Here is a 288,358-nt window from a genome sequence, read left to right as displayed (position 1 = left end):
GGTTTTAGATATTAGGGTTATCCAAAAGCATTGAGGGTTATATTAATACAGTGAGATGAAAACGACATCCGTTCAACAACTGTTCCATGAGCATTTGGGGAGCTCTATAACAAGACCAAGAACTAGGTCTGAGGTCAGGAACCCTTTCCAGAAGTTAGAGCCCAGGTTGCCAAACACCATCTGAAAGGCAAACAAGTATAAATGAAGATTTGGGTTATTTATCCAGCTCAACTTTCTCCATGGGACACATTCAGCTGTAATACAGCAGCACCATTTTTCTGTTTCTAGTTCTACAGCAGTTCTTTGGGGTAGGTTCAGAGCTTCTTCATGAGACTGCATTTGAAGACAAAGTGCTGCTATGTACATAACAGTAACTAGCATTTCTTCCCCAAACAGCTTAGCACCCCAACACATGTCATTAAGGACACAAACCACAAGAACTGTTCTATTTCTTTTTTCCTAAAAATCATGCAGCAAAGCCAGGAAAAGAACCCAGTTCCATAGACTTTTGCTCTGGTGTCTTATCCAATGGATCAGCCTTTTCCAGATGCTTACAGCACTGGAAAAGTTAGTTAAAGAACAGGTAGAAAAGGGAGGTGAATTAAAACCAGTTCTGCTGAATAGTGTGTACTTTGGTGAGCATTCCCTCTGAATTTGATGGCGTATTTGCAGAGGAAGGGACTAAGGTAAGCAAGGATGTTTGTGTGTAAGCCATTCTGAGGCTTGATTCTAACCCAGTAATGAGCAAGAAGTAATTGTTACTCTGAGTCTGTTCCACTGGACAGCCAGAACTATTTCTGATCTTTGCAGTCAAATAACATAGAAGTTTTAGTTACTACGTGGTAAACTGAAGTAAAAGCAAGAAACCCAGAACTAATTTGTTACAGTTTAATGGTGTAATGCCCTTCCTGGCAGGATAGAAAATGATCATCTCCATTGCCTGGGGACATGGTATAATGGGAAAACCTTTTCCCTACTCTTTGTATATTGTCCATTGGACATTAATTTACTTAACGTTCTGTTTAAAAGAGAAGCTGTGTTAAATACCAATACACAAAGAGATCTGTGTGTGTTCAATATTTGGCTAATAGGTAGTGTGATCTGGTCCTTTCAAATTAAGGTCTTTCTTTATGTGATACCACACCGTGTGTTGCCAGCATGGCATTTGAGGGTAGTGAAGCACATAGGAAAGGTTTGCTCGGTGTCTCATGCTGACAGTCAATGCCAGAAGTGCTTTAGAAGTATACCATCTTTTAGAAGATGCCATCTTAGTTTGGCATTAACTTGAATAATCTGCTTCACTGCGTGCACTTGAAAGCATACCTGGTGCAGCTGGGTTTGTATATGATTGACACAAGTGGTCAAAGCTGGCCTGTGTCTCTGCAGGGTCCCTTCTTTGGCTGCCTAAATATGAGTATGGCCAGCTTTCTGTCAGCGCCTCACGCATGGCATCTTCTTTATTCCTTCCTTGTTCCTTTACTATTCTAATGTGGACATTAACATCGACATTATCATCTTGACCTCATGTTAGCAGCCAAGTTTAGAGGATCTTTACAGAAGATATGCTCATAATAGCTCATTTTTAGTAGCACTTTGCACTTGTAAAGTTCAAAGGGTTTAATAAATTAAAGGCAAGGTGCCTGTTGAAATTTCTTCAGTGGGGAAACTGAGGTAGACTTTTTCTGGACCGAATGTCAAGTGATGCACATGCTGTTGTAATTGGCTTGCTGCTGAGCTTGTCCGGTCTCTCGATCTGAGCCAATATGCATAAATCTCAAAGGGTGGGATTAGGAATAACAACTCCTACAGGCAGAGTTCCCTGTTCCCTCTCTTACTGTTCACTCTTGTGACCCTGTGACTTGAAAAGGGCTGCCAGCCATAAAAAGATCCTATTTTAGAGAATTAGTCAACATAGTCCCGTAGCTTGGCATTGCATAAATTACACTAAACACTTTCACCTCTGGGTAAACTGTAACAGGAGAGGAAGAGCCAGGAGGTAACTTGAATCATAACTGTTAATGACAAAAGGAAACTTTTAGCTGGCTTTCCAATATATGTTAATTTAGTACCATTTTAAACTTTTCACTTAGGAGTGTTCACCCCTTGACCACTGCTTGATCCGTGAAATTGCAAAGCAAACCCTTTGTTTGCCATTTGGTGTAAGAGCTTAATCTGTTTCCCCCTTCTCTCTCATCCCTCCCCCTTCTTCCCCAGTCTCTTTCAGACTTGTTAGAGGAACTCCCTATTTGATTCAGGTTCTTCTGCCACTGGATTTTTCAGTCAACAATAAAAACACGATTTAGCTTTAAAGCAAACAAGCAGCTAGCAGCAGAGTGGAACTCGAGTTCAAAGGTAATCCAAGAGGAAAGGTACTGAATTGTCCCTAGGAGGGGATTCTGGACCCTCACTGCTCTTAGTTTGACTTTTTTATTTTTTATTTTTTTTAATCCACTAGATGGCAACAGACAGCTACTTACAGAGCCCTCTGTCATCACAACTGGCAGGCTGCAGTTCAGGCTCCTTCCATTTAGCTTGGCTACTTTATTTAAAGGTATAGTATACAGTGACCTTTGCTGCCTTGAACTCTGTGGAGAAATGTCTGAGCCATGTCCAATGTACTTCCTTTGTTTAAATAGACACTGTCACGGCGGTGTGTGCTCTGTCATTCAAACCCCCCGGGGAAGCTCCCCAGTAGGACAAATTTTCTTATAGGTTTTTCAAGCCCTTTGCACATGTAGAATTGTTTGCAAAGGACTGTCATTGGGTGTTTTGAGAGAAAGGACGCCTTTCCAGCTCATCAGCAGTTTTAAGGTATGGCCTTGGGGGATGGATCTCTGTCCATCTGCCTCTCTGCCCAGCCTCAATTTCCCACCTGTAAACGGGGGTTGCTCATGAATCGTTTTCGTGACAACTCCGTAGAAGATCCAGAGCATAATGTTGCTGTATGAGTAATATTACTGAGCAGATGTTGTGGTTTTACTCTGTTAGCTTGTTTTTTTTAGAAGGTAATATGTGAAGGGAAAAATATGCGAAGGTAGGATGTGAAGGAAAGCACAGCTCACTGAGGGATGTTGTGGAGTGGCAAAATACTATAGCATATATTTAGGATTCAAAAGCCTGAACAATGTGAGAAATGCCTTTCCTGCAACTCCCCTGAAAGGCGTATCTCTACCAAGGCATGTTCATCTTCCAAACTGCTCTGTCGTGAGCACCAACAGGGTATTCCCATTTTGTTTTCAGGTGGACTTGACACTGTCCGCTAGAGAGCAAAAGCTGTCTGTGTGACACATCTTCTGTGTAGGCCTGAGACCATCATCTCTCATCCCCTGCTCTACACAAGTGCAGGCTAGAAATGGAAAATTCGGCCTCTTCCCTCAGTTGTTTCCAACGGAGATCATCTCACGATTTTTCTCTGTTTAGATTGAGCTGTATGCTATCGCTTTAAAAACAATAGACATTGGGGGGTGGGGGGGATGTATAGCCTTGAATAATTAGACTAGAAAGTGCCAAGGGACATGACAAATGAATCTTCACTGAAAGATTGGCTGAATATTTAAACTGAATGCACGCAGCTGGTGATCTTGTTCTTCACCATGAGGCCAAAACCTGCTCACCTCATTCAGCAAAGTCCTACTAGCTGGCAGGTGAGTGAGCTGAGGAGGGTTTGGCCCACACAGTGCTCCTAACCATCAATCTGCTTACATATGAATCATCTTGATACCAAAATGTCAGTTACTTGCTTAAATCTGCCCAGTCTGGGGGACTCTAGCGGTCAGGGAGTGCTATGAGGGACTCTGCAGCCTTTTAGCAGCAAGAGTTAGGTTTTGGCCAGGGACCACAGGCCAAGATTTTCAGCAGTGACTCTAGATTATAGATACTGAATCTGAGATCCTTAAAAAGGCTTCAAACAAGGATTGAAGGCAGCTCTGTTTGTGTCAGGCAACTGATGTATAAAGCACCGAGAATGTTAAGCTGTGTTTTAAAGCGCAGTCATAGCGTACAGAGGTTGCTGTAGGGCTCCTTCCAGACCTGTGTGAATAGCACGTCTTCAATCTTCATCTCTACAGAGCTCTTACTGGCAATCTGGGAATGAATGGATGTGGTTTTCTTGGCTTTTCTGCCTTGGATGTAATCCTTTCATAAAGAGTTGTTCACAGGCTAAGGCAGAGAAGCTACCTCCTCTACGCCTAAAGAAGAACACTGCGCCTTCAGGGCCCTTAACAGATGGGATCCCCCAGTACGTCCGCAGTGTCCTTGCAGTGATTGTACACGTGCTGAAATTAGTGGAGGTTCCCAGTAACTATACACTGAAGCTGTGTAGTCACACTGACATTATGAGGGAGCATGGTCTTAGCATAAAGATACCCGTTCTTTTGTTGGGTTCATGTATCGTGTATTCGGTAGGAAATCAAGGGTATAATAATATCTTGCTTTCTAAGAGTGTTAACTCTCTGGTTATAGGAAATAGGGATAATTGTTGAATAAGAAGAAGCAAAGCTGCTGTGTAATTGCACTATTCCTCATTGTGATGCTATTCACTGTTAACCACTATGCCCCAACATTTTCTGTGAAATCAATAAAATAAGATTTTATCTTGTTTGAAGCCAGTTAGATTTCTCTACTGTGTAAGCATTGACAGTGTGCTCCTAGGCAAATAGCAGAGCTAGGCAAATAATTTGCCAGGATGAATTATTTCACTCTGCTAGTCTCCAAATTCTGGAATGTGTTTACACGTCAGAGTTTGTGGGTTGCTTTTTGTTTGTTTGTTTGAAGAAGAAATTTTGGTTTTCAGGTTCTTTTTGCTGCATCCAGCGTGTCTGTTGTCTGCGCTCTCAAAGAGTAGGTATTATGCTCCAAGAGAGGAGCAACTCCTTCTTGGCTGATAAATACAGGGACAGTACCAGTGCAGTGTAGATGATGCAATATTGACTTCGTAATTGAAATGTTTGGTTTCACTACTATGATGAAGCTGCCCCCAATTCAAAGAACTGCCCTGAGAGTTATGCACTAATTAAATTCCATTTAAGCCTGTAGATGATATGATTAAGTTTATTTTTTTTCTGTAAAGCATATTTCATATTTGATCATCAGGCACAAGAATTGCTGCAAGAACAATGTGTCTATCATAAAAATACATTAAAAAATGTGTTAAACTCCAGGTGTTTTGGTTCTTTTACTCCAAATGCATATAATTAATAGGGAAAAAAATGGTATATTCTTCAGTAGGGCCTAACCTTTCCCATTCATGTGAGAATAAATTAATGGAGTCTTTGCAGTTTTTGTTTTTTGAGTCCAACATAACTTGACTTTACTTTTCTGTTGTGTTCTTATCTGTTGCCTTCTGCTGCAACTGCCAGCAGCCAACTCCAAGAGTAAGTACGTTCTGCTATAATAGAGTTCCAGGTGTTGTTGATATTTTAAATAATGGTTGGAGAGACCCCGAAACTGAAGACAGGACTTGGTGTAGGGGGAATCATGTTCAAATCACTTTAAAAAATAATTAAAAAGTACAAAGCAAATGAGCAAAGGTATCAGAAGCAAACCCCTTCAATGTGGTGAACTCTCTGTAGCACTTGGTGTGAACGTGAGAACCTTAACTTGGCCCCCTGCACTGCCACACATATGGTCTCACACATAATAATGTGACATGCTGCACACTGAGAAAATATTTTGTTGAAAATATGAGTAAAGCAGCATCTTTGCTTTTCCTGGATAATTAGCGGTGGAATATGCAGATGACTTGCTTTTCTTGGAGAGGTTTTGCATAAAAAATACCTTTGTGGTCAATATGGCAAATACAGATTTAATCTGGTCACTTGCTTAAAGCTTTCATTTGCTTTATCTTCTCCATCCAATTGCCACATTCTTTGGGATGTGGATTGTATTTTTTGTATTTAAACAGCTTGGCTATTTAACTAGTAGTTTAATGTTTATTTTCATTGCTAGGTTTTTGTATTACCAGTGGGCATCAGCAGGCTTCCCTAAGTGATAATGCCCATTTCTGGGAAAAGGAAAAGAGTGATCTTGTAAAACTGAGAAACATGCAGTTAGTTTCTATAGTCTTTTCTTTTGTTTGACATCATGCTTTTTTTCCTTTGTGCCTCAGATTCTCATCTCAAAAAACTAGGTTTATTTTAGATTTCTTCCCCTTTTAAAGTTCTCTGTGATTTGCAGGTGATTTGCAAGTGTCATATGATTATCTCCGATGATCTCAGATCTGAAAGGTTCTTGTGAAAAGGACGAAGAAATAGACATTGGCCTGGATAGCTCTTGCATGTGAAGACATTTGGACTCTGAATTAAAAAATGTCAGGTTCTCAGAAAGGTGCCTTAGTATCTGGATTTTGCAGCTGGAGTCTGAGGGGTACGTTGCACTTTTTTTTATCCTTTTTTTTTTTTTTTTTCCTGACAAATGGGAGGGATCACGATTGAATATTGGGTCTTGGTCTTTACCTGCTAGAGGTTATGGATGGAGTTCAAGGTTCAGTAGTTCAGGGAATGCTTTGGTTGCTCAGTAGTGTAGCAACACAGTGATCTGACAGCTTTTTCATTTGAATATCTTCTGATGCCAAGAATACAGCCATGACTTGAGGCCCAAAACACTGTGTTGGGGTAGGGAGCAGAAGAGAAACATGGAGGGGATAAGGTGCCTTCACCTTCACAGGGCACCTTCAGATATGGAAAGTAAACTCCGTCAATTGGGTCCAGATTTATCACCCACATGCTGTATTGTCTACATGCACAGAAGGGGATTTGTTAGCATTATCGTTTACCTAGGTAGCACTGAGAAGTGTGATATTGTGGAACATATGGGCTGCAATATCATGGCAGAGTAGCCTGTGTGAAGGATGCGGCAGCTCAGAAAATATTCTTGTTTTTGACAGTTTAAATACATGCTGTTTAAAACTGAACTGAAGCAAAACATTTGGATTGTTATGGCTGAAAGAAAATGCTTTATAGGGTCTTGAATAGATTGCTCCCTCCTTCCTAACTCTCACAACATTTCAGTGACTACAATTAAGAACAAACAAATGAAAAAAAAGACAAGACAAGGCAAATCCAGAAAAGTTTGTTACTAATCATTGTGCAAGGAAGGAACAATGATGATGAAGCTCACAGCAAAGTGAAGTTGAAGAGTCTTCCTTCCCTGACACGAGTGAAGAATGAACCAAGGGTCTGGTTCTGAAAGCTGAAGAGCCCTTTCTTTGTTGTCCATAACACTCAGGAGTGTGAGGTAAATGACCTGTGCATATAATCTAATATTCACCTAGAGGCTCAGATCCAAATCTTGTTGGTTTGGAGTATCTTCTCTTTATTTCAGGCGTAGATTGTTGCTTTCTGAGTAACTAGCAAGAAATTTTATGATTTTGAGATGTTGTCTTCTCTGGTGTTTAAGGGTCTTATCCCGTGTCACTGAAATCAGGGGGAAACATGTAGCTCCAGTCCTGTTCTGTCAGTTGTTCGCCACCCATCAGCAAAGCCACAACGCAGCTGAACCAAACTCTAGCTATTGTCACTTCTTTGGAGAATTTGTCTTCACATGCCTTTTGCATTATTGTAACCGACAAGTCTAAGACACTGTCTAATGTTAATTCTGCTCATTGCTGCCAATTATAATCAGAGCTAGTCAAAATAAACAAATTAAACAAATAAACATGTCAAAACATCTCAGTCGTAGAGAAAATAAGCCAAGTCTGAACTCTATCAGTGCTGCAGTGTAACTGATGTGCTGCATATTGTAAAATGTTCTATCACATTTTTCACCTTTTGTTGAGGAAAGGAAAGAAAAGGTGGGTCAGTTTAGAATTACAGTTTAGTTCTACCCTGCTAAGGGGTCTGCAACTGAAACCAAATGAAACCCAAATGTTCTTTTAGCTCCTTCACCCAACCTAATGATCGTTTGCTGTATGTTTTAAATATTTGTGTTTTGGGAAGGTTCTTCTCTCTTTTCTTTTCTTTTCTTTTCTTTTCTTTTCTTTTCTTTTCTTTTCTTTTCTTTTCTTTTCTTTTCTTTTCTTTTCTTTTCTTTTCTTTTCTTTTCTTTTCTTTTCTTTTCTTTTCTTTTCTTTTCTTTTCTTTTCTTTTCTTTTCTTTTCTTTTCTTTTCTTTTCTTTTCTTTTTCTTTTTCTTTTTCTTTTCTGTCAGATCGCCAAGATACTAAATCATTGTAGGATTTGGACAAGATGCAGGTGAAAATATACCAAATGTGAATATACACTTCAATATAAAACACACTGTTGCTGTGACATAACACAATCCAAAGTGGTAAAATACTATGCAATTTGAATTAGAAAATAGTCCAGGTTTAAAACCGAAATACATAAAACATGCTTTTGCTACATGGAGGGGACATCTTAGCCTGGATTTGTTAAGAATCAGTGGTAATGGGAGGAGGGGGCATTTTTTTTTAGTGGTATGTTAACCTTAAAAATATGTTCTGAGGTTAAAGGAAAAAGCTGTCGCTTTAGACAGGTGGTTCTTGTAAAGAGGTGATCTTTTAAAGTGCAGTCTTACAATGTCAAAAACAACGTCTCGGCAGAGATAAAGCTATAATGCAGGTGATTGCAGGGACTCTTCTGTTGTCTGTCATATAGCTTTAAAATCTGCTTCTAAACTTGCATTTGGAAGGGGACTTGGTTTTTTAATATAAGACACATGCAGCAAATATTTGTTTCAAATAGTTAGCAAGTTGGAAATGAATCCTCAAAATGCAGTGCCTAGAAACAATGGCCTTGCTTTTACAAATCTTAGAATAATCCTTATTATTGTGTGTGATCAGAAGACTAACTTCATGCTGGGAACTGTTGGTGGGACCATGCCTGGATTTTCTGGGACTACCCAACTGCAGGTAGGTGGGATCCTGCTGCGATCAGGTGTGCCAAGACCTCAGGGCACAGGAGGCATGAAACAGAGGCAGAGACATCCTTAATGCAACATTTAGAGGAATGCCTCAGCAACTGACCATCGAGATTGACGTGGCTGTTTAATAAACACTTGCTTGCTCATCCTCAAACAATGTTGGAAACCTGTAGCAACATTTTGCTCAGCCAGGCAGGAAAATCCAAGCAATTTCCTTGAGGTTTGGGGAATCTTGCGAGGCAGATTGAAGAGAGTGAGAATTCCCCACAAAAATATACAGGACTCTTAACTGCTGAGGTTCGTCCTCCTCTCCCCCCCTTCCCTTTCTTCCCCCCACAATGTTTTTAATGTACATTGGGTCTGGGGAGAAAAGGAACAGTGTGCCTTTGAAATGTTGTTTGCTGAAGACAGTATATAGAGTCTTGGTTATTAACAGCCTCTCACAAGACAGTTATTTTTGGAGTGGCCTCTGAGGAGGCAACCTCTTGGAATCGAACTCATTTATTCTGCGTTTCACTGTCCTGCCATTTCCTGCAGAGAGAGGGGAAAAGTGAAACCACATGTTTTGAGGAGCGAGCGTAGGAAACCCCACCGAAGACAAATGACTGCTCCTCTCCCCTGGCAATTAGTCAAAGCCGGGCTGCGTGCCAGCCCAGGTGTTCCCGACTGTGTATAAATTTGCCAAAGAACAATGAAAATAGCAGCTGATTGTGCTGACAGATTCTTCTGGTAATTTCCTGTTGTTTGGCATCTTCAGGTTACTTTCCCACAATTATGGATCCCGATGAAGTCTGGGGCCTTCAAATCCACTTTTTAACTGGAGACGAAGGGATTGTGTGTGTGTGCGCGCACACGCGGAGCCCTGCTCTCTCCAGCCCCTAGCCTTTTCCCCTAGTTACCAGATGTTTTAATTTAATTCGTTTTGCAAAATACATATTTTAATGAGTCTGAATTTAAAAAACTATTTGCACCTGCATCATATAGAATTTCTTGGCAGTCCCACCATGGCTTTTGCCAGGATTCATGCTTCTTCTATCGCTTAAACCTGCCACTTAGAAGGCTTTCCTCTTGTGCCTCCCATTATCTTCTAAATCAAGGCTGCTCAAGAAACACTCGCTAATGGAACTCAGAGCCTCGAGCTGGCCACGGGAGGGGGGGAGAGGGATCTGACAGCTCGAGACGCTGACAACAAGGTGGTGTGAAAAGTGCGGGGTGTCTTCAGATGCCAGCCATTGTTTTGGGATCTGGGGGAGAAACGGCTGTCCCTGAAGAGTTCCGAGTTTTATCATCTAGAAGGAGAGAGGGAGAGCCAGAAGGGAAGGCAGACTTTACAGGGATCTTAAAGCTTCATGCAATCCAGTCTGTCAGGAAGTTATAAATACTCATGTGGGTTTTTTAAGCAACTTGATTTTTTTTCTTTTTTTCTTTTTTTTTTTTTTTCAGTTGGAACGGAGCTGGATGGGCACCAAGGGACATTCGCCCTGGGTCCGTTGTCTCATTTCTTCTCCGCATGCATTCCAAAGCGAGGGAGAGCAGAGCGCATGGGTCTGTGTTGCTGCAGCATGTGTGAAGAGGAGAGGGAGAATTCTGTCCAGCCTTTCCTCGGTGCGTTTCCTGCTAGTTGAGCTATTCCTAGAATATCAATTCTAAGAGCAACACTGACTTTGGAGAGATTTTGCAAACCTTTGGTGATTTTTTTTTGTTTTGTTCTATAGTTTAAATGTACGTTCCATAGAGAAGTGATTTTTGTGATTTAAAATGAATGAATGTCCTTCCGTGTCTAGAGGATTTTCTACCTTTTTCTTGTCCTTAAAGAAGGGAAGATCTTAATTATTTGTGGAACACATGAAGTGGAACTAAGGCTGATGAAAACTACCCTGTTTTTTAACTCTCTTAAAAAAAAAAAAAAAAAATTACAATTTTCACTAAGTGAAAATTTCTGCCAAATATCTGCTTTCCCTGAAAAAAAAAAAAAAAAAAAGAAAAAAGAAAATCTCAGATTCTTTTTGGCTTGGACATATATTTCAGCAGATCAAGCACCTTTTCTTTTTGCTTCAGGTCAAGGCAACAGCAACTCCTGGCTGCTCTGCGTTGGGCTGTTCACAAACCCGAAGGGGTCAATTGAGGTGCTGAGGTCGTGTCCAGTATCCCAAAGGGTCCTCTTCTTTGAGGCCACCAGTTTGATCCACTCCTCGTGTGAACCACTTGCAAAGTGTGCTCTGTCTTGCTGTGCTGCCTGGCTCACTAGGTTTGAAACTATCTGGTACAGATCTATATTTGTTCCAGAAGGTCTCTGGTTCAAATTCTGCTGACAGCCTTTGCAGGGACCATCGCGGTTCCCTCAGTGATAATGGCTGTTACCAATGAGTGTCCCATGTGTATTTCACCGAGCAGGTTAGGAAAAGGAGGGAAATAATGTTGTGAAACTCCCCCCTCACCCTCTGGTTTTCATCAAAAAATTCTTTTCAGTGGAAATCTTCTCCCAGCTGGAGTGTCGCCTTCTGTTCAAATCCCTAAAATTAGACTGAGAGTCTTCTCTCACTTAAACAAATCCATGCTGTCTGCTTTACGGTAATTATCATTCTGTAGCAGTGGCAAAGGCATGCAGGTTTGCAGAATTCTTTGAAGATGAAAAGCTCTGCGCTCCTCGTCTTGGTCCTGGCGCACGTCGGTAAACAGGTAGAACACATGGGAAATGCGGCAGGGTTCGAAACGCTGCTCCCCGCAAGCGAAGCTGTAGCTGCAGAGACGTACTCACCAGGCTGTGAATCCACCTTGCAGGGACTATTTTGGGTTTCTGGCTCTGGGGAACTGCCAGCTCTCTACCTACCCACTCAGCCCTATTCCAAGCCTACTGAAAGCAATTAGAACTTTGTTGCTAATTGCTGAAGTGCCTGGTGTTGTCCAAGCCCCTCCATCTGTGGTCCCACCTTGGAGCACATCTCTTCCATGTGTCCCTGAACAGAGTCTTTCTCTTTTCTCTCTGCTCTTTCTCCTTTCTTTCTCTCTCCTCTTCTCCACTTCTTCCTTTTGGACTTGTAGTGGGTCAGGCAGACCTCAGGCTGGGTTGTTACCCTTCTGATGAAGCAGTGGATAGAGGAGGTTTGTTTCTGTTCTGTATCTCCTGTTGACCAATTATTTTTTTCCACCCATCATTTTTTTTCTGCCTTATTTTCCCCATTTCCCCTCTGTCTGTGTGGAGGCTTTTTTTCCAGGACAAGGACATTCTCTCCCTGTGCTTGTTTTGTTCCTGCAATGAGAGAAAGCACCATTTCATCTGAGACTTCTGTGCACTGTAGCATATTTCTGGTATTCCAAAGACTTTAAACATTTGGATGGAGAGAAATGGAATGTGGATCTGTCCGGATCTACCCCTGTTTCTTTTGCAGGCTTCCTACATGGCTTTAGATAAGTGATTGTACACCTTTCCACCACCATTTTCTGATCTGTGACATAGAGACAGGGGCTCTGTCCCACAAATAGCTTTAAAATCTACAGAAGATTTTTGCCAGAGCTGAACATTGTTTTATTAAAACTAATTGAAAACATACATGTTTAGGACCTGATCCTAGTCAGTCTCATTGGTTCAATTCCTTGGCTATTAGCTTTAACCTTAAAAAACGCAACTTGGTGAACAGTGGTGCATAATGGGTCATAAATTTGCCCCGAGATTAACAACCCGAACAGTCAGAGCTCTTGTGAAAAGAAACCACTATAGCAGGTGGTTGGCAGAAGTTGAACCCTGGACTTCGGCACCAACAGAGCCTTGTGTGAATCGTGCTGGAGGTGTCGTTTTGTTAACTGGCTGCGGAAGCAAGCTTTTAAAGACCATTCCAGCCAACCACAGCAGCTGAGGAGGTGACATGTTCTTTACAAGTATTTTACTTTCACCAACTGGGATTTTTATTCGTGTTATAATTCAGTGAAAATGTTGCTTTCAGAATGTCCCAAGCTGCCCAAGGAATTTGATCACCCAGTTCCTAATAAAATGAATGCAACTGGAAGCCTAAACCCTTGTGGATGCAGTAAAATTAGTATTGGTGTTTTGTTCTTTTTAGATAACAACCTTGCTTAACTGGGAAATGGGGCAGAAGGAGCTAAGTGGGGCCCTTTGTCCAAATAAATTTGGTGTTTTCTGAGAAGTTTTCTAGTTTTAAATTGTACTTGCCATGTAATTCTGAAAAGCACACATCACCTCTCCAACAAATAGCGGTCTGGGTAGTTAGATGCAGATGTATTTAGCAAAATATCTTGATAAAACCTTCCTTTAAAAAAAAATAAAATAAATAAACCTGGTATAAAATGCAGCATTCTGGCAGGCAGTTAACTTGTCTTTCTAGAAAGAAAAGTAGAAAGAAAAGGGGAAAAGGCATGCACTTCCCATTGTCTGAGTGGGACAGCACACCACATTATAAAACAAACTTCCTATACTCTTCAGTTTATGAGACAAGTATTTATGGCCATGAAGAAAAGAGTGGATGATCTCTCCTCATTCTTTTCCCAAGACTGTTATCTTTGGATCAAGCCAAGAATGCCGGAACACATGGGGAAGCATTGTCTTGGCAAAACCAGGGCTGTTCCAGGTAAGGGAAGGAAGATCAGGGAGGCGGTGTGCACTGCCAGGCATGAAGCGATACTCGGTAGGGTTATCAATTCATCTGGCTGTTCCAGATTGTGGAAATACTGCCCAGCTTTTTTTGTACGGGTACATCACGCTACCCCCAGCCTCTGGACTTGCTTCAGTGCCTGTCTTGCCTCGATTTACTGCCTTTGCTCTGAGATGCATTGATGGGACTTGATTTTTCGTTCTGTTGCTGGGGATTCTCCTCATTTTTAGATTTTGAAAGTGGGGAAAGCGGGGATGGAAGAAGTAACTGGAAGGTTACGTTCCTCTGTAGAAATGCTGACTGCAGTGAAATGTTAAATCTTAAGTGATGTCTGAATTCCACTTTTTTTTCTTTTATTTTTTTGTAGGCACTTCCAAATAAACTGTCAGGCTCCTTGCAGTCTAATTCATTTCTCCTGGCATTCCATGTTCATGTTACAAGCTCCTCTGAAAGAAGATGTGGTAAGATAATGTTGATGCACATTTCTCATACTTATCCACTTCACATAAGGGTGAATTTATAGAATTTGACTTAATTAAAATGGAGTCTTTTCTGTTAGATTCTGGGAGATTTTTTACCACTACGATTGGACAGGTATAACTTTGTACATACATGCATCCAAGGAAATCCGTAAAAGAGTCATAAGGGAAGAATAGGTTCCATGGGGGAATTTATATTAGTAGAATTATTCAAATTCATCCATTGGCTTATGCTAGTGTAGCTTTTCCATGTAAACAAGTGACTAAGGATTAGTCTCATAAAGTAGGTAGGAATGCTAATAAAGATATTTTAGTGTTGGTTTTGGTATCATTTTGGAAACTCCAGTCTAGTGAAAATGAAGAAGATTTAGGCCCCTAAGTGATCACAATTTTGAAGCCCAAATTTTTCAAAACAAGTGAGTTTTTTAAGAAAAAAAAAAAAAAAAAGAAACTTCTAAGGGAAATTGAATAAGGTATTATAAAGAATAAAATACAAGGTAATCTCACAGTAGAAGGACAGCGTCTGTCTCGTATGTGGAGGTGCCACATACTGCAGCTGCTGTAGCACTAAAGGCTCAGAGGCACAGACTGCTGCAAGCTGATGGTGGTTAGGTGACAGACAAGTTTTGATGTTATTATTTTCTGTTTAGAACTAACTTTGTCAAAATCTAAACTTCTGTTGCAAGCAGATCAGTTGCTAAAAACCTTTCTTAAAGGAAGACTTCAATGCAAAAATAATTGAAAAAATCCTTCTGGATTTGATGCTGGCTTTTTAATGTCTTTCAACCTTAAGAAGACTATTTTCTTCATGGCAAATGAAGCTTCCTTAAATAATGAAATGAATCCTTTTTCCCTCACAAACTGATAGCAATTTTCATTCCAGATCCACTGCTTTTAGCTGTAGAATTGGGTGTGTAATTGTCACTGGTGTCCTTTGGGGGGGGAAAATTAAAAAAGAAGTCCCAGTGTCTTGTAAGTGAGACGTATTCAAGGTGTGGTTGTCAGAGATCCTAGCCAAGGCCTGCAACTTCTGATTTTTCTTAAACAACTTTTAAAAGAGGCTCATGTAAAATATGCTACTAACAAGTAAACTTTCAGAGGACTCATTCTAGCTTTATATCACTCTAAAAAGGATCAGACCCTTTCCCTCTCCGTCTGTGTTAATGTTCTTCCCCTACCTTTCAACCTCAGGCTTATGACCTCTGAATACAAGCTCAAAACTTTTTTTTTTTTTTTTTTGTTTTTAGCCCGTGCCTGCATTTCTTCAAGTCAGTTATCATGTGTCGCCTGACAGATGAGCTCCTAGAGCACTGATAGTTCTAAGAATATTCTTTTTCATTTTTACTCTGTTCTGTCTGAAAAACAATTTCTGGTCTCAGTCTTGGACAGAAACCTTGTGTACAGACAACCTGGCTGTAAGCTCAGTGAATGTCTTTAATGGTGCAATCTTTTAGGTTTGCTACTTCTGATAAACATTTAGCTCCTGGTTAAAAGAGTGAATGTTCCTGTAAATCTGAATGGGAAAAGTGCTTGGGTTTGGTTTGATGTTCCATGTGCTTTGCACTGATCTCCTCAGGTACAATCATGGGCAGTCTTTCATTAGCTGGGTAGCTGATCCTCGTGCTATCCCATCTGCTGAAGAGCTCGTTTGGGGGCTAAAAGGTGGCACCCAAGCAGCAATCAGCTTGTGTTGGGTTAATTCAGTGCTAGCTCCACTGCCATGAATGCCAGATCCTCAGCAGGGTTATAACAGGTATCATGGCAATCCCTCTCCAGGCAGGGTTTCTGTGAAACTGATGCTTGCAGCTCAGGTGTGGCTATGGGTGGGGAGGCTCAGAGAGGTGAAACTTTAGGGGAGGAAAGCACGAACTTATGGTCAGGGAAGAATGTCTGAAAGCTTCCTATATGGCTGCTGGACTAGTCAGGCTGGTGAAACTTTATGCCAGTTAACGATGCTCTAACTTGTTTTTCCTCTCCACTTTTTTTAGGTGATGTGCTGTGATCTGCTGAACGGCCTGAGAGCATCGCGGCGTGGTGTCCAGCAGCTGCTGCTTGTCACCCACGTGGCAGCTGGACTTTGCTGGAGCACAGAGGTTCCCCTAAGCACTGGTTCTGAAGCACTTTGTGACGCCTTTAGGGATAAAAAAGATTGATGGTATTTTAATGGAAAATCTCAGAGCTGAGATTTTTTTTTTTCAAAGTGAAAAATTTCACTTTAGGTGAATCTGTTCCAGGCAGTCCAGTTTGACATATCTTAAAGGGAATCGGTTATCAGTAAGGCAGGTGTTCTTCAGTGTGTTTCGGCCTGGGTCCCTGACAATCATTACTCATGACTGGAAATCTTGTTCCTGTGCTTTAAATTTTCCTTTTTTTTTTTTTTCTTTTTTTTTTACCCTCTCAGTTTTTGAAGCTAAGCAGCCAAATGTTGGGAATTACTAGTCTCTTGGAGACTCGGAAGATTTTCAAATGGTTTTCATGTTTTTTGGAACAGCTTAAATTTGGCTGATCTCTTTTAGTAGGAATTCCAGGGTTTATTTTTTATTTTTTTTTCTTTTTACAGTTATGAAAAACAGGTTTGCTGCCTTGGGGGAAGGGAGCAGGATGAGGAAGGCAAGGCAGGGAAGAAAAGATGAATTTATTCTGACTTTATCTTTATTTCAGTCTCCCAAGTTAAATTCTACACTGTTTCACTGAGGCCAGCTGGTTTTAATCATTTCAAGAGAACACTATTTATTAAGTGTCTGTTTCAGGCAGTGTCAAATCCTTCAGCTCCTTCTCTATTCTCCATTGTAAGCAAGAACATCAGTAGCCCAGGTGGGCTTTGAATAGCTTCAGAAAGTAGGTAGGTGAGAATCTATTTATTACTTACTGTAGATCTCAGTAGACAGAGACTCCAATTAAGGCAGGAAACTGACATACTTAGCCAACTCTTTCCAAACATAGGATGCAAAATGAGTGAATAAAAATTAAATAAGGCGATCTAAACTTTTCTGCATTTCCTTATGCAGTCTGGAATCATAATTCCTTTGTGATTTTCTTTTCATTCACTTAAAAATGCAGAAAATGTTGAGGAAGCATATTATGTTAAGCTTCACCAAAGCACAGGTGATATATTAAATAGCGTAGAAGTCCATGATCCAGTAGATAACCTTCAAATTCATTTACTATGACTTGTCGCCTTCTTGTGCTACTGAAACTGCTACAGTCAACACCATTACGCTTTAAGATCAAAAGCAGATTTACAGCATCTCAATTTTAGAACCCTGAGTAGTATTTTGTATTCTAATTTGTCAATATCTGCATTCAAATCCATTTTGCTCTGTACACAGGAGAAGCCTAAGATGTTGAAAGATAGATCATTTATTGTAGTAACAAATGTGCAGATTGTGTATGTATTGAACAGCCCAAGGAAAGTTTAAAAAAGAAAAAAAAGTAAGTAAATTGCTGGTCAATTTTATACACCTCTCCTGACATCTAATCTACAATAGAATCTACTGTGCCTCTCATAACTCCTGCTTTCATTCTGAGGTAGTAGCTAGAATTATCAGCCCAAGGTAGTTACTGGAATCTCATTTAAAATAATTTGGTTGGTAGAAGTAAGTTTCTGTTGAAATATCTTATTGTTTATGTAACAGCAGATATAATTGGAATTTCAACAATTAGCATATCTTCTTTCATGCCAAGACTGGTTAAATACAGGAGAAAAATTATTTTTTTTTTGTACTTGTCTGTTGAAACTTAGATTTTTCTGTAACATTTCAACCCCTATTAAATTGCTTTGAAAACAACACCAAAAAAAGGGGGGAAAAAAGAGGAAAAAGACCCACCCATCATCAAAATTTTAAACTCTGGGTGCTTTCCAGTGAACTGTTCTTGAATGAAAACACTACTCTGTCTTCAGTTAAACATTGGCTCTAAAGTAGACAAATTAACACGTTCAGTTACACTGCAAAAATCTTTAACTGTAGGAGAGGGGAAAAAAAAAAAAACAACAAAGAAAAGAATGATCATAATCATTAGCATTTATATAGCAGCTCAGTAGGAATATGTGATTGTTAAAGCACAAAATGCAGCAGCTGGTACTTGAGGAGGAAGCAAAACTGTAAAGGTACTTCTTGATTATTATTTTTTTTCTGGAAAACTTGCAGAACTCTCAGTTACTTTCATGAAGCTCTGATTTTGGCCAGACTACGGTGCAATACAAGATGGTGTGTATTCCTTCCCCTTGCATCCCTTCAGTTCCTCCAAAAAGCTATTTCTTCAATTAAAAATAAATTTAAAGATATTGTATTAGAAGATTTCTTTAAGTGCTTTCCCAGACCTGTGTTTTGGTGGTTTCTTTCTGCATCTGTTACTCAAATATAAATTCTCTATTTTGAAGTTAAGTCCTTGACTCAGGATTTGAATGCTTTCCCAAGCTTCGAAATGCTTAAAATTCAGCTCCAAATTTTCTGCAATTAGCATTATGCTTCAATCTGTGAAATGCTTGCATAAAAATCAGCAAAGCTGTAGAAAGAGCAGCATAAAATCAAAGAAAAATTCAAGTATTGACAGAAAGACTCTTTCAAGGACTGAGGAAAACAAATGCTGATGGAGGCATTTAATTAATTAACTTTTAATACTTCAAGTTGGTGTTGGTAATATAGGTGATAATTAAATTTTAAGACAAATTTTGAATTGGTGTCGAGATTAACTGCATTGAAGTCATTTGAGCTACAGCCGCTGGGTTTATACTCCAGCCCCTTTGCTTTCAAGAATCAGGTGCAATCTGGTTTTCAGGAATTCACAGTACTCTTAACTCCCAGCAACTTCCGTATGAGTTGAAAATGAGCCCAGCAATTCTTAATGGAAAGTCTCCCTCTGACAGATCCCCAGCTGGTATCCGTTTGAGCATCACCTACAAGCTGAGAATTGGCTGAAGCCCATGTAAGAGGGTCAAACATTTTTATGCAACCTGGTTTTTAGGTTTGTTTATGGTTTTTTGTTTGTTTTGTTTTTGTTTTGTTTTATTTTGTTTGCTTGTTGTTTTTTGCCTGTTGTTGTTTTGTTCCTTTTTTTTTTTTTTCTTTTTTTTTTTTTTTTTTAAGGGATAACTGAAGTGATCCAGGACCACAACAACATATAAATTACTGGAACACATCAGCATGGTGAAAGGACTTCATTGTTCATACACATCTCCACTTGACATTTCTGCAACCTTGTGTCATTCTGTAGCATATCCTCTTCGTATTAATAGCAATTTATCATTAATCCATTTGAATAATACTTTTTTTTTCCAACGGAAAGAGACAGAAAACATCTGCATATTGAGTAATATTAGCTACAGTTTGTGTCTCAAGTGAGACTAACTGACAACCCTCATTTATTATGACTGTGTAGGCTTAATTGGGTTGACGTAGGATTTGGACTTTGTGAAAGGAGAAGCAGTTTGAAGATGTTTTATGAAAAAAAAAAAATAGAGAGGGGAAAGAGTAGGGAGAGGAGCGGGGGAGGAGGAAATAAAAGAATAAATATGGAAAATAATGATGCTGAGATGTTCTGTTAAGGCCCAAACATTCAGGAGGTGTTTTAATAATGGTGCTTAAATGAGAGATTAGTTATTAAGCCATATGGTTTGTATTACAGCTCTCATCTTTTGTTTCCTGCTTACGCTGTCAAGCATTAATGTGATTGTTTTGATTCTTAATGTCTTAATGCATCATTCCTCCCGATGCATTAGGCTAATAACTTTGGTCCTCTTAAGGGCAGTGTCGCCATTCATTACTCTTCCTGTTTTGGCTGACCGTAGAAGTTGAAATGAGGGACTTAAAAAATCTCTACATGTTCCAACATTTATGGAGCCAGCACATTGAGATCATTGAGAAAATCTGAAGTGTATTAAAGGCTGCTTACTTCCACTGTGCTGATGACATACATGCAATGCCTAAGCCTTCCCCCAAGGCAATTTACAAGTTTTTCTGCTATAAGTGAATGTGATTTGAGTTTGTTGTCTTAACTCTGGACGAGGCTTCAGGTAGTTCTTTGTAAAACTACAGCAGTGTGTTAAACTAACTGCAGTTTTTCTCTGTTCGGGCAAGCGACTGTGTGTGTATGCAGTACATGGTTTTATATTAAAACATGTCTGTTACACATCAGTTCAGGTCACCTTTTGGGTAAAACATAGCAGTAACAACTCAACAGTCCAAGACTCTGCTGGTCTGCTTTTCCAGTGCTGCTTCTGTTGAGAAGCTCTCAAGTCAATGTGCTCCGTTAAGATTGATTTTAGAGAACATTTACAAAGCTTTGCTTTCAAGCATTTTCCCCAGATGAGAGTTGGCATTTCCAGTAGAATGGTCATCTCTGAGGCTGCTAATAACCCATATTGGTCACCCTTCATAGCGTATCAGTGTATCCATGCAGAGTAAATTGGGGGCTTTGGTGGAGCTGATTTTATGAGGAAAAGTGTATTTTTCGACTATTCAAATAAATTAGAACAGTAGAGAAACAGGTGGCTTCATTTTGCAGGATCTACTGCAAAGGCTTGAGCTTCAAGTGATGTTTTGATAGATGCTAAAAGTTTTGTTGAAATGATAAAGTTTGATAAATTTGAAGCATGGTTTTACATAAAACATTTAATATTTTGTGTTGTACTTTACCAGGCTAATGTAGCTCATCAAGTGGCACTTTCTGTTGTTGCATCCAGGGGTGTCCTGTTGGTCTAGGGATGCCAGGTAAGGAATTGCATGTCACACAAACATTTCTGTGGATACACTCCTACCTTCTGTCAGACTTTGTAAAATTTTAAAATAATGCTAATTCCTTGCAATTCTTAAACTGGGAGAATTTTGTCTTGTTTTGCTGAGTAAAACTGAAGAGGTATAGTGTAAGATAGAGGGTTTTTTTCATTGTCAGTGAGAAGTATGGATCTTCCTGAACTGATTAGCTTCTTGTTTTGTGTGGATTTCTAGTGACTATTTCCCTTAATATATTCAGAGTTTACTGTGATTTTTTTAGTGTTCTGTTCATTCTCTTTGCATGTTCAGAATATGAACTACAACACTTTACTGCAATTATCAACGAGAGAATTCTGTTCATGTCCCGTTGCCTATACAGATGTACGTACGGTTGGTTTTTAGAAAATAAATACGTTCATGCAAAAAGCTTGAAAACAAATGTGGAACAAACCCATCCTAAGGCAAACATGTAAGTGTATGAATGAATATTCATAGATGTGGATATATATCTCCACTTGAATGCCTGTGTGTATTTGTATATAAACAGAACATATAGATGAAACACACAGACACTAAATATTTTGTCTGTTCCTATGTACATTTCATTATCTGCCTTTCCCTCTTGACAGCTCAAATGCTTTGTCCTCTTTGTACAATGCCAAGAGCATTATTTGCTTGAGCATGAATCATAAACTGTCTTAAACAGTTGGGATTCTTAAAAATCCAGTGCATTTTTTCAGGGGTGTTTTGACTGGTATGTTTTTCTAATGGGGTTATTCAAATTCTTTCTGTCTAAAACCTAACCTGCAATTTCAAATGGTGATAGCTTCACCTAATATGAGCACTGGTTCAGCCTATGTTCTGTCACAGAAATGATGCAGTGAATCATATGTGAAATCTGTAAATCACTTAGGAATCCAGTGGGATGAAAAGTGGTGCATCAATGTGAGATTATTGTCATTCCATGGTCACCCCAATTTATACAGTAGAAATAGCAAATGCAGCAAGGTGGAAGGAGGATGAAAGGTGTGACGAGCTGTTCACAACATTAAAATGACCAGTGTCCGCTAGGGAGTCTGTTATATATTCAACATGTCACTGAAGCACTTGTGTGATGGGATTGCATTTGAGAAAGTGTCAATATGAAAGACAAGTAAATGATTTAAGTACAGGATATACCCAGTAGTATTGTCACACAGACTGAAATTTAAATACACAGCAGATCACACGATGGGAAGAGCCAGGATGGAAGCTTTAGGGAGACATAACGAGTATGTGGGGGAAATGTTTTCGGAAGAAAATTATCCAGATGGTTGGCTGTTGGTTTGTGTTTTTTTGTTGTTGTTTGTTTTTTCTCACCACAGAAAGTTCCTAGTGTATCCACAAACAAGTTGGGTGTGTTAGATGCAGGAATGCAACAGACTTTCAAAGATTTTAAGGGTCTGAAGCTGAAGCGTTCAACCTGTTGAGCAGGAGATGAACCTCAGACAGGTAATACAACATGCTGTTGGGCCCAACACTTGTGTATTCTCAATTCAAAGGAAAGCGGAGTCTAGTACTTTAAATTTGTTGTATCAGTGTTGATATTTTCTGTTGCTTGGCAGAATGCTGTTTTTTATACAGGGGCAGTGGGGATGAAAATGCTTGTAAGACGGAGAAAGATAGAAGAACTCAGTGAGTATAGACCTCAGCACTGCCTCTCTCTCCTTGAGCCTGATTAAAACCCAGCATTCCTTCCCCAGTGAATGACGTTTCTGTGGGTAAGGACCTAGGTGTAGTTACTCAAAATATGTGAAGTATGAGGGCAAAAAACATTAATTGTTGCCATAAGTGGAAAAGTATCTCCTTTTCATTTTGTCCTCTAATGTAAATAATCCTGCAAATAATAATGCAATACAAACATTGGCCCCCTGTTATCACCAACACAGAGAGAAGAAAGTAAGTATCAGGCAGCATTCAGATCTGTTTGGACTGCTCAGTACTGCAGGAGGGGAAGGGGAAAATCAGATTTGAGGGAGGAGAGGGTTAAGACAGCCCCAGAAGCACAAACTGAAGTGGTAGGTTTCCAGTTGGGGATAAGGGCTTGATCTTCTCACCAGCCATCTTCACACAGTTCATAAGTTGTGAAGAGTGTGTCATTTCCCTAAAGCTCTGCACTCCCTTTCACCCACAAAATTGAATCTTGCACAGGTGTGGGCAGCATGTATAGGATTAAAGGCTTGTTTCCCCCAAAATCTAGACTTGTCTGTTTAAATGAGTGCCTTCATCCTGTGAGTCCTTGCTGTGTGTGAGAGTTTGAGAGAGTTTGCTCAAGACAATAGCATTAAGTCATCTCCCACACTGACTCTACGTGGCTGAGGCCCTGGAGAGAAATGCTTCAGACTCTAGTGGCTGACGAATTAAACAATGAGGAATATATGCCAGCTCTTTCCATTTGCTTATTAATAGGTTCTGTGTCTCACGCTCCAAGGGGATTGTCCTTTCTTTTGAATTGCTAGCGGGGAAGCATTCAAGCATTCACTCAATGTAAATGGAGAAAAATGGAGAAGGAAAGAGTTTCAGGAAAGACTGGAGCATGTCTTCAAAATGTAAGATAAGGGATCTGACTTTGCAGAAATGCTGATATTCTTGTTTCAAGCAACCTGGCTCACATACCTTTGGATATCAAGCAGTGATCATCTGTAAATTCTAATTTTAAATATCCTGATATTATAGCAACTGCTTGAGCTAGAAGACAATTTCAAATTGTGCATTCATGGGACACCACAGTTTGTGAAATCGCTGCAATCTAATAATGCTTGATTAGATGAACAAGTTCAATGGGACATCTTGTATAATGACAGGGCTATGGAGCTCCTAAATATTTAAATATCTTCTTGGATATTCAGCAATTTCTGAGGATGGTTAATATTCTCTGTCACTGATACTTCTGATTATGTCCATGAGTTTTGAGCTCTTTATTTAATTTAAATCCATGGTTTTCAGTAAATCCTTTAGGTGGTTGTGAAAATCTGGGCGTTGGGGTGGTTGTTTCCCCAGAAATTGCTAGTGGATTAGCAAACAAATACATGTTCATGTTTAGATCCCTCCAATCTCAGTGTTTAAAAGGTTTATTTCTGTCTATCTAAAACCTTTTCTAATGCAGCTGTAGGATAATTTAAGTTGTCAAGCATGTCTGAACATCATCTGCTCCAATTCCCCTCTCAAAGCAGGGCCACTGAAGTTAGATCTGGTTGTTCAGAGCCTATGAACAGATTTATACCAATTGAAAATAAAGCAGGCATAATCCTAAATAAAGGACAAGATAAAAAATCTGTAAGTGCTTACACATTCCTTTTTCATTAGAGACTTCAGTTCTTATATTCCACTGGCTCCCAATGACTTTTTAACCTGGTTTTTAAAGGTGTCTATGCACCTATACACCTAAATAATATTGTTAACTTGATTGTTCTGGAATCCAAAAATTCATTTACCTTTGGAAATGGCACACATTCTCTCAGTCTATGTGCAGACTTCAGCTCTGTGTCAATAAGGTCACTTCCTTAACTTAAATTGTTGAAATTCTTCACGTGAGCATGGCCACGGGTCTCCGGGTGATCGCACTGACTTATTAGATAAATAGATAAACTTTTGGGTGATGTTGGTTATAGCTGAACAAAAAAAAAGGTGAAATCTTAAAAGGAAATTGCTAAGAGGTGATGTTGATTCATTGTTTCCCAACGTGTTCTTGTGCGATATTCTCTTGACATAATGTTTGTAAGAAACCCTATGCAGATATAGCAGTAATTTCATTTCCTCTGCTTCTATTTGAATGACAGCAGGGGCATGCACAGAAATGAGCTGAGAATATTTGAAGGGAAGTTTTTATGAAAGGGTGGCGTGGTTTGCTCCGGGTTTTCCAACAGTTACATAACCCTGTTATGCTCTCCCGTGTCATTGTAGGACTTGGTACCAGGCAGTTGTTCACATCTACTTTTGCTTGCTGCATCGGGTGTCCATGGGCTACATGAGCACAAACTGGACAAACCATCCACAGCATTCTTCATATTGCATTGGTAAAACTGTGACATCTAACAAAGCAGGAAATCCAATGAGTTAATTAAGGAAGAATTGTCTATGATTTCCTCTTACCTTTTATTTCCACCCCCACCCCGTGAAAGTCTATGCAGTGGAGCTGCCTCTTGCCCCTTGTGCCAGAATGATTAATGGGGGGACCACAATGAGGTCAATTAGCTGGGGTCGGCTTGAAGCTGAAAGGTGGAGTGTGTTTCTTTATTGAACGCTGCATTCACACTCCAAACCGTGACCTGGACTACAGTGATTTATTACAGGGGCAGTGTTTTGATCACTTACCTTCAGTACCTTACCTTGGCTTGAGAAATCAGGTTTTCACTGTCAATTAAAATCCAGGAAAAGGGATTCATTCAAAAATCTGAAAGGTGCACCCCAAGTAAAGGATGGGGAGCCTGAGGAAGATTCTCAAAACTGTCTCGGTAAGCCTGGCAGCAACAAAGAAATTAAATCATGTTCTGTGTCTAACAGGAAAAAAAATCATCCATGGCTGAACTTCTACAGCCTTTTTCCTAACTGAGTTGAAACAGAGGAGCCAAATCTGTCCTAACGAATTTTGTAGAGGTAATAGGGAAAAACCTCTGCACTTAATACCTATGTGAATGTGTGGCAGAAAGGGCAGGAAAACAACCTGTTGTTTTTGGAGAGAGAAAAAAATTCTCATGTGCATATATAAGGTATTTATTAATGAATAATGTTTAGCAGTTATGGGGCATCTTTCAACAGAGGATCTTGAACTATGTTACATACGCTAATGAAGCCTCTTGATGATGAAGTGGTGAAACAAATAACTGCTTGTGCTTGTTTTAATGGTCAAACTAAGACGTAGAAAGACTACATTATTTTGGTATTTTTTTTGATCCTGAAAGCTGCTGAGTCCCCAGATTAACTTAAACAGAGGCTGTTTGTGATTTAACCCAAAGACTTGCCAGATTAGTCCAAAAATATGTTTTGTTTGAAATTCATTCACTGTAATAATGAATCATAACTTCTACCTGGTACTTTTAATTCTGTTGGCTGCAAAGCACTTCACAAACGAGGTCAGGAATATTGCTTATTTTGAGAAAGGGGGAATTGAGGCACCAGGGAAAGTGATTTTTTGTTGTTGTAGCCTCTGTTCCCACTTCTTACCATTTGCTTATGATTCTCCAACATTTGTTTTATTAAGGCTCAAATATATTATCTTACAAAATATCATTAATGCTAATGCTGCAGCATTCATGAACTAGCAAATTGTCAGAAAGGACTGGCAAAAAAAAAAAACATAGATGGCTGTATCTGACAGAGGGGGGAGAGGGCATCTCGGCTGCCCCAAAATGCTGCCTTTTTCACTTGTTCTCTCCTTCCTTTCCCTTCAGTTTGAAGAACACTGCACTCACATCAATCTCATCCCATCTTGTAAAGATAATGGTGAACTAAAGTCTACCAAAAGATCTTTTGAATGAGCTTATTTGACTTCGTGACTATTGCTTAAATCATTTCTGAATTCCAGATTCTGGTGCATGAGCCTCTATATGCAGAAGTAGAAGAGAGTCCCAAACCCAAATGCCTTTCAGCCAGAGGCTGGAAATTTCTAGTTGTGCAGAAAGGAAACCTGCAGTTATTTTTGTCTCTGGAAGCCCAAGGTTATATCGACAGAGGCTGTGAGAGGTAAAACCACCCAGTGAGGGAAATGCAGTGAGCCCCAGATTTCCAGGTGACTGGTGGTAGGTTTGGGTATTCAGTCAGAGTCCCTTGTACACGGGCATGCTGAAAGCACAGAATTTAACAACCTGCTTTGTAAAGAGCCTGAAATTCTAGTGTAACTATGTAGAAAAACGCTTTGATAATATTTTCTAAGCTGTTTTCAGTTTGTTGCTGTGTTCCCTCCTATCTCTTGCCCAAGCCTAATAATTAGACACAGAGAACACCTATTAGATAATCAGGTCCATCCCTCCCCCTGTACTCCCAGCAGATTATTTTTCCAGTGCATCATCCAGAGAGGTTTTAAATGACTCTTGCGACAGACAACAAGCTCTCATGGGGAGGGTATTCCTTCTAACAGTGCTTTCCATTTGCATGGCGTGTAGCTTGCTCACAGTACAACGTAGGTTTTTAAACTCCTGGAAGAAAAGGATGTGGGCATCTATTGCAATGCATTAGTTTTATTTCCCTGTCAATATCTGTGTTACTCTAATGGGAACAGAACGCCTTCAGTGAAAACAAAGCAGCACTTATCGATAGGCAGTGTATTCTGGTACCTGGACACAAATTTGACCTACATCTGTTCCAACAGTCACTGTCCTTTCAGGCAGTTGTCACGCCTTGCCAGCCTTACGTTATGAGCAGGGTTCACGCGAGACAAGCAGCACAGCTTTGCAGTGCGCTTGTGTTTTGTCTAGGGTGATGGGGTGGGGATGGTTGCTTACCTAAAGCATTTGAAAAATTGTGGCAAGCATTTGATTTGCCATAGCGGGCAGACTGTTGGTCCAGGAGGTCCATTGCCTCTGGCAATGTTCAATACCAAATGTTCCAGGGGAAGATGAAATAGCCACAGAGCACCTGGAGAGCTGCATAATGCCGTGTGTTGTTACATGAGGCTGGAGTTGGCATTTGGAGCTTTTAATGTAAGAAAACAAGCAGCATAAATGCACATAGTGCTGTACGGGATGTAAAAGGCAGCAGAGTTTCTGTCTTCAGATAGCTTGGGCCTTGTTTCAGTGGGTCTGCAGATAGATGCAATGCTGTCTTTCAGATCAAGATCTAAATATTAACTCCCCGGTGATAATTAACTTACACCCTGAAGTTTAAGGTTTAATTTAGCTTGAAGAGTTGTTTAGTATTGTTTGTTGATGAATCAGTTTAACTTATGCTGTTGATTCTGTTTTCCTACAGAATTTAAACCCCGTCTGGTCATCTGTAAACGAAACAGCTCGTGGTCCTTGCTGTATTTATCTTCTCAACACCTCTGTAATACAGAAGGCATCATCCCCATTTGGAGTAAGTGATGTGAGCCGTGGCAGGGCGTGCCCTTGAACTAAGGGTCCCTATTGTCTCGGTAAGCATTTTAGCCATTTGCCTTGCAGTCTCATTCCCTAATTTGTGGAGCATTAGCTCTTTCTTGGGTGTGAGGTACCTATTGTTAAATGTGTGCAGAACTTCTGAATCACAGAACAGAATAAATAAGATAATGCTAATAATTTAAAGATGCCATTTAAATGAATTTCCTCTAGGATTTATCAATAACTGTAAAATACCAGGCAGGTTTAAGTGAGATCTAACTCAAGAGTAAAATTCTACTATCTATGGGCAAGTCCTTTTCTTCAAGACAAGTACAACAGCATTTTTCATTACATTTACTTGTAAATTATTTCCTCTTCTAGACTTTTTTTAGGCCTTTATTGTAATTGCAGAAGTTAAAATATGAGCCTTTAAGAAAATAAAACTTCTCTGAAACTTCACCTTTCCATGTAGATTTTAGAGTAATTTATATGGCATCCTATTTTATTCCTGTAGACTGCTGTTGACTCAGTGTCTATTAATTTTTATAAGATTTTCTCCATGAGGCTTTGTAAGGGAGAGACATATATTTAGTCCCTGGACTGGTAAATTTTAATGACAATTTTGCATGCTTGACTTAATTCCTATTTTTCATGTCCCAATCGTGCATATCCCTCACCTTGTTCTTTTAGGGCTTGACTCTTGTCTTTTGAGTCTGATCCAATAACACACATAAGTATATAACTAGTCCCACAGATGTTAACATAGGGTATTTTTGCAAGGCATGTTAGTCCCCAAATCCAACTGACTTTCAATGGGACTTGATTCCAATCTGCCCCCTTTGCCTTCCATGTCAAAGTGTTCTGATACAAAGACTAAAAGAGCTATAAAACCAAGGAGGAGAAAGAGATCTCCTAGTGCTAGTTGAAGCCTTCTGGAATCCTGTATTAAGTCCTACAGAACGCACAAGAAATAGTACAAAAGGAAATAGTTTTCCACTACTGTCAATACAGACGAAAACAAAATGAAACAATAAGAATTTTTGCACCTGCTCTCTAGAAAGTCCCACCTCCTCGTGGTTGCTTGCACTTAAATGCAAGTTGCAGTTTGGAACAGGGCCAGGATGCTCAGTATCTTGCAAGATCTCACTGTTGGTGACAGTCTGCTTGCCAAAGGGCTTTTGTATTGGTGGTGTGATGGTCTGCTTAATTTAGGACTCAGAGACAGAAGGAACTAGTCACAGAGTGATCCAAATGCCAATGAATGGGGTGCTTCTGTTAAACTTAGTCTTTCACCCTCAGAGGTGCTGTGGAACAGCTTTAAAGGCTCCCTATATGTTCTAACAACGCAAAACATTGGGTTGTACCAGTTTTGAGGCAGGATTGTCCTACCACTGGGAGCTGGAGAAGCTGAGATAGCCTGGTTAATCAAGTCAGTAGGATTACTATTTTACTCACTTGGCAGAGAAGCACGAATCTTGAATTCCAGGTCTGGAATTTTCTCGTGACCATAGGACTTATTTTTCTTTCAGAAATTCTTCTTGCAATTTATTTCATGTGGCCTGACATAATGCTACCTAACCAGAGCCTCTGAATACTACTGCAGTGGAAGAATTAATTCCTAGTAGGACGTTAAGGATGGAGGTGAGGGAAAGCCCAAGTTGTTTTCATCACTCTAGTGTTACTTAGTGCTTGAGTAGTAAAACACAGACTTGGGGGCCCAGATAGGCTTCTATAATTGTTCTGCAAAAACAACTATGAGTTTCCATTTCTAAGGACTGTTCAGTGGTCTGCAAGCCAGAATTTTCAAATTAACCCACTCTTTTCCATTACAGCAAAGACTATCCTGATAGACTGCTGCTGAAATACCTGTATGCTCTTAGGACCTGACCCTGCGTGTTTTCCTCGTGTGAACACTATTTAATTGGAAATGGTACTGTAAATAGCAACAGTTCATGTGATTACATGAGATTACATCTTGTGATATTGGGAGGGAAAACAGCATCCTGCTGGTGGAAACAAACAAAAAGAAGCCTGAATAGTAAATAACATCATAACGAATTTTCTGTTTTGTGACATTCTAGACAATTTCACTGAGGATTGTATTTAACAATTAAATTCTACAGAATTGCCTTCAAGCCTCATACCTGAAATAATCCATGGAAAAGATCTAATTCAAATCCTGTAGGTTTTAGAGGGGTATTTGTATACATCCCTTTTGCGTTTTTCCCTAGTAACCTGTATAAGCCTTATCCCAAAGGGAATGTGGATATATGTAAACCTTCATAGCAGCAGAAAAATAAAAATAAAGTTGTGTGCCAAATTTTCAGCAAATATAAACTGGTTTAATGCTGTTGAAGCCAAATAAACCAGTTGAATATCTGCTTCTCAGTTCACAAAGGAAAGGTTCTCCCCATTGCACAGAAAAATGTTGCTTTTGCATTGCTGCAAATGGATTTTGTCACTTTTTGTTTTCGCTCAGTGTACCCCTGAATGTGTCTTGTGTCTTTGTCTGTGTGGGCAAAGAAGCATACTTATAGCTTCTAGCGATCTCTGCACATATACAGTGGTCTTGTTTTAATATTTAATCGCTAATTGGTGTGATGATCAAGGGACAGACGAGGGAGCACTCTGACATCTGATCTCTTGAACTGATTACACGCACTTTGCACTACATGTTGTTTATCATGGTCAGGCTAATTTCCTTCACTGAGTGCTGATTTCTTTCTTGCGAAGAAATCTCAATTTGGGGCTTGTAAAGAGATTCTTTCCATTTCTGGAAAAGGATTCCAGTGTGCATTGGGCTCCTGTTATTGACCAGAATTTCCAATAAAAGCAGGGCAAATTCTGTTGGATGAATAGAATCGAATATTCTTCTTTGCCTGTGCTCACTCTCTCTGTTAAGGTTTGTTCTGTATTCACTGTCTCTGTGCGTTTATTCATTCCCTCTCTCCCTCTGTTAGCTTTCTCCCATTTTTCAGTAGAAATTTTAGATTTCAAAGCTCCTTTCAGACTTAAAGAAAAATAAATAAATCCACAACCAAATGCAAACTGCTAATCCTAACAGGAGGAGAAGGTTTTCTTTCTTTCATTATGATGTTGATGATGATGATTATTATTATTTGGAAGAAGGTGGTGAAAAAGAGAGAATTTGTCATTACTGTATAATTTAAAATTGCACAGCCTACAGCCCACAAAACAGAGCATGTAATTACACACTTACTAGAGGTAACAGCAGTGCTGATAATTATTCTTTACACAGGAGAATCTCGCTGATATCCCAGAGTCGGAAAGTGGGAACTACAATATCTTTAATACCATCCTTAGAGACCCTCATAAGCAGAGGAGAAGTATGAGGAGGCACACAGGGTCCAGAGCAATATCTTCATCGCGCCAGAATGTCAGGGGCTTTAGTACAGCAGAAATCAATAGATTCAAGTACATTTTTTTTTAAGGTACAATATTTTTTTTATGACCCTACCTAGAGAAAGTACAGCAAAGCCAGAGGAACGGCAATGGTATGAAACAAACATTTTGAATGGAAGCCATGTCGGTTTAGAAGAATAGTAAGCTAAGATTTATTCATTTATTTATTTATTTTTAAGGCATGTTCTGCTGCAAGGATGTGTTAACTCTTTCTGGGCTGCAACCCTAAAATTTCTTTGGTATTGAATACCCAGATTATTTCTCTAACCCCATTTTTTTCTTAAATATTGTTCTCTGTAGCTGTTCTCTGTCTGCCTCACTTAGCATTTTGGCCTTCTTGATTTAAATAGTAATAGCAATTCAAAGTTGATCTTACATTTGGCATTTAATTTGATGATTTTTAGTGTGAGCTAGAAACCAATCTAATGGATAATTTTCTACATCCCTATTTTCTAAGCTCATTTAAATCAGTGTGATTTATTGGCCAAATATCCCTCCCTTTATTTACGGCGAGGGGTGTTTTATTTTGCAAGTAATTCATTTTACTTCTAAGGAATAAAATGCTATTTGCTATGAAAGCAACCAGCAAAACTTGCTCGTGTTTTGCCATTTTACTTTGCCCAGGTGATGCAAAGTGATGCGAATTTAACTGTCAATGGCAATTATTCATGTAGGGAAATTCTAAGGTAGTGTATTCCTATACAGACGTACATTATAAGACACACAGACAATCTGTTGGCACCTAATTTTCCTGTGCAGTTGAGTCTCAATCAGACTGATTGCCTTAATGGAGTTGGAGTAACCGCTGGGCTGCTCTAACTTAAGCCATCAAGTTAGGTCTGGAGTGGCTGCCCGGTGTGATTCAGGGAGGCTTTTCGTGCTTCTTGATGGTCTCAGTTCTGCCTGAGCAGATCTCTGTGTTGGTGAGAATCTGGGTCATGGTCACAGGGAGTCAACGTGAGTAATAAAGTACATGAAGCAGTTGGGGAGGAGTCAGGGGACATAAAGTTAATTAAAAAAAAATCTGTTCCTAATATCCCTAATAACAAACTTAAAATGGCATAAAGATCTCAGAAGTTGGTTTAAAAGGGAAGTCAAACTCTTCACTCTCCATCTTTGGCATAAACTGCTAGCTATTACCACTTGCATGTGTGATTATTTTGTAAGGAACTTTCTGTTATTCTTTATATTTCTCTTATTGTGCCTCTGTATAGGGAGAAGTAGAATTCAAGTGAAAAAAAACATTCATATACCCCTTGTACAGTGATAGTTGTGATAGTTGAAGCTCAGCCTTGAGGCATTCAAGACACAAATGACACTAATATTTTATTTGTTCCAAATTGTTGACATGAATAAAAAATTAAAGCAGTTGAAGACCTTGACTCTTTGTGCCTAACAAAGTAGGATAAATGGTCCTCTGGTAACTGTAAAAGAGCAAATAATGTCTTGCAAGTTTTTAGGGCTCTTCTTGAGGTTTGTTAATAGTGATAGATCTGAAATGAATCAGAGCGTAGGAAGATGTAGCGATAAATGTATATTCTATATACATTTAAGATCCACAGAAATCACTCAGAAATCTTTTGTTTTCTTCGTAGTTGCTTAGGGTCCTTTGTGTCATAATTTCTAGGATGTGGCATAGATGAAGAGGTGTTGAATATGAGAGGCCTGGATTCAACTTCTGGCTTTGCTATGGATTGCAGGGATGACCTTGAGTAAATTCTTAATTTTGAGAACTTAGAAATTAAACTTACTCTGTTGTGTTTGTTGTTGTTTTTAATCTGTTACTTAAAATATTCTCTGGGCTGTGTACATCCTTAATTTAACCTATGCCAGTACAGTGCCCAGCACAACAGGAGAACAAGTAGTAGCAGTTCACAGGTGATGAATAATAATGGGTTGTTTCTCTCTCATCCTTCTCTAGTCTTCAAAAAACATCAGCTAAATCTTCATACTTCTACTTGTTAGTCAGAGGCCAAATAATTATAATTAGTAGGGAGATAAAGAATCAAGAAATGACATGGGCTTCAGTTACCCAGTGTGTAGGTCAGTGCAAGCACCTTCTCTTCCATTTGTCTCAAATAGAAATGCACTTTTAGTAATTTTTGTTCTTAGTTGGCAAAATATTTACATGCCTTTCCAGAAAGAGGTATGCATGGGAAAGGGTAGCAACTAATTTTCTTTAAAACTTTCCTCAGAAGTCATCTTGGGAGTTTTGAAAAAAAATTCCAGGGGCACATGGATCCAGTTTCTGTCATTATGTTTAGAGCCACAGTCTCAACTTGCTGCTCCCCTGATGATAAAATGTCTGCTGGCATGTGAGAAGGTGGGTGGATGTCCATTTTTTTGATGGGTATGCTCAGCTCATGTGACAGGATCATGCCTGTGACTAGGGTTACGTGAAAGGTACGTTCAGCTACATGATGGGAAGCATCATTCCCATTACGACAGTGTGGAACCGCTGCCTTGCTCTTATTTTGCATCTCCTGGTGCTGCAGCAAGAGATGAAGGCCAAAAGAGTAAGCATCATGCTGAGGGCAGGAGCTGTGACAGGTCTTTTGTCTTCGCTGACTTCTTTGCATTTCAGAGTCAGATAAGCAGTTCCACTTTTGGTCTGTCCCTTGATATTTCTATCCTCGTCGTCTTGGACTATCTGAGCCCCCCCTGCAGTTCCATGGCTAAAGCTGATCCTTTTTTCTTAGACTTTCATTGAAGTCTGTTGCCAAAAGTAAGGTGGTATTAACATATTCATGCATGCGTCTATTGTGATAGTTGATCTGATATCTCTCTTTGCTTTTTCAGCTGGCTTGTGTCTTCATGTTTTGCGATTCCCATGTTATATTCCTAATTATTATTATTTCACACTTCATAACATTTTGGTAACTAAAATGCTCTAGGGTTCAAAACTTGTCTATTACATTTTAGCCCAGAGGAAACTTTGCATCCAGTTCCAACTTCCATCCCCAAATATGAATTTATATTGGAAATTCTGATGGATCCTGCCTGGGATTGGTGCAGCTCTGATAGAATATTGTAAAACACTGACTTTGTTACACATTGAGATGGGATATTTTCTCCCCCCTTCCTTTCTTTTGTGTAAATCTGTTTTCACCACAGGAGCACATGCTGTCTCTTCTGGCTACAACACTACTTACTAATTCATCGATTCATCTTTAATGAGGCCCCCTGCCAATGTTTAAATAGCATTCGGAACAAAGAAAAAGGCAACATTTCCAAAACAGCTGCTTCTCTCCGATCTTGACATATCAGCCCTTCAGAATTTCAAGTAAAATTTTCCCCCCTAAAGTTGGTAATTTATAATTTAGGTGTAGCTTTATAATTAATTGTTTGCAGGATGGAGGAAAAAAATAGGAAGAGAGAGGAATGAAATAAAAAAAGAGTAAAGTTTCCCTCAGGCTGTTATGATACATGAAACCAACATGGTTTCTGTGGATTGCACTAGCATTGCAGATATAACAGTGGGAGAATTCTCCTTTGCAGCCAAAATCATTTGTTGTACATTGCAAGTTGGTACAAGGACATGACAGAGCAAAGTTTTTCTGCCCGTTACATACAGCTTTACTATGTCGAATAGCTCAACCCTTGTCGTGTTTGAGTTGGCTTCATAAAGAGCTCTTAACAGGAAGGTGCATTGCCTTGGTCACTACTGTTGGTTCCCAGTTTTCTGAGGACTCCCTGAAAGCACTGCTTAATTGTGTGGGATCAGGAGTCAAGACTACGAGTACTTGGTGTCACACCAAATTTTGACATGAGGTTAAAATCATGTGTTTTGGAATGAATTTGGGCTTCCTGGTGGTGGCCATAACAGGAGCACTTCTTAAGTCCAAGTGCCTCATGTTCCTGGAAAATGGTATTCGGACCTGTGACCTGGAGGTTATGGACGCCTTGTCCCCCTTTAACACTTTGGCCCCTTCAAACCAGTTCGTTTTCCTGCCCTTTAGGACTAAACAAAAAGGTTTTGTTCTTGTCTCCTCACTCTTGTTGAATAGCAAAGGAAAAATTATCCAAAGTGCTTGAATTATATTTGTTTGTTGTGCCTTGGTCACATCTCAGAGTTTTTGAATAAATGATCTTTTAGGGAGAAAACAAAAGGTGAGAGCGGGCTAGCTACAATTCAGAACTCAAGAAAAAAGTCTTCTTGACTTTGAGTGGAGGATTCATTTCCTGAAAAAAATAAAATAAAAATGTTGTCAAATTTTCTTTTAAGCTATTTGGTTAAAACAAAATAGTTTTCTTTTTGAATTTTTCATACTTTAAAAGTGAAACTGAAGCAAATGTAGTAACCAAGTATAATTTCAGTATGAAAATTCAAAGTATGTTCACTTCTAGGAAATTTTTTTTAATACTTTGAAACTAAATTTTCGGAAATTTATTATATTTTAGTTGAATATACATTTTTCAGATACAAAAGAAGTGTTATAGTAGTATTTGGATACACAACAAAACATGCATCTATTTTTCCCTTGTACAGAGTATACCACGAGAGAACAAGCAGAAAATAAATGAGGCAGAATTTAAGACCATATGCAAGAAATAGTGCCCCGTGGTGTCCGGCTTGTTCTGCAATGAACTTCTGAGGAGCAGAGCTCAAGATTTCCGTAGCCCTGTACTCTGTACAGAGTGCCAGGCTGCAAACACTGCTGGTAAATCCTGGCTTAGAGCTGGCAGCTTTGCATAGTGAAAGCGATGGAGAAAAACCTGTACGGGATGGTAAGGCTGGTTGTTGTCTCTGCAGCGCCGTGACTTGATATGCTCTGCAGTCTTTTCTAGGGACTTCTTTCCTCTTAAATTTCTCCTCAGGTGTAAGAGGACCTGCCTGGCTGTAAATCACTGTCAGTGCGCATTGCATTGCCTCTTCTGGGCTTGACTCCGTACGTGCTGCTGAGCTTTCCCAACTTCAAGCAGTGGGAGCTGCTGTGGCAGCCCAGGCTGTAGACTGTCAAGTTTTCTGTTCCAGTCCAATCCCCAGCACTGACCAAGGTGGTGGAAAGCACATGTTAATGTGAGAGTTTAGAGCGAACTGCATAGTTTTACCTGGACTTGCTGTGGCAGACATTCCCCTTCTTTCCAGAACTGTCTTTCCTCGACCATGAGAGATGCAGATAAATCGCTGAGTATTTTAATACTCTCCTGCCATCCAAATTGCAAGACCAGTGTTGGCAAAGAAGTCCCAGTCAGAAGAGGGGAAACTCTTTGAAAAGGGAGAGAACATTTTACACTTGGATTAATGTCACACCTAATTCAGTTTCCTAACTGTTGTTTCTCTATTAAATAGCAGCAAAAGTCCTACAGCCTCGGCATGCATATGTGCACATGCACACACAGACTTGCCTAGAAACAACAACAAAACAAAATGAAGGCAGTTTGGAGGCATTTCCTGGGAAAAAGATTCATGATTCTGTTTCCATGGAAGCGACAGCACATCCCAAGTGGCAGTGAGAGCTGACAGAGCGCAGCTAGGAGAGTTAAAGTGCCATCTTCTTCCTAGCAGAGTAGGGGGGGCAGAAGTAGGGGGAATTGCTTTTAAAAAGAATACAGAAAAATTTAAAAGGACAGATGGACATATGGTTAAAATGAAAGTCTGGAGATCGGGGCTGGTTCTCCGCTCTGCCATGAACTTCCCGCGTCCCTTTGGGCAGCTCACATAAGGCATCTTCCAGCGCCTGCTCCAATCAATAATTGATTTTGGTGGGCACTAAATCAGAGCCGTAAGCATTCTGGACAGTGTTCAGCCTGTCGTCTTTGGCATCCAAGTTGTCTATGACATTTCAAGTTCAAGTCCAGCTTAGTTTGCCTGTTGATCTTCTACTCTGCTTAGCAGTAAAACACTCTTCATTTTGCACGGTTTCTGAGCTAGGGCTTTTAATACATTCCTGTTCAGATCTTTATACAAAAAAAAATAATTAGTTAAATCCAGTACCAGTGACTTCACAGAACTAAAGATCCAGCACCTAGGCAGATGTCTATCACTGTCTTCAGATACTTATATTTGTCTCTGTGTTTGTTTTAATTTTAGATATGGCATGATGAGAAGTGTTAAAGAAGTTAAAGAATGAGAAGAGAGTGGGAAGGGGTAAGGATTTGGGGAAGAAAATCACTCTAAAGTGTGCACAAATAGTGGTGATGGCACTGAAAATTCTTTCTCAGTACACCCTACAGCCATGTTCTCATGTGATGGGATCCAAGGTGAACTGGTTTTAGAAATGAAACAGTGCAAAAGGACAGGAGAATATCAAACTGCAGCTCATTACAAATATCGTGCATGCTTTTGTTGTGATCTCCTATATTTTACTCTGTAATTCTTCACTTCCTTCAAACTGAAAAAAATTAAGTTGGCTCAGAAAAGCTTTGTGATGATTTAGGGCTGGAGAGTGCAGATTGCAGCCAAATTCTGTTCCTTTCCAAGTTGGTTTGTCTGCTGCTTAGCCTTAGCCCTTCTCTGAGAAAGGCTTTTGGAATCCCCATCTTTTGTCTTCTCCATGGCTTGACTATATTTCTTCCTGGAAGATGTGTTTTAGTGAAGCAAAAGTTGGAGAGCTTGGTGCAGGGGTGGTTGATGAAATCCTCTAACCTGTGCTGTTCTGGAGATTGGGCCAAATGATCCAATGGGACTGACTGGCCTCAAAACCCACGCAATAACTCTACGGGCTCCTGGGCCCATGCAAGGACTTTTGCAGATCCCCATTAATTGCAGCGGGTTTGCACGAGGTCTGGTCACAAGGACTTCTCTGCATAAAACGAATCAACCCCAGCCTGTCGGCAGCGGACATGCTCACTATTCAATGCATTAATTAATATGGCTGTTGAGTTTCAATCCTCTTTCAAAGCGCTTTAACTACTGCTACGTGGATCTAACTAGAAGGCAGGGCCATATGCAGCAGGCATGGCAAATAGTTATAGTGCTCTGCTTTTTTCTTTTTTTTTTTTAATGGTTTCTGGCAATGCATCGCACTGAGGTAAGTGCTTTGTTTCTCCCTCAAGTGGCACTCATCTCCCTAGGGTTTCTGTATGAATGCTTGAGAAGAACGTCCACTTGGGTTTATTTCTGTTCTGTATGTACTATGCAAGCTTTTGGCTGTCTTTGCCAAAGGAAAAGGCAGGTTACTGCTACTTAAAAGAAATATTTTTAATTGCATAGTATTGATTTTCTTTTTTCTTGCTGGAGCGCGTGTTCTCTTGTTGATGGATGCCATAGAATATGGGGCTGGATTATGTGGATAGATTAGCACTGAGATAACAATACAAATGAATTAAAACCCATTCAGTTATTTTGGTGAAAGTATGTTTGTCTGCCACCTAGAATTTGGCTTTTCTTTTTATTCACTTAATGAAACGCACGTGCCAGCACTTCCCTCTTTCTCTGTCACACTTTCTGCACTGCTGCAGCACCCCAGCAATACAGTGCAGCCAGCAGCACCTAGGCACTGAGACGAAGACTGGAGTTGTTCCTACCCTAGCTTATGTGTCAGGTTCTTCCTCCTGTTGCACTCTGTGACTTTGGAGGATGCAAGGCTAGGGGAGATAATCATAGATCTTTAATTGCAACCCCTCGCAAAATAAAACAAGCTGCAGAGCCTTCAGCATCCGCTTGTATACCTCAAGGGGAAAAGAGGAATTTTGAAAATGCTTGGACATAAACAGGTTAACACAGAGCCATGGAGTACAACCCTTTCCTTTATCATGACGTGTTATGATAATGTGCAGTTGAGAGCTGGTAAAAGACAAATGCATGCATGTTGATACAGGACCAGGGAGTTCTAAAATTGTTTTCACATTTATATGTAAAGCAATTACCGATTTTTTTTTTCTCTGCCTCATAACCTGAGAAGTGGTGCAGACATACAGGAAGTCTTACTTTTTATTTCACTCTAGTAGACTTGTAAAGCATGCAGCTCTGGTGTACAGTGCAACAAGAGTCAAATGAAACTTGAATTTTTTTTTTATTGCATTACTCGTAGCCCCATAATGCAGGCAGATACCTTTAGAGGAGGGAAGGGGGTAAGTGAAAGACCAGCGTGTTCTGACAGCTGACTGTATAATCATTTCAAATCGATCTGTATTCATGATGATCAGCGTATCAGTCCTAACACATGTATGCTTCTCTCTACCCTGGTTGTTCTGATCTGTCATATTTAGGGCACTGGGGAATGTGATTTAATTTTTTTCACCACTTGTTACTTTGGAAACTGCTCAGTAAAACACCCCTCCAAGCCTGCATATTCTTTCATGGTGTCTAATTAATTCATTTGCAGAGTGTGTGTTTCTCTCAGTGCTCATTCTGCAGAGGTGCTAAGTCTTGTAATAAGAGGGAGAGAACCTGAACAGATTTGTTTTCACATTCTCTGTTTCAAAGCTGATTGAATCAGACCCAGCAGCTCTGTGTTGGAAAAAGAGGTGTTCTTGTAGACTAACAACAGTGCTTAGGTCAGGACTATGCAGAGCCAAGCTCTCCTTGTGCCTCACTTTGCTCCTCAACCCCTGCAACATATGCTCGATGCTGTCAGCAAAGGTAGGCACTGCTTGACAAGCAAAATCAGGACCTATTTGTGCTCAGGTTTGTCAGTAGAAAAAGGCAGGTCGTGCCACAGCCACTTTGTTTGCTCAAGGAAAGTGTGCAGATTTTTACCCAGAAGTGGAAAGTAAGGGAAAGCCACTGGCTACATCTATCAGCAGCAATTAATAATCCATTACCTGCTGCCAGTCTCTGCCTCGTGGTTATGCATAGGCATTTGGCAAATGAATGTGAAACTTTACAGCCTCCATAAAGGGAGGGGACAGAGGTGAAGGTGAGTAGTGATGTCTGGTTGCATCTCCCATCCATCTTGGGATATCATACTTGGGGTTTGTCTCTGTTCTCTGAGCCTCTGTAAGCTCTATGTTACCCTAAATAAGTGTATCTACATGTGCTGAAAGGCACCTAATCAAACGAATTAGATGGCTAAATACCTCAGAATATTCCTTCAACTTCTAGACACTTTCTGACAGATGTACTTGACTGGTTCAAGCTGGACTGTAGGTACTTATTTTACTCTGAACATATAAAGTCGTTGTTACAAACGTACATGATCTAGGGTGCTTTTCTGGGGGAGGAGGAGGCAGGAGAGGGATGGTTGGCATTGGGAGAGTTCCCACTGTCAGGGGTATTGGTTTTAGAGATCCTCCTGACCTGGCAATTTAAAATTTCTAAAGCTCAAGGCTTTAAAAAATGAGGGGGAAAGGCTGTTATTGACAATAACTTATTGTGGAAAAATATTTGCATAGATAAAACATTTCACTCAGCACGTTAGGACTAAGAATAAACCCCATCTCTTATCTGATCTTATTCATGATTGCTCTTTGGCTCTTCTCATGCAGAGATCTCAAAGCATTTTGCAAATGAAGATGTAAGTTGTCACCCTTATTTTATACAGGAATGGCTGAGAGAGAGAAACGACTGCACCGCAGGACCACCGGAGACCTGGACGTTCAGCTTGGGTCTCTGCAGTCCCAGTCTAGTGCCTCATCCACTGGATTCTGTAGGTACCATTCTTTTAAGGTTGAAAAACTCATTAGAACATATTAGGTAAGAGGAAAAGCAAGGTGGAGAGGTTATTAGCAGAGAAAGAAAAAAGAAAGACAATACCAAACTGTGAGGGGATTTAGAACAGAGAAAGCAGATCTTGGGTAAGGAGTAAGTGGGGAGATTTTTCTCCATAGCTGAAGTGGACTAAAGCCACAGAATCTGACAGTAACAGAAATGTAAGATGTACATGCTCTGATTTTCAACACTCTCGGGTAGTGTCAGGGAGTTGGAAAGAACTTCCAGAAGCAGCTGTGTCCATAGCTTTTTCAAAAGCATTGTAGGCATTTAACCTGCAGCCCTTTACTGTACAAGGGAAATTTGCACCTTACTTATTTGTGTGCTTCTGTGATTATCAACAGGTACTTAACCAACTTTGCAAACAGGAGAATCCACACTTAGTGGCTTAGGAGTCTGCTGTTAAAACATGACTCCTCATCCTTGTGCCCATCTGCGAATCACCTGACACACACTCCATGTACAAATGATGCTAATGGTTCTGATTCTATGTATTCATAGAGTACCCGTCCAGGTGACAACATATCTTAAGTTTCTGAGACTAAAAACGTCACTCTGGGCCTGGCAGAGTGTTTGATTTCGTTCCAAGCATAAAGTAACAAATTGCCTTTAATGGCAGCATCACCAGAAGTAGGCTTCCATCGCTTTTTCATGTCACTTTCAAGTGCGTCGTTGATGTTTTTATGGAATTTTATTATACAGCTTGTTATGCAGCAGGAACAGCCATGCCAGGTTCTTGGGGATCAGCAGGCAGGGGGGGTTAAGCTATAATAAGAACTCGTACACTCGTGGTTTTAATATCTTTTACTTCAAAGCAAGGAGTTGATGTGATCTTTCATCATCTCAGCTGTTGTTTACCAGCTTCCTACAGATGCTGTTTGAACTAACAAACCCCACATTTCCTGGTTGGAGGGAGGAATTCCCTCGGTAGTTGCAATCCGTTCACTTGGAGGCTTAGTACTCCTGATTGAATGATGCCACTAACAAGAAGGGGATAAACCATTTAAACGTTCAGTATCACCTTTCAGTCAAATAATAACTGGCCAAATTAGTTTGGCTTAGCTTCTCAGCCCTGCTCCTTATTTACAGCTCCGAGGGAAAACGACCACCGAGTCCAGGGCTGTAGTTGGGGTCAATTTGCTCCATGTATCAGAAACAGACAGACGTGTTCCTGATACAGGGGCTTCTCTTTGGCACTGATCTATGAACACTATTTTGTTTCCTAGCAGTCTTTTAAATCAGCTGAAATCTAGAAATTACAGATGAGGAAAGAGCTGCGAGGTCATCTGTTCTGAGAAGATCAGAGCAGGTTCTTTAGTGCCCGTGATTACAGTGGGTGAGTGTCTGTAATGGAGAAACTAGCAGCAGTCCCAGGCAGGTTCCATTTTTTCTTCCTCTACCACCTCCTTTTTTTTTTTTTTTTCTTTTTTTCCTTTTTCCCCAGCCCATCAGCAGAGCACTCCTGCTACAGAAGTCAATGAAATTTTCAACCACACTGAAATAAGTATATTGTAATAAAAATGGGATGAGGCACGTGTGTGCCAGGTTGGCTTTCCAAACAGACACTGCTTTCCCTTTCAGTGGGCAGCATGGTAGCCATCCACGACTTCTTTCCCTGTTAGTTATGTCTGAAAACCCATTCCAATCTCTTTGTGTGCTTGTATGCTAGTTTATGCTGACAGCATATTATTTACCTCCAGGGACATCAGAGCCTTAAGCTTGACCCTGTCCCGAATAGCTGGTAGTCTGAGCAAGGAAGCATTGGGAAGAAAATGTTTTGGGCAGTGACTTGCTCAAGGCTATGCAGCAAGTCAGTGGCCACAGTGGGAAACAGAACATGATTCTTTACTCTCTTCTATGGGACAGTTTTTGTTCTTTTCTTGTAAGTGTTGCTGAAGGGCCCTAACCCCCTTGGTTGCACCAAGCACACTTCTGGAGCCTCTGCAGGGTCCCCTCCTCCCTTTCTGAGTATTTATGTGGAAAATTATAAGCTCGGAAACCACTTTTGCATAGCCAGCTGAAAATGCCCCTTTTGGGGTGCTAGCAGGTTACAATCAATACCTCATGTTCTTAGACTCTTGTCTCCGTGCAATTTTGCTGAACAAAAGTTTAATTGACCTGAAAAAGAAACTTCACTGATTTTCAAAGCCATCAGCCACCTAGTAAAATAAACATTCTGCAGGGCAACTTCCATGTTATTTCTATGTTGAATTTCTGTTTTGTTTCCCCTGCCCAACAGCCACCTCTTAGAGCAAAAGGCAAAACCACCGTGTTGGATTCTACCCTCCTCTTAACGTTTCCTCATAAAACAGCATTCAAAAAAGAAACAGAATTTTGCTAAGAAGCAAGTTTGTGGGAAATGATGGAGAGGGCTACTTCATACAGATCCAAGAATAATTTTTCCACTGTTCAGGATGCTTGGCTATTTAGTCTGTGTCAGAGGCATGGGACCTTTATCAATCAAAGACTGACTTTGTCATTAAATGGAATCTGTGAGTCGCACTGCGATTAAATTCCTTGTAGGATCCGTGAAATAAGGGTCTGATTCTCAGCTACACTGAGGCTCCTTTGTGCACCTACAGTGGCAGAAAGCCCCCAAGACTTTATTTTGTATCAGATCTTTCATAAAATCTATTCACCCAAAGCGCTTTAGGGTTAAAATTAATTCAGTTAATGAGTTAAATAACTGCCAAGGGAGAGAGAAATTAAGAGTCATGGGCAAGGGGGAAAAGAGATGCTTCCAGCTGAGTTCAGAAGAGAGTGTGAATGAGTTGAAGGGGAAAAGAGATGCAAAGAAGATGCACTGATGGGCAGGAGCTGCAGAGGAGAAAGCTCTTATGCCCTGGGGGTCAAATTATATGAAGGAAGGAGGAAGAGCCCTCTTTCTGCAGGAGGCATGCTACCAATGGAAGTTGATTTAATGCATGTTACAGAAGTAGCAGTATCAGTTAGGATTTTCCCTTATTGTAGCCAGTTGCTAGAAGTCTGCATGGGTTGTGCGAACATTCACCTTTTGTTTGTTTAAATGCAGTAGAATTTACAAAGATCTGGCACTTTAGGAACAAAGTGATGGTCCCTGAGTGCATCTTCTGACACCCAGGATCGTTCAGGTCGCAGAGAACTGTGGCTGTTCCAGCTACGGTAGAGAGAGGCTCAGAGCATTAAACTTCTCTGATCTCAGCAAAGCAAAAGCTGTTGTAGGGCTGTGTGGATAACCTGCATCTAACACACCCCTACAAACAGCCAAGGAGTGTCTCTTCCTCAGCCCCTTTGTTGGGCACAGAAACAAGTGGACAGTCACCTAGAAGAAGCTACAAAATACTTTAATCACGGTGACCACCACATCTTGAAACTCTACTGGAGACAGCGGAGCTTATTTTTGTCTTCCAGGTTATTGTTCCACTGAAATCTTGGAAGTAACAGCTGAGTGGTGTGGCACTGGAAGCACTGTCCCTGTGGCAGCCCAGGTCTGGGAATGAGCTTATCTAGCTTTTATCAGGAAGGTGGGTAAATCTCTATGTTCCTCCTGTGTTCCTCTCTGTATTTAGCAAATATGCTTTTATGTCACTTAGATGCCTCTGAAAAATGCCCTCTTCCTTTTCCCCCAGTCTTTCTTTAATTTCTCCTCCCCTGAGAAGTCTTTCCAAGCCTTTAAGCACATTTGTTGGACTCCTCTGGATCTGAATCTATCATTGGTCTAGACGACAAAGAATATTTGAACAGATGTGTTTTAAGTGAGCTGATCTTTCCCAATTTTAATAAAACTTCTAACTTCATGCGAGGCACAACTTCATCTGAAGTGGCTCTGCACCTCCAAGAAACTGTACTAAAGCAGGCTTTAAACAACTCGCAGTTCCTAGCATGGTTAGACTGATGACGTCCCTTACACTTTAAGAAACCTCTGAGGCTCACAAACAGAAGTTTTACGTTTAATAGTTTGGATACTAACAGCCTTGATTCATTTCCCTCTGTTTTATATCATTGCTCTATCATGGCGCGATTACAGTGCAAGGAGGTGCCTTGGAAGCTTGGAGAATAGTAAATGCAGACCTGGCTTCACTCAGCAGAACCTTCTCAGGGCTTTACAAGCAATTTTCAGATGAACTCATCTGACAAAGGTTGGTTAAGAAAAAAAAAAAGACACATAAAAACAAAGGAAAACAAACAAAACAAAAGCCCAGGTGCCTTATTGGAGAAAAGTAAATAAAACACATCCTGCATATTCTGTGAAGTGGTATGTAGTCAGCCTTTGGATGATATAAGAGGGAATTTATCCTCGCTTAATGTTCACTCTGTGTGAAGTTGGATGTTATGTCCCGAGTTATTGGGAGCTCTTTAAATGAAATTGGTGAGAATGGATAGTGAGGGAGAGAACTGTGAGCTTTATTGATGTATCTGCACAGCATGGGGCTGAAACATGTTCCCTTTACACAGGGGTGGGGTCTGGTGTAAAACCCAAGAAGGATTCTCCTGAGACACATTTCCTCCATTTAGAAGTCGCGTTTAGAAAGCAGGGGGAAGGATTCCCAGGACATCGTGTGTTGCAAGTTTGGCTTGAGAAGGTCCTATAAAAGAGCTCTGGGTAAGACAGACATCCACAGGGGGCTTCCTGCAGGCCCTAGCAGAGCCTGAAATGGCTCGTATTTCCATAAATCCCTTTGTGAACACAGAGGCAAGATTTGGGTTTTACACGTTGAGTCTGTGACACTTCGCTAGGTCTAAAACTAGAACTGGGTGCCCGTTTTGAAGGAAGAGAACAATTAGGATAATTTTCCAAGACTACGTGTATCCAGAGCTGATGGCTTTATCTTTCTCATATGCTTTTGTTTCTTCTCATGCCTGCAAGTCTGGTTTCTGTGGCACAGGGATGAAAATATAAAACTCTTGAAATCAGGGCCTGCCTCTGGCCTGTGGGTTTGGGTTTCTCATGCATCCCTCAGTTTGAGCTGGGCCTATCTGGAATCACAGTGTACAAGTCAAAGTGAGTTTCTCTGCAAGCCTCATTTTCCTCTCATCTGTGAAACAGGGTAGATAATTTCTGCCTTAAAGGCATGTAAATTTTAATAGTTTAGTCCCCAGTTCAGCAAAGCACTTGAGCACATTCCACTGGAGTCAATGGGGTTTTAATTCTGTGATTACATTGGTTGGTGAACTAGGGCCACAAAAATGGTTTAGGATCATTGAAACAGAGGTGTTACAGGACTGTAAGGTGTCATTATCAGTGTTTTGCAGTAAAATAAACCATGGTAACATTAGAAGCATTTCAAAAACTAACCCCTGATATATTTTGGCAATCAAAATCATTTAAAAATAAAATTTGCCTTAAAATCTGAATACAACATGACTGTGTGGCATCAGAAGGCCAGGCACAAATTTTTACAGCATGGGACCATGGATAAACTATCCATTCACCTTTCTTTATTTCTGTTTTAAAGATGCTTTCAGAGACTTATTTATCTTTTGCACAAATTTTTGGCCAGAAATGGGCACTATTCTCATTACCTCCAACAAGTCATACATGGAGTTTCGGTCACCTTAAACATATTTGACCAACAATTTTTCTGGAGATGTTAGAGGACAATGGCTTGGCTGTACGTTTTTGTTTGGTTTGTTATTTTTTAAAATGTAATAACTCAGTGCTCTAATGTACTTTTCTGAACTGCAGGAATGCAGTTTCAATTCCTTTCTCTTAAGTGGCTGAATCCGCAGTTCTTAGACATGTGTCTGCCCAAGAGTGGCTTTAGTTTAGGGTAAGGAATTCTTAATTTATCCTGTTACTGATTATTTTGAATAAATAATGTTATGGTATACATAATATCTATAAAATCACCAAACAGTAAGCTTAGAGAATTACAGTAGCAAGCTCTTTGTCTCAGTGGCTGAAGTGTTTTCTCTGTTCTGCAACTGTAATATCCTCAGCTGGCTTGTTTCTACCACCAGAGCCTCCAGATGCAGAGGAGAGCTGCAGAGACCGGCACATGCAGAGGAAGAATACAAGAGATCCCCAGAAAAGGAAGGAGGAGGCTGAGAAGGAAAATGCAGCGCCGAGGCAGCTTGTTTATATCACCTCAGAGAGTTGATTGCATGCTTATCACACACAGCACAAAGCTCAGTTGTCTAGACAATCGTCTAATTGTCTTTACTCAGTAAGTAGCAGCCCTGGTGACATTCCAGACCTTGACCTCTGCCCTGTCCAGCGCCAAAAAAGTGCCGTTAGGAATCATGTAACACTGGGTATTAAAGATTGTTGGAAAAGGCCATGGGGTCAACCTACTGTGGAGTTTTAGCAACAATGCTGAATATAGCCGACTCTCTCGCTCCTTCCTCCCTTCCTCTTGAGATTTGGGCTTATTGTACAAGAGTGTTGGTATGATTCCTGTGCTTAAACTAAGAGATGAGGCTGCGCTAGCACCACTTGGGGGCTATGCTAGGAAGGAGGAATGTAAGTCTAGGATTGCTTATGCCTGCCATCCTTTTTTTAAAAGAGCTTGGGCAATCCTTGGTCAAGAAATGTGCTTCTAAATATTGTAGTCGGACAGTGTGGCTTGGGGTGTCAGAGGGTAAGTCTACAAAGAGACTGCTGGCTAGAGCAACAGGGTTATATGTGTTATAGCCCTATAAACAACGTTGTGCTTCAAGGATTTAGAGATGGGAAGCAGAGAGCCAGACACTGCTGAATATCGGTACAGACCTGTACAGATTCCTCAGCTGCTGCTGGTGAAAAGCTTACTTGTGCACACCCTGCTCCCCTGGAGCTGCTGGTGGAAATGGGTTTGCTTGGCCCGTTAGAAGATGAGACCCTGAGCGTATGAAGTGAGGGCCCAGTTCAGGGAGATAATTAGCTGTAATGGTCGTTACAGCTAGAACTCAACTCAGAGATGTCCTGAAAGGCGTTCTTGAGTTAGAGTGGAAATCTGTTGTTTGGTAATAACTATTTGTACTGTATGATCTGTCTTCTATGAAGTATTCAAGTTAATTGCATCAGTCATTGCATTTAAATAATGAGAAATTTGTTTGGGCTTTTAAATGGTGTAAATATATAGAAATTGTTACCAAACTCCTCAACTGGTGTAAACTGAGGTAACTGTTTAAATCAGTGGAGTGATGCCAGTTTACATCAGTTAAAGACCTGACTTTCTATTCCCAGGCACATTAAAGGTGTTAGTGTGCAAATGACTGCAAAAATTATTGCTGAAAGGTTTTACGCTCAAAGGCAGATCAGGTATCTGGTCCAGGGAGGGTACATCCATGGCTGTTAAAGGAAATAAAGGAGAGAAAATTGTGAAGTGTTAACTGATATTTTTAGAAGCTTTATAATGACAGGTCACATTCCCGAGGACTATAAAGTGGCAAATCTAACACCCATTATTCAAGAGGGGCAAAAAGATACAGCAAGCAATTACGGTTTAACACCAGTTGTGGGAAAAATATTAGAAACCATTTCAGGAGGTTTTGTAAGTGAACAGCTTGGAAAGTGTAATTTGATTAGAGATGGCCAACATGGGCTTTTGAGGTAGGCTTTAACTAACTTGGAATTCTTCAAAGGTATTGCTGCCATGGGAGGCAGAGGGTCTGGATTGGGCGGCACGTGTCTGCGTTATGTATCTGAAGTGGCAAGCTGGGATGCTGCTGCAGAGCTCCTCTTACCTGCACTGAGCTGGGCTGCTGAATCCATTTGAAATGTGCTTAAATGGAGGGAATAATGAATCCTTTTAGCCAGGAAAAGACAGGTTTTGCTTGAAGAAGTGAAATGAAGTGGGTTTCTTTTTGCCTCCTACTGCCTGAAAGTCCTGAAGACCATCACAGCAGGCAGAGAAATGTAGCTTGGAAGAGCTGGACTTGCATGCCAAGCTCTCTGTGACCGCAGGGAAGGGTCTTCCAGATGAGCTTTCCTAGGTGCACTGCTATATCTAAATGAAATTCAGATCATTCCTGGAGGCAATACATAGACCAGGGGAGTATAGCTATCAGCAGGTCTTTGCGTATGTACACAGATCCTATTTACGTGAATCACTTTGAAAGTAAAATGCTGCTGTTCCTTGTGTTGCCTTTTTTAATTGCAGGGTACAGCTCTGAGAATGGCTCTTGTGGCTTCCACCTGGCCTTGGCCACTGAGCCTGTGAATCTGGCCAGGTCTTTCCTTTGCACTCTTGTTCCCCCTCAAACCTTCTCTGTCACAAACAGGTGGCTGGGACAGACTCCTGCCACATGGTGGATGGTGGCTAGCACAGTATGTCCCTTGTCTCAAAGTCCTCAAGGCTTCTTGATGCTACCAATTAAAAAAATAATAATAAAACTTGTTTTAAACAAAGAAGTAGAGATATTATTATACTCCTGAACTACCAAAGAGCAACTTAGTATCTCGAACAAGATTAATTAATTTACTTATTTTATATTTCAGAAAAGATTTACTGATAATTTCAGGGATGAGGCCAGGAGTTAAGTTACTAAACCGTGTCTTAGGATAAATAATTATCTCAATTTTTTATTTTTTTCCCCTTAAGTGTGATGTACCACAATAACTATTTTCTCAGTACTTTTGAATTAAGGCTTAACAGGCATGATATTTCAAAGGTAATTACATGCTTTAAGATTTGAAGTTATGTAGGTGTTCTTGAGATTTGAAGTTACGTAGGTGTTCTTGAGAATTTCTCTTCCCAGTATTATCTTGTGTATGTATGAGAACTGTATACATTTCAGCTTATTTTTTCCAAAAGCAGAGGATGTACTGAGCAAGGAGTACTGCTACCCCCATTAGAAGGGCTTGACTCTGAGGCCGGTAAATGGAGAATGCAGTTTTAATGCAGAAAAATATAAAATGCTAAGTCTTGGGGGCAATGCACCAAAAGTGAGAATACATATTAAATGGAGGAGCCATGCAGCATACTGATCAGGGAGGGGATTTAGGGGCTGTGGTAGAAAAGTCCTTCAAGCCATCATGCCATCATATTGCTGCAGCTGGAAAAAAAAAAAAAAAAAAAAAGAAAAAGAAAAAGAAAAAAGCAGCAGAGCGTAAAACAACAATAGGAAGGATTTTTTAAAAATAAATAAATGGCTGATCATTGCATTGTTTTATTTGTTCAGTGAGGCTTTGAAGATATGTTTGTGTCCTCGCAGGGAGCAGTGTATTTGCTCTAGGGGAGAGGTCAGACACATGTCAGAGAGCTGCTGCCTTGGCTTCTCCTGGTACTCGTGGCAGAAGACAATCGTGTGCAGCTGAAATTGTTTCACCCAAGGAAACAGAGACCAGAGGCCTTCTGTGGTTGATGGAAATATTCAGGATTCCTGAGGGTCCTGAAGCAGGGTAAGTAGTAAGAAAGGTGGAACCGAGCCTTGAGGGTTGGGTCTCAACGGGCGTGCTGCTGCTGCTGGAGGGCCAGGACCAGCATCTGGTCCTTTGCTCTCAGCCCCACATCACAGCAACATCCTGGTCCACAAAGATTTTCAACTGCTGCAAAATGGGTCATGGACAAAGTAATATGGCTTCTGTGTCTACTAGCCAGTAATTACCATCCTGCTAATATCTCTTAACATGCAACTCTGCGATTTCAGATTGCCCATTTGAAGGTAATGAGAGCATTTCGTGCAACGCCCTGCCTATTGTACGCGGTAAACACTGATATGTGTCCTCCAAAGGAGATGGCACTGGTGTGTAATGAGAGTCTGTAGGACTTGTCCTGCTTAATGAGGTTGTTCCAAGAGAAAGGTCTTTAAATTTCAAGTGATGACAGATGAATCCTAATTCCTGCAAACAAAGGCGCTAATGCAAAATGGAGGGAAAGCTGGAGAAGGCAATGGGGAATCAATAGAGCTGCTATGGACTGGATCACTTACGTGGGTCAAGTCAGTTAACCTCGTTCTTATTCCTTCTGCTGCTATCAGTTCACAAGGAATGATAAGTACTCATCTTTTTACAAAAATGCCTTGTGATGCTTCAGTGATAGGTGTCATGATAGGTGTAGAACTATTAACAAGGATCAGAACAAAGGGGGGAAGTGAATTAAGCCTTGGCTCTCATCTCTGCATGTGTGCATGCAAACTGATTTTTACGTCCACCGCTAATCAGCCTGTCCTCAGACCCCTCCAGCAATAGGTGGTGCTTTTGATATCAGCAGCAGAGTTCTAATACTTGAAATGTGTTTATTATCTTTTAACTAGGTTAATGTTGCCTGGGTAGACTCTAATGTAAGATTTATGGCTTGTGTATATTCCTCTCTCCTTGAGATCAGCCCTTTGCCTGGAGCTGGTATAGCCAAGCCCTACACCAAGGAATCTGCACTGTAAGCAGAAGGGACAGCTGTAAGAGGAGAAAGGGAAACTGAGGTACGTGAGCAGGGAGCATTATCAGCCTGTTGTATGCAACAGCTCTCTTGGCAGGGGTCAGCACAGAGCCTTGGTCCTCAAACTGCCTGTGTGTTAGCCCATATGCTATCTACCAGGTCCAACCTGTAATTCTTTATTGTGTAAAGGTACCCACTTTGTAAGGGAATAACTGGAATATTGGAACTGGAATCCACAGATTGCACCTTTTAACTGAAGATGCTTTTCAGTTTGATTGTAAACTCTTTGGGGCCAGCGATCGCCTTCTGTTTTTCATGCTTATAAACACCTCAGCACAATGGAGTCATGGTCCAGGACTGGCTTCCCTAGGTGCTGCTTCAGTACAAATAATAATAACTACACTGAATTGCCTTGTTCTGTGAGGAAGTGGTTGGGAAACGCTGCGAAACCATTTGCTTATGTTATTGTAAAAACAGAAATGTTTACTCATTATATTTAAATAGGTTTGGATCATTGTGGATGAAAGTGAAACAAGATATAAGCCTGCAATGACATGCATAAATACATAATTAAGTATATTTCCTTTCCATATGGAGACGATTAGCTTCCTTGCCTCAGCAGGGAGTTGCTTTATTTGGTGTCTGCTTTAGTGTCCCTTTCTTTTTGACAGCTTACAGAGGTGCACTGAAAGGGAATTTCACTGCCTAATGAATGTTGGAATAAGGACTTTGAGGGCATGTGGAAAAGAAGAAGTGATTACCTCAGAAAACAGAAGTTTAGGGACCTTAAGGGCTGTCCTATTATCCTGACTTCTCTTTTTGACCTTAAGTGGGCCCTATGGGATGATATTGCCCGCCTTGCCAAGACTTATTGCTTAGTCATAAATCGAGATGGAGGGAGAGAGATGTGTCTAGTAAATGCTGAAGTGTCAGCAAAAGCTCCTTAACTCAGGTTTCATAACTTGAGAAATATTTTATCACCCTTGTGAGCCAAACCTCTGAAAAATCAATAGAACTTGAGAGTTGCCTGTATTGATCTGAAAGGCCGAGCTGTATTGAAATATTCATGGCCGTGTGTGCGTGTTTGTGTCTGTGTGGTTGGGGCCTCAATGTAGGTATCTTTCAGGGGGTGAAACGCTCTTTTTTTTCATTTAAACCAGATTAAGATTATTAGGAGACTTGCAGAGCATGTATTTAAAAGGGAATGAATTTGTTTGTCTTACAACAGGGCTTCGGACAGATAAAGAGAAATGCATTCTCGTTATTATTATTTTTCTTAAATGACAAACTGTTGGGAGGAAGAAGTCAAGGAGATCTGATAAAATTAGCACCACGTTCTCTTGGGGATCTCTGGGCTTGCTTTGTTTGCAAAGCCAATTTGGACACTGCGTCTTTGATCTTCACTTTCAGTATTTGAGCAGGCATGTTTAGTATCACTCATTTCACAGGAGATTTGGGATTCAAGTTTCTTCAACAATCTAAAAAGCAGTACATTAGAAGGGGAATTGTCTGCCAGTCGTCTTAGAATCTCAATACCCTTGATACTAATTTGATGTGATGCATTTCACCAGATGTGTCTACCTGAACGATGTTTTATGCCCAAGAGGTTTGTGCTACTGTAGAGTATTAAACCTGGCTCTCTTTTTTTCCCCCATTCCTCCCCCCACACACACCTTTTTCTTCTAAGAACGATTGAATGAAAAGCATCCATAATTTTAATCTAATTTAATCTGTGACGGGTTACAAATATTTGGGAGGAAGGGGGTGTGTCAGGCAGGATTCGTAAACAGCACCAGGAAGAAAATCACTGCCAGTAATGCTTCAAAAATATTTAAAGAGAGTGATGCTTGTGTGTGTGCGTAATGGATTCAGACATTCAGATCAAACCTGGAGACCTGCCTTTTTAATTTTATTTCTTTCCTTAAGTACCTTTGTCACTTCTAAAGCATAGGTTTATGTCTCTGCTTGTCCCCCAGAACTCCTAATGGGCCTTGGGCAAATCGCTCAGGGGCAAGATCCTCAAAGGCATTCAGGTGTTGGCATGTCAGCGATCTCTGGTCAGGTACGTTCATCAGACAGAGCCATAGTTATGGATGTAAAGGGAAAAGCTAAGTGAAGAAAGGGAGAAAAGAAAAGGTAACAATTACTCTTTAAGAAAAAATATTGTCCATATAGGCTGCCAGTGGGCTGCAAATACTGTTACAGGAGTGGGCACCTCCAGAATCTTTTGGACAAAAGGTGTGCAATACAGGCTACCAGGGATTGTGCTGTGTGGTTATGGAGCCCAGATCTTAAATGAAAGGGCAAATACGGGACATGAGAACTGATTTCTTCCTCAGGTCTGTCATGTGTAAATTCAGACACGGTTAAAAACAACCACCCTAGAGGGGCATTGCTTAATCAGTGGCTCAAACTAAGCAGCAAACTAAGCTTCATGCATCTGAGATGTGCTGGTGTTGTTACAGAGAAAGGGAGCAAGCAGCTCCGTCCCTCAGTGATGTCCGTGGAAGTTGCATATCCCCAGGGAACCGTGCAAAGCCACCTGGTGTTGGCTCAGGATCTGCACCCTCTGCTTTTGCTTCCTTCGCCTCCTTTGAAAACTAAAATTAAGAGAAAATTAGAAATGCTGCTGCTGGATTGGAGCTTTCTAGGTAAAGTAACCTTAAAACTGTATGGTCAGATGGCACGGAGGCAGCCACTGCAAAGCTTGGCAGAGGGCTACAATTTAGTTGTTCAGTGCCTTGTACACCAGCTGGGTGTGAGTATCAGCTGCGGTTTGAGCCATGTGCAGCTCTGCTCTCGTGCAGGTCAACATGTTGGAGTTTTTGAGGTGCTGGGGAGCTGGCACATGTGAGATGAGCCTATGGCCCTTTGCCTCCACTCCTGGTTGTGTTGCATCCCTCGGTCTCAGTGCGTACTGCCCCTTTCTGTCCTCTAGCCCAGGTCTGCCCTGAGCCCAGTGAATGTTGGCTTGTTGAAGCCGTGCTGTGTTTTCAGGTTAATCTCAGCCTCGTGGCCGAGCCACTGGGATGAAAGGGAATAGCATATCTCTGAAAAGGTGGCTCCTCCTAATTGCAGCCTTTTTTCTGAAGACCCTGTGCCCTCCTGTCCAGCAGCATGTACGAGCAGATGCCTGCATCTCCCACTGAACAGGGCAAGACAAGTCTACAAGGCAAAGTTCTTGGGTTTGGCAATGTACAGAGGCTAACCTCTTGGTGGTCTGCATTGACCTACAGACAAGACCCCTCAAGAATGAAATTCTTCTTCTCTTTTGATTCAGGGGATCTTGGCAAGCCTGCAGATAAAGGATGATGTGGGTAGGGCAGGAATTGTGTACTGATGCTGCTGACTTCCCACTCTGTGATTCAAACCACAGACTGCAGCAGACAGAGAATAGAGGCAGATGAAACCAACCCAGCCACCAAATCATCCCCCACTTGTGTACAGATCCCAGATGGGTTCATTGGAGGAAGGAGGGAAGGAAGGAAAGAAGGAGAGAAGGAAAGAAGGAAGAAAGGAAGGAAAACTTTCTAATAGTAAGTAAAATGAAAAGAAGAAAAAAAAAACACGTTCTCTTGCCATTCCTTATTTATTTGCATTCCTCAATGGCAAAGTAAACTGAATGTTTAAGCAACTGACATCAAAGATTTGATTTCTCTGAAGCTGAAAAGCCTATTAATCACAATTTTAAAGCGTTCTTTAATTACCCTGTAATAAAATGACACGCGCAGAGCGGGAGGAAAAACTGTGTACTTTTAGAGTTCCTCATGCTTGTTTGTGTTTCAAATCTCACCGGAAATCCTCACTGATCCCTCTTGCTTCTGCTGCTTAATTCCATTCTACCACCACAGCTATTGTGTACCACTTAGCTTGTTAACCATACGCTGTGCAATTCTGCAGCAGGGAGAAAGCATTCAGGGAGAGCAGGCCTGGTTTAGAAGCTGGCTCCTGGATACAGTAATGATGGAAACTTCATCATCTGGTGAATTAGGAGGCTGTGAAGTGCAGAACTCATCTGAGGGTTGAAGGCAGTGCTGGTGTTAAAGCCCATTGCTCAGTGAGTGGTGTATGTAAGCTGCAGGGGCCATGCCCATATTTTAAGCTTGAAGCGCACCTTGGTGCATGAGGATGTTGAGTCCGTGTTGTGTTCTGGGAGAAGAGGACCTTTAATTCCTCTCTAAGCAATAAACTGGGAGATAAAGGACCAGTAGATGGTGCTCAAGATTGCACTGCACAGGCCTGAGTCATGGACCAGTACAGTTCCTGCTAGTCTTTAAATGTTTGGGTTTCACCAGTGAAAATGAGCATTGAAATCGGCAGGTGAGAGACACAAAAGTGCTTTGGTTAACACTTGAGGGGATGGGACGTGTCAAAAGGAAAGTAGCTGTAAGGAAAGACAAGGCACATCTTTGTTTCCTCTCTGCAGAGCACACCAACTGTGTAAAGGAAGGAGAATGACACATCAAGTCAAGGTGACACCCAGCTCCTACCTTTACTTCAGGAGATAAGTGTTCGTGGTGGTAGAGAAACATTTGGAAATGTGAAGCAAATTCAAAGCACTGCAAAATTGGAAGCATTACCAAAAATAAAATAAAATAAATCCCACAATGTTTAATAAAATTTTACAGGTCCTTGAAACCCTTTTCAAGTTTTTAATCCTTGAGAGAGCATTCATAAAACTGGAAACATCAATTGGCAGCATGGAAGCTGACTACAAAGACTGCCTATCTCTGTGGGCGGTGTGAAGGACTCTTATTGGGAGGAGAAATGAGTGGCAGTGCTAGGGGGAGGATGCCACAATCCCAGCTGATCCTGGCTGGTTTTGGGCTTGAATTCGCTGCTATTGCAAAACTCAGCCAAGTGGGTAACGTTCTGAGTTGATCTGTTTTCAAATCCAGACAGTTGTTAATGAAACAGTTGCAGTTTTGTTGACAGAACATTAATTACTTGATCTTAGGACTTGGTAATTGCACAGGCCCCCTCTGTATACATCACTAATTACATTAGCAATTATATGGCATTTTAAAGACAAAGAAATGACTACAGCAATTGCAGTGTCATAGGGACCCTGCTGGTAAATTTCAATCAAGTTCCTACGATCTCAGTGAAGTGTTGAGATAACTCCTTCTACATCCAAGTCCTGCAGCACCGGCAGTCTGTTGCGGTGCATTGCTGCAGCCACTTAAACCAAACATTCCTGAGAAAAGTAGGGGTGCTTGAATTTCTCACCAAGATTAGTGGCGTTCTCAGAATGGATTTGAAGCATTCTCAAAAGCCTACTTGCTACTGGAAATAATTCTTTGTACTGTAGGCTCTCTTAGTCCTAGAAATTAGGAGTGATCTCCTAGAAAATCATGACTTTACAATTGTGGTTATTTTTATTTTTGCTCGTGGGTGCCTTTCTGAAAAGCTGAATTGTGTTTTTCAGGATGTTCCCCTGTAAATTAACAGGCCAAAATGTTACTTAAGGAGCTCGAGTTCCTCTGCCTCTGGAAGTTAGACGTTTCAAAAACAACTTCAAAATTGGAAAAAACTATAAGCATGAGAACTGGCAACACAGCTGATATTTAAAGTCACCGGTATTTTGGAATGTGACAATAAGTGTAGAGGCTCCTTTACTCTGACAAGGAGCTGTAAAGAACCTTAATGCAAATAGGAAGCATCCTTACATGGGGTATATAACATATGGAAGGAGATGTTTCAGTTACTGCTGCCATTCCTTTCTCTTGTCCCACCTCCTGTGCTTTCCAACTTCTAATCCAAGCAGAATGTGTTAACCTGAAAATCGATGGTAACTTCTTTGTGTCAGGAAGCGTTTTCATTACTTGTTTATACATCGCCCTCCATGGTGGGGATGGATTTTGAACCCTCGCACACCACTGTAGTGTAAGTAATGAAAGTGATGTGTGCACTTTTGGGTGCTGTGCTAGGATGAACAGGAACATAAAAGAAATCCAATGCTTGTATTTTTTTTCATTTATTTTGTTGCTGTGCTTCTGCTTTGCAGGCCAGAGGGGAAAGTAATTATATGGCCAGCTCTATAGATGGCATAAATTGGTACACCTCCACTCACTCAGCTTTATGATAGCTGAGGATCTGGCCCATGTCTTGTCAAGTTTTCTGCTTGTAAACAGGGAGAGATGCTATTATTACCGATAGACAATCTCTCTGGCTTGTGCTAGCTATTTATTCGCCCGCTCCACTCTCCCCTCCCTTTTCACTATTCCTCAAGTACTAAGGAAGGTTGGCAATTAGAAAATAACAAAGTTACGCAGTGAACTGCATATATACAACAGCAAACACTGGGTGTAGAAACCCCTTTATAATCTGGTATTTGGTATGAAGCCCAGGAGCTAAATGGGGGATCGGTACTGAGGCTAAGACCACCTCTTTCCTGATGGTTGGAAAGTAATTAGTTACTTTCCCTGGTCCGTTTTGGGGTTGACATGTTGTAGCTGAAGTCTTCCGGGTAGTTTTTTCTCACCTTAAAGCTGCCTTTTCTTCGGTATTTATTTATTTAGTTATTTCAGTGAGGAGGCAAGCTCATGGCATCAGCTGGCATGCCTTTGGCTGAGTCAGTTTTTCTATTAAAAAGAACAGCTCTATTGAAAATAAATGGATAGGAGGATAAAGGAAATCTAATCATGCATATTTTGATTTGTTTCAGCTCAGTAAGAGGAAAGTGTTCTGCTGTGACATCGTTTGAACTTAAACTACAACAGAAGATGTGATCTCATTGAAACAAAATATGTGTTTTTCCAGGGAAGAGAACTCCCCATTTCTGAGCAGAATCGCACTAATTAGAGCCTTGATCCAGGATTAAATATGGTAGGTTTGAACCCACTGATTTTTATGGTGTCAGGACTACACCTCATTACAGAGATGGACTTTATAACTTCTATTCAAACTTGAATAGTGTCAGCTACATGGGATTGAATTTGAAACCATGGACAAAAATGAGTTGGGATGTGTCCCCAAGAAGGCGTGCCATAAAGCTCACAGACTAATAAGCAAATAGCAAGCTCCGTCCACCTGCCACCACAGGAAGAGGCACTGGCAATGGAAATGCTTGTGTTTTGCCATTCCCGTGCCTTTTTCTGTTAGTGTTGTAAACAGGAGATTCCTTCACACAACCACAGCGGAAGCAGGCCAGCAGATACGGTTTCCCTGCCCCAACCTCCTTATGTTGCCTCCACAGGAGAGCATTTTGGTGCCTTCCACTTCAGGAGGGGGAAGTGTTGGGTTTCTTGCATCCCCTTATTTACACTGATGTTTGCTCAATGTTGCCTCTGTCATGGCTGCTCTGTCTGCACCCTCTCCTCTGGCCACCAGCTGTCTGTTTAATCCAGTTCTGCAAGCAGAGTTAATGAGACATTCCTACTTAAATAACCCGGTGCGATTAAAGCTTCAGATCTTTGCACCTCAACAGCTGTGTGTTGTCACTGAGATAAATATTTTAACTGGTCTGGCAATTCCCTAGCTGCCCTGCGTAAGTGGTTGAGAGAGTGGCTATTGTTTCACCATTTATTAAAGTGAAATTCAAGTTCTGACAAAACAGCCATCTAGAAGAGACCTGTAAAGGAGAGTGGGAGCCAATCTGGCTTTCCAGAGGGCTTTTGAGCAACATGGGCATGCCTGGCTGTAGTTGTCTGCTCCTAGGTGAAGTCTGGCTGTACTTTCAGTGGCAGCATAGGTTAGTTTTGGTTCATCACTGCTGCCAAGAGTATGTGGTCCTTCAGGATGCTGGACAAGCAAAAGGCTATCCAAATAACTTGTCTTTGGAAAACAGGGCAAATGTCATTAAATTCTTCCTGCTTGCATGGCAGCAATCTTACAAAGGAAAGCTGAACAATTTGATCTCGTATTCAACTTAGTGAATTAAGTGAGTTAAGAAGGTGGTAGATTTCTAGCCTGTATTTGTCCTAATGGAGACCAAGAAAAATTGTTTCACATGTTTTGAAGAACTGGGTGAGATATTGATATTAAAATAGCTTTAGCATGACAATGTAACTGATCCACAATGGTTTTGTTGTTTCTTTTGCTGTTGTGGTGATGGTGGTTTATTTTTTCTAGTTTGTGGGTGTCAGCAGCACAGCATCATGGCTCAGAGGTGTGCGTGAAGACCTGGCTAAGGCAGGCCCAAAACACAAATTTAGTTCCCCAGGCAGGCCCAGAAAGGACCTACTCTGTCACTCCAGGCTTTGGCTTTTGATTCACGCTTTGACTAACTGTAAGTACTAGCAGAAAGGGAAGGTTTCTGAAAAAGAAATTAGAGCTACTCTACATTTTGGTTCCTTCCCACCCCAAAATGGACAAAATTCTCACAAAGGTGCTGCCTGCTTTGTAAATTAGCTGTAATAAGGAAGAGGTCAGAGGAGACCATTACTGTCTTGGTGTGCCTGGTATAACCCAGCTTTCACTCTCCCAAATGCTGGGGGGGAGATCTTATAGACAGGCATGAAGGCTTGATGTGGAGCCTGTCACCCAGCGTATAAGTCACATTTTCTTAAGGAGTCGTTGCTGTAACAGTGCCCTGAGTGACTCATGGGGATGAGAAAAGATAAAGAAAAAAGCACGTTGAGTACTCTGAAATTAAGATAATTCCCCCCCTTGTTTACAGTACAAAAATTTTATTTTTTTGTTAGGATAATTTAAAGTTTAAAACTGAAGTAGACATATTCATTTTACAAACAAGATATTCTTCCATAAGTAGGACCATTAAAAACAGTAAACAAAAAAGCTATCTTTACAAAAGCTCTGTGCATAGCAACTTCATACCGTATATAACTGACAAAGCAAAAAAAAACAAAACAAAACAAAACAAAACAAACAAAAATAATAAAAATAACAAACCAAACAAACCAAACAAAAACGACCAGCCAACCCCAAACAAACCCAAAAACTATACAGTGGGGAGAAATGAGGCCTTAATTTACAGAAGGGAGGAAACGGTCTTTAAAAACCATGCATATTGGAAGTGTGCAAAGAAATAGGGAGAGTAAGATGCTATACCAAGATAAATAATGAAATAAAATGTACTCTTTCCAAGTTATGATAAAATCTGTAATTACCTATTGCAACACTTTCATCTTCCTAGTGACAAAAAGGAAAGCTGTTGGGCAATAGTAAACAGCAATAACTAAAAGAGGACAGGTTTGCTTATTACATTGAAAAAATCCTTACACAGAAATTTTTTACATTACTTTTCCTTTTTGTTGGGTGTTTTGCCACTGCCAAAGTCCTCCTTTCACGTTCAAGGATTTTTGATTGCATTTATTTACACACCGTTTTCCTTTGTAAAGCTACCAGTAACTTCTACACTTATCTGCAGTATGAGGATTTGCATGCATGAGCAAAATTCATGTTCTACATCATTCCTATGTTTCCTTTTTTCCCATTTGTTTGGCTCAAATCAAACCTGAACGAGTCATTTTCCCTTGTCTACACCCACTTAGGCAGCTACGTTTGTTTCTCTTCCTGTAAGTACCTGAAGTAACTTTCTAGGGAGGTTTTCTTTTTTCTTTTTTTTTTTTTTCTTTTTTTATTTTTCATTTGGGCTCACAGCTCTCCCACACGTGCAACTGGATAGAGCCAATAAAATAATAACTGAAATGTGAAAGGAATGTTGAGAATTTCAGAACGTTTTATTTTTTTAGCAAACCATTTATTGTTGTTTTTTGTTTTTTTCCCCAAATCTTCCTGAGTTTTCAGTGATCTCTTTTTAGGTCCCTACACTGACTAAGCAATAATAAAAAAAGAAGGGTGGGGAATTATCAGAATAGCTCACTTTCCTTGAAATGTCTCAGTTTTTCATTGGGAATCTTTCTGACTGAAATTCTGTAGCGAAAAACTTACTTGTTAAAAATGTGAGGAGTCATAGCGAGCTGCTGCTCTTCTGCCTGTGGTCTGGAAATTCCTACCTGGGATATTTGCTGGGCTTGGAGTTGTGAGTATAAACTGATGATAAAATTAGAACACACCCTGTACAGAGAGGGGCAGGGGAAAAAAATCCAACACCTTTATGCTTTGGAGCTTTTTGAGTTGCTTTAGTACATGAACATGCTGGGAGGGAGATTATATATTAGAAACTAATCTGATCAAGACACTTTTGGAAATCTAGGACTCAATAGAATATTCACTGACATTTCTGGAAGTCTTAACCCCATCTCTTAATAATCCTCAAACTCTCGTATTTTTTTTTTTTCCTGTATGGTTGCAGAAATCCAACCATGAATTTTGACCTCCCATGCTTAACTGTGCTGGGATATTGGTACCTCTGGATGTCTGCAATTCATTTTTCTTGTTCTCAGTAGCAGTTATCAGGTTAGCTAGTATACCCTACTGTGCTATCAAAAGTGAATGTAGGGCAGTACTCTGGTACAACTCCGGACATCTTAACACGTGATTCTTTCATATTCCAGGGAGCACTTGGCTTTAATGCTGCTTGCTTTGCTGATGATTGCCAGTGACTGCTGCTTCCCTGATGGCACGAAGGGCATGCAGAGAGCCTGCAGTGTCAAGGAACGTCCATAACAGTGGTGAGTTATTTTATTTTGTCCTTCTGAAATGAGACACTTTTACTAACCTGACTGCAAGACTCTGACTAACTATATTCATGCTTCTTAAAAACACATTGTTCTCACCTAATCTCTTTTGAAAGTGGCTTTTAATTGCCACTTTTGTAGATAAACTGAGCCTTGAGTTTTAGAAGGCAGTAGCAGTAACCCCCCTACCTCCCCCCTTCACATTTAAAAAAGGAATTCAATAGCATTAAAAAAGCACCTAAGGAATCCCCTACTGGAGCATCACGGCACAGCCAGGAGTTCAGAGCTGCTTCCAACAAGCGCATCATCTCTAGGAATGGCAGGAGTAGGCCAGTGTCATTGCCTTTGCAATCCACTGGCTTCTTTCCTGCGCTGGATTCTGGTTAAGAAGCAGCCTGTCAATATTCGTGTATACCGAATACATTTCTCATTATCTGAACTCTGTGCTACAGCATGGAAGTCGAGCTCCAAGGAGGACCTATTCTCACACAGTTTGACTCAGAAGTGTGGTCGCAGGGAGTCAGCTTTCCTGCAGTGGGTTATTCACAGGAATGATTTTTACACATTTGCAGAACACAGTCCTATGCCAGAAGCCTGTCCATGCAGTGAGGGTCTGTAATAAAGTCATACCACACACAACACCAAGCCCTAGTCACTAATTGTTGCAGCTGGATTTGAACCCTGGCTCTAGATACAGACTTCCTAGTCTGTTACTAATCCAAATGAGCTCCAAATGGGCTCCAGATTACCTCAGCCATGGAGGTTGTCACAGTTCTCCATCCCGAGTCCAGTACTGAATTGAACATCACCTACGATATATTCTTGGATCACCAAGAATCCCATTTTACTTACACATCAGTAAAAGTACCAGGCAAATGGACAAGGGTGGTTTCAGGGGCCATACACTAAGGGTTTATCTATCAAAAGAAAGATGTCATCATAGGAACAACTACTTGTGCAGATAGTAATGTTATGTATTTTAGTGGGGAGTAGCATAGCTGACTTTTTTTTTTTTTCCCTCAAAAAATGGCTTTCCAACAAAATTGAGTTCTTTGATCAGTACCAAGTTCTCTTGTTTGGTCAGATAACAAGTGATTAGTTTTGTTCCCCTCTCACCAATTTCAGGAGAGGAGAAGCAAAGGAGAACTCATTTTTTCTTACACTACAATGCAGAAAAATTCAAAACAATTACTTCTATAAACTTTAGTATATAAATGGAAAATACTTACCATTTTTATTGACTCAGGATAAAAGTGCATAAATTCGTCAAATACATATTTACCCTTTATAAATGCACCCTTAATATGAAGTATAACTGAACGTAAGGTGTTCTAACTACATGGAAAAACAATGTCAGAGAGCCCTTTCCCTCCCAATTCATACACTGAATGTATAAAATAAACTCACTACCGCATGAAAAATCTGATTTGTCCAAATCCCCAAGTGCCACTCATTTGCCAGTAGGGTCTTTGAAACTCACCAGATAATCCTAGTACCTGAATATCTTAATTGAAAGAGAAAAATGGAAGAGGGGAAAGATGAGGAGGATGAAAATTTATACATGAATTAGTGTCCTGTATACCACAATGCGTATAAAAGTTTCTGATGAGTTTGTTAATCAGAAAGAATTCTACAAATCCTTGCACATGAATTCACTAAGAGGGAAGAAGTGAGGAGCAACTGCAGCAGTAATAATATATATTGAACTCATCACTACATTTTTGCATCATTTTTCTTCATTGTACAACTGGAGGAAAAAATCCAAAAAAGGTTTAATTTCTACCTCTACATACAATAAGTTACAAGTTTATTTATTTAAATAATTGTAAAACATCTTACATTTTTAAAGAGGTTAAACTATAAGCAAATACACACATACACCAAAGTTCCATCATTCGTGTCAGTTTGTCCTAGAAATTCTTTCATGCTGGTACCCTGTTTTGTTGAATTTTTTTCTGCATAAACTAAATCGATATCTGAAAGGCTCCATAGAAAATAGAAACTTCAACTTTTTACCCCTACAAAGTAAAACAAATTGTATCCAAAATATCGAGCTTGAATCATTTTGCCAATTTCTTTTTCCTTTTAATATTTTACAAATCTTAGGAAGGTTTCGTGTCTTTCAAGAAAGACTTTGCATTTCTGATTCCGTTCTGCCAACTGTTGTTCGTCCTGGCTCTTGGCTGATTCTTCGTTCACAATGTTTTAGGAGTTGATGTGGTTGTGTCAGAAATATGAAACAGGTAAAAGATGCAGCCTTCTATCTTGTCCAATCCATAAAAAATGTTCCTTTATTTTTCATGGGCCTGGCTTTCCCCCAAAAAAGAGCTTGTAGTGCTATGTTTTTTCTTTTTAGTGGTCCATCACAATAAGTAGTTTTGTGCTGTAAAAGAAAAATGAAAAAAAAGAGGAAAAAAGGGAAGAGGGAGAGGAGCAAAGCTGCCTCTTCCTTACATCGGGGGAACGACAAGACCAGTCATGGCTGAAAAAGAAAATTGACAAATATGAAATGCTGGCATATTTTTATGGAACAAACTCTATTTGAGCCCTTCACCCTTCTGTGTGCAGTCATGCATTGCAGCAGGTTAACCTACTACATTAAAAGACCTTCAGCTTCTTCTAATGTTTTTATGCTCAGTGAGAAGAACTAACGCTGCCAGATTGACAGTGATCCAAGAAAATGGCCAATGTGCTATTTCTTCATCAATTCACCTAAAGGACAGGGCCAGTCTGTTTTTTTTTAAGTGGATGAAGGAGATAGGCAGTGGATTAATTCAAGTCTTAGCACATGAATTTTCAGAAACGCCTAATGATTTTGGGGTGGTTGTGTCCTGAGACTTCTCAGAGCTGGCCACTGCTTAGAACTGTCCCCAAACTTTCAGCCTTCTGATGCTTTCTTAAGTTGAATAGTCAAAATCACTTTTGAAAAATCAGGATCTCAAGGAGGCTCCTCTGTTCCCCGCTCAACCTGCAAGGTTATGTGAAGAAGGACGATGGAAAGCAAATGCAAACTGGCCCCTGAGCTGCTTCTGGGAACCAGCCCCAGAACTCCACGTGCCAATTCCTTGGAGAAGGACCAGAGCTGGGGTTTGCTCATTTACTTCCAGTGGAAGCAGTGGCCCAGCCTCTCTTTCTCGCTCGGTTTACCCCATATGTCTGAATGACTGTAGCCTTACCTGGCACAGTCCCAGAACACCGGGCTTATGTAAATTATTTATTAGTCACTCCCGGTGCCTTTAATTGCAGCTATATTCTTCATAACTGACAACAGCAACATTTGAAGCTGCCTGGAACTGGTGCTGCTCCCAGAGGTTTTGAGGGGTAAGTTAAGTTTATACGTATTTATATAACAAATGAGTGAGTCATATTTTCAAAGGGGCCTCAGTGTAGTGCAAAGTCCTAATCCTGCAAAGATTTACGTTCACTGAAATTTGTGGGATTATTCATGTGTTTAAAGCCCTGTCCTCTGAGAATTAATTTCACCCTTATGTTCATAGTGTTTAAAAAAAAAAATGCTCAGGGCAAGATCCTCAGCTAACATGACTCTTTTATTGGAGCTCTGTTGATTTTAAACAACTGTGGATATGGTCTATGAGTTAACACAATAGGAAAATAAATATTTTCATATTTTGTAAGTGACTAGGGCTAAAATTTCCTGCCAATTTTGGCAAATAGTTGAAAAAGAAAGTGAAACTAAATAGTCAAGTCAAATTTCTACTGTTTTAATTGCCTGGGAATTTGCTAGTATTTTTCAAACAGAGATTTGTCAAGGAGACAATTACGTCACCCTAAATAAGGGAAGTAAATCTTTGCATGCCTGTTTGGGGGGAGGAGAGGGCAGAGACGAGAGGTGACAGTGTGCACATTTGAGGAAGAGAGGTTTTCTGTAGCACTGCAGGGGCTGATCCTTTCCTCTTCCTCACTCCAAAAATTGAAGACCAAACTTCACTTCCTCGAGGGTAGGTGGGGTCCCAGCCTGACTCTGCAGAACCCTCTCCTTGTGCATTAACCACATGCCTGCCTTTCAGCCCTCCAGAACAGAAAGTTTGATTTCAGTCCTGGATTGATGCCCTCGTCCAGACTCTGCTGGGCTGCAGAAGAGGTAAGTGCCCTCAGCTGCTCCCGGCCATCCCGCAGGTTTCCCAGTGGAGCAGTCTGAGCGAGCACTTCCTAATCTGCTCCAGGCAAAATCATCCGAGTTAGCTCAAAGAATTTAAATTGTTTGTCTGAGGTATCCTGGCTGGGTCTTTTGCCTGAAGCAAATGAAGGAGCACTCACACAGCCTGTGCCTGGTCGGTCCATACGGGGGTAATCTGTTCTCCTGGCACAGCCAGAGACAGCCCCTGTCCGTGGCTTTTAGGCTGTCTGGGCAGAGAGGCAGCAGACCCTGGTAGAGCTGACATGGTTTCATGTGAGACACACAGGGTCTGCTGTCAGTGTAGTTTAAACTCTATTCCCAAGGGGCATTGGTTGTACTGGCATAAAAGCTTTTTCAGATACTGCTCTTATCAATATTATTTTCATTCCCTTAATCAAGGAGAACTTTGCAGCAGATCAAAGACCAAATCAAAGACCTGAGTTTCTTCCATTTCTCTTAAAAATATTTTAAGACTACTTGTAGACACAGCATTATGAGAAGTTCCTTACATTGAGGGACAACTACATTTTTGCTGTGTAATTAAAGAGATGATGCTTAAAAGGCAAAAAAAGGCAAAAAGCCTCATAACTTCCCTGGTCTTTCACCCCAACGTTGCAGCTTCACCCCTTTCTACAACAAAGAACAAGTTGAGGAATTCTCACCTTTTTTTTTCTACAGCTCATGTAAACAGCCTCACTCTGTGCTTCTCTTTTTGCGTACCTTATCTGTCCATTTCCACCCCACCTCCACTCCCCTTTGGGGCTGCACTGTCAAAAGCCTATTCCCAGCCTGTATCGCTTTTTATTGAATGTTTGTGAGGTTTGGATTAAGGTCTTACACTGCTAGCAAAGCTGTAATTATTTTTGCCTGTATTACTATATATTGAATCGATGTAACTTTTCAATAAAGGTGGTTCAATGCAGGACACTCCCTGATGAGTTGGGAATATAGAAACCACAGTCATTATCCCAGAGGGTTGTTTTTTTTTTTCTTGGAGGGAAATGGAAAAAGAATTAGAGATGAGCCTTATTGTATTAACCTTGACAGCTTGCAATTATCAACTGAAACACTTGATTAAAATTGTCACAAGGTTGGAGAATTTTTTTATAAATAAATAATCAAACATGGATAGTACCCAGATGCTATGGTGATAGGCACCTTTAATGGGTGTAATTAATAATGATCATAAGCCTAGTGTATATGAGTGGCTCCTGAAAACGCTGTCTTGCTTTGTCGTGGAAAGAAGTCGGCATGCAATTCACACAGGCACTTGGGAAGAACTGGAAAGGGGCTGGGTGCTGTGATAATGTACACACCTATACGTGTGCACACCCTGATCGAGCTCTTTGGATGTCTCAGCTGCTTTCATGGGGTCTACATTATGCCCTGTTTTACAGGCTATGCTTTTTAGATGGGTGTTGAGCATTTTCGGTCATTGTTTGTTGCCCTCTCATTTGGTTTGACTCAGGTTTCCTCTCTTGCCACTAAGCTCCCAGCAAGCCCAAATCTTGTGGTTCTGCAGCTCACTGACGAGGTGAACGAAGAGCTGCAGTGGTGCTGCCCTGAGCATCTTAAACGGCTATTCCTGTCCTGCAATGCCAGAAATACATCTGTGTATGAGCTGTCCTGTACATAAAGGTAAGTTTGTACATGGCAAGCCACCGAGCTGCTGGAACCAGAGCTAGCGGCCGTGTCATTCAGTTTAAACTCATAGAATTTACAGCTGGTGGGTGCAGGCTTCACCTTACTGATATCTTTGACTCCCACCATGGCTACAACCAGAAAAAACGTGTCGTTTCACTACTAATATTAAAGCCAGGGAGAAGTTTGTAAAACAGTGCACCTTTTTATGAGGGAGTAATCAGCTGAAAAGGCAAGAAAAAAGAAGATTTCCAGAGAAAAAGAGCTGACTCACTTAAGCAGAAAACATCAGTGGCTTGGATGACGGACACCACCAGCCTCTATAGCAGACTGTAAGTGAAATAAATTGTAGCTTCTGTGAAGGACTTGGGAGGATAGTTCTAGCTAAGATACTAAAAAGTAATAACAAAGTACTTGTTATTCTTGAAGAATTTATTTTATATTTTCCCCCACAAGAAATTAATTTTTATTTTTTTTTAAGCAAAAATCTGTCTGTCTGGAAGATTTGCATTCAGCCACATGCAAGCAGATGATTGCACATGTAAGTAAAATATTTTTAAATAAGTAGTGTTTTTTTCTGCTTTAGAAGATAAGCAGGTTAAACCATATTTTATGTTTTTTTTTAAATGTTTTTTTAAAATATAAACAAAGCTTTTGCCAGCTAGAGATGGAGAAGTTAACTCAGCCTCAGCTATTGAGTTACACTGCTGTAGCTACAGATCTCTGCACTGTGCTAAGTTGTACATGTGCAAAAGGCCGCCTGAACACTTATTTTAATTTAGTTCCATTTAATTAGCAACAGCCTTAAAAATCAAAATACGTGTTTGCAAAGTGATATGCATTAGCTTAATTATTAAAGAGCACAGGAATGTGTAGCCCCTCTGCAGTTACGTATGTTTCCAGATGGACTACAAAGTGGCGAAGTTTTAGCCTGTGAAGGAGAAATCAGAGTTAAATCTTACCCACAGTCTTTTCTTCTTTTTTTTTTGTGACATAAAATAGGCCTGAATATGTCTTTCCATAAATAAAATAGGTGCAGATTTTTATGTTCTCCCATGAAAAATGGAGCTCTTGTCTCACTTGAGTAAGTTTGTGACATACGATGAGATACCAAAATTAACATCCCATCAAATGAAAGATAAGTAAATAATAGGCACAGGAGGGATTTTTTAGCTAAGTGTTAACAAGAAATGTAAATATCTCTTAAGGTTTTCTTTGTTTAGAGGCAGTGTGTGCCCCATACATCTCTGCCAATAAACTGGGGAGAAAAATGTACTTGATCCTTCCTATATATCAAATTTAATCACATGACAGATAGATATTTTCCGTATATATTGACATCATGGGTATATCATTTACAGGCTTTGGCATACTTAGAGCACTGGCTCGGCTCTGGAATCATCCTGGTTCAGACAGAGGCATATTGCTGCACATTCCTAGCTAGGAAACACCCAGTTATTTTTACCTGGTCAGAACAGCTAAGAGTTATTTTAAAATGCAGCATTGTGTTGACTGAAGCTAGGCTTCAAGCTGGCACAGCAGGTCAGGCACTGGGAGCAATCAACAACCATTGCTCTGTTCAGAAGCCCACCCTTTACAAACTTTTCAGAGCAGGTATTCCCTACCTGTTTCTGCAGCCTTTTAATGCAAGCAGACCAGGCTTCCCTGTGCTGTTGACACCCCGAACTTTGTCAAGACAAGATATGAGCAATTAGGGTCTTTAACTCAAAAACCTGTATTTCCTTAGGGAATGGTGCAGATGTCCCCGCTGCTAAATTGAGGCTGTTCCTAAGCATATCAGACTTCAGTACCTTTTGGATTGGCCAGGATCCTGGTGGTTAATGGAACATCTGACCTTCTGGGGCTTGCCTGCTATTCCTTGTAACTGAGCTTGCATTTTTATGTTGAGATGTGCTGAGCTGGCCAAGGGTAATCTGGGCAGTCAGCGGTCCATGCTGTTCCAGCAGTTTCCAATTTGCTTACTTTTCCCCATCAGCTGCCTTCCATCTGAGATGAGTTGATTAGGCATTTGTGTACTTATCATGCCGCGTTGCGTCACGTCACATTATATCTTCCCAGTGCCTTTTTTAAACTCCCTTGACATATGACGTGAATGGAGCAAACAATTGTTCTGATCAAGATCACCTGCTCTCAATTTGGAGAGCATATAGAACTGAGTGGTGTCCAGTATGGATTGCTGCTTGTTCTCCACCTATCATGTCCTGTTACACTGTCAGAATGTATAGCAGATGGCAGGTGAAAGAGGTAAGCGAGAACACATGGCACAGGATGGGGTTATCTGAGGGTAGGCCCACATGTCTTGGCTGTGTTGTGCAGCCCAAAGCTGAACAGCAATAGATATGCATGTTCCATGCTTAGCTAATACTTTTGATTTACAATATATTTTTTACAAGCTGGCCTATTGTCTCCAGAAGCTTTAAGTATGACTGTTTTGTTTTGGTTTGTTTTTCAAAAAGATTTTTGTAAAATAAATACCATGAGCACTGTAAACTCTATAAACAGCTAGGAATAATAATAATCCAAGGATGAAGCTTGTAGAGCTCCTCCTGTTTAGACTAGGTTTGATCCAAGCCTAAACACGGTTGTGGTTAACATACACAGAAGCTATATTCAAGATTTTTGTTGCTCCTTGTAAGTAGAGTGGCATGCCCTGTGGTGCTGGTAATATTTCTGATAATATCACAGCAGCAGGATGCAATAAGTAGGATGGAGACTGTATTACTAGGAAACTCTTGCCCTTGAACAATAGATGTAGCCAAAGTACAACATTGCACACACTACATTAAAGTTCAAAAAAATCCCTGCTGGGGAGATGTTTTCCCTGAATTATGGATAAGGAAATTGAGAGGCAATACCAAACCCCTTGTATGATGTGCTTTGGGATGGAGCCTGCTTATATACTTATATACTTGAGCTGTGCTTTTGCTGATGCCTACGTTAAAAATAAAATAATAATAAAAATTACATTACCAGCACACCTATTCTTAGCTTATGTAACATAGGGTGATGGCATAGCAATGGAGATTAACAGTCTCCCATCGCTGCAGCACAGTAAGTCCATTCAAGAGGCCTCTTTGGGACCCTCCTGTTGACTTTCTGGCCACATCTGTCTGTCAACACTGTGGGAACGTTAATTTGGATATCAGGCTGCGTGGATCTGGATCCTTTCCAAAGCATGTGCTCCCCAGCTTGCATCAATTTAAATATTTCAGTTGGAAAAAATTTACATCTATGGCTGAAATAGTTAAATAGTGATGAAGATCTGGCATAATGAACCTTGGGCAGACGTGTTCGACTACTGTCTGTGCGGTGAGTCACAGCTGCTGTTTGTTGTTGCTGCCTGACTGACAAGTCTCATTGTACTAGGTGTGGTGGCTGCTGAAAGCTTATTTAAATTACAGTTGTAGCTGTATTACTGTATTTATTTATCACAGTGTTGGTGTACAAGGAGCTTTCCTGCAAAGAAGGGGATAGAGTGGACTTTTGGTAGTAAAAGAAATGCATACATGAGAGTCCTGGGTTTTTACCTTTGAGATTTTATGTTATACTTGATATTAAATTTCCATTCCTAGAATTTATTACCAATTTATAGATTGGATAAAATATTTGGTAAATGCTAACTAGCAAGAACAGCACCAAAGGACTCTGGTACTTCACCTGTTTATAAGAGGGTTAAGGAAGAATAACAAACTCTTGCTAAGCACAGGCTTAGGCAGATGGAACAGACATGGTAAGTTAAGGAAAAGTATTAGCTACATAAAAAGTCAATGTTTTTCTTATCCTGTCCTTTTTCTGTCTCCCAGAAACAGTTTTCCCAAAGTGATTTTTTCACCAAGCTGATCTGCAGTTAGCACCAGCTTGGGTAATTTCTTAAAAATTTGCCCTCCTCAGCATGGCAGTTACACAAGTTTAAATTTAAATCAGATTGAAATCTACTCTGAATGCACAGCGACTCGAGTGATTTGTCTTTGGATTATAGAGCACTGTCCAACCGGCTTAAGCTAAGTGAGCAAACTACTCTTAAGTTGATGAGCCTTCCTAGTTAAATGTTTAACTAAATCTGTTTAAAATCACATAACCTTGGACATGTTCCCTAAAACACCTAAAGCCTCACCATGTGCACTTATTTATTTATTTGTTTTTAATAAAAGCACGGTGAAATCAATACATTCCTGCTTTAGCTGATATGAAGAACTCAAGGAATTAAAGTTAACTGCAGACCAGGTAGTGATGATTACACTTTAGAGACCATGATCATACATCATTAACAAAGATAAACCCATCTCTAAACGGTGTAGCTAAATAGCCACAGCTGTTGGGCCAAAGCTTTCTATTTGTATAGATGAAAAAAATTGCTTCAAACCCTTCTACTCTTCTCCTTTGAGTTAGAGAGAAATTGAATTCCCTATTAATATGATGCTTGTGCATTTACATGGATATATTAATATGTTTCATTACTGGGGAAAGGAGATGATCTTAGGCACAAAATTGGGGCAGGGGAATAAGCTGTTTCACATATATAGCAGAATTCTGTAAGTTAGCTTTTAAAAATATAATTATTTTTGTTCAACACACCTAAAATTTCCTTATTATATAAAATAATCACAGTTTATGTTAGTCCCTGTGGCCTAGCTAAGGATTTATAATGCACCCAGATCAACAGGTGTGGTTTGTAGGACTCATTTTAGAATTACCACTGGCTCTTGGCATGGCTGAATTCCCAGAGTTGTTTTCTCTATGGTATCTCTAGTGAAGTCTGAAGGAGCCAGATGACTTCTCAGGCCCTATAAAGGTTTTTTTTTATGGAGACTTGGAGTGTATTTATGTACCGCATGCCCCCCCACAGCCTGTTAAAAGAAAGAATTTAGTACAGGTTTCCATTCTTATCTTAATACTCACATTTGTTTTGCAGATCACCTTTAAAAAGGCTGTAAATGTACTATAGGGCTTAATTCCCTGTATGAGCCTAAACCTTGCAGCAGGTTTCAAGACGTTGGCCGTTGTGTACAGAGCTGTCTATTAACTCTGCAGGGCAGACGCTGGTTTTATAAGTCCCTGAAGCCTAAGGAGAAGCTGTTCCTCACAAAAGAGCTGGTATTTAAATGCAGTGTGGGTCAAATCTTTCTTGGTTTAAACGAGTGTCTGTCCCCCATTGTTTTACCTCAGAATAGACAAACCTTGGAGCAATGCTTTAATCCCATTGAATTGGGTCAAATTTTCACTAGTGAGTGCTGTAATGGTGAAATGGTCTTCAGATGATTACTGTATTTATGAGGCTAACACAGCATGCTTCGTGTGTGCCAGCTGAATATTAATTGTACATTTCTTACCTCTAAACCCATTTCCATTGCCACTAGAGCAGGCAGGAGAAGGAGACCCTTGGGGTCTGATGACGGGAGCAAAGGCACTCTTCTGTTTGACAGCAGGAAAGACGGAAGAGGAGAATGGAAGGATGGAAGAAGTGCTGGAGGAGCCAACTGTTGGACTTGAAGACATTACTGCAAAAAGAAAAAAGTGAATTCTCATCAGAAATGCAATTTTAGTTGGTAAAACTGCTTAAAATGTCTGTCCTGTTGACTTGGCTGTTTAAGGTAAACCTAGAGGTAAAGATGTAGTTACCTTGAATACTTTAGCTCAGAAAAAAATACATTTAATTATTTTAAAATGAGGGATGAGTGCATCAGGAAATGGTAAGTCAGCAAGGGAGAGAGAGAGTTAATGTGAACAAACAGTAGAGAGTAATGGCACGTGCACTTACAGTTTGTGCATTGAAATTGGGAAAATAAATAACTCCTGTCCATTCCCTGGCTTTTTTTAAATGAAGATTTCATTGGTTGGAGCTTGCTGGGGGGATGTTTTAAGCTTTTAATGAGATTTGAATCTGAACTGTCTTATTTTTAAAAGAGGTGTCTTTGAAGAAAAAGTCCCATTGCACAGCACCTGTAAGCTTACCTTCTAGAAAAATATCAACTAATTCTCTGGAAAGAAGGAACAACTAACCATATTCCTTGTGGTTTCAAGTAAATCCCCAAGTCTCATGTAAGTAGTGGTTTGAAATAAGAACACCAATATGCTGCAAACCTGGTCCTTTCCTTACTGAAATCAATGGCAAAGCTCCAGAACAGGGGAAGAATCCAAAGTACCTGAACATTCTTTGGGCTTCACCTTAAATTACAACTCAAAGCATGAGGATATTGCTTAGCAAGTTTCAGACCGGCAAGAAACCCTCATCATCACTGCAAAGTGGGTATAATATAATTCATAGAGAATGTGAATATAATATAAAATAGTAAATAAATTAAAACTGTTTCGCTGTTTTCATGTTTTCATACATACAGAGATAAAAATACAAAAATGTGTGTACATATATGTGTAGATAGATGTACATACACACACATCGACATGCTCCTACAGAGGGAAATCAAGGCGTGGAAAGAAGAGTGACTAGCTTGTGGTACCACTGGTAACTGGAAATGCAGTTAACGCTTTTGTTGTTATATTTCTGCTTACCATCAAGGTAAAAATAATTTCACAGGAAATTAATCCAAAATTCAGCTCTGTTATTGCTAATGCAGTTCATGCACTTCTCCATGGACATAAAAAACACAGACTGCCTTTGAGAAAGGATCAGAGTAGCCTCTTTCCTTTAAGTGGATCTAAAGTAACATCTAAACATTTTTTTGCATCTAAAGTAACAAATTGTGCCTCCGTTCTCTCTGTGGCCTTTGCCACTTGCTTAGGAATCTGCATAAGGAAAAAAAATTGAAGTAAGCACAGGTAGGATTCAATATTTCTCTTATTCTTGAAAGACGGGAACATTTGCTAGTTCATACTAGAACATACCGGAACACAAATCAGAACCTTTTACAAAAATTTAGAATCATAGCATTTCACTAAATCTTGAGAACTTCTGAAAGACAGCACTTGCTGCATTTTTTGATGTGGTAAATTAAGCTATGCAGGACAAGGCACCAATTACAAAAGAACCAAAGCACATACTTCCGTAAGGGGATCCTGTTGGAGAGCCGTTAATGAACCCAGGTGAGCCTGGAACGCCCAGGTTGGACATGGGGACGTTGCTGTAGCCGTTCATACTATTGCTGGAAGTGCTGTAGTTGGACTGCTGAGGCGTGGAACTGGATGAGTAACCACGGGGTGAGATGCTGCTTGTATTGCGAATGTAACCTAAAAATAAAACATTTCACAGCATGTCAGTGAATTTAAATTTAAACTTTTTCCTGTATAAATATGAAAAAATCTTTTCTCCTGGTTAAATAAATGATTTATTTAAATCCAGATGAATTTAAACAGTCAAGCACGTACCATTAAATTCTGTGTTTTGTATGCACATGCTTTCAAGTTAAGCAATACTGAGTTTTAAAGCAAGGTAGGGAACTAAACTTTTTTAGGTGAACTGATGTATATTTGTCTAATTAGATTTGGCTTTTTTTGAAGTTGAAATCTGTTCCAAGACCTGGAAAAAATGTGTGCTCATTTTTCTGATGTACAATTTGTGTGATTTTCTGTAATTTTAGGTGGAAGTTATACTTTTCAAATTATTGATGAATTACAGATAAATCATGTACATTTTTAAGGGGAAGTTATAACCAATATGTAGTTTTCAGTTAACAGAAAGAATAAACTGTGTAAATAAAATCTTGGCTTTTTTTCTCCAAAAAGAGAATACCTTAATTATCAGCATTATAAGGCTATTAGTACACATTATTATTATTATCACAAGGCTATTAGTACAGCAGAAAATGTTTTTTATCCACTGAAGAGCTTTCATTAGAAAGATATGATCCAATAAATACAAAAGTGGTTACCATTTAACTAAATTAGGTTATATCTGCCCATTAATACTATGAAGCTCTAATTCAGGGTTGGTAAGACCTTATTAAAAAACTAACAAAATTATCTACATTATTACTTTTGGCATGGCACATTTAATACTAACTTCATATGACATGGCTTTAACACTTTAGAGCGTTTTAATCACAGCTATTCATGCAGTCAGACACCACAGATTCGTGTGTTACTGGAACACATTGTTAACCTGAGAAATTAAATAGTCAAGAGTCAGAAAATGCCCAAAGTTTATATTACTCCTGTGATGTTAATATGACATTTTATGGCTTTTTCTTCCCTAAAAAAATCAATAATATATCATGTTTGATAAATAAAACATATGCAAATTGGTAAAATAAACGTTGAGGAAGAAACCTTTTTAAAAAAAAAAAAAAAAGAAGGAAAATTCCCCACCTCTTTAAGTGAGAGTTTGTTCAGTTGTTGTCCTTGTCTTTTACGAAAACAGAGATCTAACAAAAGATATTGAGTGGAGCAGGGAGAGAATTGAGGGTTAGGCTGATGTCAAATCCACCCAAGAATGGCTTCAGCCATAGCTAATTGGATGACTGGAACCTGGTGTACAGAAATAGTGTCCAAAACGGCACCGCGCATCCATTCCTAGTGCTGACAGCTTAAAGCCATCTTTGTGTTCAGAAGCTGAGTAGGTAGAAAAGTTTAAAAACTAGGATGGAAATGACTACGATTCAGCTTTTCATTCTTTAAACTAACACGGTGCTGCTTGCAGTGCTTACCTTGGTTGTTCCCCTGTGCTGACTCTGAAATGCTGACGCCTAACTGGCTGCCATAGGAGTTAATTCCCATCATACTGCTGTGAGCCGGGGAGCTGGACAGTGCGGGGATCTGTGCGGGATTCCTCGGTACACTATAGAGAGCTTCTGCAATGTCTGCAGCTCGTTTCAGAATGATGTCCTGCACAGTGAAGGGCACAACTTCAGGAATGTGCTTGGAGAAAATGTTTAGAGTTTATTACAAAAATCTCACCATATCCCACTACCCTGCTGAGAGGGGTTCCACTGACCTGGTTGTTATGTGGCGTGCCATACAGTGCTTCAACTAGGTCAGCAGCTCGTTTCAATAGCATTTCCTAAAGGATGAGCAGATAGTAAAATTGACATTTTAAAAGAAAAGGATTTCAGTACAAATAAAACCACGGGCTAGTGTTTTCTGAGGTCATGAGTGATTATGTGGGGTCATTCTCAAAAGTGAGTCCCTTAAAGAGGCATTATTTGGCATTTAAATGAAAAATCAACCCCCTTGAAGTATCTCAGACTAGACATCCAAAATCATCGGTCACTCTGGAAAGCGTTGCATGCGTGCTACAAATTGGCTGCCGCTGGCTGTGCGGCACAGCCTGACTTCGGCAGGGCCTTGGAGCTCTCCATAGTCCTGAAGCTGCTTTAAGCACCCTCGCTTGAGAAATGGAGACAATTTTCAGACAGAACCCAATTTCAAATAGGAGCTCATTTTGCTACGGCATTTCAATATATTCTTTGGCACAGATGTAAAAAAAGATAATAATAATAATTAAAATATCTGTTTCATCAATATGTCCATTTATTTTTTCCTCAGTAATGGTAATCAATCAAATAACACACTTTAGCCAGTAGCTATCTTCTGTCACCTCTGACTGTAAGAAAAAAACAACCACCACAGTATAATATCTGAATACAATAGCCTGTCCCCATGTAAAGATAATAATAGTTACTTTCAGTGCACTAAAAGCAAGGAATAGAGTCTTTAATGCCAACTGCATCAGGCTAGGTACTAAATCAACACGGTGCGTAAGATTACAGCTACATTTGTTTCAACACATACATGCTGCAGTTGTGGCTACAGAAAAAGCTGGGCTTTGAGTGATTTTTTTTACTAAAAAAAAAAAAAATTAAAACTCATTTAAAACTCTTGAAAATATTTTACCTTAGCTAGTCTTTCAGGGTCACCTGGATGTCTTGGGATCACTTTCTGCAGTCTTTGGAAACCATAATCTATGGTAGGTTCATTTAAAGCTGAAAAGAAAACAGAAAACAATGCATTATATGATTATGTTTTCTAAAAAGGCGAGTTTCACAGCTGCTGCACTGAAACCCCTCCTTGTCCGGGTTTTGCCTAGTACTCAGGTGAACCCTGATCACTGCGTGAGACAAGTTTAACAGTAAGTGAAACTCTGTAAGAACCTCTGCATGAACATCCCAGTTTCTTTTTGAAGATATTACTTTTGTACCACTAAAAAAGCTGCAGTACAGAAGCTATCAATGTTGAACCATATTATACGGACCAGGTGTCCTGACTCCTGGTGCCCCAACTCCACCCATTTAATTGTACAGATGTTTCTGCCTTATCTGTACAACAAACTGCACGGTCCTGGAGAATCCCTCAGTGTGTCTGTAACTTGTTAAATAAAGAATTAGAGATGTAACCAACTCTTGAAAGAATTCTGTGCGTTCATGCATATACACACACACACATCCCCTCTGCCTGCTCCTTCTGGTGGGCACAGCTGAACTGAATGCACATGCTCATTTTCTGCCAGTATTCCAGAAAATGTGCTCAGAGGCAGATACATTGACACAAATGACAAAATTTATGTGAACGCTACAGGCTGTTTGCACGACTTCTAACTGAAAGCACCACAAGGGGCAACACTAGTGAGTTTGGCTTTGTCAATAAGGTCCAAATGTGCAACTTGTACACTTAAAATGGATTCAATTGTCAGTGCAGACTTACCATGTATTAAAGGCTGAGTGAATAATCTGAAAGATACTGCAGGCAACCAGGGTGCAGCCCATCATCAGGCACATAAAATTCTTAAATTGTGTGTGGCTCTTCTGCATACACAGCCACTTCACTGTAATGGTGTTAATTGCTAGTGGCTAAAACACAATATTTTAACCCAGATCCTCGGTACAAGCTGGTAGAGCCCTTACGGCAACGTTGGTTAAGTTCAGAAAACTTCAGGCACACTGATACTCTCTGCATTGCATCTGACAGTAATAATCTAGTTTCTGATTACTCAGAATTAAAGTCTGATTCCAACTGATACAGAAACCAAAGTCAGCTTTTTAAAGTTCAGCACGCTTATAGGATTTGCCTCTAATACATTAGGAGTACTAGTGCTAGCTAATACAAGTACAGGTATTTTTAAAGAAATTCCTTATACTTCAGGATGTGCCTTGTAGTATAAATGATATGTTCATGCAATCACATGCTAAGAATCCTGATGAGAATTCCACAAAGCATTTAATAAGTAACATATGTAGCTCCTTGAGCAATATCCTCGTTCAGTACTGACTTCTTCCATCCTCTGGTACTGTTTTTCCTTCTTAAAAAAAAAATTTTTTTGAACGAACCAGTGACATCAACACAGCTGAAAATACCTGATTCCAAGAGATGCTGATGGCACTTATTTAATCTTCCCAAATGTACTCAGCACCTTCCATGATAACCATTTCCGATACGGGGAGAATGAAACTATCAAGTGAGACAGACTGTTACACCGCTCCAAATTCTCTGTTTATCTGTGTCTGTCTTTGGTATAACAACAAGAAGGTAAAAGGTCATATTCCCCACTGAGATACATTTTATATTTACTTTTTATTAAATAATTATGGCATGGCATGAAGTTTAAATATTACAGGAGATAATCAAGTGGGAATTGAGAAGAGAAAACCCAGACCTGAGAATTTAGTCTTGGCTATACTTAGAATGTCTTTGCTCTCCACTGGGAGCCATTCTGGTTTGCTTAAGGAGTTTAATAATACACATTTCAACTGCCACAGAATCTACATCCCATTTGGGAAGAGGGTTTTTTTTGGGGGGTGTTTTTTTTTTTTTTGCCAATAATCCTGAGAATTATAGGCCAATTCTCTCAAGAGCCTATACATCATTACGTGCCATTTCTCTTCTTGATTACAAGTCTAATCAGTTAAGTTTTATGTCTTAAGCTAGGCAAAAACAATGTAAAATATACAGGAATTTATACATATATGTATATATAGTTGACTAAAAATAGCTAATGGGAATATACAGAATTCTAATTCAGGAAAAAGAAATTGGCTATTATCCATCAAACATTTTTCCAAAGTATTGACACAGACATTTTCATTCTGTTCTGATAGATAAATAGCAGCAAATCATTTCTCAACAATGTTGAACTGTTCCGAGAAGAAATCAACCATTTTGAGTCAATGCATATAATATGCCTCTCATCACAAAATGTTTTCTGTACAGCTTGCAACAAAATTGCCCACTGCTAGTTTTACTCGTTAATGAAACAAAAATCTCTCTGTCATGAAGTCGTGGTAAGAAACAACCTCCAGCGTTTGTGGGAGCAAATGGCACCATTTCAGCTGAAGCTGCAACAGGAGAGGTAAGGCTGGTGTAGGCTCCACCAGCAAGTTTTAACAGCTCCACCACGATACCACTTCCAGTGAGAAAAGAGCTATTGGATCAGCAGTAGTTTATCTGCATGGTATGGAGACATGTGAAAATGATAACCAAATGCTTTTGGCTTCATGGATTCAGAGACCATAAAGGAGTCTGACACAGAAGCAGGCTGCTCATTATTTCGTACAAATCAGATAGGTATCTGAAATGAAACTCCCAAGAAAAAACAAGATTCAGGTACAGCAAAATCCCTTTGGGCACTCTCAAATCCAGTGTTTCAGGCACAAGGGGTCTCTTGAATTTCCCAGAACATAATTTAAAAAATTGTTCATGACGTGAGATAATGTATGCAAAAAAGAGCAACCATCTAGCGAGTAAACTAAACTGTCGGTTAGTTTATAAACCACACTCCAGCATAATTGTTTTAACAACAGAATTGTTACAGTCAGCAGCAGGGAGAGGTCTGAATGCTCCACAGCCTGCCTGACTTAATTTATGATGAGACTCAAATAGAGTATGGCACACTGCTGCCTCTCTTATATTGTTCCTTAGCCTCCAAAACCTGTGCTTCCATTTCAAACACAAGTCTCCAGTTGGCACAACTCACTGGAAATAAAAACCTCTTGCACTTGAGCAACTGATGCCATGACATCTGTCCTATTTGCAAAACCCGAACCAACAGCTCGGTCCCATTCATCTCAATGAGGACTAACTCCGATGCCCAACAAGAACAGTGCTGACATTTAAAGTATTAATTATTTCACCACACATCAAAGCACAGGAGACTGGGGAAGGAGGAGGCTTTTATGGAGATCTGCACAATTCCCCATGAGTGACAGCTTGTTCTGATAGTGCCAGTCTATGCCCTGGGAGCTGCACACGCTCCCTTTCCACCAGCCAAAGAAGGGCCTCATTCAAAGACCTTAGCAAAGTTGTGCATCTTTGCTTTACAAAGTAGAATAAAGGCCAACAAGGCCACTGTTTGCAAAGTATGAATGAGAGAAACGCCAAATGCGTACCTCTAGGTATAGCTGGAACCCAGAGCGCACATGCAATATTTGAGAATGGTGCCTAACCTTAGAGCTGTTAGCACACAGAAAACAAGGCACCCCTGGACTGAACCGCCTGAATTTCAGCTGTGCACTGGGGACTATCCTCACTCAAACCACCAGTGAAGAGATGCTTGGTGTTCACCCTACACAATAAAACATTGCCACCTTGCTGGCTACAGAAGCTCTCCTGCTAATCCTGGGTGCCTGGAAGTACACACATTCTGGTCAGCCTGCTCGAAGGTGTACTCTATGACCTGGAGATGTAGAGTTGGAGGGATGCTACCAGGCAGTGACTTGTGTTAAATCTGCTGTTTCAGTAACAGCTGTTCCAAATACCCCGGTCCCTACGCAGTGTCATCTCCTATCGTGTGCGTCTTTAACAGGCTAAAGCGGTGTAGGAGCTGTTCTCTGCAAGGGCTTTCAGCTCACATCAGTTGTGTTCTGGCCAAGTGAGCTCACCTGCAATTTCCAGAGCTCACTGTATCCTTGTAAGCACCATTTCCCACAAGCAGATAACAAGACCTTCTCAAATCTACTTACAAGCTTAAGCAAAACAGTACCTCCTATCCTTGGTGCCTGGCATAGAGAGTGATACACCACAACCTGGGAGTCCAACAGATCCTGCAGATTACTTTATATTGCATTGCTCTGACAAGTTAACCCCTGGAGGATTTTTGCTCAGCAAGGAAAATTATGTTCAAAATCTCCCTGATATACACATTTCCAGGTTAGCATCTCTATGACAAACCAAATGCAGAGCTGTGATCAAACTTAAGATATGAAAGCCTATGAGACGTAGCTTCGGCTGGCGTAAACTGAGGTAAGCGTTATTAAAGTCAATGGAACTATAATGGAACTGCTTACAGCAGCAGAGACTTTGAATTTGTATGGTATTAAAAGCAGAATATGAGGCTACTGCGAGATTAGCACAGAGAACAAATGCCTTATTACTCTATGAACAGCTGATGATAGAAAAGTAACTCCGAACAGGGAGGCGTAGGCGTTACCTGTTTAAGGCTCACCAGGAGATGATGCTTAGCTGTGGTGATGTAAAATCAGACTTGTTATCTCCCTCATTTTAAGTACACACTTACTACTGATGTAAGTTGGTTCAGCAGTTGCTGTTAGCTTGTAGCAAGCCGTTTCACCAGGTTTTTGCTGCACTGTTACAAGCCCACAGCATCCTGTTGGTTTCACTCGTAGAAGAGTTTCCCATCTGGGAACCGTATGGAAAAGTCCACGCATCACATTTGGGTGATGAGAGGAATTTGATGGCTGAGTTGCAGCACCCTGAATGATAGCACTTAAGAGTGGAAATGCTGACAGAACCATAACTGCAGCACTGCCAGCACAGCACACTGTGCTAGGAGCCCATTATAAATGCACATTACAGGACGCATATGAGCTCCTGTAACTGCTCCGCTGTGGCGTTTAGATTTACCCTTGAAATTTATATCTAATTTTTGTACTCATCTTTCTAACAGTTTATCACTTTCTTCTTCAAACAACCTGTCTTTTTGTTACTCCTTAAAAAAAAAAAAAAAAAAAAAGCTCAAGTATAATCAGGTCAAACATTAATATTTGATTGTATATTAAATATCGAGGGCAGAGGCAGATATGCGCTGCACAATACTAAAATGATTGCTTTTGTTTCCATCTTTTCAAAAAGTTTTGGTGGTCTGGTGATTACAGGATACGACTTGGACCTGGGACTTCTGTTGCCCTGGCTCTCTTCAGCTTTCCTGCACAACCACAGGCAAGTGGTCAGCCCTTCTTCAGTTTCCTGTGACAGTGCCTCACATAAAATGGAAGCACGTGGCCTTCTGTAACTGCCCATGGCTGATGCAGTCAGACCCTGGTGAACCTTCTGAGGTCTGGTTTTATATGAATAATTATTATGGTTATACCTGCGACGTGCCTATAGCCAGCTGTTCAGTGCTTTCCATGTGACTTGACCCTTCGTGCTTTTCATCTGAGGTTATCTCAGCACTTAATAATTATTAAGGACTTAATACAACATGACCCTGATAGTGCCGGGGCTGCTAGTTGTTGCTGCTGTTATTAATTCTGACAGAACTACGTCTGCCCAGGCTTTCACTTTGCAGGATTTCACACTCCTCAGTCTCCTGGGCTTGATGTTAATGTGTCTGCATTTTATTTTTTTTTGTCAAGTGTAGGCTGAACGTAAAGGGGATGTACTGAGGGGAGAAATTCCTGGTTTTAGAGACAAGGACAAGTTCAAGACAGAAGTGGTCTTATTTGTCTCTCCAAGCTGCCCCATTCTCTGATATTTTGTCAGATATAGACTTTGGGACAGCTAGGAGGAATATATTGCAATATAAAGTGCTATCAAGAGAATAATAAGCTTCAATTATCACAAAAAAGCTATTTTCGTTAAGATACACCGGACTACCTCACCAATGACTATAAAATCTATTGAACTCTCCTATTCAGTGTTTTACATATTTGCCTGCTACACTTTTTCCAACAAATACCTGCACTTCTGTGACGTGAGGCTATTTTCCAGAGCACTATGGATATTCGTGCGTTCGGTGGCATTTAAATAACCTGGCTTCCTGAGGCTGTTTTCTGGTAGCTTCACTCTTGACTAATAATGATGGAGCTCTGCAGCCTTTCCTTCCAAGAAGGATTAATTCAGATCTCTCTTACAATTTTTCCATTTTCAAAAAGTGTGCTTGGACTGCGCATCTGTGGTGCTTCTACCTTTCTGATAAAACCTGGCAGAAACTGCTGAAGAGGTTCAGAAGTTGTCAGGAAGGGTATGAAGAAGACTTACAAGCAGAAGGACCTTGACTGCATGAATATCTCTTGCCTAGGTTAAAAGTCAGTGTGTTTGCTCACAGCAGGATCACAGCAGTTTTCTGATAGCACAATCATGGAAAGAAAAAAAAAGCCACCATGTTATTTTCATAGCTTAGAAGTTGTTTTTACTGCTATTAGCAGCAACAACCTGGGGGAATTGATTACACAGGTGAGCCTCTACCTAATAGCTGTGTTTATCATTTTGCCTGCCATGGTGGGAGAGCTGCAGGTTCCTGAACAGACAGATTGAAACGTTGTCTCTTCTACCCTCGCCCAAACAGCTCGGCATCTTCTGTGAAATGCTGTTTTGTAACATATGGCAGTGAGCACCCACTCACTCCTCAGAGAATGCTAACAGATATCCCTATGCCAGTAACAGCAGTAAAACAGGGATAGTATATTTAACTTTCTTCCCTTCCGCCAGCTCCTACATACATCTTCATGTCCCTTTTTGTGGCAGCACGCTAATTAATATGTCAAAGAACTGCTACTGTCTGACTCCAGTCCCCCCTAGATGGTACAAGTAAGTCTTGTACTTAAAATGGCTTCACCATAACGAAAAGACTTTTTCCTTCATAGGCAGATGCACATTCCTATTTTACACATCTCTGCATCACTCCATTCCTAAAGCTCTTTCAGTTCTCGTACCAGCAGCTTTCAGACTGATGCTTGCAGTGAAGAACTGGAAGATCAAGGCCTCAGCAAGCAAAAAATGGCATAGGAGAACTTTCCAGTTTCAATGTGTAAGAATAACTCAAGAATTAAGTCTCTCTGTCCCTATGAAGGTAAAAGCATCACAACTAACACAACCCCTACAACCCTTCACTGCACACGAATCAATGACAGTGCTCCCTTGCTTAAGTACTGCTGGACTCCACCAAGCTGATCTGCTCCCTCTCTTTAGAGGAACAATTGTGTTTTCATGTAGATTTGGAATTTTAACCTCTTTTGTGGCTTTGGCCAGTTATTGCTCAGGGAAAGGCTTAACCTGCTCAGGCATCAGGTTCAGCTTTTCCCAGAGACAGATGAATGAATGCACTGACTTAGAAGAAAACGTCTTTCAAAAGCTTTTGGCCAGATCCTGAACTCACAGGTCCAGGCATAATTCCAGAACAAATTTTGGTGCAAGATCAGAACAAAGTCCTAATCTTCGTGAGGCTGATTCAGTTTCAGTCAATGGATATCATTTTAACGTCCTCAACTAACTGTGGATCACACCACTATCATAACAAACATAATCCTTTGTAGTTCAGCTTATATTTCTTTAGAGTACCTAGTATAATGGAAGACTTAATTCTTGCTGCAGGTTCCTAGGTATTATGACAATCATGAATCAATGCCTTCCCACATACATAGGTAAACAGTAATTTAGCATTTGTACTTTAAAAGTATATATAAAATGGCATATGGTGGTAAGAGATTCTTCAGAAATCACTGGTTCTTGCTAAAGCTTACTAAAATGTCAGATTTCCATTCAAATTTTTCTAGTTTTAGAAAAATTCTAACTAGTTCACTCAACGCATGGTTAAGCTTTTGCCTTATTTTTTTTTTAATAAAATGTTTCTTGGACCCTCGTTATTATTTTTAATTTAGGATTTACATTTTTTCAAATATAGTACACAATTACTTAATGAAGACTGTTGGCAATAAGAGGCTTTTAAAAAGAGAATCAATCCTTACATTTTGAGAAAGCTGAATATGATTTGGTGGGAGCAATCATTCAGTATAAATACAATTGACAACCCTGTGCACCATTATTCTCCGTCCATGCTTAATAGGCTACAGAAGTTCTGGTGTACGCATGGTATGCCATCGCTGATACTACTGGTACTGACAGTTCAGTGAGGGATGGTCATCTGGTCCCATCTGATTCTTCCTTTCAGATATATAGATTGCTCTCTCTATAATATTAGTATTCTCCTGTTACCAGAGGTGAATGTAGGGCACTAAACAAGTTTATAATCCATTTAAGAATTAAAAAAAAAAAATAAAAAAACAATTGTATTTATTTTCCACTCGGCTCATTGGCTTCTCTCAATACAAGACACTCTCCTCGTCCTCTGGGATTATCTCGAAAATGAAAGGTTACCCCCAGCGAGAGAGAAATGTAAAATAAATACTGTTATAAATAAAACATCTTTGGATATATAGAACAATGCTATCACGTTACTGTACATTCAATATATCTACGGACAGAGCCATATCATAACAGCATGAGCTCTAATCTGGAAAAAATATTAACATGTGTAGTAACAGTCCCTTAACACCTCTGCACAGCAATGAAGCTATCTCCTTATGTATCCAAATGCCACAACTAGCAGAGTGGCCTTCAAACAGGGAGAGGCAAAGCAAGCAAGCAAACAAAGCACGGAGTTGTCAATACTGTTTACCAACACAAAGAGGCTCAGAGCTCAAGCTCCTCCAGTGTAAATCACAGTCACCTACCTGTGTAAATAAACCTGCCTGGGGCGCCTTTGCAAAACTGTTTGGATTTGTATGATAATGTCACTTCAACCACTCCGGGAATGTGACGTGGAGGTGTCTGAACTCGGATGGCATGAGGTGTGATAAGCTGGGAAATAACAAAAGGAGAGATGCAATTATGGTATGTCTGTGTTACACCCCCCACTTGCATTTACACCCTCCAAACATACTTTATGAGTAAAAGCATTGCTTATTGCTGCGTAGGAGATGCTATAGATCTGGCAGGTGATACATTTGGTCTAGTTTCTTGCCTCCAGGAAAGGAAAACACTTTTTTAGGATAAATTGTCATCAAGGAAAATTGTATTACTTATTGCTTAATTGCTGGCTTCTTGATGGACATAGATGGAATTCTTTTTCCTTCCCAAACTCTTTCTGTGTTCACGCTCTCTTGCTTTATTTCTATACCTTCACCTGCCTCCAGACCCCTGGGTCAATCACATCGTGGATCTTACTGGGCAGTTGGCCTCAGTAACGTCACCTAGCAAGGAGTTCCACAGAGCAACTGTGTCCCATGAATCCCCTTCACAGAGGTTTATACGACCCATCTTACATGCCACCATTTCGGTAGCATTGTTAAAATGGGAAATAACACCACTCCCCTCCACCTTCCAAATAACAGCAGAGTGTTGAGTGTGTGAGCTTCACAGCAGGGAGGTGCCTCTACCTACCTCACTCCAGACGAGCATGGTTCCAAATACTACTTGCAGCCCATCAAAGAAGTTGTCTCCAATGATGATCACCATTGCTCCTCCTGTTGTCCAGCCTTCACTCGGGCTGATTGCTTTGATGCACGGTGTGGCTAAACAAAAGCAAAGGCCAACAGGGCATCCGATTAGGGTTGGGGGTTTGTATTTGTGCACAACTGTGAGATTGTTCACAAAACTGTTTGTAAACCCCTGCAGCTGATGTGTGCACCCAACTTCTGAGTGCATTAAGCAGTCCTAAATCGTACTGAGACAAAACTTCACCTGTCCACTCCTGGGAGTTTCTGCACCACTGCAGTGTCACGGTTGGCAGGAATTCCCCAGCGCTGCCAAAGGCCTGGGACAAGTCCCCTCCAGCCATTCACCCATGAAGGCTGCTTTACTGTTCCAGGAAGCCCAACAAATATATAAATAAATAAATAAATAAAAGTGTTTTCTGCCTTGCTAGTGTTAATTACTTGCCTATTCATTACTGGCACTTAACATTGTGTCATTAAAGCCTAATAGGCCAACTGTAGTGGGTGTAAAAATGAAACGCTTAAATGGTTGTGCAGAGGCTGTTTTAAAAAAACACTCATTAGCATACGATCACACAACAGCTAAAGCCTGTGCAAAGGGAGGTAGATTAAGATTTATGAAGTTTATCAATGGGTAAGAGAGATATGGAAATATCAAACGTTTCCTCCAATTCGTGTCAGAATACGATTTCTAATAATTTTCTTGATTTTATAGAGCGGATTTTTTTTTCTTCTCTCTTCCATATGTTCAAGGCCTCTGGACTATACATCCCATCAGGAACCCAATATGGTTTCCAGGCCATAACCAAAGTCAATCCATCACTCCATTCCCAATGTTGACAGGGTCAGAGGTGGAGGGGAACTTTGGCAGGGCTCCAAAAACATGAGACTCCTTTGAACAGCCAGTCAATCACATCCAATCAGTCAAGGAAAAACTGGATGGCTTCCTAGGCTAGGAATCCTGGGATTTTCCTTCTACCATTTCACTGCCCGCTGGGGGAGAATTAACACCACTCTGAATTCTTTACTGATTCAATCATTTTCTTCCAGTTCATTAATTCTTCTTATAGGTTGATATAGGGCACATTTAAGAAGTGGGACAGCAAAACATTATAATGAAATAATATCCTCGCTTGTCTTTTCTACTAACATCACCAGCTCTTCTCACTTTCACTAGCTGCAGGGGAGGGAGAAGTAGACACAGATAGCATTTTCTGGTAATTTTGAGTACTGCCTGCACAAGAGAGGTGGAATGCATTGGTAATGAATGCATGAGAAGAGGGAGAGGAGGGGCCAACCATTTTGAAACTTAACAGATACAAGTAGTCGTAATTACTTTAATATAGTCCAAAAACCATCCTGCAGACGGCCATGAGTCTTGCTTAGCCAAACAAACTAAAATCAATTAGTGTCAATTTCCTTCTGTGCATTGTTATGCTTTGCACATAGTTTGTTTAAGGGAACTAGTGACACTTTTTCATACACATCTTGTGCTGTAACAGTTCTGTTTAACTAAGATGTCATGTTGCCTAATTTGCCTGAAATCAAATCTATCCCAGCTGAAAAAGAAGTCTGAATTTTAGATAATACTTTGTCTTTCTATGTTTTTCATCTCTGCTGGACAAACTAATTAATGAATTGGGAGGAGGGGGAGGGAAGCCAGTCTCTTAGATGTGAAGAGGATCATATTTTGCATGCTGTAGACACTGTTTTCCTGCCTTTTCCTTCCCTAAACCCCCTGAGGTTCTGTAGTTCCCCCTTAGCTCCCCTTCCCTCCTGAAAACAAACAGAAACCAAAGAATGGGTAATATGCTTTTGCACTCATTTGCGTGCTGTTCTTCCTACAATACCCTACCTTCGGAGGGGTCAAGTCTCCTCGCTCTCCGTCCGTGCTTGGAGTTGTTGTGAACGAACATGTTGTCAGACACCGCCAGTACGTGCCCGTCTACGTTCACTGTTGTTGATAGCACAACCTAGACATTTGCAAAAGGAGAAAAGGGAGGCAGGTAAACAACTTACTTGGATATTCAGCTTGTAAAGTATTAATTATTCAGTTTACTTAAAATCCTGTTCTGTTTGTAAAATGTAATCATGTCCTACAGGGTTTACTCCCTAGCAAGGATGGGAGAAAATATTTTCAGCCTCCACTCTGTGCATTAATTCCATTTAACATAGCATCCTAAGGGCCATATAAAGTCCTTAATGTATAATGAACCAGCTCCTGCAGATGGCCCGAAATTGTGTTCCCTATGATGCGCTGTAGTATAGCTGATGGCAAAGAGGTCTGCACATACCAACCAGGAGGGCAGGCTGCAGAGCACCACAGCAATTTGCCCTCTGATACAGCCATGCAGATTCTGAGCCATCTGCCGTACTGCGCACACATGCAAATGCACCCGCAGCTGCTCCGAAAACACAGGTCTCCACTGACCGAGCAAAATAGCAATTCCCACGACGTGAAAAAGGTACCTAATATCATGTCTGTTTTTTTACGTATGCAAGCTCAGTGCCTCTCAATGAACACCTGAGCCTGAGCAGCCAGAACCAAGTACCAGTTTTGAAAACCTCAGCCTCCCTGAATTCTGCTGCTGGGCTCCAATGGCACCTGAATTCATAGAGGATGTAACCACAGATGTTAATGAAGGCCATTTAGCTCTCCCTTTAAAACACAATACCCAAAGCTCTGTTTCCTATAAATCCAGAAATATAATTACCTTCAAACCACAAACTTTATGGAAAAAAAAAAAAACACATCAGCTGCAGAATTTACCTACTGCAAGAAGATGCATCTTCTGGAAACTTTCAGGTTGGGGCCATCAGCTGGGGTAAATCAGCTTAAAGCCCTTCAGCTGCCCCACAGCCACGGCCCTTCACAGCTACTGAGAACCTGCCCCCGGTTGTATTCATGAATTTTCACAGATACAGCTGTCATGGTCTGGGTAGGAGGATGGCAAGCTCTAATTGTTGGTAAAACTTGTCATAAAGCAGGAGAAACCTGGCCTTCCTACAGGACTGTGCTGGTTTAAAGAATCCTTTCTTTCTTGAGACAAGTTTAATTCATTCCAAAAGGCTCTTGTCATACCGTACTCTTATATTTCTCAAGCATTCTTGTCACAAAATGTGTTGCTTTTGTGTGCCAACTGATTTCATCATTGCACATTTGGGTGGAGTGAGACTCCTATCCAAAGTGAACATTTCCCGCATGACATAGCTGAACCCACTCAGATGCACTTCATTATTTTCCGTTAAACAATGGAAATAAATTTTAATCTCTCACTGGCCAGCACAGAGCACACTATGGCAACAGGGGAATAGACCTGAATTATTCCAGTGTCTGAAATATTTACGACAAGTGTTTAAATTGTAACCAAATGTAAATCAAAAGTATATCATATATATACAGTTACATTATATAATATATACATATCTGACCTCACATACACAAGGTATGTATGTGATAAACACACACACATGCTCTCGGTATGAGATTTTTGTAATATATGCAGACTACAAGTATACACACATTCCCTGTTTGATAACCACTTGGGTGTAAAAGTTGGGCACAAAACAAGAGCCACACTTCAGTTGCAGAGGTTCCTGCAGCACGAGAAATTGTCCTCTGTGGAGGAGGAGGTAAGTGTGGAGCATCCTCTGTTCCCTGAGCCAGCAGGAGCAGAAGAAGCACGTTCAGACCTCTCTCCACGAGCAGCTCCAGTTGTATTCACCTCTTCCATTCATCACAGGAGGGTCAAAGCCACTTGGCATTTCGCAGGCCAGGACCCAGGGTAAATAAATACGGTGGTATCAGGAACGGGACAAAATGCAAGGTTCAGATCTGGTCCAGAGCTTTCTCAAATGTTGGACCTTATTTGCAGGCATCTCCAAGGTACCATGGAAATGCAGCACACACCTTTGTCATCCTTACTATGACACTGCAAGGCAACTCATTGCTGGAAGGTAAGAAGATGATGGACATAAAAGTGCTGGACTTCTCCAGTTTGGTCCAGTCTTTCCCTCTGCCCGATGGAGATGGCAATCCAATTGTTTTATACCGAAGATTAAAAGCCAATGTTTTATGGATAAAAGGAAGAGGAATGTGCATTCCACTATGGTCTCTAACTCCCAGGCCCTTCCCTTTCACAAGCCAACTGCTTTCCCCCAGTGAGTATTTCCTGGGTCACGACGGGTGACCCTTTCCATCTGGAATCAATCAGTCAACTCCTGACAACTTCCTGAAACACCTCACTCCATTTCCTGTTCTCTCCCCCTTCTCTCTTTCCCCCTGGTTTGCTTCACTCTTCAAAACTGCAGGCCACAGCAGCTTAATGTTAGAGGGTCAGACACAGTTAGACTCCAAAACACTACACAAGAACACCTTTGACCTTCAAAAATCTTTACATCTTAGCTAAACAAATCAAGGTCAACGTTTCTTACCATTACCTTGTTAACCATTTCTATGCATTTTCACCAATACCCTTCTGAACACGAACTTATCAATAACACTTGTTCTCCCAACATCATAAAACATCCCAGGTCTTTTTTTTTCTTAACCTGTATTCCTGTATGCAGTGCTGGTGAAAGGTGATGCGTACACTTCTCTGGGGGTTTAAGTTCTCAGATTTGTCTACAACACTGGTGAATTACTGGCAAATGTTTTTCTTTGTTGGTTTGGTTCCTGATCTGATGGCACTACTTCTACTGTATGGCAATTTGGCTTCTCTGCTTATTCAGTTTACGGTTTTTCAGCTAAAATCAGCAGTTACTGCAAAATGTACTACTAAGGGAATGATGAGAGCATCAAAATACATCAGGCGATGGATTCTGGTAGTCGTAGCTTTGAGTCAAATTTGCCGTAGACAGCACAAATGAGAAAGATTTTGTGCCCCAAGCAGCTGATCAACTTGTCACCCCGGTGGAGTTTCAGAGGACAACCAACCAAGAAGAACCAAGAAGACCAGATGTGGCCATGAGCTGTTCCTTCAGCCAGCCCAGTGGGGTGCCAACTATAGGAACAGCATGGGAGTGGCAAGCTTCTGAGCAGGGCTTTCAGCAGGATTCCCTGAATTTTCCTTACTTTAGGGGAAAAAAAAAATTAAATCATTATTGGCTATGAAGCCACAGACTTATTCCTTTACAAACCTGTAGCCAGGTACCTTAAAGATCACCTCTCTGACTCAGCAGTACTGCCAGCCCCATCAGTCCCAAGTGTTCACATTAGCAGCTTGAAGGCTGAAATCCTCAACTCCTCCAGCAGCCAGCCCATGTTAGAGAAGAGCGGGTAGTGGGGAAGGCAAGTGCTGTACCTACATGAGGTATTTCACTAAAAACTGTTAAAGTACCATGAAGTGCTTCAGAATGCTTGGATGGAGGCACTGCAATCTCTCCTCCCCTGTCTATATGTTATATTTGTAAGGCGTGTTCCACTTCAGATCCCATACATGCGAGTGAACACACATCCCCGTACACACAAAAGCTGCATCGCTCAGAGACACCTCTTCAGACATATGGCACAAACATTCCAGGCATACAGGCGTTTACTTACATGTAACATATCTCATCACTGTGTAAATGATCTCTCCCCAAAAATTCCTGTTGCCATTCCAAGTGTGGAAAAAATTCTTTATGACATTGTACATCTGGAAACAATATTACATTCCTGATGCACTTTCCCTTATAACTCTCTAGTCCCAGCGCCGTGTTATTTTAACTTTTCAAAAGAATAACTACTATGAGGATTTTAAAAATTATTATCATTATTATTATTTTCCAGCTGGGTGGAAGAAAAGATGTCAGGCCTCATCCTGCTGTCTGCACTTGGACGGGGCTCCCATTTATGTCAAGAGGCGTTTTGGTTGAGCGAGTAATACAGGAGTAGATGCTGCGATACTTGTTTGCTTCAGAGTTGGATTAGGAATAAGATAAACAATGTGAAAAATGCCAGCGGCTTCTCTCTGCTCAAACCTTCCACCAAATTCATTGGGAAATCCTCCCTGATACCCCGGCCTGTCGCAAACTCGGGGCTACCAGGGAAGCGATGCACGTGGCCTTCATTTCGGGCATGGGGGCACAGGGGTGGGAGATAACTCCTGGGTCACTGACATCCATCTTCTGCTATTACAGACAGCTAAACCGTGTGGCTGCTTTTCTTAAATTGTCTTAAACCAGCTCAAGCTTCTGCCTTTGGTATTCCTGTTTTGAAGCCTACGTGTCTTGATCATCAGGGACTTTATGGCTTACAGCCTAAATTTATTTGTAGTCGCTTTATACTTAACACTGTCTTCAAAATTATCATTAAATATTAAATATTTATTATTATTATTATTATTATTATCTACCTTCTGATATCTTTAGAGAGCAGTTATGTCCAGGCTCAGTGCACGGTGCTAAGGTGTGTGACCACCTTGCCCACTCCCCAGCTACCTTACCGATCCTTTTCTGCACCTGCTCCAATTTCAGTTTCATCCTGTTGAAGACGGGTAACCCAGTACCTCATATCCCAAACAAGCTCAGGGGGTACAGTGGTACAAATGCCTCCTTTCTACTGGCAGAGCTTACCTGAGACACGGCAGAATCTCATTTATGGTTTGTTTTACTGGACAATAAATGACTTTGGCAACTCACTGTCACAATGTCTATTTGGGCTTCAGATCTGAGCACATTAAGCTCATTGAGTGTTGTTTTTTTTTGTTGTTGTTGTTTCATTTTTGCAGTTTCAGTCAATCCCTCCCATGTACAGAGACTCTAAAATAACACCACCTTTTGTCACTTTCTGACTAAGAGATCTGTCACACAGCAATAGCTGGATACCAGTTGCTCTTCATTTTCAATCTGTAACTGGGGAATTAGTGAGTAATGACATTACTCCCTGCAGTATTCATCTCCCTAACAGCAGTTCAGAGGTCTCTGTCCACATCCAAATCTGACTGGGGGGTCTCTAACACATCCTTTTACTATCAGGCTGCGAGTGATTTGATTTTGACCAGTTCTCTTTTGCTGCTGCCCTCCCTTTTTGTTTCTTTACAGACCACGACATCCCTGAGTCACAGCCCACCATCCTTACCCGGTTTTCCCAAACAACACAGATCCTCCAGTGCTTCATGCCAGAGCCTCTCTGGGGGAGCTCCCCACCACAGCCAGCCTGGCTCACGCGCCTGCTGAAGAACTGATCCAACCACTCCGAGGTCAGGAAGGAAATCTCCCCAGGGACACACCTTGTTATTTTTCCTTTCTCTTTCTCCCTAGAGCACCTAGAGGGGGATACCTGCCAGGAAATATTCCGTGTCATGCTGTCTGCTGAAAACAGAGGACAATTGCCGACCTTTCTCTTCTCTGAAGAATCCCGCTGGTTCAAGGATGTATTGATGTTCTCGTGCCTGGTACCCTTCCCTCAAACATGGCACTGTAGGATCTGTTTAATCAGTGTGTTACCAGATGAAGCAGAATTCCCAATCAACAGGAGGCTAATGTGTTAGCACCAGGTCTCAGCTGAAGCATTTTTGCTGGAGTGCCTCATCTTAATTCCACAGAATTATTGTCCCCCATTACACACCGGTCATTACCATTAAGTATCATTGGGCTTCAATCAAGTTCTCTAGGAGAAGTCCTCATTAAGTGGAGGGCATCACGTTTTTTTTTATTCTGTTCCTGGGAGATCACTCAGTGCGCATACAGCAGTGACGGTAACGACAATACCTATGGAAACTCAGGTTTGCAGATGAGCTGAGCTCACATAGCACTGTGGTTTGCCTCCTAGGTGACTCAAACATGCTTTTTTTTTTTTTGTTTCATTTTTCCCCTAATAATTTTTCCTTTTTATTCAGGGATTTTTCAGCTGATAGCTGGTCGATATTGGCTCCAGTTAAATTCCCAAGGACATACTACTCGATCTGTATACGTACTTGGGCAGCCACAAGTAACCATGAAGATATCCACTAGTTCTAGACAGATTCCCTGCCCTTGCTCTAGCCACTGAGAGACACTGAAGTAGCCTGAGATTCACAATTAATTATGTTATTACTGGAGAAAAAAAAAAATAAAAAAATAAAATAATGATCACATATCCTTTACCTTCTGAGCTGTAACACTTCTCAACAGTAGAAAAACATCATAAGAAACATTTTAAAAATCTGTAAAAGTTAAGGGATTTTCTTTTTATCTCTGCAGCTCTACCTCCTATCAAAGCAAATTTCAAATAGTTAACGTGATCACAAAGCAGCTGGCGTTGCTCTCCAAACTAAAGAATTATTCTAAAAAAAACCCTCTTCTGGCATCTGGAGCTGTATTAAATTTACAATGCAGCGTTAATGTAACCTTTCCACCCCTTTTTCTCCCCCTTCATTTTTTTTTAAAATGGGTGTGATGTAAGTGAAATCTAACATTTAATTGAGTTTGTTGTACTGTAACTGTACTGTACGAGAGCTAAATCTTCGATCTCCAGGCACTGAGCGTGAGGCCAGCCTCGGAGGCTGGATCCCAGCTCCCCGGAGCGTTGGTTATCAGCCAAACCAAGCCCAAGCCGTACATTCACACCCATCTCTAATCAGAAGCATTAACTTGATGCTTTTCCAGACATGAGTAACCACTCTTCCACGCTTGAAGAGCTCACTCAGAGGCATTGTACGGCACAATTTCCATGCCTCTTATTTACATTTGTGTCTCAACAACCAAGCCTGAGTTTTGGGCTTTCGTTCAATTTCCATTAAAGAGCAAGAACATTTGGATGAGACCCTTTCAGCTCTAGATTTCAGTAGCAATTTCAGTGATGAGAACCCTGAGACAGGGTTTTGCTCTTCTGTTTTCTTTATAACCATAAAGAAGTATCTTAATGTCTTCTGGAGATCTGACAAGTTCTATCCCACTGAAAATGAAGAGATTTGATTCCCTAGAATAACACGGGTACAAATTAAAAGAAATTCAACTGAGCATCACTGCAGAAGTCTGGGTTAGGGAAGTTGAGTGTATGGAAATGTTGGGAAGAAGAGGGTCTTAATAACCTGTACAGCTGTACAAAAAATTTATCAGGAAAAACCAACAAATGTTTTAGATATGGCCAAAAAATAAAGCATAATGAATTCAATCACAAGTCAAGTAGCTTTTTGTGCTTTTTTACCCTGCTTTTACTCTTCTTAGGTGTTCTTGTACTGGTGAGATGAACAACTGTCCCTTCAAACCCAATAAGCAATCCTACACACTAATTGCCCTGCCTGATGTAACTCCTAACAACTTCAGTGAAAATGAAGACGTTCACAGCGTACAAGCACACTACTACTGGTTGGAGTGATGTCGCTTTTTTTCCGCTTACGACTTTAAGGGTAGCTGACAGATCACACTCAACAAGACGCAAACAAAAAAACATTCATTCAAATTTTAAAAAAATAAATAAAAAAGGAAAAAAAGGAGGATCCAGAAGACAGAGAGAGTGGAGCATCCAAGAATGCTCTTTCTTACATTGCGTTCAGGGAAGTCGTGCTTCTATCCTTAGAAACAACCAGGCAGACAGAAAACAACTTAATATCTTTGCTTATTGTCTTTACTGGTCATCCTGGCTGATTTCCACTGGAACACACGGCTGTTTTACTCCCAATGCATATGATTGCAGCAATTGAACACTTTTTTGTATCTTTTTTCATACGCTCTGACCTCTGTAGCCCACAACCAAGCTTGTCAACTGATGAGTCCAGTTCTGAACAAGCCTGAACAAAGACCCTGCTTTCACACACCACCTCAAGCATTTTACCATTTGTTTCAAATGTTCATTTTTGTAACTCTGTAACAAAGTCAACATTTTTGGTTTTGACAAAGAGTAAGGTAAACCTAGCCTTTGCCTAACCTTGATTCATTCTGAGGTTTCAACTTCAATCTCAAACTGAAGCCCCAAGGGTGTGCTAAGCTGCTGGTTTGGTTTATGAAGAGAAAAACCAAACCAACCCATCCTTGTGCACATTTTTGACAGATGATGTCTAATTGGTGTTTTTTTCTTTATGGAAATTGCCATGTGAAATAAAAACCAGGACAAATTCACTAACAATGGCCACCTCTTCTCTTCAGATGTCTTACCACCTCCAAAAAACAGAATGAAAAAGTAACTATGGTCTCTTTAAACCACTGGTGTAAAAATAAATAAATAAATAAATTGAAAAAATCTTTACTTTTTTTTTTTTTTTCCTAAACTTCTCTAAATTTTTTGGAGCTTTCAGAGATCAGAGTAGATTTTTGTTTTCATTATTCTGCATTTTCATTTTACTGGATTTCTCCTGCAAGATTTTTTTTTTTTCATAAAAAAGATTCTTGCGAATCTTTCATTTCTAGTAAGAGTATAGAACAAAATCAATTGTCTGTGGAAACCTGTTTTGTGGAAAGTTTTAAGCACTTCTGTAAACTCCTCTGGAGTTTTTGCTTCTTTGGTAAATGAGGAAACTGAGGCAAACACCCAGGTAATGAAACATGAATCGCCAAAGCTAAGGATGTCGGAATGTTGGGATGACCCCTGACAAGTCTTATGGGTCTACAGGAAAATCATACATCCCCCAGTAGGGTAAAATCCTCTTGGTAGCACGGTGCAACGAAGGTGCAATAATAATGGTAACAAGCAGGAACACCTTTTACCCATTTCATCAGCAGATTTCAAAGGCCCTGGCTGGCCAAGTGTGCGTGTGCTTTCCCAAAACCTTTCCTGAATCCACCCCCTGAAGTTTTGCAGAGGTGAGCAGCCCCATTTGGAGAGGTGGCTGTACAGGCTGAAAGCAAGGGAATGACAGCCTACCCGTGTGACTTGCAATCTCGTGCCCCTGCCTTGAGACCGTGCTGCCCACCTCTCAGCTGCTCGAGCTGGGTCAGTTCTGGCATCACTTCTCTACAGGATTCTCCCCTGTGACACTTTTCACACCACACAAAGACCTGGCCGTGCACCCAGGACTTAGAAGCCTCGAGCATCGCACTTCACTTCTTGTGAGGGCCAAGTTACAGGGAAAATACTTACTTATTAAACATAATTGCTTAAAGGATTAGGGTATGGAAGAAGAGAGACTGCGTCTGCCTCTCCTCCGCTGCTTCTAACCTGACACACTTCACCTCCTTCTGTGTTTTTATTAGCTGGTATTCACAATACATCAGCGACAGCTATGATGAAACCAGTGGCAGATTTTACTGCAAAGCAGCTGGGTCATTGTCCCGTGGGTCTTGTTGCTTTCCTGCGTGAGATCTTAAAGTGACCATCACTATTGTGGCTTTTTTTAAAAAAAGAGAAGCTGAAAGGGAGGGCGTGAAAGAGTTAAAAGGCAAAAGAGATGGAAAGAGATAGGGAGTGGAGGGAAATGAGGAGACTGCTTGTGTACCACGTACAGAGCTACTTTGAAAAATTCTGAGGCATCTAAGTATCACAAACATGATCCCTGCTGTGGGCAGCTGTATGTGCGAGTGCTTTGCCCGAGGGTGTCAAATCAAATATCCACTGCTGGTTGGTACAGTACATCACTTCCCCTTGGGGATTCAGAGTGGGAAAAGAGAGAGAAGAGGGAAAAAAGGTTTAAACACAACAAATGGAGAAAAACTTTAACAATATCTGATATGGCTTATCATATACTGTCATCATATTTATTATGAACAATGTAGGAGAGAGGAAAGGAGAAAAAGAGAAAAAAAGCAGACAGCTTAATGCTGAGCCTTACCTGGAACCGCCTCATATCTCTTGGGTTTCCTGCTGTTTTCAAACAATTCTGATTGCACTTGAGAAAAAATTTTAAGAAGAATCTGGAACGATAAAGAACCGTGTCACTGTTATTAAGCATAGTAAAACGTGTTGTATTCTGTCTTAAAGTACACATCGTGGTGATTTACATGTCGGTGTATCAGGAGACCAGGATTGTGAGAACTTACAAAAAAAAAATTGACAACAACAAAAAAACGACAAATTTATAAAAATCATGTAAATTATAGCTGACGTGCCTAATCCACACTGAGATGGGCAATTAGTTGATGTAAATCAACATATCTACTCGATTTATGCCAGTTCCTTCACTGCATGTTTGAACACACGATTTGAGTTTCTTTCTTTATCTCTTCCATGCATACCAGGTCTTTCTTTCGCTGTCTGAATGGATTTTCCATGGAACAATATAGACGGATAACATTATTGTAAAAAACACAAAAACCAACGGGGCAACTCCGAGGCAGATAAGCCTTGAAACTACTTAGAAGGTATTAAAAAACAGAGACAACCAGAGCTCCCAGAAGAAGCTGATGAGATTTCATCACGACGATGTTTTCAGCTATTAAGATTTCAGTAACTAAAGCAGAGAGGCAGAACTGCCAGGAGCCCAGATTATAATCTTACCTAGATTTTCAGAGAGGATAACAGAAACACAAATCGAAGTCAGCCGTGACAGCTCACGCTGGCCAAGCAGATAAACCCATTAACATTGCACAAAGTTCTCGTGCCGATTATTTTTGCCTTGTCACATGGATCTGTCTTTAGACGTTATTATTCTGGCAAGTTTAGCTTGTCATGTTCAGAAATTGAATCTTCAGGATGCTTGATGGGCTTACCCAGCACTACGCGTTACAGCATATGGATTTTACACTTTAGAAATATTAGGCAGGCAGTTTTCAATAAACTGTTCCACCAAATTTTTCATCCAGGGACGAGAGGATTCGTCCCTTTATTGCCTCATTCACCTGATTAAATTTGTGAATTGCAAAGGTAAAGGAGTCTGCCCTGCATGAAAAATCACAGTTGTTGGATTAGAAACAAAACCAGCGTGTCTTCTGAATTCAGACAGAGCAGGCAAGAAAATGTTTTGGCGTCCTTTATCCTACATGAGATTATTTTCTGTGATTCCTTTCTGCTAGTGCATTGCCATTTGGAGGACAAAATGGGTTTAGCTGCAACAATAAAAAAAAAAAAAAAAAAAAAAAAAAAAAAAAAAAAAAAAACAGATTTTTAAATAAGTTTGGAAGGAAAAAGACGCCGATATGAGAAAAAATTAATAGTTGAAGAATCGGTTTAGAATACAAAGAACACTTTATTTATTTATTTCTCTTGCTGAGTGCTTTCCTTAAAAAAAAATAAAAAAAAAAATCCGCTTTTGCAGTAAGTTAAAGTCCCAGGTGAGCCAGGCCTATTTCCCTTTCTGTTACTATGACAACGATTTTTTACCGCAGTCCCTAAGTCCCTTCAGAACTCACACATTCATGCCTTGAATTAGAACTTTAAAGGAGAAAGATGTATATTTCCCAGGCTTTGCCACCACCACCAACCCAACCAGCCCCAACGCGAGGCAATAAAGCAGAAATCCGCTTCTTGTTATCGCTACTTTCTTTGCATCGCTCACACTGTGCCATTTCTCTCCGCACAGCCTTACAAAGAGTAGCGAAGGATCTGATCCATTTATACCTTGCTTGAACAAACCAGAGCCCTCCAGAACCTCCCTACAGCTGACCCCGCAAAAACGAGCCCGGTAACGTCACATAAAATGCCTGCCACAACACGCATCCTTCTGTTGAGTTGAGCATTTCTTTCCTTAAATCCCACACCGACACTTTGAACACCTCCACACCACGTTTGCTGTGCGTGTGCATGCTGCAGGCTGGTATTTTTCTCTCCGTCGCTCCTCGTCCTTGGGGGCTCAGAGGGCTCCCCGCGTTTCAGGGTAACGCTCCTTGTTCTCCTGCCCTCTTCTTACACATATCAAAACATATTTGCAGATACGTTGACTGCTTCTGTTACCATGATCTAGCGAGGCAGGGAAAAGCCTACAAAGCGCACAACAGACCAAGGCAGGGAACTTGTACTTGGCAATCAGTGAGCCAGCAGAGAAGGGACTGGTTTGGAGAGCTGCAAACAACCCCAATAAACCCCCCAACATTCCTGGCTTGGTGTGACTTGCAAGGAAAAACAAAAGATGAAATGAACCAGGGAGGTGTTTGGGTTGTTTTTAATGTCTTTAATTGCTGTATAGCTATTCCTCCAGGTCAGGAAAAGGCTCGGCAGCAGCTGAAGAGCGGCGCAGCGCGGAGCACGGGAAGGTGTCGGGGAGCGAAGTCGCTGTGTCAGCTGGGGAGCCTCGGGACGAGCCGAGATCCCGCAGCAGCACCCTGCACAAAGCCCTGCAGGGCAGACACACACAGGTACAAATTCTAAATGTGCTTAAACTTATCTGTGAGCAGACTGTAACGCTGCATGGCAGGGAACACAATTCCTATTTTCTGTCAAACACCCCCAGAATATTTGGGTCTGGACCCCCAGCTAAAAGGAATCAGTGATATACGTGGAAATGAACTTGGGCTGTAATTAGAGCGGTGCTGATTCATCCCAATGGGTGTCTGCTAAAAGATATACAGAAAACAAAGCTCCTGCAAGAGGTGGCTGCCTCCGAAAGCATTCCCTGCCCTCACCGACCGTGAGCAGCGCGCTGAGCTTTGGAGGCTGCAGGCTGGGAGATTTGGGCAGGAGCAATTCGGAGAAACCCACCGGAGACAACCTAAAGGAGCCTGGCTTTCTGGGGTTGCTGAGCTCCTGAGCTGCTGGGAATTGTGTGCGGTGAAGATATCACGAACTGGGCATCAGTAATTCCTCCTCGCACTTTTGGCAGTGCTGGGCTCCCAGTGTGGGAGCATTGGGGCAGTGTCTGTGTACTGCCTGTGTTAGACGTGCAGCTTCTCTGGACCTCGCTGGGCATTCTGTGCTAAGACTCTTCCCTCCTGCCACCCCACATTTAGATTCAGTTTTATGTAAATACACACTCAGGAATTTCTCCTCCGGTTGATCCAGGTCTCTCTCTCTCCTTTCAGAGGTTTTCCCGTCAAATTTTAGTTGCAATTGGGCATTCCCAGCAAGTATTTGGTAGGTCGGTGTATATACATATATATTTTAAGTGGTTGCATCTGGGAAAGGCATTAATATTTATTGCAGCATTAGAATAAAAATTACTTGGGGGGAGCAAAGAGATGGGAAGGTTTAGCTCCAAATGAAGCTGATTTAGGGGGAACAGGAGAGTTGCAGAAGGCCTGTATTAATTTTTTTAAATGAGAAACTTTAGCCAGTTTTTGCCTTAACCTATACATACATCAAAAATAAAATTAAAATTAGCTTATTTTCATGGTTCTTAGCTGGCCTCTGTTCCTTCCCAAGGCCAGCACCAGCTCTGGGTTCAGCAGACAACTGCAGAAGGAGCTTGGCCCAGGCATCTCCTACATCAACACTGAAGGGCACTGGGGAAAAACTTAAATGCTTTTGAATAACCACCACTAAAAGTTCTGGCAGTGCTATAGAAGACCTGATTAACTTCATGTATAGATGTCAAATTAATTAAGACATACTGCAGACATTTCTTTTCTCCTATTGTCTCTCTCCTATGGTCGAGCCCTCTACCTACAGACTGATGCGCTCGCAGAGGTCTCCAAATCGCCACCTTAAATAAATTCCTTCTTCTAGGATTTCGAGGGAGCTATTTCAAAAGTTACTGCTCCTCCTACTGGGAGTTCCCACCATGCTGGGGAGATGGGCTGATGAATCATTTACGTGCCCCTCTCTCGCTGCAGTCCAGAGGCTGGTGGCGGTGTTATCCCTGCTGCCTTCCAGCAGAACTGCAGGCCAGCCTGGTGATGTCGTGGGAGCCTTAACAGGGCTCAGAGGCAGCAGCAGGAAAAATTCCCCTGGAAAGGTCTTGTGTCTGTCAAGCCTTTTCCAAAGGGGCTGCTGCTGCACCACGCTGTTGTGGCCAGATCCAAAAGGCTGCTCCACCTTGGAGAACATTCCTCCTCCATCTCGGTTGGTTGAGGAGAACCTGAATCAAATCCTGTTAGAGCCAGAAAAAATCTTTCTGTGACTTCAACAGGACTAGGCAGGCTCTAAAGAGCAGTCCCACATGCAACAGAAGGTATAGTTTAAAAAAAAAATATATAATCCATTAATGTTTTTTCAAAGCCCTGCCACAAAACCTGGGACTGCTCAGTCTCACCACGTGGAGCCCCAGAAATAGAAAATACACTTTGCGCTTTTATTGCACCATTCTGTGGGACTTAAACTTCAATTAATTCTGCCTCACAACCCCCTCTGCAGCAGGTGGTGTAACCACCAGTGTAAGGCAAGATACAGGGCCTGGAAACTGGGAGGGAATTGCTCCTACCACAGGCCTGCTGCAGAGCTGGGACTGGGACCTGGTGCTCCTGGCTCCTGGCTCTGTGTCTTAACCAACCTCCCAGCCACCTCGTGTGCTTCCCTAAAACATAGCTACAGGATCGAGAGAGGCAACTGTTTTGATCTTGTGAGCAGCCTTTGGAGAGACACTCTGAAAAATATCCCTTGTAAAGCAAGCAGTGAGACAGTCCCGGCTCATTTGGGTTGCTGCAGAGTTTGGGTTGCTGGCTGCAGCCGTGCTGTGGCCCAGGATGTGCCACTATCTGGTGTGATCGTGGTATCAGCAAGCCCTGGGATGCTGCAACCTAATGAGAACATAAAGTGCCACCCTATATGGTGGCATCGTGATTAAATAATTGAAGTGCTTCTAAGAGGTCACAAAGTCAACTAAAAAGAAATAAAAAGCTGGGAGTTGTTCCTGCGAATGTTTTTGCTCCGGCTGAACAATGCTAAGAGTGAGCCACAGAACTATCATGACAGGAGGGCCTGGCTCCAGCTGCATCAAAGCGAGGAAATTCTGAGGTCAGGGTCTCGCATCATCCCCCTGACTCCCCCATGTGTGTCTTGGCACTACAAGCTCTGAGATAAGTGTGACGAGCAACCTTACCCGCTGCCCCAACGCGGTGGAGCAGGCTCTGCTTGCAAATCTCTGCCTTGCAAAGGGACCAGATCAGATTTTGCACATACATTTGAAGGCTGGTGTTAAAATTCAATTAATTGCATTTATTTGATGGCATCATCTTGATTTTAATGAATATCGCAGCAGAAGACTTCTTTATAATCTGAATATTTATCTCTGGAGTAATTCCGCTCTATTATGTCAGCGTGTATTATTAGGGAGCTGATGAACAAATTTCCTACTTTTTGAGCAGTTATAGTCAACGTGGGATCAGGCATGGCACGAAGGCATTCTGAGCGAACACACACCATATACTGTGTGCGAAATGATTGAGGTTATTACAATAATCCAGAGTATTTATACGATACTCCACAAACAGCAGCTAATTAATCTTCGCAAAACTCCTGTGCATAAAGTGTGAACCCAGTCGAACAAATGTGAAAACCAACATATGTAGGTCAGAAGCCTTTGCTGAGATTCTCTGCGAGAGAAGGGAGCAGGAGTCGGATGGCAGTGGGGCCCCAGGCTGGGCCAGGAGAGATGGTGTTCGTTTTCCGCTTGTTTTTTAGGGGAAAGGCTCCAGTTGTACCACAACATGCACGTGGGCATCCTGCCTTCTGCTGCTGCCCCACCAGCGTCCTCGTTTCTTGATCTGAAAAGTGAGGAACGGTTCTCTGCCCTCATGCCTTGGTCCAACACCATTTCTTCAGCTCGGGGTGTTTGAGGATGAGTGATGGCACAACGGCGCTCCTTGGCCATGTGTGAGAGGTGAGCACTGAAACACCAAGGGAACCTTGCCTAGTAGGAACCAGTGACCCCACTTGCATCTAATGAACAGCACCTTCCCAAATCACTTGTTTTTTTCCTCAGACTAATGGCTCTATTGTAAGGCTCACAACTTTTCTAACCTCTCTTTGCCCTCTGCTTCCCGTTCGGTCTCCTGTCTAGTCTTGGTATCTTCACAGCTTGGCTATAAGATGGTAAAGAAGAGAGTAAAAAGCATAGGTCTATGCCAACCTAGGGGACATGACCTAAATGAGGCTTTGGAGTCCCCTCCTCAGAGATGTCCATGGGTCTTCTTATTTTCCTGTTCTGCTCCATGCAGCCCCATATGTTACCATCACATCTTTCTCCTCACCTCACCTCCCCAACCATCCTGCAGCTTCAAGGCACCGATCCCAACCCTCTGTACGGGAAGGTTTCCCTGTGCTCTGCAGTTCTTGTCCAGCTCGGAAATAGAAGCCTGCCAAGGTAGGGTCAGCTTCTGCGGGGGTTTAAGGAGCACGGATCAGGAGGAACCGCGCTGATGTTGGAAGCATTGTAATGGCCAAAGTGAAGCTGGCTTCAAGATGTGAGGCTTTGGGGTATTTGTATTTGTATTATTAAATCAAGGTGGTTTGGACCAAAATCTGTAGGAGTAAAAATCGTTTGCACTGCAAAAAGTCTAGATCAGAAGTTTTCAGTTTTGGCCCATCGTTATTATTAAATTAGTATTTAATCAATCAATAGCAGAATGCTCCTTCCAAGATGCTTGCAATGCAAAGCATATGAAGACATGCAGATCAGATAAGTGTAATAGAGAACAGGTGGAATTAGTGCTTTCATTTGAAAAAAAGAAGAAAAGCTCCAAAAGGATTTTAAAATGCCACAAGACTTTGTATCCCCCAAACAAATTGGAAACATCAGATGATTTTAGATACCCAAACAACTCTGTTTTCCAGCTCAAATGGTCCGATGTAATTCAGCAGCACCTACGGTGTGACATACCACGTTCTTTCACCCACAGTCAATGACTCCAATTTAGATTTTGGGCTTTAAGTTTTGATGTGGGACCTTTATTGTGTCAAATATTGAGACCTGAAGCTGACGCTGCCTGCTGTGTAGGTCTCCAGTCCCTTGCAACACCAAGCTCAGAGGAGCAGACACAGGAGATGGGTGCGAGAGCAGCATAGAAGGATCAGAGGTTCAGGTAAGGCAGGCCGACAGATCAGCCTGCCTTAAAAGTCTACCTTAAAATTATGGGATGGCAGCACCCATCTTAAAACTGCTTCTAATTACAATTTGCTTGTGGTGCCAAGAGGTCCCGATGACACTTGGGTGAGTAATGCTCTGTGTTAAGATACAGGATGGAAGTGCTGATATCCTATATTTCGGGTGGGTCAAGGATGAACACAGCCCCTTAGGTCCTCAGCAAAGGTTGGACTGGAATTCATGTCCCACTCCCAGTCCCATGCCTTAGCCCCAGATCTATTCCTCTTCAAATAAACCGTCTACCTGCAACCTAGGACATCCTACTGCTCCCTGCCCTATACCCAGTGGCTTTTTTTTCCAAGAGCTTTCTTTCCAAACTAATAGTGTCTGAATGCAAGCCTGCAATATGTCATCCAGACCCCAAACATGTCAGTAAAGTTGATATTTATATTCTGTACATTTTCCACCTTCTGCACAATTTTCATCTCTGTGGCAGCAGGCATACACCTCCATGACTGCAGTTCCTGCTCGTTTGGTAAATGCCTATTCTGTCTTGCAAAGTGATCCCATTTTCAAGAAACAAGGGTTGGAGGAGAGTTCACTGCTGGTTATATAGCCAGGCATTTCTCAGTGCTGAACGCAGTTATTTGGCACGGCCACACTCGCTAGGAAAAAAAAAATCTCCAAGGAAAACCTCCTTGTTTGTGCACTCTGATGAAAACCTGACACCATTAATGAAAATAATAATTGAACTCTATGGGTTCGAATTGAAAATGAAACACAACACTAACAGCGTGTTTGTAATTGCAATTGTTCTCCAGAAAGCCTTTGGAGGACTCTTTGCAATCCGAGCAGTTTCCCTTTCCCTTTGGGTTTTCCTTCTTCCTCTCACACCAAAACTTTCCAGTAACTTAGGAGACAATGGCGAGAAGCTTGTTTATGCTGTAGGATCCATATTATTCATGCCATTTGGCACACAACCAAATACCAGAGCGTAATCAAGAGTCAATAGGCAGGGAGGTAATAGAGGACGGGGCTGACGGGCTGTTGAAAGGGGCGCTCAGATACTATTCCCTGCTTTATTACAGGATCTGCGGGCTCCAACTGTGCTAAGCATCGCGCAGTCACATTGTGAAATTGTTATTGGAGATGAGATACACAAAGGACACGAGGAAAGAAAGGCTTCTAGCTCGTTTCACTGATAAGGAAGTCAAGGCACCTAAAAATCAAGCGATGTACCCCCAATCGCACATCGAGCTGCTCTTCCAGCCAAGAACCACGCACCATTCCTGCAAGCCCACGGCTACAACTCCACTGAGCCTTTTCCGTTGTGACAAAAATCTCATAAAGGCCCTTGCCTCAGAGTCTAACCCTCAGCAGGGTTTTGAAAGAAGGGCTGAGTTCTTCCTCATTACCCAGGCCAGTCTCAGCGGTACGCACGTGGCTCGGTGCTGGGCTCTCCGATGGACACTGCCCTGATGATGCTCACAGCACCGGCTGCATCCATCCAGCCGCTGGCAGCGCCTTGCCCTGATGCTCTCGCAGGTGCAAAGTTAACTCTGCTCTACTTTGCAGATATCATGGACCCCAGGAGAGACATGCTGAGGCATTACGCAAGCAAAGAGCCTGATCCCCACTCGTTTTTTCCATGCCCACACAACCCTATGGTGGCTTTATCTTTTGACTCTTGGATTCTCTCGTCCCATCCTCCCAAAGTGCCCGTGTCCTGAGCCATACTAGGTGCACAGCCAGCACCAGTGACACCAGTGGCTTTTTGCTGCTGCCTGGGCTGCTGCCTTTTACTCTTCCTGCTAGACAGCAGAGGCCAGCACATACACTGCCCACCCTGCGGTTGGTGTAGGACCTGATCACAGCTTTCCTGCAGCTCCCAGAGGCCAGGAGCTGCGGGGATGGGAGTGTCAGTGACAGCCCCAAGGTTAGGCACCTCTTTTCCACCTGCCACAGTGGGTAGCACTCAGCCGAGAGCTCTCCCTCGCTTACGAAGTCAGGAGCATTGCTTGTCCCTCAACTGGTTTTGTATGGAGAAAAAAAAAAAAAGAAAAAAAAAAAAAAAAAACACACAAAACACACATTCATTTGCTAAAGAGGCAAATTTACATCCAGGCAAGTTGCTTCCACGCTCATTTGTCTCCTCCCTTCTCTGAGGCTCGCACCCGTCGTACTTCTGGGTCTAGTCACAGCTGACCTTGAGTGGGAACACCGGTGTAACATTATATTCCTATGACAGATTTATAGATTGGCAGAGAGGGGTGCGTTCAGAGCATTCCTTCCCTAAGACAGGACAGCATCCAATGTTTGTTAGCATCATTAAACTAAAACTGACTTTTCACCTGCTCCCATACCATATGCAGCTGCAAATTTTTAAATTAAACTATGAAGCCATGCATAAATTTACATATATTACAGACTAGCCTCTCCATTTAACATGCAAATGTACTCCAATGTTTCAGAACACCTTCTGTCGCTAATTAATTTGCTGAATTATAATTAGACTAATCCTGCATAATTAATAAGCACAGATTTTTTTTTAATTTCTAAGCAGCTTGATGAGATCATTCACTTCCTTCTATAAACTGCTAAGTAACTGTTAAAAAAAATCTGGAAAGAACATATGTGAAAAGGTATGTTTGATGTCGCATACAAATTTAAACTAGCGGGCAAGCTTCAAGAAAGTCAGGATTAATATAGGTGTAGGGCTGAACCAAGAGACCGACGACGGCACATTATTTTCAGGGGCACGGACCGAGATTTTCCCTGCCTATTTTATTCCTTTTGCTTTTACCCATCGGACCTTCCAAGATCATAGCCCGAGACAGAGAAGGATTACAGAACCGTATGTAGTATTAGGAGATGTTACGATATTAACGCACCGTTGTATATCAAAACACTCCCTGTACATGCTGTGTGTGGATGAGCTCCTTTGATGGTATTTGGAATTGTTTTCATTTCAGCTGCCAAAACCAACGGAGATCATTCTAGTGAAACAATTAAGTGCTATTAGCACTGGACTCGTTCCGTAATGATTAAAATGAAGGGGCTTGCTTTAATGTTGAAGAGCTCGGATTCAGAGAAACGTGCACGCCAATATGTTTTTTACAATGTGCAGTGTTACAGCCCCTCATGCAGGGAGCCCGCTCCTGATGCACGAGGCAGCCCCTCCACCTGAAACATGTCCCGAGATCTCACCCAGCAATAACCAAGCAGAGTCAAAGAGCATCCCAAAATGTCATGGGGTATTTTGCAAAGCAGAATGCAAGCAGTCACACAAGTGTATTATATTTATACACTTAAATGCATTGTTTGTAACCTTGTGATAATCACTGTATTTATGTACATTATCCTGATATGTATTGCAGCCCTAACATCCCCGCTCAGTCTTCATTTAACCTTTCCTAAATGCAGCGCTCACCAGCTTCACTGGGTTTCTCCTCCCCTTGTGAGTAGGCAAAATCTAAAGCAAAATCTCATGATTTGACCCAAAGAAAGGTAGCAAGAAGAAAAAAAATAAAAAGAATTCCTATACTAAGAGATTCCTGAACCACTTAAAGCTTGCAAGTGTCTTGTCTACAGCAAATGATAAATATAAAATACTTGCCAGCCACTTCTGCCTGGAATCTCTTTTTTTTTTTTTTTTTTAATTTGGACAAGTGCCCTTGTTCATATAAATATATCTTTTAAATTGACTGGGGTTGTGCATGCCCATATATAAATAGCAAACTTACAAGGGACCCAGCTCACACAGGACAGGTTCTTGGCACTGTGTGCCAACAAAGCCGCTTTCTAGTATTTCCTACTGGGCAGTCAATGGGAAAACACTTTTTTTTTTTCTTTAACATTTTTTTTTTCCCAAGGAAGATAGCAAAGTACCCTGCTCTTCTTTAACTCACTGTAAATCTTATCAGAAAAGATAAGTGCTTGGCACAGGTATAACAAAGGTATTTAGGAGAAGAAACAACATCTAGAAATTAAAACTGTAGAAGCATTGCAGACCTGGAATCCCAGCTGCTCCAGAAGCATAGCGATGCCATGAGACATGCTCATTGTGGCAGATTACCCTGGAGTAAAGGACTCCAGACAGAGAAGAGCTTCCGTGCTTTCTGTGCTTTGTTCATTTAGGGCAGCCCCAGTACACTTTGTTTTCCTAATGGCCACTGAGCATATCGCCAAGTGACAAGGGAAGCTAAGGAAGAAAGAAATGAGAAATAGAAACAGAAAACATCTTTCTGTTGCATTCTTCTATTTCTTATCTTCCCATATCCCAGCTCAGCAGACATAGACAATGTAATGAATGAAACTAAAACATACAGGACTGGGTCTATATTTTTCCCTCCTCATTTCTGCCTGCCCCTCATTTTAGACCATGGATGAATTGGCCCAAAGATATATAGGTCACAGGGCTGCGGCAGAAATAGAAGCTGTGTCTCCAGAGCCACAGAGCAGGGTACATGAGCAAGTCACTGAAATTCTGTTTTCCTTTCAAGCTATTCTTGTTTTGTCAGAGTAAGAAATTTCTAAGACATTTTGCAGCCATAGTATAGTGCCAAACCCGTATGTCAGCATCCACATCTTTCAGAAGGTTTCTGATGACCAGGGCTTCCACCGTGTAGAGAAAATTTTGCTTTACAGAGAAAAATTCTGGACTCTGAAACCCACCTTTTTCTGCGTTTTAGCATGTCCTCAGAAACCAACTAGTTTGCCATGGGAAAATAGTGCACAGTCCTGTAGTGGCGTGGAATATAAAATTTCTAGTGTGCAGTAAATAAATTAATACATTTACAGTAATTCCACCTTTCACTGCAAACATTTCATTCATCTCTGCTAACTCACCTCCAAATTTAATTAACCTTTTCAGTACCCTTTGATGTAGCACATAGGTGCCAGAGGCCAAAAAAGCAGCAGCATTTTAGGGTAGGAACTCAGAGGAGAGTACTAGGGTAACTCTGTTAATTGGTGATGGCTGAGCCTCCAACGAGGCAGCAGTTTGATTTGAAGAATTACCCACAGTTTGTGGGCCTTTTCAAGGACCTTCACAGGAGGGTGCAGTGAAAAGAAAAAAAAAAATCTCTGGAATTGAATGGATCGAAACACCAGCACACAATTTTGGTGCCTGTACATCCATGCCTCCCCAGCAGCTCAAAGCACACGTTGCATGCTTGAGGAGCCACTTTATGCAACTGCTCGTAGCGTCCACAATGTCAGGATTCAGAAAAAAAAAAAAAAGAAAGAAAAAAAAAAGCTGGGTTTCCATGAAATGTGTCATGAAAGCCAGACTGCTTTAGATTGGGCACTCAGAAATAAAGATAAGGTAAAATTCAAACACTTGGGCAATCAGTTTGCTATAAACTCATGGCAGCAGCAAGTTATTTTGCCTCTGGCAAATACTTTATGCTACAGGAGAAATTGCTTCTCTCCACTCCATCCCTCTCCCTCTCCCACGCATACACACGAACCCCAAGTTGACTGTGCAGTGATGTTAACAGGAGAGGAAAATTGCTTCCTGACCTTTCCAGTGATCAATTTACACCCTGAAGCATGAGATTGGTTTCATTTTAGTGTGTATATGTAATACCTATTCCCACCTCGCTTTAGACAATGCAAGATGTGCCGCTCACTCGAATGGGTGCGCGTGTTCAGATGGTTTGGGCCGTGGCCTCCTTCGAGGCACCCCTCTGGTGACTGGGCGATTCCTCGAGCTCCGTGATGGTGCCCACAATTTGTGATGCAGGTCGTAGTGCTCATCTCCCTCGATCACTGCAGCAGATCTCTGTGTGTATCCACAAGGTTGTTACAGAGCTTCGCCATCAGCTATGCAGTCTTAGCCTCTGGCTGGAGCAAACACACTCCTGGAGCTGCTGGGAGAGGTCCTAATTACTGCTCAGTAATTTCAGCTCCTGACCTCCCACCCGTGGAAGCCAAACGAGGCCTGGGACTTGCACCAAATCCAAAAAAAAAAAAAAAAAAAGCTGCAGGAAGGTGCCAAATGTGGACAGGTTGGGACCAGCCTCAACTGGCCAAACTTTCTGTCCTGCCCCCAGCTGTGGGTCACACAACTCAAGCCCACGATTAACGCGTTATGAAGGGTAACCCCTAGCTTCCTGCGCCCTGCTGAAGTGGTCACTCATGCATCGAGTTGTTCGTGCTTGTTTTGAAGCTCATCAAGGGAAGCCTTCTGCAATGCCCTGCTTTCTGCCTGGGCTAATGAGCCTGTGCGAGGGCTCCAGATGTTTCCAGCTGTGGCAGCTGAGATCTGTCCTCCTCATTCACTTCCAATTCTGAGCTTCTCCCCTGAGCTGCAGAGATCACAGGGACAGACTCGACGCGATGTGTGAGTAGGTACTGCAGAAGCCAGGGATGGGGCTCTTGTAAGAGTCTGGCAGTGTTAAAGCTGGACACAAAACCATATTGCTGACTTTGAAAGGCTTCTCAGGGAGTGAATCCAAACCGTATTATCTCTTGGAGGCACACGACATATTTTTCTGCATATGTATTTCATGCCTTATATCCTCCCAACTGCAGGCATACTCACATACATGCAGAGCATAGATTGTAAGCCTACAGTTGGCTTCGTGCTTGGAAAATATTCCTGTTTTGAGCCTTTAAATAACAGGGTATCGTTCCACATGCATCATCACAATGTGCTCTCTACTGAAAAAAGTCTCTTGGCAGATCCCAACTTTCGGACTTCCTGCCCATGTCCCCGGTGTGCTAAGATGATGCATGCAGTGGATTCTGATTTTTTTCCTTCTCAGGTTCTACTGCAGTCATAATTCCTGGAGAAAAGTTTTAGAGTGCAACATTTGCTGAATGCTTTCTTCATTTATTTAATCCAGATGTTTGCATTTTAAATAATTGAAAAGCTGCTCTGGTAAATAGACATCAAGGGAGGCTAATGGGAGTAGCACTGTCATTAGAAAGAGCTTGTACGATGAGACATCAGACTGAGGAGTCGGTCCCTGCAATGTCAGGACAGGTTACAGGAAGGAAGGCATGCAGCTCGGTGGAAAGCATTACGTGTCGACGCAGGACTGCTGAGCAAGGCTGAGCACAAACTGCACAGAACTTGCAATGAAAAGAGTATTGTGAGCTTTTCCCTTCTCAGGGCTTAATTTCTTCACGTGGTTTGATTTAGATGCACAAGAAAAACAAAGCAAACAAACAAACAAACAAACAAAAAGAAAAGGAATTTCCATTCCCCCCCCCCCCCTTCTTTTTAAACTTGATCACTAAGCTCATTTAACAAGTGTGATTTCTGAAGCTCCCAAATGAAATACTGCAGTTGGTGCAGAAGTTTAACACAAATAGGATTTATTTACGTTATCTTATTTGATTTAAGGTTTTGAGACTGACAGTGCAATCTTCACTCTCAGGATACCTGGGCTCTACTAAAAGTGCTGTGAATTTGCAGCTTGACCCTTCAGCTGTCCTAATTTTTGTCTCCACTGTTAAACTCCTGCTCTGTTTTCACCCGAACCTCTGAAATAATCAGCATTAAGTTCTATGAAATCGAATCAGTTTAGATGGAAGTAGGATTATGTGCAGGTTTGCAGTAGTTTCCTTACATTGATTTTTTAAAATCTTTTCTTAAATGACACCGATGTGATCGTGGAGGGTGACCAGCCTTGCGATCACTGAACTCACCAGGATTTCTCATTTTCACTGAAATTGTTTAAATACTTGCAGCCATATCCCAGCTACGTAACCTGACACAGAAGTCGTTAGTTACAATAACTCGAACCAGGTAAAGACTTGTTCCCTGGAAGTCAGCTACTGTCCATTCCCTCCCCAAATCCACAGCAGAACTGTGTTTTCCCTCAATAGACAAAATTATCTTAATGGCCACAGATCATTTTGTGATCCCTTGCAACGGCTCCTTTGGAGCTGTTAAGGAATAGCTACCGAAATGTCTACAGAACAACTCTGTTACAGGAGGTATTGCCACTGGGCTCCAAATCCCTCCTTTACATGAAGCCAGCAGGAGAGAAGTGTTCCCTAAAGGACCAGATTTCCAAAGATGTTCCTGTCCACTCAGAAAATCAAGTCTGTAAAGTTTCTTCATGTGTAGATGTGCAATTACATCTCTGATGAATGCTGTGAGGTTGGGTAGCACTTGATAAACCATTCTGATTTGTTTTCCATTGCCTGCATATGCTTCATAAAAGGCCTGTATGTGTAACTTTACATCATTGGTTTAATAAAACAATTATGGCACCATTTGCTGTCTGAATTCCTACAGCCCCAGATTAAGTTTAATGCCAAAATTTAAGTGGCTTAGTTCACAGATATTAATTTTGAAAAAAAAAAAATGCATTTTCTTGAGGATCTAGTAGGAAAATGTTGCTGCATCTCTTCCTAGAAGATCAGCATGTACTGTAGAGACCGCCTAGAAGACTTGCACATCTTAATATACATGCTAAAAAGATGTGCCATAGCTTTGAAGCTCATGGGGTTTAAATCTACTAATCACACTCATAAAGAATCATCAAACCAAGGAATGTCAAGGCAGAAACTCTGATCTCTGCCAGGACACTCGGAGATCTTTATAAGATCCATCAGTTCCTCTAGTAACAGATCCTTCCCTTCTCTATTCCCCCTTTTCTTTCCTCCCTCCCTTCCAAAAATAGTTAAAAAATAGTTAAAAATAAAAATTAATTAAATAAATAAAGATTAAAACAGTTTCAAGTCTAAATTCTGTGTTCTTTTAGCAATAATAAAGTGAACATCAACAATATCTTTTGTTGCTTAATTAGACCACTTTAATTTACAGGATGGTTTAGGAAAACATTCACTCTAATTCTAGGAGTGAAGCATTAGAAACCATTTCATCTGTCCTATGTAATTACTTTTACTTATCTATTAGGAAGTAAAATACTAGGGTAAAAGTAAGTGTCTCTTACACAACACAGTTTCTTTCTAATAAAAAAAAAAAAAAAAAAAAAAAAAAAAAAACCTGCTCATTTTTTAACTTGATGAGTAAGCTCATATTCCTGAGCACCTGAGCAAGAATAATAGCACAGCTATTATTTTTGGCAATGTTTTTACTTCAGCTTAGAAAATGACAAAACTTTGAAAAAAGTGAAATTGTTTTTCTAAAAGGCTTTTCCTCTACCGTTCCCTGCCGTGCTTTGGCTCACCGTGACCTGAAAACCATTGTATCAGGCAAGCTGAGCTGACCAAGTTCGGGACTTTTTGCTCTGCATAACGTTATTCCCTATTAATCACAGGAAAACAAGAGATCCAGCCAATAAACAGTAGCACTTAGAAGAAAATAAGTTGGCATTTATGATTTGGAGGTTTTTCTTTGAGCACTTTGTTTGATCATGCTGGAGATCAAAGGATCTGTTAACCTCCTAAAAACCAAAGGGCAGTTCAGCAACTCCCCAGCCCGGTGTGGTCCAGCAGTCCTCTGAGCCAAGCCCCACCAGACATCTATGCCTTCCTGTGCGCTTTTGTGGCCATATAACTTCTGCCCACGGATTCACCTGGCCTTGCCACGATTCATCCAGCCAACCTTGACAGACAGCAGGCGACCTTACAACAGGGAGACCAAACTTGGGCAAAAGGCACTTGAAAAGGGACAAGTAACAACCATTTAGTTCACTGGAAGCCGAGCTGATGGCCTAAAGGGAAACACCAGCCAGGTTGGAGAACCCCCCTGGTTATATATCGCCGATAACACATGGGTTGTTATTTAGGGCACGCACCACAGGACTATACGCGCATGGGCCAGCAAGCAGAGATTGCTCACGCAGGCACCGAGCCACTTGTGGCTGCTCAGAGCTTCGTCGCCTCCAGCCCTGGGGACGTCAGGCTTCAGCAGAGCTCAGCACACTTGCGACCCCATAACTCAGATGCCAAAGGCTCCTTCCAAAACTACTGCCATCAGGGCACCTCAGGGACAAAGACAAACGAAGTTGCTGGATTTCCAGTGGTTCTTTTTGCATCCCAGCGCAGGCAGGGCTGCAGTGAGCCTGGTGGCTCTGCAGCCGGTGCCCAAGCTGAGACACCTTCACAACAGCCTAATTTTCTGCAGGTGCTGAGCACTGGCCTCTGCAGCGCCTTAAGTTTACAGTCCAGCATTCCAGATGCTTTCTGCCCGTATTTTTGTGGCTGGTACCAGAAAAGCTCATTTTATTACTCCAGACACTGGGTTTGTGCGTCTGCGTGCGTGTGTATGTATAGCGAGGGGCTTAGAGGGGTAAGGGGAATAAATCACTTCAAATTGCTACTGTAATAAATGTGGACAAAAGAATAAAATTTGTCACCAACCTAATATTACCATCAATGTTTTGTCTAGCTACATTCCTTCCAATTTAAAAACAGTTCAATACCCTTTTTACCTTCAAGTAGCAGCACTTAATAAACAGTGATGGATGCTTTTTATTCCCTTTCCCCCCTTCCTCCTATTCCAGGCTTTCCTATGTCTGTTACAAGGGGATTGTTTAGCTTGGGGGAAATGTAGATCCTCCATCTTTCTTGCATTGACATGCATCCCTCAAGGAATGACGACCATATTTAATTCATAACCCCCGTTGGCTACACAAACATACAACTTCCCATCAATTAGGCAACACAGAGATGCTGTTAAAAATCAATGAGCTTATTATTAAATATATTTTCTTTTCATGTAACAATAATAGTTATTGCTGCTCCATTGTTACGGCTGCAATATCAGCTGGCTAAGCAGCTCCCAAAAAGGGGCTGATTGCTTTTTGATCAGCCTGGGTAATAGCAGAGAGCAGCAGAACGATGTTGTCCTCGCTGTGCTGCTTGGCACGGGTACTGAAGGATAAAGGTGATAAAAAGTGGCCAAATGGATGCTTCTCGAATAAAATCATCGATATCAAGGAGAAGCCAGCAGGTCCTGAGTATTTCCCCGATTTCCAGAGCCATACACACAGCTTCAGAGAGGTACGAGGCGCTGAACATCCGTCACAGCAGCCCCATCAAAACGCAGAGAGGCTCCTATTTGTGTTCTCACTGTGGTGTGTTTATTAGAAATTATTGGGATATTTTGACACATGCCACTACTGAGGGAGCTCCCTGCCTACAAACAGAGACGTAAAGTCTGTGCCAGCTCATGCAAAGGTTAAAAAAAAAAATCCACACACACAAAAACCCACAGTGCACAGATTTTGGCAAGTACATCATATGCTGTCTGGCCACAGCTGATCTGAAGCGAGTCCCTTGTAATTATGGGAGAAGGTGGAACAGGTTTCCTGCTAATTGGAAAATTCTGCAAATGGCACCACTGAAGTAAATTGACAGTCGTTAGAATATTAGCAAAATGAGGGAACTGATTAGGAAAAAGCTCAGATGTGGACTTTTTTTTTTTCTCTCTTTTTTTTTAAACAGTGCTTGAATCTACAGACAAATTGATAATAAAAGCTGAACTTAGTAATAACAGCTGTTATTTGACCTGGATGCAAATATATTTGTGCACACACACGCAAATATACCATAAATATACATATATACACTATATATATACTATACCTATATAGTATACTATATATTATACTATATATACACTATATCTATACTATATCTATACTATATACACACTATATCTATACTATATATAGATATATATTCCCCCCACACACATATGTATGTATGAAGTGCATAACCACATCCACTTATATATTATTCCTGCCACTCTTCTCACATTACGACAAATACACAGAATGTTTGCTAACTTTTAAGAAAATAAATACCTCCTCCAAACAGATACACACAGTAGGGGAAGAAAAGCTGCACTTCGGAGCACCGTCACGAGGCGTGTTCTGATGCAACTGTGCTCACTTTGTGCTTCAAACAGATCTTGCAGGATATTTGTTTATGTCTTTAAATCTTTAAGTGATTTGCTCCTAGGGGAAGCTGGATTTCTATTGTAAATTTGCTCTTGATTGACTGCTGTTGAGAATTCTGGTAGCAACTTCTCTTTGTGTTTTAGTTTAAGCTGTACAGGAAGCAAAGTGGGATTTGGCCGCGACTTTGGCCATCCATCAACGCTTCGGTATTTGTAGTCGGTATTTTTCAGCTACCAGGGGCAAGGGAAAAGCAGACGTGAGGGGAAAAATAAGACATTCTAATTAGAGACACTCCTACCAACACCGGCAAATCCACCTCTCTGCAACTTCATTAGGAGTCTCTCATCTCTTTGCCTCCAATCCTCTGTTTAGTCTCAGAATAACCTCCGAGGGCCCTATCCTTCTGCTTTGACTGCCTGGGAGCTCTGCCTCCTGCAACGCTAACAGCTCGGTTCGACACAGGCTGCCGAGGCCTCTCATTCCTTGTCAGCTTCACTGGCAGAGAAGATGCTCTGTTGGCAGTTGGCTTTATAGGGGGGATGCTGCTTGTTTGTTTTTTGTTTTTGTTTTTGTTTTTTCTTTTAAACAGGCTTTGAAATTGATTCCCCTTCTCAAGAAGTCCAAAAGACATTAATGCAATTTAGCCAAAAAACCCTATGAGCCCAAAATCCTGTAAAACTTATTAAAAAAAAAAAAAAACAGATGCTATCCATAGTTTAGAAATATTAAAAAATAAAAAATAAAAAATCCAATTGAATTATAGAATAAAACCAGACCTAACTCCGAAATCCTACAGACTGTCCAATGAAACTTCAAATTATCATTTCAGTAAGACCTTCCCCTGTACCAGCTCCCACAGAAGTTTCATTACACCTAACCCAATGCCGACTACGAGTGTTCGCTGTGAATTTGCAATCACTTTATTCATCCTAGTGATGCAATAAACCTAATAAAACCTCTAGCCTGGGTCATTATATCACACTTAGAACCAAAATAACTATGTAGGATTCTCCCAGCCACAGTCTGACCCCGAACTGATTTTAAGCGTAACGTTTTCCAAATTGGGAGATTTCCCTGCAATGTCGCACTTGTTCCTCTTACACATTTATATCAGTTTATTTCCTTTATGTGATTTTTACGGTTGGCTCGGTGTCTCTTTTACTGTTCTTCTCTATTTTGGGGGATGTTCTTATTGCTTTATTTTATCCGCTAACACAACCATTTATACCTAACATAATTTTACATAGAATAAAGAACACAGAAGGAATTTTAACACAGAATGAGGGTTTATAGGCCAGAATAGCTAATTTATATAAGCATGTGCTTGTGCGCATGGGAGAACCTCAGCTGTACCTCCAGAACCAGACATGTTGGCTTTAGAGAGCAATTTCAACAAATAATATTAGGTTGTATCCTGCTAAAAGTCTGCAGGACTTTTGTAGTACATCGTTTTCTGTATATTTTTGGTTGATCTGGTTAGCAGACAGCCTACTGTTTGCATTTCAAGTATCCATGTTTATTTTCACATATTTATTTAAACAAATCAGGGAGTCAAAATAATGCCAGATCTAGTCTCTTCATAGCGGTCCCTAGATGGCAAGAACACACAGCAATTCCCAGTCCTCATGCTATTTTGGCCACTTCAGCATCTAATATCCTGCCCCAAAGCCAATTCAAATCAATGGACTGATTCTCATCAGCTGCTATGGATTTTGGATCAAGGCTTTTGGTGCCAAAACTCGGCTGAATATTTTCTACGGGAGCAGATCTGCGTTCTCACAGGGGTAGCTTGCAAGCCCTCATAAAGCAGCATGTGGGATGGGGACAGATTTATTTTTTTTTTTATAGAAATAGTAAGAGAAAAGGCATGTGAATAAGAAATTTTGGCTCAGTGGGTCATCTCTCTGCCTATTGCTGTAGATGTTGAACGCGCTGTCCCAATTTTCAGCCCCCCAGAAGGAATCCTGGCTCCAGGAGGTACAAAGACCTCCGAGATGCCTGCTGACAGCCCTTAGAGTGGGCTCCGACAGCTTTTACAGGAGTCACTACACTCCGCTGCATATAAACCTGGGTTTTCTTTCCTACCTTTCCCACTTTTTTTTATTCTCTCTCTAGTTTTTGCTTTGTTTTCCATTTTTGGTGTGCTCCATTTCCTAGTTTTCATTCTTCCTGACAATTCCGCTTCGTGAAAACAAAAGAAGGGAGGAGGGGGAGAAAGGAAAGGGAGGAGGAGAAATCCTACCAAAAAGAAAAAAAAAAAAAAAAAAAAAAGAGTCCAACCCAGACAGTTTGTGCCAAATACAGTTAAGGGTGGTTGGGGAGTGGGGGAGGGAAAAAAAAAATCAAGTCACTTTCAATCAAGTGTCACACCTTTAAATAGTGGTTAAATCTTTGCATTATGCAGCTCATCCCTTTTACAACATGGGGTTCCCGTAGAGAATTCCCTGTTTACACTGGGAATTCCTCCAGGAGAGCATCAATAAAGCTGAACAGATGTCAGGGTGGAATGCCAGCGGCAGTGGCTGTTGTCAGGGGTGGTGGGGAGAGAGTCAGGAAACAATAAGAGGCGGCATCTGCTGCACAAAGCCCTTGCGTGTGGGTCAGGTTTGCCAGTGTGTTGAGATTCCACCCTCTCCTTTGTCTGGGCACATTGCCTCTCTTGTTCCTGGATGACAGGGGTTGACACATGTCACCCAACCCTATCAGAAGGGCTATTTGTTTGGCTCTTGCATATGCACCAGTGTTTTTGACCTCCTCTGCTTGGAATACATTGAGCAACGCTGGAAGGGGGAGGCGGGGGAACCTGGAGGGAAAAAAAAAAGAAAAAAAAAAAGAAAAACCCCACCGTACTCACGGGGCGTCCCCGCTACGCAATTTCATTATGACCAAAGGAAGGATGGAGATGCCCTTCTTTTTAATTAAAAGCCTGATTGATGAAACTCAACAACCAGGAAAACCCAGGGTTTGAAGTGTTTCCTAAAGGGGGGTCCACCCAAATACTTGGATGAAATTTTCCTCTATAACAAATGCATGAAAATGAAAGTTATCAGGCTATAAAGGAAAAACCTCGAGCCAGGCTTCAGGAGTAAATGGCAACACTCGGCTGAAGGAGCCGAGCTCCAGTCCCACTGCAAATTTCGCCACCCAGGCTTGCAGTCGCGCCCTTGGACGGTCTTTGCCAAAGCTTACGTGGGATTCGAACCTCAGCGTGACTTCGCTCTTATTCAGATCACCCCATGGCTCATGATTAAAAAATTTAAAAAATATAGAGAATTAAGCAACAGGGTAAGAAGTAAGCCATATTAGGTAAATAAAGAGAACTCTTACTAATGTTATGAGGAAAATAGGAGGCTGTGGACGAGCAGATTGCAAAGTGGGGCCCCTTCCCCCAAAGCTGTTACATGTGGGTAGCTGGGGATCCCTAATGAAACTCTGATGTACTCCCTGTGTAGTCTTAAAAAATAATAACCAGAAAATAATAATTTAAGTTGTCTTTCCCTCTTTATGGGTAACTTCTTGTTTTATCATCAGCCCCCACTTATCTTAAAATCTCTGCTAAGCTTAAAATCTCTGCTAAGCTTAAAGCCTGCCCACAGCACTGTTTATTGGTTTGATTGGCTTAAAAGCCGCGGTTTCCATGATATTAATAAAATATCATTCCTAACGATTAAAGTCGGGCAGTCGGTCTTCGCAGAGAAGTGACCCCGAAGTAGCACTCCTTCGTTTTAACGTTCAATGATCGGGTTGGGAGCAGGAGACAAAGCCCGACGGCCAGACCCGAGCAGAGGGCAGCCCCCGGGGAGCTGCGCCCTGAGCTGTGCTGCCCCCGCGGAGTCACACAGCCCGGGTTATTGAGCTGAACCGAAACGGCTTGAGCCGAATTTTTCCTATCATCTTTTGTCTCCTCCTAACAGCCAAGCTGGGAAAGGGGCATTTTGGGGAAAGCACAATCTCGAGTTACAGGGAGGAAAGCCCGAGCTTTCAGCCGAAGGGATTGAGAGATACGTTACAGGCTGGCACGCCGCAACTGTGCGGGGGCAAACCTTTGAACTTTCTCCTCTCTGAATTTCTTCGTTACTCTCAGAAGTCCACAAAAGAACGGCACGCATGCAGAGATCTGAATTTCTCTCTGATTAAATGCTCGCCAAACAAACAAGAAATCCCCTCAATCTTCACATGCTTCAGAGGTTCAGTGTTTGGGGTTTTTTCCCCCTTCGTTGGACAATTAGAAATTATTTTTGGCTGCTATGTAGCTAGCAAAGGTTAATTGGTCTTGCTGCTGTAAAATAGTGAATTCTGATCACTTGATTAATGAGGTGTCAGAAGCCACAAGTAACCAACACTTTTTTGAAGGGAAAACACTGCAACAAAATGTACTTTTAGGGACTGAACGTTTCTCCCACTCCTCTTCCCACCATCCAGAGAGGCAGCTGCTTCAAATGCAGATTTAGTTTTCGGCATGGTCGAGAAGAGAGAAATCAAATCCCTACTTCAGATCAAGCACGCTTGGAGAGAGATCCCACAAAAGCACTTTGTGGGGTGTGTAATGTCTCCTCTCCGGGAACACAAACGGAGCAGGGCTTGGGGCAGGAGCCGGGCGATGCAGCCAGCAGCCTGCTGCCCGCGGTTGTGTCCCTGTCACCAGCAACAACCCAGGCTGCATGTGCTGGGGTGACTCCACATCTACCAATCCTTCTTGGGAGCATTTAAATAGCCCGCATGACATTTTAAGGACCACAAGTTTCATGTATTTTCGTCCGCGCTGAGGAGAGCCAGCGCTGGTAACAGCGCTCTGCTCCCATTTGACTCCACTCGAGAGCCAAGCGATCCTTCTCTGTTTGTGGCATAGATGCACTTTGTCACAATAAACCACTGTATATTATGTTTATATATGTCCTTCAGGCATGTCACAACAGTTTGGCGTTCGGAGCTGCTCTACCACTGTGTACATTAAATAGTCATGTAGTTACATTAAACAGTGGGGAGTTCACACTTCACAACCACTCAGTGTTTTAAAACAGATGTGGGCTGTCTGCTGTCAGGCTGTAATAGAAAGACTTAGGAGGATCTTGGTGGGAATTTAATCTCCGGATGATTGAGTGCTCCCCGTTCCCCTTCCACGGGCGATGCCCTGCTCCTGGAACCCCAAGTTTCGAGGAGGAGGACGCCGATAAATCGATAGCCGGGCCCTGCAGCGCCCGAATCACCGGGAGCCGGGGCGGGCAGGGAGGGGAGGCTCGGGCTTGGGAGCCCGCGGTGCCTCGGCATATTTGTGAGTGGGGTGGGCAAGGAGGAGTACCCAGGGATTTACTGACAGGAGAATTTCTGACAGTTGATGGACAGATGAATTCCGTCATGGAAGCGTTAGTCGAAAGCGGCAAGGCCAGATGGAAACTCACAGCTTGTCTTTAATATTAATTTTCTCTCCCCCCTCCTTTTTTTTCCTTCTTTTTTTTTTTTTTTTTCTTTTGCAGGAGATCAGAATTCCCTAATTCCCTAAAATGTTTCAATGCATCTTGAGGTATTATTTTTCCAGTGCCCTTACCCACCTACTCTTAATAAGAAGTGCTTCTTTGTGTTAATGTTATTTTTTTCTCTTTCCTCTCTGCTTATTCCCCTGCCTCCACAAGAGTCAAAAGAAATCAAGGAGAAAGAAAAAAAATAAATCAGTATAGCTCCGCAGCTGTTAGAAAGTCTGCCTGGGTTAAAAAACACATAGATGAGTAATATCTTAACCTTGTACAATATTTAAAATATGGAGACGAATCTGTTTGAGCCAGCGAGTTTTAGCTGCAAGGGGAGACCCAAACAAACACCTGAAAGCAAGGAGCGACCAGGACGGAGAGCTCACGGCATCGGCCAGCTTTCAGGAGAGAGGAGAAAGCCCCAGAAGCAGGAGTGCTGCTGCACATCGCCTTCTGGAGGAGATTTTTTTCAGAAAAGCAAAACCTGTTTTCATGAAAAGAGACCTATGACAGAGGAAGAAGCAGCCCAAAGTCACACGTTTCTAGATTTTTCTGCCATGTTTGTTCAGGAGCTTGACTGCCACAACGTCCCCACTTAAAAAGCACAGTTGACTCCCAAGATCCCACAGTGACCCTTTAAAAAAATAAAAGAACAGAAAACGAAAAAAGAATTTTTAATGGCTTCATTTCCCTAATACATACTTGCGAAGCTGATGTAAATAGACAATGATGGTTAGGCTGAAAAAAAATCTGCTACCATCCTCCTTTTCAAAAGTCCTATATTCAGTTGGGAATAAACCATATGGTTCTATCATAATTTAGCATGGAGGATCCTATGGATATTTATTCAGTAGAATTCCAAGAGGGAAGGAATAAATATTTTTTTCCAGCTCCTCTAGTGAATTCGACCACAAAATTAAAGAGACAAAATTAAAAATAGGCACACAGAAGACTGGAAAGCCTCGTAGAAAGGATTTCCTTCTCCAGCAACCCCTCTGGACAACCCTCTAACAAAAGGATGCTCCCTCTAGGCTTTGCCAGCTCTGTGCACGCGTTCAGAGAGATTCTTTGGTAACAGTGTTGCTCCAAACAAGCTGCATATTAACAGGCTTGAAGATTATTAATTCACATAGAAATTAGAACATATGCACACTTTGTATATTTGTTTTCTTCTCAATCCTGGTTATGTGCAAACATTTGCAATGCAAGATGATTGATGTGCAGTATGATGTCCTCCTGTAATTGCAGTAATTAGATGTTTGGCCAAACTGCTACAATCAGGGGGGTAAGGCGGAACTGCAGTTTGGGGGCAGCACCAACACCACTTCCCTGCTGCGGGCACACCGAGAGCTGCTGGACACCCCGCTCAGCCCCCAGTAATTGCTTGCACAGAACTTCAGCAGAGGTTCCCCGTCAGCGGAATTGCAATTTCCACATTACAAACCGAGACCAGGGAAATGTGCAAGGCTCACGCAGCCGTGATGCAAGAAACAATGACTCCGATTTAATGCAAGGACCAGGCCTAGGGAAAGACATTCCTGCACATATTCCCCATGACTGTCTCATCAGGCACGCAAGAGCTTCGTGTTTTTGCAAGACCCCTCATGGCAGCAGTGACGTGGGCTGGCTGCGGCTCTGCATCGCGCTGCTGCACACAACCGGCTCCCAATCCAAGAGTTTTGCAAACCTTCACGAACTTCTGCTGCGAGCACGAGTGCAAGGGAACAAAACAAGCTAGAAAAGAAAACACAACAATCTGAACTGGATCGGGACCAAGGAGTAGCTCAGACTGTATCATCACATCCCAACGCCCATGACTGCGAATCTGGAAACGGATCCAGCCCTTGTGGCTCAGACACATCCTTATTCACAGCTGCAGTTTTTGCATAGTTTTTACACAAAAACAGCAACATTAGCCACCCACACAGGTCAGGATGTCCTCTCAACCTTATTAGCAAATCTGGTCCTATTTTTGAGTCTGGAAAAGTACCATCTTCCTTTCCCATCATCCTATCAATCTCCCCAACTCAGGCAAACTTAAAGATTAAGATGCAAGTTAGTACAAAATTTGTGGATTTTGACCTTTGTCCACTATTAACAGGTCAAAACGGCTGAGAACCTCAATCAGAGGCAAGTCCCACAGCACTTATCCCATGGGCAACAATCTCCCAGATAGATCTGTAATCTGGGATAGCCCCCAAAAGCAGGTACCCACCAAAGCGATGATCCACATTTCCATGGGAATCACATCCTGTGCTCTCCTTCCACGAGAGCCATCTCAGATAACAACTGCCCGAGCAAAGCCAGGCTGCTGTAGGCCCGCATGCCAACATCTGCAGTTTTAAAACCAAGCCCACTTGTGTCACAGGCAGAACTGCACGTGGCTTGGCTCACAGCGAGGATCTCAGCTGTGGAAACATTTCTGCTTCTGCTCGATGACATAACCTTCCAGTCCCTGATCTAGATACCACTCGGCACTAACATATCCTGAACTAAGTGACTGCCTCTCAACTAACCACTGCTTCTTTGTCAGCAAAGGATTATTTAATCATAAAATGGGTCCTTAAGGAAAGGTGCCTGACACATCTTCAGCAAGGGATGCGGAAACAGACACTTCCTTGAGGATGGAGAGAGTAGGAACAAAGCAAGCAATCACCTTTGGTTCACAACAAACCTCCTTAACTGCGCTGTCACACTCTGCATTTGGTTTCAGACCCTGTAACATTCTTCCTGATTTTTTTTTTTTGGTAAGAGGTGATATTTTAACATATCTGCCTGCAGAAATCTGCTGGAAACGAGCCCCTGGTCATGGTGGTATTTACGGTGCTCTCCCTGGCAATGCAGTCGGCTGCTCTACTCAGAACTTCAGGTTGCCCACTAAGTCCTGCCCTGGCCAAGAGAAGATCAGCAACCACCGTTTACAGACTTCTCATCAGACTCGCCTTTTTAAAAATTCTGTAAATCGAAAGCTTTACTGTTATTTCTCACCTGTTTCTGTTCTGTTTTGTTGGACTAATTTTTTTAAATGATGTTTCTGTATTGCAAGATCATTTAATTAACCCCAGGCTTGGCGCTTGAGGGGGTTGAAGCATCTATTTTACATCATCTGATATCTCTCTCTTGTATTTGCACAAGGTTTGTCATTCAGAATCCTCTAAGGCTACTTTCTGCTATGCCATTTTTGTCTCATCCAAAGGGTCAGCCCAAGACGTAGGGCCAGACCTGTCCTCAACACCTGCAACCCTCAGGGTCACTGATAAATACCCGTTGGCTGTGATGTCCTTTCTGACTCCTGGGACCAAACTGCTCTGGACACCCAAGGAGTCTGAAGGCAAATTAGCAGGAGAAGATCCCACCTCCATGTTGTTAACCCAGAAAATGATGCAGGGAAAGGCACTGAGCAGAAGTTAGTCCTGCTGAGGTGCTCTAGGGAGAACTTCTCCAGTTTGGGTCTCGCTTCCAACTTCACACAAGGCAGAAAGCCAACTCTGTGCTACCGCTGCTCCCAGATACTTGGGAGAGCTCCGATCACAACCTCCATCTCCCTGTCTCTGTGTTTGTTTGGTTTTAGCTGAAGTAAATAAACAGACCAAGTCCGTTAGGTAACTGGTAGCTAGAGCATTCTTCAGCTATACGGAGCCTGCTGACAAGGGTGGGCGGAGAGCACAGAAGACAGAGAAACTTGAGAGTTCACATGAGAAAGGGGCACTAAGAGGCTAGCTTTGAAATTGGAAGTCCTGTGCCAAATGTGCTGCAAAGAATCCACAGATGCGCGCATTACCCAACGCTGAGAACCAGCGTGCGCTAAGCCAGATGTCTGGGCATGCAGGATGGCGAGTGGTGAGGAGCTAACGTTACCCACTATTACAGCCAGCCAGCTGCAGCTCCCACGTGTATAAAGATGCTTCCTGCCATAGAGCAACAGGTTGTGCTTCCCCGCCTGTGACAGAGACCCCCCAAGCAAACCTCTGATCTAGCTGTCAGAAATTCCCTGTGCCTACCTCCTCCTGCAGCACGGGCAGGGCAGCGAGGTCTGACAAAACCCCTCTGCCAGAGAAGCAAATCCTATTTGTCTACATGTAGACAGATCGTGGAGAAGACGAAGCAAAATGATTTTAAAAATATCCAGCACACTTCTTGCTTTCTGCAGCAGTTTTTGCTCCACATCCCTTAGGTTTCATAAAGCTGCAGGGAGGCATTCCCAGCCCTGCCATGCAGGCTGACATTCTCCGAGATGCGTGGTGCCAGCAGAAACCCCAATTTAACAAACTGCTCACTGAGGACTTAACCCGTGACTCCCAGACATGCATTATACCTATTTAAAGAAGAGGGGCAGGATTTACACCACCACCGCTTCCTCCAGTGATGAGAGGACACCTGGGCACGGCAGCAAAAACAACGGGGCAAGTGCAAGTTGCAGGGTTTGGGTCTGCACAATTAAATCTGCGTACTGAGCACAGGATGAGACACGATAGATTTGGAGGGAATGTCAAAATGTGATCCAGTTTGTCATCTTGCACCAGCATTTGTAACTTTTAAATTTGTTTTTTAATCAAAAAGAAGACAATACACCCTTACCAAGCTATCCAGGCAAAAGCTTCACTGTTGCCTCTCCTGCCCTAGCTCAGGAGCTGCCCATGCCGCAGTGCTCTCCTTTCTGCTGCCCTTCTGGTGGGGGAAGAGGGTGAAGAGCCCAGGCCTCCGATGTGGTGATAGTGCTGTCCGTATGTATCTCTCACCACCACGCATCTGTTCAGCATTTGCAGGGGTTTGCACTGGTAGTTTTACAGCTGTTTAGGCATGTAAGTAGCATCTACACTTAAAAGACTCCATAAGGGAAGGGCAGGAGGAGAGGGGGTGAGAGATGAAGCAGAATTGGAGAAATAGAGAAAGGAAGGTGGCCAGATGCTGCTTTAAAAGCAGGGATATCCTTTTAATGACCGGGATTTGTGTCCCTTTAAAAACGCATTTGATTTTGCAGGTTTATGGCCTTTTTGTTAACATCCTCCAGGATCTGACATAGGAAAAGGCAAGAGTTCTCAACTAATATTTAGGCCACCGAACAAACGCTTCACAAAGGAGTTGAATGGAGCTCAGCTGCCAAGTCCTTAGCATTGCCATTCGCTCGTGCTTGTATTTGCACAGCACCTTTCTCACCTGGCTGGGTTTGGTGCCTGCAGCTCCTCAGAGCTGCTCCAGGACCAGGGACAAGCATTCGGCTCCCACTGGAACCAGGCACGGTCTCTGCATTTCACCATCCTAGAAAACCCTGGAAAATCTGGGATTAAGGGCAGGGAAGGCACAGTGCTTCATAGGCCTGCCCCTATGCAAAGGGATCTCATCAGTATATCATCTGATTCCAACTTCAGGGAATTTAGTGTTTTGCAGGATACAATCTTTAGTTAAATCACTGCACACAAGACCACTTAAAAGAGACTTCTGAATGTGATAACGTTCAAAGTTTGTTTTGCATGATCAGACAACACCCCTGCAAGCTGAAATCAGGCAGCGCTTCCAAGGAGGGCAGCAAGGACAGGGACTCAGATATTAGATCTGTGTATCTACAGCCTGGAAAGGTGCCGAGGGCCTTTGAATTTGCACAGCAGTTAGGCATACAAAAGTCGCTGGGTACCTCAATGGTAAATTCCATAACAGCCATTAATTGAGCGGCAAAACTATCTAAATGTTACGGGCTGGGAAGGGGTTGTTATTGCAGCATGGAGAAGCCTTCCCCACCTGCCAATTCTCAGTTTTAGAGTTCTCTGGGGTTTGAGGATGATGGTTCTGGCAGAACAGAGTGGCAAAATTCATAATAGACAATAATATAAGACAAATATTTGGATTTTTTTTATAATACCCTGAAATATAAAGGAAATGTTGTGCAACAACTACTTGTAGTTAGGAGCAAAACAACAGCTGTGAAAAAGCCCTTCAAATTCCTTCTAAAGTTCAAAAGACAAAGACTTCTCGGCTTCAAGACATTTCATACTTGAGCAAAATATTAAATGATACTCGGACACCAACGTATCCCTTGTTTTCTGTCCTAATGGGAAAAAAATCCAGAATCAGATGCCCAAGTCCTAAAATGCTGCAATTAGAGTAACTTAGCAAACAAGCCTATGATGATTTAGCTAATTGCTGATATTTAATCCCTTTTAAGAAGTAATATGAAGGTTTGATTTATTATTGCTACCCTACATGCTTAAGGATTGGCTTTAAAAACAACCGGCTTAATTACCATGATTACATGAGATGTGAATTCCCTTGAAGTCGCAGCTAAAACTACCTACTGGAATGGTTTGTGAGCCTTAAATTGAACTTTGAAGTAACAAAACCAGCCCTCTGTAGGCAAGAAGGGTCACCCAGCCCTGTGTGACCACCTAACCCATCAGTGAGGGCGATTCTTTGCGACTGCCTCGGGTTAGGTCCCAGTGCAGTGAAACCATTTCCCTGGACAAGCTCTTAAAAAAGGCACCAGGGCATCGTAGGTAGAAGTTACGAGATGAGGGCCTAAAACCCGAATCCATACACCACGCTGTAATTCAGCCGTATGCAACTCAACGGCTGCCACTCATTTTGCTGATGTTTTCTGAAAGCTGAGGTCTTGTGCAGCTCTGCGCTTCGGGTGTTGGTATCAGCCAGCTGTAAAGCAGACACAAAATGCCAGTTTTCTGTAAAGCAGACACAAAACGCCAACTTTCTGTAAAGCAGACACCAAATGCTTCCCTACTTGACACCTAGGACAGGGGTCAATCAGGCCCTTCAGAAACTTGGCATTTTAAATACCCATAGTTAAGTAAGTTAAAGATATAAGATGCCAATTAAAAGTAATTAAGTCTGTACGATCTCTAGGGTGAATGCAGCTCTGCTGCTAGGAGGACACTGCTTAATCCCTGGGCTGTTTACTCCCAAAGCTGCAACCCGATAAGCACAACACTGAAGCTCAATGGTCCTAACCTAAATTTTGAAGACCCAGATACTCCTCTGAGCTCTGCTACAGCCTACGGGAACATTTGGCAAGCCATGAAGAGCGTATTTCTTATTTTATGTGCTTAAATCAATAGGAGACAAAGGGCTAAATGCCTTCGAGCTCACTGTGCTGGGCTTACCAAGCGTGCAGCAGTAGCACAGGACTGACGGGGCTTCCCTCTGTCACTGGGGCAATCTGAAGCCAGATATATAGGGAAGCAACTCAGAAGCAACTGCAATGTGGGCCATAAAAGGACTTTAGGGAAAGAATACAATAGCATTACTCATTAGATGAACTGCAGAAACAGAAACAAAACTGTAATTAGCCTGCCCAACTGCAGGGAAAAATGGGTTCATATTCACAACAGTTTAAGCAAATAAGGCTGCTTTGTAATTAGGAAGAACATACCCACCGTCAATGGCCACAGTGTGGGTTTGTTTAAATAATACATGATAAATTTTGATTGTACAACCATATGCCTAGGTTTGGCCATAAATACTCCACAAAAGAGAGGTAGGAAGGAACAAAAACAACTGAGAGAAATGATAACAACAAAAAATCTGTAAATGAGACTTTCACATCCTAGTGGCTTTCTAAGGACTGCAGAAGCAGAATCCCCGTGGTTCCTGAAATGCAGTCACCTCCCCTTCCCAAAGAGGATGTGTGAGGGATCCCAACCCCACCCCACACCTGGATGCTGGGAACTGCCCGATCCAAGAGTGCGGCTGATCCAACACGCGGGGCAGCAACAAGGAATGAGCAAAACGAGGCTCCCTGGGGAGCATCTGAACCACCCGAACTGAACCTGGGCCTGCCGTTCCCTACAGGCTCAGAGAAAAAACCTGCCAGAAAAACCCTAAATGCAAATGCACCTACTTTCAGCATTATTTCCCCTCGATTTTCTCTCTTTTTTTTTTTCCCTTTCCTTTATTCCTCTCCCCCCACCACCTCCCCCTCCCCTTCCTACATCTGTACTTTATTCAATGAACACATCTGCATTCTTTCTTTCTGTTTTTGGCCAGAAACTCTATCCAACCTTTATCACTGACACCTCTCTGCAGTTTCAAATTCCAACCTTGTGCCAAATCCCCATTTCCTGCTGCTTAATTTCCATTCATTTACTCTTGTTTTTGCTTCTTCTGCCATTCCCAGCATGGACCAGCTCCAACCCAGCTTCTTCTAATTTTTTAAGGAAGGCTCCCTATTGAGTGCTATTGGAACTTGATCCTCTGCTCCAAGCCAATGGCTGGCTATTGTTTATACTACCTAACAACAGTTGCCAATATTACTGCTTTTTTCCTTTTCTTTATTTCACTCTTAAAGTGTATATCCTAAGACCCAAGAGAACTCCTCTCCACATATGGTGACCCATTAGGTCTGGTTTTATTATTACTTCTGCAGAATCTGAAGTAGCCTCTTTTTTACATGTGTGTGTGTATAGACATACATATATATATATATATATATATATAAGTTTAAAAAAAAAATCAAGAAAGTCTATGGTGTCTTGTTTACACAGGTCTATTGATCTGGCTCTGTTCCTACCTGTGGAATAAACTGGTCTTTAAAGAAAAATCATCCTCTTAGCGGTTCAATGAAAGCTATGTTTTATGCAGGTGAAACCCAAAAGCTGAGCTGCAGCACAACTCCAGCCTTCGCCCTAGCTGTCAAGAGCGCAGGAACTTTCCAAGTTCTAAATTACACCGGGCTGTTTGGGTGGGTTTGCAGAACTTCACACCCCTTTTCGCACATAAGAGAAATTGTTTTAATAAAGAGTAACTGGAGCGTCAGCGCTCTCACATACCCTAAGCAGATGTAACTTACCAAGAGATAACCAGGGGATCAGGTGAAGGACTACCATACTAAGGGAAAGGTAGTCCTGGACAAACACATGAAGTGTTTTCCTCAAGTTGTGACCTGAAGATGCTGCATCTGTCCTCCATGGCCGCTGCTTTTTGTGCCTTTCTTCCCTGCTCATTGGCTCTTCTTGTCAGTCTTCATTGTCTTCTTGTCTTCTTCCAGGTCAGCTTGTGCCAGCATTCATTCAAAGTAGCAGCAGGGAAAGCTGAAGAACTTCTCCAGCTAAGCAGTCCTACCATCAGAGAAGCCTTCTCCCTTGGGAAGAGAACCAAAGCATTCTCTTCTGCTCTTGCACAAGCTGACCACTCCATGAACATTTTTATCCAAGGGTTCTTTTGAAACAAAAACTCCTGCCAGCTCTGTCTGGAGCACCCAGACCCCTTCTCTTCTCCAACCAAGCCTGCAAACATGGAGTAACAGCAGGCCTTCTGCTTCCCCCCGTGTAACTCAGCTTTGATTTCTCTCTTCCCACAGCTTTCAGCGCCTTCTTCCTTCGTAGGTTTTGGCCTTCCTCCTTTACCCTAAGGGCTGGAGATCTGGGATTTGGCGTCAATTAACCATTCCCATCCCAGTATCTCTGCTTCGTTTCAGACAGCAGAGGACCTAACTCTGAGGACTCACAGAGGAACACCACACGTTACGCTGTGGTGGGAGCTGATTCTCTTCTGCAGCTGGCAAACCCAGGTCCCGCTCTCTCCTTGAACTTCTCGTTTGACCTCGCTGTGCGAGAAAATATGAGAAAACTTGAGCAAAAGCTATGTTAAAAACACGGCCAGACACAGGGAAACTTTCAGGCCCACAGCATGTGAGGGGGGCTGAAACGTGCTCCAACACATTCTCCTGTCCCTGGCTCGCGCAGCACTGGGGTTGTGGCTCAGCCTTTCAAAGGGAGCTTGCCTCCTTGTAAGGTTTTACAACACAGATGTGTTGCACACTTTGCTGAGCTGCATTCTCTTTTTATTTATTTATTCTGTTTCAAGCAATAAGTTTGAAAAGCAACATGCTTCTTCACAGTTTTGGTCCTGTTTCCACATTTGCTAGCTGCCTCGTGGCTAACATTCAGCATCTCGCAGCTCATTCACACTCTGCCCAAAGACAACAAGCGTCTGTTCCATGCTATGACCAAGTCCACCTGCTCGAGTCAAGATCTAATGAGGAGAACAAAGGCAGTTCAACTTCTAGACAAGGAGTCACACAGCCTGGCGTGGAAGAAGTAAGGTTAAGATTTGGAAGAAATGTTTTCTAGATGCAGCTCTGAACAAGGGAGTCAGCCGGTGGGATATCAAGGGCAATGTGCAAGGAATTAAGCAATGACAACACTACAGGACTGAATTCATTTCTGCTGACCTGTGCTGTAATCCTGCCACTTTCTCTCCTGTGATTGTAGGTGTTAGGCTTTGTATTGGTACTGGGAGTTCATCACCACGTCTGTCATCTCCTAAATAACAGGATCCTTCGTTGATATTGGCATGTCAACGGCACTGTAACATGCTGCTTCAGGCTCTGCATCCCAGACAAACTCGATCGAGATCAGGGAAAGGCTTTCATGGACATCAGCGGCCTTTGGGCTTCATCTTGTGGACCGTGTGTTAGGTAGCATGCCTCGCAATCAAATACTGCACAATCCCGACAAACCCATGCCGAGCAACCAAAGAGGGAATGAGACTTCTAGGTTTCCTTTTGTCTTTCTGCTTTACCAACTGAAGAATGCCATCTTAGAAAAGGAAAGATTGTGTTCAAGCAAAGGCACCAATGGAGCATGCTCTGTGGTCCCATGTTTTGATGGGCTCTGATTAAACCACTGCTCCTTCAGAAATAGAGCAGATGATGGAAGTTTAGCTCTTTTTGCTGGAGGAGTAACAAGCCAGCTGATAAATGCCCTTTCATCCCGTGTTCATTAACACACAGGTAACTATCAACAGTTAAGGTGCTAGCAAAGACAATGCCATTTTGCTATGAATGAATTTCAACAAGTCTCAGTGAAGCCTCATCTTCTCTACTGTGATCTTGGCCTGCCAGCACGTGTGACATTACAAACAAGCTTTCTCTTCACTCGGGATTTACCCCGCCACTTCAAATTCATGCATCTGTCTCCCATTTATTTTATGAAGATATTCCTCTCGGTTTAGTAGAACATTCCACCAACATGAGGGATTTTCTCTAAATCCATGCTTAATATTTCTTTACGCATGCTCCATTTGCTACCCAGCATGGCCTGATGAAGCAGATGCATTTCCCCAGTGCAGAGCGTGCACAACTCTTGTGAGATGCTGGGTGCAAACACAACTCTTCTTCGATTGCCTTCTTCCCTGACTGCCAGCACGTTGATGGCACAGAAAGCAGGCAGAGCCAACGCCTGGTGTCAGCCTGTAACAGCTAGGTAGTGATGAAAAGAAGCACGGACACACATTTACATGTCTGAAGTTCAAATGATTCACTGGCAAATCAAGGTGATACCTAAACTGGTGCTTCCTGCAGCATCCAGGAACCTTCAAAGAATAAAATTCCATCTGAATCAGGGCATTGGGCCAATCTTTCCTCATCAGAGGACTCCACCTGACCCAGAAGCAAGAGCCACAACCAAAGGGATATGTAATTGTCCTCAATTCCTTTGTGGTTCTTACCGGCGTTATGGCTCAAATGGCTTAGAAAAAATAAAATATCATCATAACAAGTAAAATACAGAAATTTATGTGACGCTTTAATATGTAAAACAACAATAATTTTTTAAAAAATCAAAAATATAGATAGGGTAAGGTAAGGATATTTTGATTTTGTTATATTTTCATAGTGGGCAGAGGTATCAAAAGTATAAAAATATCTTTTTTTTATCTTTTTGTTTTTTTCCTTTTTTTTGTAAAATAAGGGCTTTGATCTTTAAACAAGATTCTGTTTTTATGCTCAAAAAACCAAACCCAAACAAAAAGCCTATTCTAAGTTAACCTCAAATTTCCTATTCTTAGCATTCTGGTTTGCTAAAAATTCTTCATTTGGGATCTCAAATACGTTACCCAACAAACTGAAAACTCCTTTAACAGGATAGTTGTATTCAAAACACTTAAGTTCTGCTTAATGTAACATCCGTAAACCACATCAGAAAAGTTTACTGTCAGATGGGAAACAGACCGAAAAGGATGAGACTTGCCCAAGAGAATCTGTAGCGGATTTAAGGGATGACTCAGATCTTCCCCACCCTTTTATTAACAACCTTTACCCGCAAAGCCAACCATTTCCCTGTAAACCTTCGCAGGATGAGAGACGAAGACCAAAACAGCAGGTATCAAGATTCTGGCAAAGACTCTGTGAGTTTAATCCCAGCCAGTTCTAGAAGCCGTCATTGTTGGCGAGGAGGCCTCGCCGTTACAAATGTTAGATTATTCACTTGGAGACAGATAGCTGACACATCCTGAGGTTAACACTTCACCCAAATACGAGCTGAGGGACTGGGTTTTGTCCCTAACATAGAGCTGCTTCGAAAAAGCCAGCTGACCACTTCACACCTCAGTTTCCCCATTCAAATAAATATTTATATATATAAAAATATAAAAATCAGTGGGGTGATGCTGTCATAACAGAGGCTGGGATTTGGGGAATATGCTCTAATCCTAGCACTGCCACTGCCCCGCTGTGAAATCCTAAGGAAGTTGTTTCACATGCCTATGTGGTTTCTGCGCTCAGCACCCAGTGTTTATACAAGCTGCTCTGAATGCGAGCTCTCGTTGGCAGGATCTGTCCTCCGGTGACAGTGAACAGCACCCGGCGCAGGGACCTGACCCCAGCTCAGCCTGTGGGCACAGCTGGAACTCCAAGAGCAGGATTTGGGGTATGTTTCGATGGCAAGCTCACAACTGACTGGGATCATAAGGGGAGGGAGAAGGTACAATCCAACTACTACGAGTAATAGCTAACAAACCCAGACAAATAGATGTCACATACTTTGCTGATGACTTGGCTGTGGGTACAGATTCCATTGTGTAAGAAGCCTCTCACTTATGACATCATTTACAAAGTATTTTTGTGTTTCTTCCCCCTCCCAGCTCCTACGGCAGGCCTGCTACTCTCTTGGTAGCTCTGCACCCCCGGCGGCCTGTAAATCTTGCTAAGGATAAAAAATAGGGGTATCAGCACAAGGCACATATTCCCCCCTGTGCTTTTAAGCCCTTCTTAAACCTCAGAAAGGAAACAGCTTTCAGCTCACTACAGCGCACTACTGCAACACAGGATATTTTTCCAGCTCACTGATATTTCATAAATACCATTTGTTGTCATGTGGTTAAATTAAAAACTCAGGATATCAAACATCAAACAGTATGTTAATGTCAAGTATGCTTGAATAAATACTAAAGAGTTCAACTGACTGAAATATGTGGACTACTAGCTAATTAAGAAAGAAGCAGGTGTGAAAAAAAACTAATTTAAGCAATTTTTTTTATATAATTAATAATGTTTACTTGTAGTTCCCCTTATAATAAGGCTGCAGTTTAACCTCCAGAGAATTCATAGCTGTAATCCAGCATTTTAAAAATAATAATTGAACACGGCATTTTAAAAAGCAGATCGGTTTTCAAACCTGGGTAATCTGCCTAGCATGTATTCAGAGAGGATTCCTCTTTTAATAATAACGAAGTTTTGTATCAATTGGATCGGTTACCGGATTATTCCAGCAAATTTTTAAAAACAACCCAGGCCAGTGTCCGTCGTGCTGGTACCTGTAGGGATTACAGGAGGAACAAGGAGGAAAGCGCTTGGTGCGATTGCTGCAGAAATCATCCACTTAACAAAACAAACAGAACGAAGCAGGTAATTTCGAGGCCGGGTTTTCTGGTGGGTCTGAAACTTCTCAGAGGAACAGCGACTCAGTGACATTATAGTCTAGTTTTACATAGGCAAAAAAATAAAAAACAACATTAAGATTTTTATTTGAACTGTTCTGGCAGCATACACACAGCCAATCAACTAATCCAAGACCGTATTTAATGTAGACTTTCCTTCCAAGAAGGCAAATGGAAGTAAAGGAGGAGAAAATGGCTACAGATGTAAAAACAGACCTGGAATATTTCATTGACATGACATATCTACTGCATTTAATTAAAAGAAGAATGTATGGGAACAATGCATCCTACTCAATCCGGGTCGGGGGAACAAAATAGGACTGGATTAGATAGGACAACTCTAATCCCCAGAGAGATTCCCATATTTAATGGGAGCGCCACATGTTTGATATGTAGGGAAGCAAGTGGGTGTTCCTGGATTTGATCCACTATTCATCATAATACCGCAGCCTTGTTCATTCCCAGTGAGGAGGCTTAAAACCATGAAACCATATGTAGAATATTAAAAATCATTTAAAGTTAAAACGAACATTATGAAACCATGCACTCCGGCTGAGGCTGCAGTCCAACAGCCCTCCGAGTGCTCACTGTTCCTGTTGATATTGGTTAAGGGAGTAAACGAAATCACACGCACACGCAGGCGTGCACACACACACACACACACCCCTTCGTAGCTGCAGCGCTTCGGTGCAGAAGATGGTTCCTCACTAACACTGCAGCGAGCTCGTTATCAATAATTGATGGGACTTTAATACCTACAGCATCAGTGCTTTAATTTATAATTAAAGATCAGAAACTCCGGCTCTATTTTTCCACTCCTCCTATTTGTTGTTTAAACTTTTTTGCTTTTTTTCTGACATTAAATTGTTTCTCAGATGCAGTCAATAACTTTACTATATTCTCATTGCCGTTGAATTAATCATAGCTCTGCCCTAACCACATGGAATTTAATTTCCCATAAGAGAAATGTTTACTTTGGTTTACTTTGTTGGAACTCAACGTACTTATACAGTCTATAAAGATTTACTGTAACATATTTTGTTAAGCAACATTAAAGCCTCTGCTGACAGATCTTGTCTTACATTACTTCACTTACATTCAGGTCCTTAATGCTTTTGCTGTGCACCACTGCAGCAGTACGGCATCACGACGAGCCGAGATGTGCATGTTTCAGAAGTGCACCGAGTGCCAGCATCCTGGGCCATACCTCCTCAAGTTTATTCCTAGTTAACTGCTCCATGCTTTGCATCCATTTTTATTACTCCTTAACCGTTGGGATGAATGAATGGCATGACCAGAGGAAAAGAATTTTGTTCTTTCTTTCCTTGTTACACATGAATTTGACCCAAACTGACTGCACCCAGGAAGCTGAAGGAAGTTTCACCTAAGGGTTACTCCAGACAAGAGTCCAGGGACAGGGCTCAAGCCACCTGGGGGCTGTACCTTACCTGGGGGCAGGTCTCTTGCTTCCCCCAAGCCTCAGTTTCCCTGTTGTGGCCTGGCAGCACGTTGGCTCCTTTGTGCTAAAAGCATCTTGGTGTGCAGACCTGGCACTGCTGGCAGTGCCGGGCGAACAGTGAACACAGCACGGGGCACACTAATTTCACGTTCAGAGCCTCTGTGCTAGAAGTGCCTCCAAAGTCCATGGGAATTGTGGTAGCTCAGTGCCAAGGAGTCCTGAATTTGGGCTCTCAGAAGCCGAAAATTCCCACAAACATCCAAGCGCTGGAAAGCAAAGCTACACGCATACGTTAGGCAACCCCGTTACATAGGCTGCATTCAAACAACGTGGTTTTGAATGCTCAGCAACCAGAATTAGCATATTTACTGTAACACAGACCAAACTTGGTTAGGGAATTCCACTTGGTGCTGACAGGCTCGCTCTAAAGCTTCAGCATACGCTGCATCTGCTGCTAGCTGGGACTTGGTCCCTCGGAGCTTGCCTCTCTCAGCCAAGGGACCAGCCCTGCAGCATGGATTTAGGTCACATTCGCACCGGGTGAAGGCCTCTTACCCCAGGACCCGAGATGCCCAAAGGACATGGGGGAGGAGGGAGAGTGAAAAAAAAAAAAAGTCATTATTGTACCAAATCCTGGTGAAATCAGACCTATCGCTGGCGGCGGATGTGAATTCAGTTCACATGCATGCATGTGCATACGCACATTATGGGGGTGGGAGTTGGCAGCTGGGTGGAGGAGAAAGGAAAAAGTGATTTTTAAATATATTTATTAAATCACTGCTGAGAGCAGAGGGGAAAAGAGGAGCCTGGGAATCTGCAGCTGAGGCTCAGCTGGTGAGAAGACAAAGAGAGACCACAGCGTATGCACGGTAGGAAAGTCATTTAAAAAAAGAAAAAAGAAAAAAATCCCCCAATTTTCCACATGCACCCCCAAGAAACAGCAACATTTGCCTTAAAGAGACAGCACAAGGATCAGCTACACAATTTCATTTTAGGATGCTGCCTTGCAAATGCTTTGCACAAAACCAGCCGAAGGGATGTCCCACCAGTTTCAGACCGAGCTACTCGTGGTAATAAGCTTTTATACTAATTGTTTACCGCAGGGAATGCTAATGCGACCACTTGCTACAAACACGGGGCTCCATCAATGTCAGCACAGCAGCTCCCTGGGCACGGCAGAGCACGGCCCTCTCACTTATGGGGCTGTGCCCGGTGTGACTGAACCGTGTCCCCAAGACGGTCACAAATGAGGTTCTCCTCACCTGCGGGTCCGCTGGGAAAGCAGACGGCTCTAATCCCTGTCCTGACACAACCTTTCTCCTTCCTGCTGTCAACCAAGACCCTACGAAGTGAGACCAAAACTTTATTCCTTGTCCCTCCCACTACCTGTGCACCATGCGCCGGGAGGCACAGCACTCCTTTCTCCTCCAGCCCTGGAATAACGTGTCACTGGAGAAACGCACCGCTTGGAGAAAAGCTCACCTGGCTGCAGTTTGGGATCACACAAGTGCAATACCTCCGCGTCGCACCAGGTGGCTTCAATAACCTGCTCCGAGTATTCAGCAGACCCGAGCACGCACAGGTCTGCGGCTTCTTTCAGTTTTAGTTTCTGTCTGCAGAGTGAGAAGGAGCTCATACACCAGAGGAGTGCTGCTCCTGCTCCTGCTCCTGCTCCTGCTCGCTGCCCCAAACGCTGCACATGGGGAGCAGCAACAAGAAGCCCCCTGAAAACTCTGTGACCTCAACCACACTATCTCCTGGACAAGAAGTAATTTAAGGGCAGTCTTTCAACATACCTGCTTTCTCAGTTAATTTCACCCCCTGGTCATTACATTATTTTATTACAGGCAGAATGTAACCATGCCAGGCAATAACGCTGAGCCTACCTTTGACTCGTTACTCGCTGCTCACCGTGTTACAGCACGGCGCTGAAATCCTGCCGCAAGATTGAGCTGGGCAAGGACTAACTTAAAATCTCTCATCAGCTCCTCTTCTATAAAATACTTTCATTAAAATAAATAAATAAATAAATAAATAAATAAATAAATTAAAAAAAAATCCTTTACGAAACTTTTAAGACTGCTTTCTCCCCAGTTACTTCCCAAGCTTAAGAAAGAGTGCAAAAGACAATATTCATCCGTCCCCTCTTCGTTCCTTGTCCTGTCCTCCTCCCTGCTCTAGCTTTTCTGTATCAAACTTGTGGAGTAAGAAAAGTAAGAAGCAAAAAGAATTGCATGAGCAGTATCTTTAAAAGCCATGAATAACCAAATTAGAATAATTATATTTAGAAAACATTCTGGTTTATTTTTGAATATATTTTTTTTTAACATGCAGAAGTCACCACTATTTGTTAATTTTCCCCACAAAAGTCACCTAAATTCTGTTTTTCTTTCCCTCGTGCAAACAGCCGGACGCAGGCAGACCAGCCCAAGATGCACAAGCCCGGTTGCAAAAAAACAAATTGCAATATGACGCGCCACTCCTCTCCCCCCATCTGCCCTGGCCTTTTGGGACCGGGAGCCTCTCAGAGCACCACAGAAGCAGGTGTAGTTGTATTTCCAGCAACAGAAAATCAGTTTAATTAAGCTCTCCTCAGACTTGCAAACCGGGAGAGTTGCTTTCCTTTCCCCAATAAAACCGCCCGCAGCAAACAGACCCGCTCCTGGGTCAGCTCCCCCCAGCTTCACACCTCTGGCAGAAAGGACGCGCTGCTCAAGCAGGGAGCACTTCTGAAAGCCTTTCTGCTCCTGGGAAAGGGCAGGGGCCTCGCATTTTGGCCTGTCTGAGTTTGTGGCTGGAAAAATCTCAAGACCCCTCCTCACAAGCCAGGATCCTGATGTGTGGGACGCGGGGGAAAGCCCAGTCCCCTCCGAGGCAGCGCTTTGGAGCAGAACAGCCTGGTAGTGCTGCAGTGGAAAGAAAACCTTCAGTTCTTCCCAGAAAATGTTTGTCCATTGCTCTCCACTGTTTAATTGCAGAAGTCTTTGAATTTCTGCACTAGGGGAGAGAAGTGCTATTAATCTTACACATGTGGGAAACTGAAGCTCAGCAAGGCAAAGGCCCCGCTTTTCTACCAGGAACTTACTGGTTGCATCCTCTCGGGATATTTGTAAGGTGGGAAGAGTAAAAAACCCTCACCCGTCTGCACAATGACCGGCTCCCGACAGCAAAGCTCTCAGCACATCCAGGGGCAGGATGCGAGCAGCACCCTGATGGTTCTGGATACTGATTTATGAACCCTGAATGATATTGCAGGAAAGTCCAGAAGGAGTAGTTTACAAGAAAAATTACAGCAGGCAAATGGTGGTTGGCGTTTTAAATCACTCACTAAAATTGAGAAGTTAATGTATGCCACACTTGCTGAAGGTTCATGAACCAAAAACCCTCATCTTCTGGTTGATACTACCTCTAAGCCAATAGACATACACACTTCATGCCGTAATATTTACATTTTTCTGAGTCACTGACTTTAATTATACATCTGGATTTAAGAATTATATTTGTAAAGTTTTAAACAGACACGCCGTTTTCCTTCCCCAACCTCCCCTTTTCCTACTTGGGAGTAGTGGTGAAAATTCAGCATTTTTCAACTCCCCTTTGTTTCAAGCAATTGAAAAATAACTTGGTCTTCAGTGCTGTTTGAGCCAAGTCTTTTTGTCAATTTTTCATAACATTTCTGCCACGAGAAAACATGAAAAAAAGTTAAATAAAGCAAAACGTTTTTGAATAAGGTTAAATGTCTGGCTTAAGCTGACAAACCCCAGGAAATTGAAAGTTAAGGCTGATACTAACAAATTCAGGCTCTCGTGAAAAATAAAAGGCAAAGACAAAATGGTATGAGCCATAAATAATGTCTGCCAAAACTTTTCATCTTTAGGATCAAGCCCACTTGTACACAGATGGGAGCGTAAGTACAAACACATCACCCTACTAACATTATTTAAATGTTGTTTTGTCTACTTAATTCTTACCAGGTTCATAAAACACATGATTTACGCCAGGGACCACCACTGTACCTAGGGTGAGCAAGTTAACTAAGCAGTCCTATGAAGTGTTCCTTATTTACCTGCAAGACCAGAAAACCACCAGCGGAGATGTTTGGTCTCTCAGGTAAATAAGGATTCAGTCTGCAGGAATGAAGAATTTAAATGCCTTTTTTTTTTTTTTCTTTTTTTAAGACTCCTTTGATAAAACACTGAATATATACAATGCAGTTATTTTTATAACGCAGCACGATAAGCCCCATTTTTCTTTGTGTTCATGTTTCATTGCATTGTTTAGATGATGTTAAAGAGGCGCAAAACCAGAAGCAGTCGTGATTTACATTTTCAGAGTGGTACAAAGCAACCCTGGTGAAGGGAGAAGCCTTTCCTGCATGTCTTTAAAAAGTATTGCTCCTCTGGCAACCTTCTAGTATTTTTATTTGCAAGTAGCAGACTTTACTTAATAAGAATCATTCCCGTTTCAAGGGGAAAAGGCAGTAAGGGGACAGGACTTCGTGTACATACACACTGCCTATATTTTAGAATTATGTTATTTATGTCTGTTGGTTTCTCCAGTTAATTAAGGGTTGGGTTTCTCTGCACGTGTAAATGATTGCGCTCATTACAGAAGAGCATCTTGAAAACACAACAAAAAATCATCATCCATGATGAAATCACTCACATGCCAAAACTACCGTACCTCCTCCGTGAGATGCTGTGAGACCCCTACTGAAATCACCTCGAGAGCTGGGAGTGCCAGCACTAGCCCAGCGAGCAGACCGCGACGAGGCTGAGCTGCTATCGCGGCACCTAGGCTGAGGTCTGGATCTTTGTCAGAGCAAACTGCTCAGGCTCCTTACAAATCTGGTCTCAATTCCTCCTAAAAATCTTTTTTTTTTTCTCCTCCTTCAAGATATAACCCAACACATTTGCAATAAAAACTAATTTGTTCAAGCCAGCCTAACATGAACTTTTATTCCCAGCTCCGAAATCCACGCACATCACATGTTGGAGAACAGGGGAGAAAATACGCTGAGAGAAAGGGCAGGTGTGGTGAGAGCATGAATGGATAGCAGGGAAAAAAAATAACACCGAAGAGGCACACTGTATAAACTTTAAATTGAATACACCCTTCTCTCCTCCAAAGGGAAAAAAACCCTTGGCTCGCTAACTGAAATCTTACCCTGTTGACTAAACTTGCTGCAAGTTGTATGCTCACCATACACATTTCGGGATATTGGCAAAAAATCTGGAAATGCTTATAAATCCTAAATTGCAACATCAGTCACAAACAGCTAGTCTGCAATTGGATTTGTTATTATACAGTCTCGGGCCGTGCTTTACTACGCTGAACAATTCTTGGGAATTCAGAGAAGCAAGTGTATGATCCATAACCTTCCGTGTGTCCAAATGAAAAAACTGTTGCCAAGGAAACGCCCAAATATCAAAATTGAAATATAGCTTGGCCCTTAATGAGTCCAAAAGGAGCTGTAGGAAGTTTACTCAAGTTCAGCAGAGATTTTGGCTAAATGTGGGGAAGACATTATTAAAAGAGATCCCAGCTCTGTGGTGGAGGCAGGAGAAGAAACACGATGCAATTTTGCAATGTAACTGTGTTTAAAATCTTCTATTACATTTTTCTTCTCTCGGGACAATTGCAAACACCCTAAATGCAATAAAAAATGTGAACGTTACCAAAAGGATGAAAAAAAAAAAAAAAAGGAAAACATGCATTTGGGGACAAAACCAAACAAAAAGAAGGCAAACTTGTAACGTTAGCACAATGATGCAACCTTAAAAAAAGGTACAGTTTTCCAAGAACTGCATTTTTCTGACATCTTGTGCATATTGAGGTCCATGGAGACTTCACATTTTCCACACTCAGCACTTTGAGGGTCAGAGAGGTCAAGGTACCAGTATTCCCAGTGGATCGCTGATAGTTCATCCAGAACAATCAAGCTACTGCCTGTTCCTCCCCCCTCGTTACCAAGCTGACACCGGGCTAGAGAAATAGCCACTGCCGCTAGGAACGAGAAATCCAGAGGCAGAAGATTAATTTGAGATAGGCAGTTTCTTTTATATTTTAGTGCTGTCGTTCTTTTAAGCTCTGACCCATTTCTACCAAAAAAAAACAAACACAAAGAAAAGTTTCTACCCATCTCCAGCTGAAGTCACCGCAGCCCGCTCCATGCTCGCACCCCCAGCTGCTCAGTGGGGGAAGCATTTCTACATTTCTTACAGCTGTGGGTGATGTGAAATTAGAAATTCTGGCCAGTACTTTGGGACAGAGACCGTCCTTTTTTTTCTGGAGCACTCAGAAAGCACCTAGAACAAAGAGGCTGATGTTTTGAAAATTCTCCAAATAAATTAGCCTGTGATCCTACAAGGAAGGCACACCACCAAACCAACATCACCACTCATGTTGTGTCTCCGATTTTCAGCTACAAATGAATGGGTTCACCTGGTAAATTAGACACGGGAATTATTAGCTCCTAAAGAAACAATGATTTTAGCAAATAGGTGTAACTCCTTTTTATCATGAGTTGTTTGCATGCCTTAGCTAAGAATCCGCCTTAGAATCAGTTTCCATTCTCTAATACCTGTATTTGTGTGTTCACTCAATATGATCAGCAACTAATTAAATCCTACATTTTAAATATTCCATCCAACCCATCCCTGTCTGGAAGAACTTAAAGCTTTGTATGCAAAATAACCAACCGAGAAGAGGAACCGAATGTACGTGCATGTTTTTATATTTACCTAAATAACAATTTTCAGAATACATTGCTGGTTTTGTTCCAAAGGAATTCCCAAAAGAATTAAAGAGAACCACAAACCTTTTGCTAACTACCTTAGAGCAAAGTTATTTTTCAGAATTAAAAATTAGGCACAATACAAATATATATATGTGTATATATAGATATTAAATAGCAGCAAGCTTCCCGTTTGTATTTAAATATCTCTGGTTTCTCATAGATGTAGTTCAGAGTTTAGCATAGCTACCAATGAAAAACATCAGATCCAAAAAATGAGCCGATACTTCTGTATTAAATCTTTATGTGGTTCTTAAATAATATTTAAACCCACATCCAACTTAAAAATAGCATATATAAACAATATTTATTATGAGTCAGCTCTGATTTGTTCTTTCTGATTCTAATAAATAAACTACTCATAAGATAAATCACATTGCATCATGTGTTTCATAAAATAAATTAATTTTTTGAATAGGATGTGGTTAAAATTGTTAAATTGTTATTGAATATAATTCTTAAAAACCACATACAATTTTTCCATGTTATTTCCCCACTTCAGAATCAAAATCAGTACAATTTAGCCAATTTGGCAACCTCCCATCATAGACTGCTATTAAACACTATTAAAGTGCTAAGCTTTCTGACTTCCATAAAGGTTTGTGGGCCCCAGTAGGTGCTGAATGGCTATCTGACATCTTTAGAAGCACTCATAACATTCTGGGCAAGAGACTTAGGAAAATGACATAAAGCGGGAGTTAGCTGCAAAAATATACAGTCTGCTTCAGCTGAACACGGCTATTATTTGGGTCTGATTCCCCACATTTTCTTTTATTTATAAGTTATTCTGATATATTTTCCAGTGCTTGGAATTTCCAAGGCTTTGTATATTTCTAAAAAAAAAAAAAAAAAAAAAAAAAGTTTACAGGAAGTTTACAGGGAAATAAAAAATTAAATCTCACCTTGGAAGTGTGTTTGCTAAAAATGCAAGGCCTGATTTTCAGCTCTTACAATTCTATGGTAACAAGAATCGTGGCTCTAAGAAGCAAGAAGAAAAAGGAACACACACACACAAAAAATGGTTGTTGCATTCTCTGCAGCTACTGTAAATATTTTATGAATGGATACCTCAGAGCAAAGGACCAAGATAAAAATTCCCTATAATTATTTGTCTAACACACCACGCAAGGATTTGGACTTTGCCACAAGTCCTTAATGCAAAGAACTTGTCGACATCAGCTTGTTGAGACATTAAGAGGATTTCTTTGGGTGCCACCTTTTAAACTCCATTATTAAGCCACAGCTCCTGGTAAATTTACCCCGTGGTAAGCAATTCCAGATGAGTTCTAGTGACAGGCTTCAGTCTCAAGGTACTTATTCATTGCACATTAAAATCTCATGTTCCCGGGCCCGGGTTGTTTCTGACTGATATCCAATTAGGGAATAGAGAGGAGCGGCATTTCCAAGGCTGGGGCTGAAGTAAATAACCCAGAGCAGCAAGCAGCCGACAAGCACCAGCAGCACTTGGCACTTTCTGTTTACTAACAAGAAGACAGGCTGGAAAGAGGTCAGGTTAGGAACAGCAGTAACTCAAGTCCTTCAGAAATGATCGCACAGCAGAGCACCATCAGGATTTCAACCACACAAGCATCTCCAGAGCGAGCTATGCAAAATACCTGCACCTACCAAACGTTCAGCTTCTGGTCCATTTAAGATCTTTCTTACCCATCCATACAATAAGCTGCCTCAGCCCAGATTGTCAGCAACCCAGACATTCACCAGCTGGAAGAAAAACAGCACAGGTCCTGCAGCAATGGTTAGGGGATCGGGCAAGCACCTGGCAGTGCTGTGCTTGCAGATGCTTGCTGCCTTCCTGCTGCTCGATCCCCCAGGAGCTGCAGTTGGGTAGCAAGGACCAGAGCCTGGCACCAAACCTGTAAAGATTTGTTGTCCTACCATGGAATTTGATGAGTAGTTTTCTGCCAGCTTTGCTAGGAATAAGAAGGGTTTCTTAAGCGGCAAGATCCGGGTGGGAATTTTTCGTTGACATCTTGCTAAGGAAACAGGCTGTCACCTCCCTTTGGCTCTTGTCAAGGACCTGGCCCCTGTGAGCATCTCGGCGTGAGAAAACCCCAAGAAATGACAAGCCAAGAGAAAGCCAGGTGGTGTCATGACCAGAACTACCAGCAGCACTGGCGGTCTCACAGGCCAGGTCAGCCTCAGCCCCATCAGCCGCATCCGTCCCTGAGCTTATCACACTGCGGAGACCAGGACGAAGCTTCGTGCACACAGCTTCTGTCTGCAAAGGGAACATTCAACAGAAGGACAGACAGACATGCCAAAGAGGAACTGAGACATGTTTGCCTGAAGTTAAGTGCAAGGCAGGCCTGCAGGAGCACGAAAATAGAGAGTAGAAAGCAGCACCCCTCGCAGGAAGCAGCAGCAGGCAGCTTTTCCTTTTACGCCTGCTAAATGCCTGGCTTTCTCCCTGAGCAATTTACAGTGCAGCCACACGTCAGGACGGCTGGTGGGAACCAAGATGCTCCAAGTTCCTCAAAATAGATCAGGGATTCTACTGACAGATGCCTGCGGTATTTGCCTGGCTAATTTGCTTTTATTACGGTGAGCGAGGTTTCTGTTAAATGTTTGCTGTCTCCTCCGCGTTTATTATGATGGGGAGGTTTATATGGGTGGTGGTAGAACCGTGCCTGCTTCTGTAGCAGTGTGGGGTTTTATCAATGTTTGTATTAGGCCTCTTCCATCAGAATGGGAATGGATGTTTTTAATGCCCTGCCTCGCTTTATTACACTGGGTGCTTTATTTAAGAGGCCCTAACAGCCTACTTTTAACACGTTTGTGTGAAGGCTTTTGTGGTTAGCTGTTTTTATTAGGTAGAAAAGTTGTCGCACATATCTCTGCTAATACTAAAGGCTTTCTACATCCATAGACCGTTCCCAACCAGATTTCAATGTAAAGCAACCTTTTGCAAATATTTGCAAAGCATCGGTAGAAATTTAAGGGCGGCTGGCAATATGCTGCACAAACACTGCTTGTCCGCAGGGTTTCCTATCCAAACGCACGAGCTGATGTGCTGAGGGAGGAAGAAGGAAGAGGAAGGCAGCCCCATGAAGCATCGAGCTGGCAGCGTGGCTCATCACCGAGATCAGTGTCAAAGGTTGTTTTGGTAGAAAAGGCTGAGAACTTCTCTAAGTTCTCAAAGGCGTCGAAAACAAGAAAAAAAATGGGATGACAACAATGAGCAGGTAAGAAATAGCTCCTGGTGTAGCCAGAGGGCATGGGGAAATGGTAGAGGCACTGCATGAGGGTCGGATGAAACCAGGAGGGGTTTTCAAACCCAAAGGGATGCAGAAGGAGGCTGTAATGACGGAGATGGGTTTCCCCAGGTTACAGGAGGCTGCAGTAACCCACGTGTGCCCAACTGGGACAGAAAGCTCTGCCTTAAAGAGGCACCTACAAAGACAATGGCACGAAAATGCAAAACAAAGAGGAAGAGAAAAGAGGAAACCTGGAGGTGGCACCAAGAGCTTGGCACACAGCACCAGGAGAAGAACGCTGCTGCAGTTACCAAGGAACATGAATGGCCTCGAGCCCGTGATTCTCTAAGGTAGTAGAGCAACAAAACGTCTTGGGGAGGTGTTACCAGACTGGAAGGCAGGCGGTCACATTTACCTTGTGCTGCTATCGCTGTGGGCATTAAGAGCTACGAGAGGAAACGTTGACCAGGCAAGGAACTGGGGAGCATGTGTAAGAGACAGAACACAGCAGGAATATTTGAGCAAGTACAAAAAAGGGTTGGGTGAATGAAGGCAAATGCTGGACCAGTCAAACAGTGGAGGATCAGTCTAAGAAGAGAAAATGAAGTCCAAAAAAAAACAGTTGGACTTTGCAAAAAGAAAGGAGGATAAAGGTTACGTGGAGGGAACTGTTGGAGAAGGCAGCACCTAACGCGGTTGATCACGTAGCACGCAACAGGTGGAACGGAGAAGCAGCCAAACAACCTAATCCATCACCCTTCACACCCCGCTGGGAGGCAAGGCAAGTTTCTCAATCTGTATTTAACAAATGGGGAAATCCAAGCCAACGATCCAGACCTCTTCCCCAGCTCAGGTCACACTGCGATGAGGCTGAGCCTGGAGCAGACCTGGCCTTTCCCCTCCAGCCTTTGTTTCGCCCCTGCCGGACAGCACACGCCGCTCCGAGCGAGCAGCACACCGACTGCCCCGCTTCCTAAATTTTGATCTAGCTCAACACAATGACCCCAAACCTGCAGGTACCTCCCAGGGCTACTGAAGACAGCAACGTTAAGCACGTACTTTGGGTGTCTGCAGAATCAAGGCTGGGTTCGTGACTGCCTGATTTCACAAAGTGTTGTACAAGGCGATCAATAGGAAAAACACAATGCGTTGCAGATGTTAGCCCGACTACCTCCCTTACCCCAAGTAAAAAGCCCTGAAGGGTCTGAAGTCTCAATTCCCTGCTGCCGGTTGGAGTTATCTGACCGATCGGAGCGGTGCCCGCATCACCTTGCACCGAAAAGGAGGCTCGGCCCATTACACGGTGCACAGCTCTTGACAAAAGGGCTTTGCAACATCATTTTACATCACCTTGGAGGTTTCATGGCTCAGAGAGAGTAGGGCTTGTTCTCGTTAAAGGGGGAAGGAGGTGGATAAGGTTTCTGAGGACAAATCCAGCTGAGAACATTCAAAGGGCACTCCAAAGCAAGCACAAAATTGTTCCTTGAGGTAGGAAGAGGCCGAACATGAGCATTAGCAGAGCACAAATCAAAATAAATACACAGGAACTGCCACGAGAAATCAGAATGATCATCGGTAGCCCTGCCCGACGAGGCAGAGGAGGGTTTATTTTTTCTTTTTATTTAAAATTTGAATTACGCCGGGAACCGACGAGTTTTATGTTGTGTAATCCAGAGTGCTTAACCCCAGTAAAAGCACCCGGCAGGGGTTTCACGGGTTACCCATGTTGTTCAGCTGACGAACTAGGTCTGCTACCACGCTGAATCCAAATGCATCGCACAAACTTCTCCTGTCTGACACCCGCCCTTCAGAAGATGGGCTTGGAGAGGGGGAAACACCACTTATGTAGCACAAAATACTCTTAGGGCTAAAAAAAACTGACTTCTGAAAGCGAGGCAAAGCCAGGCCTTGCACCCTGAGCTCGGATTGCTGGAGGTTTGACCTTCAGCTGATGTTCTCTTAGAAAAACAAAAATCAGTGGTTCCTTCCACGTTATTTGAGGATGAGCCATACATCACCCAAAGTGAAAGAAAACGATCATGAAATGTACACACAAGAAACACCGAACTGCAAAGGGCACAAATCCAGATTTCCTTATGCAAAGCTTTGTTGACATCTAGAAAAACAACAGCACACAGACACCCTCCTCTGATGAAAACTGTGGTTCAAGTCACAGAGTGGTGAACATTTCACCCACAAAAGGAAGGCAGGGGTGTACATTTGTTTGTGTGTGCGATGGGAAGGAGAAAAATGACAACTATGAGTAATGCGTGCTGCTACATGCTAAGCAAAAGCAAAACCCTCCTTCCCTCCTCTGCACTGCGATGAAGTCGGACGCTCCCAGTCCCTGGAGTGCCACCCCCATGGACCACCAAAATGAAGCAGAACAAAGGAGGCTCGCTTAGATCTTACTCAAGGAAAAGAGCTTGTTTACTGATCATCCGGGCTCGGGGAGGAAGACAGCAGCTGAAAAAGCTGTGTGTCGCTGAGAAGTTGTGAGGGGGAGATGCTTCTGCTGTGTTCTTGCTTTACAGGAGAGAAAGGAGCAAGGGAGGAGAAGGAGCATTCCGACAACTTTATCACAGCAAACGCAATCAGAGAGGCTGTTCATAATATTGCTAAAAAGAAAAAAATATTAACATTTCACAAGTTCCCCTCGTGGCCTCCCTTGCTCCTCCTCCCCCATCAAAAATTCATAAAGGGAATCAGCATTCTTTACCGAATGGGTCCCCGAGGTGCCGTAGACCTTGTTGGAGAGAAAGGCTATAAATATCGAATTATACACCTCGTGGGAAGGAAGGCTTGGAGATTCAGCTTCAAACCCACTGCGCTGCTCCCGGGGGAGCTCGCTCCAGACTCAAGGTCCAGCGTGGCAAGGAAATGGGTCAAGTGTGTCAATTTTGAGATCGCCGACCTCTGACACCTCTAATGATGCCCGCAGTCCACCTCCTCGCCGGCCTGCTGCCCCCCGCGCACCGCAAACTTTCCAAAGTCCCTTCAAGTAGGAAATAAATAACTGAGGCAAGCAGCAGGGAAAGCTGTGCTAAGGCTACATCGCAGATGCTTCTGGCCACGAAGGCGAGTGCAGTGTTTGATTTTCGTGCCTCCTTCGCTCATCTCTATACCACTGCAATGCAATGTGGTTGAACTAAAGGCATCTGTGCTTTTACCATCAAGTCCTCCGCACAGGTTTTGTTCTAGTTAAAACATCAAACCCGTGGTGTTAGATTGTGCGATGCTTGAAAAAAGGAGCTGCTATTTTTTGTTTAAGTATATTTCAAGTTGCAGTAGAAGACGATGGATGTTAAAGAGTTAAAAACTGAAACAAGCATTTTTTTTCCTAAAAATTAAAAAAAAAAAAATCAATAAAAATGCTGTCTGCATCCACAATCCCACAAACGTTTGCTGCTGAGATGCGGGAGGTCAGCAGGCCTGCCCAGACTCAGCAGTAAACATCTCCAGGATCTGTCCTCCGCCCAGGTTCTTCTTGCCTTTGGCTGAGGCTGGCGGTAACAAAAGCTGCCCACCTCCAACAGCACCTCGCAAAGAAAAACAAACTCCTCGCAAGCCAACCTTAGTGCCTAACAACTTGTGTCGGTGCAGCACATTCCATCCTCGTGGGTTTTTGGGAAAACCTGGGTGAAGGAGGATCTTCCAGCAGTGCCAGTAGAAGTATGAGTTACTCGCCTCCCGTGGAAGTGCAGCCACTTTTGGGGTGGAATGCATGTAAAACAGGTTAGGTCATACCGCAGAGGACAGCTTCAATAACCTCATAAGGAATGATAGGTAGGAAAATGCAATGACCCAGTTCCTAAATTGGGATCTGGCTAGGACAGCACGGCCAACATTTCCTCTTCCAAAACAAACCATCATGGGATCGTAATGCCACAATGTATTTTCAGCATAAAATAAAAATAAAAGAGGGCTTAACACACTGCAGTTCCCTGGAAACACATGAAAAACAACAATCATCTACTTGAAACCTGTCTTCCACCAAGCCAGCCCCAACCACCACCCTCTAAGCAGTGGGGTGGGTAGTTTGGGATTTTTTTCAAACGTAGCACAACTTCAGCAAACAACTGATGCGTGCAAACCTGGAAGCATCCCAGGCGGACTTGTTTCTGGTCTCTGCTCCTGGAATTTACTGAAGAAAAGATGCAAGATTCAGCTTCTAGGGCTGGGTAAAGACACCGCTAAAAATCTGGCTCACAGTTCACCAGTCCTACAGAGGGAAATGGCCTCAGACAATGTTTTTCGAAAGGCCTGTGCATTTAACTTCCAGCCCACTGCAATGCCAAGGATGTGGGTATGTATCTGTTAGCCCTCTTGCTCCCAAACTTAGTGACAGGAATGTAATGCTGAGGAAAATCAGACAATCATCGGTACCATGGCAAGTTGTTTATTCCCAAGTTGGGTACAAGAGAAGCTGGAGCCAGACCTACCCACTGTCCCACAGCAACGCCACCTCTTTCAGCCTCTTGTCATTCTGTGACTGCCAGCAGTACGTCACTTAGTTCTACGGCAACATTTAGGTGTACCAATTCATGTTTTTAGATGTAGCTTCTGAGGTCTCTCAGTTTTTCTTTTTGCAGAGCTGAGAAGGGGAATGGTTTATGCAGTTGCAAGCAGTGGGTTATTAGCACATCTGTGGGGGAAGTGTTCTCTCAACACCAAAAGGGAAATGCTTTCCAAACTCATCATCACTTCTCCTGTCACCTTCCAGCCCAAAAGCAGGGACATTTTTAGCCCACCTCCAACACTTACATCCGATCCCACGTAACACTCTGGCTTGCTGGTAAGCATGTTTCTGCTCATTAGGATTGGTTTGGAAGTTCATAATTCAAGACCCCAAAGCTTTTCCTTCTATTTGTGTGAAGGCCATACATTACAGTGAGCTAGGGTGACCCGATGGGGAAAGGAGCAGCAGTTATCTGCAACTCCCTGCTCATTTTCCCTAGGCCATTCATAACTTCATGACTCTACTCAGTCCTTCATCTGCTTTGTGATTTCCAAGTTAGAGTCCTTATTTAGTCTCACCTGATATGAATGCTGTGTCATATCCCAATCAAGCGAGCAAAAGATGTATGACAAATACCTCAAACAGCGCGAGATATTTATACCTGCAATGGAAATAATTCCTCTGGTAGTTTTTGATCTGTAATCATTACTTTTTTCTTTTTTTTTTTTTTCCATTCCCAACTCTAAAATAGCACACATAAGAGGTAACTTTGGAACCAAGGCACCACCTTTGGTGAGCACAGGCTGTCTGCATTGAACCAAAGGTGCAGGGAGCAGGGTGGAACAAATAGTCGTAACAGGGAACAGACCCAAATTTCAGCTTCTCAATGTCAATGTTATTTCTCTCCTGTTGATGTTATTTGCAGAACACTACCATTTTTTTTTGAGAATTTTACTACGTGCCTTCAATTTTTCAAAGTCAAAGCAATTTAGAGCATTGGAACCATGCTATTTGCCCAATGTCTTACAAGAAAAGCTCTCCACATTTGTTTTCCCTGTGATCAGAGACAGTTTAGGAACAACATCATTTATGTAAACTCATCTTTCCATGGACAATTCATAACTGCCCTGTTTTCTTCTCTTTTGCTTGCAACACTTCCCATGTTGCGTTTCAGAGCGTCATTAAATGTCCTTTTATTGCTCCCTCGCTGTAAGTACCTGAGTATTAACCAGGGCTTCAAGATTTACAGCCTATTTTAAACTCAGATAATGATGTTTAATTTGTTATTGGCTGTGTAAAGGTTAACAAAGAAATAACTCAAACTATTAGCAAAGGAATAATGCATTACGACAGGGCAATTAAGAGCTATATCTGGCACTGCATGAGAAGATTGATCTCATTTCAGAAGGAGCTTGACGATCCGGATTCACAAGCCATGAAGCACGAGGGTGGCATGGAAGTTCATCTTCGCCATACTTCATGTATCATTGACTTGGTTTTCATTAGGGAACTTGCACGAGTAACCTGCTGACAGCCAAGCTCTCGCAAATGCACCTGTGCGGTTTGAAGGAAGTTTCTGCCCTTTGCAGTTCGTGCTGCTCCTTTTCTGGGGGTAACCTCTCCCAGAACAGGGCTGGGAGAACACAGTGAGCAGCACTAACCAGCGCTGCCAGCTGTAAAAGCCACCTAGCTTAGCCGAAACACACCTTCGGGGGCACATTGAGCTAAGACTCTGCCCGTACCAGAGTAAGATGCAGGCACAGTTTTCACTCCAGCTCTGCACCATCTGAAACCAATGAACTGTAAACACACACAAATCAAAGCCCGAAGTGAGAAAATATCAAACTGATTTCATGGCACTGCTGCAACCATCTTGCTTATAAACTTCGCTGTCGTGGGCTCCACTGCCCCATTTTTGTTGTGAGGTGAGGGTGTTTTTAGTGGGGGCAGGGGGTGTGTTGGGGGGTGCTTATTGCATTCAAAACTGTAGCTCTGTTACAATTGTTCTCATGGCAAGAAGTCTCTTTTTTTCTCATCCTCATTCCGGCTGTTGGGCAATTACCGGAAACACTTTTTGGAAGAGTTGGGGAGAGGTTATTGGATGGGGGCCCAATGCTTTTGGAAAAAACAGAAGAAAATATGCAGAATTCATGGAAGAAAGACAAGCAGATGCTGCTTGAAAAGATGGTTTTATTCTTGTGTCAACAAATTAGTACTTGAGCAGCCAAAAAGCCCACACAGAGGTAACATAAGCAAATGTGTCCTTAAGACATTCAGGGAAAACACAAATTCTCCCCGCAGGATCTACACTAGCAGGCATACCACTAAGACCCTGCTTAGCAATGCACTCGAGACCAATTCCTATAAACTTTGGATCAAGGCAGTGGAAAGGCTGGGTACAAAGTAAACCCAGGGTTGAACTTTCGCAGCTGAGCTGTGTTTTTGAACAAATCCTTGCATTTAGAAACAATTCCAAACCATCTTCCATGGGGCTGAAAAACACGGATGAGACTGAAAAACCATGGATTCTGCAACTTTGGCTCGAACAACGTTCATTTCATTTCCTTGAACACTTACCCAACGTCGCAGCCAAGCACTAGTTCAAGCAGTCTTCCCATCCCCTGTCTGGGAGGGGAGCAGCCCCCCGGCTGGCATACGATGCAACGCCACTCCAAGTGCAAGGTCTAACTTGTTATTCTCTTTGAAATCCCTTCCTTCATTTTTTCTACAAGCCCTTGCTCCACAGTTTCTCAGGCATATTCACCCAAATTTTATTTCTCTCATCTCTAAACTTGCAAAAAAAAAAAAAAAAGGAAAAAAAAAAAAAAAAAAAAAAAGAAACCCAGGGCTGGGGGTGGCTACTTTCCCTGTAGGGTTTTAGTATAAATTCTATGCAGTCTTACTGAGTTGTGTGGAACCTTCCCATCCTCCCCTTCCCCCAACTTTTTTGCTTTTTTTCCCTCCTCCTAACTCTTACCACATGTTGCAAAGGCCAGACATGAGTCAGACCAAGCTCCTTAAGCAGCAGGAGGGGGGGAAGGTAAGCCTTTATCAGCTACAAGAGGGGCAATTTCCCAGGCTGCCCATTCCCCACTCCAGTGCTCCATCCCACAGCACCAGAGACCATCAGCGACAGAGCCATGCCCTTTGGAAACAGTCCTGCCAAGAGCTGAAAGTTGAGGACTGGCAAGAAACTCATAAAAGCAGTATGAGAATTGTGGAATTCCCTCTTTTATTGGCCAGTAAATGTCTAGTGGGTCAGCATGTCCTAAAAGATGATCGGCTGGTGGGTTTAGGCACAGGGGCTCCTGGCTGCTCGCAGATTGATGCCGCAAATGGAGACTGAGGATGAAGTGAACCTTACAAACCATGTCACATTTCCATAGTGAAACAAGGTGGAATCGAAGGTGTAAGGCCATGGATTGGTTTCCGTCTGGTCTCTCCCATCACATTTTTGTCTTATTTGCTTAACTTGGTCTTGCAATTTGTTTTAGAGGACATTTTTCAGCAGCTCTGCCAACTCACACAGGCTTTGATCATGGGTCTTGCCACACCAGACATGAGATTTGACCTTTCACATCCCATCCTGCAGTGCATGGTTAGAGCTACCCATCAGTATCAGAACTCACCAGTCAGTTGGCTGTGTCCTTCTTAAAGCACAGTTCTCTATCCTCACTATCACATCCATACAGAGCGTTTATAAACCTTGATAGCCTCATCAATTCTGCAGTATCAACTGGGAATGACTGCAGAAACAGCTATACCTCAGATAATACTATTTCATCCTGCCTTTTTCTGAGGTCTTTCCTTCTGATTTAATCTCTCTTTTACTGAACTTAGGATAAACCATGTCCCTGCTTCATGCCAGGTATTATTTTGTATTCCTTCATGTTACATTTTTATCCATTTCCATTTTTACAGTATTCCTTCCAGGATGAAACCTGCAGCCCACTGTGCCATAGGGGACTCATCAAAAGTTTCAGGCTAGACAGATTTTTTTGTCCTACTCTTTTATTTCTCCCCATGCGAAACTCTGTTCCAACTTCTAGAAACAGTTTTCAGTTATGCCTCAATATAAATACATATAGTCATTGGTCTTTAATCTCAACAATTTTCTAGCCCATTCCCATCAGTACCACTGAGGCAAACGGGCAGCTCAAAGGTGCAAAGATAAGTGCAAGATTTTGGATTATAAAATGTAATTCAGGTGGCATTAGTTACTGCAGCGGTAGGAAAATCCCCAGGAAATAGAATCATCCGGATGGATTTCCTGCAGAGGCAGCTCAAATATCTCTGCATCGTATTTGCAAACACTTCTGGATCCGGGACGTCGTCCTGCCTTAGTTGTGTGCCACACAGGAGACACAGAACAGGCTGGGCTTCAAGAGCCAGACTGCCGTGCCCACCCGAAGCGATGTCCTTTTGGGTCTAGAAGGGCTGGAAAACATGATGTGAAAGTACAAGGGGCTCTGCCTAGAGCCAGCGTAGACATATAAGCAATGCAGTTAATGCTGCTTCCAGATCACTGCAATCCTTGGCCCAGCAGGATTTCTGAGCTCTGTACTAATGGAACAGCTTACCAACAAGCCAGATAATCTCACTCACAGATAGGAGAAAGAGCCACAGACAGGGCTATATTAAAAGTCAATCTGCCAATTTCTTGATTAAAGGAGGATACGGAACACGATACTGAAACGCATCCAGCAGCAGAAGCTGCCCGGGCAGCTGCCTTTACTACCTACTGCATCTCTCCCCAAGGCTACAGGAGAGAAGACTGCACAGGAACAGTGCACAAGATTTTTACTGCTTCTAGGATATTGGTGTTTTAAAAAAAAATATATTGATGAACTACTTTGTCATTGTTAACAGCATTGCTGACAAACTCACAGCAGGCCCACTGAGAGGAAGACAGCAGCATGTCTACTGAATGCCTGTTGTAGCTGAGACATGTGCTCTGAATTAGGCAAGGTGTGTAAATTATGACAGCCGGAGCTCTTTAGAGAATGCCCAGGTCTGAAGGATTCTGGTGCACTTTTGTTGTTGCTGCTGCATTTCCCCATAGTTCTTCTCTCAAAAGAAACCTTGCTCCTTGGAGGGAGCATTAACAGGCTCCAGCTCCTGAAGTGTCATTTGACAGAAATAAAATTGAAATGCTAAAAAGAAACTCCAGTTTCCTTTCCTTATTGCACTCATTATTTTATTCTCTTTAACGGTAGCTTAACCTCAGAGGAGAAACAACAACCGCGCTAGGCTGGGGGAGATGGGGGAGGAGAAAGGATGAGATAGACACCCAAACCCATGGCTTCCTTGACAGAAAATCACGCATGAAACCAGCAGCCTGGTAACATCTGGGAAGAACTTGCCTGCAACAGACTGCCAGATGGGGCTGGGAAAGCTTCATTACCAGGAATGCCCCCACCAGGGCAATATCGTTCAATGTTGCTGCGTCCTTATTGCCAGCTGAAGGAAGCTAGGTTACACTGCTCTCGGTCATTAACAAAGTAATGCTGAAAGAGACCTTGAAAGGACGTGGGTTCCTTCTGCCTTCACGCCTGGTGGACTCGGAGAAGGGTGGTATTGGGAAAGACGTCCCGGTCCTTACAGATCAGAGGCAGCAGCAAAGGGAGCGAGACACTGAAGCTGTAGGCTGGCTAACATCCCTGTAAAACACACTCTAGATGAAGAACCACAGCTTCCTGCTGGCAATGCAGAGCAGACAAGTGGGGTAAGCAAACAAGCAAGCTAATTGTCATAAGAAAGGTAGATTTGTCTGAGGGAACCCGCAAGCATTTGCCGTGTTGATCCGTTTCAGTCACTGGGCTACACGCATCTGTCAGGCTGAAGAGACTGACAGCCTAGAAAGCAGCCCAAACTGCAACACAGCTGTGAAGAACAGGGTTAAATCCAAACTTGTTGTCACAAAGAATTATGTAACACTTTCAAGATGAGATTACTGACCTTCCCTCGAATGCCTACAACAGCCTTAGTGTATATTCTCATATTCTGCAGACATACATTCCAAAGGCACAGATCAAAGTCAGAATCATCGCTGGATTTTGGCACTGTGAATCTGGCCGTTTTACACGTTCCAAAGCAAAATCCATTAACCCAACTCAAAGGTTGTAAATAAGAAGGTTATTAATTAAAAAAGATGTCCTGAAATCTGCGCACTGCCAGCCAAATGGTAAGCTGGTAATGAAAAAAAAAAAGCATCTGAAAAGTATTTTATTTTTTTTTGTACTACAAAAGATGCTAATTAAATTTGTTGGAGAAATACTGCTAATCAGTCCCACTCCTTCATGTCCTCCAATTTTGTCTTTGTTTTCGCCTCTGGATCCCCAAGCTCTTTTCAGACATTCTCCAAAGAAAAAAAAAAAAAAAAAATGTAAAAAATAAAAAAAAAAAAAAAAGAAAAAAAAAAAAAAAAAGTTACAATACAGTTATCTCCATTATTAGTTATGCTCCTTCCAGGAAATATTTTGACCTCAAGTACTGCACTACAAATGCTCATCATCATCTAAGCAATTCTTGGCAGGAAAAAATGTTGCCTTTTTTTTTTTTTTCCTTCCAATAACTGAAAATACATTTTCTAGTCTCAAGAGCTTATTGTTGAGAGAAGAAAACTGTGCATAAAAAGTCTGAAAATTAACAGTTGCAAACAGAAAGTACCAACTAACTTCCAAAACATGTCTAATTATCAGCACTGTGGTGCATTTGGGCTGAAGTTTCCCCACATCAGCCTAAGTGCAGGGATAGTGTTTCTTGAAAACAAAAAGATTTGATGAAAGATTTAACAAACAAACAGAAAACCCACCATTTCCTCTTTTTGTTGAACTAGCCTTCATATTTTGGCTCTGAAAACATTTGTGCCTCTGTTCCTTTCACTGTGGCAGCGTGTGGGAGGACCAGGGTGGTTCTGTACGCAGTGCAATAATCATGGCCATTGCAGTCCCATTCTGCTGCAGTGCTCAGAAATGTTCTCATTTCGACATAATTAGTCCTTTATTGCAGGGAAAATTAACCAAATGAAACTTTATCAGCTGGTTAATTAATACTCACTTTGCCAGTGCTTTTTGCCAGCTATCGCTGTGTTGGACTTGTTCACTCAAGTGGTGCTGCGAGGAGCGAGCTCCAAATTCACTGGCTCTGCCCCTCAGCTAAGATGCCCTCAAGGAAGAGGAGAGGAGAGGACACAACTGAGCAGCTCTCGCTCACAGCTGGGATTTCTGGTGCCAGGAGCCACAGCTACAGCACCACGCACGAAGTCACCTCCCCTCAGGTCCTACACAAGAGCACACTAGGGGATGGTGACACCAAAGGAAGCCGAATCTTCTGGTTGGGAAGGAATAGCCACCACTACCCTATTCTCCTAACCAATCTGACATTGTATTAAACACCTTTTAAATTATGCTACTCTTGTAAACCTGACCATCAGCTGCCCCCAAATCCTATTTGGAGCATTTCCTCTGTGGAGATGTACCTGCCAGAAAAAGTTTAGGCCAAGATCCAAAGCTGAGAGGGCATTTGCATCAAGCAAGATTTTTATTCGCTCAGTTTGGGGTTTTCCTCTGTGCTACCACATGCTCAGAAACACGAAAGGCACCACTGAATGCCCAACCCTATACATTTTTACCCATACAGGTCTTTAACTCCAGTTCCTCCCCATACCCTGGTTCTCTTTAATCCTTCAGTACTTAAATATCTTCAGTCATCAGTGTGTAAGCTAGGGGTGTGTAACCATCTTCCACTTCACCCCTGAGGCACAGGGGCCCTGAAATGGAGAGGAAGGGTGCAAAGCTCGCTGGACCTGCTGCCCAAGGGTCTCACCTGCCCGAGCTGCGAATGCCACCCGAGTGACAGGGACCTCACCGAGACCTCCCGGGCTCCAGACCAGTGACTCAACCCCAGGACACTCCTTCCAGTGAGAGATTTTACTTCCAATTTTCCTCTCTCTGTTCCAGGCCCAACACGTCAGGTGTCGCTATCTGGGAACAATGGGAACACTGACTCATTCCTCCCCTTGGATGGAACTACAGAGCGCTGGGGCTGACAGCAGGCCCGGCCGAAACACACGGTTTGCAGCAGCCCCGTGCACATCCCCGCTTCCCAGGCACAGCCTGCTTTGGGGGATGACATTTTACATTGGGAGGTCACAGCGCACTCACATCCTTCCTTCTGAACTCACATCCTGCCTTCCCTGTCCCAATAAATGCCTCCAGCATTCCTACCTGCTCACCATGCAGCCCGGTAGGATCACACAGCGCGTTTCTGCTGACTTGCTTTACCATTTGCTCCAGCTTTAAGCCCCGCTACTGCTGCTCTGGTTTAATAAGCTGGTTTCACTGCTTGTTAGTACCTAAATCGGGCTGAAAAGCTGCAGATCAAGGTTTTCAGCAGTTAAACATGAAACAAAAATAATGTGAAAGTTCTTTTTTTTTTCATTTTTTTTCTTTTTTTTTTTTTCTCATTCCTCTTAGCTAAGTGAACGCTTCCAATGGAAAACAGTCAAAACTGACTACTGAAACCGAAGCAAAGACCTAAGACATGACATGGCTGGTTCAGGCCAGGAAGGGAAGCTATCAGATATTCAGATTACAACTCCAGAATTCCTGGCTTATGCTCCTGGAGTCGTTCCAAGCCTTCTCCTGCTCGGAGCGACCAGCACTGTCTCAGCTCTTCAGGGAGCACGGTCACATCCTACGGATTGAAGTTTACCAGTGGCCGGACTGATAACATCACATCTTCCCGTAGCAATTTTTATAAAATCCATCAGTAAGGCAGACAGAAGCTGACACTAGAAACATTTTAAAGCAGAGTAACTGGACAAGTAGGCTTGTGCAAAAAGAGGCCAAGCAGCAGCTTCACAGGGGGAGCTAGAAAAGAGCTCAGCTCAGCAGTTCTGCCTGGCACCGTTTCATGAATCACAAGAAGGCTGCTGAGAACCAACACGGGACGTTATTGGCGTTACGCAGCTGGGAGGAAGGGAACGGGGGTAAAGAGAGGTTTGGGAAGAGAAATGGGAACGAGACAGTGCAAAGGGGAGGAAGAAATCGGTCAGGGCTTCCTCAGAGCGAAGCATCAAACTAAAGGGCCGAGCCCTGACTCTAGGAGAGACAAAGAACTGGGCAATCCTGAGCAAGCTCCTTGTGAGACAGAGAGAGGGGCACAGCGTGCAGGAGGAACAACCAAATGGGAAAGTGAGGCTCTGTGAAAAATCCCATCCCATCCGACTCACCGGGCTGTTACAACAGGTAAAGGAGAATGCAATGTTTTTATTGTCTAGCCATAACTCTATAAATATAGCCCGACTTCACAAATTCTTGAAGGGGAAAAAAAAAAAAAAAAAAAAGTGTCTGCTGTTATTGGTCTAATGAGCTAACTCTGAAACATGAGCTAAAGACAGCTCCCTAGCGGCTGCCGACTACTCCACGAACTGAGAGGAAACCTCTTTCAGAGTCCATCAGTGCAAACCGTTGCTGACAGCTTGGGACTACACAACACACAGATTTATTTCACAGACAGCCACAGACAGGAATTTAGCACCCCGAGCTGGCCTCCTGCTTAGCAGAGAAGGTGTTAAAACGCAGCCACGCAGAGCCTCCCCCCGCGTTTTCTTCCCTGACCCCTCCTCGAACAAAACCCGGGAGCAACTAATCAATTTGGTCACCTGCTCCAGGCAGCCCAATACTCGCCAGATTTCCCCTTTTCCATCGCAGTCCCTCCCCACCACCACCCAAAAAACAATTACACAACAGCGACCCAGCAGAGGAAAGCCAGCAAGCCAAACAGCTGCTCCCGGTGCCAACCAAGTTCAGCTGCAGTGCCTCCAAAATTCCCAAATATTTTGTGTGACCTTTCATCCTACAAATTAATTTATTTCCAGGCAGCAGCCAACTCCTTTTGCACCTGACAGCTTAGAGTCACTGAACTCATCCAAAAAGATTTAAAGGAGGAGAAACTGAGAAGCCGAATAGCCTCCTGATATTACCTAACCGGAGGGATTTCTTTCTTGTTTAAACTCTGGTTTCAACTATTAAAATAAGCCTTTTTTTATTATTGCTTCCCCCCAAATTTGCTTTTAAAAATTAGAACAGGATTTGCAGAGGTTCACATCGTTTCAGTTTAATAATGTGTTGATAAATTGGGAGTTGAAAAAATAGGTCAACCCGATCAGTGCAAGTCCTCACACACACACGTACACGTGGAGAAACTCCATTTCTATTAATGCAACTGCAAAAGCTCTGACAGATCCCCCAAAACTAGGGGGAATTTTATGCAGTTGGCAGCGGAGCTATTGCTGATTAGATAATAGGAATTGTGCTCCTATTTTTAGGAACCAAAGAGCCCTTATTAATGGCTATCTTCTTGTTTGGGAAAAAGGGAGGGAATAATTCTGTTTATATTTCTCAATCAGCCTGCTGGCTTTCACGCAGAGCACAGAGGCAATTACACCGGCTCGGAGACGAGATGAGAGATTCAGCAAACATCATTAATATTATTATTCATTTGCTTAATTCACTTCTTTCCCCTTCCACTCCTAGGGACACCACGCTAAGGCTCTACCCCGTCCCCCTGCCAGTGAATGCAGCTCCCATTAATGTTGGACACCTGCCTGCGGGGAAGCAACGCACCGAGTTACAGCAGGGGAATATATTAATAAAACACAGCGAGATTCCTCGGCAGGGCCACGCTAGGGAGAGCGCTGGATGACCTAAGCGGGATGGAAAAGACCAAACTTTTATGATCCTAGGATTCCACTGACAGGTCAGCCACAAAACCAAGGACTCAAAGCGAAAAATACCGTGAGCACGTTTTGAGCACTGAAGTTTAATTTCTTTCTTTGGACGCTGACAAAAGATTCTTTAAACTGACTTCATCCTCTCTCCTGGCAAGAGGTCACTCACCAGTGCTATGTCCCCTTAGATAAGGTGATGACTTAGAGCCAAATTCTTACATTAAAAGCAACTGGTTAGGAACAGCTTCATTTTCAAAAGAGCTGAAGAGCCAGCAATTTCAGTAACTTGCCCAAGTTACTGCTGTCTTTGGCAAGTATTTCCAAGCTAGCTGTTAGATTTGGATTATAATTTCCATTATAAACTCTTAGGCAACACAGAAGATCTCAATCTAAATAGTGCTCTGGGAGCTAAAGCTTACATTTTCAGTGTTCAGGGCCCTGGCCCTCAAGCAGGCCATCTTCAGAGAAAGTTTTCAGTTGCTGATTAAGAAACAGCCTGCAAGCAGCAAGACGCAGCCTTTCGATGCTGTCACACTCAAACAAATCAAAACCATTCCTGATGTCCCTACCAGCAGCTTGAGATGATCTCTGTGCCATTCAGCTAGAAGCTGCTGGCTTTTTAGCGCTGTAAGTGATTTCTGATGCATGTTAGGAAAGTCTCTTCCCGGCCCAGAGTGACCAGGCACTGTATTAACCGGATTGCTCGGCAGTGACAAAGTGTATTTGCATTCCAAGGTGAAATCTATTAAGGGGAAAAGATGAAGTGTGAGATTTCGAGGCAGACAAGGTGATCAGATAATGACATTACCCCGCACAATGCAGGATATGGTTACCATTTTAAACCCAACTATTTGTTTACTCTCTCCTCCACCCACTCAGCAAGTACACGAGACTCTAGATTTTAATACGATACGCAGAGGTGAACATCGGGGGGAAAACTTCACATTGCTCAAGGTTCAGCTTAGATAAGCATCCAGATGAAGTCCACAAGCTGGAAAAATCAGATGGGAAATCTCCTTGCTAGAAGACTCTCCCCCCTTTTTAATTGAATTTGCACAACTCGTCTTGCTGCCGATTCCGCCCTGCCCCAACTCCCTTCCTTTTCCTTTCTGTTCTCCTCCTCGGGTGTTTCCAGGAGATGAGTTGTGCTGGTACAGCTTGATATGGCATTCAGAGTCATAAAGGACAATTCTTTGCTACCTTGGTTTTCAGATCAGACGTTGCTCTCACACAGAGCAATGAAGCAAAGCAATTAGCAAATGCTGGTTCCAGTGCACCAGCAGAGGGAGTGAACCACAGCCGCGTTCTGCTCGGCCTCCTTAAAGCCTAACCCTTTCCTTCCACTCCATAAAATAACCTCTCAGGAATCCTCCCCCTCTCCACCAGGGAATCCTAACACAGGCAAACCTGGAAATGTAACTGAAGCCTGACACAGGCTTCAGGAAAGGGGAAAGGTTCCCCAGCCAGTGGTTCGGCTTTCCGCCTTCCTGGTGTCTCATGTCACCGAAATGGGGAAAAAAATAATAATAATAATAAGCACCACAGCGTGTTGAGTCCCCACAGTCTGGATCTACCCAGCCCTTTCCCCAGAGTCAGGATATTTCGACCTTAGAGCCTTATTTTATTTGCGTGGTGTACTTGCTAGTTCCTTCAGACCTTATCTCCAGGTTAAGAAAGAATTTCAGATGGGACCCCCTCAGGGCAGCTATTCCAGCTTCCTATCCATTTCTTCAGCCTCATTTTCCAGCTTTCTGATTTGGAAACATCAGGAACAATCCATGGTAATAAACAAAGGCTGAAAGTTTTTATTTTTCAGACCCAGCCAAATATTTATCAGATTTAAAATTTTCTAGTACAGGATTTAAATTTAAGAATGTATTTTGTGTTTCACCCACCCACGCTAACCAAGGAAAGCTGAAACTCTTAATTCTACTTTGAAAATAAAATAATAATACCTCTCCCACATAACTTTTCTTTTTTTTTTTTTTAAAGCACCCTTATTGGAAAACCTCTCACTGGCTTAGAAATACCTTTATTTACCAACAGGTCACGAGAACACACTCCTAAGGATCTGCTATCATGAAGCAGCAGCAAAGGATATAACCTTAAAAATTAGTCACAGCAGCAAGACACTGGAGAAAATGGCTCCCTCTGAGAGCCCACCCCCAAAAACGAGGTTTAATGTTGAAAACTTTCCTGTCCGATGGCTGGTCTTGTTTTCTTGTTCTGAATCTTATCGCTGCCATTAATTGGCCTTGTCTCCACAGGTTTCTTCTCTATCCCCAGCCTCCTTTCCCATTCTGCTTCTTCCTCATTACCCCAATTTCCCAAGACATTACCACCCTGTATTTTTGTAAGCCTGTTCACACAAAGCAACTGGAGATTTATCAAGGAAGGAGAGAAAGAAAAAAGAAAAGAAAAAAAGACAATGTGGGGAGATGAAACTCATACAGAACGCACTATGACATAGAGCAAGGGCAAATCTATCGTATACTTGAAGGCATGAGAAGTGCTCTTAGCTGAGGCTGTAGGGGTACAGCACATGAGGGCTGTGCTCCTCCAGCTTTTTGAGGCTGGGGAACACGAGGGGGCTGATTTCTCCCCTGGGTTCCCAGCACCCCTTCCCAAAATGGGCTAAAGTGCATTGCAAAAAGGCCCGGAATTAACAACCAGATTTAGGAGCGATGTACCAGACACGATTTTAAGTTATTTTTTTTTCCAAATCCACCTCTTCACTTTACCCAGCAAGATGTGATCTTCCTGCAATCGCATCCTTTTCTTCACTGCAGTTTTGCCAAGGGCAATATCGCCCCTTGATAATACGGCCTTTGTATGCACCTACAGAATTAAGAGAGATGCGGGGGAACTGGGGAGTTGGAGGGAGATAATTTCAAACCAAAAGCAGCACCATGCAGAGCAGGGTGGTGTGAGATCAGAAAGCACTTCTCCTCTCTGATCCATACTATAGATCTCGCCTCCCAGTGTCCCACTTCCCCTGCACACACAGAAGTCCCCCTTATGTCAGCAGCATATATTGATGGAAAAAAATTCAACATCAGCAGCAAGGAGCCACCCCGTTCAGTACTGCAGGAGGATTAGGAAGGTCCACTGTGCTAGACACTCTTCATATGTTGGCTGCAAGGCCATTTGTGACTCGGAGAGCCTAGAATCAAATCCAAGCAGGGCTGAACAGCAAGAACTTCACTGCATGAAGTTTAAATTAAAAGGTGTTAAGAATAGGCATTTCGCTTCCATAGTCTTTACCAATTAGGCTAAGTGTTCAATACGGTTAGGTTGCCCTTTAATTCTGATTTGTTTCTTCCCCACCCACACATTAACTCCAAAAATTGATTTTAAAAATTAAAATCATTGTTACAATTTGCTGAGCTTAATATAAAGCAAGAGTGTAATGTCCCCTCATGAGTGCTACTGCAAGTGGCTACCCAGCCTGACCCTTACTTATAATCCCCTGTAAATTCACCCAAAAAGTCACGAACTACATAATATTAGTTCTTACAGACTGACATATTTCCCTGATCTTTCATGAGCCACATGGGGAAACAGTTTTCGCCTGATCTGAATGAAGAAGAAAAACAGTGATCCTAATCAACCGTTTACCCTTAGTGGCTTCCCTAAACAAATCTGGGAAAGAGCTTAAAGGCTTGGGAATATCCTCGACCCTGCTTGATGCACTGTAATAACCCTACCTAATTATACTGATATAAAAACTAATTGGAAAGATAGCAAATGTCAGGGTAAGATGCAAATTGTAGGGTGTTAATTGCTGAACAGGTGCTGGAATAGAATTAAATGAGCATCTTGATTAGGAGAGTGGAAAAAACAAATGTGGACCCCGAAATCAAGTTGGCCACGTGAATTATTTAGCAGCCTCCTTGTACCAGCAAAAGGTCATGTTGACGTGACCTCTGCTTTGTGATGGGTGGGCTGACAAAACAATAGTGAACTCCAGGAGAAAACACGGCTTAGGATGAGACTCGACAACGGACAAAATTTTCAATGGGATCAGGGAGGAGCTTTGTTTTAACTGGTGGACTTCTTGGTGGATAATGCGGGAAGTTCTCCATATGGATCATCGCAGTGATACAGAGCCACCAGACCCAAGGCCGTGGGAGGCCCCCATGAGAGGCAGAGGAGGTGTACACACCGCCCCGTCCTCCCCTGACCCCATACACACAGGAGCGAGGGCCGTGCCTTTTACAGCAAACCCCTTGGGCTGGGGGCATTGGCCCAAGCAAAAATGGACTGAAAGCTACTTTTTGCATTTGCACTTAATAGGGTTTTCATCCACTACCAGAAGTTCTTCAGCAACACTACTGCAGCAGTAAATTATTGTGAAAGCCAGCTCATGTTTCAGTTGCCACCAAACGACCGGCAAACAGATTAGATCACATCATGCCAATTAGTACCAGCAGCCCAGAAATATGAGACCTTATCATCAGGGGTTATTATTTGGGGCATACAAGTAGAATCATTTTAATGATATATTTAATCCAGTTTCAGTTCAAAATTCCCAAATTTTGAATCTGACTCCACATTTTCTTGGTGAAAAATTAAAGTTCTGCAACAGCACTCTAGGGGCAGAAGAAATGTTTATGGAGAATTTGTTTGTTTTTTTTTTTTAATGGTTTCAACAAGTGATAAAGCCTACTGAAACGTTTTGCTAATTAGGAGAAAAGTTAAGAAAAATCTGGAAAACAATTTTCTTTAAAAACTGAAAATATTTAAGTCGTTATTTAGCTTGTTCTATTCAAAATATATCACAATAATTTAAAAAAATGTGTCTTTGGGAGAAAGGGGACTCTGTCCCTCAAGTTCACTTACTAAATGTATACGTCTCGGTGGACAGTAGCAACGATCATGTTGTTTTAGGAAAAGTTAGAGACCAAGTCTACAGCAGGACTCCAATCCATTAGGCACTGTACATAATCAAAGTACAAGAAGCCCTGCACTGCAGAGCTTCCAATCTAAACAGAAAAGATGGAGAAGGAACGACTGAAATGCAAGAAAACAGGCCAATTGTCCTGGGCAGGCTTAAAACATCAGGAGCTTAAAAGAGATCCTAAAAATCAATGTAAACAGGAGCCCAGTTTAAGGCTTTTAATACTGCCAAACTGCAAAGAAGTCGTGATATTAGACCTGGGTCTTAATTTTTGCTGTGTATTACCAGTTTCTCTCCTGTTAGGCAGTGCATTCCCAGAAGTTCATGCAAAACAGTGCACTGCAGTTGGCTCTAGACTAATTGTCCATCAAATATATTTCTACCAGCAGGCCAACTCTGCTGAAGACAGACTTAAGCAAGGGATTCAGACAGCCAACAAGACGTTGTTTCCAATCTCACTGACACCAGGTAATGGATGGGGGTAAGGCAGCGGTGAGAATATGAGCACCTGAGCTTTCGGCAGGTCCTCGAAAGGAAGAGTAATTTGTACAAGGCAACAATAGACTGAGTTGCTGACAGAGAGAGATGCTGTGCATAAGAGACCCAGCTCCCTTTTCCCCACCCTAAGGCTAGAATACTCAGCAAAGATACCTGCAACAGTGTCGAGTCATAAGCAAGGCATGTCCCTGCTCTAAGACCCGCAAGAGGAGGCCAACAGATCTCAGGGGCAGGGGGAGAAGCAGGCTTCAGACTGAGAACTTCGATTTATGACACTAAGACCTGGAGTTCCCTTTGTATCTAGGGGATACGCTACGCCATGGGTGACGGGAGAATAGAGTGGGTACCGCATCGCAGTGCTCAGTCTCCTGGGATAAGGACACCAATTCATTATCTGCACGCCGTCCTTCGTTCGTGGGGCCTCCACTGCTGGAGGAGGTAGCTGCCAATCTTCCATTCTGCACTTTTATTTAGCACTTGCAGTGGGGGCTAGAAGCAGCTGCAGGGAGAAGCAGACTCAGTTAATTTTTCAAGTTCAGATCCACGTCTTAGCAGGGAAGGGCCGCAACTCCAATCAAGTTGTCTCTCCCATGGCTTCAGCTTTAACTTTCCTGTTCGGGACCACTACAGATACACAAGGTGCATTTGAAATGTTACGTCTGGGGAGAAAAGAGGAAGGCAGGCAGACTTAATTCATGTAGGATAAAGCTAAGCAAAATCGTAGCAGTCTGTTGAAGTCCTACAGGCATTGTACATGGGTGGGATCACAGCTGCACTGCAGGCTATTGCACACCCTGTTAAAAACTACCTTGCTTTGCTTTGTCATTGCTGCCACTGCCCCCAAACAGCTCTTGGAACAGCTGTAGATTTCTTACAGACAGCAAAGTAATGTGCATTCAAAACGCAGGAGATTTTATTTTTAAATGCTCATACTGAAGCTTGAATGAAAACAAAGCTTTACCCACACCTGAAAGTAATGTTAATGGGATGTCTTTCACATGTCCAGGATCCGAAGTACAGGAGTACTACTGAGCTTGTAAAACTCATTCAGAAGCTAACAAATGTTAAAATCAAGGTTGAAGAAGCAACTCTAACTTAAGTCTGAGCAGTCCCCTTCCCCATTTTTACCCACTCACTCTAGCTGCTTCTTGCCTCTTCCCCAGGCTCCAGCTACACCCAAATACTGTCAGGTCCTAATCTTCCAGTCAAGCCTCCTGGTCCAGGACAGAATTCCCCACCAAGCCCCAAAGCCTGGTCCTCTTGACCAGAAGTATCATCTCCCCAGACTGCAAGCACAGCCATCGAAAGGACGGCCCCAAACCAAGCGCCATACACACTCAGAGTTAGAGGCAAACCTTACAGATGCACTGTCAGAGCTGCGTGACAATTCACATTAGCCAAGGAGCAGAATCCACACTGCTCTAAAATCCGCTTTGATCTGCGCAGACAGACAGCACTTAGATGCTCTCTGCTTTTCTCTTGCTAAAGCAGCGTTCTCAAGTGCAGCAAAATAGCCATCAAACGCCTGCATGCAGAAAATGACAGAGCTTAACATATCTTCATCTGTAACACCGATTTTGCCTGTAAAAAGAACCCTGAAGCTACAGAAGAAAAGCCAGAGGAAGAGAGTCCCTCTGCCCATCAGAGAAATGGTTAAGGTTGCTGCTTCTGAAGGGCAGCTATGTTTTCGGCAAGTTATCAAGCAGGGCTATCAGCCCGCTTGTGTTGCTTGGCTAAATAGAAAGAAACAGAGTGATATTTTTTGAAGGCACTGAAGTAAAGCTAGAAAATGAGAGAACCAGATGTCCTGAAGGAATGCTGGGAAATGCTTGAGATAAAGGGAAAAGAAAAAAACCCTTTAACAAAAATGTCCCAGAGGATTTTTTGAGGTTCTGTGTCAACAAGTGACACTGACACAACGCTGTATACTTTTTCTCCCCTCTTTAGCAGAGGAATTTTGACTGACCAGATATTTTGTCAACATCAAGCAGAATGATTTACACTGGCAGGGATTCAACCTTAAAAGTTATTATTTTTCTTCAAGGTACTGAGTGCCCATGTTCCTAATGAGAATATAGATTTGGGAAAACATCACTGTTCAAGTATTCACTCACACTCAAATTTAGTATCTAGCACAATCTAGTTTGGAGTCCCAGTGAAAATTCTAGTAGCAATGAATTCAAGGATCATTTAAAGCTACCCAGAATAAAAGCTGAAGGTAGAACCACAAGATAAATTCCATGTGTGAAGGGGGCAAACCTTTTCAGTTTTACCAATTGTTCAAAACAACACTTTCACCCCCCCCCCCCCTCAAATTTATGTGAATGTGGGAATCCTAGATTTATTCCTTTCTTTCACAGGAAATCAAAAATTGTAATTTCTTATCGAAAGTTTTCAAATCTGAAAAGAGACAGAAACTCAGATGGGCATCTTAGCAGTTCCATTTTTCTTTTCAGGACTTAGTTTCAACAAAACATTTATGTCCGTGTTTCTTGATGTTGATGCTAACTTATATCAAGTGCTAATTGCTTTGCTGAACCAGGACCCATGTGCTGAAGTAGCTTTTTGTCAACGTTGCGTAAGAAAATTTAACCACATGTCTTCAAAAATAATTAAATCCAATTTGTATTGGCATCAACACTGAGCTTCAGGTCTTATTTCTCTGTGCCATCAGCTAATTTCAGCTGTACACTGTGCACTGGCTTTCAACTGCTTTAAATGCCCCTGTCATTACCCTCCCTGTGTCACCTCTTTTCAAACAGCCCGTGATCTTCCTCTAAGGTCTGGCATTTTCAAAAAGAGCGTGTGTATCTGGCTAATGCAACCATACCTTGTGCAACTGTGCTTTCACAACGTCGCTCTTGGGTACGGAGCCATAAGAGCAAGGCAATTATTTCTTCCCTTTCTGATACAAGCCTCTTGCACAGAGCTCCAAAGATCAAGACAAGAACCCAGAGGGAAAATATGGTAGTGGAAAACTTTTCCCCTGGAGCAAAGAAATAGACCTAACTAGAGCAAGTGAACACCTACAATAATCAGACTGAAAAAAAAAAAAAAAAAAAAAAAAAAAAAAAAAAAAAAAACAGCTTGGTGGTGCAGTCAGCAGCAACAATGGAAAGCAGGGGAGGCACACAGAACTGATGGCACAGCCTGTGGAGAAAGTTGTCTGGTTCTTTGAGGGAAGCATCGGGAGGGAAAGAGAAAAACTGTCAGAGGAGTAACTTCCTAGCAGTCTGCTGAGCCCGACTGTTGAAAAGACTCATGGTGCTTGATGATACCATTTTAGCTTGCTTGGGATTCATGTTTCCAATGAGAATAGTTACTCTATTTTTTATTTTATTTTTTTTTTACGTGGAGAAAAATCTACAGAGCAGGAGTTTCTGCCTTCATGCCAGAAATGGAGCAGAGGGAAAAGGGCTCAACGAGGGCTCATCGCTTCGGGCCATACAGGTCTGAAGTTAGGATGCTTTGAGCAGCAACGCTCCTATAACCCCAGCTCCTCCAGCTCAGCCAGTGGCCTGTGTTCTCAGAAAGAAGTTGTTGGTACTTGCCAGTGTTTACTAAACCCCCATTAGCTGACATTGTGGTGTCAGAACATGTTCTTTTCATGCCAGCCTGCGTGGTCTGACTCTGCACAGTCTCAACCAACCACACCAGCATGCACAGAACATCTTCTGTCAGCACTGACGAGCACCAGCAGTGCTGCTCAAATTGCTGTCCCAATTAGCACTGCAGAACCCCCACTTGGCTCCTAGCTAAAACCGCCCTCCTCCCCGTCCCATATCCCACCTGGCTTGCCACACTCCTTCTTTCAAAGGTCTTGCAGTGTTAATGGGCACCCCAAGGTAGGCTCAAGGGGATGTGATTTGTCCGAATTCCTGCAGGCCACAGGAAGGAGACTGTGGGAAACAAGACTCCATCCCTCCTAATTTCCATCCCTTCCGCTAAAGCATGCTTCATTAATATGAAGTGCTGGGTTTCTAACAGCTGTGTGCCTCTGAGGACCACAGCAGGCCAACTCCCTGTTTCACTGGCCATTATGGGCTTCCTCTAGCTCAGCCTTTTTGTTTCATCTTGCCTGGTGAGAATTCCTGTAACAGAAACAGGTTAGGGCTATTCCTTTGGTAAAGGATCTTGAATAAACAGAGCAACAGGAACCTTACAACACAAGCCACAAAGAGGATATTGGACTATTGATTTTCTAAATTCAGTTAAAACTCCCCATCCCATTCTATTCCTCTCCCCCATGGAGAAAAATATTCATTTTACAAAGCAAACTTACCTTGGAGTTCTGCTTACTGACGGGGAAGAAGCTATGTCCTAAATAACACTCACTCTGAACTACAAGATTTTCCCTGAGAACAACTGCTCATCGATGGGGGAATTTCTTTTCTCACCTAGTGGTAGCAGGGCCTAAGCTAAGAGGCACATTTGCACCATTTGCACCAGCTGCCCCAGTTTGGTTCCTCGGGTGCAAGGAACCGTGCTGCCATTTCCTACAGCCACCAGAAAACTTCCTGCTGGAACAGGGAAATGAAATGGGCGGTCTGGTGACTCTCCCTCACACCTCTCCTGAAATGTATTAAGGATAAACACCATGAGGCTCTGTTGGACAACGCTTGGTTCAAAAACAATAGACTGGTTAAATGCAGGACGAAGTTCAGCTTGAAGCACTTGGGGAATAGGAGTGTGTGTGAACTGGAAAATTACCAGCTGACTTCAGGCTCCCAATTTAAAAATATTGCTATACCTTTGCTCTTTCAAAAGGAAGCTAAGGGTTACAAATTAAAAAAAAAAAAAAAAAAAAAAAAAAAAAAAAAAAAAAAAAAAAAAAAAGATGGAAAAATGTAGAATTTTCCTTCCCAAATTGCAAATCCCAAATTTTCTAGAAAAGCAAGCTTTTTTTTCTGTCCTTTTTTTTTAAAAAAAAAATATATTTTAAAGGGGGGGGGGAGGGTATTTGTTTTTTTCATTACATTTCATTTTTGCATTGTACATTAATTTGCTTTAAAATATTCTAAGTGGATTTTTTTTTCCACTCAGTGGAAGTGGTTTTGTTAGATGTAGTGCCATCCAGGGATGGAACCCTTTAAAAATGGCTCATATTTGAAATTTGGAAAAAATTTGGAGGCACCCAAAATTATTAGTTGCTTTTGATTTTTTTCTCCCCCTGCGAAATTATATACAAAAACTTCCAAAATAATTAATACCTTGCTCCTGCTTCCATTGAAATTAAAGAAAGTCTTGGTGTGGATTTATTTAAGAATGGGATAAAACCCCAAATCTCCAACATACCGTATGTATAGCCTGCTTGTTGTTCTGTGCTGGAATAAATAAATAAATAATCCCTTCAGCATGAGAAATGCCATCGTCTGGTGAAATCAGCTTTATGCCATCTCCTGTCAGGTGTGACAGTGCTTGGGAGTTCACGAGAGGGACAAGTGATTAAAAGCCTCCGTAGGGCGATCAGTTGCCACTTCATTTTATTTTATTTTGTTGAAACAGCCTTTGTAAGAAAGGTACAAAGCCAGGTAGGAAAGAGCAACCCCTTTTGCCTAATAGGTTCACAGTCACCGAGGCTCAAATAAGCTGACTGCTTAAAAACAACTCCGGAGTCACAGTAAAAGATAGAAAATTATTGCTTCCTGTCATGACCAAATATTAAACACAGCGCACACCTAATGGCTCTATCACTCCCCAGGGAAGAAGCTTTATGAACAATAAAATCCCAGCAGACTTGCACTGTTTGGACTTAGAAGCCTCATTATAGGCTCACTGATCCAATACAATTTACAAGCTCAATGGACTCCACTTGAAGGAAAAGCCACCAAACATGGAGTTATAAATGGAACGCCCATGGAGCTCGTTATTTGGGAAGGAAATTAGCGGAGAAGAGAAGATGGGAGGGAAGAAAAGAAAAGGGGGTGGGGGTGGATGATAGCAGCACGTTAGGGCTCCAAATTAAGTAAGAGAGAAAGATGGATATATAAAATACACTTACAGAGAGAAAATGCATTTCCAGGATGTGCTTACATGATCCAGGCTGGAATACACAAAGCTTGGATTGCACCCCTCACTGTGTCACACACCTCCTGCAGGATCTTAGGGCCATCACCTAAGTATTTAACAGCTTTAAAATTATGAGGCCAGCTCCAACTGACTCACATTCCAGATATATATTATAAACTTTTAATATAAATCTTGTCTTCATTTTTACAAGGACTTTGGGCGATGTTCTGAGTAGGAGAAAAATTGTCTGAAAGCAGGAAACAGATACTGCACCTTCACTGGAAGGTCTTCTTCAGATGTGAAGCGCTCACTTCGAAGAGGCTGAAATCCTGGGATGTTTACAAGGTAAAAAAATACACGAGAGCCCACCAGAAACAGATGGTGTCAGAAACACACAGGGAAGGGATGGGCAGAAACAAAAGGTTCAAAAGGGAAGCAAGAGGCAGTAACAAAAAAGGTTAGGGCAAATGAAGTGACAAGTCCATAAAACCAGGTCTAGACAGAGGCCGAGGAGTGGCAAGGTGATAAGGAAGACCATTTTAGGTCATAAATACAGGGGCTGCTTTCATTAGAGTGCAGATACTCTGAAATATCGGCGTGGTCAATGATGAATGCAGAAGGATCCAAGCAAACACAGACCAATGGTCAAAAAAATGGACTCACAGAGACCCCGCGTCGCACGCTTCTGCTCCACACACCCAGGATTTCTCTTGTGCTGTCTGCACAATGAATTTATCACTGGCTCCTATTCCCAGAGGTGCTTTAGTTCATGGGAAACTTTTATTCCATTCCCCTCTGCTACTACCCAAGCCCTTGATTCTAACGGTTCCTCGCACTATCTCATCTGTCCTTTGGAGACCTCTCGTTATCCGCAGGCCGTGCAGCCATTTCAGCTCCTCACTTGCTGTTTATGAGAACTCAGTGCTTAGTTGGAGCAAACTTCTCCTAACTGCAGTGACAAACCTTCCGTTTAAAAGTGGGCAAGGATTTTTCCACAAACTGTTTTAACTCTCCCCAATTTTTTGCATTGTTCAGGCAAGATTAATGCAGCCAGCACTACGATGTTTGTTATCTCAGCTAAAGCACAATTAGCATAGCAAGGCTGGGATTCCTCCATGCTTGCTGTCCAGACTACACTAAAACATCACAGAAGCTCATCTGATTTGTCCAGAGAGACTAAAATCCTTACCTGGTCTTGTCTTCATTGGATTTGTTTTCTTAAAGCTTCCAAACAGTAGCAATAATCAGAATTTATTTTTAATTATATTTATTCGCCTAGGTTCAGGCTCAACCTGTTCACCTTGCAGTTCTGAAAGCAGAACATGTCCCAGCCATTCCAGTTATGGACTCGGTAGGACCAAAGCAATCCCACCCACTGCATGTCCCTTCACAACCCCACTTTCACTCAAACACACCCAAAAAACAGCAAGCACCTGGCAGGGCTCAGGACAAAATGGCTGCAGTCACACAATGACAGCACACGACTAGGGGCACACGCACAGAAAGCTAGTGGAAAAGAGGTTCCAGTCCTGTAAACCTCCTAATAAATCTGTGCTCGAAATCAGCCGTGATTTAAACTAATCTAATTTATTTTTGGCTTCGTTTCAGAAGGGGTAACCTTCAGCCCAGGTGGCAGCAACTGACAGTCTGAGGTAGAATAACTCCGTAAAGCACTCCAAAACAATCTCCAACCTAATAGCAACGGTTCCCACATCCCCAAAGCATTTTCACCCATCATTTTTCAGCACGTGTATCCATATCAGTGAAAGCTGGAGAAGCACACGCATCCTTGGTTTACTTGTAAACAGAGATTATGTGGACACAGAAAAATACACAGAGCCTGCGATGGAGGGAGCAGAGCCCAGGACTTCCACGGCTCAAACTAGTTCCTTACCCCCAAGTCCATTCTTCATCTTTATATCATGCTCCAAGAGATATTTATGTTTCTTTTGATGCACTGGCCTTCTGGAAAATCTGTTGTCTGTCTACATTACAAATTATAATAATAATAATAATAAAGTGACACAAGCCAGCCGCTAGTTTGCCGGCCATTTACAAACCTAAATGCCTGTATGCAACAAATATTTCAAAATGCTTTTGACAGCAAACTAGTAAGGAAATTTTCTGGTTGCTTAAAAGAGGAAAAAAAAAAAAAAAAAAAAAAAAACAGGAAAGAAAGAAACAAATTATGCAGTAAGAGAACCACTTGTCAAATGGCTAGTATAGTGCACTTTAAGTTACTGACTCCCCACAAACATCCAGTCTACTAAAAAATTCATAAAGAGACAGATGGCACAACAGCAGCTCTTTGCAGGAGAGCAGGGTTTAGCAGTGAACAAAGGACTTTGACTCCTTAGGACAAGAGAAGAGATCATTGTGGGGTTTGGAGGCTTGGAAGGGGGGATTGGCGCATGTGGGGAGCTGAGAACGGCTGCGTCTATCTGGGGCTCCTGGTTTCACTCCACAGCAGCAGATTTGAGACATTTATTCTACCCCAGCAGGCATACAAGGAGGAAGAAGGGAGTGGAACAAGAACAATCCAACTCTGCCATGTATTTGAAATTCTCCTTGCCGTATAAACCTGGGAGAAAAGAAAAGATAAAAGAGTGGAAGAAAAAAAAAAAAAAAAAAAGAAAAAAAAAAAGAAAGGAAGAAAAAAAAAAAACAAAACAAAAAAAAAGCCTTTCTGGAAAGCATTTCACACAGTTAGGGATTTGGCATTTGGTAACACTTTGCATGAGGGGGAAACTGAGGCACGGAGTTATGTGACTTGCTTAAGGTGACAGGACTGCTCGGTGTCAGGGGGAATTTGATCTCTCTGTTCATGCAGTTCAGCCTCAAAGCACCAGAAAATATCCTTGCACTACCCTGCAGACTTCAGGGTCAGCCTGAAGGGGAGAGGGAAGGGACAAAGTCCTTTTCAGAATACTGACACGAAGGGGAAAAAAAAGAGAACCACCAGAAGTCTGTACTTATTTCAAGCCAGACCTTTCAAAAAGAGGGGAGTGGAAATGAAAGCTAACCTACTGGGGGAGCGACACAGCACAAGAAGACATAGAGCCCGGTGCTATTAATGTGGACGTCTCACACAGAGCGCTTTAACGCACAGCACGGACACCGCGGTGGCATGGTCAGGCTGTTTACATGCCTGGCAAGGGCTGTCTTCCCGAAAGAGAGTTTTAGTGCTTGTGAAACGTGCCAGACAGACAGCCTGGGAGAGCTCAGCGCTGTGTTTATCTGTGCAGCAGGTAGAGCACGAGTCAGCAGGGAGGGGAATCTCCACCCGTGCCGCCCCGTCTCTGTGCTGATGGGCTTGGCTTCTTTATAGGGATGCTAACAAGCATGCCAGCTGTGCTTATGGTTTAGGGGATTCTTTAAAAATAATTTGCAAAGGCTAAATATTTACAGCGTGTGTCAGCAGACCAACCCTGTTGTTCACCATCTCCTGAAATCCCCGTGCCAAGAGCCCCACTGGGGCAGGCCCAGGCTGCTGAGCCAGCTGCAGGCCTGGCCCCATTCCCCCACCCCCTGGCTGCAGCAGGCTCAGCCCACGGCACTGTGCTCCCATCCCATCCCAACACCAACCCTTGCCATAAATAAATAAAAGGTGGGAACAAACCTCATCGGGTTCTCTACAGGGCAGTTCAGAGGAGTTTGGGTTAACAGCAGCAGGAACCGAAGCTAGAAGCTCGATTTTAAAAGCATAACTGAGCTAAACAACCTCACTCTGCCAGCTTGAAGGTGGTGGAAAACTCCAGAGCCTCCACACGGTAAAACCATGAAGACAGCAGTTACACGTGGCACACAGCTCACACTCACATTTTATGGTGTTATTCCAAGTGATTTCACCTATAGACCCAGAAGAGGCTGTCCCATCCCAGTTACATTCCATCGTTTTAAGTGAATTAAGATTTTTTTTTTTAATTAAGTAGGAAGTTCTCTTGACAATTTATCTCTTATTAGGAATAAGAAAAAGTAATAGTAAGCAAATAAACTGTTCAACCAAAAAAAGCCACCCAGTTCTCTTCAGTATCCTGGAGGCTTCAATTCAATTGCAGCTTCAGAAAACTAGAAAAAGCACCGAGTTAAAAGTGCACAAAACAGCATGCTCTATAGAACTTAAATCTTAAAGAAACGACACAAAAAAAAAAAATCATTCACACTTGATGGGTGGGCAATTTATATCCCAAACAATATCCGTGAGCAACAAGGAATGTTGAGAAGAATCACTTCAGCCACGAGAAAAAAAAAAAAAAAATTTACACATTTTTCAAAATTGTTAACACATTTTCTCAAAACTGTCAAAACTATGACTACCACGGGTACTAATTTCAAAAACTAAGCAGGGGGACAGTAGGAATAGAAGCTAAGATCCCTGGGAATCCACCAGGGTCAGGATCCCCCATGGGAACGCACTAGAACCACTTCAGATCTGGTAAATTTTGATCTTCTAAGTAAATCAAAGCTTGCCCTCACATCTTGAGAAGTTACCATGGCTTGTGATGACTAAAAAACTCGAAGCCTGGATTTTGCAAACAGCTCTGGACAAGACATCGGTCATGAATCTCCTGGGTACCTTCAGGTGTCCTTCCAGTCCTACACTCCACGGGGGTCGTGCCTGCTGCTGCTGCAGATGTTAACAGGCAGCACCACCGGAGGGTTTGAGCTCTACCAGCACAGAGGTAGTGCCCTAAAGGCAGGTTCCGATCCCAGTTTCCCTGTAATGCTGGATCAGAAGGCTGCAGGATCACGAATACTCTACGTACCCTACAAATACTTGCCGAGGGGAGAGGGTGCATGGTGAATTTCAGTGAAGAAGCTGCATTTCACACAGAGGAGCACTGGTTTCCAAGAGTGAAGAAAAAAATAACTACGAGCTTCTTAGTATCTAAATCTAGTCCCCAGAGCAAAGGTCAAAGCAGAAATGTTTTATTCAGTATAAAAACTCTTGGAATTCATTCAAGGAGTAGAAAAAAAAAAAAAAAAAACACCACCAACAACAACATGGCTGACATTTTTTTCAACCAAACTATTTCTTCCTTTTTAAAGAGGGACGCAAGTTTCCGTGCTTTGGCAAACAGAAATGAATAAATGGGTAAGCCAGCACAACAGTCTGAGCATTAGTCTGTGACAGCATACAAAGTGAGGAAAAGGGAAGAGAAACAAAGGGGAAAATGATGTACTGCTGATAGAGCTATGTTATGGTATAGTCCCTGAACTTTGCTAAAGTTCATGGGTATTTACTGCAGTACAACAGAAATCGTCTTACCAGCTTAGTGAGGGCTACAGACCCCACAATCACACTACAGACAGGCACAGCACTTATTGCAGCTAGTCTAGGCAAAAAACGAAATCACAAAGTTGCAGTAACAGGCATCAGTGAGTACCTCTACCCAGTAACAGCAGCTCTGCTTGTTCCTTCACCACCCTCACAGGTAGCCAGGTAGGTAATTTCACTTGTGCCTGCTCACAGTAGGGGCACACCTTGGATTACCACGCAGAACTTGCTTTACCTTGGACTCAAAACTCCTCTCCACCTTGTAGCTCCTTTGCTGTTGAGGGAACCTGCTTGCCACACGACTTTCACAGTCGAGCAGCTCAGAGGTTGGCACTGATCAATAATCCGGTGTCCTCCTGAATTCGTTGTATTTGAGTAGGCCACTGCCTCCGCAGGAGCTGCAAATCAAACTCAGAACTTACCTAAGCTGTACGTAGCTCATCCTAAAACTGGGCTCCACCTCTGCTCGCACACCTTAGGAGTCACCTAACGCAGTTCTGAAGATTTGGGTCTTTTCTGTGTTGTACAATCAAGCCACGTTTTAACCACGAAGGTCCCTCGCACCGCCAGAATTACAATGCAGATGGCACCTCCTGCATGCCAGTCACAATTTCCTCACACACATTTGCAGCAGGAGCAATGCATATTAATTAACCTAGGCTCAAAGGGAGAACCTAGCACCTGCAGACAGCCAAGTTCATATCTGGCCTCCATTTTCCTTCTCCTCTTGTCCCATTTCACTTCACACACGCTGTTTAGCCATGGCTCTGCATAACACAAATGCATTTTCCCAATCCCTTTTCCTTTTGTTTTACTTCCCTCTCTCCTGCCAGAGCATGATAATCTAACAGCTGTATTGCTATATGACAAATTTTATATTTAATTATTTTAAAAAATAAAAAACCTTTGTTCCAATTACTCTAGTTTAAAGAAAATTTGTAGTTCATTTTAAACTGAGAAAAATGCCAGTACGAAGTCAGCACTGAACTGAAAACAAAGCATTTAAATCTAGAAGTTGCAAAACATGCATAAATCTTACCATATTTGTTGGCCTGCACAATAGCAGAGGGTTGCAAGCTGCGTTTTAGAAGTGGCATTCATTCCACCTGCTCTTGAGTTCTTAAGCATAAATGTTTTCTTCCTAAGAAGCTATATATAGTCCCCCTAAACAAATAAGAACACTGCTACCCGGATTCCCAAGCATGTACAGAGCTCTCTTGACACCTCAACAGAGTTTTCTGCTCATGTGAAAGACAGAGAAGTCAGTCGTGTTGACTACACCTCAGGAGAGGGGACTGTTTAGACAAGCACCCAAGCAGTTGTACTTACTGCTGTGGAAATGTCTGAGGATGACAGAGTAGACAATAAATTCCTCTGCACAGCCGTGTGCAGCACGACTTTATTATGTTTGCAGTTCATATTGTTGATCAAGACATAGTGCACAAGATTAACTCCCCAAAATATGCATAACCAGGTAAAATGTTGGAATAGCAGGAAATAGAGAAAAGGAAGTCATTTGCTTGAGGCATCACTACGGACCAGAGGCAGAACAAGGCAGATTTAGCTTCAAGTTCTCTCTTCCCTAGACCATGCCACCACCAGCCAGCAGTGCAGATTTGCAGTGATTTCTGTCCTTGGTGGCCTAAATCCACTTTGGTGACACTGCCTCTTAAACAAGTTAAAACAGCTTTATCAGGCAGCACTCCTCAGTTCCCTCACCTACCTTATTACCCCTATCGGGGTCTAGAGTTCACCTGCAATTTCAAAAGACACAAACAAAGAGAGGCAGAAGAACTGACAGCAGAAAAATCCAGCAAGCTGACCCCAGAATACACTTCCGTGCGAGTGGCAGGATGCCTACAGCTGTTAGCAGGGGACTTACAAATCTGAGTTTTAGGCTTAGAGCAAATTCGGAAAGCTTAGGACTCACTGAGCACCAAGGTGATGTGTCATGCATATTGTGCACTCAGTTGTTTAAAAAAAAAAAAAACAACAAAGCACAAAAAACAACTGCAACAAAAAGCCACCCATCCTGCTCTTTCTTTCCTTGTTTCATTTCTGTTGCACTTTACATCAACAGATCTCAAAGCCCTGCAGAAAGCATCAGATTTTTTTGCATGGGAATGGACAGCTTGCTCGAGATGACAAATTCAGGTAGTGAGAGGACCCCTTCGTGAGGAACAGTCTTAACCCACAGACCAGCCCATTGCCTCATGCCATGCTGCTTCTCCAGCAGCAAGACAAGCTTCATTGAATTCAGACTTTAAATTGGAAGGTTCCCAAACGCAGATTCATACCAAACGTTAACACAGCCAAAACTGAATTAGAAATTTCATAGAAAAGGTCAAGATGGCATTATCTAGGACCTCTGCTTCTAGTCAGGAAACCACCCACCACCACGCAGTCATGCAAACAGCCCAGTTTGCTGGAATTGCCGACTTTGTCCCCAACCACAACTGTAAGTACAAAAATAAAAGGGAAAACAGGGGGGTAAGGGAGTGGGAGGAAGAACTTCATCACAGCACGAACAATTTTGATTAACTCCCTGATGAAAAAATGAAGGATATAATTGTAGCTCTTTATTCAAACCAGCTTGACCATTCCGAATGCCAAGACAAATTCACAAGAAATATTATGACAAATAACACTTATTAGAATGTAGATAGAAGATGCCAAACACATACAGACATAAAACCGAATCTGCAATCAATTCACCTCAGCATCAGCTTTCCACTGGCCCCTTATACCAGCTGCTTCAGGTATAATAATATATATTTGCTCTTTAAAACAATTAATACATAGAAAAATTTGTCTGGGGAAAAAAAGACTTCTTCCTGACTTTTCCTTGTTTACTATTCCCTTCCTGGAGATGTTGGTTATGGACTTTTTGAAAGAGCTCTGTCTATTCTTATTTTTCCTTTCTGAATCTTGCTAAGTTCCAGATCTCAAACAAGAGTTGGAGTCAGTGAATTCCACAGGGTAGCTTCCTAAGCCTCCACAAATACTGACAATTTTGAATGTACCAATTCATGTAACAAAATGCTGTTCTCCTTCTTTTATGGTTTTTACCTAGAAACTGGCAAGCAGAACCTAGGGCTGGATCTGGAACTAAGTAGTACATGAAACTGTTGTCTTGCATAAAATTGCTCACAATCCCCAGACCATCAGCTTTAATCCTCGCTAATACATTGCACGTCTGCCTTTACCCCTTCCTTCCTCTCTGCACTTCTTGGGGAATATTGCTATTTTGTTAAAAAATGCTATTGGAGCTGCCAGGTTGCTCAAAGCTTTATCCTCCCCATGATCTGTTTGGACCACATGCCTGGTGAGCAGAAAACATTCCAGAAACATACATTTGGTCACAATGAAAATAACACACACAGAACATAATTGAAAAAAAATAAAAACTAAAACAAACACTTTGTCAAGGCAAGCCCAGATGGGGTAAAGGTAACTGGCTTTTAGGCTGGCATTTTGCTAAGAAAGCACAGACACCTCCAAACAGCAGATGCCGACAGAACCACCAAGACCTTCAGCTGCCTCCCGTAACAAACCACAGTTTGGTGGTTGCTTTGTGGAAAAAAAGGAAGATTCATCTCCTACCTGTCAATGATCACGGGGTCAGACGGAGTCTCATTTCTGTTGCCACAACTTTTCTTCTCACAGCACCGACTAGAGAGAGGAAGAAAAGCAAGATGGAAGAATTACTGTGACAGCTGATAGCAAAACAACCAGCTGAAAGTCTTCTCTGTGAAGCTTTAGGGCTCAATATATGCCCAGAAGAGTGACTGAGAGAATTCTGGCTAGGATTTCTGGAAAGGAGAAGGACTAAGAGAAGTGGGTGCCCAAATCCTGGCTGATTTCAGCCAGAGCTTGGCAGTTGGCTCCCCTTAGTCTGTTTTGAAGTTCACAGCCAAAGTGAACAGCAGTATAGTCACACTTAGACTAAGGCACTACATATAAAAGACTTATAAATGATTAACAGATGTCAAAACAACATTACAGACATGAGTATCATGTGCTATGTATGGTTATAGTCCACCAAAAGGTGTTAAAACTGACTATAAGCAACTTACTGCTTTGTTATACTTTAATAACTGATTTGTCATTTATTGAATTCTTAGTAACCCCCTAAATAAATATAAATAAATAAATAAACTTCAGCAGTACAGTAGCACCAATGTGAAAAAAAAAAAAAAAGAGAAAAAAAAGAAACAACATAAAGTTAGAGCATATTAAGAAGCTGAAGAGATTTCTCAGGTTGGCATTTTGTCTGCAAATCCCTTTGCAATTGTTTCAGTGACGATAAGCCCTTGAGATTAATCTTGTATTTATGCACATTTTATACTGAGTGGCTACCTGCATGCCTGCATAAAATTATAACTCTCTCCGATAAGCTTTCAACATAAAATAAATACATTTATCTGGCTTGGCAAGAAAATGCAAGATAATGCCGCCGCCCTTTGGAGATTGCAGTAAGGTACAAACTGCAGGATGATATCCATATTGTGGCCGTGTCTGTGTCTTCATGCTAATACAAAGATAGCCGTGTGTACATATGGACATGTGTGCACAAATATGCTGATATACAAAGATCCAATATATATATTTTTTACATATATATGTATATACACACAGAGAGAGGAATATAACCTGCACAAACTATTTGGGCTTCTTCACTCACAGTGAATTCAACTGTACTTAAGAACAGAATCGCTGCATTTACCTTACCTATTTAAAAAATATATTAATTAATTAAAAAATAAAATGAAATCCAGCTCATTATTTGATTTCCACTGATGTACTCATTGACATGAGTGGTGCTCCCTGCACTTACTACAAGTATCACAAGTTCAATAGATATTAAAAATAGTCCGTGCTCGGAATTACTTCCTTTTAAAAATTCGGCTGAGAGCAGCACAGAAGTCTATTAGAAGTTTTCAGCTGTCTTACTGATCAAATAGTTTGTTCTGACTAAACTAACACGGGGAGGGGAAGGATGTAGGCAGCCAGAAGTTAAGAGCATCGCTGTGAAACTTTACGTAGACTGTACCAGAACTCCTGTATGCCTCAAAAGGCACCAGACCAAATTTAGGCTGCATTAATGCCTTTCCAAATTACATTGTTCACATTCTGCTGAGGTTGTTTGAATTTACACCTATGGAATCAAGAAAATATTTTATTTTATTTTTTTTGTCCAGTGACATAATAGATGCTGAATACTTTTACAAAATTCCCAGGCGAGTCTGAATCCCACTGTTTGCCACCTTAGAGCAATTTCAAGCAGAGGAGTTAAGAAAAGATGCCTGAATTCACTGAAAGCAGTATAAAATATGAAAGAGCAGCTATTTTTTTCTTCCTGAATATTCAACAATAAATACTTAAAATAGGCATTTAGGAAAAAAAAAAAAAAAGAGAGAGAGAGAGAGAAAAAATTTAAAAAACTCTTTGGGTAAGAAAAGATTTCAAATCCATGCATATTCTCCATGGGTTACAGTGTGCCAGGAACTTCCCATTTAAAAGCTGAAATTGCCCAGCGAGATGAGATACAACTACCAGATCTATTTGAATAGCAGCTCTAACTGTTTCAACATTTCTACATTCCTTTTGCCTCAAACCTGCACTTATTCATCGATGCTAGTCCTTTTAAAATAAAAGGATACACTAAATATTTAAAAATCCCTGGGGCAGACCCTCTAGCTGCTGTAAATTGTCATAGCTCCATCGACTTCAGTGAAGCTATGGTAATTCACACTAGCTAAGAATATCCCGAATCCTCCTACTACCAACTTTGTTTTAAGTGCACCTTTTATGCGTTTCACTGCCTAATGATTGTTTATACAGAAGTGCATATTTTTTGTAATAAAAGCCAAGATATATCCTAAGGAAGAAAAACAGAAAACAAAACAGAAAGCCATTGCTAGGAAGAATATAAATTCGGCATATACTTTTGACATGTCCAATATTACAATGCCTTGGAAATAACTCTGGGAACAAATGCCTTGTGGTTTCGGTGCCGCTGTAATAAAACAACAAAAGCAACTCCATTTTTAAAAGTTTCTTTTTTTTTTTTTTTTTTTTTTTTTGCCTTTTTCTTTCCTCTCTTTGTGGTAATACTAAACGAAATATCCCTTAGTCATGTAACTTACGCATGTGGTCATAAAAAAAAAAATAATATATTTCTGATAGCACTATACCAAAGTCCGAGCAGAATAAAGTAGCAGCATCTCCAGCACATCTCCTCAGCTCATACAGGCTTCCTCGAGGTGGCCATGTCTTGGCACAGTAAGTGCTTAGAATGAGTTATGTGAAATGGGAGTGCCATGAGGCTGGGCTCTGAAATAAATGTGCCACTTTATTTTATAGTTTGCATAATTAGCACAGTTAAGAACTTTACGTTTAGTAAACTTTGCTGCTAAATCTAATTTTTCCAAGTATTTTGCAAACACCTACATTCTTACCACTCAGCACACTTGGGGAACGCACTTTTGTTAGAGACCTAGATTGTTACCCTTGGCCAGTACTTCCTTTTCAAGCCCCAAAATACATGAAATCTCTTGATTAGGCAAAACAGTCACTTGTTTCCAGTAAATGACAAGTTCACAGGAAAATCAGTGCTTTCTAAAGACTGAGGCAGTTTCAAGCCCAGAGTTTTAGCAAAAGTACCTCTCAAATCTTTAAATCCCTATTTCCAAGTGTTTCATCCCAGTATCCAAGTCCACATTTCCGCTGGGTTTGCTTTACAAGTGCTGTCTAACACAACTGACTTGTTCCAATATAAATCAAAGGCAAAAATCCCAAACCCTGATGGGGTCCAGGACCAAGCCTACAACATTATCTTAGAGCAAATTACTGGCACAACTTCACTCATACTTAAGCTTCTGTTTCTATGCTGTATTAGGAGCACACCTTCAGAGGTGCTCCTTTGCTTAAAACAGGAATATCAAGGCCAAGGACTTATTGTCTACACATACTCTTACTAGACTGACTTGGACCACTTTCCTCTCTAACTAGATCTACACGGGAAAAATGATGGTTTACATTATGAACAGCCTTGAAAGCAAAACTAAAACCAAGCACCAAACCCAAAAAGCTATCACAGGCACCAGACCTACAAACCGAACACCCCAGAAGGCTCGTGGCAAAGCAAACTTGCCCCCTTTCCCCCCTCACACTTGCCTAAAATGGTTTTAAAATTCAGCCCTCAACTTCCCTCCCTTCACCCCCCCCCCCCAAAAAAAAAAAAAAAAAAAAAAAAATCTGTCTCTAATTTCAAACTCAAATAAGCTCACAGCATGGTGGCCTTTGTTTTGTTTTCTTCTCCCCAACTCCTCCCTGCAATTGCATAACAAAAGTGTCTAAATTCACACCATCTGGCCGATAAAGACACAGGCCCCAGTGGCCGCCTGGCCCAGCTGATTAGAGCTCCTGTCTAGTCTGAGCCTTGTGGCGAAAGTCACAGCTGTGGGGCTTGCTTGCACTCAATACAACTCTGTTATTAGCCAGCTGTAGGCCCTGAGACTACTTCTGTTCAAATTATAATACCTTTTAACCCTCTGAGCATTGAGGGCATGGAGGGTTGCTGGCAGCAGCATAACAACTAGTTTCCTCTTAGTTGATAATTGGAAGAAAAAGAAGAAGGGGAGGAAAAAAAAAAAGTTATTCCAGGAGAGGAGACTGTTTACCTTGATTTCCAACCACTGCAGGGAAGGCTGCGTGTTTGAGAGAGATCCACCTAATAGGAACTGTTCCCATTAGGCTGTAATAACCCAAATGAAAAATTTCAGATCTGCAAATAAATAAATAAAACCTCTCATGGAAAGCACTAATTACGGAGAGTCGAGAGTTTAACTTTCAATTGGTATGACAGATTGTTGTAGCCGTATCAATATTTAGACAACTTTCCTGCTAAGCATGCATCTGTCACTGTCTGAGTGGAAGATGCGGAGTTTTGGATGCGCTTGTCTCTCTATACAGCAAGAATATCTGCGTGTGACTATATACAGAAAAAAAAATACAAAAAAGAAAAAAAAAAAAGAGCCTACCTTCAACTAGCAAAGATTGGAAGAAGGGGAGCAGAAAGACAGCCAGACCCTGCTTTTTAAAAACGGGAGGCATCAATTTGGACAGCAGAGTGGGTACAGTGCATTAAATTTTTATATACTGTTACTAATGCAAACTAAACTAGGGGCTTTAAAAATTGATGCTGCCACTTAAGCAGCACACAATGAGGAACATTTGATTATTGTACTTAAAAGAAATAAAATAAAATGTCAGGTTTAACTAGAATTGGATCCGTTCCCTGGGCATTATTCAAAGTGATAGGTATAATGCCTCTTCAGGATACACAGCATCCTGTTCAGAGGTACTTTAGGAAAACAAGACATTTAAAATCAAATGTCTTGATTAGGCTGCAGAGCGCTTTTGATTTGGTTCACTAATCTGTGTTTTACATGGAAAGGACACCCCTGAGCTGTAATTCTTCCTTGGCTAATCTATCAAGCAGGAAAGTTCAGCACAATCTGAATAATGGTTTACATTTGTAGAACGCCGCCTTAAATCAAGCACGGAATATGCTTATAGGCACCAGTGGAGGCCAGGTATGTAAGAGATGAACAGCGTGTTTGATACTTTGAAGGCAGAGGCAAGAAGCAGGGAAGAAAAACAAGCCAATTTTATTTTAAAACACTACGCTTGCTGTGCTATTTTAACTTCTAGAATAGAACCTCTCTCTTTATAGAAAAGCGGAGACAAAGTCCCCTGACTTATTTTATTCTCACAAACAAGAACCCAATCGCGTAGCAATTCAAAGATTTTTCTGCTTCACGTTCAGCTAATTATAGAAGAGGCTTTCACTACCAGGAAAAGCACATATATTTAAATCTGTACGTAACTTCCAGGTGTGCCAAGAAGTGACACGCAACCCTTTGATCTTTGCTACTGCATCTATAGGTCCTCGTAAAGCGCGCGTCGCGTGCAGCCCATCCACAACACGAGCTGTGGTTGCGCATACATATGTGATAATTGCTCAGAAGTAACAATGCTCCGCGTCTTAATTAAAGAGAGCAAAGCACAACAGATAAACACTATGCGTTTACTTGATTCTTACTACATTTAACAATTACATCAATTACTCTGTTCCTTTTAAGTGCTGAAACTGAGACTTCCCCTTGACGAGCCTGCCCAAATAAGCTGCTCTAACTACTATAGTAACTTGGAAGATGACTTAGAAGGAAAAAAAAAATAGTAGCAAATAGCAGCATTAAAAGAAGCAACATTCAGTCCAACTACTTAACCACCCCCCCCCACTAATACAATAAATCACAAAATGTGTTTAATAAAGGTCAAGATTGGTTTTGCCTTTCATCTTATGAAAGAACATTCTACGCACAATTTAGCGCATTTTAATATAAGAACATTGACTGTTTGCATTGTTATATGTATTGAAAAAAAAATTTAATTACACGAGAACAGGAAAAGTAATAAGTTACCATGGAAGCACGATGTACATACATAAGGTACATGTAACTTCAGATTTATACAAATGTTATTAAAAACATCCTCAACTCATTTTACCCTCTAATTTATAACTTTACATATTAAAAATAGTGTCTTTTTTAATTAAAAGATTGAAGTCCTACAAATATTGCTTACAAAGTATAGAAAGGAAGGATTTGGGCTTTGGTTTGAGAGTTTTCTTCCTTGCTTGGATTTTTTGGAAGGGGAGGAACTAAGCAAAATTAATTATGTTAATTTAATTAAGAAAAGTAGAATATTTCACCGGAGAAGATTTTAAGGAGAATACCTTCTAGTTTTCAGGTAAAATGTCTAAATCAAACTGTTCATGAAAGGTGCACAGGAATCTTGTAAGAAATAAATGCATGCAAAGTATCGATTTAGACGGCACATCCAAAGGCCTAGCTTACAGAAGAAAAAGAATGCAGCTCAGGCTGCGGGCCTGAGCCTGCTAAATCTGTTGCACAAAAAACAAACAAACAAAAAAAGAAATCTGTATCGAATCCAAATCAAATCTTATCCGCATATAGAAAAAAAAAAAAAAGTCTGTTGTCACGCAGTGTCTCTGACTCAAAAATCAAACTCGTCCTGCCTACAACTTCATCAGAAAAGCCCTTCCAACATCCATGCAAGCAAGCCTAGTAAATCGTATGTCATTAATAAAGTCACCTTACCTGCACATGACTTCATGAGTGAGCAAAACTCTGCACATTTCAGGATTCTTGTTCTGTCCTTCATAAGTTATGGGCTAAAAATGAAGAAAAGGGGTACATCAATAGCATCAGGGTTTTACTTGCTGGTAATAATATCCAAATTTCAGGTGAAGGCTTTTTACCTTTGTTTGTCATGATCTGCAAATTAAAGCCTTCCTCAAAGCCTTTTGGAACAGGAAGGCAGCTTATACAGTAGTGCTGATAAAATGTGGACAAAATCCTACAATCCAGGGGGCACAAATTCAGAGAATAATTTAATTATTCTCTAAAATAAGGCAAAAATAAGGACTTTAATACATATGGAAAAGAGACAAAAATGAACCAGAGATGAAAAATCATGAGGGGCAAAGAGAAGAAAAGAGTGAGGATGAGGTGTAGCAGGGTAGCCCGGCATATATTAGCTGTGCTCACCTGCTTAGTGACTGAATCAATGAGTCTAACATACAGATCCTGTTCAGTCCTGACACCTAGAGCGAGACAGAAACGCAGTCATTAATACTGTTACATGCACCTTTCCTTACAGAACATACACATTTAGTTTCATCTAGTGCCTTATTAAAAATCCTCAGCAACACCAGCTACTTTTGTTTCCTCTAGTGTGCTTCCCAAACCCATCACCACGAAGTAATCTTCAGAGCCCATCCCTGTGATAAGGAGGCACCTAAACTGCAGTGCATTTTAGAAATCATCGTGACAGCGCCTACAAACCTTGCCTCAGTTCAGTGCCCACAGAAGATGACTGGAAAGGGGACTCACCGTTGCTATAAAGGAGTTGGAGTTTGTAATGTGTGCCGTTGTTTGTCTTTTCATTGCCTTGCTCCTGGAAAGAGAATTTTAAAAAATAAAAATAAAAAAATCTTCCAGAACTTATTTGGCATATTTAAAATGCAAAAACTGATAATCATGATGGAAGTGACAATGAAGTTCATTAAAATTCTGCGAGGTGAATTCACTGATTGGGATATATTAACCTTCCGAATGACCCAGGACAAACTACAAAATACTGCTGACATCTTTTCCTGTAGGAGTTCAAGAACTTCTTTTCCTCTCTTATTTGCTATTATGCTCTCAAGTTTTTCAAGGCAACAAGATGAACGTGCACATTGCAAGTCAGCTAATATAAAACAGATTGAGAGTAGAAATGCCTAGTGCTTCTTGTCTTTAATGTGTTCATTACTTTGCAACAGTGTTATCTGGAGTCACTATTGATATTTACATCCATTACAGAGTGTTTTCTTGCAGGATTTTTTAAAATGTAATTTTCTAAAAGTGTTATTTATGAGCATCTTTTACTATTAAAAAGTCTTTTTCTATGACTAAGAAAATAACTGTAAAAACAATAGTATGAAACAACATGAGGCGCTTAACACACGGATTTAAAATACAAAAAGAAATGGTTTTCAGGTCCTGCCACTGACTTTGGAGCCTTGAGAAATACACAGCCCGCCAGATACTGTGACACATTACAGGTCAGATTCCACTCCTCTTAGGGAACTAATAAAACTTGGCAGATCTGATTGATTTTTAAAATAAAAAATAAAATCAATCACTCTTTGTCCCCCGTGATTTTTTTTATTCTATTTTCAGTGGATTTCTGAAATTCCCTTTGTATTCCTGACACAACCTTACAAGCCTTTTCAGCTAGAGCAGCACACAGAGGGCAGCAGCTTTTCCCAAGCACCTGAACCCTGGACCAAGAGCTGGGTTTATTTTGCTACGGACCAGTACAACAGGTATTAAAGGTGAGCAGCTCCGTGAGGGAGAAGAGATGAAATCTGGAGGGGAAAAGAGGGAAAAGAAAGACAACAAGCCTTACTTTGTCGTTTTCTACAAAGTCCACAAAAGCTGTCCTCTCTATTTCCACAGGCTGCCCTTGTCTGTCGTAGAGAGCCAGGACAAAGTGGAAGAAATTGGATTTCCTCAAGTTGGAGGGTGGCTGCTTTTCAAAGTGAGCTCTGGACAAAGCTACTCCGCTGTGGAGGAAACACACGGGATAGGGTGTGGGGGGAGAGACAAAGACATTACAAACCCGTGCAGCAGCTCTACGAGCAAAACGACGAGCGGGCACGGCAGAAGGGATTCGGGGAGAAGCCCGGGGAGGTCGGCAGGGTGCAGGTGCCGCTCCAGGTCCCCCCTGTCCCCTGCCACCGCCGGCGGTGCCCAAATTTGCAGCCGCTCGTTCCTGCGCGGCCCCGGGCGGGGTGGCTGCACTCCGAGGGCAAAAAAAAAAAGAAAACAAAACACCGGGCTCGGAGCGTTAAACCCCAAAAGTTGGTGCTGAAGGAGGGGAGCTGCTTCCCTTCCTCCTCGGCCGGCACATTTGCGGGCACGGAGCGCTCCGGGTGCCTGCCAGGCTTTGCTCCGAGCAGGCAACCGAGCTGAGCGCGTTTCCTACGGGCTGTCAGCGGCACCGACACCGTTTGCGGTACAAAGCAGCCGCTTTCGGGCACGGCACCCACTTTCCCCCAGCAGCAAAGTTGGTTTTAGCGGCTTTTAGCGGCTGGCTGTTTACCCCGGCTCCTGGGCGTGCGGTTTGGGATTTACCCGGCGAGAAGCTGAGCTCGGGAGCCCCCGGCTCCGCTCAGCCCCGGCCACGGTTCCCAAGCATCTCCCGGCTGTGTGGGGGGGAGATGTTTTTGTGCCCGCCGTGTCCCGACCCGCAGCCCTGCTTGGTAGGGAAACGAGCCGAGCCTCCCTCTCCTAACGCTGATTTTTTATCTCCTGCAGAGAAAATAGGTGCCCGAGGGCACCTCCGTAGCACGGAGCACACAAATTGAGTCTACCTGCAGGACAAGCTGGGAGGCTGAGCTGCTTTGGTGTCCCCACGACAGCTCTGCTGCACGGGCACAAGTATTCAAGGCTTTCGGAGCTTTCCCTGGGCTTTCCCCTCGCCAGAGAGGCACGGGGGGAACTCCCCGCATCTGCCACAACCGCACCTGGGGGCTGCCTCTCGCCCTGCAGCGAAGAGCTCGGATTTGGGGTTTCTTACTGATCCCTGAACTAAAAGCGGCGCTGCCCCAGCCAGCCCAGAGCGGCTGCACCTCCGCGGTTCCCCCGCAGCCCTTTCCTTTTACTTTCGGTTTTCGGGAATAAACGTCCCCGGTCCCCCCCCCCACCCCCCCCGGATTTATTAAACCATCTATCGGCATTCCTAAAACTCTGATAACTCCTCCCATGGTGCTTGGGAAACCTTGGATCAGGCCGTGGGTGGGGGCTCCGAGGTACCTACCATTCCTCCAACGTCCCACCCGCCGGTGCGTGCCCTCACCTTGTCCCTGTATTCACTAAAAAGCAGCTGGCTGCCCGGGCTCGTTCAGCTTTCCCCTTCCCGGCGCTATACTGGTGTTTTTTTGGGAGAAAAAATGTATCCGAGGGGACAAGTAGATATATGGTACTTAAAGGAGTTTTTATCACCTCAGCCAAAAAGGGAAGAGGCTGGGACAGCGGTCCTGTGCAGATTTAGCTGAGGATAGGAGAAGGGAAAAAAGTGTGTGTGGGGGGAAGACACCAAAACATCAACCTATCCAAACCAGGAAAAAAAAAAAAAAAAAAAAGAAAAAAAAAGGCCCCAAACCCTACAGCGACCAGCCCCAAACCCTGGCGGCTCCCCCCGCGGTGCCAGGTCCGCTCCTGCCCCGGCAGCTGTAGGGCCGCGGGGTGGGATCTGGCCGCTGCCCCCGGTAGCCCCGGAGCCGCCTGAATTGAGGAACCCAAGATGCGCCGGGGGGGGGCGGGCGGGGGAGAAAAGCGGCCCCAAAGTTGGTTTTAACTCGGTTCCCTCCTGCCCGGCTGTCTGTGGGAAGAGGTCTCCTACAGCGCTGGGTGCAAGCGGTTTCCACCAAGAGCCCTCTGCGCTAAAAAATTAATAAAATATAGAAAAAAAAAAAAAAAAAAAAAAAAAAAAAAGGAAAGTGATCAGAGCTCTGTCATCCGAGCCCGCGCTGGATTTTAGGGCTCCTGATGCTCTCCGGGTTTGGAGCGCCTGTCCCCAGCTATAGCCGTATTGTCTTGAGCCTTCAGTGAGTAGAAAAGACCGGGAAGGAGGAAGGGGGGTGTCAGAAAGGGAGAAAATAAATTTAATGTCAAATGAAAATAACAAGAGGGAGTAAGGAAAAGGATCGCTTAAAAATAAAAATAAAAAAGAAGCACGGAGGAAGAGGGGGAATGCGGTGACGGTTACCTTTGTGCTGCTACGTTTGCATCCACAACCCCAACGTTTCTGACCCAGGACCTGACGGAATCCATTTCAGAACCTAGAGATTTATCTTTCAGAATTGGTCCTCTTCCTAAAGTATCTTGAATCCCAAACATTTAAAAAGTCTATTCCAACTGGCAACAGTTTCCTTGGGGGGGGGGGGATGCGGGAGGAGAAGAAAACCACGCAGCCTCTGCAAGTGACACACACAAATCCCAGGGAAGTGGAGAACTTCAGCGTTAAAACCAACTTCTTCTGCTTTTTGGTGCTACGTGTGTTTTAATGCCTTCAATGAGGGGGGGAAAAAAGTTTGTCCTCTCGCCGAGCAAAAGTTACGCTGATTCACTCTTGCCTGGGATCATCATCATTCAAACGCGGGCGAGGAAACTGCAGCCAGCAACCGCTCGCGGGTAACGAGGATCACCTGTTTCTCGAAAGACAGGGGGAGAAGGATTGATTGCTGCCCAATCCGGGGGGGGGCGAAACATAGACAAAAAAAAAAAAAAAGGGGGGGCAGAAGGGCTGGGGATGACTCGGGGAAGGCAGGGGAGCGGGGAGGGAGCCGGAGCCTCGCGGCGGGCAGCCCGCGCCGGGGAGGAGCCGCAGCCTCCCGGCCCCGACACCATCAATGGGGCACGGCGGGCAGGGGGCGGGGTCTGGTGCCCATAAAAGGGCATCTCATTTGCATGGCCCGCCCCGATTGGAGGGCTCAGGGCGCGGCTCCCCCGCTCTGCTCCGGCCCCGGTGCCCGGCCGGGAGCGGGACCGGGAGCGCGATCGGGAGTGGGGCCGGGACCGGGAGCGGAACCGGAGCAGAACCGGAGCGGGACCGATTCCGGGAGCGGCTCCCGGGCCCCTCAGCTCGGCCTCCCGGCTTGCAGCCTCGCAGCCCCACGCGGTCCAGCCGCGGTAACCGGGCTGCTCCGCAAAGCCCTTAATAAATCCATCCAATAAATTAATTAAGAAAGCAGCCGCGCGGGTGCCGGGTTTGAAACGGATCGAAGCGACCAACGGGGCTGCCCGGGGAGGCTCTGCCCGCGGGGTGCCACCCTGGGCGACATGTCGCGACACGGGCAGGGCAGCCCCCGTTCCTCCAGCCTTAAAACTTCCCGTAAGGTCCTGCCGAGGGAAAGAGGGCCCGGGAAAGGAAAGCGGAGCTCCCCCAGCCCAGCCGGCGGTGAGGCAGGACGCTACCTGTGGTTTGAGTTGTTTTTTTTTTTCCTAAAACCACTTTGTCTCGCTGCTATTTCCCCCCCGGCCCTTTTGTAGCGGGATCCGCGTATAGATCTGCCTCTGAAATCCATCTAACAGCAACGCGAAAACAGATTTCAAGACAATGAATGCAAATCTGTGCTCAGCGACCATCTGCCAGATGAGGGAATCAGATGTTCGGTAGTTAAAGGGACAGCGCCAGGATTTCCTCCGCTCATTATCCGCAGCTCCTCTTTAACCCGCTTTATTTTTTAACGGGATGAGATTAATTCGGAAATCGATCTCGTATTTCTAACTCCTTGCACCCGCACACGCTTAGATTTCAGAAGGCACCGTTCTGCTAAATGCCGGGTGGTTCCCAGCGAGTTTGATACAGTTCTCCTGAAACAAAAATTACGAATTCAAACCTTCCCCGAAGACTTTCATAAAACGTATCCTTAATTCAGGCGCGATCGAGGGCAAAGCCGGCACTCCGGATCGCTCTGCCCACAGAAGCGCCAGACTTTTGGGTGATCCAGATCTCCCCCGATGCCTGCTCAAGGGCATTTCCCACCGCAGCCCCCTCCCCAAATTCACCAAGGCGCACCCGGTGAATTTGTCGCGTTAGCCAGGGGCAAGGTGGGCGTTATAAAGCAAAGCACCGGGAGCTCAGCGCTGCTCCGAGCCGAGGCCAACGCCGGGATGTTCACAGCCCTGCGATGCGATTATTTCTCCGGTCAGAAAACAGGGTGACACATCCCAAAAAAAAAAAAAAAAAAAAAAAAAAAAAAGTAATAGGATAAGAACACGCAGTGTAAACGGACGCGTTACAGCGAATTTGGTTTTACTTTCGCAATAGGCACGGGTACTTTTCCCCCGGTAAGAGCCCCTCTGTGTACTAGGATTATTTGGGGCAGTGGCACCCTGCGGAATTCCCCAAGCGGGGCTGCTGGGCTCCCATGGGGAAAGTGCTCCCCCCGACCTCCAGCCGCTCGGCTGCGGAGCCGGACCCGGCCCAGGAGCCCCCCCAGCCCCAGCCCCGGGGCCGGGCCAGCTTTAGGAACAATGGGGACTCGTGTGCCGCGGGGAGCCGGGCTTTTAGGGCTTCACGGCGGGTCAGAGGGCAGCGGCGCAGGTCAGAGGAGCTGCTCTCTCCTCACCCCAAACAGCTGCCACCAGAATTTGGCACTTCGGGGACAAATGAAGGGAGCCGAGGGCAGCGCCGGGCCGGGGGGAGGCATCGCTCCGCCGGGAAGTCGCTCCCCTTTGGGGTGCATCTGCAAGAGGCAGCACTTCTTAAACACTGCTGGAACGCCAAGCACCGCGTCCAGAGCCCCCGTTTCAAGCATTTGGGTTACGGAGAGTTGCGAAAAGCCCCTCTCGGCCCGGCTCTCCTGATGGCAACCCCCCGAGCAGCGGTGTCGCTGCCTTGGGGGCCGCGCTGTGGGTTACCGGAGCCGCTTCCAGCGGGCGGTGCCAGGTGAATGCCGCCAGGGAACGGCGGCGGGATGAGCCTGGCAAAACCAAACCAAAACCCAAAGCAAACACACACGCACGAAACCCTGCGAGCCCTGCCGAGGACAGCTCGGGCAGGAGAAGGCAGCCCCGAGCAGCCGATCCTCTTCTCGTACAGCTCCGAGAAGCGCCCGGCACGGCCGGGAGCGTGCCCCGGGCTCCTGGGCCCCGCAGCAGGAGGAAACATAGGCTGGGGAGATTATCAGGTACTTTCAAAGCATTACCCTAAAATCACGCTGGTTTCCTCTCACGTTTAAGGCAAAAAAGGGAAGGAAAAAGGCTAACCTGCGCCTGGAGAAGACCTTGGAAAGGCAACGTTTCGTTCGCGTTCCTACTCACTCGGGAGGATCCTGCATCCTTCAGGTGTCTCAAGGGAACGAACTGCAGGTGAAAGTTATCCTTTTCCCTCTGCCACTGATAACTCTTTCCGTCTTTATCCAATAATCTCACTGAAAGTTCCCCTCCACAGCTGCACCAGAAAATAAACGTTCCTGTTACAAACAGCTTAAAATTAAGTCCTGCACAAGGCAGGCTGTTTGCATGCAAGCACACACCACATGTTTGGAAATACAACGGTATTTGTCAAACAAAGAGCTCCCCGAAAAGAACTTTCAGGAGCCCAAGAGCAGAGCAAACAAACCATTCGCTTGCAGAGGATGCCCTGTGCCAGGGACGTGGCTCCCACAAACGAGATCAGGTTGTGATCTGAGCTCCTGGTACGTGGTCAGAGCACTTACAGCTCTGGTTTAGAAGTTCACTCCGATTCAGGAACATAGTCCTGATTTACAAGACCCCCATTTAACTGGAACAAGAGAATATTCAATGCTTCTTAAAACGTTTAATACAAGAAGTTTAAAGCAGTTCAGGTGCATGCAAGCAAACCATGAAAGCAAATCGAGCTCTGAGCTGAACGCTGCATGCAAAACAAGGGCTTAAACAACGAGGTGCTTTTGGTGGGATTGGGTGCATAAAACTGGGCTTACAATAAACCTAAAGGTTCTCTCAGAAGCAAACTCACGATTTGATTGCTGGAAGAAGTTTAATCCCCAAGTATAAAATTGCTTCCCCCTCCCTCCCCCCCCAAGTGCACTTGGAAATATCTAGAAACGTGATTTTACAGCTATAAAATCCTGAGCCGTACCTGGGCTCTCCCTCTTTCTCCCCCTTCCCTCTTGCATCGTAAAGGTGCCATTTACTGGAGTCAACTCTCCCGACTGATCAGCGCTTATAGTGTGCAAGTTTCAGAGATTCCACTGATCACATTTAGCAGCGTTGAACAAAGGAATGCTTTCAAACTTACAAATGCATAAGTAAACATTTAATAACTTCTTCTCCACCTTATCTTTCCCAAAAGAGAAAATATTGCATCCATCATATCCTCTTCCGAGTTTCCCATTCACTCCGATAAGTAGGTGCTTTTCGCAGTAGAACAGAAAAACACATCTGCTAGGTTTTATATCCAGGTTTTTTGTTTTGTTTTAAAGATACTTTTACTGCCTTTTGCCTAGCATGGTTTTTGGAACACGTTAGCAAATAATATTTTACCATCGGGAGTATATGTTCCATTTTATTTTATAATGCAGATTTGAGAAGTCTTAGTGCTGAAGTTTGTTTTTCTAACCACATGGAGGTTTGAACCACCAGGCATAGTCAGGAAAAATGCTTTAAGTGGGTGTATATTTGTGCTCGTAGTCTCATTTTCCAGTTTATAGAAAACAATCACGGGGAGCTTTTATTATGTCTTTGCATGTCAGCTACCCAAATTAATCTTCCTCGGGAAGAAGAGGAGTTGAGGTTATCACGCCTGTTTAGTTCCACCGCCGATGCACACTCATGCCCCAACTCCAGCTGTCAAATGTCGCCCACAAGAACCGGGTAAGTGCAGATGTACCAAAGAGCAGAATTACATTCACTCATTAACATATGAATCAAATAAAAGCGGTCCCCAATACTGCAAACATTCTTATATGTAACCTATATTAGTCACCAGAGTGGCCTTACAAGAATTACTTGACAATATGCACATGCTTAACCTCATGCTTAAACATCTGCACAGCGAGGGCCTCTTTTTCCTCGCCTCAACTCAATGCAGCTCTGTCTTAAACAGGTGTCTAACTTTAATTACTTCAATAGGCACTCTGAAGTGATGCCACGGGGACACTTTGCCTACTTAAGAGTCAGCGCAGCTTAAGCCTCTTGATAGATAAAAACTTGGTTTTTAAAGTGTTTCAAAATACAGAGAATTGGGAACACTCTGGACTTGCAGCTCTTCTGGTGGAGCACAGCTTAACATTTCCATTTGGGATTTCAAGTTACTGTACTAAACAACTACTTTCATGCAAACTAGACTGTAGCAGGAGTGCCCAAGTTGCACTTAATTCCTCATTTGCCCACTCTGCCTGTGAATAATACATATCTAGAAACATATAGAGACTCCCTGGTTGTACCATTCTAACAGTACAGCTGTAGTTCAGTTCCACCAGCTAGGGCTAACTACCCAGAAAAGCCTTGCTTCCAAAATCTGGAGATTTCCAGGCACATACACACAAATATGTGCATATATTTCTTAGGGAAGACTCAGGTATGTGTATATGTTTTCTAGGAAACAAGGATACTGATCTTTCATCCTTGCATAACTCCAATAAGCAGACACCTCAGACTTGCCAATAACCTTTCATCGTTTGGATAAATCCCAGGTTTCAGCACAAAGATAGAGGAAGTTACAGGGTTTGGTTGAAAGCCTAGTACATTGTCAAAATGGTTTGACTTAACAGGTTTGGGATCAGACCAACATTATGCTGTTAAGCTCAATTATAGACTTTGTTTCTTTTACTTTGAGATGGTTTTACATCTAAATTTCAGTGCTTGTAAAGCTTTCAAGATACTTGCAGAGACAAACTTACTTAAGTCATGCAACACTATTTGATGACCAAGAAGCTGAGCCACCAAAAAAGTCACAGTACACAAGAGAGAATAAGGGTCCAGCATCATCTCCAAGATGATTTTTCCTTTACTGGGCCATTTTCCCAATACACAGAACCACCCATGAGAGCTAAAAGCATGCAGTCATGTAACATGCATGCACAAAGAACCTTGGCTGGGTTCAACTTACTTTGTGCTGCTCATGGATATGGTGCTGATGCAGGCAGTTTTCAGTCTGCAGTTCCATAAATTAGTGCAAACCAGTTCTCAAAGTGCTGTTGAGTTTTGTGGTTTAAGAATTAAAGCAAGTTGTATTATCAGGAGTTCCAATTGCAGGCTTCAAGGAAGAACTTGAACCATTTTGTATAACAAAAACTCACTCATCAAGATTCGGAATCTGGCTAGAGGTTATTGGTGCTACCATCAGACAAATTATTAGGATGAGGAAGATATCTCTTGGGGATGGTCAATAATCAAAACATCTGCCTCCTGCAAAGTTTTCCTGTGCCTTCTTTTAGAGCATCTGGTACTTGAAGCTAAAATAGAATATACAAGAAGCTTAATTTAATCTGACTAGTCCTATGTTCTTTTCATAAGGCAAGAAGGAGGTAGTTAAAAGCTCAGTATATCATAATTAGAGCTTTACAACCTTGGAGAGACAGTTCTGTTCTTCTCTGAACTGTATTAAATAACCCAAAGAACATTTTTTTTCTTGATTTGGTGGAACAGAAGTATTAACACACCTAACTTCATAAAGCCAACCAGACTTCTACCTCAGTAAGTGGCATTTCGAAAGCTGCCAAGTTACATGACCGGATTCTGGTCCCGCAAACATTTATACTTGTATTACAAGCAACGAAGCTGCAACACCAACTGCTCACAATGGAGTTCTGCAAGGTTAGAATTCTGAGCTTTCATTTGGGAGTTTATTCTAAGTCATTAGAACCTTGTTTAGCCTAAACATTATTTACTAGGGGTGGAGAAATCAACCCAGAGTTCTAAGCCTTCTGTGCTAGTCGGTTACAGCTTACCATTTGAACCATTTCTTTCATCACCAGTTTTTGAGTATTAATTGCTAGGGTAAATATCGATGCTCTGAAATGTACACATACCTAAATGGGTCTGCTGCTTAAAAGTATTTGTTCAGCCTGGTTGAACATCATCACTTTCCTATCATCGGTATTAGGTAGGGAGAAGTAATGTTTTACTAAATAACCTGATACTATTCAAGTACTTCCAGTGAAGAGTACTGCTAATAAATACATGTGTTTAAAAAAATAAAAAGGCTGTACCATACGTGCCCTGTAAGCTAGCTAAGCCAGAGCAGGTGGGTAAAGAAAAAGCTCCCATGTTAGCTTTGATAGGCATACTGTACGTTAGTGGATCTAGCTTGTTTTACAGTTAGTATGTATATAACACTTGTAGGTGGGGAACCTCAAGCGTGTTTGCCATACCCAAAAACTAGAAATAGCAAAGAGGATGGGTAAAGAAATCCACACACACCTGTAGAAGGTGATGGGCCCAGGGCTGACTGACAGTATCACACCTGGATGAGCAGATGAGCCTCTTCTAATAGTGGGTAGGAGAAAAATCTAAAGACGAATGTATATCATGAGAAGTGAATTTCTTTGTACACGCTTTAGGATTCAGTCAGTTCAGATTAAGGAACCAGCAGGAGTGCTCAGTCAGGTTGTGCTCACACTGGTGGAGGAGCATTAGGGCAATGACAGGCACCTCTGGGACATGCAGTAGAGCCAGGCTGGGCAGTGGGCAGGCGTGCCCTGCGTGAGCTTCATTGTGAGCCATGAGTTGTCTGAATAGTAGCAGAAGAATAAACCGTAACTCCATTCAGACGTGTTCTTTGTGTTCTCACACAGATGGAAGAATTAGGACTGCCACTGCTCAGGATGTGCCCGTCCTGATGGGCTGACCGAGCTTTGCGGAGTCCTTGTGCGCCAGTGGCCTGATACAGGGTAAGGGCAAGAAGGGGACTGGGAGAACACCAGCTCTCCATGTGCATCCTCCCCCAGCATTTAGCTATTAGCTGAAGTGGTAAAATGGGGTCTTTGGTGACTCCAGAGCCACAGGGCATCAGTGGCAACAGAAGCAATGAGCAGGTTCTGAGGGTTTTGGAACACCACCCTAAGCAGACACAGCTTTGTCATCCACATGTATTCTTTGGCTTTAGGGAAGGAAAACACCCTCTGTTGTTTGCAAGAGCATGTGTTCGGAACATCTGAAGGGTAGAATATGTTGGAGCATATGGCATATAATTTCTTTTTCCATTCATAATCTGTAGCAAGACAGCAAAATCAGTTTTCGTAAGTAGAGGCTCCAGCTTCCCTTTGGCAATATCTCCACTGCCACGTCCTTCAGCGTCGCCTAGATGCAAGCGAATGTCAGTGAAGCAGTCAGTTGTCATCGCTAAGGATGGTCTGAGGAATAGGATTATAGCAAGTACATGCCACACAACTTGAAGGCTTTCCACGTGCTTGCTACTTCCACCAGCACCTGCTGTTGGAAGCACAAACAGTATGGGATGGCGCTGTCAGCTTACTCTGCCCTTACATGCCATCCCAGTGACTTAGGTCTAATCCGGAAGAAATAAAGCTCCTTCACTGCACTGCTCGCAAGCCAAACGTTAGAAGAGAGAAAAAGCAGAGACAAAGGGAAGCCAGAAGGAGAAAAGAAGACAACCACCCAGGATACTTCAGACCACACAGTGTAGCTACTGAGTATCTCAAGGACAGTCAGTCACTTTTGAAGACTTCCCATCTGTTTATTCTCCCCTTCACTAAATCACCTATTTGGTCAAAGCATTCTCCAGGTACTCCATGGGACAGAGGCGAAGAACTTCAACCTACAGCAGTGGCAGTGCCTCACACATTTCCTCATATTGGCCCCACCTTATACGTAGCCCAGAAGAGAACCTCAAAAAGAACTAACGCCCTACAAGCATGTGCCCTAGTAGCTACAGCACTGGAGATCCCCCTGAATTTCCGAGGTACAAGATCTGGGTTGTCACTTCAGAAAATGTTCTCGCTTTTCCCCTCGAGCTGTGTGCAGGCACCCTGACACCCCGGATTTCCTCCGCTGGCCCTGACCTGAGGGTACCCGGAGCACACGCTGTGCGGAAGGCCGAGCTGCCAAGAGGCACAGCTCGCACAGCCCCCAGAGGGGAAAAGCATTTTACAAGATGGTTTATGGCATCTTATTTTTCCCCACGTAGAATATGAATAACGTTAATGGTGACAGAGCCTACAGGCAATAAAAGGCCTTTGCAGGTATCAAACAGCTTCAAACTTTGCTTTGGCTCTCTGCCAGCGGTACAGCCAGCCAGTGCTTCCCTCCCAAGGCTGGGCCCTGTGGCCACTGTGTCCCAGTAATTACAGGGCTGTACTGGTGGCCAGAAAGAAAGCAGACAGGAAACTATTTTGATGTAAAAGATCACATGAAAGTAGAAAGGAGGAAAATTGTGTTTCGTGTATACCTGCCACTTCAGTGTGGCAAGAAATAAAGTGCAAGATGAAACAAGAAAAGACTTTTTTCTAGGTGTTTAGTCCTGTACAGCATGCAACTTGAGCAACTTTGGCCAGTTGGTAAGGATTCACATTTCAAAGCAAAAACCCCTGAGCCACTCTTTCTATTGCATTTCACTTTTTCCATCAGGCAGGGTAAGCACTATGTACCACCAACAAGTCACAATAGTTTTGAACTAAGTCACCTTAAGAACCACTTCCTATTTCATAGCTCCAAATCATCAAGCAAAAGTCATTTTTTCTTCAGTGGTTAATCTAATTTGAAGGAGTACTTTTTGAAGAACTGGCAGCTTTGTTTTTTTTAATTTCCCTTTTTTTATGTTTTTATTTCTTGATTTTTATTTTATTTTGCTGCTTGCCACTGCAAGCTAGTTCCCATGAAAGTACAATACTGCAACAGTCAAACAAGTTATTTCTTCATTATCCATACGTTGACAAAAGCCCTTTGAATAAATACCCAAGCACACACACTTATATTACACCACCAGTTTTTTGTTAGTCAGGTTAGCTCATAAGCTGAACTCCTTCATTCAGACAATATCAAGAAGCCCTAGAAAATGGTTGTCTGATATTATTTTTTTTTTTTACTTTTTTCTTTTTTCTTTTTTAAATTACAATCACAAAGGCAAGCTCCTCAGCACCTGCATTAGGTAACTGCTGTTGGACTATTCCTGCTCAGTATCAGAGGAAGTGGGAGCACGTGGAAGCCAAAGTTAGAGCAGGTCAGCTGCAGGGATGGGGCTGGATCTCAGGAGCTCCTGGATTCTGGGACAATGCTATCCATGAATGGGAAAATATTTCCCCAAGGCTCAATTATTGGCACATTTGCCATATACCCTGCAAAACAGCAACATTTAAGAAATAAACCTTCAACAGCCAAGACACAAACATCTGTTTTGAGGAACATGCTGTGGGCTGGGAACAAGACAACCTTTGCCTTTCCACCCAGCCTTGGTTAAGTCAGCCAAACACATTGACTTGTGTTTCACGCATCTTGAAACTTGAATCACTGCACTTACACACCAACACGTACATAGCACATGTGAACATATGTACATTTATAACGTATATAAATGTGGGTTTGGCTTTCCACTAGAGGTAAGTCTTAAGATATTGATAAAATGTTATTGTGGAGTGCCACAATATTGTTCAACAGCTGCAAAGTTTCCACTTCCACACTTTTTAAATGGGGAACGTAGCTTACACGTATTAACAGTTAACAGAACTGCCATTTTACACCTGAACTTATTATTTTTTAAGATAGGAACTAAATATTTGATCATCTGATGCATTTCAACATCTGCACTGGTTTCCTTTCCCCTATTCTCTTAGGTAGATTTGTTGTTCCCGAGCACCACAGATACACTTGGGGAACTGGAGCAGTGGAAGTTTTACCGGTTTCAGTGTCAGTGAATTTGCTCTTGGCCATCTAAAAGAAGACCAGATGTGTCTTGTACAGGGTGCAGTGCAGTCAGCCCCAGCAAGGCAGTCCATGTATTCAAGAGTTCAAACTTGTGAAAGTCAACAAGTATGGGTCAGATCAAACAAAGGGGCATATTCCTGCTGGTTAGATGTAAGAGCAGGAGTTGGCAGAGAACAGAAGTCCTTACTGATCATTCAGATGTCAGCCATAAGATTTAAAATCACGGTTCTATGATTTAATCCATTACCATTGTTTAAAGTTCTTCATAGCAAAGCAGATCAGTTCTGACCTGCGTTTTTCCTACCACTGCCCCAGTGAAGCCCATCAAGAAAGATAATTCTTAGGAAAGAGAAAGGATTACCCATTTATTTTAACTTTCCAAAGTCTGAGGCGTTTGGCAGGCAGCTTTCTCCTCAGACACTGACAGATGATCGAGAAGGGAAGGTGTGTACATGGAGGGGGCGGCTACGCCTTCGCTGCTCTCGGGGTACAGGCGATGACAAACAGGCTGATAAGGCAGCAGCTCAGAGCACTGCAGAAAGGCCCTAAAGAAGCGATGGAAACATCCAAGGGGAACCATTGTTCTGGTGGAGGAACAGAAGGAGGTGGAGGTGAACTGATGACCCAAGATGATCCCACTGGTGGTACTTTCAGCAGGCTGGGAGGAAACGTGAGGAGAACAGCAGCTGTCAGCAGACCCGCAGAGGCAGGAGATCCTAGTCCTAGAGGAAGAGCCTTGACAATTTGGGTAGGAAGACAAAAACCACATCTTTACAGCACTAAAGTGGGAATCTGAAGGCTCACAGAGCAAGGCCACTTGGCAAAAAAAAAAGGCTCAGTACTGTCTCAGTACAGGCTGCCCACTGATTAGCATCTCCTCTGAGCCCCTGGTACTTAATGACCTGTGCAAATGTGTTAACAATTAAAGGAAAAATGCTGTGGTGCTGTACCTCTTAACATCTGGAAAGATTACAAGAGTACTTTACATGCTCAAGAAGAGAAAGGATGCTAGCAAGTTAAGCACCCCATGCACATGCCATGACTGAAGGGGCCACACAGCGCACAAGAGGGAAATAGAAGGATGATCTACTCTTAATTTACAGATTGGAAGTGGAGGTCTATGAAAAAGTTCCACCACTTGCCTGAAATCACACAAAGGCAGGAACTCAGCCCTACTCTGCCAATTCCCAGAGCCGTTTTTCCAAACCACGACTATATTCAGTCCTCCTGTAGGGCAGTTACTCCAAATTGCTTAATAATGGGGTTGGGGGAAGCAGAAGGGGGAAGTCTCCTAATAAAAAAGAGCCCCTTCCATCAAGAAAGGTCTTTCTGACTCTTGGTTAGCAATGGAACAGATGAAAAATTACACGTTTGATTGCTGTTCCCCAAACAAACCTAGCTAGCACCCAGGACAAACCTCAAGGAGTGTTCCGTGTACCGTTTACCTGTGCAATGCCACCACCTTGTGGTCTCTGCAGTCACGGCACCACCAGAGTCTTCATTTCTCCAACAGAAAGCAAAACCTCGTATTCTTTGGCTGTTTCCTTTTGAGATAGCTTTGCTTAGACTTCACTTGAACAACCCGAGCAGCTCGTTGTGGTGTGTACAGGTGGAATTTGATGCGTGGTTGCTCACACACTGCTCACACCAACACTCTTTGCCTCTCCAAGCAGGAATATTTGTAGGCACACTGCAAGCAGTAAGAAGCACAACCCTTTACAACCCAAAGGAGTTCCTCTGAAGGAGGAATTATCTTTTGGGTTAGACCAACTTTTGGTGCCTACGTAGACCACACCAGTAACAAGTTTGAGCAGGAAAAGGAAGATCAACAATCCCAGTCTCTGCTAACAAGTTATTCCACAGCCTGAAACATGTCTGTCTCCTTTCCCCACCTGTTCGGTCAGCATATCATGCCTTTGCAGCACAACTGAAGATCCACAGACGACAAGCAAAAGAAAACAGATAATATAAAAGTTATCATGTTTGGCCACAGTGGAAAAGAACAACTCTTTATTGCAAAATGCAGTTCTATTCTAACTAGAAAAAGCTTATCTAACACTGCCATGAAGAAATAAAAATACTTCAGATATCTGCTACTGATATAATCAAGACATCCTGTATGATGTAAAGCTGGGCTGCTTTCCAGGATACTAGCATGTATAAGCATTTACAGGAATTTTTCATGCAGTGACCAACACAGACCTGGTTCAGGGTCACATCAGAGCCAAGAAAACACCTTCCAAAAAACAGACATTGACAGTCTGCAGCGTCCTCCTCAGAGGCAGAATTATATCCTCCATTTGCACTGCAGCTCTTTGATGCAACACATGCTACCTTGCTGGTTTGATACTTGCTTTACCAGTTAATTTTGCAGTTCAGCTTACATTTGCCAAACCGTCAGAGGCTTCAGAGAGCTTTACATCACAAACATTCCTAAAGTATCAAAGGCTACTACCTTTACTCTTCTTGCTGCTTTCCTTCTACCTTGCTGCCTTCCAGGCCCATGCAGTGCAGCCTCGGAAATCTGCTAGTGAAATAAGAGGCTATGAACAGTCCTGCAGTCATTCCTGTCACTTTTCTCACTCAGATAAGCTCCAAGGTCCAATTTCCATAGGCATTTGAGCCTCTAGTCCCTTGAGTTCCTTTGAAAGTTAGCTCATATTCCTTTCCCCAAAGCCCACTAATATTTGCAATGTTCACGCGCTACATTTTAATCTCTTAATCTAAATTACAAACACTGTAGTCTCTTTACAGCATTCACAGCACACTTAACACAATAGGGTCCTTATCACCAATATGTATTTCTGCAGTTAGCATAAATACTCTTTGGGGGAAAAAATAGCCTTATCGTGTAGGGATTGCATTTCATTTGCAAACAGTAAGTATCTGACAGAACTAGGAGTTAAAAGGAATTGGTTTAATAAAATGCAACACAGGTAGCAACACATCTAAATCCAACTTTGACTGTATGCTTACATACTAAATATTTTTTGTTAAAGCTGTTTGAAATGCTCAAAAGACCACACCTTGCGTTGTGTGTTTGAGGACTTGGTGGTAGTAAAAATAAAGCAGCCCAAAGCCCTAGCAGGCTGGAATGCACCAGAACTGTCCAACACACAAAATAAGAGCACAGAAACATTAGTCTCAAACCCCATTAAATGCAAATAGTGCCTGAATTCCAATGAGAGTCTCTGAAAACTCCAGCTTTACTACCTCACCCCACACCGCCGCTAAATGAAGCGTACAGTCCTTGGGCTAAAAAGACGGTGACTGGCTACCAGACGGCTTCACATCCATGAACTGTTTTGACGCACTGCATGACAATCCATGAGTTGGGTCAAGCCTTTTTTTTTTTGCAAGATAATTCTTGGTGTATTCTAACATTGTCACAGCCCACAAAGCCGGGCTTCATTCCCAGTTAAGTCACTTGTCACCCCGAGGACTATTATAGCATCAAAGAACTACCCCGCTGAGGTTTCCACATTGCTGGTTGGGGGAAAAGAAACACAGGCATCGTAAAGATCCAGGGCATACGAGTTGCTTCCCCCAGACCTGTCCCTACACCAGAATTCAAAGGGAATACTTCAAGAGAAGATGCATTAAGCCAAAAAAAAAAAAAATCAAAAAAGCAGAACAAGACTCATCAAGGTACAAAGACACCAACGCTCATTGCATCCTTGCTTGTAAGGGACTACCTGTCCTAACGCCCTCCAGAGAAGCACTGGTACCTCGGCTTATCTTCAAGTATACTAGCCAGAGATTAAAAGCTTGATGCAGAGGAAAGTGCCTACAATTCATAGCAGCCCCAAATTACACCAGTGTAACAGCTCATTCTGAGTTTTGCAATTCTAGAGTCATTACAGTGCCAGGACTCAGAACTCTCTTGTACTTGGTACAAGCACAGAGAAACATTTCCAGCAAACAACTCCTACCACTTCATTACACCATTACGACATTTCTTGCACTCAGCTTGATACTTACCTGCATATCCCTCAGCTCATCATTGCCCTGGTTCTTATTTGAGTCTCAGATGATGCATAGCATAGGGCAGCTTAAATCATTATGGTTTTGAACAGATAATAGTCAGTAGCAAACAAAATTGTTATAACTTACTATAAGAGGCAGACATTCATTACCATAATGCTTCTGTATAACATTAGATTTACAGATACTTGTCTCAATAAACAAGTTTCCTGAAATATTTCAATGTGCAAAAGTGAAACATATGGGACAACCAACCTCTTTGAAATACAGTTAAGAGTCAGACATAATTAGGTCACAGCCATATTGCAGCACATTCAATTAAGAACAGTTCAATCTCTATAGTTTTTATCTTTCTTTTAATTATTATTATTCATTTATTATTTTTAAGGGTCTATAAGCACTGGAAGTACCTAAATACTATTGAGCATTATTTTTTTTAAGGAGTGACAGTAGGAAAGAAAGGAAGTTTAAAAGTATTTCCGCAGGATACCTAAAACGAGCAATAATATAAACCAAGGGTTTCAAACCCAGTCTTTCCCACAGTAACTAAGTGTGAATTTTAAGGCAACGCACACTGGTGATTGCTGAACCTTGTCTTTTGAGCACCACCTGAGCATTTGGGCCTTTGCTCCTTCCTCAATTCTTACTGCTAGACAGTACAACAGCAATGCCGTCATTAACACTGGATTGATTTCACGTGTTCCTCCTCACATTGCCACCTCTGTGGAAGGTAACAGCCCTACACAGGACAAGCAAGACAGCTGCCAAACCACAAGCCACTGAGTATCTAAGCGAGGAAACAACTAACAAGGTTAAGGCCACAGTAGGTATTCATCCTCCAACCAGGTTTCCGAAAGAGATACCAGTATACATGCAGTCATTATTTTATGCATGTTTTCTTCTTTTCACCATCACCTCACACAAGTTCAGAAGGGAAAACAAATTGGAGCGTTGAGGTTGTTCAAGGAGGTGTTTCCAGACCTTTGTGTGTGTGAATAAATGCAAGTAGACAATTTCCCTTTTCAAAAGCAAGAGCTAGGTTTGAAAAAAACAAGGAGCTGGAGTCCTCATTTCCACGGAGCAGCTGTAATCCTGTACCTGCTCTCAGAGAAAGCCATATTACAGTTTAAATACTATGATATTTTAATGCTGCAGGTAACAACACCCTTTCTGTTTGACACAGACATAGCAGGAGACACGACCCTTTCTTAAAACTGCTCTAGCACTACACCCCTTCTCCTAGTTTCATCCCACTAGCTAGAAAATAAATAAATAAATAAATAAATAAATAAATAATCTGTTCTCTGTTCTAAGGCCATATGCAAGGCCAGTAGGCTGTGCTTTCCTCTGAGGAAAAACACCTTAAAGCTGTCTCAAGCATTTGGGATTATCTCCTTCCCACATCTTTCAGCAGGGAAAGGCCCCTTCCCCACACATATCCTGTGCATTTTCAGATCTTCTCTTGTGTGCAGGGGGGAGCTCAGGGCAGGAAACGGCTCGTAATGCCCCCAAAGTACCTTTTGGGTGCAGAGCCTCTAGTGACAGCCTAGCACATCACCATTATTCCTAAAATTTGGCTTCATCCCACCACGCTGATGCTGATAAGCACCATCCCTGGCAAGCGCCTCCTCCACCACACAAAATGGCGCCGGGTCAGGGGGTAAAGCCCTGGTGCAGTCTCAGGGCCCTGTGAGCTGCCCTAGGACGCACATGCAAAACAAACATATATATGCAGTAAATCAGGTATATACCTGAAACACAGAAGTTTTCCTCACATCTTCCTTGCTTCTGTGAGGAAAGAAGAGGGCTGGAAGTGCCGGCCAACTCTTTCTGATGTTTTTACAGCACTTAGCATAATGGGGCAGCAGTATTTCACATCAGGGCCTGGAGGTGCCACTGTCAAGCAAAAATATTGTCTTAAGGACCAATTTCCGGAAACAATTTCAATTTCAAAACTAATTTATTTGGAAGGAAGAGAATTCGAGCCGCCTCATGTCTAGATTAACAAAGATCCAGTAACAAATATGGAGTTTTATCTGCAGATCAATTGTGCACGTTCAAATCCTGTTTTCACAGCTGCGAATGCATTAGGCGGATTGCAAAGGTCAGGTCTGAGAAAGTTTCCATAGGTGGCAGCATTACTGCAGTGTTTCAGTAGGAAATGGAGATGAGCATTATGGTCTCTTCAGCACTGATAGAAAACTCCCTTATGGGAAAAACCTTCTAGGAATTAATTACTTTTCTATAGTGCCATCACCCAACACAGGCAGCCATGCAAACCTACAGGACAAATGAAAAAAAAAAAAACGTCCAGCAGAAGGGTTGTAATTGTGTCTGAATAAAGCTTAATAATGAACTTGGTACCGCTAATTTATAGTTTTTAATAGGCCTGTTACTACTAATAAAAAGCTTTACTTTCAGAGCTTTATTAAGATTCTGTTAGGAGTTATTATGAGACTCCTGTGAAAGGGCATATTTTTACCCTAAGTGTCTTCTTTGGGGTTTCTTTGCCTTTGGAGCAACTTAGTTCATCCTAATAATTATATATTATGTGAAATATACTGTTTGAAATGGCTCACGGGTAGGAAGGAATTTGGTAATTCTCACATTCCTATATGTTTGTATTGTATTCTATGAGCTGTTTAAAAATGATTGATGTAATCCCTCTGAGAAGCTATTAGCAACTACCACCAAATTAGGGTTTGTGCAAAGCATTGGCTTAATCACAGCCTGAAGCTCTCTGCTTATATCCATAGTGCACGTAACAGCATAGCAAGCTTCTTCAGATTGCTGGCATATGATGCTGGAACCAAAAGATGCTATCTTTCATGTGCTTGGGAATCACTTTTATTTTCAGATGTTGGGGAAAATTGAGAGATCAACATTTTCATGTTCACAAAGAGTTGTTTCACACATAAATGAGCCTTTCCTGAACCAAAAATATCTCAACACTCTGCAACACTACACCAATGCTTTCAAAAACATCAGTCCAACCACCAGTATCTATAAAGCCAAATAGTAATATATAGTCAGTTGGATTGGACATGAGAGCTGCCCCTTTGGGGGTTATCACCCAGAAAGGACTTCCATGACTTTAACTCTTCTGATGTCTCAGTGAATAAAGTGTACCAGCCAGGATGATGGCTTTTACTTTCACGGACACCCATACTGCAGGAATTAGACTGAAACCCAGAAAAAAGTCATCATGTTGCAGGCCAATAAAGAGTAAATGGTATCCACACTTGTCTCCAGTTTAAGCTAGATTTGAACTGCTGACCTGGAAGGGAAAGATTGGGTTCCATTACTAAACTCCTGAGCATTCCTTGTTGTCCCTGATAGATATGGGGCAGATAGAGATGGGGAGGAAGGGAAGGAGTATATCATCTCAATCATCATCTTTCATCTGTTTGGAAGATAACCAATCAGTGGATATATTTCACTGTGTGCCTAATAGGAGAGTATAATGTAACGTTATCATTTTTATGGGTTAGAAGGCCTCTCGGGACATGGGGGAGCAGAGTAATATATGTCTTTTCTCAGCTGAAAATGTGACACAGTGCAGTTATATAAAACATTTCCCACCCAAAATTGAAGGGGTAGCAATAAAATAGCAGCTGAGTCATGAATCTAGCTCTGATTTAGGAGCTAAACCAGCAATTTTATTGAGGATGTCTATAAAGAAAAGGGAAAAAAAATAAGTGCTTTTTCTACTCTTCAGCTCACCTTTTCCAGACATTTAATTTCCCATAGTATAGGTTAACACAGAAATCTTCACAGAATTTCCCAAATCAATCTTTTCACAGCATTGGAGAAGAGTCCTGAAAGGTGCAAACATCATGGGAATCAAGAGCAGCATTTAGAGTACTTTAAAATAGGTAAGCACTCATTTGGAGTTTCAGCACTGCAAGCAGCTGTCAAGTGTCCTTAGGGTTGGTCCCTCTAATAGGCATTATATTGCTCTGAATTTTATAGTCAATGCACAGTTGCACTGGTGAACATTAAACAGGCATTGCCTATGTTTTAAAAACTGATTTGTGACTTTGGAAAAGCATACTGCCTTCCTTCAAATTTGTGCAAACATATGTCTTCTTCAGATTAGTGAGTAAATTAGAGATCCAGGGTGAGCCTGCTCAGAAAATGTCCCACCAGTAACAGACTCTGACCTCTCCAAGGCTAGGCCTGTTTTTAATTGTTACCTTTATGGCTACCCCCACCAGGAACCCTTAATCAAACTTTTCTGCTTTTTGGTATGGTATTTTTTTTTTTTTCTTTCACCACTAATTAGGTGACTAAATACAATTATAGTATCATAAAAACACTTATTGTGACCAGCTGTATGCAGCTGGTATAATTTAGCTTTCATTGTGAGTCTCGAATTGGCTGTACTGGCAGTGCACACATCTGTATTATGGCTGACTACAGATGGAGATAAATGAAGAAAATTTGGGGGGTTACTCCCTAACACAGCACATTTAGAGCACAACTTTTAACTGTAGGCAAATCCAGTGTCCCACTGTCATACACACAGTAGTAGCAGAAGACTCTACAACTGACTTCCCCTCAGCTAGCTGGGTCTCTGCTTAATCAGCTTCATATGTGCATGTGACTCAGAATTCCTGCTTACCCTTTTACATTCAGTATTTAGGATGCCGGTAAAGAAATATCCCAAAGGAAACTGCCTATTTTCTCACTGCTGCTGTTTCACATTTGTCTCATCTGGTTATGCTTTTGCTTCCCTCTCCTGGCTGTTTTCATCCTAAAAAAAATACAGAGAAAATTTGCAGACGTATAAACCAAAGCCTTTAGATAAGGCTGAAGAGAAGATATTCCCTGTTCTACGAGCTATATTGGCTCATTTAACAACTGCAATTTAGAATAGAAATTATCCAGCATTTCTGAACTCCCATCTCAAACTTCCTTACCATCCTGGTACAGCTAACACCCTGTCTGCACATCAAATGTCAACCTTAGGTACATCAAGGACAAATACCCAGAGTTGCCCTGAAGAACTTGGAAGTATTCCTGGACCTAAGTATTAACTGAAATGCCACATACCTATGTGAACATAAACGGGAGAGACTGACCAAGCCCGTCCAGGATTTATTTTTGTGGGGACCCAAAATAAATCTCAACAAAGAGGAAAGAGTGGAGGGATTGCCACTGAGGTTTCCACTTGAAGCATTTTGAGAACTTTGTCAAGTCCACACCAAAAATCATAGTAATTCATATATAACTGTGACATAAACTGGAAGCCTCACATAATTTTTTCACATTTTGATCGTGACTTCTATATTCTTGTTACACAGATCTGCAAGTTAATTGTAACTTCTCCAGGCTTCCCCACTGTCTCACGGCACTTGAACCAATACTCTTTGTTCCCACTAAAAATAAAGAAACATTCCTTTTAGATAAATTCCTAAATTCACTTTAGATAAAATCTAAATTCCTTTTTAGATATTTCTAAATATTTAGAAGTAACTGTTTGTGTTTTATTATTATTATTATTATTAAGCTTTTGTGACTCTCCAACATCTTCCTTCCACTCAAGCTCTTCCCTCTAGTCTTACCCTTACTTCAACCATTACACCAAGATTCCCTCTTTAAAACTGACCAGCAAATTTCCATTCCTATTTTCAAACATTTTCCCTAAATATTCTGAATTTTCCCCTTGAGCTAAATATTCTCCCTGGAGCACAGGAATCTCTTGCAGCATGACCCATTAACACTATAAAGAGCAGCTAGTGTGTGTCACATCGATTAGGTCAGTGCTCTGTGAGGTAGGCAAAATTCAGGGAATGATGATGAATTGATTTTTGTTTTCTTACACCAAATTGAAAAATGCAACGAGCCCACAATTAGTTGCTCTATCTAGCCCACACACTGAACTTAATTAACTATTTAATTAAGCAATGAATTAACGCTATTGTTAGCAAAACGTGATATGGGTCATGCCAGCCAGTCTTCCTCCTCCTTTCTGCCCCTCCTCCAGGCATCCACTCAAGTTTTATCTCCACAACAAAACAGAAGCCTCTCTTTGTTACAGCTGCAACACTGGCGGCATTGACGGGAGTACTCATGTGTCCAAAAATAACCAAGCAAGTGTCCATTCTGCTTGGAGCCATCTAGCATCATGCCCTCATGCTTGGCACATCCCATGAAATCCTACACCTTCTCTGATGGAGATTAAAAAAAACAAGATCCCAACTACTTGTATACATTTAAAGGAGCAATGACTTTGTTTTTCTCCCCATGTTAAGTATTTCTTAAGGATTTACGATACCTGCATATCTTAGCACCAGACATTCACACAGTTATTTTCTGTGTTCTTGGCTAAATTCCACCAAGGGGATTTACTTTCTACCTTGAATTTCTCAAGCAGTTTTATCTGATGTTTTCATTGTGTTGTCTTTTGCAATTTTTCTGACATCGTATTACATCTTCTATGCCCAACATACATTTTACACCTAAAAAAACTTCAGCTCTCATGTATTAAATAATAATCCTGGTAGCATTCATGTGGCATCAAGAGGTACAAAAAGAAGTCAGGGTCCTTAATGTTAGGTGCAGTAAGAGAACCCAAACACACAAAACCTAGCTCAAAGCACCATTATTGCTCCTGCTTGTTTAATTTCAAATTAATTAATTAATTTCAAATTAAATGATTTGTCTTGCTCATGCTGTGAATGTGAAACAACAGAGAACAAAACTCTAATCCTGTAAATTCCTTGTCAGCCTTCTAATTATGAACTCTTGATTTTATAAAGAAAAACTATAGAATCAGTCCCTTTGTGATCTGTGCTGTCATCTTATTTGCTACTTAACCAATTTAAAAACCTACCCCAGAAATGGCTGCAGGTCAGTATCAAGCAAAGCAGATCCTCCATTGATACAACTTGTAAATCAAATGAAGGCAGCTCCAGTTTATAAAGCATTGTATAATCCCTGGCAGTGCAGATTGCTAGGGAATATAGCCTGTTTCCATGATCAGTTAACTTTCCTACCCTCCTGTTCAACTGGAATGATTTCTGACAAGATGCAAGTGGAAACATTAGCCCAGATGACTTTGTTTTGTTGATGTGTATCAGAACAAAATGAGAAGCAATAATATTTAACAGTGTGTGTAGCTGTGCCCTCTTTAGAAGTCCTATAAACATCGGATGCTTGGAAAGCAAAGGTCTGATGGTTTATTCCTGCTGTCAACAGAAGTGCTATCTGGGTTGGAAAGCTCCTCATGGAGATCTTGATTTGAGCTGTCTCATGGCCAAAGCCACGTATCTAAGTGCAGGGAGTAGCCCTGGATAAGCATCGTTCTGGTTCATACAAATTTATGGCTGTCAGACTGGGCCCCATGTATGGCATTTTCCAATCCATTCTGTATTCTTTCCCCAGCCTCCCTCTCAAGACCAATGTCTCACTGGTTGCAGAAGAATTCAGTGTTGCATCTAGAACTGGAATGTTTTCCTGGTAAGTACACACACGTCCATCACAGTCACAGTGAAAGCAAGGTACTTAGTCTACAATGGTCCCATTTTATTTAGAGCACTCTGGATCACATAATCCATGCTGCATAAGTGGCAAACATGACACAGAAATCGGTGGCTTCCTGCAATTTGGGAGGGAAAGAGGGGCTTATTTGGACAGAGAATATCTTATATGAATTTTATATTTTATTCTTATGGTATTAGGACAGATAAGTTTAAATTCCTGAAAGTTTTCCAGCTTTTCAAGTGCATTTCCTGTATAGTATAGAGGACAAGCGAGGCCTTTCAAAACCCTTTTGTTGTTGCGGTTGTTTAGCAAAGTACAGAGGATAAAAGAAAGAAAGACCTACTCTTTGCTGAGGATGTCCAGCAACAATTTTAATGAGGGCACTGGTTTGTAATGCAACAGACCAAGTTCAGGATCTTGGACAGAAGATCTTGGGCTGCCTAGGACTGATCAGAAGAATAAGTGTTTTAATTTTGCAGGGTCCATGGAGGAAAAAAAAGTGTCTGAGTCCTTTGGCTCAGAGCCAGTACCTTGTTTAGCATCATTTGGAGACGTGGATCATGAAGGTTAATGTATTTAACAGCAAGACAGTCCTCCTGGCAGTTTTGTGGGAAGTCAGATAGCATGGGAACCCCTGGAGCTGCTCAATGAATTGATGTTCTTGGTAATTTCCTGCCTGCTATTGGAAACAAAACTGATAAGGTTGTTGATTTCTCAGAGCCCCTACAGAGTCCAGGGAACTTCCAGTTTGTGGGAACTTGAAAATATTTCTAGTAACTGTCCAATTTGGACTGTAACCAAGTTTTGGAAAGATGAAATTTCTGTTAAACCAGAAAACTCTTGATTTTTATTTTTATTGGGGCAGACGGGGGTGTAGAGGTTTGCTTTACTCTCAATTTTGTATAATTTTCTAAATTAGAAAATGATAAAGAAAACATAGAATGACAAACGGACTTGTTCTAACCTTGTGGTTCTCCGCCTCGGAGCTTTTCAGCCTTGGATTCAATGTCACCAACAGGAGGCAAGTAGGCTGGCTCCACACCCAGCAAAGGCTGAAACAAGCAGCTTCGTAAGAGGGGATCTTGGAAAGCCTGGTCCCTAAGCCTTACAGCCGAATTCTCTGGTACCTGGTAGGATGCAAACTTCGATTTTTGCCTGGATGGATTCTCTGGAGTCTAATAAGGTCCAAAGTCGTGGTGCAGCCACTGTCAGTGGACGCAAAAATTCAGGCTGTCTCACTATCACATTTTCTTGGAATTGGTAAGGAACTGAGTATCCTTGAAGCATCCATTTGTATGAAACCTAATTGGAATAGGTAATTGAGTCAACAGCTTCTGCAGGGAAGCGGACAGACATGAAGCACGAATATGCTAGCCTCATTTTGGTTTAAGCAATGGGGCTGGGAGAAGACTTTTTACTTCAGTAAAGATGAAGTAAAGATGAAGGAAATAAAACTGCAGAAACCCAGCTTCACCCAGCGGTCTGGCATAATGCTAGCAGTAACACTTACATGAGCCCTCAGCCTATTGTTAGGCAAAGTAAAAGGGATTAACTTGAACCACTTTTAATAATTAAACCTTTCAGTAGTGGTTCAGATGAACTCACTTTGCATGCAACACACTATGGCAATGTTACATGACTAATTGCATCTCTGTGCAGTGCCTGGTTAGACAGATCATCTGGATCTTGTCTCCTCATGTGAGCATCCTCTAAATTCCACACAGTTTATGCAGATGGCTCTTTTCAAAGATATCTGGATGCCTTCTGGATGTATCTGTGCCTATTCACTGTGCTTCTCACCCTTCTGTAGATACACCACACAAGTATTAAAACCTCTAGTTCTTATCTAAAGACATAGACACATAAATATCACCGAATCATAGAATGATGTATGTATATATATGAGTCGTGGCCAAAATCTCCCTCTCTGTACTTCAGCAAAACGTCTGGCTCACCTGTCAACACCCAGCTTTAAAGTTGTCAGCAGGTTCTGTACCTAAGGCCTTACCTAAATGCCACTGAAACTAAAGATCTGTCTATAGTGACTTTGGAGAGAGTGGGCAAAAGACCCTAAGGCATAATATACTCACAAATCATTACTATTTTTTTGTGCTACTTCAGTGATAACAACTCAAGCTATGGAATTAACTTATTGCATATTAACATTTAAGTGAGCAGTGCAGCAATGATCTTATCAACCAAATTTTTCTTTCAGGTTCATGGGGTCAGGTTTTTGTGCAGCTGGGGTAACCAACAGATAAACAGGGTGCAGTAAAACGTAAGTGAAGAGATTTTGGTGGAGCTACAGAAAATATCAGTGCCTTGTGGAAAATAAAATCCACATTTCCACTTTTTTTTTTTTTCTCCTGCTTACTGTTTTATTTTTTTGCACAGCAGGAGAGATCAGCTTTAAGTCTAAACCCAAGAGTCAGGATGGAGAACTAATGTGGTTTTTGGAAGGGCTGGCCATCAGCCGAAGCTACAGTGCAGCATTTCTGCATTGTAAAACAGAGTAGAAATAGGATTTCAAAAATAAAAATTGATAATTTAATCTGATGACTCAGAAGCAGGATATTTTAGTATTCTTCTGCATACTTGTGTTTGTCCAAAACCAAGATTCGTGTAGCTTAAATTAATTGATACTCAAGTATCAGTAAAGGAGTTGTTTTGTTCTTCTCCTTCATCCCTCATGGAATTTATCTCTTACGAGGTAAATTCTGGTTAAAAGTAAATAAATATATATATTTTTCTTCTGGGATATAAATACAGAAATCTCTCTGTTTACAGGCAGAGAAAGCAAGAAAGAGGTTCATGTTAAAAACCACATACAAGGAACTTCAAAGGAAAAATTCGTCAATTCCAGATACTGAAAGAGGTGCAAAGAAGATAAAGGCACTGAAAGGGAAAGGGAGGAAGGTCAATAAGCAGATAAATTCAGGGCTTACTGTTGTCTAGGATTTTTAAATAGTCCCTAGAGTAGGCCAATTAAGTATCACTGTTAAACAACTTGGCCTTTTCCTATATCTCAGGGGTTCTCTCTACACAGCTACTTCAGGCTGTATCTTCTACTGCAGACCTTGAATGCATTGCAGCCCTGGGGTCTTTGAAGAAAGCGATACGTTTTCCTGTTGGATGGCAGCAGTTGCCTGTGGCAGAAACTGAGATTTATTGGCAGGCTTAATTTCAAATTTCTCTCTCTTTCACTGGTATCTTGTAAACAGCTTCCCAATTGCCAAGCTGTGAATGACTAAATGTCTAAAGCACGAGCCGGTAATTTAGTGATTTGAGTCCTGATATTGAAAGCCACAAAAGTTATTTGGCCATCTGCATGCCCTGGCACATGCACGTATAGGAACATGCACAGGAGTGACAAAATGAAAAGAAAACAACCGGGCCTGCTGCACTTTCAGTCTGCTTTTGCTTCACTGAGGATCAAAGAAGGGGGTTGGATTTTGAAGGGCAAGGGGAGAGATGAAGGAAGTAATGTAGGGCAATATGTGGGGGAAGACAGAATGGAAAAGCATGGAAAAAACAGACCCTGTGAATGACTCTGCCTTCACACAGGGCTGTCACCCACCAGTCTCTGTGCTCCTTCAGTATTCCCAGCCCAGCATCACCACCTCCCGCTCCTGGACCCTTCATGTCAGACACAGTTGGATAACTTCCCAGACAGCTGCATCTGCTACACGGGGTCTCAGGGCACAAAAGGCTGCCACACAGCTCAACAACCAGGGCGTGTGGCTTCTAATGAGGGCCTGACACAGAAGAGTCCTCCTAAAAATACACTCTCCCCAGCCATCGCTCCTTCTCACACATCTTCACTCGCAGGCGTGCTCCCTGCAACCCAAAGGCAAAAGTTTAAGAATTTTTTTTTACAACAGGGCCAAATGCAGCCACAGTGGGTACTAAGGATGGCAGAGCAGTGCCTGGCTGCATGTCATAAATAGACAATGGCTGTTGGTGGGGCTACATTTTCTGATATCCCTGGTAAAGCATCTGCTTTGCATTGTTACAAGTGAGAAAAACAAAGCCTATGATGACTTGGGCCCCCAAAGGTCCCTGGTCCTCAGAGCAATATAAGGAAATAACTTCAAGCAAGTAGCCAAGTTGATTTCAAGCCCACGTACCATGAGCTGTTTTTAAAGTATGTTATAAATGTTTTAACTGAAAGACTGCTCCTATGAGTGAGTTAAGTGCCATCATCCCTAGTTCATTTCCAATGAAAAAATAGGAACAGAAAGCATTTGCTCAAGGTCTCCAAGGGAATCAACAACACAGCAAGGATTAGAACTAAGGATTTCCTGTCCAATCTGCAAACCACACCTCTCTCCTGTTTACAGTGTTAACTTATTCCCTAGCAGAAAAGCCATGTGAATGGAACAATTCAGTCTGCTATTTTGGCCTCCCTTCCTTCCCTTCTCAGTTCATTCCTGGCATTACCTTCAGACTCTTATAAACCTGTTACCAGAAGAACTGTGGGACAAAGTGAAGCAAGCAGAAACTGTTTCAGAACAGCTTCAGCTCAAATAATATTTGCTAAATTGAAGAAAATGTTAAAACTTAAAAAACTGACCTGGAAATATTGTGCGATTGTGCTGTTATTAATGAAAAAGAAAACAAAACTAAAAGGTAAATTAACTCGTACATCAATGGATAAGTTAATGAATGACTAAAACCAATCACGCTAGTTACCTGCACACGTTATTTTTTGCACACATGACCCATAAATACTAAAGCAATAGTGTCACTGCTCAGAGTCATAGTGTATGGCTTAAGAACCAAGAGAGTTTTAAAGATATATATTGAGGCTCTTTGCATTTGGTTCTGCCCCTCCTTTCTTTTTTTTATGTCACATTTTCACATTTCTCTCTAGAATCACAGAAGCTAGAATCTCCTTGAAAGATACCAAAATATCAGCTGAATTTCTTATTTCTTATTTCTCTGTGCAAATCTTCTTCTTTCTACAATACCAGGGCTTAGGACATCAGTCTGTTCACACCCCCTAAATACCATGAAGTGTTAGCAACATCAAGCTGATTGAAAGTACAAGACTTGACTAGAGGCTAGGATCAGGAGTAAGAATGCTTGACTTCAAAGACTGCAAGGGCATTTTATTCCAAATTATACATTTAAACAGCCCTTCCCATAGTCCATGCTTTTTAAGGAACATTTCTCCTGGCAAAGTCAGATCACTGATGTGGGAAGTTCATACACCCTGCTAGCACCACACAGAGCTAGCAATTAACTTCCTTACTGCAATATCCTACTAAAGTTACACGCTTCTTCAAAGCACAAAAACATGATTCCAAAGAGCCAACTGAGCTCTTTTTAGATCAGCTGCCTTTTACATATGTTTTATTAACAATGGCTTCAGTGATACATACAAGATAACTATAGCACTTGAGCTGAGACTTATATTTACTTATGCCTTTTGAAATAAATCTGTGCAGGCGTAATTCTTCCAGCTCGTGGTGAAGGATAATAGCTTGTTAATTAATGCATAAAGTACGTTGCTTTAGTAAGAATCGAAAATAGAAGATACTAAACCCCACTATTAAACAGGGAAATCCTATAGACAGCAATGTTTTTAGCACACTTGCTTTCAGCTTCCTGCTTTTGTTAAGACAACTCATTTCATAGAGGTCGCTGAAGCCATTCTTTTACCTATTTAGGTTTATTAGTAAGGAACAAGCAATTCTGCTCCCTCAGTACCACTGCAGCCCTTCCTCAAAAAGAAACATTTCAGTGTATAGACCATGAGATTTAGAAGTTAAAAACAAACAACTAAATAACAAGAACTGTTCAAGACCCTTTGCAATTCTTTATCTTAGCTCCTCCCCTTCCTGCAAAGTGCCTCATAAAGGTGGTGGTGAGCAAGGCTCTTTTCACCTGTGAGTTACTCCCTGCTTCTTAGAGATGCAGCGTGTTATCAGTTAAGTCTGTGCATGAAGTGTTTTTGTTGTTTTTTTTTTGTTTTGTTTTTTTTTTTTCTCCTAAGATAACTTTTTGTAAAAATTGTTGATGCTACTGTTTCATTCTATAAATCTGAGTGTATTCCAAGAGATTGAAGAATGTGAATTATTTCTGTCCTAGAGACTAATAGCACAAAGAGATATAATACTTTTTAAAGTATTCTCTCTGAATGCATTTATCACTTCTGGATTATTTTGATTTTGTAAATGGTACAAAGAAAACTTTCAAGATGAAGAATGTGGATTCTCTGCATCAGTAGAGAAAACTGGGACTGGGAAGGGCGAAGGCATCTCCTGCCCTTAGGCAGGGAGCAGCTCTACTTAGCCTATTCCCAGTAGGTGGTTATCTAATCTGCTCTTAAAAGTGCCTAGCAGTGGATGTGCTGCAGATTTGTTGGCAATGTGGTCTAGTCTTTAATCACTCTTATTAGAATATAAGCACTTTCTGAGCACCTCGCCTTGAGTTTCTGGTGCTTAGTTTAAAATCCCTGTTCTTTTTGTTTGGTTTTTGGTTGTTTTATTTTTCTCTCTTTTGTTTGTTTTTCTCCTGCTAACAGGTTTCAGAGCTCTGAGTTATGTCCAATTTATCCGGAGGTGGAAGATTCAAAGATGAAGAGATACCAGGTTATCCCATGTGCTCTGTTAATCTCAGCTGGTATATCATGGGAAGGAATAAACCTAGGTTTTGTGAATCTCCTATTTTGTCCTGTAGCTGCAGTTTTAGTTTCAATAGGATTAAATTAGTTTGCTATGACAGGTCTCTTATTTTGTGGTTTGATTCATCCTCCCATAGAGCTAACTATAACTCATCAAAATGTAGTGAGACACTTAAAGGCAGTAATAATGTAACTTTTGTATGTGTCTCAAGTTATCTTTTTTTTTTTTTTCTTCTTAATCATAAAATAGTGGGATATCTCTTACCCTTCCAAATGAGCCCTCCTAGTTAAAAAAAAAAAAAAAGTACATATAAATATATACATATACTTGTTTTCCTACCCCCAGACAGGTGCTTCCTGTCTACATCTAAGACCTTTTTCTTCTTTACCAGAAGCCTTGTTTTCCCTGTGTTCTTGCCTGTAATTTTGCACTCCCTTTAAAATGAATCTCCTGCCAAAATTCAGGTGGATGAAACCTGTACAAATTGTGCTTAAATAATCCATTAAACTAATATTTTGCAAATTATGGTTTCAATCATTATAATTTAGACTTGCTCTAAACAGATCATCTTCAGAGCTGGTTTTAAACCAGTTTTGCAAACTCCTGCATTAATGAATACATAAAATTCTTTCCAAGTCTAATTAGTTCTTCTGTTTGCTTGCACCAGGCTGAAGTTAAGAAAAAAGTCTTTGTAATTTCTGTAAGAAAATGCTGAGGTTACCCCTCGTAATAGCAGAGCTTTAATCCAATTAACTTTACACTTCTGAGGTGACACAAGCTGCTCGTTTACTGAAGTTAGGAAGCTCTCATTGCATGGGTTTGTTCAATGATGAATAGTTTGGGGCACTCAGTTACAAATCATTAGATATTATTGTTGCATGGTTTCCTTTGGGAGATGGCACTTTAGAAAATAACTTTCAGACCAGTTGCAAGTGCCACTTATCTACCATCCTCTTCTGCTTTTAATCATTGCTAATACTTAAACTAAACTGTCCACTGAATGCTCAGGTGAGATCGATGTTTTATGCCCCTTTTGAATATTTTCTCCACAGTGTAGATGCTCAGAGCTGCTAGAAACTTTTTTTTCCCCTTTTCAAATATAAAAATCAGTGACTTCACTGGAACTGTTCTAGAGAATAGGGTCTGATATGGGGTTATGTCATGCTCAAGCTTAGGACTGTGAGGAAAGTTTAAGACTGGAAATCCTTAAACCTTTGTTTAAACCTTGGTTATGATTGAAAATCTCTGGCCACTGGCAATGGAGATTTTCAGGGCATTACAAGTAGGACCTGCTGAAAGCAAACTCAGGTCAGGTAAAGCCTGATTGTCAGAAAAAGCAAATGTGTGCCCAGAGAAGACTTCCCTGCATGGCACTTGGCACAGCACAAATAACACTAAGGGCCTGCCTGCTTGAGGTTGGTGTTGATGTAACCTCAAAGAAGTTAGATGGGTTGGGACTTGCACCAAGTGCAGTTTACCCTGCAAGTCTGCCTGCAACTCATTACAAAACCAGGGGCTGCCTGACCTTTTCTTAAGCATGAACCTGGCAGTATTAAGACATGACTTAGCACTGTTTCGATAATGGTTGTTAATTAAGTGGCTACATGCATAGAGACAATTATATGGAATTAAGAGTGGGGAAACATACGGTGAATATTAGCAAACATTTTCTAGGAGCAAATCCTGTTAGGCTGTGAAATGCTCTCCCAAAAAGCAATGGAAACCTCTTTTGCTGAGATACTTCAAGCTAGACAGTACGAAGTACAGAAGAGTATGCTGTAGGGAATTAAATCGCCCTGATGTTAACTGTCGTGTGACCTTGGATGGCTCAGCTATTACTAAACTCCAGTGATAATTTTGGTGATAATTACTCCCTTTATTTCTAAACTGAATTATTGTAATTCATTATAGTCTTGTCTAATGGGTCAAATTACTAGGAAACTAACTCAGATACAAAATGAGTTGGTGATAATTCTTTGGGCCTTAGTTGTTTGATCAATGATTTGACATTAATTTATTATTTAAACTGGTTACCAGTCAGATTTCAGATCTTAAGTTGTAACTTCTGCAGCTCCTGATTTATGCTGCTGTGAACTGACCACTCTGTATGTAGATCACTGTCCTTACCAAATACAACCAGACTTCATTTCCTGGAGATGGTCTTTTAGTCTGAGTTGAAGGGGTTGGTTTGCATAGCAAGAACGAGTGAGTAAAGCATAATTGGAATAAACATGCAGCAAAGCTTTGTGCTGTTGGTGGTTGTGTAGAAATTTAACATATTACAGTTACTATTTCCCCAGAGCACCTGAACAAACGCTTCTGACCCTTTGATTTCACTGGAGTTTAAGCATGTGCTTACAAACTTTCAGTCAGAGCTGCAAAATACTCTTGCTAATTTGCACTAACCATTAATAGTAGAATGAATACTTGCGTTGTCTGAATTAGCAAGTGAACACCCAAGCAAAGACTGTGATTCCCAAGTTGTCTTGCTAATTACCATGGCTGTGATTTAATGTTAATTATTTATTATGCTTCATTATGTTCTATAGCTCAGTTAGTTCAAAACAAAAACCTGAAATGTTGGAATTATGATCTTTCATTCTGGCACCGTGATATTAAATCTTTTCTAAGAAGGACTTTGTTCTAATTATAAGGTATGTACTAAAGCTTCATTAATTTATATTACAGGGCTAATTGCAAGTCTTTGCTTTTTTTTTTTTTTAGCAGCATAAGTTCTTGAAACAATGCTTATGCTATTGTGAGGGCCAAATTCTGTATTAATAGTACAGAAAGCAATGGATAAATTGGACTTTATTTGCAATCTTTCCTGCTAAGTGGTTGCAGAGTACTTCTGTTTAGGGTTGAGAAGGCTGGCTTTAAGGAATCCCAAAACAAGAGGGATGCCAGCTTCTGTTCCAGATCTGGAATTGACTGAATATGGCCACAAATTTGTAGAACTGAGTGAATTTGTTCCTGAGCTCTGGGAAGTGTGTACCTGGGTGATAAGAGAAGGCCCTCAACTCTGTAGTGATCAAAAAAAAAAAAAAGCCTGTCTTGATTGTGAATGTTTTCAAACTTGTGGTGTGTTTATCTTTAGCTTTTTGGATGGCTGTCAAGATGGACCAAGCAACATCCATGCTTCCAGATTCTCCCAAACTTAAGTGAGTTGCAGTACTTTAGAATGCCCTGTATGTGTTGAGTATTTTCCAAACATCGCTTTATCATTGCTTGCAATAATTATTTGATTTGCATGTGTGGTTTTTGAGGAACATTGAGATAAAGCTGCATTTGTCCAAAGTAGCCTACAACGTGAGCTAGTTTGGGGTTTGTGGCGTTTACTCAAGCACTGGGAACCCAACTGCGTTGGTGTGTTTGTTTAGACGTGTTCAGTTCCCACAGTTCTCTTTTTGCACTGTGCTTGACTAGGAATTGTATGGTCTTTCATTTAAGAAAAGCAGCTTCTTAGTTTTTTTTTGAGCTGGAAATGCAAAATTAGTGTACGTGATGACTTGGGAAACTTGTCTGAAGGCACACTGTGCTCGTGGCACTGCTGGGCGTGCAGGATGAGCTCATGAATCTCAAAGTGAAATCTGGATTAGCAAGCCCTACCCTGCCTGAGAAGGGGCAAAAAAAAAAAAAAAAAAAAAGAGCCTGCACAAACACCTGTGAAGGGAAACCGATGACTTTGACAAGATCTTAAAAATGGGTTGTAGTGAATGAGTTGACTGTGAGGTAACTACAGTGGGGACCTTAATGGGGATGGAAGGGGCAGGCTTCTGAGCCAGCAGGGCTTAGCAGAGAATCATATATCATGTAGAATCATGTAGTGCTGGGGGGCAAAAAGGTGTTTGGGGGGGCTGAAGGGTGAAGGAAGCTAAAAAGTGATGGGGGGCTGAGGGCTGGTGGAGGCTAAAACGGGCTGGGGCTACACGGGGATGAGCCATGAGGGCGGCGGAGCCGCGCTGGGGCCCTGAGGTGAAACGGGAGCCCCCAGCCCGCCGGGGACGAGCCCCACAGAAGGGTCCCGGCTCCGAGCCCCCCGTGAGTGAGCCGATGCCGAGCAGCGAGGCCCGCTGAGGGCCCGGCGAGGCCCAGCCCGGCGGCGAGGCCGCTCCGCCTTCCCCCCCGTCCCCTTCCCTCCTCCGGGTGACGTCACCCGGAGCTCGCCCGGCGCCATTTTGAAAGTGGAGCCGCTCGGCGGGGGGGGCCGGAGCGAGGCGCGGAGCGGGGGCAGCCCCGGGAGCCGAACCGGAGCCGAACCGGAGCCGGAGAAACCGGAGCCGGCCGCAGCCCCTCCGCCATCCGCCTCCATCCTTCCCTCGGCCCGCTCCCGGCCGCCAACAGCCCGGCCCGCCCGCCTCGCCGCCCCAACATGGCAGGTAAGGGGCGGCCGCCCCCCTGCTCGGCCCGGGGGCGGCTCGCGGCCCCCTCAGCGCCACAGAAGGGGAACGAGGGGGGAGCTCTGAGGGGACGGAGCTCCGTGGTCGTCCCCTTGGGGTCAGGGCCCGGCCTTGGGGACAGGATCGGGCCCCCGGGGGGGGGCTGGGGAGCAGGCGTGCTCCGTGCTAGGGGCAGAGCCGGCCGGGTGCGGGATGCGGTTAGGGGTGTGTGGGGGGGGGGGGCTCTCTGTGCTTTATTCCTCGTCCCTTCATGGGCCTTCAGCCCCATTTTGCATCCTGAGGTGCTCGTGGTGCTGGAGGTGTGTGTGTGTGTGTGTGCAGGGGGTGGCTCTTCCTCCTCACTTCTCCCTGCGGTTTTTCCCTTTGGGAACCAATTTACCCCCCCCATTTCCACAACCTGAAGCTCCTTTCCAGTGCTCTGCCTTCCGAGGAGCAAGCCAGGGAGGCAGCGCTGGGGTTGTGCTTTGCCTTTTTTCCACCCCCCCTCCATGCTCCACCCTCCTCTTTTAGCCAGGGGAGGAAAAAAAAAAGTGCCCACTTGGTTGAAGCGAAGTGTACGAAAAGCAGAATTTGGGCTTTATGCGAAGGGAGCGGCGATTTTTCCCTCACACGCTGTCCCCTTTAAGTGCCTCCATGGTGGCAGCTGCTAAATGACAAATGAAGAGGGTGGCGAGAGGAAAGCAAATGGGTTGGACGGGTTTGGGGGGAATGGGAGAGGCGAGCACGGCGGATCCTTCCAGGGTATCTGCAGAAAAGCCTTCTGACATCTCTCCTGGAGCTGGGAGCTCCTGCTTGCCTTCGCAGTGCTGGGTTATGTAGTTTGCTTGCCTGGAGCCCTTCAGAAAAGACATTAAGGCAAGCAAAAAATGCATGCTGGAGTCTGGTCGTGGTGTAGCACTTCGGTTAACGCTGAGCCATTTGGTTGTCTTTGGAAAGACAGTTTTGGGGTTCCTGATTTCCCCATCTTGGACTTGTTTTTATCCCCTCAGATTAATGTAGGAGAGGGAAGAAGTCCCTCCTGCATTCTTTGTTATGCCAGAAGTGATAGCAGACCTCTGGATTAATGTGTAAATGCCATCTGTTGCTCAGCCTGTTTGAATTGTGTGGAGGAAAAGTTCCATTTTGACAGTGGCTTTAAAAAAAAAAAAAAAAGGCAGGCCCATTTCAGTCCCTTCCTGTATGTACTCAGCTCAGCAGTGATTTGCTCAGAATGCAATGCAAAAGAAATGGGTGGTGATTTTTTTGTGTGTTTTGGTGGCAGGGTTCAAATGAATCACTGCCTTCCGCCGAGGCAGTAATGTTCCTGAAGTTTTCTCTTCGATCCGTTTTCTATGGTAGTAGAACTTGTTAACATCAGCTTGCTTGTTTGCTTTTCTGCTCGGATTTGTTGGTGGTTTCTTTTTTTTTTTTTTTTTTTTTTAAGCTGATAACTGCTTTCGTTACTTCTGCGAAGAGACTCTAAATTTGTGGTAAAATTCTTTTCTTTAGCCTTCAGTGTGTAGGTTCGGTTCTTTGTTTTTGTGGGAGGAGGAAATGAATGACGTGCGTGGCTTTATGTTGATTGAAAGACTGAAATGTTCCAAAAATGCCAAGCTTTTCTGACAGTTGCTGATGAAGTTGTGTGCGTGTGCTAGTGGGGTTCTGCCATATAAAGTAGGAAGAAGCTTTATGTGAAGTGGGATGTTCGTGCGCTCTTATTTTAAGTGTGTTTTAAGTTAGTGCCAGCCGTGTTACTGAGCCATGCGAGCTTTCGGTGAGAGGCTTTTATCGCTGTTGCTGCTTTACGCTGTTTTTGACAAACATTGCTTGGGACGCTGGCGAGCCCCTAATGACAAAAACAATATCTGCAAAGGAAAAAGGTGGGGAGGGGCGACTCGCAATTGTGCCGACATCATTGCTGAGGAAGTAGGCGGGTGTAATGCTGTCTGAAATTTTCGGTTAGTAACTGTTACGGGCTCTTTGTGTTGCTCATGGGGGGGTCTGGGTCTCATTTTTTGCATTGTGTTTTCCAGGAGCTGGAGGAGGAAATGACATTCAGTGGTGTTTTTCTCAGGTGAAAGGCGCTGTGGATGATGATGTAGCAGAAGGTAAGAGCAATCTTTTTTTTACTGTGACTTTTTTTCTGACTTTCTAGGTATATTTTAGGAAGACGTGAATGCAATCTGTATTGTATGCAACTTGAGCAAAACAGATGGATAGTTCATGTGCATTCAGATACCTAGGCTCAAACTGTGCTATGAGTCTTGCTCACATGTGTAAGAAGGGCTGAATTTAGGCTTCTGGACTATTTTGTGGGAATTGTTTCCCAAAATTTAGATATGTTTTCCTGTCATTCAGCTTTTGCTTTGTGTTTTTTCCTAATCTGCAAAATGGGGAATGCGATCGTTGTGTTCCCAGGGAGGTGTTGTGACAATTAATGTTTTTATTCTTTGAAGACCTGAGTATTGGATAAAGATCAAGTGTGTTTTCCCAATTTTTCCAGCTTTATTAACCAGAAAAGGAGGAAATCAGGATATTTGTGTGTGCTTCCCTACTAAGTAGAGATGGGTTTTGTGTTTGAAATGATACTGGGAAAGGCCTCAAACTTTTCTGAGCTAGGGCTCCTAGTGCTGGCAGTGACAAATGTCATCTTTTACTAAGATGGCTGCCTGCGATTGTGACTGCAAAAAGTGCTTGTTTTCCTCAGTTTTGGTTGGGGGTTGTTAGCGGAGTCGTGCCTACTGCGTGCTGCTCAGCGGTGTCAGCGAGCAAAATTTCTTTTCTGATCTGCACTGGCCTCTGTATTTCTTTGGCCATAAGTTCCTGGTTGCGTAACACAACCTGTAAGATCAGGAGTTAATTCTTCTTTTGCTAGCAGTTGGCCTTGTCAATTATGGAATTTGTAACATTTCTTTTTTTTTGAACATATCCCAAATACTCTGACTTACAGACAAGTGAGATTAATGTTGTATTTAGAAAAGCGGTAACCACGGTTCCCATTACTTTCCCATTTGATGCGTGGTTCAGATTAACTTCCAAAGGCTGAAAAATGAGCATAAACATGAGACTTACTTTTATTTATTAGCTACAGCTTGTGGCAAACAAGGCACTTTCAAAGACTTGTGTGATTTTTACAAGCTGAAAGATGGCTTTTGGAAGCAAGAAGGCTGTAATATTTTTTAAAGTCGGGTTTTGAATTTTTCAGGGAGTATATTTTAAAGCTTGAACTCCAAATACTGTTTAATGTAATATAATCTTTTTTCCTCTGACAGACGTAAATTCTGTGACCTTTTATTTTAATTTCCTATCAAACTAAATACTCAAATCTTGCAAGAATTCTGGTTGTGTGGCTGGTGCTTGCAAATAATTCTTCGTGACAACAGCCCCGTTGACACCACACAACAGTAACGAGCTTTCTATACACACTAAAGCGGCTCTTGCAGGGAACTGGAACTGCAGAAGTCAGGAAATAGTCTGTCCTTTGCTTCCTTAGCTGCTCAGAGGTGCCGTACTTTGCTCTCCGCCAGATGACTTGCTGGCCTCCTGCTTCCTTCCGGGCAGGTGAGCAGCTGCGGGAGCGAGGAGCAGGGGGTGGAGTGCAGGGGAGCTGTCACCGTAGGAGAATTAACCAGCTTCAGTTCAGCCAGCCGCTCAGCACGCTCTCCAGAAAACTGTACGAGTGTTTCAGACCGTATGGGACGTGCAGGTTTCTGATTTTGTGACCCAAAGAACTATTTCGTGTCGTTGCCAGCTGTAATTGACTTCCGATGAGTAAGTGCAGACCCCTCAACGTGCTGCAAGACGGCCTGAAATTAAATGCCGGGATCCTGGAACGAGGCCCCAGCATTGGTGTTATACTTGATTGTTGTGAACTTGTTGAACTGAAATTCTAAGCTCTTCCTGGGTATTTGGCTCCCACGATACATGCTGGAAATTGTTAAAAGCCAGCTGTCTAATCGTAACGCAGCTTTACCTTCCCTGCAGTCCTTGGAGCTCCTATTGTGCCTTATAACGCCTGTCTGTAATCCTGTTGGGTTGGTGATGTAGCTGAAATTTATTTTTTTCTGTACTTCTGCCTTTAAGGTTTATCTTAATAAAATGAAGCCTTGTGTAGTTCTTGCAAAATCGGAGCAGCAATTCTGCATGCTCCTGGTCCCCCTTCAGAATACTGAGGGACAAGTCGGCAGTGGCTCCGAGTCTGCTCTGACCTTTCTTCCCTCCCTGCCTTTGTCTGCCTTTTTGTGGCAGCTCCATGGTGAAAGCTAAAGAGAATTTTGCTGTCTGAAACTTCAGTGCTTCTTTAACCGCCGTGGTCTGCAGCCTAACAAGCGTGGGCTCCAGCCATGGCTGGGACTGAGGACAGTGCCAATTTGGCTGGGGCAGTACCTAGGGCGTGGGGTTTTGAAGTGGCTTTAGAGCTGGGATTTTAAGAACTGACTTTTGTGGAATATTGAAACTTCCCTAGAAATAGCAAAGTGAAGAAAACAAACCTAGAAGAAATGGAAGGAGTGTGTTTTAAGTTTTTCTTCCCGTTCTTAATAGAATGTTGTGATATTTACGTTGAGAAGTTAACATTAACTTTGTGTCAGCCGAGGAACCTTCATCCATTCATTACATGAAGCAGCAGAACGTGAACCAGCAGTCTCCCTAAAACACTGCCCATAAAACAGGCTAGTGGAGAGTATCACTTCTAATCAATGCAGTAATGATGGCAGCAACTTCAAAAAGTTTGCAAAGAGCTGGTGCAGAGCTCCCAGTAGGTTTGGGGTCAGGTCTGACCCCCTCACTGTCACGTAATAGGAACAGCCTCCAGTTCTGTGGGTGCTGAGGCTAGAATGGCTGGCTGCTATAAAGTCAATATTTGAGGGTTTGTTGGCTGAAACACGAGCTCTCAGGTGACAGTTCTTAATTCTCTGGCTTCCTAAGCACCCTGTGGTAGGTGGATGTGACATTTCCTTTGGAGATGGTGAGGATGGAAGGAAAAGGGGGGAAGCTGTCATGAAAGCTAGGAAGTGAAGATGGCAGTGGCCAAGGCAGAGCTCTGGTAACTGCAGGAGCATGGCCGCGTGAGGAGCAGCCAGCTGCCCTCCAACCTCAGCACAAATGGAGCTTCTCTTTGGTTGTCAGCTTGATGGGGGCCCTTGTTTGCATCAAGTTAGGTACAGAACTTGGATTTGGAGTTGAAATCCGAGTGTCAGCATCGTTATAGTTGGTGTCCTTAAAATTAACCGATGGCAGAAGGTTGCCCTTCTGTTGTGTGGCTTCTGCTGTATCTGCTTTTGAAACAGCCAATTCTTTGCTCAACAGAAGTCTTCCTCCCTTCTCAACTTCCTATTTGTCCTCCTGGAGCCCAGTCCCACAACATGTCAGTGCCCACCTTGTTATTCTGATTACTCTGGAGAATCTGGACCCAGAACGGTAGATAAAGCAAGACTTTCGGGGTGAAAGCAGAATTACTGTCCTTGATAAGTTCAGTTGTTCAGGGTATCAAAAACATCTGTAACACATTAATTTTTTTCTTTGTGGCATCACTGTTTCAGTACAGGAAAGACTTAACTGTCCAGAACTGCTCAAGAGCAGACACGACCACATCTTAGTAGATGCTGAAGGAGTACAGGGATTTTCTGCAGTTTCCTTGATTTTTTTTTTTTTTGTTCTGCTCTCCAAGAGGTAGCATAGTGGCAACTCCACTTGGAAACAACTTGAGAACCGTGAGTTTAAACCATCCTTGAAAACTAGACGTTAGCTTAATGGAATGAGTTTGTACTTCAGAACAAATTAAGTCAAATTTGTTTAATTACTTGGCAGAAGGAAAAGAGTCAAGCTGCTGTATCTAAATGTTCTTTCAAGTGTAATCCAAAGATACGTAAAAGTCCGATGGTCTGCTTCCAAGGCTGGGAGCCAGGAACTGAAGTCCTAAGCTTTAGCCCTGAGTGATCAGCCCTCATCGTGGACGAGTTGTTTAACTGCTTGGGGCCTGAGCGCCTCTGGAGGAGGCACTGGGGTATCTGCTGTGGGTGTGAAGTCTCCTACAGGACCATTCTCTGCTTTGTTAGTAACCTATGGCTTGATTTGTGTTTCCTCTTCGTAGCCGAAACACTGCTGTAGTCTGCTGCAGCTTGTGCAGATGATGAAGGGATGAAGTCACATTTCTGTCCCTAGCCAAACTGAGTGTGGTCAGAGATATAAACAAGATCTGACTTTTCTCCTGTTCAGGAATGTCTTTCTCCATTTGATTCTAGGTATGTTTTATCTTAAAAGTGTAGTTTCGTGCTCGCTTTTGGCAGGCTCCAAAATTGCAGAGCAGCTGTGGGAACTGTTACTGCTTCAGTAGTAGTACTTCATCTTCAGTACCCCCAAAAAAATCTGTCGTTAACAGTGAGGAAACTGAGGCCAGCAAGGACCAGCTTAGCAGCATCTGCAGCTCACCGGCTTCTCTTGCCTTATCAGAAGACTTTCTCTTGGCTAAGTAACATCTGTGTGGAGTAAGGGTAAGAGCTGCTGAGCCTCCTGCCCCAAAGCTGGGTGGCTGTGCCTCGCAGAATGCTCCTGGTGGCACCTCCTGTGCTTTTGGCTGAGCAGCTGAGTGGCTTCCACATGGGGTGGCGTTGGGGGGACCTCCTGGGGAGCAGGGCTCCCACCCAGCTGCATCTGTGGGCAGGAGTCGCAGAGGAGGAACAATGGAGTCATTATGGAAGCGGTGGATGGGCTTCTTTAAATGCAAACTGATGCAGTAGGAGGGGAAGAAAAATCCTCGGAAGTAGCAAAGGCGTGAGGAGGGTTTGGGATGCTAATGCTGATGAAAGATCGGGGCTACAGTTAAGGCAGGGAGCTGAACTTCTGTTTGAGAGCTGTGCTTAAGCTCTCTGCTCATGAAGCAATGTTAGTTAAGAGGAGCAAGGACTAGCAATAGGCTTTTTTAAAGGGGTAATGTGAAATATGTTGGTAAAAATTTAAAAAACAAGGAAAAAACAACACATGTTATAGTCCTTTCCTCCCTGTATTCTTAAGTCCACTTCTGCTCATGCCTTTGGCTGTTTATAGAATGGCTCACTCTATCTAGAGAGAAATGGGCTGCTGTGCTCTAGGAAGCGCTGGCCTGAATTGGCTGAAGTGTGTGCTCGTGAGGTCCCCCCAAACAAAGAGCGTTTAGCAGACAGCTCAACAGTGAGAGGCTGTTCAGCTCCCCAAAGCTGTTCTTCTCTCTTGGTGAGAGTTGGTAGCTCGGGCACTTCAGCCTGTCAGTCACGCTGACCAGTGCTTGCTCTGCTCTTCTGGGAAGCTTTTGCACTTAGATCAAAAATCAGATGGGAAAAGGAGTTGTTTGTGGTTTCTGTATTGTAAATACAGCAGCTACAGTGCTAAAGCCATCAGACATCCACCCTACAAAGGAGCGTGGAAATCCTGGTGGGTTGCAGCTCTGTACAAATTCTTAATCCTTAATTTTAAAGGTGCTGCCTTTTTTGGGGTACTTCCACCCTAAGAACAGGCTTCTGTAGCTTCACAGAACGTGCATGGGAGAGAGCTGAAATGAAGAAGGAAACGTCTGGTGGGTGCAGTGCTGAAGTAAGAGTTAAGGGCTGGGTGTTCCTAGCTGTACTGTTTGCCTTTTTTTTCCCCCTGCTGTCTTCTGACTTGCCTATTTAGGCCATGGCTACATGTTTGGCAGCATTTCTGCTTAAAGAGGCACTCCTTCCCACTCTGCTGGCACCAGCGTGCGTGGAACTGCACAATGAACTTGTCTGGGAAGCCGATCCAGCTGAAAAATACTTAAAATTGTGGTTTTGACCGGATTATTTCTCAGCTGAATTGAACCCTGATCTGGTTCTCAGTGCTGTGTGCGCTTGTGCCAGCACAGTGTGACGAGCGAGCGAGCTGCTGAAAGGAAGAGGAGGAACTGTGGAAGGGAGGCAGTCTCTTTATAGGATTTTATGTACGGCCAATGCAAGACCCTGATCTTTAAGTGCTGTGCTGCTCCAAATGCTAGAATAGCTTAACAGAAAGGACTTTAGAGCTTTGCTGTTCGAGATTAGAGCACGTGCAGTCTGAAGGCCAGCAATAAATATATCTAACACCAGTTCTGTATGGTAATCGTAGGAGGCTGCACTAAAGCACTGCCCTAATAAAATGGGTCAAACTTCATGTGGTGCACTGCTGCTCGACCAAGATCCTGCATAGTTGGTGGTCGCCTTTGGAGATGTTTTGTAGACTGAAGCTGGTCCAAGTCTGCGCTGCTATAGGGGGAAAAAAAGCTTATTTATACTGGGTTACTTTGCAGTCAAATCAGGTCCCTGAACTCAGGGCTGTGGGGATGTGCAAACCCTCACAGCGTGAAGGGTGGTGGGAATGTGCCCGAGGGTAGGAAGAGAGCACAGAACCCCCTTGCGTGGTAGCAGCAGGGATTCAGGCAGGTAGGAGCCAACTGGCAAAATGCTTTGCTGTGTGTCAGGTTGGGATTCTCCCAAATTAGATCACGCACACATCTGGTACACATGGACTGTGTTGCTATCACCAGGCTGTGAATAATTCTGATGTTTTTCTGCAGCAGAACGAGTACAGGTGGAACAGGCTTTCATCCTCTGGTGTTCACAGAAGCAGTCAGAAAGGAGAAACGAACCCTGCTCATTCAGCATTTATTAATTGGTGGTGTTTTTCTTAAAAGCTGTGTTGCTGCTCGTATGGCTTAGTTTCTTGGAAGTTCTTGTAGAAAAGCATCTCAGTTAATTGGGAGGTGGATTACGGGCTGATTGCTTTACAGTAAAGCGCTTTAGATCATGTAACAAACGATAATCTATTCTTACCATGTCTTACCACTCTTAATATGATTTGAAAAATTGATCCCTTGTTTGGGGATTTCACTTAAACTTATGTCTTGTTTCGCATTTAGGTGTTAGAGAACGAGGCCTGCCGTGTCTTAGGTGCTCCTGAAGTGTGTGCAGTGCACCTGCTGTGTCCTGTGCCTCTGGTAGTAAAATGCCCCTTGCTGGTGGCACCAAAGTGAGGCTGCCCGTGCTCTCCTTTTAGGAAACGCTGTGCTCTTGAAGCTCTTTTATTCGTGTAAGATGCTTTTCTTACTGCCTTAGGGGTATTTTCCAGACCTTTTTTTTTCCTATTATTCATACCATGCGGTACCATAACCGTCTACGGTATTTTTAGTAGGGAGTGTGAAGTTTTGTGGAATAATTCAGCCTTCGGTAATTATGTGAAACTGTGAGCGTTACTGCTCTAAAAAAAGAGGAGTGAAAAGCTCTGACACAGGCAGCCGCGTTGTGAGTCGTGACAGCAGCTGCTGTGTTTCTATGACAATCGGGAGGAGAAGTGCAGGAAGTGTGTTCCTTCAACCAGCCTCGGCTGGGAATCATCCTTCACGAAGCTCTGGTAGGATTTAAGTCAGAACCTGAACAGTTTTCTCGATTTTGAGTGGAATATGTGTAATATAACTGTTTTATTAATTTATGGCTCAGTTAAAGCATGCATTAGCGAGGTGCTACCTGTATAGGGTTTGCAGGTAAGCTGGAAATAGGATACTGTTGTGTGGTGTGAGGGTCCTAGGGGAAAAGGGGGAAAATAGGCACACTGCAAGGTGAGGAGTTGATGCTCTGATGGTGTTGCAGATTGACCCAGCAGGGTTTCCTTTCAACAATTCAAGTCCTTCGCTTTCTGGCTACCCAGCAGGCCTGCTTTAGGGCATTGTTTGGGGCTGTTTGTGGTGTTACCTAGCAGTGGGTTTGCCTTCTGGTTTTCTGTTGCTGGCACTCTGGGGTTGTTACCCTTGGCTTCAAAATGCGGGTGCTGGCTACCAGCGCCAGGTACGGTGTTTGCATCGAGTTGATGTTACTGCAAATCATCCTGTGAGGTTTCTGTGCATGACTGTAATTCTGTTACAGAAATAGAAGGGGCTGCAAGCTTCTCTCTTCTAACTTGCCATGCTTTTGTTAAGCACTGGAGGAGAAATTATTTACTTGGTCAGCCATTCTTTACAAGAATGTGTTTTCCTCCCAGCCATCCCCGAGTGGTAGCACCATTAAGAAACCCGGCCTATTTGGGCCACGTGGCAGACCCTCGGGCAGATAGACTTGCATCTAACTTGGGTTAAAAAAAAAATATATAATTAGGGTCAGGAGGAGAGGATTTAAGAGTTGTATTGTTGGAAAGATTGATTTCCCAGGTGTGCAGAATGTGTTTTGGATGGAAATGTTTTTCTTTGCATTTTCGATTGTAGTTTTTGTATTAACGTTCAGGGAGTAACAAGACTTCCAAATGTGCACAGATAATGCTTGATGGTTTTGATTACTTGAGGAAAATATAACTGCATGTATTCAGGAACCTTCAAGGTGTTTGAGAGTTCAGGCTGTAGTTGCTCATTTAAATTTAGGAAGCATTTGTACTGTAACCCTGTCTGTGTAATGCTCGTGACTATATTTTGCTTTTTCCCCAAGGAGCATAAAAAGTATTCAGGGGCTGTTCTTTGACTCTTCAAAGCGGTGGCTGCAGCTGGCCTTTCTTCCGTCAGGAGGACAGAAGTTGATGCACAGAGACTGTGACCTACATGTGCTTGTGCATAGTGCTCATAAAGAGTGTGAAGGGCTCTCTCTTTTGAGTAATTTGATACAGCAGGCAAAAGTTGTGCATCAAAATGTTTTTCTTATCTTGAATTCTCTAAATGATAATTCTGAAAGACGCTTTTGAGAGTTCCTGGACTCTTTTCTGATGTAGTTGCATAACGAAACTTCATTTCCCAGTGTTTGCAGTGCATCATTTCTGTAAATGGGGTCACTCGTAGGGGTACTGACAGAGCTGAAAGGAAGTCCTGCCTCAGCTCTTAATTGCTGTTAAGTTTTGCTTTGGGGAACTGGCCTGAGTGGAAATTACATGTCTTGGGTTATTGGTTATCAGAGGAATTCTTTATCTTGAATTAGTTTCCCCAGACAGTTGTCAGTGTGACAGGTCTTTGTGGTGTAGGAGCACTGAGGGGTGGCTGGCTGCGTGTCCTGCACCCAGGGGAAGCAAACGATTTGAAGGAGCCATGGGGGCAACTGAGGCAATTCTCAGCCTTCTGATGCTTGTTCATAGTCTCCTTCCATATGGAGAGCTCTAATATCAGTGAATTTGGGACCTGTTGGAGAACCTCTTCTGAAAGATCAATATGAACAAACCGCAATTGAAACTGCAGCACGCAGACCTTGTCGTGGTCTAGGCCAGCAGTGAGCAGATGGCTCCGCGATGCAGAGGCAGTACTGAGGCATTCATAAGCTGTGTTTAGGGACACTGGAACTGGCAGCAGGGGCTTTTTGACCAAGCTTTCTGTAGAAGCAGCCTGCTTTTCTCTGTTCTCACAAAATCCCAAACGCAAAGCTGTGGTTTAACCTTATTGATTTTGTATTTCTGTTCAAGAAACATGCAGGGTCTTCATTTTGTGTTCCCTTTTGGACCAGTAGCTTACTCTTGGGGAGCAGTGGATGCCGGTAACATGACAATCCTGTTACTGGAGCAGGACTCCTGCTGTGCTTAACCCAGCAGTTCTCTCTCTGACAAGATTTGGATGCCTCAGAGGAAAGTGCAGTGAGAAGACAGCATTTAAAAACAAACCAAACATCTAGGACTGTACACGCCAGGTTGCTGGCTCCCTGGAGCTTGTGGATTCTCTTCCTTGATCTGACCAGAGGAAGCTCAGACCACACTTGGTTATAAGTCATCCACTGGCTTATGTAGCATTCTCACCCTTCTGCTGTTCCTGCAGATCTGGTGTGATCTAAATTGTCATCTACAGCTGTGCTGTGAGGTCATCTCTGTCCTGATCCTCATGTTCCTGTGCAAGGGCTGTGACGCGTGTATGTTGGGAAGAGAGATGACACGACGGAGTGATTGCATCCTGTGTAGGAGCACTTCTGGCTTAGTCTTTCCTCCTTGCTGGCTGCTGTCATTTTGAAGAAGTCAGCAGGAGAAGATGTACACAGCCCTCTTTGGTCTTTGTAAGCTTGTTTGTGTGTGTGTTGAAACTCGTTTTCCAGAAGTTCTGCTCTTACGTAATGCTCAAGTGGAAGTTTGGCACCTTCCAGTTCATGTTCTTTTTAACTAGTATATTTTCAGTGAGGCTTACCTTTTATTAAATAGCTGTGTGTTTTTTTTAACTTTTTACCAAGTTTAAAATTTAGGTTTAAAGTTAATTATCCTGAGGGGATAAGGAAGAATAGAAATTAAGATAATTGAAAGTAATCGTGCCGAGTCGAGATTCATCGTTTTAACCCCCTACAGACTTTGTTTTTTCCTTGTCTGTAAGACTAGTGTGCGTGTTGCCCAAAATGGGGTTCCAGAACTTCTAAAAGCTATTGCAGGGAGCTTTGAGGCCTTTGCAGGATAGTAATATAACTAAATATTCTATATCTTGTTTTATAGCTGTTACATAACTTTTCCAAGATCAAAGAAAGGCTCCTAATTTATAGATAGAGAAGATGAGATGTAAAGTAACTCCCTTAAGAATAAAGGTCAGTATTTTGCTCAGACTTGTAGACTGTAAGTTTTTAAGATGCGGTATAAGCATGAGGGCCAGCCTTATCGAGGTGTCAACGTGTAGATTCTGTTCTGCATCGTTTAGAGGAGTGTTAAGAATCTCTGGAAGTCCAGGCTTCAAACTAGTATCGGCCTCTTTAACTACAACAGAAACGTAAGACACTGAGGCACGTATGTTTGGGCTGGAGGAAAAACTGCAGGAAAATACTTGTTAAGTGTGTGTGGGGGGGAAAGGCAGTTGGTAAAGGGAAGATTATTTTCCAAGTTCCACAGCAAGAAGTGCACTAAGTGTTAAAATGAACTAATAAAGGAGTGGATGGCCATAGTGAGTGAAATAATTTGAAGGTTTTATTCCTTGGTCCCATAATAGTCAGAGCTGTGTATTCGTCTCTGCTGGAAGCTTCAGTTGCATTTGTGACCTTCACAGGCGCTATGCTGTCCAGCAGGCTGCCTGAAATTCATCTAGTGAGTGTGCCTCCCTCCCTCCTTCCCTCCTTTCCTTCTCCATTATGGTAGGTAAGAGTGATATTTTTTTTTTTTTTTTTTACTTTCATTTTCCTTCCTTAGAAGGAGGCACTTGACAAGTGTCTGAGGTGCAGTGCTAGAGTCTGACACTTGGAGATTAAAAAGTTTTAGAAATTTTTGGCTTTAGCAATAAAAGCTTTGGTCAAAGAGTGTATGAGACGAGTCTGAAACAGCGTGATAGCTTCCAGGAATTGTTTTTTATATCGACAACAGAAGGGCGACCCAGACTACAGAATTCTAGTAGCTGATTTTGAAAGGCGTTGCCAAATCATGATGTTTTTCTGAAGTACTGCTCCTAATTTTTAACTTGCGGTGTACGTTTTGTAGTGGCTTCAGCAAAAAGAGCAAATCAAGATACTCCAAGTGCTCTGACGCTGTGGCATTCCCAGTGACAAATGAAGAAAGGCATCGCCTTAAGGCTTCTGTTCTGTACATGCAAAACAATAGCACAGTATGTTAGTTCCAAATATATTGTTATTTGCAAACAGAAAACTAACCACTGGTTTTTCTGTGCTGTGCAGCCTATTGAAATTCTGGCTGTGATTCCAGCAGAGGCTTTGCCATAAATAGCTCTGCACCGCTTGGGAACACAAACAAGCCTCCTGAAAAGCTCTGAAGTAAGGTCTTCTGAGGGGACTAGTTAGTGGAGATACTTTGGAGGTGAGGAATGTTTCTGTAGGTTGAGGTGGGGAGCTGTCAGCAGGAGCTGAGGAGTAAGCAGTTACTGATTCAAATGAGGTTCAAGGATTCCTGAATCACCTGAGTCAAGTGAAGGAAAAAAAGGATGATAAAAATGCACAAGTACAAGCAGAAACAGGTATGTCTTCCTTGTTAGTACTGAAGAGCTTTAAAACAACAACAACAACAAACAAATGCCACGTGGTAAGTAAATACAACTTGAAATAGAAACTATTTGTTCTTTTAATGTGCAGTCATCCAAATGAAAGCAGCCTTTTAAAATTTGTACTGAAGGGCTGTTTGGTTATGTGAATTAATACATAGCTAATTCTGTAGTGCTTATTTTTTCAGTGCTATCTGGGCGAATGTACCCTTGAATAAGTAATGCAGGGGCAGCTTTTGTGCAGACATGTTCAGCTATAATTGGTGTAAGCTGTCTCGAGTAAGATACTTTCTTGTCTTGAGGAGAAGCTTGTAAACCTTCTGTGCATTAGGAGAGGTGAGTAAATTCTCCAGTGATTCACCTAGTTCACAGCGCTGATTCTTTCCCCTAGACCTGTTGCTACTAAATATTTTAACAAGCAGAATTCGGGAGTCAAAGAGCACGAACGTAACTTTGGCACTTGTGAAATCCGTGCTCTGAGTGGTAGACTTGAGTGCTCTGCTCAGCCCCTGGTTATCAAACAAATGTGTTTATCATCTGTCACAAGAAAATGAGGATGGTGTCGCAGAACAGGGCTGAGGAGACCTTGGGAGTTTGTTATTACGTTCTCTACGTGCGCAGCTTTCAACTTCACATATTACTCCTGATGGATGTTTATTAAAAAGCCTTAATCTATGGACACCTTGCAGCCTCGGAAGCGTATATTTAAAGCTTAACTACTCATATTTTTGAATGACTTTTTTTATTATGTTTAAAACCACATTTGGTGACATGTGAAATTTGTTTGTGGGAATTGCACACTGGTCTTGAATGGAAATTAGCCCTAATACCCATAGAAGGCAGGGGCTCTGTGCTATTAACTGCATATAACTTAGTGGGATCAACAGCTTAGCCACTGGTACTTCTTTCTTTTTTAAGATCTCGATGGTATTTCTGAGCTTGTTGGCATTTTTCAAGAACATTCTTCTTCGTTCTTCCCATGCCTATTAAGAGCAGTTCCCTAAGAAAATGAAAGCATAAATAAAACAGCTTGGTAATACAGGAAAGCACTCCTTCTGCAAGGGGCAATTAGCCTGTTCTTTGAAAACAGATGCATTGCTAGCATGTTATCTTTAACACAGTGAGAAGAAATAAAGCTTAAATAAATCTTTGTCTAATTCTTCCTATGTATTTTGGAAAATCCTGATGATAAATATAAATTGAATTCAATAGTGCTTGTCATTTTAGAATTATGGAACACTTCTTGAAGTACCACACATCCTGAAGGAGCCCAGCGAGTGTGTAGTTCTGCAGTGGAGCTCTAAGACTACACGTTTTCCAGAGAGCGGTGGGTTGAGCTGGAGTCCAGGTCTCCCAAATCTTACCCTGCATATGGCAATAGGATGTCCTTTATCTGCAGGTCAGCAGGGATGCTCTCAGGAGAGCCAGAATCAGCAGTGCTACTCTCCTCTGAATAGAGGCTATTTGATTTTTCTGGTCCATCATAAAGTTAGTTCTGGAAAATGAGTAATCCTGAATTTTTGTCCTTAGTGTCAGAATTGAGATAGTTTGTTCTTGGAAGTTAGGTATGCAGCAGTAGTTCTGCTGTAGCTGTATTTATGATGCTCTGTAAAGTAAAGCTCTGCAGGCAGAAAATGTGTTGGAACAAGTTATGTACCAGAGCACCGGGGCTAGACAAATGCAGTAGTAGAGCAGAAATAATCAAATCTGTTATTTATAAGCCTTTTTGTCTCAGTTCTCCTGGTATTGCTCAGTAAATCCCTCAATGTTGTGAGCAATAGTGACAGAACGTTCAGGCACCCAAGGGGATCTTACTTGAAACAAATTTTGGGCATGAAGGTAGTCGCTGCTTGAGTTAATTTTGTTCCCCTATAACCAGATAATGCATGCAGTTGTATAAAGGACAAAAATGACAAGAAACTCCCTAAATTCTTCACGATACGAATATAATTTAACCCTTCTGTCATCTTTCTCCAGGAAAGTATCTCCTAAATCAGTGTAGGTTTTGTTAGCTGAGCAGGGTTTCTGCATTGAAATGTAACTAGTGTGGACTGCATATCAAATTGCTTAGTACAGTTACTTTTTAAAGTATGTTGAAAGGCATAATGCGTGGGACTAGGAAACTCGAGGTGGAGGAAACCCTTTCCTTTCCTGCATCATTTAGTCAGGTTATCGCTACATCCGCAGGAATATTTAAAACACTTGCTCTGTATGCACTGGAGAGGCATAAAACACCGTCAGGTTGCCTATTTAAGCAAACCATGAGCTTCATGTTCTTCGGGGCTTGTATTTTTGCTGAGATTTCATCTAGGGTTTTAAGCAAAAAGTTGTTTTTGAAGCGTTGCTGCCGCAGCACCAAGGAGCACGTGTTTATTTCAATTATTTTTGGGGTATGTAAACCAGTCAAGGCTCAGTTATGTGAGTGTTCTGGGCTGCTGTAAACTGTTTTGTATGTGGGATATGCCGTTGCCATAATGACAGCCACTATCACTTATTCTATCAGTAATGGTTGCCAGAGTCGTGTGGCATTTGAAACCTAAGGTTTTGGATTTCTTTATCTACATCTAAACAGGGACATGTAATTTTTCTAGGTTAAGTGTGACTGCTGTATGCTGTGACAGCAGGGGAGCACATACATACCCAAGCCAGACATTTAAAATGTTAGATGGTTTTTATGTAGTAGATGCTTTCAAAAGGAATACATTGCAAACTGTAACGTGTTTAGATTTTTTTAAAGTCTGTCTTCTATACTTAAAGCCTTTTGTTCTTTATATTTCACATCAAAGCCATCCTTTCTGATGGAGTATTAGATAGCAGCTTAATTTAGGGGTGCGTAGCCTCTTGAGGTGATGTTATTCAGAGGTTAACCACTGCTGCTCGCTGTCTTTCTGATGGTCCTGACCTTGACAGGAGAGGAGTTTTCAGCGTGATGGAAGAGAGATTGATGCAAAGCTGCGATGCACATCCTCCATGGGGGGACAGGTGGCTTTCTGCATTTCCCTGCATTAAAGCAGATTCAAACTTCTCAGGCTGGATGCTCTCAGCAGCTGAATTTGGTGATGATTAGAAAACTGAAGCCTGCAATAGCTTTTGTATTGAAAAGTGTTGGGTTTGCTGTTGGATACTTCTTTAAATAAAGTCAGAACTATTCACTGGTTGGAGACAGGAAGGGTTATGGGCAGACCTGAGCTGTTTTTTTGGGATCGTGCAGTCTTGCAGAGTCTGTAAAAGGGCAGGCTCAAGGAGAAGCTGTGACCTTTAACAGCTTGTCCCTAATTGTGACCAGACGTTGCAGCTCCACGACCTGTGAGGTTGCTCGCCCGCCTTTCTAAGGTTATTTAAGACGGGCACCAGGAGCGGGGCTGGATTTCTGCCACTTGTGCCTCTTATGTTTATGATATTAATAAACTGGTGTCAAATGTCCTGGGAACGGGTGATGTAGGCTGAAAGACCTTTGTTTCAGCCAACAATAGACCTGAATTAGTGTGAATAGGAAAAGCAAATAGGCGCTTCCTGTCATATTTTAAGGAATACTGGGGTTTGGGGAAGCGTGTGCATTACGGGACTTAACCTGAATGCTCATCATTTGCCAGTGCTTTTTCCCCAGTAAAGTTTTCCCTGTGCGTGTGGGTATCTGTTAGTCTTTCTAAATATGTTTGCTGGGCTAATGAAGTAGAATCCCATTTGTTTGAATAGTTTTTTTTAGGGTATTCTTCAGGGGAAAAACTGTAAGCTGAACTGCGTGAAGACCTGATGAAGGGACACATCTTAGTTATTTTCCTGACCTGTCTTGTTCCTTGAGTTTGGACCTGGAGGCCTCTTGCAAAGGCTCGAAAGTATGTGAACCAAAAACACTTGGGTGGTGCTTCAGACCACCTTGAGGTTCACTTGGCTCTCACAGAGTATTGTAAGAGTCCAGAACAATGGTATTTGTGGTTTCAGGACAGCGGATGCCTTTGGAGACCCGAGGGAATTCTTGTCAGGTATTAAACAATCCCTTTTTATTGAGTCTGTGGTATTCACAGGTTGACCTGGTGTGTGTTGAGCTGGAAAACAGCTCTGGTTTGACCTGGTAACTTCTCAGTTGTGCAGTAACTTGCAGATCGAATTATTTGGGTGGTGGTGATCTTTCAGAGCTGCTTCACCCTTCATGCAGCAGATGTAAGGAAGCTCTTTTTTTCCCCCAGTTTCAGGGTGGGAAGATCATAGGGTCAGTCAGCTTAGTTGTGTGCAGAAAGCATACCCACAGAGGTCCTAGTAGCAGGTAGGCAAAGGCAGCTCCCAGGTGATATGGGAAGGGCACTAATTGTGCCACGATTAATTACATTTCGGTTTCTATATCCACTGATGCTGGAGCTAATCTAACCCTCCTGGTTAAATACACAGTGCCTAAGCCTAGGCAGCCAAGTCGGTGGCAATTTTTGTTGTTCTGCATCAGGCCTGGCTTGTTGTAAGTTCATGTTCCTGTCCCCCTACTTGCAGCTCGACTGCTGGTGTGTTCCTGTGCTCTCCTTGTAGCTGAGGGTGCAGGGAGCTGCCTTGGTTTCCAGCATCTTGTGAGCTACAGATACTGCTGCGGTCAATTTATTCTCCGTTTCACCTGGGGGAAGAAGGGGGTTTGCCTATTGGCTTCCTATGCATGTGTTCCGAAAGGAACTGCAGTAATGTCCTTTCTCAAGGTTTAAAAATAGAAAGTAATTAATCAGGGTGATGAGGGTTAATGGTTTCTATCCAGAAACCAAACAGCTTTGCATTTGTTTATGTGGAGAGAACATTCTTCTATCTGCTCTTGTTAGTTGAAGAAAAGAAGAATTTTTTCACTGTAATTTTTGAGGCACTTTATTAATAAAAAACTAATTTAGGGTTAAATACAACCCCAAAACTCTATTTAATGCTTTCATTGGATGAAGTGCTTTCAAGGCACCAGTTCAAGATTCTTTTCAGCTAGCAGCCTACCAGCCCTTTATTTTTTCTTCTGTAAATTTTCAGTGAACTTTGTATGCATAAAAGGAATTCCAGAAGCACTTCCAGACTTGGTGAGCAGGAATAAAAACCTCTACAGTCAGAGCCCGGTGGTTACGGTAATTGTGGTACAGCTAATGCTTCACCAGTTCCACAGTGGATCAATCAAGGTTAAATCAATGTAACATTTAAAAGTTCTGTCCTCAAATTGACACTGATTTTAATGTAAATGCTTGAACTCCTTTCACAAAGATGAAACTGGGGAAAAAAAAAAAGTAATTTTAAGTGAGCAGTCAGCGTATGTTGCTGTATGTCACATCTGTTTTCAAGAGTGCTTTGGCTGCTGCTGTTTGCCACCTCTGTTTTCTCTGTGCCACCACAGGTGTCTTGGAGTCCTGGATACAGGAGGCTTTGAATTTCCTACTATAGATGGAGGCAGGAAGCCACTGGTCGGAGGTTTAAATCCATTTCCTTTCTCTTTGGACTATCCAATTCTTACCTTTAGGGATCTGTTGCAAGCGTGAGCTTGTGAAGACTGTAAAGTAGACAGAAATGCTTTTAATTGGCATTCTGGTCATGAGCTTCATAGCCTGCTGCAAAGCCAGAAGGTTTGAGGTGACGGGAACATCTGTCAGAGGTGCGATGTGTTGTGTTCCTCGGGATTTCTGCAACTTCTGAAAGTTGCTGCTGGTTTTGCACACTTCTTTGTTGGCCCCTTGCCTTGGTCTGAAATGGGACGTGAGGAAACTGGTGATAACTTTGGGAAGTGGAGATGTTGAAGCCTGCCAGTGTTTGCCCACAAACAACACTGTCCTGGTGAGGCACAGCAATTGTTTACCAAACACGAGCAATAAAACGTTCATTGTGCCACTCCCTGCACAGCTTAAATTGTCGTACAAGCACTGAGTGTGCCTTCTGTGAACTGCTCTTAAATGGGGAAGTGGTTTTGATATCTCAGTTAACTTAAGATCATGCAAAGATTTCTGAAGGTGCAAGGAGCTGGCTTTCCAGACGGGAGGCACTGCATTTTGGTGAAGTGGTTCTGCTCCCTGCTTGTACCTTGGTAAAACACCTCAATTCACCTGGGTGTTTGCTGCTACTCCAACTTTACAAGAAGTGTCTTTCTGTAAAGGGATTAGAGTTTTACTTCTGTTTCAGTTCTGTTTTCTGCATTTCTAACATCATCATCTCACTATTGCTGTGCAGACAGGAGCAGCTGCTTTCATGTGGGGCAAAAGGACTTGGGTTGGTTTCTTCTGTGGGTGTTACCGGGAAAAATTACGTCTTACATGAAAACCAATGCTAACGAGGTTAAGATTGGCATCACTTTATCGTGTCAGTAGGAGGGAATCTGGAGGGGTCCAACACTTGATTTAGGGAGTTTAGGACATTTCGGACTGTTTGACAAGGATGGTTTGGTTATTTTACTTAGGGCAAGCAGTACATGCAGTGAACTTGAGCTGGGAAGCACTTCATGTATTCACTGGAGCTGGGTGTATGTGTGCACTGCACTTGCACGTACGTAGGACTGGGACAGTCTCGGTGCTCAAATACCTCTCTGCAAACAGGACTACAACACTTTCCAAATCACTGGGGAGATGACAAGCTTTCCCCTGATGATGTCTTTTTATTTTCAGTGTCACAGGGCCTGGAGGGCTGGAAATGAATGTGGGTGCTAGAGAATATGTGATGGGGTTCTGCAGGACTCCTCTTCCCTGTGTGGAGCTTTCCCAGCCTCGCACAAACCAAGGAGAGCAGCTCAATTGTTGCTCGAGCTGCAGCTCTGGCTGCTGCCTGCTTGGGCTTTCACTCCAGCAGGGCCAGCTCCATGGTGTCCTACAAATTCCCCTCCCCTCTGCGTTAAGGGGCTTTGTGCATTCTTTGCATGCAGCAGCGTGGCAGACTGGTACTTGGGAGACGAGGAGCAACCAGCTGGTTCTTGCCAGCCTTCATGGCACAGGAGTGAAAAGTTTTGCCGCAGAGATCTCCTTTCTTCCCCTCTGCCTTGCATATATTTTAGCCTGTCCTCATTATTTCCGAAGAAATAATATATTTTTAATTCCCTCTGCTAGCAAAGAGACCCTTTTAAAGGGCTTTGGAATGACTCTTGAGAAGTAAATTGAACTGCAGGAATGCCTGATCCTCGCTGCTCTGCCTTTGTTGCCTGGTCACTTCTGTGAGATGGAATGAATGTGGAGAATCACTCCTGAAAGTGAATGAAGAGAAGGGAAATGAAGTCAATAGCAAAACGGGTCACAGCAGCTTTATAGAATGGGGTTCCCTGCCCCCTCTCTGCACACATAAATTAGGGATGGGGCTGGAATGCAGAGGGCATTTCCTTTCATGCTGTCATTTTGCTCTGCTCTTTCCCTGGTGCCTGTAGCTGTAGTAGCCTGAATCGGGAGCCCTCTTCTCTGCAAACACACATGTATTGTTGCTCTTCCCTAATCTTATTTAAACAGCTTTCCTGTTCACTTTAACACTTCGCTATCTAGCTGCAGAGATTTAATGTACGTTATATTAGGATTCTGGGTACGTGTGATACATTGAAATCATGCGAACAATGGGGTGGTGTTGGGATGACTCGGACGTGCAGAGTGCATTGTGCAGCTTCTTCAAATATTTGAAGCCTTGGAGGAGCTGACTCTAGACCTATTCTGCTGTTGTTTACATCCAGTAATGACTAGTTAGGAATGATGTACTTAATCAGTGCAAAAAAACACCAGAGAAAGTCCAATAATAAGTCACAAACTTCTGTCACTATCTGCAATGTAAGCGAGGGTGTTTAGAAGGCACTTTTACCTAGTGGGTCTGAATGAAGCAGGAGAGTTTTCCTTCACTCTGGGTTAGAAAAGGGCCAAGCAATTTGTAAGTTATTTCATGCCTGAGGTCTGCAAGTTCTGGAGAAATACCCTTGCTCAGTTCTGAGTGTGCTGACTTGTCTTTAGAAATGATCCAGGAAGAAAAGCTCGTAGTGGTTTTCCATTTCTGTGCTGCTTCCTTAGTTTGAGATGTTTTGAGCTTGTTTGAGCTTCCTTGGATTTTAATGGTCCTAGACGTTAGTTTCTTGAAGTTTCCCTTTCCAGATGGGTTCTGAAGTATCCTTGGGATGGTCAGTTGATGTTCAATTCGATCAAAGCGGCTCCTCCTGTACACAAGGCTGGCAAACTGGGGTCACGGCCTCCACATTTGGTCAGTGAATTGTCTTTTTACTCCTCAGGACAGAATTACAACCTGTAAGTAATCTGCTCTGCATTGCAGCTGAGCTTTGTTTCAGTTGCTCCTTTGGAAATTTCCAGAAATGGTCTTTTTGAGCCACCGGGAAGGTGAATAAACAATGAAGGAGCAGCAAAATGCTTTTTAATACTACAATTCTTTGTTCAGTCCTTGGAAACATCAGGAGATCGCTCCACTTGTGTAAACATACTGATTTACTTGCTCTCTGCTTAGGCAGCAGATCAACGTGATTCCAAAAACTTGCACAGAAACCTTTTAGGTCTGGAGAAATAAAGACACTCTTTGTTCGCTGCTGTGATTGACTTGCTGCTGGAGAGTAGGTGACATGTTTTGCCTACCAAGCATGTTTTATAAGCAGAGTTTAGAAAAAGTTCATGGTACATTAAAATAGATAGCCTCTTCTGTACTAATAAAATACCTTTTATTCTATTATTGGAAACAAATTTAATACAGAACTGCTTCTCAGGCTCGCAATGGGCCTTCTGGAACCTAAGTCATTGGATTAAAGTATTTTTTTGCTTGTTTGGATTGATTAAGTTTTGTTGCCTTATTCTGTAGACTTGTCAGCAGTAGGAAAACTTCAGGGAAAAAAACCAACAACCTTCTGATGGTTCAGAAAGCTTGACGGTCATTTGGTGTGATTTTTGTTCAGAATTCCTGTCGATCCTCACTGAAAACCGTGGGAAGCCCCCAAAGTGCACGACTGGTTTTCAGGATCTGTCACTGAGTTTCTGCTTTCAAACACTGCTTTTCTTAAAGTGGGGGGTGCAAAAAGCATTTCAGATGTCAGATGGGTTTATTCAACAATCTTTGAGCACTGTAATTTACCTATTTTCATTTAAACCGGTCATTTTTCATAAGCCCTTTGGTCTGGGGCCTCAGTGTTTCAAGTCATCTGAATCCTGCTGGACAGGCTACCTTTCTAGCTACCTTTCTACACGGGGTCCTGCAGTCACGTTAGTTCAGCATTCAAGTGCCTTTTACTTCTCAGGAAGCAGATGTTGTGTTATTAAGCCCAGACTGTGAGCAGTTTCTCTTTTGGGATTGAGACTTGGGTGCTTTGGAGGTGTTTCAGCTTTGCAAGGTGCACGTTAGGGGGCTGGAAGCAGAACAAAACGCAAGATTCACGTGCTAGATTCAGGATTCAAGTGCCACGTTATATACACGTAGCAGCAAAATGAAATATGTTAATAAAACAATTGTAAAAGAAAGCACTTCCTAAGCAAGAAATGGAGCTTTTTCTGCAGTAGTGATAACCTTGGTCTTGGTCCCCTGTGAGAACACTTTCAAACAAATGGACTTTCTGGTTTGGTATGAAGGTGAGCTTGGGGTCCTGCCTCATGGCCATTGTGCAGGATTTTAGTTGTGTTCCTGTTTGATGTTGGTTTTATTGTTTCAGTCCATCTTATGTTTGGTATTTATTATGTATTTGGTATTTACCTACTGGAACTGTGAATTAGTGTGGTACAACACCAGGCTGTAAAGCCCTGTCATGTTGTAAGGTGAGTCACCCAAAATAATAAAATTTGATGCTACAAGTATTGACTGAAAATTCAATATTCGTGGTTGCCATCTTTAGAAGCCCCTAGGAAACAAATAGTGCTTGTGTTGGGGTGATTCTCCTGCTAGGGTATTACTGGAAGGAACGTCTGCCACCAGTAGGAACCACTTAGGAGCTTGGCTCCCTTTTACATGAGCTGTGGGCATGTGGCTTTAGCCGTCAGCAAGGCTTGGAGACAGATGTCTTCCCTGCTCCCCAGCCACTGCCACCAAGCCAACCTGCTGCACGTTTTCCCTTTGTGGTGTGCAGGCACAATAGCAAATGGACTTCAGGTTGTGCATATTTCTCTCTGCTTTTAGGTCGATGAGAGCTGTTATTTAGGTCTCAGAAGTGTGGGGACGGTGGTAACAAGTGTCTATGAAGGGATATTTAGTGGAACTAAAGGACAGCTCTATTTAAATGTTCAAGGACAGATTAGGGTAACCCAGAGGTGTCTGCCCCAAGCTGATACACAAGTGGTAGACATGATACAGGTACTGCAAGAACACCTTGGGACCATAGATGCTCGTTTGCATTGGGTTTTGGTTTTGTCAGGACAATGTCCATGTCATGTGTGCCTGATGTTGCACTGTAGTGAACGTCTGAAAGCTCAGCAGCCGAAGGGTCACGCTTCGTCTCGGTGTCCAAGATGTCCCAAGGTGCTGGGGGGAGAAGATCTGCGCATCTGACCTCTCGAGGCACGGCTGCTGTGTGTTGGCAGCTCGGTTCAGGTCTCTTCATAGATGCTGCTCCTCTAACTGTATCCTGTGGGGGCATGGTTATCAGATGAGGTTCTGGTGGTTGCTTATCTCTACTCGAAGAGGAAGGCACTGGAATGCTTGGGTGGTAAGCAATGGATGCGTCCCTTTCTCAAAGCCACTGGTGGTAGTGACAGCAGAGCACCGTACTGCTCTGCTGCCTGTTGTGTTCCTCCCCAGCGCTGTTTGCACACAAATGATCGTGTGCAGGCTCCTGGGCAGGGAGAGCAGCCCTCTGTGTTTGCAAGACTCCCACCTAGAGACCAGAGCAAAAAATAGCACGCCCAAAAGGGAGGAGGCAGAGAAGGCAGCACGATCTATACATGCTCTCGGGCTCGTTGCAGCACTGAAGGACTAAAATAACCCTACACGTAGCTATCCTGGGAATTACAGTTAGCGTTTGAAAAGCAAAGGATAACATTGATTTTTATCTGGCAACAAGGGTGTTAATACAGATGAAAACACACGGGCGAATCAGTGCACTGCGGAAGATGAAATGCTTCCCCTGTCAATTCGCAAACACTATTAAATCCGCCCAGTTCACCACCAGTGCCTTGATGTCTGTCTCTTTCTTTGACCAAGGTATGGGAATACAATATCCTGAACGGTGAGTTATTGGATTTAAAATGCATGATTGGTTGCTTTGTTCTCCTGTACTGATTTTGTGTAAAATATGCATCCCGGTGCTGTTGTGGGACTAGTTAAAAAGAAAGCATTTTCTGGCTACTTTTCCAGCATGTTTGGTTTTGTCCTTGGAAGGAGAATAGTCCGAGCTCTCAGGGTAGAAGGCACATAAGATTCCATAGGTATAGCTTGAATTTAAAAAATAATGACTTATTTTTCTGTTGTGATTGCTGCTAAAGGATGTTTTTTTTCTAATTAAAAATGAAATTGGTCCAAGGACTTGAAAATATCTCTTGCATGCAGCTGGTCACCAGTCAGTTCTGTCAGCACTGTTGGGGCTTGCTGGGTTTTTTGGAGGCATGGGGGCGTTGGTGCCGAAAGTTCGGTCGTGGATGGAGTTGAGCCTAACAGCAAAGCAGGAGTTTTATCAACTTCTGCACATCAGTGATTTCCAAGTTCAGATGAACTTGAAAATTAAAATAAATGCAAAAGGTGAGGATGTCTAGAACTGTTAGAGAAGTGATTAGCTTTCTGTGATGTGTGAGAGTTGTATACCATACAGTAACAAATCCTTAAAATTAGGATTTCTGGCTGCTGTTGCTACGGATTGTAAGGCTTCAATCTGAAGGCCTTTGACTTGCAAAACTTCTTAGTGGCTTTCATCAAAGCTTTCATCAAAAAGTGCTGTGATGAATATAGATTTTGATATCTATATTAGATTTCTAAGGCAAACTTTTCCTCTTGTGCATACCCACACTTAGGTCTGCTGAGACAGTGCTGTGTTTTCTTCTGTTCTCACACTAGCTCAGCTTGCAGTGTTTCTGAATGCTTCACAAAATGTGTGCCCTTCTCACTGGTAAGAAGTGAGGTATCTTGGTTTTCCTCAGTTAATTCTTAACTTTCTTTAGGTCTTTTCCTATTAGAGGATTACGGCAGTGGGGCTTGCATTGTATGGAGTAATCAGAATCAGTTTGGTTTGCACTTCACCTTCTGCATACTAGATGTGATGAATTTTATGTGAAGGTTATGTATGGTCATGTCCACCTGTGAAAGTCTTACGGATGGGAGAGGAATCACCTGATCTTGGTCAGGGTTATGTGAACGCATGGACCAAGTAGCAGCTAGCTTCCAGAAGAAAAGCATCCCTCTGTGCACTCAAATCCAGGTTTTTACCATCAGATCTGGATCCTGGTTTCTCTACGTAAAAGCTTGTTTCATATTCATGTTCCTAACGCAGTGTTCTTGAGGAATTTCAGCCCGTGTGTTTCAGCACTGCCATATAACCGTGGTGAGTCTGTGCAGTGTGTCAGAAAACCTGCCTGAGCTCCGTGCCAGGATTCTGACTCTGCATCTTTCACATCTCAGGGTGTTGCAGCTGGGGTTGGCCTGCTTGGTGAGGCTGCCTTTGCATTGGGCAGTTTTCAGAGGGCTGTGCTGTGTGTGTGCTGCGTGCTCGGAGCTGCTGCGTAATGCAGTAACCAACAGCTTGCTCATGTCCTCAGAGGCCACCACCCCTGTGTTTAGGACAACCACGAATGATGTAAGTTTCATTTTGCTATTGGAACATGCAGGACTTGTATTCATTCTACTTCAAGATGCAATAAGACTGTTGCTATCTCTAAGATGCTGCTGTTGATAGGATGGCTAGCAGTGGCTTTCAGTTTGTACAGCACGTACTGGGCTTTTCTAAGCTACAAAACACAAAATGAAAAGCCATCCAAGAGAGAAGTTGGACGTTGCTTGTCTACTTCAGGCTAACATGGAGGTGCAATAGCCTGAATTGTGGATGTACAAACCATAGGTACCTGCTTCTGCAGAAACCCAGATTTATGTAGCTCCAATACACTGCAACTTGACATTGGTGTTCCCAGCACAGTCTGCCTTCCAACACTTGAAAGTATTGTGGGGCGTGTTTCAAAACACGTTTTGCTTGAGCTGCAATGTCCTTTATCCTTTTATCTATCTATTTGCTTCGTAAACAGATCGATTCAGTATTATGTGAATTTTGCCTGTATATATGCAGTATTTAATTTTAGCACCTCCTGTAGAAATACCTGGTAATGTAAAGCTTGCTCATCCCAAAAAGGTACTCGGGTTTTTGAGTCAGCCTGCTGAACTTGGAGCCAGCTGCAGCTGTTTGTTCCACATCCTTGCGTTCCTTAGGTGCTGATGTCTGAACAGCTCCACCCTCGGAGTTTTTCCTTTAAGTTCTCAAATGTGTGTAGTCCTTAAAAATAAAAACTCAGATGGGAAGTGCTTGTGTCCAGTTCTTCTACAGGAATGCAGAAAATGTAGCAATACCTGCACACAGACATTCACTGACGTTACAGCTTGAACATCCCTTTCTATCCCTACCCTAGAGCAGGAGTCCTAACAAAAGCAGTTGTAAGAAGTGACCAGGTAGGGCCTTTAAAATAACTTGGCAGATGACTGAACCTAGTAATGGGTTTTCAAGTATATAACTTTTACAAGCTGTGCCTTTATCTTTAAAGGAGCTCCTGCTTGCGTTCTATAAGTTGAGTGTAGGGGAACTGAAGTGTATGGTTTTATCTCAAATGGCAGCTTTCTTGACCATTGAGTATTTACAAGAATAATTAATTTCTGGGCTTTATTTTTGTTTTTTTGCAGCGGATATAATTTCTACAGTAGAATTTAACCATTCTGGAGAGTTGTTAGCAACAGGAGACAAAGGAGGTAGAGTCGTCATCTTTCAACAGGAGCAGGAGGTGAGTGATAACTACTTCAAGTGCATTTAATATTTTCCTTTGCCATTTATTTTGCTTTTAAAGGAAAGGTGTATGTTTTTATAACAAACTTCACAGAGAGCATATGCTTGCATAATAAGTGATTAAAATAATGAAATGTAAAAGTAAAGGAATTACTAATGACTTGGCGATGCTGTTAGAAATGACTTCAATTTTAATGCTGTGGTCCAGGCACTGCTTAAAGTGAGTTGGGGGAAGAAGGGGGAGGGGAGGGCGCCTGAAGACCTTGGGAAAGCTAAAATTCATCTTACAGTGCTCGACTTGGCTGGGTTTGTTACTTCAGATCTCACTGTAAGTTGGGGAAATAAGATTCGCTCTTAAATGCGAATGTAGCTGTGACCTTTTCCATTCTGATATCAATCAGGTAAAATAGTTCAAGGTTCTGTCAACATCGATTCCTTACAAGGGTCTAGGATTTTCTGCTAGTTAAAATGCTTCACATGAAAGTCTTAGTGCTAGAGGGAATTCTTTTAAAACTGTAGGGCTACATCTCATGTTGCTTTTGAACTGGAGCTAGAGTTTTTCTTCATGTCTGCAGTAATTTTGCTCACATTTGAAGTTAGCTTTTAAACTGCCTAGCTGCTTTATCTCTTATATGGAACAGTGTTTGTTGGTAGCACTTAGTGTCTAATTTAAAGCACAGCACTGGAAAACATGGAAGGAAAGTAAGTTCTGGTTTGATCGGCTCCTTTTAGTGGAGTCAAAGCTTGTAGCCATCAGTACCTTGACAGATTGTTATCCCCACAGAAGGTATGTTTGTGGGTGGGTCTGCATTACCGTTTCTGAATATAAACCAAGTTTGAATGACTGCATTCAATGTACATACATTTAATTTATGCTGTAAATATACTGATTACAGCTTTTTATTCCCCCGTGAGATCTGCTCTCTCTGCACCCCATCCCCGCATCAGATACAGAATTCCTCTATCTCTTCCAGAATGTGAACGTGTTTCTTACAAGTGTACTTAGTGGGCTTTCAGATGTTTACCCTTACACCTGAGCAGTGAGGTTACCAAAGACCTGGGTTAGAAAAGAAGATCCAGTACAATAGTCCTAGGTCCCTTTGCTGAGAAAGGGACCTAAAATCCATTGCTTTGTTTTCTTTTGGCCTTCAGAGGATAACAGGTCACTGTCAAGGCGTGTCTCTGGATGGTTTGAATACTGGAAGTTAGTGTATCCTATTATTAAAATCAGCAATCAGTGTTAGTGTTTGCATGAGTAATACCTGAGGCTTATTATTAACCCACCTGGCAACCAAAGCAGTCTGTTTTTATCAATAGAGATTACTGAATATTTTTCCGCTACTTTTATTTTCATGTGAACTTTTACAGTGCAAGCTTGAAGCTAGATTTTCTAGCTCTAAGCTTTTTATGCAGTGAGTAGCCTAACTAATATTGAAATCAGAGATAAAAGGACTGCTGAAAACTTAATCCACTTCGTTATCTCTTGGATGTAAAGATGAAATATTAAGAATCGAGGGTTTGATCTTGTTGAAGTCTCTATTAGTCTTAGAACATTACAAGATCCTGCAGTGTACAAGTGATTTAGGAGCACAGTTTCCAGTTCTGAAAGTAATATAAATGCAGTCACCTAAAGGTTTTACTAAAACTAAACAAATCAAACCTCTCCCAGTACTGGGAGCTGTAACCTAGCTCCTTTAGGTTATAGCGGTAAGGGGATTTTTTTCACATTACCCTTGTTCTTTTGGTCTTTGTAGAGTTCTACAGACAGCTCTTCTGATGCCGAAAGGGTTTCTGCTCCCACCATAAAAGTGGGAAAGCTGAGATGGAGTGTTGGGTTTTCAAACCTATGGTTAGAAGTCGACTTGATTAGAATTTATTTACTTTAGGGGGAGCATGAAAAGGCACTTCTGCCATCTCACTGCCTGGAGAAGTCGTGCTGTTACTTCTTCCCTTGGCGTTTGATGCAATTCCAGATGTACAAACCCCAAGCATTAGAATTCCACGGTTCCCCAGCACAAGTTGCTTTCTGCTGCTGATGTGCAGCAACCATGCACACAGATCGCTTTGGTCAGCTGGTGCCACCTAGCGGGGTGTTCCTGGCTCTTAGCCTTGCTGAGCTTCTTTGGCCACAGCCTGTGATGAACACAGCGTGTAGGGGGGTATCTGTACTGTAATCTCCTGTAGCTCATAATCAGCCACAAACTTTTGGGGCGTTTGTTTGCTCACATCCCTTATGGAGCCTTTAATGTAGCTGAAGGCTTAAAGAGCTTACTGCATGTTCTCAAGTAAGTTTTTTTTTGTTTGTTTGTTTTTATGCATAAGCTGTGGTTTGTGCCCTTCTGATCTATGAGGCTGGGTGTAGTAAGAAGGTCACCACACTGAGCTGCACAGGATTTGGACAGTCTCATTCCTTGGTGTTTGGGCACTGAGCAGCAGGGCCTGGTTTCCCTGCCGCAGCAGGTGGCTGTGCCAGGGGCCTGACTGGCTAGGGCAAGTTCTATATAAAAGATGGTCCACGAGACCATTGTTTTAAAGTCTTCTGGTTGGATTTATGTCCCACCTTCTGTCATGCTGCATTCCAGAGCCATTTGCAGACCAGAAAAACAGAAACACTGTGGAGACGCACAGGGCTGTGCAGCACCCCCCACCAAAGTGCTGCCGCCTCTGGGCTGGAATGTGGCAGCCCTTCGAAGCAAGTGGCATGCTGTAGGTGTCAGGCAGGAAATGAATACTGGCTCTAATTGAAACTGAAGGCGGGATTTGCGTAGGCAGCCTGCAATTACCTAAATTGGAGTTTAACATAAGGCACTTGGGCCAGCACGTCGTCTTGTTTGGAGCTTTAAGCGTGCCGTGTGATGAGATGATGGCTGAAAGTTTGCTTTCTCTCCCAAGGATGGACTTGATGTATACTAATTATAAATATTCGAGGCCTGTAGAGCTTTAACAGAATATACAAGAAATGTGTTTAAGCCTGAATCATTATGGTAAGCATGGAGCCGAAGGAAAGGTCACTGAATCATGACCAGCATTTCCTAAAGCTCAAGAGATTTTCTTTAGAAGCTGCCTATTGAATGCAGCAACCCTGCTGAACTTGTTAGGTCTAACAGAAACTTGGAACAAAGTTCCTTCCGTTCTCTGAGGTGGGAAAGCCAGCATAATTGGATAGGTGTGGTACGATATTCTAGTGCCAAATTATTTCTAAGGCGTTTTTTCCACTTTTCCCTTCCCCTGAAGCTTATTGTAAAATGTGAGGGTTCCTGCCAGCCATTAATTGCAGGGTATGAAGCAAGAGACAGTGATGCAGGGAATGTGACAAATGTGGGCTAGCAAGGATAGTATCGAGAAGCTCGTCCTAGTGAGGCATGAAAGGATGAAACGAATGGATGGACACGAGGTGCACCAGGGAAGGAGCGAAGTCCCTAGTCGAGAACATATCACAGGAAAGGAATCTCATGGTGCAACCTCCTGAAACGGGTGGAACGGGAGTCTAGGACAAAATAAAGCCTGAACTCATCTCAGGTATACCTGAGAAGTCCCTTTTGAAGCATTGCTTCAGAGGGGCTGCAGTATTGTCACCCTACCCATGGGAGGGAACGCAAGGTTCCACCCCTGCGGTGGTGTTAGTGCTCAGAAGCTGCTGCCTGAAACAGAACCTTTAGAAAGAAGAGGAATTGTGCAAGTTTGGAGGTTTTCAGTGTGTCAAACAGGCTAGCTGCTGTTGTGACTTCTCGTGTCAAAGATGTATTCATCAGATGTTAAGGTTTTTTTCCATCAGAGTGAGGGAGAAGCAGAAGTTTAAGAACTTCTTAAACAGTTCAGAAGTTCAGAAGAACAATTCAGGGAGTGTTCAGGAGAACAGTTCAGGGAGTGGGGAGGTTATAAAGCAGACTAGACGGGCAGAGCTGTTCGTAGAGGTGACAGGTAGGAATCTTGTGATGAGCTGAACTTACCACAGAGTAGACTTGTGTTACCTGTGACTGCTCCTTTTTTGGGGAATATCTTCCTTACAGGTGGAAAGCTTGACTTCTTTTAAGCACATAAACATTTAACAAACTTAACATTTGTGTTGAGGTAAACTTTAATTCTGAGCAGCTGAACTTATGAGCTAACATGAACTTGTAATTCATGTGGTGAAGGGAGATTCTGAAAACTGTAATAATCAGGAGCTGCTGCAATAAGTAGCTTTACACTGATGTACAGTGTAGAAGTCTTAACCTACTCTTATGCTAGCTAGCAGTGTGCCTGCGTATCTCACTGTAAATATCTAGTTCTGGCTTCTGCCTGCAGCCTTGTAAAGTGTTCTATAAGTTGCATCCATATCTTGATCATTTAATTCTCTTTTTAGAACAAAACCCAGTCTCACAGTAGGGGAGAATACAATGTTTACAGTACCTTTCAAAGCCATGAACCAGAGTTTGACTACTTGAAAAGTTTAGAAATTGAAGAGAAGATCAACAAAATTAGGTGGTTACCCCAGAAAAATGCTGCTCAGTTTTTATTGTCTACAAATGGTAAGTTTTGACTTATTCCTGTGTAAAATTCACAGTTGTGTTGTTACGTAGCTTGGCTGTTGGGATTTTGTCTAGTCCTCCTCACTTTCAAAAGGCTGGAAGCAAGTTTGTTTTAAATGCGGGTATCTAGGGATATGGCTGCAGAAGAATTATGGTGCTTAACTGCCTGGCTGTTCCATCTTACCTGGGAACAGCAGCCCCATGACATGGAGGGGTGTAGTAGAGATTTCCTCCTTGCTGTACAGCAGAGGAGCTTAGCTAATCTGTCATTCAGTACCTTTATGTGTATAACTGAGAGAGCTTGCATTAGTCATTCATAACAAGCCAAACTGAAACTTGCTCTAACTTTTTCTTAAAAGAACAAACTGTGGAGGAGGTCTTTTTAATGCTTTTCATGATGTCTTGTTTTCCTTTGTGTAATTTGGAGATGAAGCAAAATTTCTATCCAAATGAGGTCCCAATCTCCAAGCAGTATTTTTGTCTTTTTTGGTACACGTAGGTGGTCTGCTATTGTTAGTGTTCGTGTTAAAGTGCATCAGGTGAAGACTAGTGCCTTTGCTAGAGCTTTGATTTGCAGCTGTGGCTCCTTCTTTGCAGATAAAACAATAAAGCTATGGAAAATCAGTGAAAGGGACAAAAGACCAGAAGGCTATAATTTAAAGGAAGAAGATGGACGGTATAGGGATCCTACTACAGTTACAACACTACGGGTGAGTGAATGAGCCATCACTGGTCTTACGGGAGGCCAGATGAACGTGCATTTCAGTAAGCTGTGTGTATGCATCTGAGTGTTCCCTTCTTTTGAAGGTATGCAGGCTGGCATGTGGCTCAGTGGTTGCTCCATTGTGTGGTGAACTCCACTTTCTGTGGTTCCCCAGGTGTCATCCAGTGAAACCCTAATTTTGTGCCTGCCCTTTTGCAGGCACTTTTACTTCCGAGATGATTTTGAGATATTTTAGTGAACATGGTGTATTGAAAGACCATGAGTGCTGATGTTTGTGTGCGGCACTTGCATGCACTCAGTACACTTAACTCAGACTTCTGTTGCTTTGTACCTTGCAGGTGCCAGTATTCAGGCCCATGGACCTCATGGTTGAAGCTAGTCCACGAAGAATATTTGCCAATGCTCACACGTATCACATCAATTCCATCTCCATTAATAGTGACTATGAAACGTACTTATCTGCAGATGACTTGCGTATTAATCTGTGGCACCTAGAAATTACAGACAGAAGTTTTAGTATCTTTTTGGCATTGATTCGTGTGATGGAAATGACTTGGTTACAGCAAAGCTATTGTGTGTTTTTTTTCTCTTTCATGAAAAGTTTCTGTACAGCGTGTTTCTCCACTTCCTGGTTTTGGAGCAGTATGAGCAGAATTTGCTACGTGCATGGTGAAAAACAGGCACTCCTAAAGGAGGCAAAAATGCTTAAGGATTTAAGTTAAACAAGCAGTTTAGGAATTTTGGAAGGCAGCGGTATAATAAAATGTCCTGTGAAAATTTTTCCTGACTTGTAGTTTAAAACGAAGAGTCAGACAAGGATCGTTCTCTATCTCAATTCTTTTTATCCTGCATACCATCTATTTCCACATGTGTACCTGTGAACATTGCAGGCAGTAGGATCGTAGGAATACGTATTCAGCCCCGTTACTGGGAGCAGAGGCTTGATCAGTAAAATCCTAAGCAGAAGTGGCACATGCCTGCTTCACAATGTAGCAGCGTAAGTGGAATTTAAGCAAAACTCTAGCTGACAAAACTTAAGTGACATATGTACTATAGAATTACTGCTGGAGTGGAGCAAAACATTAAACAGGCTTTTGTTTTAAGAAAAAACTTGAAGCTATGTTACAGCCTTGCTTTCTAGACAAGTTGTGGGACTTGATCTTATTTTTTTTATCCAGTTTGTGACTGGCTCCCGCAGCCTTTGGCATCAAATTCCTGTCCTGCTTCCAGATTTCAAGTATTGTGTTCCTTTTGTTTTTGTTGGCTTGTTTTAATTCTATTTGGCTATTTCAGATGTATTTTGATGAATTGTTGAATATCTTTTAAACTGAAAAATATGTTGTGAAAACTGGAGAAAATTCCTTAACAAAATGGTGTAGATATTGTAGATATTAAGCCTGCCAACATGGAAGAGCTGACAGAGGTGATAACGGCTGCAGAGTTCCACCCAAACAGCTGTAACACATTTGTATACAGCAGCAGTAAAGGAACGATTCGTCTCTGCGATATGAGAGCATCAGCACTCTGTGACAGACATTCGAAATGTAAGTTCTGTTGCTTGTTTTCTGTGGAGGACGATGTCTTGCTGCTAGGTGAAACTGGGCTCTCAGTATGGATACATTAAAATGCTTAACAGTAGGTTGTGTTAAATCATTGAACAGTGAGGTGTTTGTGTGCATGCATATGTAAATATACTACAGCAATCCTATATAAATACATAAAGTAGATCCAAAACCTAAAATCTAAATGAGTCTTAAAATTAGATTCATATTTTTTCAGAATGAAAGTAGTGAATAAAACTACTAGTAACTTAAGCTGGGGTGTCTGCCTAGACAGCAGGACTGGTAATAGCTTTCTGCAGACTTTCTCAGCTCAAATACTGCCTGAGAATGGTCTGTACCTGAAACTGGAAATCTTACATGTGTGAATGAAGTGTCCAAACACTACCAAGCAGTTCACTTATTTGGAAGCCAACCTTGATTTGCAATGACAATAGATGTTATGCCATTTTATGGCAATCATAAAACAACTTTCAATGGGAGAGTTTTATAATACATAATTTAGGCAGACTAGCCTAACATGGTAAGTGCATTGTAAAAAATTAACCTAATTAACCTAGTTTTGGTGTCTTGTACTGGGACAGATGTAAACTTACCTCTTGAAATGCCTGTTTTATTTTTGTACAGTGTTTGAAGAACCAGAAGATCCTAGCAACAGATCATTTTTCTCTGAAATCATCTCTTCCATATCTGATGTCAAATTTAGCCATAGTGGTCGTTACATGATGACTAGAGACTATCTGTCAGTGAAGATCTGGGATTTAAATATGGAAAACAGACCTGTGGAAACATACCAGGTATTTGGTGAAAAAATCATATGCTAGAAGTTAAAAGCTTGAAGGACACGGAGTCCTATTCTTGATACAGCAGTTAAAATTTTGTCTGTAAATCTCTACATCCAGACAAAGCATCTGTGAGATGGGCAGGTTGCACACACGTGCTAAAGGCTCTTGCTATTTGCAGGTTGATTGCAGAACCCAAAACTTTGTTTGGGTATTAAAGTCTCTCTTAGATAGCAGAAATGGGGGAAAGGTAACGTTCAGCTGTGAGACAGCACATCTGTTTTACAGCCTGCAGTTGACCTGTTCTTTCCTGGAAAAAAGTGGAGGTAAAACATTTCCTTTGCAGAAAAGGCTTCAAGCTGACACTGAGAACTGCTGCGGTGTTCAAGCTGGTTTTGTGAGAGTTTCTGAAGGGGGATCCTCTTCATCATCCATAGGAAGAAGATGGTCCCCAAACAGGGTTTTCAGAAAGAAGCAAAGTTTCACACACACTTTCAGATTTCTGAAACAGTAGTAAGGGTATGGCAACTGCTCGGACAGGGAAAGTATTTTAAAGAGTTGCAGACCTCTTTTTCCCTGTCCTGAGTCCCTTGCTACTATTTATGTGCATTTTTGAAACCGCTGTAGAGCAGACTATGTGAATTCACATGTTGCTTCGTTTTGCTCGTTGTACGGTCAAAGGAGGGAGCTGTGTATGCTCCTGTGAGTAGGGTGTAAGCACTATGTGAGATACAGGGTTGGTTTTGGAACATAGCAAGGCTATTTTACAGGTGTGTCGTGTTCAGAAATCATTCAGTTTATCTCTTTTCCAGGTGCATGAATACCTCAGAAGTAAACTTTGTTCACTGTATGAAAACGATTGCATTTTTGACAAATTTGAATGCTGCTGGAATGGATCAGACAGGTAAGTTTAATCCTCTCTATATGTCCTTAAGACATTTCCATGTTTTTCTCAAAGCAGGCATCTGAAGCATGGCCTCAAATACATTTTTATTCATGAACTGGCTTGGATAGTACTTTTGTACTTCAGTAGATGTTAACACATTAGCCTTAACCTCCCCATGTTGTAGCAAAAAGGGCAAATCAAAGAAAGACACCTATCTTTAAAACGTTTTAAACATTCAGAGGCTGCCTTACCTTCAGATGATATTGTAGAAGGTATGCGGAAGGATGTTGGCCGCTGTTATGTATAATAAGGCAGGACTTTAGGTGAGACCCTGCAGTTTAACAGAAGTTCTCTTCAACTAAACTTTTGCTTTGTTCCTTCCCCTTCTCTGCAGCATTGTCATGACAGGATCGTACAACAACTTCTTCAGAATGTTTGACAGAAACACGAAGCGAGACATCACCTTAGAGGCATCACGGGAAAACAATAAGCCCCGTACGGTTTTGAAGCCCCGTAAAGTATGCGCGAGTGGTAAGCGAAAGAAGGATGAAATTAGCGTTGACAGCCTAGACTTCAACAAGAAGATTCTACACACAGCCTGGCATCCCAAGGAAAACATCATTGCTGTAGCTACTACAAACAACTTGTATATATTTCAAGACAAAATGAATTAGGGTTGGCATTCCTAACTGAAGAGTCCACTTCCTGCATAGTTGAAATAGTTGAATCTAGCATTTGTACCTGTAAACAAAGCGAATGAGGTCCATTATGGCACCCCTTTCCAGTGTTTAAAAATGTGCCATATGACAACACACTTTTATAGCTACATGGAGAAAGCTCTGTCGATCTGTCACCGAGTTCTCCATGTCTGCTAGCCATTTAGGTGAGGATAGGGCACTTTTTAATTTAAATGACTACTTGCACCATCTTGCCTAATGGACTAGATTGGACTGTATCAACATCGGTTTACTCCACTTTTTATGCCTTCCATTGTGATGACGTCAAACACAGGGAAAGCCTTCAATCATGCTATGGGATTTAATTGTGTAACCTCATTACTGTATCATTTGTGGCCCCCTTTTTTTATTAAATACAGCTCATTCTTGCTGTGGCTTGTAGCATTCCTCCTTCTGGCCTCCTGGACTCCCCCTTTCCCTTCCATCCCCCTCCACCTAGCCCTGGTGGTGGTGTATAGAGAAAAAACAAAATAAAGCACATGAAATGGGTCCGTTTGGGGTCAGTGGTAAAGGGGGTCTGTGTTGCAACAAATGTTTTAATAAACAGTTGACTGTAATCACTCCTTGCCATGTCTGGCACCAAAAAAGAGAAAATAAGGAAAAAAAAAAAACTACTGAATAAAAGTGACAAAGAATGGAGAATCTGTTTTCTTTTTTTAATCTACCTCTTTATACAAATACTCTGTGTTTTACCTTAGATGCATGAAAATAAAATGATGTTTTTTGTAATGATTTTAACCAGTATTAATTATTTTTCATGGGAACGAAGAGAGGGAGGGATTTCACGAGTATCCGCATTCATTTGTGAATGACAACGATACCAGCCTTAGTGTGTGTGACCACCTGCATTTTGCAATCACAAACTGCTGTCAGATTTTCTGTAATCTGAACAGGTCAGGTACTGCTCCAGTATCCTTAAAGGCTCGCTCTTAAAGCTATTGCTTAAGTTGGAACGGGAATAAAAGTTGCAGGTTTAAAACCTATGTTATGGGACTCGCTTTTTAATGCTCAGTTTCATCTGGTTTCTTTCATGCCTTGTTTTGGGATGCAATACCTTTAATGCCTTGTTTAGAGTACAAAGTCCCTTGTGGCTTTTTAACGAGTTGTTTGAATTCTTGTCTAGCAGTATGATGTTACGTAGTTCAAGATACCAAGTGATTACGTAGATAACTACTACGCTGCATTCTGAGATGCTCTATTTTCCTGTATTTTATTGTATCGGTAACTGAGTGGAAATGTAGTTTTACCATGCAAGTGTTTCTGGCTTTTGGCTTTGCTAAGTTACTGCACTTACAGAAACGTTAAGTGGTGCAACGATCAGAAAATACGTGGAGTACAGAAGCTGCATGAAATATATGTTCATAGCTTTTTGAGAGATTTAAACTCTTCAGCAAATAAGGCTTATCCAAAGATGAACTGATGCTTTATAAGGCTCATGAGTTTTTACCTCCGGATATTTTTTGCTAATTGTGTTTTTAGGTTTACTCTTCCTTCAAGGAAATGTTCAGAATGAAGCTTAAAGTCGTGGTGGACTTACCTTGACTGGGAGGACTTTCACTTTTCAGTTCCCTAGATTTAAATGATTTCTGTGGCTTAGTTATAGATAGCTAGCATAATGCCTCTCTGATTTGATCAAATAAGATACTGCTGTAAAATTATGGCTGGGTTAGACATTGTTAACAAGACTACTCTTGCAACCATGCTTTAATTTCTTTAAGTCCTTGTGCAGTGGTTTGAAACTGTAAAGATGATAATATTAGATCTGGTTCTCTTCGATACAGTATGTGTCTTGTAACATGCATGCCTGCCCATGAGCCTTTGTAAGGATTTTACCATTTTCACCTGTTAGCCTTGTGTATTTAAAAAAAAAAAAAAAAAAAAGAAAACCCCTCCCCCAGGGACAGCAGCTGTTATCCAATGGGTGAATAAACCCGCAGGCCCTACCCCCACTTACCCAGCATGTGACTAATTTTACTCAAATCCTTGCGAGCAGGGAGGGAAACAACTTGTTGAGTAACATTTGCCATGCAGAGAGGTGTTTGACAGGGTCAGGGCCAAGGTTCATCCGTTACCTTATCACAAGGGCAAAGGGGTAACCAGACACTACTTCAGCATCAGAGCTGGTAAAAATTCATCTCCATTTCTGCCAAAACAGGCGTAGGTTTAATTGCTATTTTGGGAAGATTGAGGTTTGTGGTAGCAAGCCTGCTGCTCTGATATGTGTGTCTATCCTGAACGATGCACTGAACACACGACAAGCTGCTTAGCACAGACAGAAGGGAGGATACGAAGAAGATGCAGGAGTGAGCAGGCAGAGGTGGCTTAGATCAAAGTGCAGCCTTCTAGCAATACTACACTCAAGTACAACTGCCTCTTGGACCTCAGCTGTGCGTGTTGGGTTTCAGGATTTCTAAAGCTATCTTGGGAAAGATTTTTGTTTTTATCAGTAGCGGTGATCCCTGGCATGTCACCTGAGGCTTAGTACTACCCTCAACAAAACCAGCTACTGACTCTGGTGTCATACTATCCAACTAGGTAATTCTTTAAACACTGTCCGTTGACATATGCTGTAAATCTTATATTTTATTAATAAAAGTATGCATAGAACACGTTTTGTCAGGTTGCTTTTTATCTTCCACCCCATCCCTTTTATTCCACCCCTTTCCTTTCCTCTATTTACAGGCGGTTTTGAAATTACTCATCCCTTCCCTACTGCACCCTGACTAGTGCCCCATTTTGCTGGCTTCCCTCTGTTATTTCTGGGCCTGAGCCCAGAGCGCCCGCCAGACGGGGTGGGTGGGTGCTAAGGTAACTGCCCTCCTCCAGTGTGCGCTGCGACAGAAAGGCAGCTGCTCCCTTCTAGTGCTTTCTCCCTGTTCCCAGTGAAAGCAGTGAATGTTTTTCAGCGCTCAGCACTTCAATGCTGGGCCAACTGCAGAAGAGAAGTCATGTTCCCATCCCCAGCATCCCTCCTGAAGCTAGTGGTGCTACCTAGGTGCAGACAGCTGCCAGCGAGGTGGTGAGCATCTGCAAAGTGACAGCCCTGCTTCAGCCCACAGCGATGCTGTCAAGGATTAACACGCAGCCAAAGCTGGCTGGTGTGGGTTAGCTGTAGCTGAAGTCCCGTTGTTTCCATGCTGAGAAGTGGCCACTGCCTTTAAAAACATGTATTGAAATGAAAACCACATTCAACATGTATTTATTCTGTTATTCTCAGCCTGACTTGGAAAAGCAAAGGGTTAGTGCTGATGAGCAGACACTGGTAATTCCCTCTCAGAGAGGGGCTGCTGGAACACCAACGATTTTCTTCTTGTTGGCTGCTCTGGAAGTGCGTGGTCTGAGGTGTGACATAGCTAGGAAGAATTATTTCCTGCACACTGGATTTCATCTCCTCATTTCATCTCTGGCATCACCACCATGCACCTCTGACCTTGAGTTCTGGATGTTTCCTTTTTGCCCTTGCCCACATAATGAGCTGCTGTAAGCTGGGGCACCAGTGGGTTGGATTGGGGTAGGGAGAGGTGTGCTGGAAATGAGGTTGGTGTCTAATGACTATCAGCGTGTTGAATAATTTGTATTGTTTGCTTATTGCAAATGCTTGTTTAACCTGGTATAGAAAGGTTTGGGCTTGTAGAGAAAGGAGTGGTAGAAGAAAGTTGCAGCAGCGCGGTTGGAACAGAAACAGCAAGCATTTCTTGTGGGGTAAGGCTCAGAACCAGGAAACCGTGAATTTTCTACACAAGCTACCTCTGAACTCTGACTTGACCTTTTGCAAACAATTCAGCTATTTCTCCATCGCAAGAGAAAGCACTTTTTTCTTAATACAGGTTTTTCTGTATTGGTGCCCTCCACTAGGAGGCAAAATGTTACCAGAGAGAGGTGAGAGGTGAATGCTTGAAAAGTGCAAGGGAGCAAGGTTAGAAGATGGGACTATCTGTAGCAATCTTTTTTGGAGACCGTCTCCAAGGTCTGTACGTTTGATTTTGCTAAATACAAAATATCAAGAAAGCATTTCCAGTACTTACTGCTACCTCCTGCGGAAAGAAAGCTGCCTCGGTTGTCCCACAGGATGAAGCCTCCCATTGTGTTTGCCTGCTGCCCGCTGGTGTGATGCCTGGCAGCTGGGCGCCCTCCTGGCTGTTACAAACTTGCTGCTTAACTCTAAGCCCTAGGATCAAAAACCAAAAGTAAAGAATTTAGGTTTTCTATACCCAGGATATTCATATGGAGGGGTAGCATTCACCTTACCAACAAGTTAACATTTTTTTCAGGCTTTGGGCACAGAAGGAACTAAAACCAACTTCTGGTTAGATTTTAGATCATCCTTTCCTTAAATTGCTTCCAAGAGGTAGAACACTGTGAAACCACAAGCATAAAATTGTGCAATTAGCTTAGCTCAGCTTGTGGAGATAAATCAGGTGGCTTGTGACATGTTTGACTTGAACCAACTTTCTGTAAGAAAAAACTTTTTATTGCTCTTTGGTACGAGAGGCCTTTCGCAGGAATTTACAACCATTGTTTCTCTTCCATTATCATGTGGCTTTCTGTCCCTCCAACCTAGCTATTGTCATAGCATTTTCCATCCAAGGATTCAAATTACTTTACAAACATTAATTACATCATTCAACTGCCTTAAGGAACCTGTGTAGTGGTTAGAGAACAGGGCTGAAAGTCAGGACTTCTGAATGCTATTTCTGGCTCCGCATTGACTCACGCTATAATCTTGATTAATTTATTTCTGACTCAGAAACTTTAATAGTCCCACTTTGCTGATAAATATTCATGCCACAGGTATTACGGCAGATGCTTCCTGAATGATGGAGACGACAAGTACGCGTGATGCTAGCCCGTGACTGGTAGGATTGCAAAGCAGGATGGGGCTCCCTCGGCAGGTTTCCTATTCAGAATTGTGAGTAGCTCAGGGTTCTGTCTCAATCTAGAATGCCTCTGTGGCCTTCTACCTGTAAACAGAGGTTTTCTTAAGCTATCTGAATTATCATCACCTTTTCACTACGTTAATTCTGTTCCAGTGATATCCAAGGGGCATCCAGCTTTTCCATGAGATCAGATGTTTGCTACAATCAAGAAATGTACACAGTCAATTTTGTGAGAAGGGTCAGCATTACCCAAGGGGGATTTCAAATCTCCACGTCAACGTTTGGATGGTTGTTAGCATAGTTCATTTTCTGATGAACAGAAGATTAAAAAATAATCTAGTCTGACATAACTGTGGTAATTGCAAATACGTGGTTGAAAAAGTTCAGACCAGTGATTTGTTTTTGCACGTGTAATAGGGAGATAAAAATACATGAACAGAAATGGGTTTGTGTGACTTAATTTCAGTCTGAAGACATTACTGATACCAAACTCCTAGCATGAGTAAAGTTAGAAAAACAAAAACAAACAAAAAACCAGTGACACCTCCCCTTCTTTATATTCGCATAGCTGCTGGTGGGATGGGTTTGTGATGTTGGGAAGGGAAATGCTGGCATGTTTTTGTGTGGGATGGGGCTGTTACTGAGCTCCACCAAGATTCTAGGCCTCAGAACATACCCTGAAGTGTAAACAATGTCCAGTGGAATTAAGTTTTTAAAACTAATTTCTTGAGGAGAAAAGGCAAATTAAATCATCGTCCGTGCTGACGTTAGTCTCTGGATCTTCTTGGAAGAGGGTGACAACAAAAAAGGAGATTAGAAACTGAAGAATCCTAGGAAAGGTTCTGTTACCTTCAGTACAGAGTATCTATGGAAGCTCACTCTGCCTTGACGAATTGATGACGAATTGATGACGAATTGATTTTCAAGATAACATTGATTTATCTTGAAAACTAAGCGATGTAAAACCTTTCTATGTCTGATCATTTCACAGAAGCTTAGAATACGTAATTGGTACAGAAGCTACTCTTGTGTGACTTTTGTCACACAAGAAGCTACTCTTGTGTGACTGAAGAAACCTCAGCAGGGTGAAGTAGAGGTTTGCATCTGTATTTCATTGCATTTTCAAATCTTTTCCTTAGAAATTCACTTATTCCCATTCTCAGTACAGCAGCAGGTGCATCAATAGCCTGAGGTTGTCTCTCATTTTCATACTGAAAGGAGGCTGTGGCACGCACAGCAGTATTTTCACTTTTTATAGCTGTATTTCTGCGAGTCCTGGCTGAGAACAGCTCCAGTTTTGTTCTACAGGTGCCATCTCTGCCTTAACGCCTGCCAATATTTAAAAAAAATAAAAATGCTGTGCACTTTGCTGACTTGTGCTAGATCTCAGAAAAGTTTATTTGGCTGCTGAGCGCTGTCACTTCAGAGAGGTTTTACTTTTAAAGACGGTTATTTCATTCAGGGAGCCTTGCCTGTATTTCCTGGACCTCCTGGTTTAGCTGGCTTTAACTGATTCGAGGCCAAAGGAAGCTGGACGGGAGGGGAAGGAAGTTTTGGGGGACTCACACACCTGCACTGTGCAGGTTTGACGGGTTACCTCACGGCTGGGTTACCTCACAACTGCCGCAGCCTCTCCTGAGGAGACTTTTTGGGAGCCTGGGTGGGCACCGAGCTGTGGAGGCACCGAGCTCTGGAGGCTGCTGCTGCCCTCTGCAAGCAGAACTCGAGCCAGGGCAGCCCGCAGGGGGTCTCTGTGACCCCCTCAGGAAGATGGGGCTCCCTGGCAACCTCCCCTTCACAGACCTCTTCTTCCTTCTCTCCCCTTGCAGCCTCCTCTCACAGCCCTCCATCCACGCATTGCCTCCCTTCCCCTCACAGCCCTCCCTCCCCTTCCTTCCCCTCACAGTGCCTTTTCCCTTCACAGCCTCCTCTCCCCTCACAGCCCTCAACAGGCTCCCCTCCCCAGTCCTCCCTTCCCCTCACAACCCTCCATCCTCTCCTCTTCCCTCACAGTTTTCCCTTCCCCTCACAGCCCTCCATCCCTCCCCACAGCACCCCTTCCCCTCACAACCTCCCCCCCCCCCTCCCTCCCCTCATGGCTTCTCCTCCCCTCACAGCCCTCCCCCTCCCCACAGGGTCCCCTCCCCTCCCAACCCTCCATCTCCTCCTCTTCCCTCACAGCTCTCTCTTCCCTCACACTCCTCCATCTCCTCCCTTTCCCTCACAGCCCTCCTCTCCCCTCACACTCCTCCCTTCCCCTCACACCCTCCCCCATCTTCCCTCCCCTCCCTCCCTCCCCTCCCCTCCCCGCCCCCAGCCCCGCCCCCAGCCCCATGCCGCCCCGCACGCTCCCCTTCGCCGGCTGCGCATGCGCGGGGCGAGGCGGGAGGGGGGGAGCGGGACGCGGGGCGCGTCGGGCGCATGCGCAGCGGCTCGCAGGGGGCGGGCGGCGGGGCCGGGCCGGGCCGGGCCGTGCTCGCTGTGGTGTCGTCGCGCCAGCCCCAACGGCCCCGCGTCCCTCCGCCGCCGCCATGTCCTGCCCTCAGGAGCCGCGGCCCGGCAGCAACAACAACAACAACAGCCCAGGAAGCGAGCCGGGCCTCAACAGTGAGTGAGGGGTGTGTGTGTGGGGGGGTGCGCAGAGGGGATGAGGGGATGCGGGGCCTCAGGGAGCCCGGGGTCTGTGGGGCTGAGGGGTGTGGGGGGGGCTGAGGGGAGAGCTCGGGGTGTTGGGGGCTGAGGGGGGAGGGAGCTGAGGGGGAGCGGCCCCGGAGAGATGAGGGGGTTAGGAGGGGGTTTGGGGTGGGAGGGGGGCGGTTGGGGAAATAGGGGGAGGGTTTGGGGTGGGAGGAGGGGGTTTGGGGTGGTAGGAGGGGATTTGGGGTCGTATGGGGGGGTTGGGGTGGCAGCAGGGGGGTTGGGGTCGGAGGGCAGGGTTTGGGGTTGTAGGGGCGGGTTTGGGGGCACAGGAGGAGATTTGGGGTCGTAGGAGTCGGTTTGGGGTCGGTGTTTTGGGGTCGTATGGAAGGTTTTGGAGACTCAGGAGGGGATTTGGGGTGTAGAGACAGGTTTGGGGGCGCAGGAGGTGTTTTGGGGACACAGAATCCCAGAGTGGCCAAGGTGGGAAGGGATGCCTGGGATCACCTAGTCCGACCCCCTGCTGAGCAGGATCACCTCGGGCAGGATGGCACCCAGGTGGGTTTCAGATATCTCCAGAGGAGGAGACCCCACAGCCTCTCTGGGCAGCCCGTCCCAGTGCTCTGCCCCCCTCACAGTAAAGAAGCGGTCGCAGGGAGCAGCTTTGGGGTGGCGGGGGCAGGTTTTGGGGCGGCAGGGGCAGCTCTGGGGTCGCACCGAGTTTACCCAGCGGCTGGCAGTGGAGCTGGGGCTGCAGCAGGGCAGGGGGAGGAGCGTGCCTGTGGGAATGAGTTTATTCAGGGGCTGAGTCAATAGCACTGACGTGAGCTCCTTTCCTCTATATCCGGCATCGCTGTCAGCTGCTCTGCTGCATCCTTTTGTTCCCAGGGTGACACCGGCAGGGCACATCTATGGGGTTTCTGTGGGCTCTGGTGCTTCGGGCAGCTCCCTTTCACGCGTCTGAAACAGCCTCTTCAGTGGGGCTGTTCGTTTGCTCCCAGTTATTAAGGATGCCTCGGTTGGAGGGGTGGATAGATGGCGTGAACGGTTAGCTCTTGGCTTCGTGGTTTACAGCGAAGTCAAACCGACAACAAAATGCCTTGATTAATCTCCTGTGACTTGATGGGAATTGGGCTAGAGAAGAATAAACCCTGCCTGTGTGTTAAGGCTGTCATTGTGCCATGGTAACGTTGCACCTTGTGATAACGAGCACGCTTCACAACAAAACACTCACCTGAGTAAAACAGGCACTTACAGTGAGTTATTCAGGCCGGTTGGCACACTGAAACATCAATTTTCTGTCCTAAATTTACATCGTGCCTAGTGCCCAGCTCCGTGCTTTATTCTCAGTTTGTAAATCGCCGTCTTTGATCCTGTATTTTGATCTTTCCATCTTGTTTTCTGTCGGTGCGGGAGCTCGCTGTGTGGGACACGTAACCTGGGGGAAGGTAGGAGCGGCGAGGGGAGCGCGCTGAGCGCCTGGGCTGGGTCTGCCCACGGGGATCTTGCTGCTGGGTCAGCGCGTACGGGCTTAGCGAAATCAATGTGATTACTGGAGGTGGTGAGCACAAGGTATGAGAGGAAATATTCGGTCGGCTGCGCTCGGCGAACAAAACAAACGCCACCCATGGGCTCCGTGAGGGCTTAGCGCTGCTTTCAGGCGGGCAGCAGCTCCACAATGCGCGGCGTTCCAGGGGCTTTTTCTGCCATTATATAAGCGCTGCAGTGACCCTTCTCAGGCTAATGAGTTCGGACACTTATTCATTTTGTTCTGCGTGCCGTCCGTGCGTGTTTGAGGCCTTCCATTCAGAGATCTCCCAGCGCTTGAACTGAAGGGCAGGAGACCTTTGGGTTCACGAGAAAATAAAAATAAAAACCCCAAACCCAACCTCGTGTGCTTTGGGTGCTTCCTACATTTTAATTATTATAAGGCTCTGTTACATATTGACAAAAAAGCAATCCCACCTTAGGCAGGAACTCATCCACCTCTGTCATGGAGAACTTGTTAATAATTACAGTTTTGGGGATCTGAGCAGCTTTCTTTTTCTGTTAAAGGCACACTTTGTTGTAGAAGTGGTAGTTCTGAGTTTATTCAGACTGATCATGGCTCAGGCTTCTTGTGAGCTACTAGCTTGGAATATCTTTATTTCTACAATTTTATATGCAGAAAGTATTTTTAAACCATATTTTTATAAATAAATGCATAAAACTATATAAATATATGCAACATTTTTCTATTTTTTATCATACCTTTATTTAAAAAGTCTTTCTACCCCCAAGTGAAATCTCAGACTGCATGGACAATCTGACAGCCCCTCTCCTGCACTTTCAGCTACTTTTGCGTAGAATTTCCACCACTTAGGTAGAAGTGAACGTTGTAAGGTCACACTTCTGATTTATTTTCTTCCCAAAGCAGTTGGATTTTTCTGTTTAGTAGAAACCTGTGTGTGCAGGATGGCTGTGTGCCAGATGACAGCCTATTGATGCTGCAGTTTTGCAACAGGATTTAGGAGGACTTGCCTATTAACTGACTTAATGCTGCTGCATAAGACCTACTTAAATCCTGCTCCGGGACTTGTTTGTACGTGAGGAGTCCTGCGCCCGCATGGAGACCCGCTGACTTCATTAGGGTCTTGCCCAATTGCCTACACAAATGGGACTTTTTTTTTTTTTAAAAAAAAAAAAAAAAAGACAAATGTGTAGCTGATACCCAACTTTATTTATGTTTTAGTAAGAAAATCTGCCTGAATATCTCAGAAAAGCAATTGTGGAAGTGACGTTAGTGTTCAAAAATCTAAGTGTTTGTTAATGTTTTTCTTACTTAGACAACAAAAAAATTTCATTGTTTTTAGAGATGTCTGCCAGGAAAAAAAGAGGAAACATTTGGGGTGTGTATGGCAACTCCTTATGGAATTGCATACTTTTTGTTAACTAAAGACTTCGTGTTAAAAGGCTAATAGAAATATATATTTTTAAGCATTTTCTAGCAAAGACTAGTATTTAGTTGTTTTTTCTATTATGTAGATGATCTGAATGCTGTCTCGCTAAATTTAGGAGAAATATTTCACCTTTTCACAGGTACCTTTTAAGCTTCTTCAAAATCCTTAAAATAAGAAAAACAGTAAGCGTGTAAAAAGGGTAATTTCTTTAATTTATAGCTAACTACAAAAAAATCATTCAGTATACATCCATTCCTAATGGAGTAGTGAGCATTAGACCTTGGGCAAATAATTTTGGAGTGAAAATACTGTTCTTGTAAGCAGGTTTGGGATTTTTTTTCTTTCCCAGAGTGTGCGGTACGTGATTTGGAAAGGGAGGAAAAAGCAAAGTGGGGAAGTTGAGTTAAACACCCACCTGAGAACGCCCCGTGCTGCCGTATTTCCAGCTCGGCAGTAAAATGGGAGAGGTGTTGGAGCTGAGCGTTCTCCTGTGGGTGATTACCATAACGAACTTGGAGCTAGAGGAGAGCTGGGGCAGCTTCTCTCTTCTCTCCCTGCTTTGCTCCAGGTGCTGATCCCTCCAACCGGGGGCTGCCAACCCCTGGGGCTCGCCTGCTCCCGCTCACAAACCGGTTGTGATTCCCCTGGGAGGACGTAGCGTGTTTTCGCTCGGTGCCAGATGAGGCTTCCCCGTGTGTGTTTGGACTCATTAAAAGTGAGGTCAGATGGGGAACGTGCTGCTCGTCATGTAAACTACTGCCTGCCTCGTCGAGGCTCTTTGCTCACGGATAATTCGCCTGTTCTTCCTAGCGTGGCCGTCACGTGTGTTAGATAAAGGGCAGATTCTCTCAGTCCAGGGTAATCTTCGTGCACAAATAAAATCCCCACTGATGTTAAGGACCGTGGAGGGTTGGTAGCTGCAGCCAGTTCTGATCACCTTCCCCAGGGCTTTCATCTGCCTGTGACTGCTGTTAGAAGAAGTGCTCTCCTCACACATTTGCCCTGCGTTCTTCTCACGTTTTATCACTCTGCTCTGTTCCAATATCAGGCGTCTTTGCAGTTCCTGAGCGTTAGGATTCCCAACAGATGCTCCCTGCTCCAGCGTGGCTCTAGGAGAGCCTTCACCTTTCTGGCCCTGCCTTCGACCAGCAGCTGCCAGCTGCCTTTCTGCAGGTGCTGCCCCTCGCTGCACAGCTACAAGACAAACCTACCTTCCTCACCAGGTTCTTGAAATGGTTGGAATTTGAAATGTAGACAGCAGCAATCAGCAGAAATCTGCAATAATACAGTTTCGTGCTGATTAGTCAAAGCAAAGGCTGCCTTTCCCAGCTGACGAGGATCTGGAAAGCCCAGTATGTGGTGCGGAGCTGGTGTGCTTGGCGTGATTGTAGGCAGGCTCTGTGCACGCCCTAAATTCCTTGTTTGTGAATGCAGCTTGGGGAAACCAGGCTCTAAACCACCGGGACTCCGAAGGGGATGATGCTTCCATGGCCATCAGCATAATGGCTTTGTTAGCAATCGATACTAAGGAGGAGCTCTGCTTGGGCTTCGCAAAATCAAGCTGGAAATAGGTGAACACATCAGGGTGCACGCTCCTTCCCCTGTCACTGGGACAGTTCCCAGAGCCAAAATGTTGCTGTACAAACAAGTGGAGGCACAATACCAGATTCCACAGTCAGGAACTTGGTATTGAAATTCAGAACCTTTGCAAGTATTTAAAAAAAAAAAATAGTTTGACCTCTTGTTTTCATATCTTTAGGCTTTCTTGTTCTTAAATATCGTTACTTCTTTAGGAAAGGCATCAAAACTACAAGGAGCTGGAAGCGTTCACTGTCAGGCAGCCTAAGTTGAAGTCCTCAGGAGTCATGACATGAGTGAGGCCATTATCTGACCGATGATGAGAAATGTTGCACTGAAAACAGTGTGCTTTTGAGAAATGGGAGATCTTTCCCCTCCCTAATGATGGTTGTCCACCGGGAAGGCATTATTTCTGCTCCACATGCTGTGCCCCGTGGAACAGAACCGGCGTTTGTGCTGGGGAAGCTGCTGTGACCTTCCTGAGAGGGTGCAGGAACTTCTGAGATGGTGGAATTACGAGGCCGTGTTTCGTAACGTGCTGATGGTGTTTCAAGTTGTTTGTTGTGTTCGTGGCTCTTTTCTGATGATATATTTGAGGTGGTGGGGGCATCAAATGCAGAGTTACGTAGAAGGGTTATTAACACTCTGATTGATGAGCAGAAACAACGTTTAAAGCCCTCCTAGCTTCCCTAACGATATTGCATGGCAAAATGAAATGTCCGAAGGTCCTAACTGCAAATATTTTCCAACACAGAGCCTTAAAACATTGCTAAATGTCAGAATTTTGTAACACGGGTAAAGGCAGTGTGCAAGTGAAGCAGTAACTGCAGAAGGAAGTCTGTCGGCTGTTTGAGGCACTCGGCGTGCTCCGATAAATGAAGGTTGGACGGTCAAATGGTGCTTGTTGTGCTCCTTAGAGAGAAGGCTGGAATTGCAGTCGGGTAGGGAACACATCTAAATATTTGGAGCAGAGAGAAGGGTGGGGATCTCTTTTATCTTTAGCCCTCAGGGCATTGGATAATAAGAATATTTCCAAAACATATGAATTAAAACATGTCCCTTCCCAACATGCTGGCAAATACCGTTTCTCCTGTAGTTTATCAGCACGTTAAATGGCAAACTGGAGCATGAGAGGCTTCGTCTAAATGCCAGGGAGCAATCTGGGGCTGCCAGGGGAGGCTGTGGGGTCTCTGTGGGGGTCTGCAGAGGCCGCCTGGGCAAGGCACCCCGCTCTGGGTGGCCCTGCTGCAGCCAGGGGTGCCTCCAGCCTCAGCCAGCCCGTGAAATCAACGTGAGGTCATGGAAAAAAAGAAAAATAAAAATACTTAACCTTAAGTACAGAGAATGTGAATTGTGTTAGCATCTCCTAAGTGACAAAAACATCTGCTCTCTTTTGTCCGATCTCAGCGCACACATGGGTATTTCATAGTTATTGAAAATAAATCCAGACCTCTGCCTGTTGACCAGGTAGGCTGCGTGGTCTTTGCTGGCTGAGGAAAGGAGGGGAAAAGAAGGGCCAAAAAAAGATGAACCGATGGCACGGGAATCAACTCAGTACATGTGAAGGTTCTGGTTTTCCCACAGTTCTTCACTTTGTGTTATTTGTAGTGAAATCTTTTCACCTAACAGCTGCAAGGTGGATGTTAGCGTGGTACTTAGGCTGTGCTGACCTTGAGCTTGTGCTGGTTGGAGTTGTGTGACCCAGCTCTGAAGGCTATAGCTGGGTAGGGTGGGTGGCAGACAGCACTGGAGAGAAGGCTGCTTTCCTATCAGGCCAGGGCAAGAAAGTAGAACAGGGACTGATTTTCTTATTTTTAAAATATTTTTGTGTTATATGATTTTTATACAACTAAATCAGGGGCTGGTTTGGAGATGAGGGCTGTTGGAAGTGCAGGAGAATATGAAACCGCAGGTGGGGGACTTGTATAGCAGGAGGGCTGGGGGATGAAAACTTCATTGGAAAAGGAACGTAGAACAGGGAGGTGGAGTGATTGACGTAATGAAGTGATACCAGGAGGAGGGAAGCCTCAAACTAGGGAGAGAAAGAGAAATTTGGCCTGTCAAAGTATTAATGGTGGCACCAGGAGTAGCTGCAGTGGAAAGCAGCAGCCTCAGGTTTGGGGGCGTTCCTTCAGAGCCAGGAAGAAGCACGTCGCCTCGCCCTCGGCGTGTTTGTGAGCTCCTTCCCAGCACTGTATGTTATCTGAATTCGCCACGGTCCTGGGCCTTTTTGCTGCGTGTCATTGATAAACTTTAAGATGGGTTTTAGTTTCCCTGCTTTTAATGAAATGATGTCTGGCTGGCCCGACAGGTTCCTGGGTGGAGTTGCAGATGAACGGCAACGGCAATAGCAACGATAATGGCAACGGGAAGAACGGAGGCCTGGAACACGTCCCCTCGTCGTCCTCCATCCACAATGGAGACATGGAAAAAATCCTTCTGGACGCCCAGCACGAATCAGGACAGAGCAGCTCCAGAGGTAGTTCCCACTGTGACAGGTAAAGAAACGTTTGCTGTCCTGCACACAACTCATTGCAGGTTTTCTCCTGTAGCTGTTAAATGAGGGGTAAAGTTTGTTCTCAGGTCAGGATTGTCATGCTTCAGCATGCTTGCTTTCTCTTGCCTATCAAACAAGTCGTTTCCCTTGAAAAATAAGTCGTGTTTCAGAAAGGTAAGGGCTCCAGGAGCAGGGAGCTCACATCTGCACCGCAGTTAAATTTCTCGTTGTCATAAATCATACAGGGTATGAAATGCATTAATTTTTCTGGCACGTTAGTAATAATGTAATGTATGCATGCTTTATATTTAGCCAAGCGTAATAAAATGTATCACTGGACTTGGCAGAGGGATTTCTGGAATTTGTACGCCTTGCTTTCAATATCCTGCAGTTTTTTCATGTGCAGGCAAAATAATTTTGCCTAACAATATAACCCCATGAGACTCATGTGAGCATTATGATGTTCTTATTTGTTCATTATACCTTTCCCTCAAAGGTTTTGGGCCAGCTTTGGAGATCCGTGAGCGGTTTCTATATATAATTTTAGGTGTCCATCTGCTTATGCCTCCTTTGGATTTGCTAAATGACTGCTAACTGTCACGTCTACTGAGCAGCTTATATAAGTGGGTGATCAGAAATAAAAGCTATTTAAAATTAGTTAGGCCTGATTTAATTACTGACTGTAGTAGACAGTGCTTGAAAAGGATCCATACAAGTATTTCAGACAGAACTGCTTATTTTCTATTAAAATAACCATTTCTGTGTTGATACGAAACTAACTGCCAGTAGTTTAGTAGTATTCAGTCCAACCAGGAGTGTTTGCTAGATATTTTTTTCTACTTTTTTTTCTCTTACTAGTATAGAGGCTTTTTCCCCATTTTAAGTGAGTAAAGATAGAATGTATTCCTTTACTTAATTTTCCAGTTGTTAACTTGTAGGTAATTCTTTTCCCCTTTTCATAGTTGAGGAAGCATGCAAGGAAGGGGAGATATTTCCTTTTTTTTTTTTTTTTTTTTTTTCTAAACAAGAAGTTACACTTAAGTGTGGGGTTCTTGGTTCTTTTTGGTTACTTCTAACGTAGCTGCTTCTAATGAAAACTTAAATTACAAAGATGCCATTAGGAGTTGTAACGGGAGACCCATGCTGCTGCATCATACAGTATTTCACATTGTTCCTGACTTAAATTCTGCACTGTTACCTTGGTTGACATAATCAGGTAATTAATTTCTTTTGAATAGATGACCAAATTTTTAATATTCACAATGAGGCTAACAAGCAGAATGCCTTCTTGCCAAGCATTAAGAGGTATTTTGATATGTAATGTTGCAGCTTGTATAGATATAAAGCTAATTTGCAATACTAGTAGCATTACCTAAAGCAAGGAAGGGATCTGCATCTTTTGTGTAGCTGTTGAAGTTTTGGGCAATGCTTATTTTTGCTTCTGTGGAATGGCAGTCAACCCTGTTGAGACAGAGAGGATAATTCAAAAAAAAAACGGGTTAAACCACGACAAGAAGATAAGGGCTTTAAGGGCTCTTGGAAAACTTTGTTATTCTGGTGATTGTGACATGCAGAGTTGTGTAGTCTGTTAGTCATCTGAGTAGTGTGCAGAAGTGCATGTGGAAATGATTCAACTGAGATGCTATTTATGCTAATTGTTCTTTAGCTGACTGTGGTGTGACAAAAGTGACATAATGAAATCAATTTTTCTTTAGCCCTTCACCTCAAGATGATGGACAGATAACGTTTGATGTGGAAATGCACACAAGTAAAGACAGTAGTTCTCAGGTATTTTCTTCATTTACTCTCAAAATAAATTAAATTATTCATATTAAAGTTGTAAGTATTGTGTATAGATCATATTTGTATATAGGTCAATATTAGGAGTTCCTGAGGGGCAGAGCAACCTCTGTCACATTAGCAGGTCTTAAATCTTATATGTTTAACATATTTTTTATTCTGCCATGTAAAACTGCTGCTCTCTAGTAATTTTTTTTTTTCATTCTCACTCTAAACTTGGCTGTTATGTGCTGTACAGCAAAACAAATTATTTAAATCTTATGTATTCAGAATTTGGAGGTGTTCTTTAGTCACTTGGGTAAGGCTGTTTACTAGTCTCGTGCTTCGTTCTTGCATATTTTTACCCCATCTTTTCCTTAATAAGAACTTCATGGAGTACTTCCCTGTAAATATGTGTAGTAAACTGCTTTTGTACATTCAAGCTTAGGCCAGTTTAACTAAATTACATTTTCTTCTAAGAGATTGTTTTCAGAATAAAACTTTATTTAATAAAAACACCTCCCAGAACAATTATTTTTAACTGATTTATGAATTATTTTTAACAACCAGGCAGAGATGGTAAACTGTAGGCTGTATTAATTGCAATTTTGACTTGTAGAGATGAATAGCTTTGGAGGGAGGGAAAAACGAGGCTCCATCTCTAAAGCTGGGAGATGCCCTGGTTAGTAGCACCAATGTTATTGTTTACCACTCTGCTCCTGCTCTGTGTGTCAAACCTGTTTTGGCTTTGGAACTGTTTATATTCCTGCACAAGATTTCAGGGTGTTTGGTGTATTGATGTATGGATCAATCAGCTCACATGACAGTGAGTAATCCTCATCGTGCAAACTGAGAGACTAATGCTGAACTCTTAGCTTGGCAATTTACTGGAATTTGCTGCCTTCAGCACTATAAATAAAAAGCAATCCTGGATGAGTGAAACCTTGCATTTAATTTTGTCTAAGAGCAGTGGGCCTGTTGCACTTGTGCCCTACAGAGAGCTAGCCACGTGAAGGTGTTGGTTAGATCTGCCATCGCTGTTTTTTTGGATTGGATTGCTTCTGTTTTTGGTCTGATTCCCACTTCAATGTAAGTGGTGCATCTTAATTTACTAAAGGTCACTCAGGAAATTGTTTTAACTCTGAAAAAGAGTTTGTACCAAAGTCATCTTGTGCTAGCCAAGGAAATGGCATTCTCTGGCCTTTTTAGCAGATTTATTTTTTTCTAATTCTGGTATCTAATGATGTAATGTTGACTCCTTGGGTCAAGAGAGTTGCACTGAGTGCTTGGCTTTCCCTGCTACTTCTGGGATGCACCCAGTAGAAGCCACTAGTTGCATGTAATCCAAATTTCAAATAACGCCTTCAAAGAACTTCCTAATACTGTTTTGGAAACATTTTTATTTGGCTTTGTGCTTTACCTACATGCTGTATGCTTTTGATTAAATGCCATCAAATCAAAGTTTTTCATGTTTCTAAAAACTTTATTTAATGCATCAAGCTGGTTTGCTACGATTAGGATTAACATCACCACCACCCCTCCCCACAAAAAAAAAGCCAACAACACAACCACAAACCAACTTCCTACTACGTTGAGGTAGGACCAAATTAGTGATATCCTGACCTCTGCAGATCCTCCGTTTAGCATAAAATCTCTTCTAAATCATTGGTAGTCCAAGAACGCTTGCTTGTTTATCAGGTGCCGCCATTTGGTGCTTATCATTTTACTGCTGCTGTTGTTGTTCTCAATTTAACACCATGAGGAGGAGCCAACTGACTGTTACAAGGCTTGTCCAATGTGTGTTTTCAGTCTGAAGAAGAAGCAGTAGAAGGAGAGAAAGAGTTGGAAGTCTTGAAGAAAAGTGCTGACTGGGTGTCAGACTGGTCGAGTAGGCCTGAAAACATTCCTCCCAAGTGAGTTATTTTTTTAATGGATATTCCTTTGTGTGAAAGAAGAATCACGAGTCTCACTTACATGCAATTACTCTGGCTGTCCAAATAATATCATCTAGGAAAAAAGACATAATTTCTTTGGGGAGTCTACAAAAAGTCAAAATGAAGTTTGAGAACCATAATAGCATCAAAATTACCTTTTACTGAAAGTAATAGAAATCCACAGCAAGTTGATTACAAGGTTTCTTTACAACATTGCAATTACTGGGAGAGTTGGGCACTCGGAGCTGGGATTCATGGGATTTAGTTTGGGCTTATGAATGGAATAGTGTTGAGCAAGTGTCATAAATTCTCTGTACCTTTTTTTCTTTCTATGTAAAATATGTAATGTTCATCCACGGAAGGGGAAACGTTGAGCTCCTTGAATGCAAAGCATTTTTGTTAAAATAGAGGATGCTGTCTATATCTGGCAGACTTCTGTATCTCTGTTTGGAACAAAAAATGAGGCTCTTGCTAACAAATCACATCCTGAAATTCCCTCTCTCGGACCTACCTCTCTCTTCAGCTACTGCTCCCTTTGTCTCTATACTGTCTGTGTAAGTGGTCTCTCCACAATACCTCCTATTATTCTCTTTGATCCCTTACTCCGTGTAAAGGATCTCTTGCTTTGATCTCTAGCTCTTTGTACTTTAAAAAAAAAAAATAAAGTTCCTACAGAGATCATTTGTGTGCAAAAAAAAAAAAAAAAAAAGAAAAAACACCAAAAAAATTGTGTTAATTTTTCTCTCCTCCCTCTCTTCTTTCAGGGAATTTCATTTCAGACATCCTAAACGTTCAGTGTCTTTAAGTATGAGAAAAAGTGGAGCAATGAAAAAAGGTGGCATTTTCTCTGCAGAATTTCTTAAGGTTTTCATTCCATCTCTGTTCATATCTCACGTTTTGGCTTTGGGACTAGGGTAAGTATTAACGTAATTCTCACTTCAACTTTTGCATCTGGCTTTGCTTTTCTGCTTTACTTGAATGTCAGGTGCTTGCTGAAAAGGGCTTTGTCTAGAATAACTAGAGTATTGTTGCACCTTGCTCAAGAAACTATGGTGCTTTCTTTTCCTTGAAATGCAGGAAAACTTTGCAGCACTTTGAATACTTAGATATCTGAAATACTGGATGTATCTTGGGAGATCAGCTGCTGCTCTGCTCAGCAATCTTTTCAGTGCCTGTGTAATCTGATGTAATCTCTCAGCTTGCTTAAGTTCTAACTTTATGTTTATCTGTCATATTCTGCAAAGGGAGCAGAGGCGTGTACTCAAAATATGTTTTTACTTAGATTCATGTTCATTTCTGGGGTGGGATTCTTGCGTCTCTAAGCTTCTGTAAACTATCGAGAGAATTAGGAGGATAGAATATATGAAAGTGTATTGTACAACACTTGTACTATTGCAAAATTGTACCTTTCTGCAGTGCATTAGATGTTGCCTGGATGTATTTGGTAAAGATCAGTGTTTGTGTAGATCCTCAGCAGTGTTTTAAAGCTCATCTCTTCCTTCTATTGGCAATACTTTGTTTTGCAATAATAATCTGAGTGTTGCTCAGCTGTTCAAGAGCCTCCTGTGTCAGGTACTCTATGGACAACGCAGCTTTCAGGCTGGGGTTTTCAGATGAGCTTGGGACTGGAAGGAACCTGTTTTCACTGAATGTAGCTAACATCAGTCCTTCTAGGCTTGTCTGAAAATCTCAGAATGAGTAATTTTACAAAACGAGAAGTGAAGTCTGTGGAAGAATCTGATCAAGCTTGAAAGACAGATCCCAGTTGCTAGGTGCATGAGGACTGTGTCAAAGCCAGGGGTATTTCTGTGAAATACGCTATGCCTTATACTTTCTATTTCAGCATCTACATTGGGAAACGACTGACCACACCTTCAGCCAGCACTTATTGAAAGATGGAGTGCAAAACCTGGAAATCCACGTGACCTGTGAAGGTGTTTCTGTCTCATTTAGTACATTTGACTTGAGACCATTTTAAGCATGACCCTGACTTCACCCTTTCTTTACATATCCAGGTTTTTGCTAACTCTGGAATTGAGTATTGTGTTGGAACTCTGTTGAGGTGTTTCGCTATCCACATTCTTTTCCTCTCTCTTCCCATTCCCTTGCCTCTTGGCCTGCAAGACACGTCAGAGTTGCTGAACGGAGTTTACAACTGTCTATATGTTGCAAGGGCTTCTCTCAATGCAAAATGCCACCAGCAAGTTTTAATTTTCTCGGTGATGCTGTTGCCTCCTTAGTGCAACCTGACTTAAATTGCAGTTGTGCATGGTATGTTGACTGTATTCTAGTGATAAAACTAAGTATCTTTGAGGAAAATTACTGATTGGAGTGAAATTGACTTTTGTTTTGGAAAAACAAACTGGTTGTGAAACAAACTAAGAAATTACTGGCAATAAAAAATAGTTAAATCAGCTTCTGGGGGAATTTATTTGACCCCCCTTACATTGGCTAACACGATTCAATTTGCAGGAGGCAAAGACTGCGTAAATTTTGAACTAGGATAACTTATTCCATCAGCGTATTTTAATATTAGATAATTGTTGTAATCTTGTCTTTTCTATGAAGTCAGCTCCTTATTCCTTGTAGGAAACCTGTCTGATGCCTAGAAGATATTAGAAAAAATTGCATTGTTTGCATGTGAAGAAGCTTTTCTTTTCCTTACCTGTTTTCTTAAGGGAAAATTTTAAATGTGAATTTTTCCTTTTAAACGTAGTTTAAAATTAAGGAAAAACCCAACAGCTGTAGGTGTATTTAGACTCTTGTATAAAAGGATATGATTCTGTTTGTTGTGGAACCATTTACAATTATGATCATAGGGCAGTTTCGGAAGGTAAAGCGTTTGACCTATCTCTAAGGGGGACAATCTTGCAGGTGCGTAAAGATTCAGAAGTTGTAAAGCTCTGAAATGTCTTCTGCAAATGAGTTTTCGATATTCCTCTCATTGTTTACTGTACAATCTCCTCTGGGGATACATGGAATCTGAAAGTCACTCGTGATGTCTCATGTTAGCTAGACTTCTCACTAACGTCGTTGAACTTTTATCTTAGGGAACATTAAGCCTTGTCCTCCTTCAGTGACACTTCTTTTCAAAATGTGAAGCTTTAGTACCAAATTGTTACAAAGCATCGGGACGTTCATGTCCTTAAATAGATTTTATTGGATTTCAGAACATGTAGCATGACTCTGAAGGATAGAATACTCCTTTTTTATATATATATGAATATATAAAAAAAAAACTATGGTATAGACTTTAATACTAAGTATTTAGGGAACCAATGCTAATTTTAAGACTAGCAAAATCTCACTTAAATGAAAACTTTAGGAGGCTGACTTGTAGAAAACTTTAAGCAAATGCAGTCAGCTAGTTGGAAGAGAACAGCTACCTGTGATTGTTTGCTTGCAGCAGATTTTAGAAAGTTGAATATTTGATATAGCAGTGATCGCTTGAAACAGTTGATACGTAGAAGCTAAATCCCAACCGAGATTTGGTTTAAAAGAGCTTAGGTAGCTCCCAGGAAGTAAAAAAGCTAAGCATAAATCCACTGCTAAACCGTATTTATTTTGATTCTCTACTTCTGAATGCTGTTAGAGAACGCTTTCAGGGTAAAAGAGCAGTCTAACAATTCTGGTGAAGACATCTGCTTTTTTCTTGTAGCTGTCGATGCTCGTGGCACTCGAGTGGCCTACCACTGGGTATTTGTTTCAAGGGTGGATGCTGGGTTTCGCCCAAAGGTGGGGGAGAGAGGGGGGATGTGGTGAGGGTGTTTTAGATCAAGTACATCACTTTACAGTCCTGAAAAACCGAGCGGACAGGGGAAAGGCTGAAACACTTTCAGTTCTAATTACAGCACCTTGTTTTGTACGGAAATTGGAATAGTGGGAAAATAGATTTTTACCGAGTAGGGAGAACTTATTCATCAACAAAAAACACCCCTTTGTAAAATAAAAGAGGATAATTCTTCAGAATATCTAATAGCTAATCTTGCAAGCTTGTGGCTAGAGTATCAACATAGTTTGTAATATTTGAAGGAGCCATGAAGAAAAATTGTAAAGACTGCAGCCGAGGAACGGATACGTGATCACGGTAATTTGCTGTGATACGATGCAGTATTTATTGATACCTGCTATAAGCTTTGGAGGAAAGTCTACAACTTTGAGTTTTACAATGAACAGAAACAGATTGTATAATTTGAAAAGGGGTTTCAACTATTGATAGTTGAGGTTTTGTTAAGATAAATGTTGTTTAAAAAGCTTTATACCTGTTTACAGTTTTGGAAAAAAAATGCAGGCTTCATTTTTCTTACATACAGTGAAAACTGGCCTACGATATTTGTAAATAGGATCAAGAAAAAAATGCATAAACTCGCACATTAAAAATGCAGCAGGCTAACTTAACTGCAGTAAATACATATTTACTTACTGTTTTAAAAAGTGAAAGCTGAAGATTATTAGAAACTCAAATTTTTTAATTGACATTTATTGAATATTGGAGTTAACTGAGCCAAAGTGATTATGCATTCTTCATAAATTAGTTAGCACTTTGTAACATTATATACAGTTTACAGTACATGTATAAGTTGTAGCTTATAAACATTTTGTGCCATTAAAGCTCTCACAAAACTGGTTGTCTCAAATTACTTCATCCTGCGCCTGCCTTTCTCTTCTTTTAACAGGACTGCTTTGTAAAATGCTTAATGAAACTTGTATTCTGGGTTACACAAACATCGAAGCTGCTGCTTATAGACTGGAATAATTTTTTTTAAGATTGTTTTTTCTTTTTTGAACAACTTGAGGTTATCAGCTTCGTTTTCTAAAGCACTTAATAAAAATTGTTCTGTTGTCACACCATACACCTGCGCCCCTCCCTCCAGCACCTTGTCAAGGAAAACTTCTAAAGCAAAGTAAGGTGGCGGCATATGAAATGTGAAGTCAAGTTGATAAGATTTTCTATAATTAGTCATCTCTACTGTACTCCTTGTATTTCTCTGCTTTTTCCTCATTCTGTTAAATTTGCAGATTAAAGAATAGGGGACGTAAGCCAGTTGGTAATTTGCCTCCAGGTTGTCGGTTCAAGCAGTGTTTGCTTTGAGAAGTATCATGTTGGAGGAGTGAAAAACTGTGAAATGTCATCATTCTGATGCTCTTACTGCCGGTTTTATTTAGCTATTATTTTTTCCTATGTTTTTAATGTAAAAATCCAGAATTCTTGTAAAATGAACTTGTGTGATTTTTTTTTTTTGTTTTGTTTTTTTTTTTTTTTTCTTTGAGAGAGGAACGTGATTTATAAAGTTATAAATCCTACCTTAAGAAAGCATAGATTTTGTGAACTTGCGTTGAAATTTGGGCCTGAGGTTTTGAATTGCCAGTACTTCGTAACTGCTCTGTGGAGCAGGTTTGTGGTGTGATTTTTTTGAGCAGATTGTTCCTCTGCAGCCGAATGAGATAAAGACTCATTTAGGAAGTATTGGAGGGGAAAAAAAAATTATCACACCCTTCAAAACTTGATTTGTTGTAACGATGTTTTGCAAAAGAATAAATCCGGGATAATCCTGCATAAAGCAGCAGTATCTGCACGAAGATTTTTTTCTGTTACAAATCACATTTAGATGAAGTTTCAGAGGACTCTCTTAGTTTTACTATTCCCTTTGAGTTTCTTTTCATTTTGGTGCAAGAATGTTCAAGCAAGGACTGACGAGAAGGGGCTTGTATATTTAGTTATGAGTGGCATGGTGATATTATCTGTTGAACTAAAAGAAATACAGCTGGACAAGTTAGCCGTGTAGCCTCTTGGTTCTCTGTAATCAGCCCCAAGAAGCGTGTTTTATGTTACGTTCTGGGAAAGTTACCTTCTATGCTAACTTTCTACAAAGAGCCTAGGGATTTAGCCAAGTTAGCTGCTCACATGAGAGCAACATGGGATGCTGAGTCCTACTTCCACTCCGTTTTCATGATTAGCTGTTTGCATATAAAAGACTAGGAG

General features: G+C 42.5%; 3 protein-coding genes across 8 annotated transcripts; 2 read left to right on the top strand and 1 right to left on the bottom strand.

The window, feature by feature from the left end:
* Positions 1–60,543: 60,543 nt before the first annotated feature.
* On the bottom strand, positions 60,544–194,572 carry EBF2 (EBF transcription factor 2). Of its 2 annotated transcripts, none has more exons than XM_032204093.1 (16): positions 194,127–194,572; positions 191,763–191,919; positions 190,703–190,766; positions 190,358–190,413; positions 189,908–189,981; positions 183,321–183,389; positions 98,352–98,433; positions 88,541–88,658; positions 86,633–86,763; positions 85,924–86,050; positions 77,138–77,226; positions 76,239–76,304; positions 75,952–76,129; positions 74,351–74,536; positions 72,682–72,849; positions 60,544–64,033 (listed from the first exon to the last, which is right to left on the bottom strand). In XM_032204093.1, exons 1-16 carry the CDS (start codon positions 194,255–194,257, stop codon positions 64,002–64,004), a joined length of 1,728 nt encoding a protein of 575 aa, XP_032059984.1. In that variant the 5' UTR covers positions 194,258–194,572; the 3' UTR covers positions 60,544–64,001. The 2 variants fall into 2 exon arrangements, with proteins under 2 accessions (XP_032059984.1, XP_032059985.1); XM_032204094.1 differs by having other exon boundaries at positions 60,544–63,934.
* Positions 194,573–227,001: 32,429 nt separating this feature from the next.
* On the top strand, positions 227,002–265,995 carry PPP2R2A (protein phosphatase 2 regulatory subunit Balpha). Of its 5 annotated transcripts, none has more exons than XM_032204070.1 (10): positions 227,002–227,210; positions 229,244–229,318; positions 254,836–254,933; positions 259,281–259,446; positions 260,044–260,156; positions 260,509–260,686; positions 261,550–261,714; positions 262,357–262,526; positions 263,324–263,415; positions 263,792–265,995. In XM_032204070.1, the coding sequence occupies exons 1-10, from the start codon at positions 227,204–227,206 to the stop codon at positions 264,069–264,071; spliced, it is 1,344 nt and encodes a 447-aa protein (XP_032059961.1). In that variant the 5' UTR covers positions 227,002–227,203; the 3' UTR covers positions 264,072–265,995. The 5 variants fall into 5 exon arrangements, with proteins under 5 accessions (XP_032059961.1, XP_032059958.1, XP_032059960.1 ...); XM_032204067.1 differs by lacking the exon at positions 227,002–227,210 and adding an exon at positions 228,509–228,565; XM_032204069.1 differs by lacking the exon at positions 227,002–227,210 and adding an exon at positions 228,883–228,984.
* Positions 265,996–271,456: 5,461 nt separating this feature from the next.
* BNIP3L (BCL2 interacting protein 3 like) lies at positions 271,457–284,792 on the top strand. The gene is made up of 6 exons (XM_032204062.1): positions 271,457–271,618; positions 278,477–278,663; positions 280,378–280,450; positions 282,251–282,354; positions 283,140–283,289; positions 284,219–284,792. Exons 1-6 carry the CDS (start codon positions 271,543–271,545, stop codon positions 284,265–284,267), a joined length of 639 nt encoding a protein of 212 aa, XP_032059953.1. The 5' UTR covers positions 271,457–271,542; the 3' UTR covers positions 284,268–284,792.
* Positions 284,793–288,358: the final 3,566 nt, after the last annotated feature.

The sequence above is a fragment of the Aythya fuligula genome, chromosome 27 (assembly GCF_009819795.1).
Source record: "Aythya fuligula isolate bAytFul2 chromosome 27, bAytFul2.pri, whole genome shotgun sequence".
Classification (NCBI taxonomy): Eukaryota; Metazoa; Chordata; class Aves; order Anseriformes; family Anatidae; genus Aythya; species Aythya fuligula.
Note: the sequence above shows the minus strand (reverse complement) of the source record. Positions and strands in the feature narration are given on the sequence as shown.

What these genes read in the sequence shown, in the direction of transcription:
- EBF2 (XM_032204093.1), bottom strand. Translation starts at nt 194,257, where the DNA reads ATGTTTGGGATTCAAGATACTTTAGGAAGAGGACCAATTCTGAAAGAT. An exon ending in ACTTTGTAGAAAACGACAAA is followed by an intron (nt 190,767 to 191,762) that starts GTAAGGCTTGTT and finishes TTCTCTTTCCAG; the next exon opens with GAGCAAGGCAATGAAAAGAC. An exon ending in GAGATATGAGGCGGTTCCAG is followed by an intron (nt 88,659 to 98,351) that starts GTAAGGCTCAGC and finishes GCAAATGTCTAG; the next exon opens with GTTGTGCTATCAACAACAGT.
- PPP2R2A (XM_032204066.1), top strand. Translation starts at nt 252,039, where the DNA reads ATGAAAACACACGGGCGAATCAGTGCACTGCGGAAGATGAAATGCTTC. An exon ending in TCTTTCAACAGGAGCAGGAG is followed by an intron (nt 254,934 to 259,280) that starts GTGAGTGATAAC and finishes TTCTCTTTTTAG; the next exon opens with AACAAAACCCAGTCTCACAG. An exon ending in GTTTTTATTGTCTACAAATG is followed by an intron (nt 259,447 to 260,043) that starts GTAAGTTTTGAC and finishes CCTTCTTTGCAG; the next exon opens with ATAAAACAATAAAGCTATGG.
- BNIP3L (XM_032204062.1), top strand. Translation starts at nt 271,543, where the DNA reads ATGTCCTGCCCTCAGGAGCCGCGGCCCGGCAGCAACAACAACAACAAC. An exon ending in AAGCGAGCCGGGCCTCAACA is followed by an intron (nt 271,619 to 278,476) that starts GTGAGTGAGGGG and finishes CTGGCCCGACAG; the next exon opens with GTTCCTGGGTGGAGTTGCAG. An exon ending in GTTTTGGCTTTGGGACTAGG is followed by an intron (nt 283,290 to 284,218) that starts GTAAGTATTAAC and finishes TTTCTATTTCAG; the next exon opens with CATCTACATTGGGAAACGAC.